Source organism: Bombyx mori, chromosome 6, assembly GCF_030269925.1.
Source record: "Bombyx mori chromosome 6, ASM3026992v2".
Taxonomy (NCBI): domain Eukaryota; kingdom Metazoa; phylum Arthropoda; class Insecta; order Lepidoptera; family Bombycidae; genus Bombyx; species Bombyx mori.
Genome location: NC_085112.1, coordinates 5353909 through 5637766, shown reverse-complemented (window position 1 = coordinate 5637766; position 283858 = coordinate 5353909). Strand labels below are relative to the sequence as shown.

The following is a 283858-nucleotide window of genomic DNA, read 5'->3' as shown; positions in this document are numbered from 1 at the left end:
TTTGTAGTAAAAATATCGAAATCCTCACAAAAGCAAGATCTACCCAGTGGTATTATCTTTGTTAACAGCAAGTTGTTAATTTTTTTGACAGCCGAGACGACATACGCATGTCTTTGTCCTCTGATTAATTCATAAGGAACATCACGGGCCCTGACCTTGTAAATTCTACACTCACGTCTAATTTAGTTTAGTTAAGAGTCTGTGCTTTTCAGTTGTTGCTGCCTTATATTTTTACGTTTCTATAAACGTAAAAGTAAAACCGTAAAAATATAAGGCAGCAACAATGGATTGGATGGCGTAGACAGCTACGCCATCCATCTTTGGGTGTATACTGTTTCTTTGGCCTTATTATCTTTCTGGCTTGCTAACCAGTACCAATAACCATAACAATATTATCACCTAAAGTTATTTAATCTCGAAAAATGAATATGAGAAATATTATTAGAAAATACAAAGATCTCGGTGCATCACTAGCAATATTTGCTTGACGGCGGGCGTAATCCCAAAAGATTTCCACTTGGAGCGCGCATCAACTGGCGTCGCCCCACCGCTACACATTCTAAATAATAAACAGCCTATGTATGTATGTATGTAGACAAAGACTTTTCTGTTTTATTTTCTATGGAAAATCACTTGCTTTATGTCTTTATAGAAACAAAAAAGCCAATGAAATAAGCTAATAAATAACTTTTCTTTCCAGGTTTTTTCCATAGATTCTATTGTTTGTAAGTATCAAATGCCCAGGACATTATTTATCTAGATGGTATTAATAAATATAGAAGTAGATGCCTACGAGAATCTTGCATTCCTTCGATTTTTACTGAATGAAATGACCACAAAATTTATAAATGTACAGTTCGTTGCTAATAGTCTTTCTGGAGCAAATTTTGGTGCTTACAATCTAGAAATGTTTGTGAACGTGGTCATGATATGTTAATATTTAAAAAATAAAGTCATGTTATTCGATTTTATGCTCTGTAATTATACACATTGTATGTTTTTAAGTAAAATAAAAATTATAAAAAACAAACAAGGCAAGGCTAGAATACGTTCGAACAACATTAGGCGCTTAACGATTGCCATGCGTCGAGGATTCTAGAGCATCAATCGTAATCCCTACGGCGCTGAACAGATGCATCAAAGTTGCACTTCTGTTCATCTATCCAAAGAAAAGTTCAGTAAATTCGCTAACGTTTCTTTTACATTAACGCTCTAACGAAATCAGAATTTTTCATTCAAATACAAAACGACCAATGTACTTTAAAGTTCAAACCTCATTCTTAAACGTGGCTAAAAGTTTATTTTGTTAAAAGATCAGTTAGTATCTTTTTCCCGTGTCATTTATCTTTACTTGCAAGGCAGTCAAATATATTCTCTTAAAGCAAAAATAAGATGGTTTAAGCATTCGTATATTAGTCACTGAACAATTATCAGATAAATGTTCGTTGTTTAATTGCTTATCATTTATTATAATTAGCGGTCTGTAAAAACATTAAAATACTTATCGATTATTTAGTTTTGTTTTTTTTGCGTTAGTAAGAGCGGACGAAGAAAATTATTATTGAATTATATTTTTAAGTAAAAACTAAGCTCTGTCTGTTCTTGTACGAAATTCATGGCTAACGGCACTGTCATAGGCTTACAAACACGGTTTCAAGATTTTTTTTCAAGTTAAACAAAAAGTTGTGTTTAGTCGATTATGAAAATAAATTTCAATTTGTTGAAAAATTTTTACACATAAATACATAACGCCTAATTATTATATTAATTGAATAAAGTCATTCAATAGCTCCAACAAAAAACAAAAGTTGACAACTAAGTATGATAGCTTTTAAAAGAAAGTTATAAAAGCTTATATAAAAGTAATTTCATCGGAAGTAATATAAAACAGTTACGCGAGGGCGACCGTAACAGATTTAGAACTTGTTCTAAGAGTTTGAAAATAAAAAAATGTAGCAGGCAGACATGGCGTGGAATAGACAAAATTTGAGGTCAAATAGTAATAAAAATAATCAATCAAATTTATTCTATTACAAATTCAGTTTTTTTCAAGATTCAAGCTACACTAAGCTTGAAAATTGTATGTTTTTTTCCCTACCTCTGCTGATAGCCTTGAGAGACTATTTCAGCTTCGCCCTAACATTGTAGGTGAGCTCACGGGCTCAAATCAGAGTGATGTTAGCATTGGCCCTAGCAAGAGTAGTGCTTCGCAGAATCTACCACCGGATCGGAAGCGCGACCTACTGAGAAGATCCGGCGAGAAACTCAGTAGGCTGTGTCTATGGATTAATTCGCTCGTCGAGCCCTTCATCGCAAGCGACGGGTTCTACGAGGACGGTGACCGGTGCTTGTGGTACCTAAAAGCACCATTAATGGATCGGAAGGATCCGTGATGACGTGAAATTGTATGATTCCACAACCCCCTATGTTTTTAGGCTCTTAACAGTGGTGAAATCTGTTAACATACACAAGCTATTAGATTTATTAGATATTAGGTTTTCCGAAGCCAAAAAGAGCAAACTATCGAAGATAAAATGGAAAGCAATGTTGATAGTAAATCAACAAGCTAATCACAAATGCTCTTCGTTTCGACGAGTGACCCAGTAACAGAACGCGAAGCTACCAGACGCTCCTCATTTCCTAAAGACTAATGATCCGGAGCGCTAACTGATTTTTATTAGTTTTACTTGTTACGCAAAAGATTTAATTAAATATATTTATTTTGGTGGTAGGACCTCTTGTAAGTACTGGTGGTAGGACCTCTTGTGAGTCCGCGCGGGTAGGTACCACCACCCTGCCTATTTTTGCCGAGAAGCAGTAATGCGTTTCGATTTGAAGGGTGGGGCATCCATTGTAACTATACTTGAGACCTTAGTACTTATATCTCAAGGTGGGTGACGCATTTACATCGTAGATGTCTATGAGCTCCAATAACCACTTCACACAGGTGGGCTGTTAGATTGTCTATCTATCTAAGCAATAAAAAATAAATAAATAAATAGTTTCTTCAAATTATAAATCACCCGCATTCACCAGCTGCTTACCGGGAGTGATTTCAACGTACTATATATGGTATACATCTACATATATACACAATTTGAAATTATACCCACAGATAAGAACCTTGTTAAAATGTGTTGACATTTTTAAAATAACGAACAACGTAGTAACTTAAAACAGATAAATAGTTGATTTTAAGACGTACAACATTACGCATATGACTTATTTTTAATAAGAAGTACATTTTTTTAATAAGAAGTACATTTTATTATTGAAACGTTTTAATAAAATCAACGGCTAAACTTAACAAAATCTTCCATTTAAACGTTTCAACGCAGCTACATAGGAAGCTTTCGCAAGACTGGCTGAGACATAAATCTGGCTAGGCGGCTCGGTCGCGTGGAAACTTTTTGAATTATTAGTTTTAATTTCCGTTTAAGATCCGCCGCGACCCGGTATCTGTCAGCGGACGTATCCGCGGATGTATGCTATACTATGTAACATAAATTCGAGGGGAAAATTAATCGTGATATTGATTGGTACTGGTATCTAAACATTTTTAATTTTGCTTGTGTCTTTTAGTATAGATATGTGTATCGATTATCTAAAAGTTGAAATTTAGTCTAAATGCTGTTTGTTGGTACTTTAAGCAAGGTTTCTGACTTATACCATTAGCGTAAGTACAACGTGAGGTGTTTTAGTTGTGCTAACGATCAAATAACTTCTTATATACTATAGGTTTGCGTGAGTGCTATAGTCCGCAGACTAAGGATCGGAGTTGTAGTAGTGTTTCTGAATGTCATACGGAAGTTGTGCTGCTAGGTCCTGATTCACGTTTTGTTGCGTTTTAATTAATTTTTTGCACCAATAAATGATCTACTTGTATTCACTATGAAGACCACTACGATGAGGAAATAATACGTTTTATTTTTATTATTCTGAAAAAAACGTACTTAACTACTAATTATGAGCTACGATCTTAGTAGTGAAACTATAAATTTCAAATATTGAAAAACCTTTTTTTGTAAACTGGATCTGGTAATTTTTTTTCGGGAGAAATTAATAACATCGTGCATTGACTTTGTGACCCATAAAATTTTGAAGTCATCCGTGTAGTTTCAAAAAAGGGATTACACATACTATTGGCTACCGTTAATCCACAATCAGGTGCACTATTCTCCCAAGAAATCTAGCATGTAATGAGTGCACAAAGAGATGATATGGCATGCAACCCGGTCAACATCCGGCGCCACGTCCAGTCCAGGTTTTGAGGACAAGAAGACGTGGGGAAGCATAGTGCATCGACTGATCAACACTTCAAACTAGACACGACATTTTTTTTTATTGCTTAGATGGGTGGAAATGCGCCACCCACCTTGAGATATAAGTTCTAAGGTCTCAAGTACAGTTACAACGGCTGCTCCACCCTTCAAAACGTATTACTGCTTCACGGCAGAAATACGCAGGCTGGTGGTACCTACCCACGCGGACTCACAAGAGGTCCTACCACCAGTAATTACGCAAACTAAAATTTGCGGGTTTGATTTTTATTACACGATGTTATTCCTTCACCGCGGAAGTCAATCGTGAACATTTGTTGAGCATTTGTCGACCTTGAGCAATGAAGAAACCGACTCAAAAGAAGAATCCACAATCATGAACATTAGGCCTCAAAATACAGTTACTACAGTATCATTTATCATCGCATTCTTAGCACATTATTAAGATAACTTTATTGAAAGGTAGCGTAATTACATACACGGGTATGATCGCCACCGGCTGGGGCGGCGTTGGTTTTGTATACACTAAAGATCGAAATCGAGATACGCGGTCAAATGTGCACGTGTTAATTTGAGCTCGAGCAAGACTGTGATTTAAGACGAATACAGTTATTTTTTGGCAATATAAATGTTTTTGTTTTTGCGACTTGAACTTGTCCGTTTCTCATTCGTTGCCAAGATTGTTGGATTACCTCATATGAGAATTTGATATAAAGTTTGTAATTCTTAATATTATTGTAAAATTTAAAAAAGCTATTAATGAAGTCAACCAGAAGAATTAGAATATTAGACAGCATATATTAGTTTTATTAAGTACTCATAAAATTAATTAAATAAATAACTTTTTTGAAGTCTAACCAAAAACTATTTCAAATCTATACTAATATTATAAAGCTGAAGAGTTTGTTTGTTTGAACGCGCTAATCTAAGGAACTACTGGCCGATTCGAAAAATTATTTCAGTGTTAGATAGTCCATTTATCCAGGAAGGCTATATAGCATCACGCTAAGACCAATACAAGCGGAGCAAGAATGTTTCAAAATCGGGGCTATTTTTATCTTTTGAGAACTTCCGCTGCGTGCGCTGCAGAAACGGTTAAAGTTTCGCTAAAATAATGTATGATAGAATTGTTCCCGTTTAAAAGATCTAAAAAAAAGTCCACGACAGTGTATGTCTATATGTTAAGGTTGGCTTGCTTTATCGTTTTTATGGTAACCAAATTTGTTCTAAAATAAAGCATTATTTGTGAATTATACCACGCGGACGAAGTCGCGGGCAAAAGCTATCTTTTAATAACGCTAAAGTTGAATTGCCATACGCCAAAAACATAAACAAAACGACTGATAGATTAATAAATTTGTCTAGTGGAAATGCCACGCTTTTACGATTCTCCATTTTTTGCGTGTGTTTCCACATTTTTCAGGCGATAAATCATATTTTTTCACCGGTACCGCTTTTTGTACCGGCGTCCTTTCGGTTTAGCCAAGCGCGATGTCATTTTTTACATTCGGACATGCGAGTTTGCACTTGCCCGCTTCGCTTTTGTTTTGTTCGAACTCCGATTGAATTCGACGAGTTGAATGACCGTCATCGAGCGTTTTAATATGATAATTATACCTAAAAAAAAATTCTTTGAGTTATATTCAGTCGAATAGAACAAGTTTAAGTACACAGAGGGCTACCTTAAATAATAATGCTTAAACAGCAAAAAATACTTAAAATTTAATAATTATATCAAATTGAATCCTACGTTTTAATTTCAATGAGTGTGATTGATATAAACCCCGATTTGTTTTAAATTCGATTACATTTATGCTTCAAGTAATTTATTGCCGAGGAACCGATGAAAACCTCACTTATCAAATATGAATTACTGATGTTAATATAATAAGTGATTATGAAATAAAATACTCATAAATTATTCTACACATGCCGTTGCGTTACAACTTTAATCTCAGCGCTGTATACATTTTAATTTAGCCACCACAACGAGAACGATTTAATTTAATTGCCAAATCATTAAGTTAAGCACGTAAATATTAGTCAGAACTATTACAGCAAATTAATGAACTAACCATTAACAAATAAAGAAATCAATGAAAATTCTCTTACGAAAAAAAAATGGCGGAGACCACATTTATTCGTTGCCATAAATTAAAACGTGGCTCAAAATTAAGACAACAAGCCTCTTTAATCTACAATAAATGGTGGTCCTCGCTTCGAGACCGGTTTCCGAGATGGAGGCGCAAAAGAAAAAAGAAATAATCCGGTCCGGAGCGGGTCCAAAATATGATAGGCATCCATATTACAACATGGCCGCTAAGCTCGTATGTCCCTCTCTATCATGCGTTCGTAATTCGTATAGCGGTGTCGCATTTTATTAAAGTTGACCACATGTGGAGTGTTCCGCTAAGCCTAACCTTGATATCATACTCTTCATTCTACAGGATGTTGTTTCTCAGATAAATCAACTCGTTTAGATTTATAAATACGGCGAGAAAATACAGTTAAGAGTCGTATTATCCCCGATTTTTATCGTTAGCAATCCACAAGGAAATCACAAAATATTTAATTACTCGTTTGTACTAATCTTATACTGTTTTTTTACACACACTGTTAGCATTGACGGTATTTTTATTAACGTCGTTATTTGATTTAAATTCTCCAGAATAAAATAAAATAGAAAATGTAATACATAAAATCAGTTTCAGTGATTATTGACGAATTTCATCATTGGCTGAGCACCAGTTATTGTTAAATTTTATGACCACATCCTTAAATTTTAACAATTTTTTTACGTCGTTAAAAACGGGTAATATTTTAATATTTTTTTTGGAATTCTAGTGAAAAATTAAAAAAATGCATATTATTGTATTGTATTGTACGTAAAATTTTGCTATCAATTTTGCTATCAAAATTTATTTTAAATATTACTAAATGTAAGCAATGTCTTCTCCTGTTAATTTTGTATTAAAAATCAATGACACTTTTAACTTCTAAATTAATTCTAAAATAAAATAAAATTCCATTATAAATAAATATCACCCCGTGTACAACACTGACGAGCCAGTCTCCCTGCGTGATCCCGTCCGGCACGGACACCGCATTCCACATTATTACTAGCATCACCTTATAAATAAAAGCGCTTATGTGATACCTGGCACGAATTTAGAAAAAAAGTACCTAAGCACACCGCGTTGACATCTCTTTTAAATATACCTCGAAATCGTAAGTTATGTTTAACTTTTTTATGTACATTTCCGATGCTGTTGGCATTTTTAGATATAAAAATGTGTGTGACGTGTTTTACGTTATTTTCACTGATTGGACCCGAGATCTGACTTGTATCTTAGTATTTAGTATTATTGTACTGCAAGCATTTCAAATTGGTTTAATTTTCTAATATTGTAATGATGTGAAAGCTTAAATTTTGTTTCAAATGTCAATAAATTACTAAAAGCGACGATTTTGTTCTTGACGTACAATTAAAAATAATAATGAATAAAACAACAACACCAATTAATTAACCATCATAGCCATTAATAATGAAAAGTTTACGTTAATAATGAAATAGACAGATGGAAGAAAAACGGCAGTAATTGAGCTGATGACAGAAAACGGAAAAGAAATGATATTCTGATGAAATATCTTGACTTGATTTTTGCGAATAAGACCAACGTAACAAAAAAAATATTCCACCTACTATTACATACTTAGTATAATCATCATATATGTCTTATGCATTATTATTAAATTTTAACTAAATACAAACTAGCAATTATTCCACAATCTTCATCATAATAGTCTCACACATTCGTAGTCGTCTCAATTGTGTCAAGGTTTATTAAATTAAGATAATTTTATAATGGTAGTAAATAATTTTCACGTTTTTAATTATTTTATCTTGTCAAATAATAACTATACTACTGTCCACAACAAATATGATACAACTTTAATAAAAACTAATTTAAGACACTTGAATAGATTTTTGATTTTAACTTACTTGTAATTTTTAAGTAAAATTCTGCACAATTTTCTGTATATTTTTACCACTTGCCTTGGAACAAGAAATACTTGGACTATTTTTAGTCTATTTCGTAGGTATGCCTTCTTCAAAGTATTGTGTAAGACTAACCTAAATTTTTATAGAAAATGAAAGCGCATTTTTTTTGCTGCTTGCGAATAATATGCAAATACTCCAGTCCGCAGGTGGTCAATTGTATGAGCTAGTTTTGTACTCGTCATTGTATCGGTCGCTTTTGTTCGATTCCCGTCACTTTCACTAAAGTCCTGGCTAATTTAAAGACACCTTTACTCTCGATTGTTTGATGTATGTGGCCGATTTTTATTGAGGCCGTAAATCAGTTCAATACGCTTTCTCTTCAATAGTTGTACCTGTTGCGATTTTGCACAGTTATTTTGGCTCATCGACTTTCGTAGAAGGGTTTTGTGACTGTTTTCATGTTTTGCGTCCCAAAAAAAACTTGTACGGGTATATTTGAGGCGTGTTCCGCTTTACTTCATAACAAAAGGTGACTTAGTTGCGGCTATGGCATTAAGCACATATTATAACGACACAAAAATACTAAAAAATTTGTACAAAAATGAACATACAAACCTAAATTGCATTTAAGGGGTCTTAAACGATGTATGAATAAATTCATAATATACTCTCTGAGGAACTCACTCTCAGTACTCTGAGGAATTGTTCGAGATGATACCGGCATCTCGTTTTTACCATCGTACCGCCCGCCACCGGAGTAGAATTCATCCATACTACCTGGAGCCACTGCGGTCATCCACAGTACGTTTCCAGAGATCTTTTTTGCCACGTACCATCCGGCTATGGAATGAGCTCCCTTCCACGGTGTTTCCCGAGCGCTATGACATGTCCTTCTTCAAACGAGGCTTGTGGAGAGTATTAAGCGGTAGGCAGCGGCTTGGCTCTGCCCCTGGCATTGCTGAAGTCCATGGGCGACGGCAACCATTCACCATCAGGTGGGCCGTATGCTCGTCTGTCTATAAGGGCAATAAAAATAAAAAAAAGTAACATCACACATTGAAAAAATATAAAAAGCTTAGAAGGTATATTCTGAATAGACGACTAATTAAAACTATTTAAAAAAAAAAACAATCATTCATGATGTTGAGTCAATATTTAAAAAGAAGATTTACAATAAATTGTGTCGTATATTAAAATGAATTGTATATTATGTATTTGTGTCTCCAAATATGCACCATATGCGTTCCCCACTCATTATCGCAGCACGCCGCTATGACAGATGTTCCTTCTTTATTAATATGATACGAATCGTCTATTAATAGTCAATCTTAGTTTGTATTTTATTCTTATTCGATCTCTCGTAAACAATTTCAATCGCGGTCTTCAGTAGTGTCAAGACAAGTCCCATGGGAATAAACGAGACCGCCTTTAATTATTGTTTTTCAAGTTTTAAGCTCTGTATCGTTAATCACAGAAAGAACTGAGCTTTAAAGCCTTGCATAAGGTACATATATTAGTTAATTTTATCATATTACAAAACGGGAATGCTTGAAAGTTTTCCAAACGATCCTGTATTCGTTTGCAGAGATGATTTAAGGATTATACCATGCAGCTCTGGAATGACCTACGACGAAAGTGTTTCATGGGCGCTTTGAAGTTACCATCTTCAAACGAGATGTACATTTTTTCTTTATACCTATGCTGATAGCCTTGATAGGCTACTTCAGCTTCACCCTAACGTGTAGGTGAGCTCACGGGCTCAACGGAAGTGTTGCCAACACTGGCTCTAGCAAGAGCAGTCAGTGCCTTGCAGAATCTACCAACGAATCGGAAGCGCGACCCAGAAGATCCGGCGAGAAGCTCAGTGGGGTGTATGGGCTATCAGTATGGGCTTATTTACTCATGGAACCCTTCGTCGCAAGCGACGGGTTCGGCGAGGACGATGACCGGGAGATGTACAAGCGATATCCGGGTACACATAGCTGAAGCAGCTTCGCTGTATCCGTTACCAGAGGCTTTGAGCGAAAGTATCCCCTGACCATCAGTTACGCCGTACATTCTCAGTCATCAATGACAAAATAGAAAATTATATATAATATACCTATCGGCCTAATTCTTTCAACAAACATTTTAAAGAGGAATAAATAAAAAAAATCAAGCATTCACACGTCTGAGCCGCGTCTGCTGACCCGTGCCAAGAGGGCACGTAGAACAAAGCTCCTAATTCTATTGAAACACCATTATTTAATAACTGGATGTATCATCCATCACCACGGCGGAACACGTCACGGAACTTCCACGTCATTAATCAGTATCTATAAATATACGAACACTTGTGTATCGAATTAACGGTTTTTTTTTGTCAAACTTGTCTAATCTGTGGGGTTTCGATGTGAATAAAATCATTATAATAATTTCATAGATTTTTTTATCTGTAGGTATATATCCGTGTTTTACCTTAATCGTCAATATTTTCAGTCAAACTTTCGCAATTTAACATGGTAACGTCCTGGAATTCCTTTCCTTTGGTAAGTTTTATGTTGAAATGTACTAATATATTGTCAATCATATTTCTCTATTATTTTTAAATATTCCTGGAAGTAAATAATTCCAAATGCTATCTTCAGTAGCATTATGTTTACTCGAATTGTTTCTGATCAGATTAAAATGTAGATTCCTAACCGTTATCAATCGTTAACAATAATTGTAATTTTGCCGTTTTTTTTTTCAATAAGTTTTGTGGCGATGGAAAGCAATACTGCGAGCATTTATCATTAGTGTCGACACATCAAATTAATCGACTTGCATTATTTCCCGCTTGATCATCAATCTATAAGCTTTCTCCTCAATTATATTGTGGGTAATATAAACTAATGCTCGGCTTTTTCAATCGCAGTTACTGTTTGAGCTTGAAGGCGATTTCTATAAAATGCATTATATGTTTATGCAAAGAACATTAAAGCTGTATGCTCTTGCGCCCTTTGTCTTGCGTTACTCTGTGAGTGTTTAAAAAATTTAGTTTTCATTCGGATATTTCATTTCATTCAAGAGCACGCTGCGCATGTTAGTATTCAATTCTCAAAATATAATTTAACGTAATAGTCTGTATTTCTCAATAAATAATTCCGTTACAATATTTTTTGATTTCCGAATATGATGTATTTTTTAATTTGTAAAAATCTAAAAAAAACTTTATATCAAAACATGTTAATCTATACATATAAATAAAATTGGAGTGTCTGTTTGTTTGTTTGTCTTTTTGTTCCGGCTAATCTCTGGAACGGCTGGACTGATTTTGACGACAATTTTACTGATAGGTAGCTCATGATATAAGTAGTAACTTAGGCTACTTTTTAGACTAGCTTCGCCACGCGGCGTCACCCGCGGTACGACAGTAACCGCGGGTAACATCGCGGAGCTCGGCTATCAATAATAAAATTTAATGTTTCCGAAGTGAAGCGAGGGCGGATCGCTAGTCCGAAATGAGATCACTATCAATGAAGGGACGCCATACTTTTGAACAATTTCGTCCAATAATGGGACGACCGCGTGCGGCATGCGGGCGTGAGTGTACTACGGTATGCAATCGCATTCGTTGTTATTGCATGCCGCGGGCCGACGCCTTGTAGCGGATAAAGCGGGTCATATATCGGCGACAAATCTTTAGTTACGTGTTTTTTTTTGTTATTGCTTAGATGGGTGGACGAGCTCACAGCCCACCTGGTGTTAAGTGGTTACTGGAGCCCATATACATCTACAACGCAAATGCGCCACCCACCTTGAGACATAAGTTCTAAGGTCTCAGTTAGTTACAACGCTGCTTCACGGCAGAAATAGGCAGGGCGGTGGTACCTACCCGTGCGGACTCACAAGAGGTCCTACCACCAGTAAAAAAGTGATTGAAAGTTGTATTTGAAAAGTTGTGTATTTCCGCCGTGAAGCAGTAATGCGTTTCGGTTTGAAAGTTTGGGGCAGCCGTTGAAATTATACTGAGACCTTAGAACTTATTTCAAGGTGGGTGGCACGTTTACGTTGTAGATTTCTATGGGCTCCAGTAACCACTTAACACCAGGTGAGCTGTGAGCTCGTTCACCCATCTAAGCAATAAAAAATAAAAATAAAACTTGAGATTTTTTCTTATAGGTTAGATGGATATGGGCTCGCGGCCCATCTCGTATTATGTGGATACTAGAGTCCATATACATCTACAATGAACGACTTAAAGCCACCATCCATCTTGAGAAATAAGTTCTAAGTCAGCTCTATATTACAAAAAATAAGCTATATGCTAGAAGGCACTACAAGTTAGCTCTTTGCAAAATGTCATCCATATCCGTTCAGCCATTTTAGGCTTTAATAGATTTTTAAGAAAATGGAGAAAACCCGTCTTAACAAAATACATAGTTATTTGTTATCTGCTCATTTAATAAGCATAGTTGTTATATCATAATGCAATTGTAAAGCATCTATTTTCCTTTAGGTTATTATTCAACAAATCCAGCTACTACGTTCTCTTCTGTATTACCTTTGATCGACTGGCTAAGCCTGCCAATGTACGATTAAGTGTAAATAAATTGTAAAATGTGTGAATTGATAAGAAATGCATTTTGTGTGATTTGATTGTTTAAAAACGTCGAACTTCGGCTGATGTGTTAGTCGTTTTTTTTTAAAAACGTTCTGCGCTCTAGCTAATTTCTTATAACTAATGGTTCCCCGGTAGTCGAAATTCGACTATAATTAATTAAAATTATAAGTTTGTACACTATTATGTTTCTATAATTACAGATTTCGCCGAGATTACCTACACTTTAGACAAATATAAATAAAGACAAACATTATTTAATCTATTCTCAATTTGACCACAGACTATAAGCAATAAGAAAAGTTTGACAATAAACAAATGGTATACATGTGTGTGTGTCATATACATGGTAGTGTGTTATATTTTTTTATTGGCTTAATGTATTTTCTATGCTTAAATATTAACCTTCTGCACTCCTTCTCTATATTCTCTATAAATGTGGGAAATATTTATACTCCTCCGTCAGCGCAATTTTCGTAAAAAGGGGTTTATTTTTTTGGTCAGGAGGAAATCGCCGGACTCCTACCCTCCACTGAGGATGGAGGGCGGGGTATGTCGGAGTCGAACCGACTAAAACCTCCTGTCGCTCAAGAACCCACGTCTGAGCCTCGCATGAGACAGAACTCATGAAAAGACAAGGGGGGGAGAGTGAAGTACAAAGTTTTTGTTTCACGTAATAATAAATAGATATGATGTTGCGATACGATTTATATGACGTTGCATAAAATTTCGGTTTTAGTCGCAAATCTACATCATGCCTACACGTAACCCGCGTGCCGATACCAATTTGTCACCATCGATCGCGTTTGCCGTCACTCGACAGCCGTCCAGACACGCCTAGCCTCTGCAGTCTATACCTCGTACAAAGCCAATTGTTTTATTTTTGCGTCTTGAACACGAGCGAAAGTTTGATATACAGCCGGCCGGGCCGACATCTGATTCTATTAAAAGGCTCACTATAACAGTTCTTTAATAGCCTATTAAACCAGACTGGGGGAGCTATATTTAGTCGCACCACACGTCTCGTTAATCTCGGTATTAATGTATGAGCGTTTTACATATTAATTCAAATGCAGATAATGCTGCTGATCTCGATGTTTTGATGTTTCACGTTCATGTTTCAATTTGATATGAAGTGCCTTTAAGAAATAAATATTCTCTACGCCCTATAAATCTACAGTATACTTTCTATGATTTGGGGCTGACATCTAAAAGTTATCGTGATTTCACTTAATGATACTAAAAATTTATTGATACATAATAGTTAATGTAAAAAAATCATGGCAACACTTGTGTTACGTGAAGTGTGTAATAACGCCCGGCTTTGTTTCGCGTGACCACAATAATTGTATAATTAAAATGCAATATCTTAATTATAGTCTTCATCGAAGTATTCTCTCTCTCGCTCTTCAGTATTATTTATGTTGAAAGGCAAACACAATATCGATGTGAACTATTGAAAGTTTCAATGCCTTTTTTAGTGGGCGTATAATAAATATGGCGTGAGGCTATCGAGTAGAAATGAATGATTAATAACTTCAATCATATAAGACACTAATACTGACTACTGCTTACTAATGATGGATATTAATTTAATGAGAGCTCGTTTAATGCCTATTTAATATTCGTTCTGTGTTTTTACAATCGGCTCTTTTTTTTTCAGAGTTCATTCACTTTATATTGCAATAAGCCTTGCACAATAAAAAGACTAATAAATGCAGAGAACAATCAATTTTGAAGCTTGACTTAATTAGTATTTTTTGATGCGTATATGCTGTGAATTAAATTGTTATGTTAAGAGTTTTAAATATAATTTAAAGGTGGGCATTCAGTCACTTCGAATTGAAGCACACTTTCAAATATTTTTTATTTGAGTAATACTTATTAAGCACACGTACTGTAAGCCGCGACTATACACACAAAGACTATCGCGAACTAAACAATTACAAAGAAAAGTAATAAGTCTTTCAAAAACACGTAGCGTGGGCGGCAAAACTCCCTTTGTTGCCGCTTGAGCGAGCTGATTTCTTAAATAATGTCGGCCTGTGTAGGTAGGAGGGCTCCGAACCACATAGCAGGCAGGCATAGGCGAGCGACGATGCAATCAGTCTTATTCCGCGCGGACGCTTCACGATTAGTCAACGCCCGGTGCAGAGACAACCGGGCCGTCTCCCCCCGACCTCCTCCAGGGAATGGGTATCGATTGTACGTAATCGATTTCGGTTTGCGCGGTGAAAAGTATCGATTACAGTTCGATGTAAGTTTTAATTAACGGTTTTTAGCAAGTTGTTCACGATACAGATGCGGCCGATCTCTTAAAATTGAATTTAGTTGACTATTTGAAAACTGCCTGTTAATGTCCCTCTCAATAATGTAGTTCATTTAAGGTTCAGTTCGATTGAACTATCAGTCATTTCAGAATCAAAGTAATTATAAAGATTCCTCTAATATTATTAATATTTTTTGACTTTTCGCTAGTTTCAGACATAATTAAAACTATTTTACAATTTAATCTCGGGTCCGTTATTTGAACTCGATTATTTTCGACGTTTCGAGTGATTTATAATTCTCGTATCGTCTTTATAAATCTGAATATTATGCTACATGTTTCTATTTTAGAAAAAATAGTCCACGATCCACGAAAACTAAAATATTCGAATGCCAACAAATAACAACATAGTCGTCCGTAGATTAAACCGTAAAAGTAGTTTTAATTATTATTAAAATGTCTTTTAAATTTATCTATACTTTATTAGCAAACAATAAGATACAAAATTACGATACGAAAAACTAAAGGATAACGTTACAAATTCCTAGGAACAAATAGAGGAAGACTTGCTACTGTGATGTCGTGACCTAAGTACTAATGACGGTCTGAACGTAACCCTAACTAACCATCTTTCGACAAATGGCTGCTATTTTATAAATTTACGAAAAAAAAACACAACTTCCTGTATTTTGTTATTCATTATATTTATACTTTAATTAAATTTTTATTTTAGGTTTAGATCATAAATAAAAGAAAAGCTAATGAGTTTTGGAATTCTGAACTTATTTATTAAAAAAACAACAATCACATAGGTACCTTCAATATAATCACCGACATGATTCGTAATTCAGTGTCGTACTTTCCATATATACATTAAAAAAAAACTTTTTATCTAATAGATATGTACAGTTTTTGTAGTAAAAAAAAACTGCAAAACCTTTTTTTAAATAAGTCCATTACTCATGAAAACCTTTGAAATCGTGCTGAGAGCCGATTAATATTGTTCTTCTGTTTTAAAAGTAAATGACTATGACGAATTCTCCTATATTAAACCGGTTCAAATCCATCGTTAACTCTAAATAAACTACTACTGAGTATGTTGATAATCAAAAACGATAAGTCATTGAAAACGTGAACCTAAAAAGAACAAATTAAAAAAAAAACATTCCAAATTTCTATGGCATTTATCATTAACATCATCACTTAGATTCTATTACCGACAATATATTCAGTATACAAGTTCCCTTATCTTACGTCTTATTTATATACACGGGGTATACTTTAATCAAAATTCATTACCTATATTTTATTCACGTGCCCGTCTGTTATCGCCAGTTTTCTCACTGCGGCATTATAATGAAGAGTTTAAATTTAGAAGTAATGGTTGACCAATAAGATAAAAGCGAGAGGGCTTCGATTCCAAGTTTATGTATACGCGTCTTAGACACTTTCTCTCGATGAGATAGAGTTTATTTTCAGACAGCGCGAACGCAAGTTTGAATTTGTAAGAAGGTAATGACGGACGCATGGACCGCCGCATACAAAGCAGTCGGCTACCAGAATAAAGTTATCTCGCGATACATCCCTATATTAATGGCCAACTCGTTACTTGGGTATTGAGACGTTTCGGGATCAAATTTAACGATTACATGGTATTGAACCTTTGAAAATAAATATTAATGCGATTGAACATGCTTAGGAATATCGATGGTAGTAGGTATTTTTTTTTAATTACCTTGCAATGAAATTCTAAAATGCAAATACTATCAGAAAACATAGAGTTAAAACGTCTGAATAAAGAAAAATAGATGCATAAGATAATAAAATTAAATTAATACTTTTGACGAAAAGAGCACTGCACTGTAGCATTTGTAGTCATATTCAGATGCAAAAAAGTTTATAGTAGTATTATGATGATAATACTATTGAGTTTCTAGGTTTCGAAGTTAAAGTTGAGTAATAGGGTAAAATTACTTTCAATTATTACGGCTCGAAGAGTATTTTTAAAATTATGTTTAGAAACCGAAACAAAATTCATTTAATCAACAAAAAAAGGCGAATTCTAATCAATCGACAATTTGAATGTTCCATTACATTTTTTTCTAATTAACTATTAGCACCTAATTAATTATTAGCAACTAAATAATTTTTTTATGAAAATGGCATTGATTGTCTTGAACTCAACAAATTTTGGGAGCTCTTTTACAAGCCCGCAAGTCATAAGCGAGACGTCATAAACGGCCATGTAAAAAATAAAATTAATATATAATCACTGGGAGCAAATAATGGTTCGTCACAATTTTATTTAAATTTTATTTATTTATTAATAATCCTAACTTATCAAAGTACTATGTGAAAATGGAACATTGTCCATGATTATTCCTAAAATTTAACCAAAGAGAAGTTGCAATTGTGTCCACCCAAATACAATAGTCTAACCTTGTGCACTGATGGTTCTCAGATTGGGACGTCCAGTAACGCCGGCTGGCTATTAATGCTGATGCAGCTGAGAATGTGGAGATTTTTAATGGTAAAGGAATTTATATTCTAACGATAACCAAGCTATTCTTAAGGTGTTGACATTTTATAAAATGAAACGCGGCTTGAGATTAGAATGCAAATCACTGAATGCATTTGGATTCTACATTTTTAGTACGTAATGAAAATTGATTTGGTCAACTGATAGGATCGAAGCCATTTATGGGAAGTCCAACAAGGATGCAACTGAGTAAGCCCTAACCCATGCATCAGCCGGCTGAGTTTCTCGCCGGATCTTCTCAGCGGGTCGCGATTCCGATCCGGTAGTAGATTCATTCGCGAAGCAATTAATTGCTCTCGAGTTGTTAGGTCTCCTTCGGAGGCGCTCGGGCAGTTGTTAGTAAATCCCACCCCTCCTGGCTGAGCCTTTGCTCACCCACCTGTCCTGGTGAAACTGGAAAGGCCTTCGGGCCACCAGTAATCTTTCAATCATTAAAATAAATAAAAAATAAATAAAACCTGAGTAAGTGATTTCTCTAAAACCAAATGTAATTTGAAATGGAGAGACATAACATAGATGTCTAATCTATGTATCTAATGTATGAGTCTTTCCGTATAGGAGATAAGCCTATAAACAGAGCATATTATGTTCATATAAAGAGCGTCTATTGAAAATCAACCTAGGTGATAACTAAACTGGCTGGTACTGTGAGTAAGAAACTACGCAGCAGATACTTTGTAAGTGTGGCGGTGTAGAAATGAAAACAAAGAACATCCGTCTTGGCTATTCGGATTAAGATGTTTATAGACTTACTCCACGATGATGAGTAGATAGAGTAGGAAAACATGGTAAAGTGTTGATATTATTAATGCACTGGTTATTTTAAGTAAGATACATTAACATACATTACAAACATAACTTGGGATTTTTTAACTCAGTACTCAAATCATTTGCATTGGTGGCTATCACAGAATACAAGATGTTAACAGATACCTGAATATCGCTACCGCTAACAACACGGAATAGATAAATAAGGTTAAATAACCTTAGTTATACGACTAGAATAACAGAATAGATAAATAAGGTTAAATAACCTTATTTATCCTTAAATAACCTTATTTATCTATTCCGTGGCTAATAATAATATAAATAATTCGGACCGTGGGTCTAGCGAGCCATTTTACTTACTCAGTGGAAGATCTTCCCTTTGCCGATACTCCTAAACATTTAAGCTTTAGTGGTCTTTATTATCAACGTTTCTGAAAATAAAAATATTTACATAAAATGCTGTTCAAAATTACATAGGTAACACTCTTATCGTCTTTGATTTTCATATCTCTACATTACCCCCCTAATCTGAGGAGTTGCCCATAATAGTGCAATCACTACGATCGCAGGTCGTCACAGCCAATCTCTTATTATGGTCGAGATCTATAATTTATCGATTTTCACAGCCTAGATTCATGCAATTTCATAACAACATAATTTGAAGACAACATTTAGATGTTTTTTGTTATTGTTTGTTGGTTAATGCTTTAGGCTTTCTTTAAGAGTTACAAAACGCTTTTTTTTTAACATTATAGTCTGTGAAGTTTTATCATAGAACATAACTAAAAGGGGAATATATTTTTACAATAAGAACTTTAGGAAAATTTCAATTCAATACAATATGAACAGTTACTATATGCGATCTGACGATTACCATTTTTTCCAACTTTCCTCATTCCTAGTATATCGACTATACAATGTTACGCTATATTCATATGTTAAGTTAGACCATTGTTTTCGTACACGGCTAATGCATTTGGAATATTAGTTAATGAGTAAATGTGAGTTGTTTATACACGTAAAGCTTTGGTTCATAGAAACCTAATCTGGTAACCAAATGTCCATTCATACGCTAAAAGCATTGCGCAGCGGAGAAAAAAGATCGCCGTGGGCGTTAAAATGTGCAAGGCACAAGTTCGTGTATTCAAATGAGGAGTCATAAAACGTCACATAAATCATAAAGGGCCTTTGAGACAAAAGACTCCTGGCGTCAGTGGTCCTTTGATGGTTTTTGAAATCAGGTCAAGATCACATGTGCATCACTTTTGTGCAATCTTCCGGATTCTATTATGCGTGTTGTGAAAAATTTGCATGCATAACTTTTTTTTTATTTCTTTGATGCTTTGTGTCATAATTGGCTTTTTTCGTTGTTGGCTATTGCACCAGTAGTCTGTACAGATTGTAGATATTTTATTTAAACCCAACCAGGCCAGAAATAAATAATTAAATAATAATAATCTGTTGTCAGTTAATCTGAACTGAATATCTGAACTACATATGTATTAATTAGTTTATAGCCCCAAAACGCCAATGCATCTTTATCAACGGTTAGTAGGAGTTGTATCTTTAACAAATAATATAATCTAAGGCTATAAGGCTAAGAGGCTATTGCAGCTACCCTCGTACGACAGGTAGGCGAGCTCACGGGCCCAACCTGAGAGAATTTGCGAACACCAGCCCTACAGTGCCTTCACAGAATCTACTGCCTTATCGATATCCCGACCTACTGAGACGATCCGACGAAAAACTCAGCGGGTTCAGTCTAACCCACTAGGGTTAGAGTAAAAACTATTTTAGCTTAACCACTGGGCCCTTGCGAACCTCCATAAGCTAGTTTCATTCACGTTGACGTATCTTTAAGCGTAAACGAAGAAATTATTTCTTTCCTTCTACGTTGTCAAAAAATCTGCACCTTGCTTCAATTATGCTGATGAAAAAAAACCGTAAATGAATATCTAAATTAAACGCTACTAATAGGATTCGTGAGAACAGTATTACGTCCAACAAAACAAATTACCGTGTCGCATCACCTTATGCATTTACTTGCAAATTTCTTCCAAAACTAATGAAAAAATGCGAGATAAAGGTACAAAAGTGTTCTATTCTAGTCGCCAAATGAATAATTGCCTTTCACGTTTCTCCTTTCAATCTGCGCTGTGCGATCGATCAGCGTCCGGAGAACTCTTTCAGTGCCGTCACCCTTGCCGCCACCTCAGGTAAGATGCAATTAATCTGAAACATCCCGAATCAGTATTACATTAAAAACAAAATATAAAAAAAAAAACTCACAGCCTGCCGTTTTTTCGCCGCCGCGTTTTCTTTTCCATTCAGATTTTTTTGACAGCACGAAAAATGAGACCCATTTATTTGACTCGTACACAATGTAGGACTGTTTGAGTACGAGTATTTGCTATAAATACGCATTTTTCTCTACATCTCCTTCCTCCGTGTGGGGTGAGTATTAGCCTCTGATGTTAAGGGAGTCTCACGTGTCCCTATTGTTCGGTTTTGAGATATTTCGGGGAGTGTTGATGCTTTCACATGGAATCTATCAAAATAATCGTGCACTCATCTTTAATGGATTTCGATGTCAACAAAATTCCGTTTGATTAAGTACAACACAAATCAAAACACAATGGGCGAAATCTCATTTCGTTATCTTGTTTTCAAATTACTCTAACAATTAAATGAACATTATATTGCTTAAATTAAATAGCACTACTTTATATTAATTAAATTAAGGTAGATATGTAACACGCATTAATTTTAATTAATCCAGCATTTAATTAACTTAAAACGTCTTCGATCTCCCCAACCGTGACTGAAGATCAGAAAACTTATGGTTATATAATGATAGCAATTAGCACACGCACGTAAACTATTATTGTTTCTTTGCCTACTTTTTTACTTCTTTTCGTGTGCTGGCTGACTTTTGTTTTAGTGAAACACGAAAATGACGACGAAGCGTGCATTCGTCAAGTATGCTAAGTGGTGTCCAAGCCTGATTTTTGGTTTTTCTGGTTCATTGTGCGCTCAGTGTTCGCTGCCTGTCCGAGACATCGGCTCATTGTGTGATAAATTGGTGAACATAAATACTGTTTTGTCTTTAGCCATTCAGTTGTAATTAGGTAGCACAATTTGCTCTGTTGAATCGTTAATGAGAAGACGCTTATGCGCCGAGACTTGAGAACAATAAGCAGTAAATCAATTATACAGTACACTTTAGTGCGTGGCCCGTTGAAAATTATGAATATGAAAATTAGTTGTGATATAGAAGTGTTTTTGTAATTAATATAATTTATTGATAGATTTTGAATTGCATTTCCATTTAAGTATTGCAAAATTATAACAGAACGAAATTTAACCTTTAAGATATGGATATGATTTTAAATCATAGCCTTAATTTTTTTCGGTCGATCTGGTAAACTTTTCACTAATTCTTCTAACCACTACATAAAGAAAACAGATCAAAATCATTATGCTTAAAAGCTTACTTTAGAAAACCGACAAAAACTTACAAGAATGGACAGAGTTGGAAGATTTAACAGGAAAAATATTTTTTAAATATGTGCATCCCAAAAAACATAAACAATTATTTGAAAATGGTACATTTATATTATTGTATCATTCATAATTAAAGCAAGTGGAATTATGAGATGCCCCTAGTACATATAACTAACATAAGGTTTGCTGCACATAAACGTTGGGAGATGCTTAAATGCAAAAGTTTTTATTTAATTTTAATGATACAAACAACAAAAAGATATATGAACAGTATCCACAAATATCAAGACTATGTATATTGTATAATAATACCAAGATGAGGTACTGAGCATTTAGAATTTAGATTCTAACATAGGTATTTATAGGAAAATTTGTAGCAAATGCCTAATAGAATACAGATTATTAGTATAATTGTCTATTAACGTACTTAATATGAAGTTTAAAACACAAACAACAGATGTTGCGCATAGGTACCGGAATTCTCCAGGATTCTTATCCGGCAAGATATCAATCATGACCCAAATACATTTGTACGGAACCTCTCGGTGATTTGTCCAAATGAAAAATTAATTTCGCCGATGATTAATATAATGGCTCACAATAAAATGTAATTGCTGTTTGGAACTTTTTACATCTTCCTCCTTCTGGATAAATTAATTTGTTTTACGAACAGACCGAGGCTTGTAGGCATTTTGTTTTCGTTTTGGGAACTTTTCAAAATTCAATTTTGGATGCTTGGAATAATTTGTATATCGTTTACTATCGTATTGTAAGAGTATTATCGATATTTTTTAATTAGAAAAAAAAACCACCCTATTAATTTGGACTTGTTATTATAAAATTCCTTGAGAGCGTAATTAACGTGATTATTTTTTTCTATCATGAAACTCAAAGAGTCAACGATTGGCTAAAGTTATAGATAGCGTAAATAATGTGCATTTTTATCCAAAAATACGTAACTTGTGTGACTATTATTTGAAAGCGAGCACTTGTTAAGTATGTCATCATTACAACGACTATTTTCGTAATATACATATTTGTAAATGATCAATCTTTGTAAGGTATAAACAATGCAAATCATAGTACAGGCAGAGTTCAAGACGCCTCATTGAATACCGAAGCAACACAATCAGGTGACAGAATGAGATATGACGTTTCGTAAAACAATGAACGGGATCTCAGAGTTATAATAGAATGAAATATTTGTGGTAACAATTTATATTCCAACACTGGATTCAACTTGACAATTTATTAATCAAACCGATTACCACCCTCGCAAAGCCGAGGACCTATTGTGAAAATATTGTCGTACGAAACAATCCTCTGAATAATTAAGGATTTAAATTTTAACACAACAAAAGCATAAAACAATAAACGCCCTTCGAAGTGGACAATGGCGTTTCTGTCAGTGGCGTTTTCGGTGCCCCTCGTAAAAATTTAATTGGAGGGGTCAACGGATCGGCCAACCTCACAAAACCAACTAACGTCAAGATGTACTTATTACTAGTTAAAGCTTTTAAATAAAACCTACCTTTTAAAATAAACCTACATATAATCTAAACGGTATAATATGTCCGTATATTGTAGGCATGTATGTATTCTTTAATAATGTATTATTAATCGCAACATACCTACTGTATCTTTTATCTTTTCCAGAATTTATATAAATTAAAAGGTTGTCTGGAAGCAAAAAGACTGCCTATTGTAAAAATGTATCTGCTTGTTGACTATTTTTTAAATGCTATTTGTGTTTTGGTGTGCAATAAACTATACTTTCTCATCTCTCTCCTTCTCTCTACTAAATTTATAATTTTATGCAAGTATTATATTTAAAATCAAAGCAAGATTTAAGGTAAGGTAAAATGCTTATAAATAATTTATTTATTCTCATATCGTAATCATCTCGTATTTGAAAACATGTTAATATTCGCCTCATTTAAATTATTCCGGAATGAACTCATCATTTATTTATCACAATTTATGTTTAAGATTTCTAGCCCCTACAAGTTTCGAGAGGCTACTTAAATTATATAATGCACACAACTCTGTATTTCAATATTATTTTATATCGAATGTAATTTATTGTTTTCTAATAATTCTTAAAAAAAGTTTTTATTTATTTAATTCTCATAAAAATCAATTAAGCACCGTCGCTTCAACCGGCGTCTACGACACATGTCGATCCCCACTTCCCTCAGCTTTTTCCATAACGACCTGTGAGCCCCTCCCTTCTTTAGAGAGAAAAGCATAATCCATCACTGTACGTCACCCCTATTTTGGCACATTCTTTCTCGTTTGCACATGTACGTGGGTGCTATTTCCCTTTCGTTCTTGCCCGCTAGGGGTAGTTTCTCTCAGTCGCCGCTTGACGGGTGATCATTTTTCTTGTGGCGCGTTCAATCATCGCGTCACTATTCCTCTCTCTATCATTCAAGGACCTGTGATATTGTTTTCTCGCTCACACGGGCCCTTCCTGTCTTTCTGTGTGTCCCTTATTTTCTGTTAGCGGTGCGTGTTCCACTACGTGCCTACAGACCAAATATGGCGTCTTTGTGTTTGATTTTGATGTTTTAATTTTTGTTAATAAAGAAGTCGTATTTATTAATTAAAACCTTTTTTTTCCACTCTGCTTCATTATCATAGTGGCCGAAATATGGGGTTAGGTAAGCTTTTTTTGACGTTATTTCAAGTTCGATCAACAAAATTACTTTTTATATTTCTCAGCTTAATGTGTTTAAAGTTTGTTTTTGCTTTTGTAGTCATTCGAGCTGGTCATCTCGCGTGGCGTGCCTTGGGAGAACCCTATATCCAACAGTGGACTAAAATAGGCTGCTATAATGATTAGTCAGTCGAGCATGTGCCCAGCCCACCTGCTGGTAACTGGTCACCATCGCTCATGGACGTCATTGGCAAAGTCAAGCCACCTACCGACATGTACTTACCTCATTTTAAACAATTATTGTTCATGAACACACTTATGAGACGCACATTGCGGTCTTCCTTTGAAAATCTTTTGATAGCTAAGTAATTTGCAAATCTAAGAACTAGATTACAATATTAATAAAATAGGCAAAATACAACTTCAGATTAGAAACGTATGCAAATACGCTGAAAGTACTTAGTATGAACAGTATACTCAAAATTTTAAGATGCATCAGTTCTGCAGAAAATTGTGTCTAGTATAAAGTGCAGACAGTAATTATCATTGAGAATATTAGCTTACTGTCACATTCGGTAGGCTCCCAAAATAAATAAAAAATACGTCTGAACTACTAGTTGATGATTTAGTAAGGTACTTGCAGATTAACTTTGTTGATACTTTTTTTTTGTAAATTAAACAATTCAATATTTAGATTATTTTTTGTTTGCTGTAATGTGTAAGTAGTATTGATTAAGTCAGTTCAGAGATTTTGTCAATGAACTTAATTGATAGCATTTATGAAACACGGAAACCAGTAATGTATGGTAGGTACCTGCATTTCGCCACACTCTGGTCCATAGCGAGAAAATAACAGAAGTCGATAAGTAATACACTAGATTAATAAATAAATAATAGTTTTAAAAAAATAATAAAATACGCTTTTATAGAAAATCAACTAAATAATAGAAAATATATTTTAATAAATTTGAATTAAAAATAGTGTAAGAAAAAATGATTTTATTGTAAAAAAGCATGGGTTGCTTTTCAGGATATTATCAAAATAGCATTTCTACTCATATTTGTTCATAAAATCTTTATAACTAGTGATTACATGCATCCCATGCTTTTTTTAGAAAAAATCATTTTTTCTTACAATATTTTTAATTCAAATTTATTAAAATTTATTTTCTATTTTTTAGTTGGATTTTCTATGAAAGCGTATTTTGTTAGTTTTTTAAACTATTATTTACTGTTCATTTTTTAGTTGAATATCAGTTTTTTCAAATTTAATTGTCATCGGTCCTTAATAAGTATACCACATTTCGAGTTAATCCGACGTTTAGAAGGGGGTCAAAATCATGTTCAAAGATTCCGTTACATACTAACATACATACGTTTGAAGCTAATAAAAGCGTATTAAAAAATACTCATACATGATTTTGTGCGTTCTTCATATTTTAGTTATACTATGTACAATGTCTGCAGGACAGCACGGGCGCACGGGGCCGGCCCAGACCGCCCGGGAACGTAGATTGACTTGTCAGAATATTTGAATTTTAATCTAAGCCAAACGTTACATAAACACTTGTTTATTTATTCATGAGCCTACAGTGCATCTCTTTGATATTCAGCCCTCAGAGCGGCTTAATTAAAATTTTGATTAAATTACAAGATCAAATTCGAGATACGTAAAAATGAAGTTTGTTTAAGTCATTTCATTTTTTTTTTGATAACTAGCTTATACTTAATCGAATATAGATTTGTATCGACTAAGTTACTGATTAATTATTTGAGGAGATCGAGTGAAATAGTTAAGCATCGTTAATAATTTTAAGGCTTTAAGCATATTCACATATGTATTTCTGCGGAACCTTATCTTTTTAGTTCATATATATACACAATGAAGTCTACTTCTATTTGTATTGGTTACTGTAAGTGCGCCGAAGAATTTACAGTTCACTTTGAGCGGTTATGGGAGTCCATAGACATCTTAAAATCATAGGCGCCGCCCATCTTGAGATAAGAGGTCGAAGTGTCAACTGTATTGAATTACGGCTGTCCCGTCCTTTGAACCGGAAAGCATGATTGCTTGGTAGCGGGAATAGGTAAATTTAGCGGTTAAATTCAAATATAGCGGTTTGCGCAGCATTCATGAATTATCGTCCTTCCCCCTGATAGTCATATGTGAATATAAGGCATGTATTTCACTAGAAAAAACTAGCACCTATATACATGCGCGAATAAGGTCTATGTCTTATGCTTAAGACGACGATGAATCCTAAATTTCCTCGCTAAATGATTTTAAAATGCTACTCTATGTATTTAATTATTTATGAACTCACTAATATTACGGATTCGTTTGGTTGTGAAATAATTCAGTTCCTAAGGCGTGGGCGGGGTTACCCGATCATCGAAACGATAATAATGTGATAATTCGTTCTTTAATACAGTTCCAAATTTAATTCTTAGTTCAATTCCTTTTATAGTTTTTATTTGTTATTATTGCAGCTCTTTTTTGATAGCAGTAAAGCAACATCATAACAAAAACGTACGAGACTCGTTACTAAAATTTGGTGTTCCTTTTGTGTGTTTTTTTCATTTGTTTATTAATTTCATTTAACAAGTATATAATGTTCATCGTTGTAAAATTCATATAATAAAATCGTACACAGGTCCTAACACTTACTGTAAGCCTGTCAATAAAATTAATTTGTTTTTTTATTAGTTAATTTACGAGACTGCTATATAATTTTTGAGTCTCCGCTCTGTATTTACTTCGCTGTTCACATTCATTCAATAAATAATTTATACTTACAGTGCTTTAAAATTAAATGTTCTACAGAAAATACTAGGATGAAACATTCAAGAAGATTCCTGCCTCTCTGTTTACCACTACAACATTTTTATCCAAAGAGATCTATCTAAATTACCCGAAACTGCAGTACTTGTTCAGTTTTTATGCAGTTTCCAGAGATTGTCATAGGACTACCTTGATGATAAGCTTCCCGTCTCGGTGTTTCGTAGCACTGTGAAAATATATATTTAAACGAAAAAGGTCGGAATAAATTTGGTTTATGAAATGTAAACTTTTCATTTTCCATCAGGCTGGTCTTGACCCGAAGCATCTTATGTAATAAGTTGGGTATCTTTAAAATAATTATGTATGTTAAATATTGAAGTATTTATTCAAGGATGACCTCCACTATAAAGACCCGGTGGTAGATTCTGCGAAGCACGGCTCTTGCTAGGGTTCGCGTTAGCAACATCGTCAGGTTTGAGCCCCGTGAGCTCAGCTACTAGTTAAGGTTACGCTGATATGGTCTCCCTAGACCATCAGCTTAGGTAGGGGAAAAAAAACTATAAAGAATGACACCGTATGATGAAATAATAACTGCACTATTTACAAAAGTGCTCAAATGCGAATTTATACCTCCGAGCATATTTAGAATTATTTATAGATCATTTCAAGCTGTCGATCTGTGATGAAAAGAAAAATTGTTTATCAGAGTAAAGAATAAAAAAAATACAAATAGTGGATCGGATTCCAATTAATCGTCGATATTGTCTAATGAAGTTTTAGAGCTACTTTATTTGAATAAGTAATCTAACATTGAGGCAAACTTCTAATAAGGACTATTTACTAGTAAGATTGCGAATCCTTTACTGCCCTATTAGAATTATTTTCAATGTGATCACAAAGTGGAACCAATTCATTCTACATTCATGTAACTATACTGAGATCTTAGAACTTTTATCTCAAGATGGGTGGCGCATTTACGTTGTAGATGTCCATGGGCTCCAGTAATCACTTAACACCAGGTGGGCGTTGAGCTCGTCCACCCATCTAAGCAATAAATAAAAAAAACAGCTTAGAAAAATCTTACTAATTGTTGACTATTCTGAGAAATAGCGCGTATCATTCAATTTTAGGTTTACAGTTTACAATAATTTATATTGTAGTCTATAAATAAACTCGCCTGTAATATATAAAACTTTTTATATATAAAATCATTAATTATTATTTTAAATATCCTGTTCTAGAATGACACATACTTATTTAAAAAATAAATAGTAACTCTCGTCTCCTTTTAATTTAAAACTTTAGGGGAATGGTTTCTAGAGACTAAAACGTAGCATAAATACAGAACCATATAGCCAAATGCTAGCACTAAGATACAGCGCTGGCTGCTGATTCAATACGGCCATTAAAATCAATTTATACTGAACTCAAATGTGACCTGTTAATCCAATATCTTTTTTTATTTATTTCTGTTGACGTTCCAGGGTAAGATAGAGGTCCATTAGCCAGACAGGGTTGAAAAAGTGCCGACAACAGTTGCGTTAAAGTATATACGTATAAATATTCAATAAGGCATTGAATATGTTAATACGGCCTCCTCATTGGCTTGTAGATTGCCGTCTCGTTTTTATCTTATACGACATTTAACTCTGGTAATTCAATTTACTTTATTTGCATAATGTCGCATCCAAAGAATGTAGAATTTTCGGAGCTGTTACTCCATCTTACTAACATAGATCGATGGGTTTTTTAGGAATTTTTTTATCTTATGTTCGTTTATTTTTTGTTAAAATGTGATGTGTGCAAAACTAAGGACAGTTGAGGTATGAAAAATTTGAGAATTATATAAATTGGCTTATGAATGACTGGTCACAATTGAAAAACCGTTTCAAATAAAAGATAGTGTCACATATAGAATAGCGCGTTCGAGACCTTAATCTGCTTAAAGAATAACAATTCAATAATTTCTGGGGAATTGTTCGAGATGATACCGACATCTCGTTTTTACCATCGCACCGCCCGCCACCGGAGTAGAGTTCATCCATACTACCTGGAGCCACTACGTTCATCCACAGTGCGTTACCAGAGATATTTTTTGCCACGTACCATCCGGCTATGGAATGAGCTCCCCTCCACGGTGTTTCCCGAGCGCTATGACATGTCCTTCTTCAAACGACGCTTGTGGAGAGTATTAAACGGTAGGCAGCGGCTTGGCTCTGCCCCTGGCATTGCTGACGTCCATGAGCGACGGTAACCACTCACCATCAGGTGGGCCGTATGCTTGTCTGCCTATACGCAATAAAAAATAATAATTCAATAACAATAATAATAATAATTCAAAATCGGAAATGAAAATTCGAACTAATATTCACGCAGCATGTCTAGCAAGAAAATACAAGCGAACAAATACGTGTATAGATATTTCATACGTGTACCAACCTACACATCCGTTGTTAACACTGCTCGAATCAAAAAAGTTTCATCACACTATACCGTGTATCCGAATGGAGTTATCCAGAATTAATCGACCTCTGAAGGCATACAAAGCCGTGAAATATGGCTCGCTCTCCGTTCACAATGACTACGTCTTCATCACGAAACCATTGTTTTTTTTTTTTCTTTAGACAGCACACGGATTGTTTTCTGTTACGGCCATAGAGTTGGGAAACGTGTTCTGCTGTCTCTTTGCTCATTTGTCAAGGGATAGCGTATTTAACGATAAAAATATATCTGTAAATATGTTTCGTTCTTTATTTCAATGTGATAAAAGGTGTGATATTATATTCAATATATCAAAAATTCTACAAAACCTGTTATATTTTAATCTCAAGATGACATTTAGTAAAACAAAAAAATACAAGTTTATTGAACGTTCTGCAATAAATTAAACCGCGTTTACGTTAGTCAAAACAAAGTTTTGTCACATAAAAGGATATCACAATAGACTCGAGTACCATTCCGCGTTATCAATCTACCGTGATGCCATCTGCGACAGAGACATTACTCAATTTCCTTCAACGCCAAAAAAACGAGCGCCCAAAAAGAAATTCAAAGGAACGATTCAAACAATCCGTTTAGGAATACGAAATTGAGACGTGAACCGTGTGGCTTCTGATTCAAGCGTGGATTGAAAAATTGACACACGGTAGGTACTTCTAGTAAACGTGGACGTGGAAGCTACTAATTTATGATTAACTATACTATACCAATACAATACAAGCTGTAGAACTAGTGATTCTAAAAACGATAACAAAAATAAAACACGTTCGATAAATTTGTATTCGCGTTGATTTGCTTTACCCTGCGCACTTTCGAAATAAACATTTTACCAAAACAACAGGACCTCATGCCTAGTTTGAGAAAAAAGTTTGTAGCTTCTGGTGATTAATCGCGGCGTATGGACTATTAGTAGCCCTTTTGATATTACTTATAACAATAAACTATTTATCTTTGTGCAAAAAAAATAAAAACACAAATGGTTTTTCAGAGTAATGTAAATAAAACAGCCTCTTAAATTAAATTAAATTAGGTTATTTATTTATTTCGTTAAATATAAAAAAACAACCGATAATGTTGGTCAGCAGGCACGAATTCGGACACAATTATCGTAGTATGTTAGTACTGCTGAATGATAATTTAAATTCATTCTCTCTGCCGCCCGCGCCATCATTTGGACAAATGCTACGTCATTTGTCTGGGGGCATGGATGAAGCGGGGTGTAATGCTCGTTCGTTGATAGAAAATATATCTAATCGTACAGATTTTAAGGTTCATTTTACGTAGTAAGTGCTTTTCCGAAAATTTTATAGATTTTTGCGAAAGCGCTTTTTTCTTCGTGTATTTAATAAAGTTTTATATAGTTGTTTTACTGAAAAAAGAAAATGAAATCATGTTGTAAAAAATCTAAGAAGTAAGAAGCATCTAAGTACTACGGTGCTAAGATTGCTTGATCACCGATAACTTAGAAAATCTTTCGATATTTTGCGCTGATGACTATTTTTGTGTCTAATTAAATTAATTCAGACGTATAATAAATAAAGCGTTATATATTTTTGTGAACTTTACGCGAAATAACTGTACGATGCAAACGTGGCACAAACGTTAAATTAATGGGAGGCCATATTTTGTTCGAGTGAAATAAATTTGATGAAATTAAAGGAAAAATCCGACTGATAAATCGATGTTTTTATAATAAAATGTGTTGGGCCGTCGAATTAATCGCTTACCAATTGTTTAAAAATTTTTTTATTAGAAGATTTAGCTAGTAATTATGATATTAATGGAAAATGGGATGAAACGGGACAATGGATGGGAAACTAAAGTTAGATATGCTATGCTACAAGGGCAATAAAAAAAAAAAAAAAAAAAAAAAAAAGATATTGTGTACCCATATATTACTTTTGTAGCTTTTTATAAAAAACAAAATATCACGGTAATATGATTATTTGCAAGACGACAAATGAATAATATAGTTTTTAAAAATTGAATGTAAATGATGAATTTCATTTTTAACATAGTAAAAATGTTCAGTTTTTTTAAAGAAAGTACATCTAGTAGATAATAACGGCGAGCTCATTTTAATGTAATTTTCCGAGAAAAATAAGTGGTTTTTTTTTTTCTTCTAATCTCAGTAAACACGTTGCCCCAAAATCGTCCCGAAAGCAATCTAGTTGGGTCCGGGATTACTCGTTTCTTTTTTTTATTTTATCTAATTGTGCCCGCGGTATGCCCCAGAGATGGGGTGATGTGTCGCGGAGTATCTGCTACGGTGCCCCGCGCGGAAACCAATTTCAAAAGACCCAGAATCTCAACAGAGTCGGCTGTATTGAGACCTTTTGAAGAAAAACAATCCAATCTGATTTAAGTTATCTACATATATATTAATACGTGAAGCAAAAATTTTCTAATCCGTTTTTACGAAAATTACGCGGACGGAGGAGTATGAAATTTCCCACACTTATAGAGAATATAGAGAAGGAGTGCAGAATGTTAATATTTTTTTTAAAATTAATAAAAAAACATTACGCACACTACTATGTATTTGACGCATACGCGCATGCATACTGTTTGTTTATTGTCAAACTTTTCTTATTGTTTATAGTCTGTGGTCAAATTGAGAATAGATTATATATTGTTTTGTCTTTATTAATATTTGTTTAAAGTGTAGTCTTAGCGAAATCTGTTAAAGAAGTATATATCTTGGACAATAGAACCATAATAGTGTACAAACTTATAATTTCAATTAATTATAGTCGAATTTCGTCTACTGGGGGACCACTAGTTATTGTTAATAATTAAATTGATTGAAAAATAACTCTCTTGTTTGGATCATTAAGAAACAACTTTTTCTTATTTTGATATAACAAACTTGATTATTATCATACTAAACATCGTTTTAATTTGACAAGGGTTCTATTTCAATAAAATTCCAGTTCATAAATAATAAGGTATGTTGCATCCAAACATCTTATAGTAGTAGACCTGAAAACATCCTTGTCTTAGGCAAGCTAAGCCGATTGTCATTTCGGACATTTAATCTGCATCTCGATCTAAACACGAATTCCACAATTTACATACAGATACGTATCTACGGAGTGAACAGAGAAAATGCTATTTCGAAAGGGTACCTACTTCGACCCTGGTGGAGCGTGGCGCCCCCCCTCAACCCGCGAGTGACACTGACGGATCGCGGGACATTAGTCATAGTCGAGACCTCGAGCCCTCCCCTCCCGCACCATACCCCAGTCCCCTATATACCCTGTTTATTTACTTTTTGTAACAGTATTGATGTTTAATTATGGAACACCCTAATGTTACTCGCCTAATTTTGGCGCGTAATTTTTCATTGCGTCACAAATATTTTTTATTCGGTGGCCGTTCGTGTTTCTCTTTTAAAAATTCGAGCCAGTATTGAGTGAAGAGTTAAAAAAATAAAACTTAATAATAGTTCTGTTTAAGAATAAACTACACTAAATATTAGTGACTTTCTACTTCCGGTGAATTAATTCAGCTCTTAGACAACGTTAAACATTTTTTGTAGAAAAACACTTCAATCGAATAGGCATCGGCTTAGACCTTTAATATGAACAGTTGATTCCAGGAGAAAAGCTCCCTTGAAATACCTTATCTGGTCATAATAGCCCATTTCTAAATGTGTCTTACTAGTAAGATCACATGCTCATACGTAATAAGAACTATAGACAATGTTTTTCTTTTTATAAAGTAATCATTTTTTTTCCTCTCTCTGTCGACAATTACAGTATAATAGTATGTAGTATATACAGTATATTTTAGTCTTGACTACAGCACGTTATTTCAGAAGTATTAAAAGCATAAAACATTTTATAACAACATACCACACGGTTCCAGCAAAATAATTTATTAAAATAATTTTCGTTTTGAGAACACAGAGGTTTTGAAAAATAATTAAAAATTCCATTTTTGGATGCTCGATTATCGATAAAATCGATATAAATCAAGAGTCTGTTTAATCGAGAAATCGTTACCTGAACGAGGGCGAGCTCCCGCACCTTTTAACATGGCGACAAGACGAATGACTCGCGCCTATCTGTTAATTAAGATTTTCGCGACCTCTCACGTGCAGACGGATGCTGGAAATTTAACTTTGTTACTAACGTTGACACAAGAATGTTGATGAAGATGTGATCGCTTTGCGAAATCTCAACATGATTAATATGTTCCAATATAGTATCTGCAACTACAATCTATGGTTATTGAATATGGGTCTTATTATTGAACGTAGGTATTATAGGGATGTGTTGTTGTCATTGGATTCATTGGTTCACATTTGTTGTTCTTTATAAACTATATTAGTACCAAATAACATATCGTGTTTTAAGAACGTTGCCTGCAAAGTTATATAAATAAGATAACCTGGCTATTGCTGCCTTCTTGTCTAAGTCTTCAAAAGCGACGAAGAGTTCGCCGTGCAACCTAACCCATAGACACAACTCACTGAGTTTATCGTCGGATGTTCTCAGTCAGCCACGACTCCGACCCGATAGTAGATTCAGCGAAACACTGCTCTTTGCTAGGACTAGTGCCGGTAAGTCCCCTCAGATTGAGCCGCGTGAGCTCACCTACCAAACAGCGCGTAGTTGGAATAGCCTCTTAGGCTACATATGATCGCGTAGGGGGAAAAATGGTACCCGGAAGCCAAAATTATTTCTGATTTGAGTATGTAATGCAATTAAGATTTTAATGTCATACCTCAATATGGGCAACGTGATGGCATCATTAATGTTGTGACGTCTATAACCTTCGATAACAGCTTAGCGTCAGACAATCCATGACCGTTTTTTTGCAAATTAATCGAATTCCGAAAATGGGACTATTTCATCACTCTGCCTAATTCTACCGTAAATATCTTAAAATGAGTCACGGATTTCCAACTTTGGGCAGATAGTTCGTGTCCTATCAGACAGTCAAATATCAAGTGCCCATCTTATTTTTAAGAAGGCTGACTGCAATTCGCATGTTCCCTTGATCGATCACAGGGGGCGAATCTCCAACACACATTTATCAGTAGTCAACTTATTAGGGGTGAATCTGACGTCTCGTGGGATTACCGTGCTAAGTACGCGCCTAAGTCTTGTGTGAGGAATCACAGAACCACTGGGTTTCTTTCATAAATATCTTAGTAAGTTGTCACTATGCATAAAAGTGATTTAAGTAGCACGAAATCTAAGAAAGCTACTAAATATTTTTTACAGGCTACCTTTTAAGAGTTGTGCTGTGTATTTTGATGCATTCCGACGTGAAAGGTGCCGTTATAATACAGTACAATTAATACTTAACTCATGTCTGAAAATTGTATGGAGGCCTTATGTCCATTAGATCGTGACTATATTAACCTAAGCAATAAAAATGAATATTTATTTAATAAATCGATATATTACAATTTTGAAACTCAGATAATTTGTAGGTACTATGATAAAATTACGAGAATCATACAAGCGCAAGTCCGGATTTCGCAAGACAAAATATTCCATCCACGGTTTCATGTCATTAACCGGAAAAAGCCGGTTTATCTGACATCACGTGACAGTAATTTACGAAATGGGATGGAAATTTGAATACATGGCTATTATAACAACATTACCAGATAGACACAAACTTATCGCGACCGCCAATCAGGAACGAGAACACGAAATAAATCGATGTTACATCCAATCATTACTCTACGTCAGGATCGACTCAATTAAAATATCGTTAATGGAACGCCACTAACCAAAAATCGACTTTAAACACTGGAATTTAAGTAAGAATTTTCATTGTTACCTATTAAGTTGCAATGGTCATTATGGTAAATGGCGTATAGTATAAAACCACGAAATCGGCGTGTCGGAATCGGTATAAAAGCAGAATAAACAGTTGGTAAAATGGAGCTCGACAGAGGTTACATATAAATTACCATCAAAAATGTTGGTCCATGAATTTATTTATAAGTTAATTACCCATAAATGTTTACAATATGCATCTTCTGAATGTTCATTAGACTAGATACTAAATACATAATATATTATATGCGCGTAGCCTTGTATATTTTGTAGGAGCTACAGCCACAGTCTGAAAAAAAAAACGATTGAATAGTTTTAGTAATTAAAGAAAGCCAAGGCCAAGAAAGTTTATTTCCTCGAAAAAGTTGGAAATTTAATTATGTTAAAATTAAACTTTACTTTATTTTTTATTGCGTAGATATGTGGACGAGCTCACAGCCCACCTGGTGTTAAGTGGTTACCGGAGCCCATAGATATCTACAACGTGAATGCCGCCACCCACCTTGAGAAATGAGCTCTAAGGTCTCAGTATAGTTACAACGGCTGCCCCACCCTTCAAGCAGAAACTCATTACTGCTTCACGGCAAAAATAGGCAGGGTGGTGGTACCTACCTGTGTCGACTCACTAGAGGTCCTACCACCTGTAAAGACAAGAGGTCCTACCACCAGTAAACATTTTAACTGACATTTTAAGTGCAATTGCACATTTATAGTGCAAAAACAGATTATCCCTACAAATTATCTCTGTGATAGTATGTCTGTTGAATACAAATATCAGTTTAAAATGGTATAATCTTTCAATACTTAATTATTATTTTTAAAACAAAAAAATAAACCTATTAAAACGTAATATTTTGTGAAGATTAGCAACACCATCTTCAAGTCACGAACTTAATAATTATGTAACCTAATATATTGAACGTAAACAATGTATATTTACATTCGCAACATAGCTCTTATCCTCTGTACGGGCGATAAATTACTTGTAATTTTGTACTCGGGTGATACCTGAGCTCAGTGAAAAAACACGAGACATAGACGTCTTGGTGCGTCGCAAATTACGGTCATCATCTTCTCATCAGAGGCGTGGGTACGTTGATGTATTGGAGTTGGGCTGGAGGATACGGGAGGGTACATGTATATCCAGAGCAATGGCGGATCCAGGGGGGGGGTCATGGGGGTCATGACCACCCCCTGAGCTGGTTCCAGGACTTAGGTGGACAACTAATTGAATATAATGATTTTATTTATATATTTTGTCACCATACAGATTTTATGTAACTACATACCTTCAATATTTAATTAATTAAATATAATAACTTTGTATAATGGCAAACGCTTGGGAACGAACGCATCTAAATTTGACTATGTGACCCCCTCCTGGCGCCAAAGCTGGATCCGCCCTTGATCCAGAGACTGATTATATATACGTTTCTTGTTAACGCTAACTGCCATGAGTCTTCTTAGAAGCAAGCTTATATTTTGTATCGTGTATCTTAGTGAATGACTCTCCAATAAATATTATAAATTCAAGGAACTTTAGAGATTTCAAGTTAGATTCGATTTTAGTTTTTTAAAAATAAGGAAACATTAAGACGGCTACTGTATTTAGTAAGATATAAATTGACTGCTTTCTTTCATGTAAATATTTTTAAATTCAAATCAATAGAGAGGATAATACCTCAGCCTCCCTTACTTTTATTATTACTTTCAAGAACTATCCTCTCCTTACGGTATAATATTAATCTGCTACCAACTTCTAACCTGTCAATTCAAGACATACTATTCCAAACAAGTTTAATAATTATTGAATGAGGTAGCGGACTTTTTTTGAATGGCTATCAGAACACACCACGATGTTAACCACCTTGAAACGGAGCTCAAAGCTGGCCGTACCACTCTTCAAATCGCTAAAAATGTAACACGATTAATCCCTTCTAATAATCTAATAATATAGGTACATATAATACTAATCCCACTTTGTCGAAATTGGATAAGATGAAGACACTACTTCAAATAAAATCATTCAATGCCTTTCCATTTACAAATTTGACATACACAACCTCTACATCTTTTTCATAATAAGAACGTACTCTTCTTTATTTTTATTATTTGATATAAATATGAGCACCTTTACGTTGGAGTGTGTTGGCTTAAAGAGTAATGGGCTTTCAGCGTTAGGTTTTAAACCATGCTAAAGTTCAAGAGTTACAAATTATACGGAAACGAATTATTCTCTAATGCTATATAATATTCGACGCTTAAAACTGTTAACAATTTCCCTAACACCCACGTAGTTCACAGGGACTGACCATAATATAATTTATAATCATTATAATCTGATAGGACCTTTTGTGAGTCCGCACGGGTAGGCACCACCACCCTGCCTATTTCTGCCGTGAAGCAGAAATGCGTTTCGGTTTGAAGGGTGGGGCAGCCGTTGTAACTATACTTGAGACCTTAGAACTTATATCTCAAGGTGCGTGGATATTTACGCTATATACGTCTATGGGCTCCAGTAACCACTTAACACCAGGTGGTCTGTGAGCTCGTCCATCCTTCTAAGCAATAAAAAAAAACTTTAGTTTTTTCAACGACATAGTACAAAAACTTTACTTTTTTGAAGACCAAATTACTTCAAATTTTTTTTAAATATCCTCTTTATTAGACTATTTTCTTTATACTTGGATAGTTAGTTCATACATTATAAATGTTAACATAGTCGTTTTCGTGAAATGAAACTAGTTTAAAACAAATCATAAACGTGCGTTTACGTGAATCTGAACAGAAATCACTGATTTCACATGGTCAGATAACAAAATAATAGCACACATCGTTTTCAAATAGGCCACGTTTTCTTTTTAAAGCCCGACAAAGGGCTCTCTTAAGTGCAATTCAAAGTTCAAACACAAATTTCAAAATTTGTTTTGACTAACAATAATTCCGAAGCAGATTAGAAAGGCAGTAGTGAACGGTGACTGTCAGACGGTAACTAATCGGTGCTCATGCGTGCCGAATCGCAATGACTCGAAACAATTGCTTCTATTCACGGTTACTGAAGCAGCCATGGGTGTTGCATTCGTTATGGGAAGCATATTAGATTACGCAGTTTCAGGTGTTTCAAAATCGGTCAGTAAAACAAAGACGACAAAGACGAGCAAAGTAATAATTTGGATCTACAGTCACTGAACTAATCGTCATGTAAGAAAAACTTTGGGATTTCAAAGATTTTTATCCATAAGAAAAGAGTTACGTATTTTCCCCATTGCTTTTCAGCGATCACAGCTACTGAAACTAGATAAATACGGACTAGGCATCTTATATTATATGGTTTTGTAGTGGGTATATATATCGACGTAGCTAAAGTTTTAAATAATTTTTTTAAAAGTAATTAGTTCTTTTATTCTCGGGCACAAACAGCATAGAAAGATTATTATTGTTTGATATAAAGATTATTGTTGTTAATAAATTATCTTTTGTATTCAATAATTTCTATTTTTCTACATTTTTCCACCAATCAACAGTACCTACTGTTAATGCGTTATAGAAATGATCCACTTTTCATAAGGGGATTTTTTAAAGCGCCAGTGATTTAAATTAAAATCATTTAGTGAACAACTTTGGAGCGTATTTGACTAGATTTCTTATGTTACTCGATATACCGTTAAGGAATCTTTACACAATTTCGTTTTCTCAAATGAATATTGCACATCATAATACGCAAGTATAACATAGTTTTCCTTTATCGTGTGTATCTCGTTTTTACATCAATATACACTTTCATATAATACACAAAGTACATTTTATTTAGTATTAAAATTGAAAAAATCCAGATAAATAAACTTAGACAAGAAGGGTTTTAGTAAAAAAATATTTATTTATTCACTACATAATTGTTTCTACTGATTAATGTCTATGACTTCGATCTATAAATCTACTTATCAATCTAGGCTATTTTAATTCAAAATCTATGTATATTGAAGTTCTTTCATTTTTATGTGTAGTACCTACTCACGTTGTAAAAAAAAGGTAAATTACCAAAACTGATTGTCAGTAAAAAAGTGGGCCGGCCCGCAGGGTCATTAGTGGAAGCCAATGGTCGTTACCTAAAAGTCATTAGCGTCAACTTTTACTGCAACATAAGATTATTTATGTACTATCGTTAATGATCCAGCTTGTGATTTCAGTGTAGATTTTTATTAGGATATACCCTAAATTTTCACTATAAACTACTTTTGACTTTGAATTTTGTGGAATATAATATGTTATTTATTAAGTACAGTAAATTGGATCAAATAAGCATTGTACGATCTTGTATTTTCACATGACAAACTATTTGCCATTACCATTTTCGTCACGACATGTAATAATAGCTAGGTACTTCTGTTTATTTACTGGTCTTTGTATTTACTTTCCAAGGTAAAATTACATGCAGACTATCATCCTACAATAACATTCTTATCTCGTCAAATTTATGTTGAGTAGGTATGCTTTCTATACTGTGTGTTACTTAAATCAGGTTGCTAGTTGTTCTTCTTTTGTAAATAATGAACTACAGGGGGTGTTCTATAAATAGTGTAAATGCGATATATTTCTCCTTTTGAAAGAAAAAAACTAACATCATTAGGCATGGCCCTGAGATTAGATATAATAATAATAATAATAATAATAAAACCAGTCAATTCTATTTTCTTTTTTAAAAATAGAGGTCATTTATTTATTTGGGTCTTGTCGGAACGTGTTCTTAAAAATGGATAAAATTGAAGTTGGACAGTTAATAAAATATCTCTGCTTATTTTTTTTACAACGAAGCTGGTATATCAAGACTTGAGAGCAACAGTATGGGTTCATGCTTGCAATGATTAACAAAGTTGTAAACATTGTCCTGGCGGATCGTCGTGTTACTATTTGTTTTATAGCAAAATAAATGAAAATTTTTATAGGAAGTATCCATAATATTATACACAACCATTTGAGTTTGAAAAAAATTTTTGTAATGAATTTTTATAAAAAAAAAACAGTCGATGACTTACTGGGAAGAGAGCGTCACCTCCAACTCCGAAGAAATTTAAGGTGATTCCGTCCGCCGGTAAGATTATGGGCTGTTTTTTCTGGGACAACCAGGGATCAGTAAAGAGTTTAAAAAAAAGGAAATTTTAGCTTTATAAAAAGATATACAAAGTGTATAAACCTCAAAGGTGACTACATCTAAAAATAAAATAACATTTAATAAAAGATATTGATATTGAGATAATTATGTCATACTCATTTTCCCTTTTTACATGAACATCTCTAGTTTATCAATTTATTTAGTAACAAAATAATTTTATTTTTACGGGTGAAAAAAATTATAATTTCCTTACGAAACTCAGACAACACATTATAAAATAACAATTACGCTTAACTTATATGTACGTCTGATAGTATCTAGTTGAGATGTGGTGCTGGAGAAGAATGCTCCGGATACCTTGCACAGCGAAGAGAAGCAATCTGTCTGTCTTAGATCAACTGCAGATCAAGACTAGACTGTCCACACTCTGCCTTCGCCGCGCACTCGAGTATTTTGGTCATATTGCTCGGAAAACACCGGATAGCTTAGAAAGACTATTCGTGACAGGGAAGATCGAGGGAAAGAGACCGCGCGGGCGCAGTCCGACAAGTTGGTTCGACCAAATCCGTACCACACTAGAGATCCCATTCCACGACGCTCTTCATGCGGCCAATGATCGGAGACGCTGGTGGGACATTACAAGGGGTAAAATCATGTCGAATTATAATGGTCACGACCCTCAGCAGTGAGGAAACGACGCGAGGAGGAGAGTATCTAGTTAATTTGAGATTTCAAATAACTTAAATACCATTCTCTTATTTACGTGCCTACAATATGTTTATAGTGGTATTCATAGATGTCTGTCGATTGGCATTTCCCAATATACCTCTCATAGGTATTCGTTTGAGATCTTCTCAGGCCAGAAAATGCCAAGTATTTACCGCAAGTAGCGTAACCCAAGACCGTTTTCGATGGGAAACCCTGTTGAATCTCTATCTACCTCTGTTTGAAATTACTATCTTATGTTTCAAGGTGGTACGTTCGGGTCCATAGGGTTCAGTGTCTGCTTAATACGAGGTGAGCTGTCAATACATTCATTTTAACTATAAGGATAATAAAATACTGGTAAGTAAAAAAAAACAGGACTTAACCACTTTCTCAACACACAATAAATTCGTTTTTAAACTACAGAACTTCAAAATACACGCTTACATCTCAATTTAACTTTTTATATTCAAAGTACAATATTATTATAATAAATTATGTAAAATAACCAATCTTGTGTTATTACCTACGAGTTTTGATGATACCTTAATTATCTTGACTTGATTGCGAAATAGCTTAGAGTCCGAATAAGCTACCACTTTTAAACGGTCCGTAAAGCATTATTATAAAACATGAGAGTAAAACTATTTGTAATTATGTTTGCATTTATCTTAGTTCAGCTTTGTCTCAAATGTTTTTTTGGAACGAAGTTCCTTATGGGACGATGCGGAGGGTACCCTATTCGGGAAAAAACGTCCGTAACGTAAGATTTTTATTATTTATGTATAGTCTTAGTATGATGGCTATACAGTGTCTAATATACACTTAATCTACGTGATGACGGTTATTATTATTATTCATATAAATAGTTGTTTCTTTGTATATTATTATTATATATTTTTATAAATCATTGTGAATAAAATAAAGTTGATAACTTTGTAAAGTAGTTTTTTTTATTTTTATCAATAAAAAAATCAATAATAAAAGATGTATACCCGAATAATTATTTTCTTTATACCTCGAATAGAACTTAAAATTCATATTTTTATAATAAGGAACTTCGTTTTTATCCGGTGTCCCACGACACCGCACATCTTTTTTTTGCTTAGATGGATGAACGCTCTCATGATCCACCCGTTGTTAAGTGGTTACCAAAGCCCATAGACAACAAGAACGTAAATACTCACATCCACCTATAGGATTTCATTTGAATTAGACGATATTATTTCTTCATCGCGCAAGTCATTCGCGAATATACATAATATGTGTCTACGGGATTCAAATGTCGACACATAAGTCGCATCGCTCGATACGAACGTCTGGGCATCTTATTCTTTAGGCCACGACGATCTTAAAGTGTTAAATGTATTAAAATTAATAGAGTACTTTTATTTTAAATTTTTTATCTATGACATATTTTTAAAGTATATTAGTAGTATTTTTAAAGTATATTATAGTAAAGTATAAAGTATATTTTTCAAGTCAAACGAATATATTTTTCTTGCTCTTGATCCGAAGAAAACTCTGCATCATTTGAAGTTATGTCAATACCTGAGCTCATAGATCTCACGTAAATGAATGAATGAAATGAATGAATGAAAAATTATTTCGTTGGTCAACGGATTCCTACGACTTGACACAGCGCTGGTGAATGTTGATAAAATTCCATATTTAAATCTGCAATTGTAATTTAATAAACACACAGCCTTTTAATCCGTAACTGGCTTGATGTAACCCCTTCCCAAGCTCCCGCAAAAGGCTGCTAAGTGGATTTTCGGGTTGTCCCGCATTTGGCTAACGGCGGTGCGCTGTCGACTCGTTAGTGACATCGCTTGCAAATAGGGTCATCACCTTATTAATTTATCTCATATAAAAATTAAACTGAAAGTTAATTAGATGTACTGCATTTTTAATCATCGGTTCAGATGTTCTTGTAAAAGCCGTTGTAACTATACCTTACAATTCATATTTCAAGGTGCCGGCAGTTACGCTGTAGATGTCTATGGGCCCACGTAACCACTTAACACCAGGTGGGCTGTGAGCCCGTCCACCCATCTATGCAATATTTTTTTAAATCTTAAATCTATATTTTATGTGACGTATCAGTTTCTTGAAATTATCATTGGTAGCGATTCAGTGGATATTTTTAGCCAAATAAATTCTGTTTTATTCATTTCAAAAATAGTAAATGTATTATCGATAATATTCCATAATAGTTCGAAACAGTAGATTCGATTTTAAGGACTTAAATAAAAGGCAAATACCATTACGAGTTACTTAAAACTCTCCGCTCGATAGACTTTAAATTTAAAATAGGTACTCCTTAAGCGATGTAGACGCTCACTATGGACGTATTTTACGGAAAGCCAACATCTATTTTTCATCAACCACCTCTTAGGTAACACGCAACGCATACGCATAGTATACGTTGCCATGGTAACGTTTACTGTCAGACTGATCGTTTATGGACGAGATTGTAACACAAGCAACACTTTATCACGGAAAAATGCGTTGGATTTTCCGTTGTGTTTCATTCATTTAGGATATAATATTAAAACCGAATGATATAATGATTTATCTATTGGAATAAAAATAATGCTTGTTATTACATTTATTCTCTATGCGTCCCTAAGCTATTCATTGTGACGGAACTTGGTCCATTTGTTGTTGGCACTTCAGAGAAGATTTTTGTCATAGTACTATCGACGTGCGGTAGATAAACACTCAATTATTTTCAAGAGAATGATAAGTTTCACTCACTAATTATACTAGATGATGACCGAGCTTTGCTCTGTTTTTTTTTGATAACGCCATCTTGCTGTGTCTTTAAAGCGGTTAGTTGCCCTCAATTAAGAAAAATAGTATTATTATTCGCCAATAGATGTCGGGAAGAGTTGATTATTGAAAACACGAATAAAACAAAATTTTCTGAAAATAAATCGTAACTAGATCGATTTATCGCCCCCGAAATCCCCTCTATACTACATTTTATGAAAATCGTTGGAGCCGTTTCCGAGATTCAGATTATATACATATATATTAATATACAAGAATTGCTCGTTTAAAGGTATAAGATTATGTTACATTTCGATAATTAAATGAGACTGAAACCTCATGCCTCAATAAGGACTACATTCGTGTTTGCGATTTACCTACGTGAAGCTTAATTGCAAGCAAAAAAGAAAGTGTTATAAAAAAGTATTATTTCACAACCCTGCAAGGAGTACACTCTGTAACTCATTTGTCTTGACTCCTACACAGCCTAATTATTATACACGATGAGAGAATGTTTCAGCATAACACTATCATATGAAAATTTCATAATACATTTTCGTTTTTCTTTTTATTCAGACTTTAAAAATATTTTTAAAAGATAAACTCATACCTTTTGTTTTACATGACACTACATTTACTCATCAAATTGATTACTTATGAATTACTTATTAAATTAGGATTAGATAGCGTTTTGATTATTATTGTTAATTGAGCTATCAATTTTAATACTTGGCTTTTTTAAAGTATATTTAGTATTTCAAGTATATAACTATAACAATAGTAATGTGATTCAACTTTTAAACATTTATAAACAACTTTTGTACAAAGTTTTTTTAAAACATATAATTTCGAGAATTACAAAGAATTAATTAAAAAAAAAATTTTTTTTTTCGATAGTTAAGTGTGATCCGTATATTTTTATGTGCCTTCCAAAACGAGATACCATTTCGAATACTGCATTTTAATTGAGTTCTTATACTTTGTATATACTTATACTTTGTACTTGTCGTTTATATGAAAATTCATAAATCATTACAGTGCTGGACTGACCGTACGCACGCGCATATTGCTACGCATTGCGTACGAGGACCGTCGGTCTAGCGCGTCCGCATGCGTGCCGTCGGTCAACCGACGCGCTATGGAAACAAATGAACGCGTTCAGTGCTGCACCGATAGGTGGACCGACCGTACGGATGTTGGGAATCATCATCAAAAAAAGCGATTTCGTATTGAACTTGGCCAAATATATCGACACCGAGCGCCTAATCACCGAAGTTCGTCTTCGTGAACCGCTCTGGGACAAAGGGCACGTGTTATATAAAGATCGCGATAACAAATTAAAGGCCTGGCAAGAAGTATGTGCTGACAATTCATCAAAACTTGATAGACATTCTGAAATAATTAAAAAAACTTGAACGTTCCTTAAACCTTTTCGAAAATAATAAGCAGCAATTAAGCTATTTGCAAACGCTTCCCTTTTGCGTACCGACTATACCAATTCGGTCAGATTATTGGTCAGGAGAGCACTGAATGAAGCAAACTGACGATCGGTTAATGCGTACCGTCAGGACGGAACGTACGCACAGACGGTCGGTGGAGCACTGTAACCGGCCTTAGATATTACAATCTTATTGATAATTAGAATTAATACATTTTATATCACGTGTATAATTTTAGATATAGTTTTCTAGTGGCAAAATTGAATTTTTAATACACACAAATGCACTTATAAAGCAAACTGACTATTATTTTGTTTATAAATTAAATAGCATTAAAAGGAAACAAAAAAAATAAACTTATAAGACATGACAGTTATATCGAAATGTCCAGACTATGATAAATAAATAAATAAATGATAAATAAATAAATATTTATTAACAATCACGCCACGTTAACTGGTGATAAGTTCGTAAAGAACTTGTGTTACAGGTACCAGATAATGGAAATAAATGTAAGATTTTTATTATACACATACATACATTTAATATACATCCATAACCCTGGAAAAGACATTTATATTTATCATACAAATATCTTCCCTTGGCGGGATTCGAACCCGCAACCCCCTTGTGTAGTGACCATGTCACTTACCACTACACCAGACGGCCCTTAAAGCTTAAGTTTGTAACAGAATATAGTACCTATTTCTAAATTGCCGAGTCACTTGTGTAGTATGTTACAACAAAATACCTTCTGTGTTATGTATGGTATATGGTCCAAGTAAAAAGAACAAGAAAAATTTTGTAAATCAATTTTCAATTAATCATAATAGTATTAAAATAACCCATTCAACGGCGCTTTTGTTAAACGTATTTGTAATGTCATATTTTACGACATTACTCGTACTATAAATGTGAAAGTATTATTCTAAATATTTCATTTTAATTTTTCGTCTTATTTGAAAAATATTTTTAGCTAACACAAAATTAAATACTCATCCGGAAAATTGGAGAATCAAAAAAAAACTATCAGTATTTTTTTGCGGTCATAGACATAATTAGGTAAAACTAATTTTATGGTTTCATTTGGGGCTTTTATTGTAATTATATTAATTCCAACGTTTCAAATACTTTAAAGTTACAATAGTGGACGACTGTACATAGACAAAAAGATAATGAAAGTAAAAAACGCGACATTAAATAATATAAGTGTTATACTTTCAATAAGAATAATCGATAACAAAATATTGAGATAGCCAAGACAGTCAAGCAAGCTATATTAACCGCTCGATTTTAAAACTTGAGGCCAATCATTTTCACTAAAGTGCACTGGAAGGCGGTTAGCTTCCACACCTCATTGCTGACCGACGCGGCCGTTACAAAAAACCGCACGATTATATCCGATTATAGGCCATTACCGTAATGAGACCGCATAATTAGAACGATCGGCTGCCGTATATTTAAAAAAAAAACAGCATAACAATAGTTGTTGTTATTTTATGAATCTATACGATAAGTAATTTACAGAACGAAAGCATGTTTATTTCATGTGTATTTTGATTATATTCAAGAATTTTCCCCCACAACTAAAATATGTTTGTAACATATATGATGGTGATCCAATGGTGCAGTAGCCAGAGTTCCTTACCTGAAAATTTCGGGAATTAACGAAGTGACACAACATTACTATTTAAAAATGTATTTATTGCTTTTCGAAGTATTCTCCGCGAAATTTGACATATTTTTCCATACGATGGAACCAATCATTGAAGCAACCATTCCATTCGGAAGTTGGGGTCTCCAAAATGGCCGTTTTGTAGGCGTCCACAGCTTCTTCAGGTGATGAAAATCTCTGTCCACGCAATTTATTCTTTATTTTAGGGAAAGTATAGAAATCATTAGGGCTTAGGTCGGGGCTGTACGGCGGATGGTCTAATAATTCTATGTTTTCTTGCTCTAAAAACTCTTTTGTTTTGTGCGCGGTGTGAGAACTCGCATTGTCGTGATGGAGGATGATGCGGCGGTTGCAGTTCTCTTTACGGAGTTCAGAAACGACCTGTGGCAAACAAATGCTAGCATACCATTCTGCATTAACCGTTCTTTGTCCCTCAAGAGGAATAGTCGTAACATGGCCGGTTTTGGAGACAAACGTGGCCACCATTTTTTTTGCAACACTCCGTGAACGAACAATTTTTGTTGGCTTTAACTCATTTTCGAACACCCAAACTCGTGACTGGTTTTTTGTTTCGGGTTCGTACGCGTATATCCAGGATTCGTCACCTGATACAATGTTGTATACAGCATTTGAGGATCATGCGTCAGATCTTTCGAGAGTTCTGACGCACCAAGTAACGCGAGCCGCTTTTTGCTCTTCACAGAGCGAATGCGGTATCCATCGGGAAAACAACTTTTTGACACCTAATTGTTCATGCAAGATTATTTGTATTTGACTCATGCCAATGTCTAAAGTTGCTTGAATTTCGCGGTATGTCACATGTCGATCTTCCTCAATCAGCTTACGCACAGCATTAACGTTTTCTTGGGTGACTGCAGTTTTTGGACGACCTTGACGGGGATCATCACTGAGCTTGACACGTCCACGTTGAAACTCAGCAAACCAGCGATAAATTGTGGTTTTGGATGGGGCTTCATCACCAAATTGCAGAAATCATCCGGTCAACACACAGTTTTTGTGTTAAACCACTTCGAAAGTCATAATAAATCATCGCTCTTGAATTTTCTCGAGTCAATTCCATTTTCTCAAACGACTAAACAAGTTTGACAAAACCTCGTGACAAGATCGAGAATCTTTTTTTAAATAAATAAATGGTATTCGATTTTTAAAACCAAGGAGTTTTCAATTAAAAAGATTTTAATATGACAGGAACAGTGGAAATATTCCATTCCCAATACTTTTAGTGCAGCCTAGTACTACTAGCCTACTAGACGATCACGACCACTCTGTCAAGAGTGACACGACTGAGAAGAAGAAGAAAGTACTACTTACTGGACCAAGAGCATTGGGTTCGATTTCTAATCTGATAACATATTCGTGTTTTTTTTTTATTGCTTAGATGGGTGGACGAGCTCACAGCCCACCTGGTGTTAAGTGGTTACTGGAGCCCATAGACATCCACAACGTAAATGCGCCACCCACCTTGAGATATAAGTTCTAAGGTCTCAGTATAGTTACAACGGCTGCCCCATCCTTCAAACCGAAACGCATTACTGTTTCACGGCAGAAAAAGGCAGGGTGGTGGTACCCACCCGCGCGGACTCACAAAAGGTCCTACCACCAGTAAAGCATCGTTGTTTGCTTCACTTTTATTATAAGTATGTTTTTATATTTTTATCAGTCTCTAGTTCTAGTCATCGTGTTCGATGTTTTTACAAAATACCCTACTATTGAAATTAAAGACTCATTTAAGTCGTACAAAAATTACAACGCTTAATTCTAAGAATCAGGTCAACTCTTTCGAAAACCAGAGCTAGATTCGTAATTCAGTAATTTACAAGCAAGTAATCAACATGCCTCACCCGCAGAGGTGAGAGAGAAATTAAAACCTCGAGAGAGCAGACCCGTACACCACAAATCGCTTAGTGCTTTCCGCCCTTACTAATGGCACGCCAATTAAAAGTTACCTCGCTTGCTCCCCGACCGAGGATTGTTATCCGCTGCGCGTGCTGTAAAACTGAACAGCTGAACATCGCTGCTTAATGCTTCAGAGATCCTTCGAGTTCGGACGATTAGCATTTTGATGGCGATCCGCGCTGCCTGGGATTTGAAACGGTGCATAGTTTCGAATTCAGTTATGATTAGCTCTACGAAAATTTATTTGCCTTCTTCTGTCAGTTAAAGTATTATTATTAATTGATAAACGTTCCATATTTGAACTCTCCAAGCTAGAAAGTACATTGAAACCACGAATTTCTAATATATAATATACATATACATTTTTTTTTATGCTTAGATGTGTGGACGAGCTCACAGCCCACCTGGTGTTAAGTAGTTACTGAAGCCCATAGGCATCTACAACGTAAATGCACCACCCACCTTGAGATATAAGTTCTAAGTAATCTCAGTATAGTTACAACGGCCGCCCCACCCTTCAAACCGAAACGCATTACTGCTTCACGGCAGAAATAGGCAGGGTGGTGGTACCTACCAGCGCGGACTTACAAGAGGTCCTACCACCAGTAAAACTGGCTACAACCAGAAATCGAACCTAGACCCAGTGATGTAGCTGTCAAAATCATTATTAATCAAAGGCTCCCTATGATTTCGTAATATTTAAAAAAACCTTTTTTATTTATTACGTAGGTAATTAAGTATGAATATTTAGAATTTCACTTACGATTACTATATAAACTTGAGACGGTCAAGTCGGTGATTGGCACAGTATGATTTCTAGTGTCAGTGGTCGAAAATCTTTGACCTTCATGATTTTCATACGAATAAATGTGTCATTTTCGCGAATATATATATGAGCTCTACGAACTGACTGGTTAATCTGGTAAGAAGATGTTGAAGAACAATTTCTTTAATAAGTAAGAATAAACTAATTTATTATCAGAATTTACGCTTTACGAAGTCTGCCTATGCACTTAAGATATCGAAACTACGCTTCCAAAATTTTTACAGGTTAATTGTTTGAAAAGTAAACACCAAAATCTTTGCAACGTGATTCGAGCTAAAAAAATATATCTCTCAGCTTTTAGGTAACATAAATATTTAAGCATGACAACGTTTTCGCTTGTGATAAATTTGGGATTCAATAATATAATTAATCGCGATTTTTATTTATTTATTTTGTAGAGGATTAAGAAACTACCACAAAATAGTTTACAACCATTTACAACAAAGGAATTTCATTGCTTTTTGCATCTTTGGAGTACTCAACAACGAATTCTTCCAATTTTCGATTGCTTTAAAAAAGTATAGATAGAACATGAACAGTTGGCGAACTGTTGACTTGCACGTTTGAAGCTGCTTCCAGACTATGCTATACTTTAGTGCCATATAGTATAGCATAATAAGTAAGCCGTATAGTAAGCCAATAATATATGTATAGTACAATACAGTGTGAACATGTCCATAACAATGTATGGTGCGCGATATTGTTGTGCCGGTCATCGTTCTCGTCGAACCCGTCAATTGCGACGAAGGGCTCGTCGAGTAAATTAACCCTCAGACACAGCCCACTGAGTTTCTCGCCGGATCTTCTCAGTGGGTCGCGTTTCCGATCCGGTGGTAGATTCTGCGAAGCACGGCTCTTACTAGGGTTCGTGTTAGCAACGTCATCAGGTTTGAGCCCCGTGAGCTCACCTACTAGTTAAGGCGACGCTGATATAGCCTCTCAAGGCAATCAGCTTAGGTAGGAAAATAAAATAAAAATATTGTTGTGCTATGAGCTATATACTATATGCTATTATATTATAGCGTAGTCTGAAAGCAGCTTAAAACTCGACCCTGGAATAACTAAGCAAGGACGCGTGCTCTAACGATACCTCGTTACCAGCACAGATCTTCAACATTACAACGTATTAAAACTCTTGAAACTTGACTCGGTTCGCCATTTGGCGAGAACAAAAGTTTTCTAACATTATTGTGATTTAAATTCTAACCTCGAAGCGCTTTGAATTTGGTTTTCTCTTGTTTTTTTTTTTCTTCAACGACGAAAAGGAAAGTCATGTGCTTAGATTTAAGGCTTTTTTTCTTTCTTAGATAATATTTTCATAGTCGTGCCCACAAGCTGTCTTGGTATAAATTACCTTAACGTGGGCCCATTATTAATAACATGACTGGCCTATAAATATTAAAATAGAAAGTGGTCTTTAGCAACGACACTAAATGATGATTAACTTTCAATTTATTCGTTTCATTTTTCGAATGATTTGCATGTGTCTTTTGAATGATAGTATTGCGATATTTTGTAATAGTTTTGTTAATTTTTAGTATTTGAAAATTTTCCTGGAAATCGGAAATGTCACATAAAACTCACTGTTGAGTGACCTACAGAAACCACGATCTTATCAAACATTAAATCAAACAAACACACATTATTAAAGTATCAAGAGTTTCAGTTTACCGCCACAATAGGGTGATAAAAAGGCGCTTTTTTCGCAGGATAAATTTCGCAACCCTTAACGTTAAAGGGATGAAACAGTACATCGCTACCCATCGAGATGGCGGTACTGTACCATGAAGCTTGCTGTTTCAAAAAAATATTGTTAGATGGCGCTGATCAGTTCGTAAATAATTTAAAACTAAACTCCTACCTATATGGAATTTATGCATATAATTTATATTAACTTGTAATGTTTATTTGTTAGAAAAGTAAACATAACTTTTTTTAATTTCCTTGTGTTTTTAGAAGATGACCCTGTTGATATGTAAGCAAAATAGGTTATAGTAGGATATTTAAAACTTCAGATAACAAATATTGTTGTAATTAAAATATTTAAAAACACAGTGACGTAGCTATGTTTTTTCTGTTACCTCCAACTACGGTTCTTATAAATTATAACGTTAAGATCAACTAAGAGGTAGATATAGACTGACCAAAAAATAAATAATATATATTTATTTATTATTAAGCCGGTAAACGGTCAAACCAGAAACCATGGATTTCTTGATGTAGATTCCAAGTCCCGGCTTGAGACATCAGGCCAAGTCTCAATTGTATTTTAAAACGGCTGTCCAAAATCTTCACACCGGAACTCATGACTGTTTCATGGAGACAATAAACAGACAAGGCGATGGTAGTTACCCATGTTTTTTTTTTCTACCTATGCTGATAGCCTTGAGAGACTATTTCAGCTTCACCCTAACGTGTGTAGGTGAGCTCACGGGGCTCAAACCGAAAAGTTGCTAACACTGACCCTAGCAAGAGCAGTGCTTCGCAGAATCTACCACCGGATCCGAAACGCGACCCACTGAGAAGATCCGGCGAGAATCTCAGTGGGCTCGTACCCATGTGGGCCCACAATACTACACACAATATCACCTGTAATTATCAAAGTATACTTTTTGCAGCTTCACTTTTTATAATACGATGTTATTATATCATTATAGAGGACGTTCCTCGTGGACGTCGTAGTCGTGAACAATAAAGAATTGGATATGTGTATGCATTAAATACTTATACAATATCATAGTCGAAACATTCCACAGTATACCTAATGATCTAAGGAGAATTTAATTTAACTATTTTTGTGTTTTTGGTAGCTAAACACTGGTAAAAGACTTGAAATACCCGCAGCTTAATGAAGAAAGCCACGCATGTTAGACGACAAATGCTGATGTTATATTTACAATATTTTTTACATATACCTAATTTCTTCCTTTTTTTTGAAATTTTTACAAAAATATCGTGTTTTTAAAACAATGTAGATTTAATAATATTTTAATAAGTATAGTGCCATAATATTAATAATAATAACTTTTCAATGAGTAAAGATTCGTTTTCTACGCTTAGCAAAGTTTTACCTTTCAAAAAACATCCCTGTAAATGCTTACAAAAAAATGATAGTGAATTTTATTATAAAAAATTTTTTTGCAAGCGTGTTCATTATTTTCATATTAAAATACTGCATATCGATATTTGAGTTTTGGCTTGGGTACCGTATGAGTAGGCGCGCACACCGGCTGTGGATGATTAGACACGGTAGCCGGAACATTTTTTTAATATCCCCAAAACAGAAAATCGTGTAACAAATGTTCGTTGAGTGTCGATAAGAATGTTAAAAATAAGAAACTTTTGTACTGAATTTGGTACGAGATCTTTGGACAGAAACAGTTCGTGGTGGTTTATCGTACTCAAACGATTATAGTATTTGGTACAAACACTTGATACATATACATTAATATCGTATTTGTTACATTGAATTAGGATAACTAGAGGTCCCGCAGTAGTCGAAATTCGACTATAATTAATTGGAATTGTATGTTTGTACACTATTATGATTGTATTTTATACTTCTATAATCACAAATTTTGCCAAGACTACACTATAAAAATATTAACAAAGACAAACAATATTGAATCTATTCTCAATTTGACAACTGACGTCAAGAACAAAAGTTTGACAATAAATAGTATGGATGCGTGTGTGCATCAAATACATGGTATGTAGTGTGTGTAATGTTTTCTTTATTGATTTACTGTATCTTTTATGCATTATTTTAAAAAAAAATTAGCATCGTGCACTTCTTCTCTGTATTCTCTATAAGTGTGGAAAATTTCATACTCCTCCGTCCGCGCAATTTTCGTTAAAGGGATACAAAGTTTTTGCTTCACGTATTAATATATAGATAATAACAACTGATCAATCCATCAAAACGAGACGCGTAAATATGTATTACACAGAACTGATATGACGGTCGTTACTTGTAAGTGTTCGTACCACCGGTAATTACGAAAATGTACATATTATATATACATAACATTACCTACTGGTATAATTTTGTTACACGACGCTACTTTGTATTGTACTAATCAAAAAAAATATTGTACCTGCTTGCAAGGATCCGAATCAGAGCATCAGAGCAGTCGTGTCCATTTTTAAGAGAAAAAATATAAAAAAGTTCAGAACAAGAATTTGAGGAATCTTTTTTGACAATACATATTTGTATGTGTTTAAGTGTTAACAAAGTTATTGGTTAAAAATAGGAACAGAATTCGGTTCGAACAGATTGCGATTAAATCCCTCGAAGACTGAACTTACCAAGCCCTCGTTTGATTATCAGTAATAGATACAATTTGATTTCAATATTAAGCAAATAAATTGCAGCATGGTTTTGTGTATATAACAAAATGATATATGTAATTAAAATATTTAGTATTCGTGGTGGTAAATTGTGTACAGTATTTCAATTGTTAAAAATAATATCATTTGCATAATTAACGCGAGATATAAGCGCAAAAGTAATATGAGGTCATCAGCGCATAAGTGGCATAACCCACAATTTTTTATATTCAAGCTTAGATAATGTAAACCTTTTAATAAATAATAAATTTTGTACCAAAACGGCCTATCCAGAGTTTCACCCATAGACCACAGATAGATTTGTAAGCATTATTTTTGCGCGTATTGTTTTTTTTTTGCTTACTCAAATTCAAATTCATGAAAATTTAAACCTAATTGCCTCCATACTAACTATGGTAAGCTTAGACCACTTTGGCGCTGACGGCCTCATATGTAAGTAATAGTAAAATGACAGATGTAATCAAACTTCGGAAAGAGTAACTCTTAGGTTCATCACGAAGCGCTTAGATAAGTGGCATATAATATTTAGGGGTAAAAGGCTATTTAGTTTAAGCGACACATCGGCAACTTTACAGGAGAGCCTTACACCTTTCAGCCTTTCACCGCTCGATATGTATGTACGATTTCTACTAATAAAAAGATTAGATAACATCTACTAACCTCCCTAAAAACAAACACAAAATCCATCAATATTCAAATCAATACAAGAAAACGTTTAATTTTTATTAACAAAAGCCTTAGACAGCAGGAGCGGTTCCACAAACACGGATTTCCAATTAAGCTAGGGTCTGATTGGCAGGTCGTTAGTCACGAGCCGAAGTGAGTGGGTGCCAGCCCACTACTGTTCAATGTCAGTGTAAATAGGTGACGAGTCTCCGTGTTTCTGTAGACTTGTATCGTAACATTAGCAGCTGGATTTCAAGCATTGCTTCTGAGGAGCTCATTTAAGTCAATGTTTTGTGTATCAATACGCTGATGTGTAGAATAAGCATTTAAAAAAAAAACAATTTCAGCCTCAGGGATCTCGTTTCTGTAGGTATTTTTTTATTTATTTTTTATTGCTTAAATGGGTGGACAAGCTCACAGCCCACCTGGTGTTAAGTGGTTACTGGAGCCCATAGACATCTACAACGTAAATACGGCACACACCTTGAGATATAAGTTCTAAGGTCTCAGTATAGTTACAACGGCTGCCCTACCCTTCAAGCCGAAACGCATTACTGCTTCACGGCAGATATAGGAAAGGTGGTGCTACCTACCCGCGCGGACTCACAAGAGGTCCTACCACCAGTAAATGTATATAGTAGACATGTATATAGCAATCCAAGAAACATACGAGTGAAATTCATTCTAAAATTCTCAGCTTAAAGTAATTAATCTGATTTTTTAATCAGAAGTCGTCATTATGAGATCTGGTTTCATTTTTCGTACCTAAGTTTTCCTACTCTCTTCAATTGTTAAGGATCATATGAGTCGTCTATTATCAAAGGCGGCAATCTGTACATTTGGACAAAATTTTTTTATTGATATGTCAATACAGATTTATTTGAATATAATCGTCTCCTTCAAAGAATACGATTCAAAACCTGCATTAAATAAAGGCTAATAGTTAACCTGTTATTTATCTAAGATGTCGTTCCGAAGAGTTTTGTGACTGCCAATGGAATACAAAGTCAATAATTCGTTTTTCTGATTTACCAATCATTGTCCAAAAGTCAGATTGCCGCCTTTGATAATAGTCGACTCATATCTCCTTTGAAACAATTTCTTCATTATGTCTCTCCATCGATGTTTAGGTAGCCAATTCATGACTTAAGTCGAAAGACCTTTCTAAATATTTCAATTAATAAGTTACTTTTTCTACTTCTCCCCTAAATATTATTGGCTACTGTAGCGGTATAGTCGTCAACACATTACTTATTTGTGGCAAAAATATAATTTCGAATCTGAATCTGAAGCGTGATTTTGCTGTTATTCTAATGCATCTGAGAATTAAGCCTTGACTAGTGCTTAAGGTATTCAAATGACGAAAATCTATAGGCTCCAGAAACTTCTTAAAATAAGATGAGCTTTTACCTGTCCATTTATTTAATGTAAAGTATAGCCAGAATTTGTAAAATTAGCAACATATTAAGGAACTTAGATCGACTATATTTACATTACCGTACATACCTCATGTATCTATATAAAATATAGTATAAGAAACTGTTACATCGTTAATTACCATTACACCTACAAGCTCACAAAGGAGCTGTCTTTGCAACATGATAGATTATTAGGTTCGACGTACCAAAGCAATGAAAGGAAAGAAACATTAAGTGTATTCCTGTGTCAGTGATATCATTTTCATAGGCCAACGTCGTGTCAAGGTTTGCAGGCCCCCTTGAATGTTTGCGGACAATGGAATACGTGGAGTCAATCACAAAGTCATTTTTAATTTATTCGAATATTAGTAGTTAATTAGTTTAAGTACCTAATGGGCACAGCGGTAACGAATTTTTAAAATCAAATCAGTCGTTTGTGTATCTCGTGCTATGTTTGGGTTCATGAAATTAATGATTGTTATTAATAATGATTAATGTTAAAATGATATTACCATGGTAATATTTGACAATCTTTGATTTTTTTCTTCAAAAACTACATAGTTTCTTGGGTAAAATTAGAAACAATTCCATTTTCTCAGATGGAAAAATTATATTATTAATTAGTAATTATGAATTTAACATTTCCCGAATACAAGAACCGCTCCATGCAATTTGCGCCAAGAACAACCATTATAAGGATGTACAGAAAAACGAAATGGTTCAATCGGCCATTTTCGATCTGTCTTCATCACTATGTGAGTGGATGAAAATATGGATTTATTTGGCGAATACTTGATCTGAACATTAAAAATATGTACCTACTATAGATCCACGGTCACTTAAGTACAGTAATTCAACAAACAATTTTGTTTCTCTCAATTAAACTGATGTCTTATTAATTTTTCTGTCATAATATTATTATAATTGCGTAAAGAGTGAACGAGCTCATGATCCACTAAGTGTAAGGCTACTGATGGCTTAGACATCACAATATGAATGCCGCTATCCACCCTTGAGTCGAAGTCTCAACTGAATTAGATAACAGAACGCCTACCCTTCAAACAAGAACAAACGATTGCTTTGGCGCAATAAAGAGCGATGTACCTCACCACACTCACCACACTCACTCAGGCTTTTCCACCAGTAGATGCCGGTTGGCGATCACACTAGGCTGGTACGTAAAGAACACTGCTGCTCAATCTCCGGTGAATCCTTTATTCACCTTTTACGATATACTGCGAGAAGAGAAGGGTTGATGCTATTTTAGATAATAATGCAACATAAGAGAACCATTGCTTACAGTAAAAACTTCGTCACCAAAGATCAAAAGAAAAGCACACTTGAGATTCCTTTCTTTTTGACCATGGTACTTCATGAAAATTGCAATTTTGGAATGAATGAAGAAATCAGATACTGAATCAATAAGAATTAATCTCGACTAACATCTTTTAAAGCTCTAGGACATCAATTAGATGAGGTTTCTTTGAAAGCAAGCGAACATACGACCCATTTGATGATGGCGGTTGCCGTCACTCATCTACGCCAATTTTAATTGCTTAAATGAGTGGACGAACCCATGGCCCTCCTTATAAGTGTTTACCGGAGACAATAGAGATCAACGACGTAAATGCTGCCACCCACTCACTCGTTGTGAGAGCGCTTTATACGGCCAAAAATAAAATTTTAAAACGGCAAATCTTGTGAAATCTCGTGTTAAAGCATTTTTGGCGTGAATTTGAGCATGAAGCGTCCTTTGAAGTTCCGTTTACAAAAACAAGAGTCCGTGTTTTCGAACTACCGCCGTCTTATGCAAATCTTATGTTAATCCAAAGTTTTCACGCTCAATTTTATTTCGGGCCACATTTCTCGAATGATATTGTCTCGTAAATCAGTCGTGCAGTGTTTTTCTTGGAGCGTCCGAGTCCGCTGTGTTTTGTTTAGAATCACGCACACCCTGTCTGCGTTGCTTCAGCTATTGTGATTTACGATACCTGAAGTTTTTTTAGCACCGAGAAGCTGAATTTCACAAGATAAATTTAGGTATATCTGAGATTTGAAATTTACATTTTTATTGTTTTAAATAGGCGGGTGCGCTAACTGGCTATGTGGTATTATTAAGTTGAGCTCATTTAAGACGCAATGCAAATAAAATAAAAACAAGAATTACATTAAAAACGAATATCCGTAAGCATTATTTTTCGCGGGTTACTAAATAGTAAAAATAAATTTTATTTTCATTTTCAAAGATCTCGAATATACCAGTTTAGTATTTATTCAAAAATAAACGTTACTTAGAGCTGTAGAGTCGATAAATGCATTCTGTTTTGTCTGTGGAACTGTTTTGTTACAGTACATTACTCAAACGAAATTTACATGTAACAATAATGCTTTGTGCAATTTTCGAATGTCGAATAACTTTAATTTTTCAAATCCCAACAACGTTCTGGAATCTCGAAGTTGGTCTGAGTGTAATTATTGTTATTCTAATGGATCGTACGCGCCGTGCTGAACATTCTCCATTGTAAGGAGACCAGGATCGAACTTCTGATTAATGATTGTGCAGCGAGGGACAATAATCGACTCATAGCATTGTGGAATAAAATCAGCGAGATTTTTTATTCATATTTTAATTTCAGTATTTGCGCATAACTTTAACTAAAAATTATTTAATTATTTAATTTAACTAAAAAAAATAAAAATGAAAACTTAATAAGCACAGTGGATGAATTTAATGTTGAATGTATTTTTTTTTCAAGCAGCCGTTGATGGAAAACCTTCAAAAAGTAGCATTGTATAATAACTACTGCTAACTTTTATTAATTCAAATTTACTCAATACTAAAATTAGTTCAGCTCGTAAAAGATTAATATTTTTTAATATACCGACTCGGTATATTAAAAAATGTACGTCTTCTGTATAAAAAATGTACGTACCGACGTTTCATTCCGATTTGAGCAACCGACGCGCGTGGACGTGCTCATTGTTTTGTCGGAAGTGACTACCGGTGATTATAGATCATTGTTCGTGGCACATCTGTGGCCCAAGTGTTTCTCGGAATTTGTACCTGCGCCTAATTGCAAGGCATTTCCGCCCGGGAACTGTGCAGTGGTTCTATTCACTCTAATTCAATTCTATTTATTCTATTCACTAAAATTTCTAAAATTCCTAGAATCGCTTCGGCCAATTTAGTGTTACCGACGCAGGGGCCTCGCCGCAAGGCGAGCGCGTGTTTAAGTCCCGGGGCCGCCCCCCCCGGGCGAAAATCACGTAAAGATGGAGGAAAAACTTTTCATCGACTTCATTCGGGAAAAATATCCGTCAATCGCGCCCGAATTCGAAGCCTATAGGGCCTCATTTGGTAATTATTCTCCCCCCGCATCTCTCGCCGCCGTCGCCAAACATGCCTCGCAGGCATGCCTCGCGTGCCCCGCCGCCGGTCCGTGTTCAAGCGCACGTACGCACGCCGCCGCCGTAGCGTCTAACGCCCCCGCCCCCGCTACCCCCGCGCCCGCGTCAATCACGTCAGTTTCGTCCATCGCGACCTCAATAGCGTCTAGTTCAGGCTCCGATACCGAATCGGAGATGGACTTCGAGTCCGCGACTAGCCCTCAACCCGGAACCTCGGATGGGTTCCAAACTGTAACGCGCGGTAAAAAGCGTACTCGCGTCGTGGAGTCCCGGAGCTCCATGACGAAGCAAACCAAGTCCGCGACCGCCTCCCGACCGCAGGTAGTCGTAACGCCGGAGTCGGACTCCGCCCGCCGCGTAATCCCACCGCCGCGCCCAAAAACCGCGCCCGCGCCTAAAACAGTTGTCCCGCCCCCGCTGATACTCCAGGAGAAGTCAGCGTGGAATCGCGTATCCCAGGCCCTTCAGGCCAACAAAATTAATTATACCCATGCGCGTAACGTCGCGCATGGGATTCAGATTAAGGTCGCAACGCCGGGCGACCATAGGGCCCTCTCTGCTTACCTCCGAAAGGAGAACATAGGTTATCACACCTATGCTCTTCAGGAGGACCGCGAACTCCGCGCAGTGATACGTGGAGTCCCCAAGGAACTCGAAATAGACTACGTAAAGGAGGATCTGATCGGTCAGTCCCTCCCAATAATTAGTGTGCACCGGATGCACAGCGGACGCGGCAGACAGCCGTACAATATGATTCTCGTCGCGCTAGAATCAACCCCGGAGGCAAAGAAAAGAATCTCATGTCTCAAAACGATATGCGGCCTCTCCGGGGTCACCATCGAAGCCCCCCATAAACGTGGTACTCCCGGGCAGTGCCACAGGTGCCAGCTCTATGGCCACTCAGCGCGTAATTGCCACGCGCGCCCCCGCTGCGTGAAATGCCTCGGCGATCACGCAACCACAGAATGTTCGCGTGTTAGGGAAACCGCGACGGAACCCCCAAGCTGTGTCCTATGCCTTAAGCAAGGGCACCCGGCAAACTACCGCGGATGTCCTAGGGCTCCGCGTAAACGCCCGAACCACCCAGCCCCCCGAACCGTCGACCCAAAGACTTCGGCGCCTTCAGTGCCGAAACCAGCCTTCGTACCGGCTGCGGTTCCCACCGTCTCGGCGTGGAAAAAACCGCTGCCGTATACGAAGGAGGGAACACAAAACGTACCCCAGCTCCCGCCTGCGACACGTCACGCGCCTCAGCCCCTGCTCGCACCTCGCCCCGCGCCCGCGTACCGCCCCCCGCAACCCTCAGTCGTCAACGACTTCGCGCTCGTGCGCGACTTCGTCACCGCGGTAAACTTTGACCGTCTGCGATCGTTCGCAGATGCTATCCGTAGGTCGGTAACCCCCGAACAGCGGCTCGCGGCCGCTTTCGATCACATGGGCGTCTACGAGTCCGTGTCTCGCACGTTATAAAAATTCTTTACCGGTAATCAATGGCGCAAAAAGGTAGAGAAAAACCGTATTCCCTTACGTTAGCATTCTACAATGCTAACGGACTCGCGCGGCAACGCGATCAAATTTTCGAATTCCTCCGCGACAATCTTGTAGATATTTTGTTAGTGCAGGAGACCTGTCTGAAGCCCTCGCGTCGTGACCCGAAAGTCGCGAATTACGTCATGGTTAGGAATGACAGACTCACCGCCTCCAAAGGCGGGACTGCCATTTACTATAGGCGGGCCCTGCACGTTGTCCCTCTCGATACTCCCTCGCTCTTACATATCGAGGCGTCAGTATGCCGTATCTCGCTGACGGGACACCAGCCGATCGTCATCGCATCCGTTTATCTCCCCCCGGACAAGCCCCTCCTGAGCAGTGACATCGAGTCACTGTTCGGCATGGGAGACTCCGTCATCCTGGCAGGCGATTTAAATTGCCACCACACTAGGTGGAACTGCCATCGTACGAACGTTAACGGTAGGCGTCTCGACGCGTTTATAGACGACCTCACTTTTGAAGTAGTCGGTCCCCCAACTCCAACATGTTATCCGTATAACATCGCGCTCCGTCCGAGCACTATAGACCTGGCATTGCTTAGGAACGTAACTCTGCGTTTACGTTCCATCGAAGCACTGTCAGAGCTCGACTCAGACCACCGACCTGTCCTTATGCAGCTCGGTCGCCCTCACAACCCAGTCACTGTTACGAGGACCATGGTGGATTGGAATAAGCTGGGCACGTGCCTAGCCGAAGCCGCTCCGCCAATCCTCCCTTACGGCCCGGATTCGAATCTATCCCCCGAGGACACCGCCGAATCCATAAACATCATTACCGATCACATCTCTTCCGCGATCATTAGATCTTCAAAAGAAGTCGATGTGGAGGACAGCTTCCACCGCATCAGACTATCCTCCGAACTTAGGAATCTCTTAAGAGTTAGGAACGCGGCAATCCGGGCCTACGATCGGCTTCCCACGCATTCAAACCGGATTCGGATGCGTCGTCTACAACGCGAAGTCCACTCCCGCCTAAGCGACGCGCGTAACGATAATTGGCATAGTTATTTAGAACAACTCGCGCCCTCCCACCAAGCATACTGGCGACTAGCTAGGACTCTCAAATCCGAAACTACCGCTACTATGCCTCCCCTCGAACGCCCTTCAGGCCAACCACCGGCATTCGATGACGATGACAAGGCTGAGCTGCTGGCCGATGCACTGCAAGAGCAGTGCACCACCAGCACTCAACACGCGGACCCCGAACACACCGAGTTAGTCGACAGGGAGGTCGAGCGCAGAGCTTCCCTGCCGCCCTCGGACGCGTTACCCCCCATTACCACTGACGAAGTTAGAGACGCGATCCACAATCTCCAACCTAGGAAGGCATCCGGCTCCGACGGCATTCGCAACCGCGCGCTAAAACTCTTGCCAGTCCAACTGATAGCAATGTTGGCTACAATTTTAAATGCCGCTATGACGCACTGCATCTTTCCCGCGGTGTGGAAAGAAGCGGACGTTATCGGTATACATAAGCCGGGCAAACCGACAAACGAAACATCTAGTTACCGTCCGATTAGTCTCCTCCCGACGATAGGAAAAATTTACGAACGGCTCCTTAGGAAACGCCTCTGGGATTTTGTTACCGCGAACAAAATTCTCATAGACGAACAGTTCGGATTCCGCTCTAAACACTCATGCGTACAACAAGTGCACCGCCTCACGGAGCACATCCTGATAGGACTAAATAGGCGTAAACAAATCCCGACCGGCGCCCTCTTCTTCGACATCGCGAAGGCGTTCGACAAAGTCTGGCACAACGGTTTAATTTACAAACTGTACAACATGGGAGTGCCAGACAGACTTGTGCTCATCATACGAGACTTCTTGTCGAACCGTTCGTTTCGATATCGAGTAGAGGGAACTCGTTCTCGTCCCCGTCAACTGACTGCCGGAGTCCCGCAAGGCTCCGCGCTCTCCCCGTTATTATTTAGTTTGTATATCAATGATATACCCCGGTCTCTGGAGACCCATCTAGCGCTCTTCGCCGATGACACGGCTATCTACTACTCGTGTAGGAAATGTCGCTGCTTCATCGGCGACTCCAGATCGCAGTAGCCACCATGGGACAGTGGTTCCGGAAGTGGCGAATTGACATCAACCCCACGAAAAGCGCAGCGGTGCTCTTCAAAAGGGGTCGCCCTCCGAACATCACTTCGAGCATCCCACTCCGTAGTAGGCGCGCAAACACCTCCGCCGTTAGTCCCATCACTCTCTTTGGCCAGCCCATACCGTGGGTCTCGAAGGTCAAATATCTAGGCGTCACCCTCGACAGAGGGATGACATTCCGTCCCCATATAAAAACGGTACGCGACCGCGCCGCGTTTATTCTAGGACGACTCTATCCAATGCTTTGTAGTCGAAGCAAACTGTCCCTCCGCAATAAGGTAACTCTCTACAAAACTTGTATACGCCCCGTCATGACGTATGCAAGCGTAGTGTTCGCTCACGCAGCCCGCACCCACTTGAAATCCCTTCAGGTTATTCAATCAAAATTCTGCAGGATAGCCGTCGGAGCGCCATGGTTCCTTAGGAATGTGGATCTCCACGATGACCTGGAGCTCGACTCATTTAGTAAGTATCTACAGTCGGCATCGCTGCGCCATTTTGAGAAGGCGGCACGACATGAGAACCCTCTCATCGTAGCCGCTGGAAATTACATACCCGACCCAGTAGACCGAATGGTAAACCGTCGACGTCGCCCAAAGCACGTCATTACGGATCCTCCTGATCCATTAACGGTGCTCTTAGGCACCACAAGCACCAGTCACCGTCCTCGTCGAACCCGTCGCTTGCGACGAAGGGCTCGACGAGCGAACTAACCCATAGACACAGCCCACTGAGTTTCTCGCCGGATCTTCTCAGTGGGTCGCGTTTCCGATCCGGTGGTAGATTCTGCGAAGCACTGCTCTTGCTAGGGTCAGTGTTAGCAACTCTCCGGTTGAGCCCCGCGAGCTCACCTACAAACGTTAGGGTGAAGCTGAAATAGCCTCTCAAGGCTATCAGCATAGGTAGGATAAAAAAAAAACCGACGTTTACCGGTACGTTTACCGACTCAAACAAAAGGAATCTGCACTAGCTACTAAATTTTTTTTTTATTGCTTTGATGGGTGGACGAGCTGACAGCCAACTTGATGTTAAGTGGTTACTGGAGCCCATAGACATCCACAACGTAAATGCGCCACCCACCTTGAGATATAAGTTCTAAGGTCTCACGTATAGTTACAACGGCTGCCCCATCCTTCAAACCGAACTCATTACTGCTTCACGGCAGAAATAGTCAGGGTGGTGGTACCCACCCGCGCGGACTCACAAGAGGTCCTACCACCAGTAAATAATAATATTATATCGCGCGGACAATCAACCTTGAACAATTTCAAATCGGATACTTCCCCACAAGTGCTTCAAAGGTTTATATTTATCAGCTTTCAGTAACGAATTCATATATTTTGTAATTATCTTTATGCACTCTTCCTCTTTTCGAACTTTAAATATTGTTAAAATGCAAATATCCTTATTTAAACAAAAAAATTGCGGGGTGTTAATTATATTATACATTTTTATTAAAGTAAATGGACTTTGTTTTCAACGGAAATTATCCGAACACTTTCGATGCAACGAGCGAAAGCGGAAGTTCTAGTGATTGCCGTCTTGACGGTTGATGCTGCTGACAGCTGACAAGTTGGTGATTTTTGATGCATGAAGAATAAATAGCAAATCTCACAATCCTCTTTCATCTCTATATCTCTGTACGTGCAATGTGCTTACAAGTGAATACAAAGTTATTTTTTGTATTTTAATATAAATATTCAAAGATAAGTAAAATGTCGAGAAAAAATACCATGCAAAAGAATGTTAAGAATAGAACGAAATACACCTACTTATTTTTCAATATTATTTCATTTTTATTTTAAAAACTTTGGTGTGATTCTGCTCTACAAAAAAATCGCTAGGCTTTTATAAAGTGATAATTTAGTACATTAAAAACGCCACGCTTATCACTAATACGGTAGCCGAAAGCCACAGCGAGATTATACCTGATAGCGTTATAGTTGACCGACAATGTTTGTTTGCAGAAGTCATTTACCAAACTTCTAAATATACCTATTTTGACGCTATTATATTCTCTAATGTTAGACAGAGCTGTATAATCAATCATAAGAACTACGTAATACAGATTCTGTTCGAACGCTCGACTGTTGATATGTGAGCCGCTTGCAATTCATCGGCATTTAGAAATTCTGAACTAATTCTGTGTTTACTACTACTTTTTTGGAATTGAGAATTTCAAGGGCGTGGCGTTCAAAATGATTGGACTATTCCCTCATACTCTACTGAGGGACACACGAAGAAAAACGATTTGCAGAATAATTTAGTACGATACACAAAATTATTCCAAGGACTCTTTTCTATATCTATACTAATATTATAAAGAGGAAAGATTTGTTTGTTTGTTTGTTTCGAATAGGCTCCGAAACTACTGGACCGATTTGAAAAATTCTTTTTCCATTAGAAGCCGACATTGTCCCTGATGAACATAGGCTACTTTTTAAAAAAAAAAAATATTTAATTTTTTTGGTTTCATGTGTGTTTTAATGTTTCCGAAGCGAAGCGAGGGCGGGTCGCTAGTCATTTATATAAGTATTTTCGAATAATGTCAATACACCCAATTATACTTTTGATTTAAATGATATTTTAAGATTCGAAAAATAATTTTTAAATCCAAATTTACTGTGAATAAGTAATTTAAGCTTCGAATTTGATTTTCTTAAACAGACACTATATCACTTTTTTCCTACCTATGCTGATAGCCTTGAGAGGCTATTTCAGCTTCGCCATGACGTGTATGTGAATTCACGGCGCTCAAACCGGGAGTGTTGCTAACACTGGCGCTAGTAAGAGCAGTGCTTCGCAGAATCTACCGCCGGATCGGAAGTGCGACCCACTGAGAAGATCCAGCAAGAAACTCAGTGGGCTGTGGGTTAATTTACTCGTCGAGCCCTTTGTCGCAAGCGACGGATTCAGCGAGAACGATGACCGGTGCTTGAAGTATCTAAAAGCACCGTTAATGGATCGGGAGGTCCGTAATGATGTGCTTACGGCGACGTCGACTGTTTACCGTTCAGTCCACAGGATCGGGTATGTAATTTCTGACGGCCACCACAAGAGGGTTTTCGTGGCGTGCCGTCTTCTCAAAGTAGCGCAATGATGCTGAGTGTAGATACTTACTGACTGAGTCAAGCTCCAGGTCATCATGGAGATCCACGTTTCTTAGGAACCATGGTGCTCCGACGGCTATCCTGCAAAAACAGGATTGAATGATTTGAAGGGGTTTCAAGTTAGTCCGAGCAGCGTGAGCGAACACTACGCTTGATGAGGTCATGACGGGGCGTATGCAAGTTTTGTAGAGTGTCACTTTATTACGAAGGGACTATTTACTTCGCTTGCAAATCATAGCATAGAGGAGTTCTAATATGAAGGCGACACGGTCGCGTACCGTTTTGATGTGGGGTCGAAATGTGATCCCTCTGTCGAAGATGACGCCTAGATATTTGACCTTTGAGGCCCACGGTATGGGCTGGCCAAAGAGAGTGATGGGGGTCTAATGGCGGAGGTGTTAACGCGCCTGTTAGGGAGTGGCCGATGCAATAGCGACTTCTTCCTACATGAGTAGTAGATAGCCGTGTCATCGGCGAAGAGCGTTAGATGGGTCTCCGGAGACCGGGGTCTATCATTGATATACAAACTAAATAATAACGGAGATACCGCGGAGCCTTGCGGGACTCCGGCCGTCAGATGACGGGGGTGAGAGTGAGTTCCCTTTACTCGATATCCAAACGAACGGTTCAACAAGAGGTCTCGTATAATAAGCACGAGTCTGTCTGGCACTCCCATGTTATACAGTTTATAAATCAAACCGCTATGTCAGACTTTGTCGAACGCCTTTGCGATATCGAAGAAGACGGGTCCTTTCGGGATTGGTTTCCGCCTATTTAGCACTGTTAAGATATGCTCCGTGAGGCGGTGCACTTGTTGTATGCACGAGAGTTTGGCGCAGAACCCAAACTACTCGTCTATTAATATTTTCTTTTCAGTAATGAAGTCCCAGAGGCGTTTCCGAAAGAGTCGTTCGTATATTTTGCCTATCGCTGGAAGAAGACTAATCGGACGGTAACTAGCGGTTTCATTTTTCGGTTTGCCCGGCTTATGTATACCGATAACGTCCGCTTCTTTCTACGCCGTGGGAAAGATACAGTTCGTCATAGCGGCATTTAAAATGGTAGCCAACATTGCTATCAGTTGGACTGGTAAAATTTTAAGCGCGCGATTGCGGATGCCGTCGGAGCGGAGTGCCTTCCTAGTTTGAAGTTTGTTGATTGCGTCCTCTACTTCGTTTATGGTAATGAGGGGTAGCGCGTCCGAGGGCGCCAGGGAAGCTCTGCGCTCGACCTCCCTGTCGACTACCTCGGTGTGTTCGGAGTCCGGGGTTTGAGTACTGGTGGTGCACTGCTCTTGCAATGCATCGGCCAGTAACTCTGCCCTATCATCATCATCGTAAGCCAGCGGTTGGCCTGAAGGGCGTACAAGGGGAGGCATAGTAACAGTATATAACGTAACGACTTGAGGGTCCTTGCTAGTCGCCAGTATGCTTGCTGAGAGGGCGCGAGTTCTTCTAAATTATTATCCCATTTCTCATTTCGGGCGTCGTTCAGGCGGGATTTGACTTCCCGCTGTAGACGAGGCATCCGATTTCGGTTTAATCCGTGAGAGTAAGAAATCCCTAATCTCGGGGGAGAGTCTGATGCGGTGGAAGCAGGCCTCCACGTCTACTTCTTTGGAAGATCTTATGATCGCGGAAGAAATGTGTTCGGTCATGATGTTTATGGATTCGACGGTGTCCTCAGAGGATGGATTCGAATTCGGGCCATAAGGGAAGAGTGGTGGTGCGGCTTTAGCTAAGTTGGTGCCCAATCTTGCTTCTTCCAATCCACCATGGTCCTCGTGACTATGTCTAGGCTGTGAAAGCGACCGAGCTGCATAACAACCGGTCGGTGGTCTGAGTCGAGCTCTGACAATGCCTCGATGGAGCGCAAGCGCAGATTTACGTTCCGAAGCAGTGCCCGATCTATAGTATAGTGCTCGAACGGAGTGCGATGTTATACAGATAATATGTCGTCATGTGTGTAACAGCGTAGAGACGCCTACCATTTACGTTCGTGTGATGGCAATTCCACCTAGTGTGGTGGCAATTTATATCGCCTGCCAGGATGACAGTCTCCCATACCGAGCAGTATCTTGATGTCACTGCTCAGGAGGGACTTATCGGGGGGGAGGTAAACGAATGCGATGACGATCGGCTGGGGTTGGCCGAATACGGTTCGGAGACATGAGATCTTTTCTCCTCCGGGGTGGGCTCAAGCGCGACGAGTATCATATTGTACGGCTGTTTGCCTATCTATGGTCGCCCGGGGTTGCGACCTTAATTTGTATCCCATGCGCGACGCTACGCACGTGGGTGTAGTTGATTTTGTTGGCCTTAAGAGCCTGGGAGACGTGGTGCCACGCTGACTTCTTTTAAAGTATCAACGGGGGCGGGGCAGTGTTTTTAGGCGCGGGCGCTGGTTTTTGGCGCAGCGACGAGGTTACGCAGCGGGCAGAGTCGGATTCCGGCGTTACGACTATCTGCAGTCGGGAGGTGTTCGCGGATTTTGACTGTTTCGTCGTGGAGCTCCGGGACTCCACGGCGCTGGTACGCTTTCCATCCGAGGTTCCGGGTTATGGACTCGGTGTGGACTCAAAGTCCATCTCAGATTTGGTATCGGAGCCTGAACTAGACGCAATTGAAGCCGCGACCTACGAAACTGACATGATAGACGCGGGCGCGGGGGTAGCGTGCCTACGTGCGCTTGAACACGGTTCGGCGGGAGAGTGGGCTGGGTATGCCTGCGAGGCACGTTTTGCGACGGTGGCGATAGATGGGGGGAGAACTTTCACCAAGTGAGGCCCTTATAGGTCACGAATTCGGGCGCGAGGTACGGATATTTTTCCCAAAAGAATCCGATGAAATTTTTTTCGTCGGATACCGAGTGGGAGCGTAGTCTTGAAAAGACTGGCCAAGACCGGGAAAGGTGAAGGAAATGGCTAGGCTGTGATGTGCCACAGATAGCTGGATGGTAGTGAAAAGACAGTTTTGGTTTTCTCGATCACAAACTGTGTGTTCACGAGTCGCAGATCGCGAACGAACGACGGATCGGGAAACACGTATACACTCGACGGCGTTGCGAGCGGGAAATTTATTTTCACATATTTTAGTCTCAAATATCTCACAGATTATTCGTTTTAAAAGCTCTGACACGGTAAATTAGAAGAAACAACATATTTTATAGCAAATTCGACATAGTTTTTAACGATTTTTCACGTTTTTTAAAACTATTGTCTACAGATACATTCTTTGTAGGACGCCGAAACTTTTTTCTAAGTACATTAGAACTGTTTACAGTAATCAAGATATTTATTGATGACATTGTTTATTTTTTTGCACTTTTTGTTGTAAAATACTGCTGAAGATAATTGAACAATAAGATAGCAGAGTTTTTGCAAAAGGTATATCGTAAAAGTGAGACTGTACACGCGTTGGGTAAAAACGATGTTTCTCTTTAATGAAACGTACAGAAATACCTTTTAAATAAAATAAAAAAACCCGTTGCTGAAGTTTAAATTCAGATATGCGAATTTTGATAGTTATGAAGAACATTATAGTGATTTTTCTAAAATAAAATAGGGCCGGTAAATTCATTCAGATCTGGTGAGCGATGATATCTTATCGTGGTTTTTTTAAATGTTAGATGGGTCGCGAACGGCTCGTGCGGTTGGAAGTGGACATACCAAGCCACCCATCTTGAGGCATGACTTAGTTTATAGTACAACTATTGCCCAATCCTTCAAACCGAAGCGTATTACTGATTCACGGCAAAAATAGGCAGTATTTTGCTACCTACCCTAGCGGTTTCTCAAGATGCTCTATCATCAGTAATTATGTAAATTATAATTATTCCGGTTTTGATTTTTATTGCACGACACGATGCTTTATCGTGGAACTCTTTCGTGAAAATATGTTAATTACGTATTTCATTACAAAAATTTGTACGTAGTTGAGGGATTCGAATACCGGTACAGTATTTTTTTACGATTGAAGCAATACTGGGGGCCCGGAGGCCTTTCCAGTTTCACCAAGACCGGTGGGCGAGCAAAGGCTCAGCCAGGAGGGGTGGGATTTGCTAACAGCTGCCCGAGCGCCTCCGAAGGAGACCTGGCAACTCAAGAGTAGCTGCTTCGCGAATGAATCTAAAACTGGATCGGAATCGCGACCCACTGAGAAGATCCGGAGAGAAACTCGGCTGGATGGTGCATGGGTTAGGTTGCACGTCAAACTCTTTGCTGAGTTCGACAAGTACGGTTATTGGGGTCCCTAAGCCTGCTCCTAGTATTAGAGCTGAAGGCGTCTAATGCAAGAGTTATTGGATCTGATGGATAACCGGTACAGTCGCATCACTGACAAATACACCGTGCTTCTTATCCTTAAGCCCCAGACAACTTAAGATTCCACCACAACCCATTTTTGGAACGAAGTTCCTTATGGGACGATGCGGAGGGGTACCCTAACCGGGAAAAAACGTCCGTAACGTAAGATTTTTATTAGTAATGCACACGGTGTACGACTTAACTTTGTAATAACGTACAAATTAGTAATGCACAGTGTACGGACTTAACTTTGTAATAGCGTACAAAAAATAACATATTTTTATTATACATTTTTTATAAATCATTGTGAATAAAATAAAGTTGATAACTTTGTAAAGTAGTTTTTTTTAAGTTTTTCAATAAAAGATCATAATAAAAAATGTTTGCCCGAATAATTATTATCTTTATACATCGAATAGAACTTAGAATTAATATTTTTATATTAAGGAACTTCGTTCCTATCCGGTGTCCCACGACACCACAGATTTTTTTTTTTATGTAACGGTGGATGTAAGTCGCAAAGTCGTAAGGCCTGAAGCGCTCTCGAATACGCCCTAATATTTAAATAACTTTGAATTTAGATCATTATATCTTCACAGCAGTCTCACCAATGACTGACAATATTTAAAATTTTACTTTCAAACAATTCACTTCTGAACGGGACATGTTCCTTCGCCAAGTTCCGTTTGTTCCCGCAAAAACAATAAATCTTCGAATTTACCACTTTAACTGTCAACCGACGCCAAGTTGACAAAATAATGGAACTAAACAATGTACAAATGATTGTCTGATCGGACCATGAAGCGGGACTAAATACTTTGTTTTCGTGTAAGTTACACATATGTAGGTATGTCTACAGATAGTTTTGGGTATTGGGTAATAGTTAGTGTGTTTGAGGTACATTTCTAAGGAAATCTCATCAAATCGATGAATTAGAAAAATGACACTAAATTCGTTGCACAAATATATTGTTTGTTATGTTATGTTATCTATGGTCTGTGGTCTGTATAGTTGATATAGACTGAGATAAGAAGCCATGGAAGCTATTTTGAAAACAAAAAGACCTTTAGGTAGATTAAATTTAAAATGGACCACTTTAATAAAGCCATCAAATAACAGCTTTTGAGATAGTGATAGGTTAAAAGATATAGCTTGGTATACTATCAGGAATAAAGTTAGACAATAATGAAAAAAATCCACTGGTAGGTACTACGTGCCCTAAATGTAAATTTTCTAGCAGTAAACAAATTTCGCTAAAACTGAATCATAAAATTTCGCGAACACCAGAAGCAGGTAAAAAGGTTTTACGAGAAGCGGCGTGTCGGTGCGCTCAAAGGTCTTCACACTGTAAGGAACTAGAAAGTATTTTATTGTTTTAAAGCCCCCAATAAAATAATAGAAGCCTGTTTGTATTTACAAGGAGCCGCCTCCGTAAACTCTCGTCACGTGCACCGAAATATAGTAAAATGTTAAAGAAGAGGTTTCTCAAACTGTAGTTTGTAGTTTGTAGCTCAGTAAGGTCCCGGTGGTCAACTCTGTGAAGCACTGGTCTTGCTAGAGCCAGTGTTAGCAACACCTGCTTGAGCTCCGAGAGGTCACCTACACGCTAGGGTAACGCTAATATAGCCTGTCAAGGCTATCAGCATAGGCAGGAAAAAAAAGTGAGGTATATTTTTTCAACATCGAGTAACAGATGTGTACTTTTTTTTCAATTCGTCCATAAATTAGAGAAAAAGATCTAAAGTAAATATGAACGAAAAGCCCCGAAGCAAAACCAAATACAATATTCTGAATAAGCCATCGATTGATTTCGCAAGATTAATGGTAGCACATTGTCAGCGCCACAGTATGAAGAGAATGCTACCTACGTTTTGCGTAACCAAAATGTGTTTTATGACCTTCAATATAAGGATCAACAAATTCAATTTTTTTAAATCTGTTTGAGCTGACACATTAATGAATGGTTCTCTGTGTTATAGCTGTGGCACTGGCAAAATCCGAACTTAAAGCTGTTACTTTTAAGTGCAGATTGCCATTGATCTAATTTGATATTTTATTACTTTTTGAATATTCGAGGCTTAGACTTCGATAGAATTGCTCTTGGAATTCAGTGTGAAATTGAAATAAAAGTTTTTATTTGGTAGCGCGTTTAATGTAAGGTCGATTTGGCCACGGCTAATCTGTCGCTTAAATATTTATTTGTTTGGTTTTAAACTAATATTTATATTTTAAACCCCGATGTACATTAAAAATTAATGGGACGAAATTAATGTTTTGATTGATGATTTTTTTTTCTCGAGCTTTTCCTTATCTAACATGACATAATTTTATCAGACATGTTTGAACTCGTGCGCATATTGCGATCTTCGGCAATAAGCAGAGACTTGGCATTGCTCTTCGCAATTGGGCTCTTAGGCGCGTGCTTGACTACCTTGCCAGGCTTTGAATGTAAATAATACTCTCCTGTTAAAACCGCTAAAACTTGCAATTACATAACTTTAATTTTGAACATAAGTCAGCGTCTGTACATCTGTGAGTTGTGAACCCCTTGTTACAATTGTATCATATGTCAAAGTTGCCACTAAAATGTATTAATTTATTGATCCGACGGTCCCTCTATCCCTCGTTCATTCATGGAAATGAATTCTAAAAAATCTACGAATTCATATTGCATATTTATGATCCAATCAAAGAAACCAAATGTAAAAAATGCACAAAATTTATATCAATATTATGTAATCTCTACATATAAATAAAATTGGAGTGTCTGTTTGTAATATTGAAATAACCGCTTTTTACTACATACATATGAATATATATATGATACATACACCAAAATATTTTTTTTTACAATTTTTGTCTGTCTGTTTGTTCCGGCTAATCTTTAGAGCGGCTGGACCGATTTTGACGGGACTTTCACTGACAGGTAGCTGATGATATAATGAGTAACTTAGGCTACTTTTTTTAGACTAGCTTGACCCCGCGGCGTCATCCGCGTTACGCGACAATAATCGTCACCCGCGACAATAACCGCGGGTAACATCGCGGGAATCAACTATCACTAATAAAATTTAATGTTTCCGAAGCGAAGCGAGGGCGGGTCACTAGTTCAAAAATAAATCTAAAGAATGTAATTGAATGGTATTAGGTATATAAATCTATTTGCTTAATTATCTACATATTTTGTTTCGAAAAAATAACAGTATTAGATCGCACCTAGAACACACCTCTTCATAGCATACTGTATTTATACATTTGTATATATATTATGTTCTATAAAGAGGAGTGTTCACGCATACATGTCACCGTATAGGCGCGCGTAGACTTTTATCATTGGTTTCTCAATTTTGCAAACGTATCATGACGATGCTATAATATCAGCTTTGGTAGGCATATATTTTATATTATAATAGGAATAATGTTAAAGCAGCTACCAAACTTTCGAATGTTTTTATTCTTATTTTTAAGAACATATTTTCCTAAATATACGATTTGCTAATTTGGTGATTTACGTACGCTTGTGAATGTATTTTTTTTCTGTACATATTCGCTGGTAGGCAAAGAAGCTATTCTCACTACACGTGGAAAAAAAATATGTAAAATATACTTTGTTCTCAGACACTACACTTTTGCAGATGTTAGTATTCATTGGATGTGGTTACAAATAGGAATGTCGTTCAAGGCTTACTATTATTGTCTTTGAAATACATTTTTATTGCGTAGATGGATAAAATCGTTACAGAGGCACAATGTAAAACCTATTTTGAAATAACTGACTTGTAGAAAAACCAAGAAATCATCTAGATTCATTTTCAACTTCAGCACCATCGATGTCCATGCAAAAATCTAGACGAAGGTAAAAGTTGTGTTCCAAGTATAAACTTGTTAAGACTACATCTATACATATAAATAAAATTGGAGTGTCTGTTTGTAATATTGAAATAGCCTCTTTTTGCTACATGCATATGAATATATATACGGTACATACACCAAAATAACATTTTTTACAATTTTTGTCTGTCTGTCTGTCTGTCTGTTTGTTCCGGCTAATCTCTGAAACGGCTGAACCGATTTTGACGAGACTTTCACTGATAGGTAGCTGATGATATAAGGAGTAACTTAGGCTACTTTTTTTAGACTAGCTTCGACCCGCGGCTTCACCCGCGGTACGACAATAACCGCGGGTAGCATCGCGGTACTCAGCTATGATCAATAATAAAATTTAATGTTTCCGAAGCGAAGCGAGGGCGGGTCGCTAGTAACAAACATGTTTTGTGGGTAGTAAAAAAAACGATCTGGTTTTGCTCTTTTTCGCGTTTATGACTAAGGTCTACAAATCGCGTCAGACAGTGCTGTTTAAAGCTGTGTGTATCAAATACAGAAAGTGAAGTTAAACCTGATGTTTTACAAACTGTATGCTGAACGAGGAAAGGACCGGCTGCAGTCAGAGCACGCGCTCACATACTGCGCTATTGTCACGACCCCCAATTGAATCGTTACAAACCTAGATGAGTTATGTTCGTTAGCTGAACGCACTACCTACAGGGTGTTCGAATTCAAAATATTCATTAAGCGTGACCTAGTTATATTCGTAGGTACTGTTAAGTCGTAAGTTCAACAGATCTTATGAAGTCGTTGTAGCTTTAGGTGACTTTACGAAGCATAAGACGATCGATGTATTCGTATTGACCGTACCGGTGTTTGAATCCTGCAAATTTTTTTTTTTTTGGAACGATGTTCCTTGTGGGACCATGCGTAGGGGGGTGACCGGGAAAAAACGCCAGTAACGTAAGATTTTTATTCGTAATGCACACAATGTACGAGTTAACTTTGTAATAACGTACAAATTAGTAATGCACACAGTGTACGACTTAACTCTGTAATAACGTACAAAAATAACATATTTTTTTATCATTCATTGACCACGATCTCAGAGCGTTCGTTTGCGCAATACACTAACTCTTATGCAAACAACCGTGAATGAAGTGTACCACAATAAGTTCGAACGTTACCGAATGACGGTGGGCTGTTGCGAAACCTCCAGTTTTATTTTCTTTATACCTCGAATATCACTTAAAATGAATATTTTTATAATAAGGAACTTCGTTCCTCTCCGGTGTCCCACGACACCACACATCTTTTTTTTCCTACCTAAGCTGATCGCCTTCAGAGGCTATTTCAACGTAACCTTAACTAGTAGGTGAGCTCACGGGGCTCAAACCGGAGTGATGCTAACACTGACCCTAGCAAGAGCAGTGCTTCGCAGAATCTACCACCGGATCGGAAAGGCGACCCACTGAGAAGATCCGGCGCGAATCGGGCTGGGTCTATGGGTTAATTCGCTTGTCGAGCCCTTCGTGTAAGCAACGGGTTCGAAGAGGACGGCGGCCGGTGCTTGTGGTGCCTAAAAGCACCGTTAATGGATCGGGAGGATCCGTAATGACGTGTTTTGGGCGACGTCGACTGTTTATCATTCGGCCTACAAGATCGGGTATGTAGTTTCCAGCGGCCACGACAAGAGGATTTTTCCTAATGAAATACGTTTTTAACGCACGCTCACTAATTACTTCTACGGTGTAGGAATAACGTCGTGTAATAGAAAATTAAATCCGGAAAAATATGATTTGAATAATGGCTGATAGGGCGTCTTGTGGGGCCGCACGGGTAGGTACCACCAGCCTCCTTATTTCTGCCGCGAAGTTGTTATGCACTTCAGTTTGAAGGCTGGGGGTGTTATTGACTACAGAACTGGCACTTCGAATTTGTGTCTCAAGGTGGGTCCCGTCTGGGCGTAATTGGAATAGTCTCTTAGACTACCAGCGAATAGGTAGGGGGGAAAAGGTGGGTGGCTGTAATAAAGTTCTTACACGTGCCACTTAACACCAGGTGGACCGTGAGCTTGTTCAACCTTCTAAGCAATAACAAAGATCTTACTTGATAATAATATGCAGTGTATTTTCCACTCATTATAGAGCTTAAGCATCCACATGATTTAGTCTGTCAATTCAGGACCAAGAATAATTTTATCGCTTCATTTAGTTAAAAACAGATTAGTCACTTATAAAAAATATTTTGTTTGTTCAGTAATGCTATTACAGAAAAAAAGAAAGTGAACTGTTGATTCAACGACTTTAATGGAATAGTTCTGGCTTTGTCTTTTTTCCCATGGTTGAATTCATATTTTTTTTAAGTTAACAGTTAAAGTTGTTATTTAACATGATCGGTTAGGTAGGTAACAAGATCGGTGGTGGTATTTACGTCGTGATATGAATGGAATCGATAAACTGTTAACAACAAGCAGGCCATGACTTCGTTTAACAGTATTTGTAATTTAAGCAATGAATAAAAGTAAAAAGTAAAACAATTTCCATTGTTTGCAATATTAATTTAATTTTGTAAAAAAAAACCTTTGTCGAGAGACCGATGTATTTAAATAAAAATCCGTACTCCAAAAATAATTTCATTAAAATAAGTTTATTTTAATTTTGTGTCGGTTAAAACATTCTAAATCATTCGAATTCGCATCACTAAAATGAACCTCCTTTATAACTGCAATCTATAAATGCAAGTTGCAGCACAGTGACACACATACGCGGCTTTACACTAAACCAATAATAGAATAAAATCAATCTATACCACCCTCTCTTACGCACACCGTAACACACCAATCAATGATTTTGATGTATCGATGCGCACGCACACTACAAAAACAGTATCGGAGATTTTGCCATTGTAAACATCGATAGAATATTTGCCGAATACACAGCAAAATGCACCGTATCTACCCGTCCTTTTCTTATTTATTACTTCAAACAATCCATGTTCGTGCGAAAACGAGACAGTAAATACGGTTTTACAACTTCGCAAAGGGACAATGGCGACGCTATTGTTGAAAGTACCCCAAACTTTTTTTTTAGGTCAAATAAAAGTATTACATTTGTTAGGGTCGTGCCGCTTTATGCACTTCTGCATTCGTTTCACAGTCTACCTAGGAGACACATCTCCCACGCAGTCCAGTTTAAGTTTTAATTAAGCATAATGTGTTAATTAGTATTCAAAGTGCTATCATTTATATCATGTCCTCGGCAGCTACAACTAACCGTGTGAGTGATATGTGGAACAATTATGTAAATACCAGTGATCCTAATTCAAAACAATCAAAAGTGTATAATTATAAACAATATCCAACGATGGCAAATAATTACTATAATTACCAAAATTATTATCCACATAATGGGTGTTACGGTAATGTGTTAAGTGCTAATTGTAGTGAGAAGCTTTGCGGGACTCCTACAGAAGGTATAGTAAAATCAGAACCGAATTGGCACGGATATTCGGCTAATCTACAAACTGGAAGCAACGGTATGGACGCAATAAAAAAATGGCAAGAAATGAATCAGTATACACAACAGCAATATGGTAACTACAATTATAATCAAACAAACATGCTTTGCAATACTAGTGTAGTTGAAAAGGTTACTGATGTGCGGTCAATGAACTCACCAGGACAATGCAGTATTTCAGAAAACTACGGCTCTCCGCAAAGCGTAACCAGTGATTTTAAATCTATAAGCCCCCTAGGAGATGATTCTCCTCATTTGCGAGCTCTGTTGACAAAGCCGAAAACAAAAAGTCAAAATCAACCATATTTTCCGGCATGCGATAATTCCTCTACACGTGAAATTTCGCAGCAAGTTCCATACGTTGAAAATAATAATTGGGAAAAAAATAATGAAACAACATCTGGGAAGGAATGCAATTTGTCGCAATTTCATGGTGGATTCCAAAAAGTTGACGATCAAACGTCAATCAAGAAAGATGCCGTGGGTGGAGCGCCTTCGCCGAACGAAGTCGCACAGTCATCGATGGGTGCCGCGGAGCCTTGTCAGGATACTATGACGAGGGTCCAAGCAGGCGGGGATAATGCGGATTATACTGAGAACAAAATGGCCGCTGCTCCCGAAGTGCAAGCATATTATCCTTGGATGAAAGGAGTCAGTGGTATGTAAACTAAAAAGTTATTTAGAGTTTCAAAGAATGAAATTTAAAAAAGTCATTGAATAATTCGAGTGTTATGTTTTTTTTTTCAGGGGATACTAAAAAGGAAGGTTCAAAAAGAACAAGACAGACTTACACCAGATTTCAAACACTAGAGTTGGAAAAAGAGTTTCACTTCAATAAATACTTATCTAGACGACGAAGGATCGAAGTGTCACATGCATTAGGATTGACAGAACGTCAAATCAAGATTTGGTTCCAGAATCGGAGAATGAAAGCGAAGAAAGACGGAAAACTTACCACTTCGCCGGAACCCTTCGCTTTAGATGATATCGGTGCTACGAAGTTAGGTAACAATGTATCTGAATACATAGATCCGCGGCAACAAATTGGTTTGCCAGAATATCCCAATTATCATGCCGGTTCGGTGCAACCAAATATAGGTCACATACCGGAAAATATGTCACATTGCATGATGCCGCCATATGGCGGAATGCTACCGAAGATGTGACCGCAAAAGCACAACATAATTGCTGCTTAAAAGCAACATTAATTTCAGTTGATTCAATCAGTTAAGTGACCGGTTTAATACTATTATTATTATTTTTTAAATGTTTACATAATATATTCAACAAGCACATATTTATCGGTTTAATACTAAAACAGTGTAAAGATTTTCGTGGTTTATAAATTAACTTTACTTTTATGCATTAATGTTCGTTGGATACTCACTCTAAAAGTGTGTTTTTTGTTTCTAAAATTGTTTAAATCTAAAGCATGGAAAATTACAAAAAATATCCACAATGCTTTGAAAAACCGAATGTCATTGATAACATTTATTAAATAATTAATTTGGAATTCACCAAATAAAACCAGTGGACAAAGAAAAAAAACTATATGGTTTTAGAATAAGTTCAATTTAGATATGAATATGAAAATCATTGTAAATATTAATATTATGTTGAAATAAAACATAGTTCCTATTTAGTTGAAATCATCAACATAAGCACATATAATACATAATCAGTATAGGTAATTAAGATTGATTCTTTAAGACTTATTTGTCAATTGTCTAGTCAAATAAAAGGCGCTATAAATACAAAGGAGTTTTGAATTGCTACTTTCCAGTACTTTCTTTTTACAAGTTTTCCGTAAAGTTAACAGGTGTCGTGAAGTTAATGGTCAAAGTGAATAAAAGCCTACAAAACAGTTGAAGCAGAAGACTGGACGTGTACTAATTTCAAAGGCAACCATCACAAGCTTCTTATATCTGTTTTAATAAAGTAATAAAACCGGGGAAAATATACCACGAGATGTTACCTCAGCAAATAAAAGTATCTTGGATTACAATTTAAAAAAAAAACCTAAAAATTATGTCTCAGTCATAACAAGGCTTCGTTCTGGATATATACCTAACTAGCATTTAGATTTTGTTTTTTGGGCTAAAGCACAACCCTGTATTGTCACCATCATAGTATGGTGGGTATGCCCAAATCCATATATAGTGGTAACATTCATGCGTGCTAGTATTTTAGTATTTAGTTTTTAAAAACTAAAGATTTTAAATCCTTGAATGTGTTTTTAATTTAACTTTTAATAATTAGGAGCTCTGAGATTCTGATATTGCCAAACAACAAAAATTACTGTGGAGTGGTCAGCTTAAATCAATTTATGACATTATTTAAAAACAATAAAAAAAGCTTTATGTGATCCAAAAATGATCCGTTTAAAATTAACACAAGCAAATAATATCGCAATCGTTTAACAATGACTAACCCTTCAATGAAAGGGACGGATTTTTAAATACTGTTAACTTGCCTTCAGGGACTTTTGTCGGCAAACAGATTTGGAAATTTGACATGTTTTGACTAGGAATAGGATGACGCTTTCAAAAAATTTTGATGAGTAATCCTTTTTGGCTACCTGTTTTCTTTAATATATAGATGGAATTGATTTTTTTGTCAGCATGTTGTGATTTTGCTAACAAGATTATAATGAGCTTACAGAACCATTATTTCTTTTTTTGCTTTGAAAGCCAAATAAAGCTTTTTTATTTAATGTATAGACAATGACGGAGCTCACGGCCCAATTGATGTTAATTGATTTTCGGAATCGATAAATAGTACGACGAGGATACCGGATAAGGAGAGTTCCTTGAGACATGAGTCCGGGCTTACAGTTAATACGCTCAACAAGAAGTAATTACGCTTTTTTTTTGAGTCTGATTTTTATCTTACGATGCTATCTCTTTATTGTAGAGGTGGTTAATGAACATGTGCTAAGTACGGATTTTATTAATTGTTAGAGCTACGGCTTAGTCGCTTCGTTCGATACTAGCACACCGGGCGATTTTTAGTTATCGATAGACGATAGATAATACCATCATGTCTATTTTGGCAGCAAAGCAGTCCCAGCATTAGGTTTAAAGGTTTTAAACGAGCCGTTATTCAATCTCTCATGCGCCAAGATGTTCTCTCAAGGTGGTGGCAAACACGTTATAGTGTGTATGAACCAGGGGTACTGAGAGCTTCTATACTCAACTAGAACAAATGAAGAAAACATTGCCGTAAAACGGGGTCAATAGAAATTACGGGGTGAATAGACACAAAACCAGGAAAGTTTTTTATACCATAATATACAATGATTTTCGTCAGTAAATCTACTATTTTTATTTATATTTTTAAGAGACAACATTTTTTTTTACACTGGCAAACTCTGATTCGACGTGAAGTTAGGCAAAGGTAAAATAAAATACGTTTGAATGTCGTCGGTCGAACTACGTTAATTTGTGCTCCAGAAAAGTTACTAATTCTTTATATGTTAAACGTTGTGTTCAGTGATAAAAGTTTGATATTATTATTCTGTGGTTCATCAGGAACAAATTTTGTGTATCGGTAAGTACAATTATAATTTAAATTTATTGATATTTATGAAAATATTTGTATGTGTACAATTTTATAATGTTTGGGGTAAATAGAAACGCCAAAGGGAGAAATAGACACGTAATATGGGGTCAATAGAAACGTAGTATAGGGTTGATAGAAACGAGAATGTTTGGATAGAAACGAGTAGGGGGTCTATAGAAAAACTGTTGTTAGGGTTGACACAAGCGTATGATGTGTGTTGATAAAGTAATTTTTACATAAACTTAAACAAAAAGTCGCGACTAGTTGAGTTTATGGTGTAATTTTCATTATACATATATTATTATATGATATTTATGTGATGTGATAATAATGAATTCATGTTGTGTGCCTGTTAAATTGAGATATTCGACATTTGTTTAAATAAACATATATAAACTCAGGCAACTTTTTACTTATTTACAGGTAAACATATCCAACATGCCGCGCATATATAAAGCAGATCCAAGGGGCAAAAGGTATAATAAATATGATGTAAGTCTTATATCCGAAGCAGTAGAAGCATATAGATCTGGCAATAAATCTCTAAAATTCATAGCTGACAAATTTAAAATAGACAAATCAGTATTATATAGGCACGCTACTCGAACTATGAAAAGGCACGGGGGTCAGACTGTCCTGTCGGAGGAGACTGAGGAAACGATAATAAAATATATAAATATATGTGCCGACTGGGGTTATCCATTGGACTCTTTAGACTTGCGATTCCTTGTTAAGTATTATCTTGATAAAGTAGGAAGGACAGTCTTAAAATTTAAAAATAATTTGCCTGGTCCAGACTTTGTAAGAAGCTTCCTTAGGAGGCATAAAGACCAAATATCGCAACGAAACTGTCAAAATATTAAAAATAATAGGGCAGCAGTCTCGCCAATGTCGTTAAAAAAATATTTTGAAGAATTAAAACTGTCTTTAGAAAATGTTGAGCCTCAGAATATAATAAACTATGACGAAACGAATTTAACCGATGACCCTGGCCGGAAAAAAATTATAACAAAACGTGGTACTAAGTACCCAGAAAGGGTAGTCAACCATTCTAAGTCCTCCATATCGATAATGATGTCAGCTACCGCTGAAGGGGATTTGTTGCCACCCTATGTGGTGTACAAGGCCCAAAATTTATACGATACGTGGTGTGAGAATGGGCCAGCGGGAACTAGATATAATCGGTCTCAAAGTGGATGGTTCGACGGCAATATATTCGAAGATTGGGTAAAATCCATTGTTTTGCCTTATTTTAGAAACAAAGAAGGGAAAAAAGTTCTTATTGGGGACAATTTGTCATCACACTTGTCTTTAGACGTAATAAAATTATGTCATGAGCAAGATATATCATTCATCTTTTTACCAGCCAATAGCACACATTTAACCCAGCCATTGGATGTAGCATTCTTTCGTCCAATGAAGATGGCCTGGCGTAACATTCTGGTTAAATGGAAAAAAACAGATGGCAAGTCCCAAACATCTCTGCCCAAAGGATGTTTCCCAAAGCTATTAAAAAAACTCATGGAAGACCTCTCTGAAAATGCCAAACAAAATATAATATCTGGTTTTAGGAAGACCGGAATCAAACCTATTGATCCAAATCAGGTTTTGAGTAGACTGCCGGAAGAACTAGATGTAAAAGAAAGTGGAGAAAATGAAGTTGAAAAATCAGTATTAGACATTCTCAAAGAGATGCGGTATGGAACAACTAATATAAACGAACCAAAAAGAAAAAGAAAATTAGAAGTTATACCAGGAAGGAGTGTTGGTTCTTCTGAAGATTATGGAAAAACTGAGGAAGAATCAGAAAATGTAAAGGAAAAAGCCAAGAGAATCGGCAAAAGGACGAAAAAGATAAATAATGAAGAAAGGATTTATGACGAAGAAACGGCGTATTATGATGAAATGGATAAAAAAGTTTATAAAGGCAAGGGTAAAGGAAAAAAAACAAAACGAAATAAAGGCAAAGAAAATGAAGAAAAAAAGGAAATTGTGTATCAGAAAAAAACAGATGATGCTAACTCTTTAAATAATATACAATATACTGAAATTGATTGTTTATCTAATGAAGATATAGAGGCTATGTCCATTACTATTGGAGATTACGTTTTGTATGAAGGAAATGAAATAGTGATAGCCGAGAATTTTACAAGTACGAGTACAGAAGGTAAAGAGAATTTGACACCGAGAATAAAGAAAATTAGTACAAATAATAAAGTAAACATTCTTGCTGACGAAATTATTTCTCCAAGTACTTCGGACAGAAAGATATCAGTTCATTTAAATGAATGGAGACAAATTTCTCCACATTCTTTTGTTAAAACTGCTAATCAACCTAGCACAAGCGGTTCGAAAAGTACTATGGTGCCTGCACCACGATCATCGTACTACACTAAAGATGCTGATATTCTCAAAGATTTGATGGACGATGATATTATATAGCTACAAAATAAATTATAAGAATCTCATTCGAAGAAGTGATTTAAAATTAATAAGACTGATAAAATAATAAATAAGGGATAACTATTATCATACTCTATGATTCCTAGTAATTCTAAGGACTGTGATTTAAACTTCTAAGTGCAATTTATAATAAATAGGTACTCAAAATATTTAGTTTCATTTTACAAAAAATCAGGCAACTTACCTAAGGTGGTGAGTACCTACATATGATTATTTACCTACATATACTATCGAAAAAGTAGCAGCCCTAGCATTTTTTTCTATTTACCCCATATGGCGTATCCATTGAACCCACATCCAGTCCAAATAGAAAACACATATATTTTCGTCTTTTATGTAATAAATAAAGTATAAAAATACTTTTTACTGTTTATTTAATGTATAACCAACATTAACTCATACTCCAACAAAAATTGTTTCTTATTTAAAGTCGGAAGCATAGTGAAAATCTGATTCAAAGTCTAAAAATGTTTCTATCGACCCCATTTTACGGTGCCGGTTGCTTACTAACAGGAAATAGGATGTCTAACTTCCGACCGCAACAAATTGTATTCTTCTAAACAATATTTATAAAACGCTAATAATAACAATGATAAGTATAAAAATATATTTTTTATAATAAACGTTATAACACGATACATATTAAGAATGATATTTTTCGTAGTTCGTCTGATACTTAAATCATCCATAATTAAATCATTAATTATCAAAAAATAAACAAAATGTAACATAATTCGAAATGTAACTAACTTCATACTAGTTCACACGTAAAACTCCCTTACATTTAAAAGTCGACCCTTCTGCCTTTTCAATAGAGAATAACAATAGGCATCCTAAACAAAAGACAACCTATAGCACAACCCATGTGGGTGAAAGAGACAAAAAACTGTCATCCCTTTGCAAAGGGTAAGTCACTGATACGCACGCGCGGCGGCCATTCAACCAAGATGGCTGCTTGTGTTCAGATCATATTTTGTTTAATATTAGATAGATAATATTGTTTAATTTTGCTGCATATCGGATGAGATATAGTATAAATTTGATCATATTTCGATAATGTTTTGAATAACTCAATTATATTCATTAGATCATTACATAACTGAAAAAACAACCATCATTCTAATAAAATAGACGAGGTGAGTACTTTTTGATCCCAAAAATAATTTTCTGCGATACAGAAATTACTGATATACACAATCACAGTTTCGTATTGTTATTTTTCATTTTAAATGGTTTTATAAGAGATTTAGTTACCGTGCTAGATTTAGAAGATACAGAGTAGAAGAAGAAGCATTGTTTTCTGAAGTAATTTATGAAGGAAGGAAAATATAGGTATTAACATTGTCCGTCTACTAAAGGAATGCGTTTGTGATAGAACTTTGTAACTTTGAAGTAGCGTTGAATTTACGTATATTTTTATTATTTATTTGCCCTGCTAATTATAATAATAATAATATAAATAATAAATAATTATAATAATAAAATTGGATCTTTCTGTCAACTTAAGTAAATTTTATAATTTTGAGCTAAGTAAATTTAAGTTAAATCGATCATATTATATCGATCGATCGCCACAAAAGCTCTCACATAATAAATACAAATTTCATAGTATAATAAGAGTACTTAGTAATGTTAAAATGATTACTTTTTGCTACAACGCAGTATTAAAAAAAATAGATTTGTTACTTTGTTTTAAATGTTCTTTCCGAACTGCAACGAACATACAATATTTCTACAACAATAATATAAACACCTCATCATCATTAACAAATCATTAATCAAATCAAAACGTTTCTTATGACTCATCTAAGATAAAAGATGACGTGTATTGACTACGCTCTACATACAGGCTGTTATGAAAATTAATGAATCAAATTAACTTTACCTAGTACAATTGATATTAGGTATTCACTTATTTGTAAAATTGCACAAAGAGACAGATAATCCGTATATTTACAGAAATTTTGATCTAAAGAAGATGGGATGACCTTGATTGACCTTGGGATGACGTAGCTTATAGCTTTCTCTGGTAAAAATGTGAAATCGTAAAAATTTGAAAACATTATTAGAATACATTTATAAACTGTTTCGAAGAATAGCTTCCACTGAATCGTGCGATATTTATAGAAAGTTAAACTCATTTTAATAGATATGCAGAACAACTAACATGGAAATAAACTTTAGGAAATTAAAGATACCGTTGACCGTTTTACTTTGAAAGTGACTTGACTACACTGCAAACGGATTGCCAATGCTAAGATTGATTCGTGTTGAATAGAAAAGAAATACCCTAATCAAAATGATATTTGTGATTTTTTGACGAGACTTGAAAATTTTTGATTTGAGAATGTTAGGCTTTTCATAGTTCAGAAGTATTGTTGTAGGTAATAGGTAATGGACGAGAAAAGCTCATGCATTGGGTACACAAAAAAAACCACCTTTATTCTGCGCATACTTATAATAGGGTGATTGATACCCTATAATAAGTAAGGAAAACTAAAAACTTTTTTTTTTCTCAACAGGTCATTTATAAAAAAACCAAATTAGATACCTGTAATAATCACGAACGTCACACTTCTAGTTATCAGTAATTATATCCTCATAATATAAAACTTTGAAAACACCCTAATAAAACCAAACAACGCTTGCTACTACTAAAACAAAGCATAGCCGTTAACAGCTTAAAATTAATGACTAATTTATTTGAACGTATGAATCGTCGACTGTACACGTAACGTTGTCCGTTCATACATTGAATCGTTGAATGGTAAACCTAATTAATCGAGCTTCGAAGGAACCTGTGTGCTCATTGAAATTGTATCAAAAGAAACCTTCTAATGGATATTTGAATTCCATAGTATTTGGATTTATATCGACTAATGCATTTATCTTAGGGCTTGGCCACATCTGTACAAGGTGGTACAGCGATATCACCTCGATGCGACAAGGCCTCACGACATTACGACTTAGTACTATTAATAAGAGGCGCCGTTCTCTTTCATTGTGTTGACATGTCTTATACAATAAGGTATCTAAAGTTTAAAATCCTATTCTATTTTTGTTAATATCCACTCTTTTGTAAAGAAACAGTTTCTTTCTGTTCAAGCATTTCTATCGAGTTTTGAAAGCGCAACGCAGTGCGATTTTATATTTTATGCCATATTCATCGTTGTCATGTAGTCTTGCCTTTACAGACTTAATAAGCATTAAATTGACGAGTTGAATTAATTTGTTTTTTATATTATGTATTTATAATATGTGGACCACAGAAGTTGGCCTTAAATTATTGGAAATTTATTGTGACTAAGTTAATATTGTCAATTCGAATTTTTACGCCCTTGGCATATGAACGTCAAGTGCCGCTTTAATCTCGGGAATACTGATTCCAGAATAAAGCATGCCATGCACGATACATTCATTTAATTAATTCAATTAATTGAAACAAAATAGGTCTAAATCTATTGGCAGATGAATTCATCATCAGCTGATGTTGAAGGGTGTTTGAATCCGACAAACAACAGAATATCGAGGTTTACACCTATTTGACATGAAGTAGTTCAATTGCATTATAATTGATAATGTAATTCGATACTGGATTTTGACTGGTGGTAGGACCTCTTGTGAGTCCACATGGGTAGGTAACGCCTGTTTCTGCTGTGAATCAGTAATGCGTTTCGGTTTGAAGGGTGGGGTAGCCGTTGTAACTATACTGAGACCTTAGAACTTATATCTCAAGGTGGGTGGCGCATTTACGTTGTAGATGTCTATAGGCTGCAGTAACCACTAACCATTAACAACCAGGTGGGCTGTGAGCTCGTCCACTCAACTAAGCAATAAAAAAATATACAATTACGCTGCAGCGGGATAGTCAATATTCGAATGGTTGTAAAACTTTGATCTAATATCTCAACATGAGCGATGGTACTTACTGCGAGAAACTTACGAGAGAAACCGCTTAAGGCGCTGACTAATCTGGATTTTAAATGACTTTTGCACCTTCTCATTGGCAATAAAGCTTAAAATTGCATTTCACAATTGTTGACATGCCTAAGATGACTATAGTTAGGAGTTTTATTTGCTTCGTGTATTTATCGCATTGTTCCCCTCGTGTGGCTCTTTCTACTTCAAGCCGCGAATTCTATGTGCAAATGAATATTTTGAAGCACTTAGCGACACTCACAACGAAGACTGCCTCGTTTTCACTAGTAAATAATTCAAATAATTAATTCAGTAACATATCGTTTAAATTTTCCGTTTATTAATTAATTTTAAGGCAGGTCATTACGTACATTCAAATTTACCTCAAATAGTTATGAAACTAATACAAAAACAGAACCGACACATGTACAATTTCATGCTTTGATCACACGAGTAATCAAAGTAGCGTTATCAAAGTACATAAATTACAACATAATTGTAACGTATACAGCAATTAGTGCGACGGGGAGAAGAAATTATTTATTACGCTTTTAAGATAAACTTGCTTTTGATGCATCGCGTTACGTTGATCATTTTAGGTAAGAACAGAAATAGAATAAGTTATAGGTACTGTGTCTTCGAATTTTTAGTAATCGTAAAGTGGTCTGAAGGCAACGTAGTTAAATTAAAATAAAACGTCTATTAGAGATCTAAACAATAAATAAAAGTTTAATTATGATACACAATGTATAGTACCTACACTGTGGTGTATCACAATTATTTGTTCGACCATTCGAAATACAAAATATGGGTGGTATGTGAATCCAGCCTCCCCAATTTACCTTTTTTTTTTCCTACCTAAGCTGATAGCCTTGGGAGGCTATTTCAGCGTAACCTTAGCTAGTAGATGAGCTCACGGGGCTCAAATCGGAGTGATGCTAACACTGACCCTAGCGAGAACAGTGCTTCGCAAAATCTACCACCGCATCGGAAACGCGACCCACTGAGAAGATCCGGCGAGAAACTCAGTGGGCTGTGTCTATGGGTGAATTCGCTCGTCGAGCCGTTCGTCGCTAGCGATGGGTTCGACGAGGACGGCGACCGGTGCTTGTGGTACCTAAAAGCACCGTTAATGGATCGGGAGGATCCGTAATGACGTGTTTTGGGTGACATCGACTGTTTACCATTCGGTCTACTGGATCGGGTATGAGATTTACTATTACCACTACGTCTATAGAGGTAGGATGTACGGTGACACCTCATAAGTAGGTGCCTGTTTCTGACGCAGTCGCACGTTCTAGTTTGAATCAGCCATTTTTATAGCTTTGAATTGGCCTAATATCTCAGGGTCCATCTGGTAATCAGTGATGGTGAGTGTCGTCTCTCATCTTAGAACTTGAGGCTCACCCTTTAAGCCGCAACTCGCGAGTGTTTTCCAGCAGGATTGATGAAGAGATAAAATGGCAATCACATTAAATGCGATTGCATCATAATGCTATATGAATGTGTACCTGTAACGCAAACTCCCACAGAAAAATGGGGTGGTGCTCTTTTAGACAATTACAATACAATCAGTATTTACACAATATATTATTCATGAATTACAGTTGCATTGAAGCCGGTTGCTCATTTATCGGCATCAGCGGACGCCTTCTTCGATTTCTTAGGTCACGTTTATTATGTACTAATCTCTTTATATTGGACAAAATGTATCACACACCTCGAGCCGTTACCAAAAATCACACGAAAAAAAAATATGCAAGGGGCCACGTCGCGGACACATCACGTTACAGAAACATCAGTGTCCGTACAAAAAGCGGGTGGATCAACAAAAGAATCTGCAGAGCGCATTGTCCCGGTCTGACTGATCATTTATCAACAACGCTCCACTGACGACGTTCGAACGCAGATCGTCTGATCAATGCCGGAGGGAAACCTTCGATTAAAATTTTTGCATTCATTTTTTGGTTTGTTCCTTTAAAGAGCTTTCCGCGGTGACTGTTTTAAAGCCATGAAGGTCATTCTATAAATACCGCAATCGCGATAAAATTATTAAAATAAAAATTAAAAAGTATTTAGTAAATCCTTAAGCTTTGCAATAGTTCAAGCTTAAGGTATTTTTAATTTCATAATGTTTTTTTAATGCTATATCTGGTCAATGACGTCACAGTCTACCTAAAAGCGGTTACCGTAACTCAAAGACAAGTCAATATGAAAGCTGCCATCCATATTAAAACATGAGGACTAAGTCTAAACTGTACAGCATAAAGGCTTCATCATCATCATCATCATCATCAACAGCCCACAGTAGTCCAGTGGAGACCGCGCAGCGGAAGACGTAACGTGGGACGCCCCCTGGCTAGGTGGTGCGATGACCTTCGAACGGTGGCCGGCAAGAAGTGGATGAGGAGAGCCGTAGACCGGGCTCAGTGGTGTGAAAGGTTTCACCGCCTTTAAAGTCTGAATGCATGACAGTTTCGGGGCAGAAATTGGCAAAGTTGTGGTACTTAATCACACAGCCATCCAATCAATATACAATTCACTCACACTGTGGAAAGTCGATAATCAAATATTGCACATTTTTTAAAAGAAGAACCTCATAGGTATCATTTGAAAAAAGTTTCACTCAAAAATCTCAAGCCATGAAGGTTCTATGTCAATTTTAAGTACGTATAGATAGCGTAGATACGTAGGTACGTATAGCAATAGAACGGCAATTTCATACTTTAACCCCTATTATTATGTTTTATGTTGATAGTACAACTAGTCCTTACAATACTGAAAAAAGGAGATAAAATAAATGTTCGAATCAAAATAATTATTATTATAATTTAGCTTCTGAAAACAGTCATAATAATCATCATTCTCCTGGCCTTCTCTCGGCTACCTGGGGTCGGCGCAACATGTTTTCTTCTTCCATACTCCTCTATCATATACCATTTCTTCGCTCACTCCCCTCTTACATATATCGTCTTTCACGCAATCCATCCATTTCTTCTTAGGTATACCTCTTCCTCTATTATAGCCTCTCACATTCATAGTTAACACTCTCTTGCCAACCAAAACAGTCATAACAATATCTTTACAAAATTGGTATTAATTTCCATGAACAAAAAATATTTCAGCAAATATAAAATTTTTCTCTGATATCCCTTATGATATCTGCTAATTTAAACACCAAAATATTGTGGGTTGCTCACTTCGCCACTGTTTAATGGCCGTTATTATAATTTTGTATTTTAACGCCTTTACAAAATTCATAATAACTCAATTTGCGGTCTCAGAGGCACTGCATTTTATCTTGGAAAAATATCGCAGAACGCTTCCGATGAATGGATCATTAAATAAATTTCATGTTGAACATTAACCAATATCCACGCTGTATGAGGGTTCTTAAGGATAATTATGGCTTATAAATACTTCGTCAACAATAAATATTCATACTAATCGTTTCAAAAAAGCTCGTCTGATTTGCAAGTCACTTATAAAAATTATACTTAAAATATGCAGTTACTTCGTTTTGTCTATGGGCTCGGTGATGTAGTTAGCGCACCTGAATGTTGCGTCGAGGATCGTGGGTTTGATTCCTATATCGGGCAAACTTTGTGTGATGAACAGGTTTGTTTGCTCTTTGTCTGTGTGCTTATTATCTATATATGTATGCATGTATTTAATATGTAAGTGTGTGTTTATTTTTTATTGCTTAGTGTTTGTCAGTATCTGATACCCATAACACAGGGAATTCTAAATTAGAACCGGATGACCGCGCGTGATTTGCTCCTAGTTACCTATTTCCTATTATTTCGATAACTCTTTGAGAAACATGATCGATGAATTCGGTTTTTTAATTGAAGATTGACAAAGGCACAATAATGTAGTGTTAATTAATTTACATATACCTAATGAACTAAATATTTAAGACTTTAGCAGAGATATGCGAATTATTGGCTGCAAAGTTTCATCATACCAATAACTCAATTGTATTTGGCTTATATTACATAATATGCCTCCTGAGAATTAAGTAGAAGTGGGACATAAAACAAATTGAGTTTTTTTCCGACAGATATCAACGAAACCAATAAAAGCAGTTCAAAAACTTACAGATCTTACTATTGCATGAGCTGTTTTCATCATAAAATATCTTAAATGTATTTTGTAGAGCAATTTAAAGGGTTAAAAATATATAATGCTGCCTGTGGAGAAAGATAAAATTATATAATACAATGCGAAAACTCACTAAGAACTGTTATTAATTTAATAGAGCATTTAGTGTAGGAATAAATGAACACAATATTCTTTTAGTGTATTGTGTTCTTAATTTTAAATAGAACTGCCTGATTGTCACTCACAGTTCGAATCAAAACGTAACGTAACGTAACTTGACGGCCCAAGAACGGTACGTCCATATTAAAGTGATCTCTCTCGTTATTTGGAGCAATAATTCATTTGGTTCAAATGTAGTGTGTTAGAAGGTTCATCTTAGATTGGTTGGGATCGGCGTCAATGTCACTTATGCGCTTAACCCGGCGAGTGGATGGAGGAAATGATGGATGGCGCGGCAACCGGCCCGTTTCTGTAACGTGGAAGAACAATTGTGATTTATATAGAGTTGCCATTTCTATATACTTTTCATTAATCGCAAGCTTTTGTTTAGGTGTGTCAATTAATTTTAATAAGCATATCAAAGCTTGAGATCAATTAAAAGTAGCGATGCTTGTATGTATACTTAAACTGTCTCAATTTGAGAAAATCTTGACAAGTATAGGTATAGTATGTTTTTTTTTATATTTCAAAAAAAAAACATGATATTTAAAATTTTTATTTCTTAATTTATAACACGTAAAAGAATTACAAATCAATTTGATATTAGGATCTTTTTCATCATTGTGATCTACTCAAAATTAAACAAAACAAAAAAAACTAGCACATTTACTACAGCTCCATAGAAATAAATAAACGTTTTCCACCGCCCCTGTCCGACCCTCCACGCGCACCAAATTCCAAATTGTTTTTGACTGACAGCTAAATGGAAGTTAGCATTGTTTGAGCGACGCACCAGAGCCTTCGGTAACCTGGTTCTTTCAATAATTATTATTGTACGCGCTTTACAATAACAACGTATTGTTTTTCGCACAAACTACTTTTGCCTTAAGGTGATTCTGGTACCTATTCTGTTGTAGTTAATAAGTTTGACTATATTACACAACTACTCCATTCAACTCCAACTACTGCATTCTCCCCGCGATGACCTACGGCACGGAAACCTGGACACTGACGGCAGGGCTAGCCCATAAGTTAAGAGTCGCACAGCGGGCGATGGAGAGAGCTATGCTAGGTATTTCTCTAAGGGACAAAATCCGGAACGAAGAAATTCGACGGAGAACCAAAGTCGACGACATAGCTCTCAAAGCTAGCAGGCTGAAATGGCAATGGGCCGGTCACATCTGTCGAGCCAACGACGCCAGGTGGGGAAGGAAAGTCCTCGAATGGAGGCCACGCATGGGTACAAGGAGCGTGGGGCGTCCTCCAACCAGGTGGACTGACGACTTAGTGCGCACGGCGGGAAGTCGTTGGATGCGGAAGGCGGAGGACCGCATTATGTGGAAGGCATTGGGGAAGGCCTGTGTCCAGCAGTGGGCAGATAAAGGCTGATGATGATGATGACACAACTACTACTTTACCTACCTTGTTATTACCACAGACATGATCACAAACCAATGGCTCGGTTGCCGTGTTAACAAGGGCAACATAAGACATCATGTGTACCAGAAAAATAAAAGTTGCCCCAAAATTAGCAGTATCTACCGGCTCGGCTATGCTCTTGGCATTGTTAATGTCAACGAGCAATAGTAATCACTTACCGTGATATGGAATATTTGCTTGTCTCCTTACGGCAATTATTACAAGACTCGTGTTTTCCGATTAATAGCGGGTCTGACTATTTCCATGCCTTTTAACTAATGATAGGGCGTATTGTGTGCAAGAACAGGTAGATACCGTCTATATTATTAGCAAAAAAATGCTTAAAAACCGGCAAGTTCAAACAATTCATTTAAACAATACAATTGAAGCTTCTACGCGTCTCAGATTGATGATGTATACTAGGTCTGATGTTCTCTTTACATAAGTCGTACGCTGGTACTCATTTTTAGGGATTGGTGTGTTTAGTATGAGTTTTTTAACGTCCTCGATAGCGTTAAAGTTAACTCAAAATTAGTATGCAGTTGGAACAGTGCCCCTAACGGCAAACGTAGGCAAACATTTCAACTCCATACAAATTCCATACATTATTCGCCACTGTATTTTGATAATAGTTAATTACAACGTAGCTTGTAACTTCTACCTTTGTTCTCTTTTAGGGGTCAAACTATTCTTATACATAAAAGTTGTATGGTGTCGTGGGACACCGGATAGGAACAAAGTTCTTTATTATAAAAATATTCATTTTAAGTTCTGTTAGACGTATAAAGAAAATAATTATTCGGGTATACATTTTTATTATGATTTTTTTATTGATAAAAATAAAATAAAAACTACTTTACAAAGTTATCAACTTTATTTTATTCACAATGATTTATAAAAAATATATAATAAAAATATGTTATTTTTTGTACGCTATTACAAAGTTAAGTCGTACACTGTGTGCATAACTAATAAAAATCTTACGTTACGGACGTTTTTTTCCGGTTAGGGTACCCCTCCGCATCGTCCCATAAGGAACTTCGTTCCAATAATTACGTTGAAATCATGTAGTAGATGTTCGCAAAATAGACAAACAGAACCATTTGTAATTATTTAAATTTTAATCTACTACTCTTTTTAGTACAGATCCCTCCTCCTCCAAATGCTTAGTATTTTCATTTGCTGTACATAATTATGTTTATACCGGATTCTACAATTTGGTTATATGTTTAGATATTTATAATAATACTAAAATGTTGATTTTGCTCTTGGCATAATTCCATACTCTGTAGACAATGTACGAAAAGATTTATATTGCTTTAAAGTATATAAAATAATATTCAAATATAAAATACGTTTTGTATTTTATTTAAAACTGGAAGCCACTGTGTTTTATTTAGGTTAAAAACTAATTTAATTAATGAAAGTATCGAGTAGACAAGATTCCCGACAAAAGTCGTCTCTGGCCGGAAGGGGCAAACAAAACAAAAGTTGAACTCGAAGTTTCGCGTAGTTTTACAGCTTTTTTGTTCGCTCAAGAAAACTCATTAAAGTGCTTCATTATTTTAATTCGTTGTTTAACGTTTTTCACTGAATAATACGTAACTTATTAACGTTAACACATCCGTTTTGGATGTAAGCAATTTTGTAGGCACAGACGACATTGTACCACCGTATTGCTTTACGATATCATTCTCGCTCACGACTCGGTCGTGCGCGGACGTGCTTTCCGATCCGTGGCCCGCTTGCGAGCTGCGTCTCTGAACTCACAGTTGTGCTCGACAGTGTAGTGACCGTGAATACATCGTGCTTACAATTCGGTAGTGCGGACGTTCCGATCCGTTGGTTGCTTGCGATCTGCGTCTCGGAGTCCATTTTTGTGCGCTAAAGTGTTGTAACCGCGAACCCACCCTTTACCAACTGCCTTTTTCAAGGCAAAACCAATCGCTACGATCAGGCTTCCTGTGGCACTCACAGGCTAGCGATTTCCTAACCTTTCCCAAAACAACAGTCTTTTTCAAGACTAGACCCCCGCTCGCGATTCTGCCTGCTGTAGCACTATACAGCCCGAGCGGGTTCCTTTCCTTTTCCCCGCCGATTGCCGTTTTCACGGCATAGGCATTCCCCCCCCCTGCTCCTTGCTGTCCTGCAGCACAGGGGGGTTACAAATCCTATCCGGGGCCTCGCCTTTCGGCGAGTTCAACAAAAGTCCCGGGGCCGCCCCCCCCGGGCAAGAAGCAAGAAGAAACATGGAAGAAAGTGCAAGTGTTTGTGACAGTGATCTTGTCGGGTTCCTCCGGGATAGGTACCCGACAATTAGGGCCGAATATTTAGCATTTAGGGCCTCTCGTGGCAATCCCTCCCCCCCCGCGTCCGTCGCCGCGTATTTCAACCGTGCCTCGGAGGCACGCCGCGCGCCCCCCGCCGCCGCGTTAAGTTCGAGCGCACGTTCCGACGATGCGACTCACGAAGCGCCTAGCGCTACCCCCACCCCCGCGCCCGCGTCGATTACGTCATCGCTCGTATCGTCCGTCGCGACCTCCGTAGTCTCAAGTTCAGGCTCCGATACGGAATCGGAGATGGACTTTGAATCCGCGTCCAGCCCTCAGCCCGGAACCTCGGATGGTTTCCAAACAGTGACACGTGGAAAGAAGCGTACTCGCGCCGTGGAGTCCCGGAACTCCACGACAAAACAGACGAAATCCGCGTCCGCCTCTCGACCGAAAGTAGTAGTTACACCGGAGTCGGACTCCGCGCGCCGCGTAACCCCACCGCCGCGTCCCAAGCCCGCGCCCGCTCCCAAAGTAGCTGCCCCGCCCCCGCTGATACTTCAAGAGAAGACAGCGTGGAATCGTGTGTCCCAGGCCCTTCAGGCAAATAAAATTAACTACACCCATGCGCGTAACGTCGCGCATGGGATTCAGATCAAGGTCGCAACGCCGGGCGACCATAGGGCCCTCTCAGCATACCTCCGAAAGGAGAACATAGGTTTCCACACCTATGCTCTTCAGGAGGACCGCGAGCTCCGCGTAGTAATACGCGGAGTCCCTAAGGAGCTAGAAATAGACTACATTAAGGAGGATCTGACCGCTCAGGCCCTCCCGATAGTTAGTGTACACCGGATGCACAGCGGGCGGGGCAAACAGCCCTATAATATGATACTCGTGGCGTTAGAACCCACCCCGGAGGCCAAAAAGAAGATCGCATGTCTCACGACAATTTGCGGCCTATCCGGGATCTCGATCGAAGCCCCCCATAAGCGTGGCACTCCCGGGCAGTGCTACAGGTGCCAACTCTATGGCCACTCGGCGCGTAATTGCCACGCGCGCCCCCGCTGCGTGAAATGCCTCGGCGATCACGCTACGTTAGATTGCGTTAGAGATAGAGAAACCGCGACCGAACCTCCCAGCTGTGTCCTATGCCTTAAGCAAGGGCACCCCGCGAACTACCGTGGATGTCCCAGGGCTCCGCGAAAACGTCCAACCCACCCAGCTCCGCGAACCGTCGGCCCAAAGACTTCGGCACCTTCAGTGCCGAAACCCGCCTTCGTGCCGGCTGCAGTTCCCACGGTCTCGGCGTGGAAAAAGCCGCTGCCGTATACGAAGGCGGGAACGGAAACCGCACCCCCGCCCCCGCTCGTGACACGCCCCGCGCCCCAGCCCCTGCTCGCACCTCGCCCCGCGCCCGCGTTCCGTCCCCCGCAACCCTCTGCCGTCAACGACTTCGCGCTCGTGCGTGACTTCGTCACCGCGGTCAACTTCGACCGTCTGCGATCGTTCGCAGACGCGATACGTAGGTCGGTAACCCCCGAACAGCGGCTCGCGGCCGCTTTCGATCACATGGACGTCTACGAGTCCGTGTCGCGTACGTTATAAAATCTTTACCGGTAACCAATGGCGCAAAAAGGTAGAGAAAAACCGTATTCCCTTACGTTAGCATTCTATAATGCTAACGGACTCGCGCGGCAACGCGATCAAATTTTTGAATTCCTCCGCGATAATCTTGTAGATATTCTATTAGTGCAGGAAACCTGTCTGAAGCCCTCGCGTCGCGACCCGAAAGTCGCGAATTACGTCATGGTTAGGAATGACAGACTCACCGCCTCCAAAGGCGGGACTGCCATTTACTATAGGCGGGCCCTGCACGTTGTCCCTCTCGATACTCCCTCGCTCTCACATATCGAGGCGTCAGTGTGCCGCATCTCGCTGACGGGACACCAGCCGATCGTCATCGCATCCGTTTATCTCCCCCCGGACAAGCCCCTTCTGAGCAGTGACATCGAGTCACTGTTCGGCATGGGAGACTCTGTCATCCTGGCAGGCGATTTAAATTGCCACCACACTAGGTGGAACTGCCATCGTACAAACGTTAACGGTAGGCGTCTCGACGCGTTTATAGACGACCTCACCTTTGAAATAGTCGGTCCCCCAACTCCAACATGTTATCCGTATAACATCGCGCTCCGTCCGAGCACTATAGACCTGGCATTGCTTAGGAACGTAACTCTGCGCTTGCGTTCCATCGAAACAATGTCAGAGCTCGACTCAGACCACCGACCTGTCGTTATGCAGCTCGGTCGCCCTCACAACCCAGTCACTGTTACGAGGACCATGGTGGATTGGAATAAGCTGGGCACGTGCCTAGCCGACGCCGCTCCGCCAATCCTCCCTTACGGCCCGGATTCGAATCCATCCCCCGAGGACACCGTCGAATCCATAAACATTATTACCGATCACATCTCTTCCGCGATCATTAGATCTTCTAAAGAAGTCGATGTGGAGGACAGCTTCCACCGCATCAGACTGTCCCCCGATCTTAGGAATCTCTTAAGAATTAGGAACGCGGCAATCCGGGCCTACGATCGTCTTCCCACGCATGCAAACCGGATTCAGATGCGTCGTCTACAACGCGAAGTCCACTCCCGCTTAAGCGACGCGCGTAACGATAATTGGCATAGTTATTTAGAACAACTCGCGCCCTCCCACCAAGCATACTGGCGACTAGCTAGGACTCTCAAATCCGAAACTACCGCTACTATGCCTCCCCTCTTACGCCCTTCAGGCCAACCACCGGCATTCGATGACGATGACAAGGCTGAGCTGTTGGCCGATGCACTGCAAGAGCAGTGCACCACCAGCACTCAACACGCGGACCCCGAACACACCGAGTTAGTCGACAGGGAGGTCGAGCGCAGAGCTTCCCTGCCGCCCTCGGACGCGTTACCCCCCATTACCACGGACGAAGTTAGAGACGCGATCCACAACCTCCAACCTAGGAAGGCACCAGGCTCCGACGGCATCCACAACCGCGCGCTAAAATTTTTGCCAGTCCAACTGATAGCAATGTTGGCTACAATTTTAAATGCCGCTATGACGCACTGCATCTTTCCCGCGGTGTGGAAAGAAGCGGACGTTATCGGTATACATAAGCCGGGCAAACCGAGAAACGAAACTTCTAGTTACCGTCCGATTAGTCTCCTCTCGACGATAGGAAAAATTTACGAACGTCTCCTTAGGAAACGCCTCTGGGATTTTGTTACCGCGAACAAAATTCTCATAGACGAACAGTTCGGATTCCGCTCAAAACACTCGTGCGTACAACAAGTGCACCGCCTCACGGAGCACATTCTGATAGGACTAAATAGGCGTAAGCAAATCCCGACCGGCGCCCTCTTCTTCGACATCGCGAAGGCGTTCGACAAAGTCTGGCACAACGGTTTGATCTACAAACTGTACAACATGGGAGTGCCAGACAGACTCGTGCTCATCATACGAGACTTCTTGTCGAACCGTTCGTTTCGATATCGAGTAGAGGGAACTCGTTCTCGTCCCCGTCAACTGACTGCCGGAGTCCCGCAAGGCTCCGCGCTCTCCCCGTTATTATTTAGTTTGTATATCAATGATATACCCCGGTCTCCGGAGACCCATCTAGCGCTCTTCGCCGACGACACGGCTATCTACTACTCGTGTAGGAAGATGTCGCTGCTTCATCGGCGACTCCAGATCGCAGTAGCCACCATGGGACAGTGGTTCCGGAAGTGGCGAATAGACATCAACCCCACGAAAAGCGCAGCGGTGCTCTTCAAAAGGGGTCGCCCTCCGAATATCACTTCGAGCATCCCACTCCGTAGTAGGCGCGCAAACACCTCCGCCGTTAGTCCCATCACTCTCTTTGGCCAGCCCATACCGTGGGTCTCGAAGGTCAAATATCTAGGCGTCACCCTCGACAGAGGGATGACATTCCGTCCCCATATAAAAACGGTACGCGACCGCGCCGCGTTTATTCTAGGACGACTCTATCCAATGCTTTGTAGTCGAAGCAAACTGTCCCTCCGCAATAAGGTAACTCTCTACAAAACTTGTATACGCCCCGTCATGACGTATGCAAGCGTAGTGTTCGCTCACTCAGCCCGCACCCACTTGAAATCCCTTCAGGTTATTCAATCACGATTCTGCAGGATAGCCGTCGGAGCGCCATGGTTCCTTAGGAATGTGGATCTCCACGATGACCTGGAGCTCGACTCTCTTAGTAAGTATCTACAGTCGGCATCACTGCGCCATTTTGAGAAGGCGGCACGACATGAGAACCCTCTCATCGTAGCCGCTGGAAATTACATACCCGACCCAGTAGACCGAATGGTAAACCGTCGACGTCGCCCAAAGCACGTCATTACGGATCCTCCTGATCCATTAACGGTGCTTTTAGGCACCACAAGCACCGGTCACCGTCCTCGTCGAACCCGTCGCTTGCGACGAAGGGCTCGACGAGCGAACTAACCCATAGACACAGCCCACTGAGTTTCTCGCCGGATCTTCTCAGTGGGTCGCGTTTCCGATCCGGTGGTAGATTCTGCGAAGCACTGCTCTTGCTAGGGTCAGTGTTAGCAACTCTCCGGTTGAGCCCCGCGAGCTCACCTACTAACGTTAGGGCGAAGCTGAAATAGCCTCTCAAGGCTATCAGCATAGGTAGGGAAAAAAAAAAAAAAAAAATTTACGATATTTCTAGCACAAAGCGGTAGTTTGAAGGCAGCCCATTATTTGATCGCACTGACACAGGCCACTGAGTTTCTCGCCGGATCTTCTCACAGTGGGTCGCGTTTCCGATCCGGTGGTAGATTCTACGAAGCACTGCTCTTGCTAAGGCTAGTGTTAGCAACACTCCCGGTTTGAGCCCCGTGAGCTCACCTAAGCGTTAGGGCGAAGATGAAAAATAGCCTTTCAAGGCTTATCAGCAAAGGTAGAAAAAAAATTGCGTTGCTTATCAGGGTGACTTTGACTCATCCGGCCCATCTATGCTTACAAAAAACTAAAATGCTTACATACAATTGATATTCGACTTTACACCTCGAGATCAATCAATGGGCTATAACATAAAACAGGAACTGGGAGTTCATTTGACAAAGTTTTTTTTTATTAACTAATTTTATATTTTCTTTGCAGGTATGCCTTGCGAAGGAAAATATTGCAGAAAGGAGCGTCAATCAGTTTAAATAAACTTTCATTAATAAAATATATGTGGTTTTATTTATCATTACCAAGATGTCCAGAAATATAATGTGTTACATTTTAAAATAAACGAGTAAATCATAATTAGATGGATTTTAGGATATATTAGTTAAAGTAATGCCAAGAAATCTTTATAACAATAATAATAGGTTAAATATATTCCATTAACATCCAACTAAATCGTCATTTAACACGCTCTTGATTCAACTTTCAGTTACCGAGATTACTACGAATTTAGTCCCACAATCTTCAGAAACTATACGTGAGAACTTAAAACTTATACCTCAAGGTGGGTGGCGCATTTACGTTGTGTATGTCTATGGGCTCCAGTAACTACTTAACACCAGGTGGGCTGCGAGCTCGTCCACCCATCTAAGCAATATAAAAAAAATAAAAAAAAATAAAGGGAAATTTTTATATAATAATATTCAATAGGTCTGTATTTCATTCTATCCACGGCGTTTTAAGCTTCAACTAACAAGTACGCTGGGTAACATTTTAATAACGTCACACGCTGTCAGTCAGCACAAGTGTTTAGCAACAGTATTGGCGTAAGGTCGACGCGTTGAGAGGGCGAGTTCAGGCCTTTGACAAGGGGTGACAGCCTGACTAATGGCGGCGAACGTCACTCTCTTACTTTCGCTGAGACGCTGCCGCTGTATGTAACTATGAACCTAAGACAATTTTATGCTTTTGTACTTAGACAATCGCAGAGAAATAAAGTGTACGAATTGGTGCAATTTACGTTTGCACTTCTAAGAAAGTGTTACTTTGTTCTCATATTCAAAAAACAGAACGAGTTATCTGTTTTAATTACATCAAATTATGGTCTTTCCTATTTTAGAACTAGAAATTGTTGGAATTTAATAAAAATCAGAGTTAGTACTTTTTTTTTTAAGTTCTATAGAAAGCAAACAATGAGTTTATCAATGAAGTTTAATGAAATTGTTCAGATATAAAAAAGGATATAACAATGATGCTTTCAAATGTAAAAAAAATATGTGTTCTAGAAATTGTAGTCGTAACGTGGTAGCCAAGTATAACGCCATCTGTCGATTGTATAAGCGAAGACCCAATACTTTAATTTTAAAATTTTGATGAACATTGTTTAATTGAATGTTACATTGTAACGAAGGTAGTCAAACATATATTATTATGTAATTATTGATTAGTAAAAATACTTTATTACAACCTATATTAACAAATTAGATTTTTGTAATTAAGAGTCATACATGTTGATTACGAATGATGCTTAGATTCATAATGCACAAAAGCTACTATCACACAGAGATTTGTAACATAGCTTTGCACTATGTAACATATCTAGATAACTTTTGCAATACAGTAACATATAGTTAATTGATGTTAGTAAAAAAAAGTTTTAGAAATATTATCAAATAATTCACCATGTTCATAGTTTACAGAATTACGAATCCAAGTTTCACTTCTTTCAGTGGTAGCAAATACACACTTATTGGATGGTGCGGGACGTGAGTGAACGCTAATACCGCCTTTGAAGGCTTAGCCCATTAGCATACTACGTATGAAAGTATTTGACCCATTCTTATGGTTCAAATATGGACAGGTTTTACTAATATACTAATATTAATAATTTTTTAATATTATATTTATCTTTTTTCATTGCTTAGATTGGTGGACGAGCTCACCGCTCACCCGGTGTTACGTAATTACTGAAGTTCATGGACATCTACAACGTAAATGCGCCCCCCACCTTGAGATATAAGTTCTAAGGTCTCAGTAAGGGTAGTATCCGTACGCACTCACAAGAGGTCCTACCACCAGTAATTACGCAAATTTTAATTTTGCAGGTTTTTTATTTTTATTAAGTACACGATGTTATTCCTTGGTACCCGCCTGCGGGAATCGAACACCGGTACATCGCTAGATATGTACGAATAATCCGGACGTCTTAACCTTTAGGCCACGATGACTTCAGAAGTCACGAGGAAGTAATACTTTATATTTTTATTTTTGTTATCTCTTTGATTCCTTATACGAACTTGCCTGTTGGAGATCGCAGGAATCCGTTGGGGGAAGCCGGTATAGTACAGGACGGGTCATTAAAGGATGCCTATATGGAAGAACACAGTGGAAGTCTATGGAATGATGACTACTGTGATTGCTCGTAGGCAAAAAAGTATTGTGTTAAACTTACCACATTACCTAACTAACCACGTTACTAATCACATTGGGGTATTGAAATTAACTTCTACAAAAATCCACCTGAACTAAAAAAAAAACAATTTGTATGTCAATTTTACTTAAGTCTTTTATATACATACATAATATATCTATATATATATAAAAGAAAGTCGTGTTAGTTACACTATTTATAACTCAAAAACGGCTGAACTGAATTGGCTGAAAATGGGTGAGGAGGTAGCTTAGAACCAGGAGAAGGACATAGGATACTTTTTATCATGTTCCAATGGGACGTGACATAAAACGTGGTATAACAAAACGCAACTGATATGGAATAACAAAACGCAACTGACAGCTAAACGTAATATATTCTATGGTTAATTATAGTAGAATTTTGAAGTTGATCGGTTGATGTGTTTGAAACAAACCGTGTGGCGGAACAAAGTTCGCCGGGTCCACTAGTTTAGTATAAGGAATAGAAACTAAAATGTCATCATAACAGAGTGGAATGTCAAATAACGTTGTTACTCCATCACCAGTTCCACAAAAAAGCCACAGTACTGTAAAGAATCAGTATAGCAAACTCGGCCGATTCTTTGTAGCGGTTCGAAAACTATTATTGCGATCTCCGAGTTTTAGACTCACTCGTCTAAGATTGGTAGATGAGCTCACGGCCCACCTGGTGTTAAGTGGTTAGTGAAGCCCATAACCACGCCCACCTTGAGATATGGGTTCTAAGGTCTCAGTATAGTTACAACGGCCGCCTCACCCTTCAAACCGAAACGCATTACTGCTTCCCGGTAGAAATAGGCAGGGCAGTGGTACCTACCCGTGCGAACACACAAGAGGTCCTACCACCAGCAAAAGTTGATGTAGTGTATTTGTATTATGGGTACAAAATTCTCTCTTACAATTAAATCTTCAAGGTGAATATGTTTAAAAGAAGTCTATTAATTTATTAGTACTAGTATATAATTAGGAGTAAGTGGCTGTGTGCCTCTAAAATTGCTAATAGCCATGAGTTACAGTCACTACTTACTATCAGGTGTGTCGTTTTTTCGTCTGCCTAAAATTGTAACAATCAAAAAATTGTTCCTTCAGTTATTGGATTGAGGATTTCAACAGTCAAGATATTTCATTGTATATGATTGTAAAAGTCTATACATTTTAGTATATCAGATATAGCAGCAATAATACTCGTAGTATTATTTAAAGGAAACAGATCTAAGAACGTATAGAAAGAACAATATACGAAAAACTTGCTACCTTATTGTGTATGGCTACAGAATAAAATCAATTTTACCTCTAACATCTAAGCCTCATATTACTGTAAATGGAACTTTTTTACCTTATATCTAAATATTAATACGTGAAGCAAAAATATTGTATCCCTTTTTACGAAAATTGCGCGGACGGAGGAGTATGAAATTTTCCACACTTATAGAGAATATAGATAAGAAGTGCACAATGCTAATATTTTTTTAAAATATGTAATGCATAAAAGATACATGAAATCAATAAAGAAAACATTATTACACACACTACCATGTATTTGACACACACACACTCATATACTCTTTGTTTATTGTGAAACTTTTGTAATTGCTTAAAGTCTGTAGACAAATTGAGAATAGGTTAATAATAACAATACTATAACTTAATAATAATATTGCTTATCTTTAATATTACGAGTATTTGTTTATAGTGTAGTCTTGGCGAAATCTGTAACAATAGGACCATAATAATGTTGAAACTTCTAATTTCAATTAATTATAGTCGAATTTCGACAACTGCGGGGCCACTAGTTAATGGAAAACGGCCTTAAGTCTAATAAATACAGCTTTTTTATCACAGCGCCATCTGTTGGCCTTTTCTTCCAGAGTTTTGTTTCGGAAACTTCCTGCAGCGTCCTAGTGAAGAAAGGAAATGTCTATTAATTTTATTTGTTATTTTTTTGTGACGATAAATATATTTTTTTAACATTTTTGCTCCGTGGATGTTGGTACATTAATAATAAACAATTTCAATATTATTTGACTTTCGAAGTGCTACACACAAGAAAAGATTTTTGAATATGCAGAAAACCAGCTCGAGACTAACTTTGACTTTATCGAAGCCTGTAGACACCCCAACGTATATATCAACGTCCTCCACTTTGAAACAATTCTTCAAATAGTTTCAACTGTATAGGTATGATTAATGGATACATTACAGTGTAAGCCGGGGCATATGGTTGCTTCGCGGCCAAAATCGACAGGAACTTGGTCCCTGCAGGCTTACGATGTATCCTACCACTATTGTGTAGGAATGAATTACGAAGTCAGCCTGAAAAATTGGTAAGAACACCGTTGGGATAGTGAATTAGTAGCAATAGGGCTCGAAGGTCGCGCACCCGTATCTTCTGACTAATAGTAAAGTATCTGGTACCGTTCTGATCTGAAACATTTATATATATAAATATGTATATATACGATAAATAGATAAAACAGTTAATCTCCATTTCCTACTCTATTTTTTGAGGTATTTTTGTTTGCTTACTAACGAACGAGTTACGATATTATCAATAAAATAAATAAATAAATCGCTTCTATTTTTCAAAATCTCTTTATAAAAAAAAAGAGAAAATGTGATGAATGCTATATAAAATGAATATAGGTCTTGAGGTGTCCTTGATTAATGTCGAAAATCGATCTGTGAGCGAAAAATAAGTTTTTTTAATATTTAACGCGGTGAACCTATTATCACAAGGCACACATAGTCCAATAATCATTAATATGACTTGTTTTCTATTAACTCTGTATTTATTGCACTAGATGTATACGAACTCATGATCATTCTGGGGTTTCGTGGTCACCAAAGCCCATACTCATCATGACGTAAGCTGCGTCACCCATCCTGAGACTTGAGGTAATTCTATTGTTGTGTATTTAAAGCAGAAATAGTCTGGACTATGGTAGCTACCGATACAAACTCACAATCACTATGCATTTTTTTTTTGCATACTTTAAGCTCATAAGTACAGTGGCGGGATTAATGCCTAAGGAATTATTAGTCAACCAAGAGTGGTGTAGTATGTTTGTGTAGAGTCTTGAGGTAGTTACACTCTATGTAGTAACATTTTATTGCTATTTTTTTATACTTTTACTACACCAGTTATTTATTTATTCTAAAAGTAATTCATGGACACATGTTCAGTACCTATTTCTTTAATATGCATGCAGGGATTTGAACCCCGGCACAGTCGCATCACGTGATATGAGAGTAGGTACACCGGGTGTCTAAGCCTTTAGTCCACGGCGACTTCTCAATTAAATTTGTATGTATGTAAGATTCTATACGTGAACTGTGTTGATAACTATAAAACGGAATCTTTCTATTAACTTCCTCCACTTTTCATTACTGTAATATTATTTAAGTTCTGATGAAAACATAATGCTACGGGACCATATAGCTAGTTTGATGGTTAACTGCCACGTACCATCCGGCTATGGAATGAGCTCCCCTCCACGGTGGTTCCCGAGCGCTATGACATGTCCTTCTTCAAACAAGGCTTGTGGAGAGTATTAAGCGGTAGGCAGCGGATTGGCTCTGCCCCTGGCATTGCTGAAGTCCATTGGCGACGGTAACCACTCACCATCAGGTGGGCCGTATGCTCGTCTGCCTACAAGGGCAATAAAAAAAATAAAAAAGTTATTAACGTTGTAGGCAGATGAGCAGTAGTAAGTAGTTACCGTTATTCACGAATATAGCAAAATCAAAGAGATGGCGAACGATGTATCGTTGCTTACTGCTGAAGAATTTCCTTCAATCATGTAGGGAAGCCCAGGAAATCCTTCACCGGCTACAAATAAACTAATACATTTTTCTTGAAGACTACCCTACATGTGGCATATTTTTGAGGTTAATGAACTTCATCGTTATTTTGTGTTTCATTGCTTCGTCCAACTTCTGGTGAAACTGACTGATTTGGCGTCATCAAGCAGTTGACCAAATTTAGAATGTATCGTCATAAGTAAGTATATTGATGGTAAAATTGCTTTGACTAAACGAAAAAAATTACCAACCCTTATATAGTGTGAAGTATTCTATTTGATTTTACTAAAAAGCTCCACGCATATAAGTTTGTGAAAATTTCAAACGTCGTTAACTGTGGTCAAATGGTAAGTTGCTAAGTAGGTATTGTTAGCTCATACGGGTAGGGACCACGAACCTGCCTATTTCTGCCTATCTTTCGTTCCGGTTCGGTGGGTGGTATTTACCAATGCGCTCTAATAGGAAGACTGATGTAAATAGTTTATAAGATTATTTAGCACAGGCTCTTACTGGTCGTAGGATGTCTTGTGAGCTCTGTCTATATAATGCGTTACATCTTGAAGATTGAGGCAGGCGTTGTAGTGTAAAACTGAAACTTAGAACTCATATCTCAAGACGGATAGTGATATTAACATTGTTAGTGTCTATGGATCCCAGTAACCCTTTGGGCCAAAACCAGGTGGGCCGTAAGGTCTTTCAACCATCTGAGCAAAAGAAAACAAACGAGCAAAATTATAGACGGGTAAATTGAAATTTAACAATGAATAAAAACATCATCTTGACAAATTTATTTGCGAATAAAAACATTTATTAACATATTAAAGTTCTTATGAGGACACTAGTTAGAACAAGAAGAATCTAATTAGATTTTTTATTCTTTGTAATTTCCATTTAATTAGTTCCCGTTTATACCCACAGAGTTTCTCGCCGGATCTTCTCAGTGGGTCGCGTTTCCGATCCGGTGGTAGAATCTGCGAAGCACTGCTCTTGCTGAGGCCAGTGTTAGCTACACACCCGGTTTGAGCCCCGTGAGCTCACCTACACGTCAAGGAGAAGCTGATATAGCCTCTCAAGGCTATCAGCATAGGTAAAAAATTTGCTCCGGTGACAGCAGCTTTGTATGAAATAATGCACGTTCTAAAATCGAAATACTTTTTTTGTACTAAATAAATAATATTTTCGAAATCCTGCTTAATTTCGATTTTAATTACCTGGAAGATATATGAGTTTTAAATCAACAAAAAATGCGTTTTGAAATGACAAAAAATTATTAATTTTTTGGTGACCCTTACCTACTCTTTTATCAGGGTCCGAAAGATAAGTCTGAGTCTTCTATCTTTAAACATACATACGTTTACTTCAACTAATTTAGTATAAATGAGTCGTCTATTATCAAAGGTGGCAATCTGTGCATTTGGACAAAAAAAAATTATTGATATGTCAATACAGATTTATTTGAATATAATCGTCTCCTTCAAAGAATACGATTCAAAACCTGCATTAAATAAAGGTTAATAGTTAACCTGTTATTTATCTAAGATGTCGTTCCGAAGAGTTTTGTGACTGCCAATGGAATACAAAGTCAATAATTCGTTTTTCTGATTTACCAATCATTGTCCAAAAGTCAGATTGCCGCCTTTGATAATAGTCGACTCAAATACAACCTTTTTTTATTATTTTTTCCTACTTAATCGCTGGTACTATTCCAGTTACTCACGGACTGGTAGCCCAGGACCTCAATTGGAGAGAAATTGCTCATGCGGATCGGAATCGCGACCGAAGAATTTTTCAGTATTTAAAAAAAAAAAAAAATGTCCTTTTTAGCAGACGGGCATACCGCCCATCTGATGGTGAGTGGTTACCGTCGCTCGTGGACCTCAGCAGTGCCAGGACTAAGCCAAGCCGCTGCCTACTGTAAAACCGTTGGTCTTTCCCTCACCTTGAAATTTTGATAGCATTATTACTAATATCATAAGACGATACGAAAATGAGGACGCATGTTCGTTATGAAAACATTCGGATCACGTATTAACGAAAAAAATATATATTTTTCTCTAACAATTTTCAAAAAGTTTACAACTATAAAACTCGCAACTTTACAACCCACTTCAACTTATTCCCGCCAATGGGAAGCCGCTGTTTCATGAGACAAGCCGCGCCCAGCCGCACTGCACTACGCATGCTTTACTGCAGCGAAGTAACTCTAGAATCTTTGTCCCACTCACTCTTATACGTTTACAGAAGATTAGAGAGAGACGGCGAGTTATTTGCGATTATGATGACATGCATTTTTTCTTTTGCAAATTATAAGGATTGGGTTTAGTGATTACGTGTTATTTTGCTGCGTAAGGAACACTTAAAAGTGCATGACTTTTTTTTAGACGCTATATTTTATCTAATTTATCTCATATCAAATTTAATTAGGCACTTTAGGCTTTTTATGTTAAATTTGATATTTTTAACCTATGAGACAAATATAAATTAGATTTTATTTTTTTCTATTTTTAATACTAACATTGGCGGACAATTCTACAGTCTGCTGGAACGATTAGAGTAGTTCATTGATATTAACAATACTATGAACACAGCCCACAAATGTTCTATTGATTACTGTTTTAAATGTTTTAATTTGCAGATTTTTTCCATCGTCATTTGATATAGCTTCACTTTTTTTTAATATAAACATATCGGCTTTCTTGCACCAGTTCTTTGTGATGTTTGATTAAGCAGAAAATTACTATATATAATAGCATTTCACGGTAGATTATGTGAAGTGAGCTAACATAGAAAAAATAAAGTGTGTTTCTAACTCTTTTAAAGTAGTTGTATAGGACGTATCGTAAGCCTGTATGGTACCACACTCTGTATATATCTGTGACGAAGTAATCTAGTTTGAAGGGACATGTATTAATGACACTGAGATTTTCATCCCATGTCTCAAGGTAAATGGTTCTTACCTCACCATTCTACCTGAGCTGAGGAAGACACTGATCACGTACTCTATTCTGTTAAAAAAACCTCCTTAAAACTTAATTTACAGACTGGTTCGATTTTCGCTTAGTCGAATTCTACGTATTGTGAATTAATCATATAATAGTTACATAAAAGTGAATGTTAAATTTGGTTTACCTAAATATTTTTCGCTCGAAATGGGCAGAGCTTTTGGTTCATAGCAGTGGCTGGTCGAATACAAATCCCGAGCGAGAATCTAACCCGAAGCTTCTTGGTGTTGTGTTTACAATAACCACTGAGCCAATGATGCGCTCTATTCATTCTAGAGCGCAACTTAGCTTCCACGATCACAAAATATTCCACTTTTTTATCTACCCTCCACAATCCGTATGCTCTGCCTGTCTAGAGCTTACTGTTCCCAAAATACTTTGAATAAATAAATAAATATTCGCAAAACATATATCTGGCCCAAAGTTACTATTGTTTGTACTGTGGAACGTATAGAGCTGAAATAAAAACATACACAAAACAAAGCCTTTGACATAAATACACATAATTTGAGCGTGAAGTAAGTCACTAAAGTTAAAACTACCGACACAAGCTTTGAAACGGTCGTGGCCTAATGAGTAAGAAACCAGGTGAAGGTAATCTAATTGAATAAGCTTCGCCGCTGCAATGTAAACCATTTTTAAAGTTGCTACTCAGAACAACAAAGCACGGCTCTTGCTAGGGTTCGTGTTAGCAACAACGTCGAGTTTGAGCCCCGTGAGATCACCTACTAGTTCGGTGAATCTAGAATAATCCCTCGAGGCTACTAGAATAGGTAGGAAAAAAAAAGAAAAAAGCTACTGAGAACTTATTTCATATTCTTTGCAGGAAGAAAGAAAGAAAAATCACTTCAGTTTTATTTGACCGTCGAGACAGACTTTGTGGACTTAATTTAATTTACTGTAATTTTATTAACTTGTTCATAATTTAATTCAATATTGTTTAATCTATCCCACCCTTTATGCGTCCTGCTAGGACGCATAAAACCCGTTATGCAGAAATACGCATCCTGCATAGGTATTGGTAGTCATTCTTATTAGTTAAACATATAAAAGAGCTCGCGGCCCAGTTAGTGTTAAGTTGTTACCGTAGTCCATAAACATTAACAACGTTAATGTCGCCACACTTTTTTTTTCATTTTTTCTTACCTATGCTGATAGCCTTGAGAGGCTATATCAGCTTCTCCTTGACGTGTAAGTGAGCTCACACCGGGGCTCAAGCCGTGTGTGTAGGTAACACTGGCCCTAGCAAGAGCAGTGCTTCGCAGAATCTACCACCGGATCGGAAACGCGACCCACTGAGAAGATCAGGCGAGAAACTCAGTGGGCTGTGTGCTGTGTCTATGAGGTCGCCACACGCCTTAAGCTCTAAGTCTCAGATCTATAGTACAACGGTTGCTGTTTCATGACAGAACCTCCAAGCCACAGTTATACTGTCGTAATACAATAGAAAAGACAACGATAATTACCAAGAAATGCTTTAACTAATGAAAAATATTTTTTACTAGTGGTAGGACCTCTTGTGAGTCCGCACGGGTAGGTACCACCGCCCTGCCTGTTTCTGCCGTGAAGCAGTAATTCGTTTCGGTTGGAAGGGAGGGTGGGGCAGTAGTTGTAACTACTTATATACTGAGACCTTAGAACTTATATCTCAAGGTGGGTGGCGCATTTACGTTGTAGTTGTCTATGGACTGCAGTAACCACTTAACATCAGGTGGGCTGTGAGCTCGTCCACCCATCTAAGCAATAAAAAAAAAAAAACAAACAAACTTTTAATAACGGATATTCGAATAATTCTCTTAAAGACCTATTTGACTGGAATTAGAGATTAAAGTTCAATAAGGAAAAATCTTCGTTTAATTATTAGAACGAAAATACAAAATCAATTTTCAGTACGCGTTAATATTTGTAAAGGCTAATTTGGAATTGACTGAAAATAAACTTACAAAACGTTACGGGCGAATACGTCGACGGGTAGATGAATCGATGTGATTTACGTAGAATAAACTATTTCAATGGCACCGTATTGTGGAGCCGAATAAATTTAAATAAATGTAAACATTCCATTAAGTTTATTGATATGAAGTAATTAAAAAGTTGTAAACGTTTATTCAGTCTTTTGGCTCGGGAAAACGAATAAACGATTTTAAATTCGTTCGCCGATACAAATTAATGTTACTGTTGTTTCGTAATGTAGTCCGATAATAACGTACAGAAGCACGCGAAATTATACAAATATAGGCTTTATGTTCCATACTTTTTTTTATTTTTATTGCTTAGATGGGTCGACGAGCTCACAGCCCACCTGGTGTCAAGTGGTTACTGGAGCCCATAGATACTTACAACGCAAATGCGCCACCCACCTTGAGATATAAGTTCTAAGGTCTCAGTATAGTTACAAATACAAATTAAGAATATTATTAGTTATACTTAAAAATATACTTAGCACAATATTGATTTGTTAGGGAATAATAGCACAGGCGTCTGTCACCATTAAATCTGAGAATTAAATCCCTAACTATACGCTGGTAGCTTAAGGGGCTATTTCAGCTACGTCCGGACGGGTAGGCTGAACCTGAAAGAATTTGTTAACAACTAGCCCCAGCAAGAGCAGTGCTTCGCAGAATCGACCACCGGATTAGAATCGCGACTCACTGAGAATATCCGGCGAGAAAGTCATTGGGCTGTGTCTATCGGACTGAAAATTATTCTAAACAACGGATATAGTAAAATTAAAATAATTAACATGATATTAAAACCGTGAAAGTAGTTGTGTAGTTGTCTTGTTGTAATTATGTCTGCGACTTGCGACAACCGTTGTAAATAGTATCTATACTTATAAGTAATATTGTTATTAGATATTTATAGCAAAAATACCAGATGATAAATGAATGAAATATTATTTATAAAGCTACACAGAAATAATCTATTAGCAGTGACATACATACACATGTTGAATCTTATACGACCTTTTCGTTCCAATAACACACTTTGAAAGGAATATCTGTAACCCAACGAATTTCAGATTTTTATATTTAAACACTGTCGATCACTAAAACCGGATAATTAATGCATTAACCACGTTTTTAAATCGTAAAACATTTTCATGTCGGCTTGTACGACAAGAACAAGGCTAGGTTTTAAATTGGTCAGAACAATCCAATGCATTACATGTTGATAGGTTGCCGTGGATGCCACTATCTACCTCAAGTCTCAGTTTTCTGGTGGTAGGGGTTCTTGTGAGTTCGCCCGGATAGATACCACCACCCTGCCTATTTCTGCCGTAAAGCAGTAATGCGTTTCGGTTTGAGGATTCGGGCAGCCGTTGTACCGTACTGAGACCTCATATCTCAAGTTGAGTGGCGGCATTTACGTTGTTGATGTGTATGGGCTCCAGTAATCACTTAACATCAGGTGCACCGTGAGCTCGTCTATCCATCTAAGCAATAAATAAAAAATTGTACTATTATACAAGTCCAAAAACTGTTCTATCATTTATAATAAGCTTACCGCATGCGTGTTTCTCGGCAAAAGAAGTTTGAATGATTATTTGGGCTTACAAAGCTCCCTAGCACCGTAAACTTCGATATTTTTTTATACGATCTTTTATTGTCATGAAATTCATTCATCAGCAAATCATTCGATGAGTATTTAGAATAGAAATTTCACCAGTGGGTCCAAAGCTCCGTCGCAATATGGTCTCATCGCTTGACCCAAATACACTGGGCGTTATTGTATTTTCAAAAATTTAAACCCCGAACACAAGTCAACCTCGCGGCAGAAACTGACGCATTGATTTATTTGCGGGCTCGTAGCGTCACCGACTACCAGCAAGATAATACATACACATTATAAAACAGCATACAAAAATGCAGATATTATTAAACATCAGTAAATCGCCCCTTGCGTGTAGGTGCTGCGATAGACATCTTAAGACATGCAATTTGTTAGGATAGTAATCAACTCGCCAAAAAGGAATGGCTAATCTTTTGATAATGAACGTTAGATACAGATTTTGAGGTTCGATTATCACGATTAAGAGGTTTGAGGTTTTATTGTCTATGTTTAAGACATACAACATATCACTGGTACTAAAATCTGGATCGATTGTTAAAAAAAAGTAAAAAAGTAATGCTGTTTTTGATAGAAACTCTTTACAAGACAGAAACCTGCTTCTCGAACATATTTAAGTACTGGTTGTTGCTTAAATTGTATTAAAGATATGTTTTATTTCCTTGGAACTTTAGGGAGCAAGCACATTTGGATATCTTACTCTGTCGTGCTTTAGCTGCCTATGAGTAGGGTAAGATAGTCTTTATTCCAATGTTATAGAAACTCCGAGCTGCGTTATAAGATGGGAAACGTGAGTCTCATGACGCGTGTCTAAATTCTCGTCTACATTAGAAAAGTGTAATGCGTGATTGCGGGCACTGTTCAGCTAATCAATATCTTTCCATGTAAGCCGCTTTAGCTTGATGTGCACTATATTCTAAAGTTTTCAATCCTATAACACGAAAATGTGTATAAAATTCCTTTGCATATTATAAGGCTAGTCATAAATTAACGTAGAAGATGATAAGGCCCTCAACTGTCATGCTTCGTGTTATGATACATGACGTGCGTCCGTCCGTGTAGACTAGGACTAACTGCGGTGGTGTACTTTCTGACGGCTATACATTTCAATTTGTACAGTTTTATATTATTTTAATATTCCGCATTATCATGACAGCGAAGACAGGTCTTCGATTCAAAACGATAGTTAATTTTCAAACATTGAGCAGTAATGTATGGCAGTATATTAAGCAGTTGTACATGACAATACTAGATTTAAATAAATTTGTTAAAAACGCACTTTGTGAAGGCGTTGCAAGTTTTTGTAGAAAGAGAAGTGACCGATCGATTGGAATGTTGGGAATGATGTTGCACGACATTTTGCGAAACGATCACCGTCCATGATCATCAATCGGTCCATTGAAATCGGATAGGTGTCGGTACGGTGCACCCTAATTACGCTAATAGAGCGAGTGGTAGCGGGAGCGAGAGCGGGCGCGCACACGTGGCCCCGGCCCGAGACTCAGGTGCGCCCCGCCCCGCCGCGCCCCGCCCGCTCTAGCTCACGCCGACAGCCGAGCCGCTCACCTCGTCGTCAGACGCGCGCTGCACTCGACGCTCGAACGCCGGGAAAACACGAGCCGTTTTCCGCCGCGACAACGTACAACCGAAGTTTTCGTTTCGAATTTCGAAAGTTCGTTTTTTTTTTTAAAAAAATTACGTCCCACCGCATTCGAATGTTGCGCGTTGGCGTTTTCGAAAATTTAAGTTTCCTGTGAATTTTTTTGTGTTTTTGCAAAACTTATTTGTGGGATGTTTGTGATTTCGGACGAAATCGAGTGAAATTTGCGAAAGTTCTCACAGCTGCACGTTCAATTTGTACTACAATCTGGAGTGAGTATTAAATTACTGAAATGAATAACTATAGAATGTATAGCTGGAAGGTGAAGCGAATCTAATATGAGTATACAAAATTACGGTTAATTGATAGTTATTATTTCTGTAAAGGCGCGATGTCGTAAAATCAAAGCGTATCGCAGTAAATCTCTGCGGACGCAGTGGATTTCAAACGTCCACTTGACACGGGACATTAAAAGGCATATTATGCAGGGAGCTTTTCGCATTAAGTCATTAAAATAGAATTAGAACTCTATTTATATTTACACGAATGTAAAAGTTCACTTGCACTACGATTGAAGAGTTACAATTTTTCAAAACTTCGGCAGTTGTAATATTATAGATTGTGTTTGCTTGAGATCAGGTAAACATCAGGCACTTTTTTATATTTCAACAATTTTACGACGTATTTTGTCCTTAATACCAAATTTGCTGTTGACAATATTTTGTCGAAAATTACGTCATTATATAAGTACCATACGTAACGGAAAATATATATATACTTGTTCGTCTAAGAATGCGCAAAATGTTAATATATTTGCAAAATTTTATTAAACTACCAAAGCCGCTATAGGTATAGTTACATGAATTACAAGAGATGTTTGTCTACATTTATCCCATAGTTGAGTGCTAAAAATTGATGCGCTTGACAAAGTTTGAGCGATCTACTCGGGCGTAGCGATTCACTAACAAAATATTCACACTTCAACTAACGGAATTGTAACTGATCATTTCAAAGATCTCATCAAAGGACACCGGGAATGAATACTTTAAAAAGTAAAAAAAAAACCAAAAGAAAAAAGAAAAGATGAAGCAATGAAATCGTTCGGCCCATTTAACTTGGACCGGACGGGTGTGACAAAAATTCTGTAACTGAAATAAACTGAACACATGTGTTTAGATGTCACTCCGCGGAGGACGAACAATAAAACATTTATTTCTCGATTTGGTGTTCATTTGAAATAAAACACCATCCTTACTAGAACAAGACATTTCGATGAGCACAAACTTTAGTTTGCGTTCGAAATGTTTTTATATTACCAAAGTTATGAGATATACCTACTTACCTAAAGTCTGACTTAAAGACGTGCCCCGCGGCTTAACCTCACTCCAAACCAAAATTTTTACTTCACGAAGAATAAAAGAAGTTGCATTTTCCTCACATATAGAGTCGTGACGTTACCTGGTCATTCATCAGTTAGCGCCGGAATTCACATTATGGGGTAAATGGAGTCCAATAGCTTCACTACTTGGAAAAATCTCAGCTCAAATCAGCTCATACACAAAATCTACACTATATAAATTATTTAGTATTTTAGGTAGGCTATCTCACTTTATTGGCTTTATTGAAATAATTCAATGATATATTTAAATTTAAAAGCTTAGCTGATCTAAAGTCTTCATAACCATATATCTTCTGCTGTTTCATTATGTTTGTCCCTTCGCTTTGAAGAAGGAAATAAGTATCTATAATAATTTACATGCAATCTATTTTATGTATAATATATAAAGGTTTTAAAAAAATTCATTCCACCTCCTTCAGTTATGTAGAAGCATTTGTTTCATAATTCGTCTCATACATAGAAACTTCAAATAAAATCTTGCACAAATGTATTGCTGATCGTTTTTGTTCACAACATTATAATTATATGACCAATATGAGGAGAAATTTAAAACTCTAAAAGCTATCATCGACTGAATATCGTGCTCTAGAAGCTTGTTCAAAATCAAAAAGGCTTTTTAAAGCCGTAGCCGTTAGCTCAGTCGTAAGGTCAAAGCGCGTGTGGTTTCGCGACAGAACTTGCAGGACAATGCCATAAATAAGTTCACTGATAATGTACTTTATCATCAATACACAAGATTAGGAGTGGAGCTGAAGCAGCTGGGTAGCCCAGTAAGGCTAAGTAGGTCCGAGTAGACGAGAATTTATTCACAGTTTTTAGATAACCATAAAAATTATCTCGTAATGTAATCTATACATATAAATAGAATTAGTGTATGTTTGTAATATTGAAATAACCGCTTTTTACTACATGCATATGAATATATATACGGTACATACACCAAAATAACATTTTTTACAATTATTGTCTGTCTGTCTGTCTGTCTGTTTGTTCCGACTAATCTCTGGAATGGCTGGACCGATTTTGACGGGACTTTCACTGATAGGTAGCTGATTATATAAGGAGTAACTTAGGCTACTTTTTTTAGACTAGCTTCGCCCCGCAGCTTCACCCGCGGTACGATAATAACCGTGGGTAGCATCGCGGGACTCAGCTGTCAATAATAAAATGTAATGTTTCCGAAGCGAAGCGAGGGCGGGACGCTAGTTCAAAATAAAAGCACTAATCCGAAGACAAGTAACTCGATCAGCCAGATCCTGTCTGTAATATAAATGATTTATAGTTTCAGAGGCCCGCTCTTTAATCTATGAATATTCAAAATAAATCAAACCTCAATATGAGTTTTTAGTTTTTATATAAAAAAAAAACCTACTACGATTTAGCTTTAGACTCAAATTAGCTTATCGAATTAGATCATAAACATAATTTAGCATTTTTTTGTCATTCATAATATACGTATGCGCTCTGGTTTTTTATAATTACCTACACATTTTTAAACCGGATGCGAACGTACTTGATGTATGAAATTAGTTTTTGGATCGGATAAGACATTTAGAATTATAATAAGTGTGTATGTAGTACATAAAATACGAAAACACTAGGCTTGCACCGCGGATTCACAGGCGTTTCGTAAATTCACTGTTTTTGTTAATCTATATTGAAATTATTAATTTTTTTATTGTTAATCAATCTCGCAAAAATAGCTGAGCGGATTTGGCTGAGACTTTGGAAAAATATAGTTTATAAATTGAATTAAAACATTTAATACATTATCGTGGTGAATTAGATGTCCCGGGTAACGCTGATTTTGTTTGTTATAATAAATACAACAGTGCACTATGTATTTTATAGACCAAATAGTAACACAAGCTACTTTCTGTTACGGAAAAAGCCAATGTATTTAATTAGATTTTAAAACACAAATTTGATACCGCGCTCATTTTGTGTATGTATTCCTATACTTTATTTTTGGGAGCATATAAGAATAAAAATTGCTGATTATAAATCAAAGTGGTTAATTAATTTGATATCGTTACCAAAATGTCATTTCATAACTTTTAAGATAACCAGAAAAAGATAATGAAATAAATACCACAAAAATAACATTCACAGTCTAGTCTTGACTCAATAAAAACTGCTGATAAAAACTAATTTCAATATTCCGTAAAAATATTCGATTGACGTAAAACTTATCAGGATTTGAGGATACGCATTAAATAAACTAATTTCTCAAAATAAAACATTCAAATCGTTCGACATTTAACGTTCCAAAGTAAAAATTCTCACATATATCATTCGTGAAGCGGTCGCACAAATAAATCGAGTGCACAATGACTGCTAATTTGCTCATGAAGACGTATGCACTGTGCTCGGTTCATAAATCCGACCAAGTCTCATTCGGCCTACCGCTTACACACATAAACCTCGGCGGACACTTTTATAGCCGAACCACGTGGCGGAGTCGGAATTTTTTCCGCACTTGACATGACATGTGTACAACGCTTTAGGAAGTCACCGTCGCTTTATTAATTTATTGTTTTAGAATAGACCCCCTGTGTGACGCAAGTGTTGCATTTTGTGATTTATGCTTCTTTTTTTTTTTCGTAAACGCGGTCAATGCATCTTGAAACAATAAAGTTTAATTCGTAAAATAAAGCTACTTTAAGCATTATCTATATGAATTTTAATGATTAGATGAATAAATAAGGTATAACGTTTACCTACGCGTATAGTTTTCATTATAAGTCGTTATGTTAAAATCAAACCCAAATTCTTGAACAAAATGAATGACTTAACAAAGCGATAAATATACAGCGCAAGTTCAAATTATCATAATGTGAATGCACGGAATATGTTATAAATCACATGTTTGAAACTGATAAAATACAATAAAACAATTTGCCTGGCCATAAATTCGTTTTTGTTTAAATTTAATTTGGATGAGTTTTTCATCAAAACTCCTGAGATTCGTTCGTGTTTTCAAAGAAATTCTTTAAGTAAAACCTACAAAGCGTTTATCACATATAAAAAGACTACACACGTGATCAACTAATGTATCTCGTTCTGTTGCAGGTCCATCAATCAAGTTCCACTCAGCGGGGACAATTGAAACGACCTATGAACATCAGTAGCACTTAATATGTCCAACTAGACCATTCAGTGTCCCTGAACGATGACAAGTGTCGAGTGATCTACAGAGGGAAAGAAACGATATACTGTTACCGATGAACGACTTAAATTACAACGCCGGGATGAGCTCCTACCAGTTCGTCAACTCCCTGGCTTCGTGTTACGGGAACCAGGCTCCGGGTCGTACCGGGACACCGGTAGAACAAACAGGCCATCCCGGCTTGCCTACGCCGGGAGCGGACTATTACAATCCTAATGCGGCGGCATCAGCATATCCGAACGCATGCTACTCGCCACCGCAAGTCGGGCATCATTACCCGCAACATCCGTACGCGACGCCCGCATCGGGAGCCCATATGCAACCGCAGACGATGATAGATTATACTCAGCTACATCCACAAAGACTCGGGAGTACAGCTAGTCACATGCATCAACATTCTAATCCGAGTCCTGGGGCGTTGTCCCCAAATTTGATGTCCACCCCGCCCAGTCAAGCTACGGGAGCCAGTTGTAAATTTGCCGATTCTACATCGACAACAGGAGTGGCGTCGCCTCAAGATCTTTCTACTTCATCTGGGCCGGGAAGAACTTCACCAGGCTTCGGTAATGTTGGTGGTCCGAACCCTAGTGGAACCAACAGCACCAAATTAGGTCTTACCACTCCAATAGCGTCTCCCGTTGAGCACAAGGCTAATGTGAACCAAAATATTTCAAGCCCGGCATCTAGCACGTCGAGCAACGAAAGCAACGATGCAAATAACTCCAACTCAAACAACACCAAGAATTCCAAGTCTTCGGCTAACTCGCAAGCTAATCCTCCACAAATATATCCATGGATGAAGCGCGTGCATCTTGGACAAAGTAAGTGAAATTCAATTAATTTTACTTGTAGCTCCTGGATAACGATTTTCGTTCCGGTTTTTATAATTTCCTGATTATCAAAACAATCAATACAACAAACAGCTTGCTTCTCACTTTTTTATTGTGCCCGTGAAATCATAAACGACTTGGCTTCCTTTACAAAATTAATAGCGGTAACGGCGACCACGCCTCTATCAAAAACTCACGGTTTGATGTAACAGATAAAACAATCTATCAATTGGATACCGAGGTGGAGACAAAACAAATTATATATCTATTTATAAACATTAGCATGCATTAATGTTAGATCGATATGGTTGGCTGATGGATTGCGTTCATAATGAGACATAATGGCTTTGTTAACGGGCCCGTACGGCTGAGCATACGAAGCCTTTTTTCTTCTGGCGTCCTAACGATGGGAAAAGTGCTTCATCACAATGACGCGTGATTCCATTGGCACCCGTTATTCTGTGCTAACTGAATTAGGTTATTAGAATTTTAATCGCATTCAAATAAGATTTAGTCTACAAGGATATTGTGTTTTTAAGTTTTTCTGACACATTGTTAAATCATACGAGGTTTATTATTATTTAGATAACGAAATAAAATGTAGTAAACGCTTCTGACGGGGTTGTAGCATGTCACTGTCGTGATGTGAACGTGAGAGATGTCGGCTTGTCGTAAAGTTCTCAGAAATAACATTGACTTTCCATTGTTTCCACTTATACACAAAAATTCACGACGGCCTTGTCATCGTGAAACACTAAAGCTTAATCACAGCGTATTATTCATTTTGATGAATCATTAGTTTTTCTTTATTCAATCTAAGCCGAAAGAGAATTAGCGTAAGTTTTCTCTATTTCAAGCGAGGCTTGGGTGTTGCTATCACGTAGCAAGCTCTGTATCCTTAACTAAATTGATTTTAAAATAAAAAGTATCGTTAAATTCATATAAATTAAGGGAATTGTGTGTAAGGTGTGTAACACAGCGACCGAGAATAAAAAAGGAAAGAGTGTTTACTAGTAGGCACCAATGATTCGCTAATAAACGTCATATTCCAACACTTTTACAATTTTAATATTACTTTAATTACCGTTACGTTTCTTAAAATGATTGTGCCATAATAGTATCATTCGTGCCTCCAGCGTCGCAAACAACTGGTTCGAAACTGGGCAATATATTTTTACCAATATACTTTCAGTTATCTGAAAGTGTTATTACTCCATTGCTAGCGTAGCTACAACTCACAGTGCACCTGACATTAAGTTGTAATTGGAATACATAGAGAATCAAAAACGTTTGAAGAGAATAAAAATCGAGACCTGAATTTTTTACTGGTGGTAGGACCTATTGTGAGTCCGCGCGGGTAGGTACCACCTATTTCCACGCCTATTTCTGCCATGAAGCAGTATGGGTTTCGGTTTGAAGGGTAGGGCAGCCGTTGTAGTTATACTGAGATCTTAGAACTTATATCTCAAGGCGGGTGGCGCATTTGCGTTGTAGATGTCTATGGGCTCCAGTAACCACTTAACACCAGGTGGGCTGTAAGCTCGACCAACCATCTAAGCAATAAATAAAAAAAAAACCTTCGAGGTCTCGTAACAAGGCAGAAATAAACAGCGCCATTGTAAAAGCTACCTTAAGTTATAGTTTAGAAGTTAGACAGGAAAAATAAGGTAAGTGTACTGTTATAAGTTGGATAGAAGAAAATACATAACACAATTTAATTCCTAGAAATTTAGGGGTGCCAGGGTCGCATAGGCAGCGGCTTGACTCTGCCCCTGGCATTGCTGACGTCCATGAGCGACGGTAACCACCCACCATCATTAACAACAAAACAAAACTGTCCCTTTCACACTCATAAGCTAGACCGCGCGAGAGAGAGATAGGCAGACTTGCAGTGCGACGTCACGCCGCGCGCTTATTCACAAACACTACGCAAGCGCAACGGGTGAATATGTTGAACGCAAGCTAGATGGTAGGCGAAGTGGGGGGTGTTAGGTTTTATTTTCGTTACGGAATTTCTTGATTCGGTCGCCGTGCTCAAAGCCGCAATGAAAGCTATGCAATAGCTTAAAAATAAAAAAAACATACACGTATTTCATGGCATAATTACCTACGCGTATCTGTGTATGCTTACTATTGCTCACGGTTGTGATCCTGTTGCAATAGTGTTAACAACAAAAAAATGCTAAAAATGCATCATTCATTTGATATTCACTCCACCAGCTAATAAAAGTGGATCTTTTTACAATGTAACGTAAAATTAAAATATTGTTACAATGCAAATGTCAACCGACGCTGACATATGTGATTTCTCAAAATGTATTGGTTATTTTCTAACTGAAATTCTTTGTGTCGTTTTTTTAATGGTCCACAGTGAATTCTTTTTTGAAATTCATTTATTCTTCAACATCATCTGATAATCTGTGTGCAAGTTTTTAAAGAACTTAAATTATTTCGAAAGGTATTTGAAGAAAAATTCTTCAATTAACTATGGTGGTTAATGTACTTACTCTGGTCTTATAGGTGGTTATTAAAAATATTACGAATTACGTTTCAATCAATGATCATTCTTTATCACAGCGGGTATCCTGTGAGCCCACTCCACAATTTTTATATAGCCGTATTGTAAGTCCGAACGGATTGGTTCTTCCACCAGTTTGAAGCAATTACATAGGTGTTCCAAATTCAAAGATTCGTTGGCTAGGTGGTCGGCCTAATAACTTAAGGTGACTAAGTTAAGTTGAACATTTACGTTGTAATGACGCGGTAAGTTAAACTTAACACTAGGTGGACCATTTCCGTTTCTCAGCGGGCTGCGATTTCGATCCGGTAGTAGCTTCATTCGCGAAGCAGCTACTCTTGAGTAGTTAGGTCTCCTTTGGAGGCGCTCGGGTAGCTGTTAGCAAATCCCACTCTTCCTCGGTGAGCTCTTGCTCGCCCACCTGCCCTAGTAACACTGAAAAGGCCTCCAGGCCACCAGTAATCTTTCAAACATAAAATAAATCATCTCCGTTTAGAGCAAAATCAATATATCATAAAACTTTAAAGTAAATATATTATATATTAGAACTACCTACTGTTAGGAATAAATATCTTATACCTTTAAACGAGCAATTCTTATATATAGGTATATAATCTGAATCTCGGAAACGGCTCCAACGATTTTCATAAAATTTAGTATACAGGGGATTTCGGGGGCGATAAATCGATCTAGCTACGATTTATTTTCAAAAAATGTTGTTTTATTCGTGTTTTCAATAATCAACTCTTCCCGAAATCTATTGGCGAATAATAATACTATTTTTCTTAATTGAGGGCAACTAACCGCTTTAAAGACACAACAAGATGGCGTTATCAAAAAAAAAAACCGAGCCAAGCTCGGTCATCATCTAGTCACGTTTTATTTGTACATTTTATTATTGTCGGCTTTTCGAATATTATTTAGTAACCGTGATCACGGACGACTAAAGGTTTTCTTCGTCGACAGTTGAAAATAGTGCCAACTACCCTTTTCATGAAATAAAGTATGCGAAATTATCGAGTGCTACTAAAAAGTCAACCAATATTCCCATGTCCCATACTAAACTTGGTGGTCCAATACTCGCTGAAAGCTCTGCAATATGTCTCAAGTGCTTAAGAATCTGATCTTTTCGAGTACTTTTTTTTTTTCTTTCTCGAAAATATACAGCACGTATTTTGATAAGTGTACAACTTTAACGACGTATCGGAGATGTCTTGTTTGTTTTCAAGTGCTTCAAAGATTAGTTTAAAAAAAATATATATTTTTCTGTTTAACTAACTGAAATTATAGCCGAAACTACTGTTACGGCTTAATTTAGTTTTTTTATGGTCATTATATATTAATGGCAACGCTTGAATGCTTTGCTGCAGAATTAGTAAGATAGGGGTACCTGTCAATGTTGCTTGTTATTGTCTGTCATCAGTATTAAACACTAAGGTAACAACAAAGCCACTCGCTTATACAAAACCAAGCAAACGCTGACCTAAGTATGCAAATAAAGCTAGTTCCAAACTTGCGACCCTTACATGTTTGACGGCGATAATTCAAACTAGAACAGCCTGCGTGCCGAATGCCTTATAAGAACTCAATGTTTCTATTAAATAAAAAGCAATCTATTGTTGTGATGTTTCCTTTATCGAGGTTTTTGGTGCTGTGAGAAATGCCACTATTGTAATGTTTTTATTCTAGAATTAGAAGCAATTTGTAGATAATTTAGCAGAAACTAAAGTGAACTTGGCTTTATCATCAACTTGTTTTCTGGCGCAGTTTTGCCTGCGTCCACTATGTTGCAGAAACTCAAATTTAGCAGTAGAATGCAGGCCCATATTCTTTCTGAGGCTTCGAACTAATACCATACCAAATTTTGTCGAAATCGATTCAGTTCTTTTGGCTTGAAAATATACTGACAGAGCTGCTTTTGTATTATTAATAAAATATGCTTAGTAAATTTTATCAATGTAAAAGTAAATACAAGAAGAGTTTTTTTTTTTCAAATTAGTCGTTTGAAAAGAACTATGCGCAAATCTATTCAATAATAGTTGCGGAAATGTGTGCGAATAAACAAACGAAAAACATATCTGAACAAGCCGGTAGGCAGCGGCTTGGCTCTGCCCCTGGCATTGCTGAAGTCCATGGGCGACGGCAACCACTCACCATCAGGTGGGCCGTATGCTCGTCTGTTTACAAGGGCAATAAAAAAAAACTATTTCAATTAGTTGTTTTTAATGTATACAGAGATAACGAATTCGGCTATTTTATAGTAGGTATGTAAGATAACATTCGTAATGGAAGGATTCACAAGTCCTCATTCCTTGTTATAACAATCCGGACCGTTACAGTCCGTTAGCGCATTGAAGTCGTCGTGGCCTAAAGGATAAGACGTCCGGTGCATTTGTGTTGAGCGATGCAACGGTGTTCGAATCCCAGGCGGGTACCAATTTTTCTAATGAAATACGTATTCAACAAATATTCACGATGGACTTCCACGGTGAAGGAATAACATCGTGTAATAAAAATCAAACCCGCAACAGTTCCGATTGCATCACCTTACAGTCCGGACGTGTTTTTACGAGAAACTGTCGCTGCCGTCGCGATCTTGTGTCTTGAGTTTCGCTGCATTGTCGTTGTCGCACCGATCGCGGCATTGTTGCGAATTCTTGACGCACTATCGCTGGCGTCGCGACCTTGGGTCGTAAAAGCAACTCGAACTTGTCGATTGTGCATTCGTAACGACTTCACATTATCACCCACTCATATCATTTATTAAATTTATTTATTTATTCGGCGAGCAAAACAGTCTCTTTCGAGACTAACCCCCCGCTGAGATCACCGCTTGTTGTGGCATTCTCACAACCCAGTGGGGCCCCACCTTCCCAAACTCCACCCCAATCCTAGCCGACTGCCGTTTTTCACGGCAAAGGCACTCCCCCCCCTTGGAGCTGGTAAAGCTCAGGGGGTGAACTCCTACTCAGGGGACTCGCCTTTCGGCGAGTGTGCCTTAAGTCCCGGGGACGCCCCCCCCGGGCAAAAACGTAAGATGGAAGAAGAACTTTTAGGATTTCTCGGGTTACTTGCCGAAAAGTACCCGGTGTTATCCAACCTCACGGCCGAATTCGCGGCCTACAGGGCCGCCCGCGCGAGTCCCGCCCCGCCCGCGTCCCTCGCCGCGTCATTTCGAGCCGCGCAGTCATGCCCCGCCCCCAAACCCAATTTGAGCGCACGTACGCACGTAGCGACTCACGAAGCGCCTAGCGCCAACGAAGCGCCTAACGCACCCGAGACGTCATTCTCGCCAATATCATCCGTCGCGTCGTCCGTAATAAATAACTCAGGTTCAGACTCCGATACCGGATCGGAGATGGACTTCGAGTCCGCGACGAGCCCGCAGCCCGGAACCTCGGATGGGTTCCAAACGGTAAAACGCGGGAAAAAACGTACTCGCGCCGTGGAGTCCCGGAGCTCCACGACAAAACAAACCAAGTCAGCGACTGCCTCCCGTCCGCAGGTAGTCGTGACACCGGAGTCGGACTCCGGCCGCCGCGCAACCCCACCGCCGCGTCCCAAGCCCGCATCCGCGCAAAAAACCGTCGCCCCGCCCCCGCTGATTCTCCAGGAGAAGTCAGCGTGGAACCGCGTCTCCCAGGCCCTTCAGGCAAACAAAATAAATTATACCCATGCGCGTAACGTCGCGCATGGGATTCAGATAAAGGTCGCAACGCCGGGCGACCATAGGGCCCTCTCAGCATACCTCCGAAAGGAGAACATAGGTTTCCACACCTATGCTCTTCAGGAGGACCGCGAGCTCCGCGTAGTAATACGCGGAGTTCCGAAGGAACTCGACATAGAGTACGTAAGGGAGGATCTGACCGCTCAGTCCCTCCCGATAGTAAGTGTGCACCGGATGCACAACGGCCGCGACAAAAAACCATATAACATGGTTTTAGTCGCTCTAGAACCAACCCCGGAGGCCAAGAAAAAGATCGCATGTCTCGCGACAGTATGTGGCCTATCCGGGGTTACCATTGAAGCCCCCCATAGACGTGGCACTCCCGGACAGTGCCACAGATGCCAACTATATGGCCACTCGGCTCGGAATTGCCACGCGCGCCCCCGCTGCGTGAAGTGTCTCGGCGATCACGCCACGGTAGATTGCTCGCGAGTTAGGGAAACCGCGACCGAACCTCCAAGCTGTGTCCTATGCCTTAAGCAAGGGCACCCCGCGAATTACCGTGGATGTCCTAGGGCTCCGCGAAAACGTCCGACCCACCCAGCCCCCCGTACCGTCGGCCCAAAGACTTCGGTGCCTTCAGCACCGAAACCCGCCTTCGTACCGGCTGCGGTTCCCACCGTCTCGGCGTGGAATAAACCGCTGCCGTATACGAGGTCGGGAACACAAACCGCACCCCAGCCCCCGCTCGCGACACGTCCCGCGCCGCAGCCCCTGCTCGCACCTCCCCCCGCGCCCGCGTACCGTCCCCCGCAACCCTCAGCCGTCAACGACTTCACGCTCGTGCGCGACTTCGTCACGGCGGTCAACTTCGACCGTCTGCGATCGTTCGCAGACGCGTTGCGAAGGGCGGTAAACCCCGAACAACGGCTCGCGGCCGCGTTCGATTACATGGACGTTTACGAGTCCGTGGCCCGTACTTTCTAAAATCACCGGTAATCAATGGCGCAAAACGCTAGAGAGAAACCATATTCCCTTACGTTAGCATTCTACAATGCTAACGGACTCGCGCGACAACGCGATCAAATTTACGAATTCCTCCGCGACAATCTTGTAGATATTCTGCTAGTGCAGGAGACCTGCCTGAAGCCCTCGCGTCGTGACCCGAAAGTCGCGAATTACGTCATGGTTAGGAATGACAGACTCACCGCCTCCAAAGGCGGGACTGCCATTTACTATAGGCGGGCCCTGCACGTTGTCCCTCTCGATACCCCCTCGCTCTCACATATCGAGGCGTCAGTGTGCCGTATCTCGCTGACGGGACACCAGCCGATCGTCATCGCATCCGTCTATCTCCCCCCGGACAAGCCCCTTCTGAGCAGTGACATCGAGTCACTGTTCGGCATGGGAGACTCCGTCATCCTGGCAGGCGATTTAAATTGCCACCACACTAGGTGGAACTGCCACAGTTCAAACATAAATGGTAGGCGTCTCGACGCGTTTATAGACGACCTTACCTTTGAAGTAGTCGGTCCCCCAACTCCAACATGTTATCCGTATAACATCGCGCTCCGTCCGAGCACTATAGACCTGGCACTGCTGAGGAACGTAACTCTGCGCTTGCGTTCCATCGAAGCAATGTCAGAGCTCGACTCAGACCACCGACCTGTCGTTATGCAGCTCGGTCGCCCCCACAACCCAGTCACAGCTACGAGGACCATGGTGGACTGGAAGAAGCTGGGCAAATGCTTAGCCGATGCCGCTCCACCAATCCTCCCCTGCGGCCCGGATTCAACTCCCTCCCCCGAGGACACAGTCGAATCCATAAACATCATCACGGATCACATCTCTTCCGCGATCATAAGATCCTCAAAAGAAGTCGATGTGGAGGATAGCTTCCACCGCATCAGACTGTCCCCCGAACTTAGGAACCTCCTAAGAGTTAGAAACGCGGCAATCCGGGCCTACGATCAACTTCCCACGCACTCAAACCGGATTCGGATGCGTCGTCTACAGCGGGATGTAAAATCTCGCCTAAGCGACGCCCGAAATGAGAATTGGGATAGTTACTTAGAAGGACTCGCGCCCTCTCATCAAGCATACTGGCGACTAGCAAGGACTCTCAAGTCCGAAACTACCGCTACTATGCCTCCTCTCGTACGCCCTTCAGGCCAACCACCGGCTTTCGATGACGATGACAAGGCAGAGTTGCTGGCCGATGCACTGCAAGAGCAGTGCACCACCAGCACTCAATACGCGGACCCCGAACACACCGAGGCAGTCGACGGGGAGGTCGAGCGCAGAGCTTCCCTGCCACCCTCGGACGCGTTACCCCCCATTACCTCTGACGAAGTTAGAGAAGTAATAGACAACCTTCAACCTAAGAAGGCACCCGGCTCCGACGGCATCCGCAACCGCGCGTTAAAACTCTTACCAGTCCAACTGATAACAATGTTGGCTACCATCTTAAATGCTGCTATGACGCACTGCATCTTTCCGGCGGTATGGAAAGAAGCAGACGTTATCGGTATACACAAGCCGGGCAAACCGAATAATGAAACCGCTAGTTACCGACCGATTAGTCTCCTCCCAGCGATAGGCAAAATTTACGAACGGCTCCTTCGGAAACGCCTCTGGGACTTCGTTACCGCGAATAAAATTCTAATAGACGAGCAGTTTGGATTCCGCGCCAAACACTCGTGCGTACAACAAGTGCACCGCCTCACGGAGCACATCTTAATAGGGCTAAATAGGCGTAAACAAATCCCGACCGGCGCCCTCTTCTTCGATGTAGCGAAGGCGTTCGACAAAGTCTGGCACAACGGTTTAATCTACAAACTGTACAACATGGGAGTGCCAGACAGACTCGTGCTCATCATACGAGACTTCTTGTCGAACCGTTCGTTTCGATATCGAGTAGAGGGAACTCGTTCTCGTCCCCGTCATCTGACTGCCGGAGTCCCGCAAGGCTCCGCACTCTCCCCGTTACTATTTAGTTTGTATATCAACGATATACCCCGGTCTCCGGAGACCCATCTAGCGCTCTTCGCCGATGACACGGCTATCTACTACTCGTGTAGGAAGATGTCGTTGCTTCATCGGCGACTCCAGACCGCAGTAACCACCATGGGACAGTGGTTCCGGAAGTGGCGAATAGACATTAACCCCACGAAAAGCACAGCGGTGCTATTCAAAAGGGGTCGCCCTCCGAATACCACTTCGAGCACCCCACTCCCCAGTAGGCGCGTAAACACCTCCGCCGTTAGCCCCATCACTCTCTTTGACCAGCCCATACCGTGGGCCCCGAAGGTCAAATACCTAGGCGTCACCCTCGACAGAGGGATGACATTCCGTCCCCACGTAAAAACGGTACGCGATCGCGCCGCGTTTATACTAGGACGACTCTACCCAATGCTTTGTAGACGAAGCAAACTGTCCCTCCGTAACAAGGTAACCCTCTACAAAACTTGCATACGCCCCGTCATGACGTATGCAAGCGTAGTGTTCGCTCACGCGGCCCGCACCAACTTGAAACCCCTTCAGGTAATACAATCCCGATTCTGCAGGATAGCCGTCGGAGCACCATGGTTCCAGAGGAACGTGGACCTCCACGATGACCTGGAGCTCGACCCCGTCAGTAAGTATCTACAGTCGGCATCGCTGCGCCACTTTGAGAAGGCGGCACGACATGAGAACCCTCTTGTCGTGGCCGCCGGAAACTACATACCCGATCCTGTAGACCGTTTGGTAAACCGTCGACGTCGCCCAAAGCACGTCATCACGGATCCTCCTGATCCACTAACGGTGCTTTTAGGCAATACAAGCACCGGTCACCGTCCTCGCCGAACCCGTCGCTTGCGACGAAGGGCTCGACGAGCGAATTAACCCACAGACACAGCCCACTGAGTTTCTCGCCGGATCTTCTCAGTGGGTCGCGCTTCCGATCCGGTGGTAGATTCTGCGAAGCACTGCTCTTGCTAGGGCGGTGTTAGCAATTCTCCGGTTTGAGCCCCGCGAGCTCACCTACACAAGCTAGGGTAAGCTGAAATAGCCTCTCAAGGCTATCAGCATAGGTAGGAAAAAAAAAAAAAAAAAAAAAAAAAAACAAACCCGCAAAATTATAATTTACGTAATTACTGATGGTAGGACCTCTTGTGAGTCCGCACGGGTAGATACCATCACCCTGCCTATTTCGGCCGTGAAGCAGTAATGCATTTCGGTTTGAAGGGTGGGGCAGCCGTCGTAACTATACTTGAGACCTTGGAACTTATATCTCAAGGTGGGTGGTGCATTTACGTTGTAAATGTCTATGGGCTCCAGTAACCACTTAACACCAGGTGGGCTGTGAGCTCGTCCACCCATCTAAGCAAAAAATAAATAAATATGCGTTCTGGATTCAAATGCAATTATTCCAACGCTACAGAAATTTCGACTTGTCTCAAAAGTGGGCTATTCTGCAATCCTTTACTTAAGCTCGCAACGCCTATCTCATCCTTCAAACCTAAAATCATTAATACGGGCTAACTCACAACACCCTTCACAAGTAGAAAAAACCATAAAATATTTCTCTTACAAAATCAACTCGGTAACTTAAAACTCAAGGTAAAATTTTGAACTATATAATAAACACATTATTATAAAGTCTAGATAAGTACGATATTTAAGAATAATGTATAAGACTAGATATAGAAAGCTGCCCACCACAGACCAGCGCTCGGTTACTCAACATTAAGTACCTAAAGGCTAAACCTCGATTACTTAGACAATAATTAATCGTACAACGTATGAAATATACTTAATTCATTAATTTACGCTTACTCTTAATTGAATATCCGTTTGGACGTTGATCTTTAAGATATGACGCATTTGAAGTAGATGTTAATTTAATATGTATTTAAGTATTGGCGGTTTGAAACAGTGCTGACTTGTGATCACAATCAACGACATGCAAATCTGATTGTATATATATTTTTTTTATTGCTTAGATGGGTGGACGAGCTCACAGCCCACCGGATGCTAAGTGGTTACTGGAGCTCATAGACATCCACAACGTAAATGTGCCACCCACGTTGAGTTTTTTTTTTTTTTTATTGCTTAGATGGATGGACGAGCTCACAGCCCACCTGGTGTTAAGTGGTTACTGGAGCCCATAGACATCTACAACGTAAATGCGCCACCCACCTCGAGATATAAGTTGTAAGATCTCAGTATAGTTACAACGGCTACCCCACCCTTCGAACCGAAACGCATTACTGCTTCACGGCGGAAATAGGCGGGGTGGTGGTACCTACCCGTGTGGACTCCCAAGAGGTCCTACCACCAGTATTATAATTTATGTTCTAAGGTCTCACGTATACCTATGTAGTTACATTTTCATTTTGAGTAGATGCCTATAATTTTTACTGCTATTTATCAAGAAATATACTACATAACCGGTTTCACGAAAAATATTATAATTTATCTTATTAATTCACACAAATAAAGATTACTAAGTGATTAATTTAAAAGCGCGAGTTTACTCGATTAATAAAATTTCAGGATAAAACACCTACCGCATTTATCCTTGACTACTTTTAATCAGATGCGAACCCTACCTGCCCGAGCTTACATTAACGACGATTAGTAAATAAATAACAAATTAAATTCCAGTAAAGATTAGTGTACGAATGAGCGTTCGCTCATAAATAAATCAAGTCGTGCACTCGCACCGACCGACCGCGGTAAATTATGACTCAAATAATATTATGCTAAAGGTATTACAGCAGTGTAGTCGCCACTTTAAAGAGCTGTTCTTATTCGTAAATGAATATTTTTTGTCGGACAGTAATTAGTGATGTTTAACTCGGGTTTCCTTATGATAGTTTGTTAAGGCTGCTGCAAACTTTTATTGTTTCAATACAAAATATAATGGTACATCTGGATAAATTCAAATTCAAATTTTAAGCTCAACAAAAAAAATATGGTTCATATTTTAGAGTATTATTTAAAAAGTAAGCGAAGTATTCTTAGGACCAAAAAGACACGAACCCCTCATAGAATATAAAGGTTGAAATGATGCTCGATATTTAAAACTAGTTACGAGCCGCAATATTTAATTGCGGGTAATGTAGGTATGTAGGTAAATGGAAAAGGACCTCGAGGAAGAAGTCCTAGACGTTGTTTTTTTATTTTATTTTTTTTATTGCTTAGATGAGTGGACGAGCTCACAGCCCACCTAGTGTTAAGTGGTTACTGGAACCCATAGACATCTACAACGTAAATGTGCCACCCACCTTGACATATAATTTATGTTCTAAGGTCTCAGTACAGTTACAACGGCTGCCCCACCCTTCAAACCGAAACGCCTTCCTGCTTCACAGCTGAAATAGACAGGGAGGTGGTACCTACCCGTGCGGACTCACAAGAGGTCCTACCACCAGTAAAATTCCAATGCCTTAGGCTTTACACCAGGCCGAAGATCGTGAAGAAATTTACTGCAGTGTTTGCGCTACATTTCGAAGCCACAAAGCCACGATACTTATTAGTGAAGGACCAACTGCTAGTCTTTGATTTGACTTTGATCCTATCGATATCAAACTTCAGCGGATCACTCGCTAAACCAATCCAAAGATCGCAGGCCGTTTCGGAGTCCATAGGAAACTTACACACGTACACACATCAGCTTTTATATAATATGTAGAAGATAATTTACATTGATTATAATTTATTTATTTATCGTATGGCATTCGTTTACACTGCGTGGTTATAATTTAAATTTACAGTTTGTGAAATAATCGATAGCTTCTTCTGTTATATTTTTGAGATCTTCCACTTGGCCTGCGTTAGTGGGCATTCCATGACAATGTGGCGTATAGTTTGCTCTGGGCATCCGCATTCACAGCAAAAAAAAAAACAACTTACGTGTTTTTCCATTATATCTTAGAAATCTATACAAATGAAATGTTCTCAATTTCTAGCACACAAAGGGTAATGCTTTCGTAAATGACAAATACCATAGGAAGCATTATGTTTGTTTAAAAAAGCAGAACCAGAATTAATGTTCACTCGAGATAAAATCACAAACTGGAATCCGGTTACCAGACCCCGCCTGCGACCGTGCCTTTAAATATGCATAAAGGGTTCGCAAAAATAAACTATAACTTTAAGAAATAAGTTTGAAAAAGGATTAGCCTGCACTCAGCCGCCCGTAAAAGGAATGGCGTCGATTGCACGAAGATCGCTAAATACAACCCTGACTTACATAAGCACGTAATCACCTATGTGTTTGGGAATTTCATTGCCATAAAGAGTTTCGGGTATGAGACAAAAAAATGGTAAACTAACAACAAATACGAGCCTTTTAATATTCCATAAATCAGACTTTTCTTAACCAAAGAAACTTACGTTTATCAATATGTATGAATTGATTGACTTTCTTTAAAATGATTAATCCGGCCTATGACATGTTTGTTTTGCTGTCGGTACCAGACCTGGCTACATGACAGTGCTAAGAGTTCGGCTGCTGCCAACTGAAAAATACTATTCATGTAATACTATTTAAACCTCGTTTGAAGAAATACATTATCACAGCCTTATTAAATTACCTTGAGTTCCGAATTAAATATTAGGACATCCATTATTCATTCATATTATATCTGAAGATTACTGGTCTTAGGGTTAAGGTAGATGAGGGAGTACCAATTTGTTTTTCTTCCGTGAATCAGTAACTAAATTCGGTTTGAAGAGTAGAACATCAATTATATAATTAAATTGAGACTTAGACTGTGTCTCAAAATTGGGGGTGTCATCGTGATGTTTATATGGGCTCCAACAACAACTTAGAACCAAATAGGCCTCTTATTGTCGCAGCAATGTATTTCTTCTGTCATAGTAAACAACAATACTGCAGTAATACAATTAAAACTATTATTAAAATTGTACCCTATTTGTATGTGAATATAAGTTACCCTACAAATACCAAAGTAAATTTTTAGTGAAAATTGCAAACCAAAACTACCCCGCATTGGGGATTCAACTGCCTAAGCCGCACTCTCTAGGGATCCACCATCTTCAATTATTGATGGCAACTTTTAGCTTCTATAAAATATAGGGGTGGGATAAAACTATTTCTCATCGTGTTTAGCTTTAAATAACCCGTGTTTATAAGCTCGATATTTACAGGTACCATGAGTATGTAGATATGTTTTATTTTATTTTATTATACACACTATACATAGTCTATCAAAGAGTTTTTTTTATGAAATTCTCTATAACTTAATATTAGTAGTTTAATTTACATTTTGTGAGCGGTGGAAATAATTAAAACATATTTTTCAGTTTAATTCCAAGTTAATTCTGCGCAAGCGGAGCCTTTGAAATAAAATAAAAATATTATATATAGAAAAGATGATTGCTGCTTATTCAACACATGTATTTTTCTTATCGTTAAGATGAAACCACAAGTCAAATAAACTGCCACATTTCAATATCCTGTTAGTTCTTACTGTTTGCAAAGAAACTAGTAATCATATTTGAGTCATTTTTTAAATATCTACTAAAATTTAATATAATCTTTAATGTGGTGGACATTATTACTTATATTTTAAAGGGTATATAATAAACGATATAAGAAACGATAAGAGGTAGGCTCTTCTGGTTAGAAACTGCCTGGTAGATGTCCTTTTAAGAAATCAGCTGTAATAAAATACATTCAACAGTAATATTTTTGAATAAATTCCATTCCAGTACATCCCGTACGAGTTTCCATATTTAAATTATATGACAATGATAATAAAAACAATTATATTATCAAAATAGATTATTATAATTTGAGTGTAGATGCTCAATTTTTATTTACGAGTAATTTATTGGAAACCTTTTTAATGAAATTTCACACGTAATTTCAAAAACCCCTCCTATATTTATTATGGAAGAAGCCTTTTGAATGTCAATTTGATGCAGGTGTGCATGAGCTATGTGTAATCGATTAATTTCGTTATAAGGGATAAGTGTTGATGGATTAATATTCTAGAACATGTGTAAAACGTTACGTTTAAAATATGTAATGAAAGACTTTAAGGTGATATTTTGCTTTTCGCTTGTGAGTAGGTTATTTTAAACGGATGATAATGAATATTTACAAGCACGCCATTTATGAGACGCCTTATTAAAATGCCTTTACATTAAACAAAAAAAAAACCGACTATGGTTTATTATAGAGTATAATACATAATTTCAAAAGCTATATTGGGTTGTACATAACTTTTTAGATAACGTGGGAGGTAAAGGATTATTTTTAAGGCTACAGCACAAGATTCTCAACCCATCTATGTCCTGTCAGAGCCTTTTCATATCTATGTTTCATTTTACAATCTATTCATACCTGCTTCTTTTCATGATGGTATTTTGTCTTGTCTTTAAATGTGCCTTGTCAAAACAATACCTACTCAATAACTTATAAACTCATAATCTGAAACTGATATATCTGTTCCTAACTAATTTGAGTGTATTAGTTAGGTATTTGTTAATTGATACTCTCCAGCTCTTGCTGCTAATTACTCTCTGCGCTTGTTTAGCAGTATATTACTCTGACGATAAGCCTTCACTCAGTATTACTTTAAAATTCCTATCTTCTTTATATCTCTCCTAATGAATGAGAACGACCCAAGTTAATACTTTTAATTACCTATACATATTTGGTTTGTCAAATTTGCGGTAGACGCACGCTTCTAAAGGTCTACATATGATTACCTACTTTTCTATCTGCAAAACGATTATCAATTATAACAAAATAAAAAATCTACGGCTTTCTTTTTAAAAGTCATTAATGCCTGCCTATAATTGAATATCGATAGGTGACAAACAATTTCAGATCACCTTTAACATTTGCCGCGTAATTGGTGTTCCATCGTTCGCCAAAATGGCTACTATTAAACTCATTATTGTAGTCAATCGTTAAATTACATATGTACATCCTCTCGTTGATATTGTTTTAACTTTTTATAGTATATCTGTAACACCTATAAAATAAACGCATTGTGATTTTTTTACTTAAGAAACTTGAAAACAAATTTTACCATTTTATCTTTATATGTGTATTTCTTCTGTGCATGTGTTTGTCACTGAACTCCTCCTAAACGGCTGGACCGATTTTAATGAAATTTTCTGTGTACCTTCGGGTGGATTCGAGAATGGTTTAGATTTACAAATAAGCCCGGCAGCTGGTGCTGCAGTCGGTATCTAGGTTATTTATCTTTCCTAGAAATAATTTATATGGCAAAACAACGTTTGCCGGGCCAGCTAGTACTGCATATGTTTATTGAGTTTCAGTCATGATCCCCTGTAATGACGGCCCTAGTGGATTAACGAAAGACGGGATTATTTCCAATCTGTGCTCTGATTACGATTAGGCCCAATAAAGGCTGAATGGATGATGTCCTAACACTAGTGACGGTTGAATAAAACTGGCAAAGAACAAAGACAAATGGGAATGATTGGTAGCTGTCTAAACCCAAGCAGCAATACGGAAAGAAAGGGCTTTTGAGTTGATGTATTTTTTATGGGTCATTGTGTATTTGTTTTCTACGCGGTCACTTCTTAACTAAGCCAGGCGTTTGTTGAGAAAATTAGGTTGTAAGTGATGTAGGAAAAAACAGCGCACCTTTCATTAAAAAAAAAACTATAATACCCGACATATTGCATTTTTCTATACGAAGAAGTCGCGGATAAAAGCTAGTTAAAAATTTTATTTCACTTTATCAAATAAACACCATATACATAATATAAAAACAAATTACCTAATCATCGCGAGCCAAGTTAGTCGCGTCGGTCGAAGCATCGGCAAAATTATGCAATCCCCGGCGTTTGTATCAATCGTGAAATTAAAAAAAAATTGTAAGATTCCTTTCCATTTTTTAATCAGTAGGAACCTCATAGGATACGATCCATCTGGTGATAATCGGGTACCGAATGTCACAGACAACGTAACATAAGTATCGTCCTGACACCTGATGTGGAAACCTCAATAGTATAGTAATATCTGTTGAAGACATCAGCAGAAAGGGTTGGGAACTTTCGAACCGGATTGCTCGTTTCAAAACGCGTGTCCGTCACCAAAACTTACTTGTTCAGGATCAAAATATTTGGGAATATTATTTAAAAAATCCTCAAAAAATTTAATACAAAAATTACCATAAACAGCTATTTATAACTTCAGATAAATCTAATAGCCTTTAGTATCTTGTAGCGGTGAACACAGAAAAGCATTCAACTCCAAATGCAATAACAGTTTTAATTTTGTTTCAATAACCCGTGTCGACTTGGACACTGATTAAACTGCTCATAAGAACTTCACTGAACTCCATTTCGCTTTGCATAATATCCTGCGTTGGAATTAACATAGGAATCTTGCTTCGTTAGTCAACTGTAGGTTTCATGCTGTTGATTCGAAAATGAAAGATGGTAAGCGGAATTGAAACGACATAAAATGCAATTAAAAGATTTCTAGATTAGTTTCTTGTTTCTCTTGATGTAGATATAAATTAAACGCAATGCTATTAAAGTTTCACATTTAGCGTAGGTACTAAAGACTGCATCAGTGTTGACCTGAAAATATTAAGAATTTCAGCTGATTTATCGATATATAAATCGGCAAAGACGAAACCTTCCATTTTCTCGTCCTTTTTCTACCATTTTTCTTTGTTGATTAGCGACTGATGAGCTTTAGTGTTATCAATAGACAATTTGAAAATAATTTGGTTTTTCTTTTCTTAAATATCAAAACCATATCTTAATGCCAGTGAATATGTTCGAATTTCGATAATTGAGCGAACATTTTGAAATGTTCAAATACTCGTACCACCATATTTCAAACTACTTTTTACTTAATCAAAAAACGATTATATTGTTATCTTTTTGACAAAGCAAGAAAGATACAAACTTTTGACACCAAAGAAAGTTCACGCGCATTCTCAAACGATTGTTCGAGTTACTCAAAAATGAAGTAAACATCTTCATTTCGGATACAACAAAAAACAATCATAATACAGTTATTGCTGTCAAACTTGATATAATGGTAACACTGCAATTGTTTTCGATGCCATAAATATCTTTTTACAAAAGATTCGCGGTTTCCTTAAAAGCTAAACGGGCTGATAAAATTTTTTTTATTGGCCCGAACTCGACTTTCCTGCGGCGATCCAGAGCCTATAAATATTAATACAATCAAATGTTTTGACGTGGGCCTTTTTTAAGCTTTTATCTTGTACCTTCGCTTATTTTTTGTGGTTCCGTTTCGGTTTTTATTTCGTGTTAATTTGAACAGCGAAATTTCGTCTTTTAACAGATCGTAAAGTATATATTGAGGCGAGGAACCATGTTCGGCGCCAGGTGAATTTTTTTTAGTATTAAGAGAAATTTTAGGGGAATGTTTAATCAATCCAATTGAATTATGTCTTCGTTATCCGAAGCGTTATATCAAATTTATAGTTTGTATAACTAATTTCTTGATTCTAATCATCAGATACCTCTAGTACTTTGTTTCAAAGTAGCGATGTTTTTTTCTTTTCAAAAATAATATTAATTTTTTACTCGCTAACATTAAATTGTTTTTTTGTAATTTACTTTAGTAACGCATTTCACACCTATAAAAATAAACAAGATGTTTGTTTGTGAATGTTGAAAAATCAAGGCACGTATTGCTACGAGAATACAGCAAACTCTTCGTTCTAATATATTATGGCAAATGGTTTTTTTTTATTATGATTGAGAGATTACTGGTGGCCCGAAGGCCTTTCCAGTTTCACCAGGACAGGTGGGCGAGCAAAGGCTCAGCCAGGAGGGGTGGGATTTGCTAACAGCTGCCCAAGCGCCTCCGAAGGAGACCTAACAACTCAAGAGCAATTGCTTCGCGAATGAATCTACTACCGGATCGGAATCGCGACCCGCTGAGAAGATCCGGCGAGAAACTCAGCGGGGTGGCAAATGGTATGGCATATGGTTTATATACCAAAGTTTTTAAATAACTGCTACTTAACGTATCTTGCTAAATTTGGTGTTAGCAAGCGATGCGAACATACGATGCATTACCAAAAAAATATTTCCTTATCTCAACTTGGTCAGAACAAAAACGCGAGGACACAGAATGCGAACAAACTTGCACACAATTTTTTTTAAATATTTAAAAACGAATAAAAACATGTTTCTTTTGAAGCTATTAACATTACAATCAATAAGCCATAAAACACACCGATCAAGTATAGCAGTCACTTTCGAATTTAAGATGTGTGAAATCAGCATGAATACCTACTTTAAAATATTAAATAGCCTACAAAATTATGCAAAATAAAAAAAAAGAATATATTTTTAATTTAATGTCATTAAAATGCGTAAAATTAAAATAACGGCGTTTGCCTACACACATAAATTCTTAAATAAAAACATAAATCTCCGCTCTGACTCTATAAACTGTTGAACAAACACCCACAGACCGGTTATTTTTCCCAATGATTTTAGTCTTTATGTTCACGAAGACAGAGTTTATTTTTAATTTATTTACTAGATAGTAAGTTCGGCTTCGACAAGATCTGATCAAAGTATCTAAAATGGTCACAGTTAGTGGGTTAACCACTTTAAATTGTCATCTGTCTGATTTATTTCTGTATCTTAGCGTCCAACACATTTTTGTCTCGGAGTAATCCCCCGTTTCACTGCTATCCTACACTTTTATATCTATTTTGATTTTTTAATTGCCGCTTCCATTTCTTCCTTGTCGAAAATTTCCTACTCACTGTGAGTTATGACTGCGGATCTAAAAAAATTAACACAACGTATTATGACAGTCTGTTTTATTACAGCGTAAAACTTATTTTATTTTTGTTAAAAAAACGATGATTTCGCGCGTTCTAATAATAAAATTAATTATTAAAACGATCAAATTAACATTTTATTAATTACGCTTCGCTACCAACAAATTACATGAAAGACTCGGAATGTCAGAGGCGGATCTAGTTATCTTTTTTAACCACAAACAAGTTTGGACACTCTTTAAAATTGCCGAATCCGGCCCTGATACTGTCCGATGCGCCTGCGCAGGTAATATAGTCATAAATTTTCATAACCGCCATTCGATGTTATCAAACATGATTTTAATTTGATTTCGGACCCACACGTGTTGAGGTCGTTTAGCTTGCGACTTACGATCTTAGGTATATATTTAATGCCTATTTAATATGTTAAATTGATTTAAAATGTAGATTAGTACGTTTGTAGTTCAGGGATGAGATACTTTTAAATGATATATTTTTAATATTAGAATAGAGGCTTTCGAAAAAACTGTTTTGAAGCACGTGACGTACTACGGTGTTTTCATTTTCAAAAATTGTAACAGTTCGTAGGTACTTACATAACATGTATAAATTAAAATTGAAAACTGCAAAAGCGAAGGTTACGTTTGAAACTGTTTATTAATTTGTCAGCTTAAGTCAACGTAAACCATCACACAATCGAACCACGAGATTCTGCATGATAATAAGCTAATCTTCAGAAATATGACCGTATCCTGCAACAACCTAATATTATTTAATTACGTGTCTGGTTGTATCATAAAAGCTTCTAGAATCATTATTGGAAAATATGTCTCAATAAAGGCAGCGCCTCGACGTTAATGTTTTAAAAGCACAACTATTAACGATGAAACTTTTATTACTACGAGATGGGTAATTGATTTAAAAAAAACTAGAACAAAGGCCAAACGCTCGCATCACATGAAGTGAAAGTTAAAAACGAATCTAACACCTAATAAATTATATCCGACCCACTTTTATGCTTCGTCCCAACCGTAATACATAACGGAAAACACTTATTTCGAAATATAAAGATAGGTTTTAACGGAATTCGTCACGCCTTTATAAATTTCGTAGTTGATATGACAGGTAATATGTCATTAAATTCAAACCTGTGTGATACAAGAGTTCGGGGCGTATTAACACCGTCGTGCGATGCTCGTGATCATCGCGAATTCACTTATATCGCTTTAAAACAAAAAAGCTTCTTCTATCTTTCGCCTATATTCTTAATACGTTCCCTTCCGTACATCATTGTAATCAAAACACTATATAATTTTGAGTTAAGTAAAGGGTAGTCTGTACATATTTACTCTAATATAATACGATGATATCTTATTGCCAAGATAATTCATTTTTAATTTTACCGACTTTTTTTTTTAATTTTACCGAATACATTTCAACCTTTTTCATTTAATTTTGTCACAACTCAAGAGCTAAGTGTGGTTAGCACGATAACAAAACCCATTGATTCTATACTGCACCTTATACTAAATATTTAAGATACACCATTTATTAAAAATTCTTCAGCAGCAGATACATAGATATAATATCATAAATTATGAAAGAAAACGAAACATCCAGTAAATGCCAAAAATAACCATTAAAAGTTTCATCAATATATAACTTATATGTCTTATAACATATTATTGTTTTATTTGCATTTTAGAAAATCATTCTTTACCCGACCAGTAATATATACATAGGTACATTTATGTCTAGTCCACGATATTTAATGTGATATTTTTTGGAACGAAGTTCTTTATGGGACGATGCGGAGGGGTACCCTAACCGGGGAAAAACGTCCGTAACGTAAGATTTTTATTAGTAATGCACACAGTGTACGACTTAACTTTGTAATAACGTACAAAAAAAACATATTTTTTTATCATTCATTGACCACGATCTTAGAGCGTTCGTTTGCGCAATACACTAACTCTTATGCAAATAACCGTGAATGAGGTGTACCACAATAAGTTCGCACGTTACCGAATGACCGTAGGTTGTTGCGGAACCTCAAGTTTTATTTTCTTTATACCTCGAATAGAACTTAAAATTCATATTTTTTTATTAAGGAACTTCGTTCCTATCCGGTGTCCCACGACACCACACATCTTTTTTCACAGTATATTACATTACAGTATAACAGACGGCCGCTATAAAAGTCTAAAAACTGACCACCGCTTACGAAAGCACGATTTACAACCCACAGTTCCTATTATCTAGTATCAATGACTTTAATCCATTTATCACCGCTTTTGTTTACGATCCTAGCGTATCATCGACTATTAATTACAATGCGTTCTTCACTTCGAACTTTGACGTTCTCGCTGTGTGACAGACCAGAGATAAGAATTTTAATGTTACTCGTAACGATTCTTCAAAACGTGTCTGCTGCCTCACAAAATCAACCCTATTTCGCATAGTGTAACACTCATTACTCTTTGTACGTGATCAACAATGTTTCTCAAGTGAATTTAAACTGTAAAACTGAATGATAGAGCTCACAATGCATTAATAAGCTGAAGAATTCGATGTAAGCCGAAGTTTAGAATTTTGATGGATGCGGTTATAATTGTTTCTGTATCGATTATGCCATTGATAAATATTTCGACTATTGCTCATTTTATTAATGACGTGGAAGCGGAAGAGAGTTCTGGGCGATGTTCTAACGACTCTGTAATGTCACAATTAATAATATTCTAGCTGTCAAAACATCTGTCAGCGACCGCGCAACCACGTCTGTTATTAATTTGTGACGCGATTAAAATTAATAAAACTGTCTTTGAGACGTTTGAGCGTAAGTTGACGGCTTATGACTCATTTCGAGCGTGAAACTAATTATGACCTTCGTGTACTCCTCCTTGAAAATCTCTGCGAGAATACCTATTGATTAAATATTGGAATTCGTTTCATGAAGTATTATTATTAGTAAAAGTAAGCATGGCTTCGTGTGCATTCATCACACTTTTATTTTCGCAAACAATAAAGTACAATAAGGACAATATTGAGCAGAGATTACGTTCGAAATATTTATGACTAACTCAGACGGTACTTACATAAACAGCCCGATATGATCACGTCAGATGACAGATGTCAGATGTCAGACGACCTTTATTTATTTATATATTATTTAAGAGGAACAAATGACAAAACAAATTACAAATTTAACATCTCTCACAACACTCACACTAACACTCTCTCTCTCTAACAACTCTCGCTTATCCAGGTTTGACGGTATCTAGTACTATATATTATATTATCTTAAAAAACGAAGACTTAAGAAATCTGAATGATTATTGTGAATAAATTAAAATATACATAGTACATAATATAATTATCGATGAAATGCTTTTTGGTTAAAGCGACATTTCGCTTGATACGCGACATTTATCTTTGTAATTAAAAGGTGCGTTTTATTTGGTATTAGCGTCAACAGTTCAATGTTTTTATAGTAATTGAACTTCTATTAATTTTACTGCCTTCAAATAGCTGAAGTTTTTTTTGTTATTGTATATTTTTTCAAAATTTGAAACTTTAAATGGTTCTTCTGTAAATTCCAAAAATGCCGCTTTAAGGAAAAATAGCCTTTCACCCCTTGACATTATCGATGATCGTTTGTTTTACCCACAAATGACGTCATATCTATTGAAAGGGCCAATCGACTCTCTTTCCTCAATGTATATAAATAAAAATCAATGTTCAGATGGATGTGTCTGTACCGATGCGTTCCTGATCATTCATATGATTGTGTTTCGTCTGCAAGTAGCTTCAGAAATACAAGATACATATCGTCACTGTCAAACCAAAATCTGCTATTTGCAAAAACTATTTTTAATTAACAAGTGAAAACATTTTCGTATAAAATTTTATATATTATGAAGATGAATTTTTAAGAACTATATTAAATGAAAGCTATAGATAAATATTAATACAGGTTGCTCGCATCTGACACAACATCATTTCATACTCCTTTAAGTGTACGTACGCATTGTATCGAACGTTTGCCTTTCTTCGTTGATCACGTACTATTTATAGATTCTTGTTTTAAGTTGTATACTTTTTTAAATTGTAAATAGAATAGAAGGTGGCTTATACCCTGCTTATTTTTGTAATGAAGTATTTTTACGTTTTCTTACAAAGTACTAAGCGCGAGCACAACCTGAAAAATCTAGAAAATGTTGGAATCTTCTAGATCGGCTTATGGCCTGTAAGAGGTAAACGTGATACCGCTGTTCCCTAATAGTTTTTTATTACACTAATCTATACAGCAACTACAATAATATAATTTTTAGTTCATAACCGTACGATGTGAAACTATATGACGTTAATATCACTAAAATCGACCATTTACGTAACAAATTACTCCGAATATCATTTGCACCTAATAAAATACAAAGATAATTGTTCATCAAGGATTTTCGGAACACAAATCACTAATGTCAAGGATGAGACAGATCCAAATAATTACCCTGCAGAAGTTCGGACGGAATCAATATAGTCCACGGTTCAATTTTCAATGAAATTAACGGCTCCGTATAAACCAGGGAAGCAACGAACCGAAATGGAATTTAAATAGTCAGAAGACGCCTTTAGTGTAGCAACCGCAAACCAGACTTGATAGAATCGACAATGTAGTAAGTCTCTACAGTAATTAAATAATACTCACCCTTAAAACAAAGTGTTAAAGTTCAAATTAGAAACAAAAGTATAAACAAACATCTAAACCAGTCAGTTGATGAACTTACATTAACAGTTATAATGTAGAGATAATTTAAGTATACATACTATATCCAGTACATAAATTGAACCATACATTTATTACGAGATCAAATGAAAAGCATTACTAACGTTGAATTCTATTAAAAAAATCAATTGAAATATTATAAAATTATATCATTATGTCTTATCATTCTATCAAATTTAATATTTTCTTCGGTTTTCGTAAATTAAAACTACTTTTACGATTTAATCTCGCATTTTTTCTTGTTTCTATATTATTTGCGGCGTTTCGAATACCTTACAGTTTTCCTAGTCAAGGACGAGCACTCCAAAAAAACTTATATTCAAATATTTTTTTACAAAAGCAACGTGCTAGGCCGCGCACAAACGTGAGAGATTAAAAATTAACTACCCAGTTAGTCTGGCTTTAGCGTCGGGGTTATGACCTTTGCCCTCAATAAGTTGTGTAAAGAGTTTGCGTTAATAAATCCGGTTATTAATATCTGATTACTCAAACAGCGTTACTATTTTTAATTCATTTTTCAGCTAGACTCATTCCCACTTCATGCTCATTTTTTCTAATAAAAAAAAGATATGTCTGAAAAAAATATCAGGGTTCTGGGTGTGTTTTTCTTCTTTTCATGCATATAATACAAAATCAAAAACATGAACATTTATTTAGTATTTACAAGACATTTACAATATACTCATTACCGAAATTTCTTCCAGCATACCCAAAGTAAAGCGATGGAAGATTTTAAAGAAGAGTAAAGCGTACAATAACGTATCATTTAATTTATTCTTAATCAATATATATATATTATTTTTATTAGACGAACAGAACATGACTATCATAATATTATTGGATAATAATTTAGGTACTTTTGAATGAAAAGAAATTTCATTGTTTATTACAAAAAAAGTAGGATAAACTTCCCAAAGCGTGGCACATTACCAAACCTTCATTTATTATTCACACTTTAAGAAAACTTCCTAAAAAGCTAATTATGGCAGAACAAAATGAAGTTGAATTATCTGAAATCGATTATAAATTATGAGAGTGAATATAAAAATAATAGTATAACTCTCAAGGTTAATTATTTATAGTTTTTTTTAATAGGAGGAAAATGAAGTTCAGTACTGACAATCAGAAGAAAAAAAAACATAGATTAGTAAATAATTCAATATGGCAAAAAATCCTAACAAATTCGTCACGTATTTTATAAACATTCCAACAGAAGGTCAGGACAAGCAGAAAGCTTCGTCGATATGTGACAGGGGTCGACGTGGCCACTTCATTAATCCTTGAACGCTCTGATCAATGACATTATATTGCTTTAGCCGTATTTGTTTTCAGCTAGGGGTTTCATTGAAAATTCTTGTTAAAAAAATACTATAAAGTTGTATTTTTACTTATTTTATAAAAGAAACAAAGACATAAACATTCAATGTTCGGTCTTTAAAAATATGGAGGTAGTTCTTGAAAAGATAGACTACGCGATATTTATTGACCTAGCAATAAGCACGAGCTCACGGTGCTAGTGGTTAAAACATAAAAAAATATATTCTAAAAAGAAAATTTTATTTTCACAGGTTTATTTATAAAGTCGAATTTATAAAGTTTTAGTCCTATTTATAAAATCTAAGTCGAAAGTTTATAAAGTCGAATTAAAATTAAATATATTTCATTTATCCTATTCGTACTGGTCAGGTTAATTAATAAAATTATTGTACAGTCATCGGACCTAGATTTCAGTGAAAAAATGAAGTTAATCGGTAGTCTTGAAGCTGTTGAAAAATCGTTATGAGATTCCATTACAGATAGACACAGGGCAAGCTAATAAAAGCGTGTTAAAATGGATCGAGCTATTAATCAGATGTATTGGATCCCGGTCACCATTAGCTACTGCTACTAATTGTAGCGTTGGTGATAGGACGTCTTGTAAGCCCACTTGGGTAGGAACCAATACCTCACCTCTGTTAACCGCTAACCAGTAATGTATTCAGTCTGAAACACGAGACAGCCGCTATATTATACAGCTGATTTGATTTGATTGACTTAGACCTCACATCTTAAGGCAGCATTCAAGGTTGTGACGTCTACAGCTCCAGTAACCATTTAATGCCAAGTGGGCCGTGAGGTCGTTTATCCGTCTATGACAGCCGGCTTATAGACGCAACAACCCTGCAATGTTCTAATCGATAAGTCAGGAAGAAAGTTATCTATTACAAATTCATAAGTAGCGTGTCGGTTTTTGGGTAGAAGGTAGGTATTAGATGTTCGAGAAATTTGTCTTTACATACGTGTTAGTAATTTTGCTATTCAAGTCATCGTTTTCATTTGCTCCCATCTCAATTTAAGCTATTCATACAACAAAACCATATTATATGTTTAATAAATACAAAACAATACCAACTAATAGAAGTTGCATAAGCCGAAGTTACCCCAACCGTAGGGTGTCCATCTCGGTACGAACGGACAGTTATTAATGGTTATATGGAAAAAATATTGTTGCGTTTCCATTTCCCTGCCTTTTAAAACGCAATAAACTGTACGCAATTAAAACGCCGATAACAGATTGATGGTTTGATTGATAGATAAAGTAAAATCGATTTTTTTGAAGACGAGTAGGGAACAGCAACTATTACATTTAAACTTACGCGAGTGTTTTCAGGATTTTCACCGAATTGATTTGTTGTTTAATTTCAAGATACACATTATCTTGACTATTTGCTGTACAACTTCTGTTATGCATTACCATTTTTATTTTATTTTTTTTGTCAGGAGGAAATCGCCGGACTTCCGCCCTTCACTGGGGATGGAGGGCGGGGCATGTCGGAGTCGAACCGACTAAACCTCCTGTCTCTCAACAACCAACGTCCAAACCTCGCATGAGACAAAACTCATGAAAAGGCAAAGGGGGAAAGTGAAGCGTTTAGTGCGGAGCACATCTCTCCCATCACCCTCCCCCTCGGGACGCCGGACTGGCGGTCGTCGGCGCCACGACCACCAGCCCTCTCGGTCGGCAGGCTATCCGAAGCCCGCCTAGATGGCGCCGGTTAGAATGGTCTATCCTATGGAATACCCCGCTGGGTCAGAACCAGCGTGGGTTGAGGATAGCCGGCCTTCCATCACCCGGATGCTCATGCATAAAACGCGTGCATAGCAGCTTGCACGTCGTCTTCTTAGGCCCCCTTCGCCGGTCCCCAGGCCGACATGTGAGGGGACCCGAAACACTTAGAGGGCCAGGGCTTGGGCGATATCCGCCTCCCTGGCCCCCGCTCGACGGCGGCGGGCCTGTGCGTCTCTCACGCGCCCCGCCGCCTCCTTCTGCGAGATGGTGCACTCGCAGAAGTCGAGCATCGCCTTCCACGACTCGTCGTCACCGAGCATCGATGCCACAACACTCGGCAACGACAAGTCGTTTCCTATTTTTGCGACGAGGACACGGCGCCACCCCTCCCATGCGGGGCAGGCGACGAGCGTGTGCTCCGCCGTGTCCAAGTCGCAACCACAATGGTGGCACTCTGCCGTCAGCTCGGCTCCGATCCGGTGCAGGAACTCACCGAAGCAACCATGCCCAGTGAGCACCTGCGTGAGCCGGAAAGTGAGGCGTCCTCTGTCACGATTCACCCAGTTCACAAGAACCGGGCGAATCGCCTCGACGGTCCTACGACCAGCCGAAGGATCGGCCAGCCGTCTAGACCATGACTCCAGTACGGACCGCCGAGATTGGGCCCTCCGCGCTCTGACCACACTGGGGCTGGGACGCGCCACGCCCCGTACACGAAGGTCAGCCCGCCACTGATAGTCAGCAGCGAGCGCCTCCGCCTCCAGGACCCAAGGCGGCGTCCCAGCCAGTACACACGCCGCCTCGAAAGAGATGGTGCGATAACCACGGATGACCCTGACCGCGATGGTGCGTTGCGGCCGTTGCAGCAGCTTCGCTACCCCCACGGCCAGGGACTGGCCCCACACGGGCGCCCCGTATAGGGCCATTGATCGCACCACCCCTGTATAGAGACGGCGCGTCACCTGGTCAGGCCCCCCAACATTGGGAAGGAGCCGGCTTAACGCGCCGGCCACCCCCAACAAACGAGGGATGCATTACCCTGGGAACTCGTATGGTATTAGTCTGCGATGTCAAACTAATTTAACACCTATTATTAATCGTAAAAATATTATGCGATTTCGGTACATTATAAAACTATAATTTTAAGTTTATTAAGGCGCTATAATTTCTTGATTTGTTGGAATTTAATACATATATCTTTTGTTTGGCAATTGGTACGTTGTTTTAACCAAAGATCAAGCTTACAAAAGAGCCGCAAATATGTTTGACGTTTGAGAACATTTATTATTGGGCTCGTATAAGTTTTCACTACAATTGTAGATCGCCCAGTTGCTACAATTGCAACAAATAAACAGGGTGAATTAAATGCAACTCAACAATTTTATTTATTACGTAGATATTATTTTAATGAAAAATAATAGTTTAAAAAAACTAATAAAATACGCTTTTATAGGAAATCCAACTAAATAATAGAAAATAAATTTTAATTAAAAATAGAGTAAGAAAAAAAAATTTTATTGTAAAAAGCGTGGGGTGCTTTAAAAGCGTATTTTGTTAGTTTTTTTTAAACTATTATGTATTTATTTTTCATTTTTTAGTTGAATTTCAATTTTTTCAAATTTTTTTTAAATATTGCAGTGTCAGCGGTCCTTAATAATTATACCAAATTTCGAGTTAATCCGACGTTTTGAAGGGGATCAAAATCATGTTCGAAGTTTCCGTTACATACTAACATACCCACGTACATACGTCTGAAGCTAATAAAAGCGTATTAAAAAGCTACAGTACCATATTCATTCATAAAGCAAAATGCCATTTGGTATATTACAACCAAACAGATTAACATTTAATTTCACTACATCAAAACTTAAACAGCAACCAACCATCCAAACACGATCAAAGGAATTCTACATTAACTACATAGTTTAATACCTTATCTTCTATCTTAAACCACCCACTGATATGTTTCCTGATTGGTCAGTTACCAAGAAGGGCTACGTCATAAGGCGGTCAAACAACCGTGATTCAAATCAAACAGCATGCCACTTCGCTCCGAGTAAGGAAAAAAAAGAAGAAATTATTACAACATGAAAGTTACAATGTATGTAAGTTGATTTGAGTATTGGTGGAATTCTTCGAAAAGCGGCGCGAAACAATAACCCTCTTATCGTGGCCGGCTCAAATTACATACCCGACCCAAACGACGGGGCAACGCAAAGCCGTCGCCCCAAGCACATCCTATCCGATCATCCCGATCCACATTCGGTACATTAAGCACTCAGCATTAAGCACTCATTCGGCACTCAAAGCACCGATCACCGTTCAACTCGTCGAATTTTCACTGGTGGTAGGACCTCTTGTGAGTCTGCACGGGTAGGTACCATCACCCCGCCTATTTCTGCCGTGAAGCAGTAAAGCGTTTCGGTTTGAAGAGTGGGGCAGCCGTTGTAACTATATTGAGACCTTAGAACTTATATCTCAAGGTGGGTGGCGCATTTACGTTGTAGATGTCTATGGGCTCCAGTAACCACTTAACACCAGGTGGGCTGTGAGCTCGTCCATCCATCTAAGCAATAAAAAAATAAAAAAAATGCAACGTGCAATCTGGCACATAGACACGACCCATCAAGTTTCTCGCAGGATTCTCTTAGTAGATAGATTCAGGCCCATGGGCTATCAAGGATTAGGTAAGAGAAAAAGATTGGTGCCGAGACATAACAGTGTGCCCGTTAGGGTTAGTTCGATCTAAAGACTGGGCCAGCTGATGTAACCCAACGGTCCAAAGTTAAAAATTGGACTTTAAAAGCTATTTAGCGCAACGCTACATTTCAACAATTTTTTAAAAGTTAAGTACTTGGGTGATATCGATCCACGTGATTTGGCACACTATAGCTTTATTGTAAATAGACTTAAAAAAAATCATCTCACACATTCTATCACCAATGACTGCAGCTTTGCACTGATATACTACAAAATGAATATATAGTGAGTGAATAGTGCACTTAATTTAGGAGCATTGTGATTTCGAATTCACCTTCGACTTTAAATCTAACGCGTACAAACGAACTACTGTCATCTGATCTACTGTTAAAAACATATTGCGAATCGTGCATTTAAAAACACGCTTTATCTAGTTAAACAAAAAATACATGATGAATCTTGAACCTGCGACATCTAGATTAGTATGTGAATTTCTTTAAGACCTTCGAATACGAAACTACCCGACAAATAATTGAATCGATAGATTACATTCTGCGAACCAATTAAAATGGTTGCGCGAGGGTTGTCATACCGTAATTGGTTAATTATTATCAGCATAACTGGGCGTGGTCGTACGTACTAGGCAATGGGTGTAACCACGGAAGGATGTTTGTGAGGAGGCAGCTATTCCAAACGGCCTTATTAAGCTTGTGTCTGTTTGTTTTTGTTAATACGACTTAACTATATATAGCCTTCCCATTAAACTAGTCTGTATTGACTAACTTCGTGTCTTACTAGTATATTTATTTGTTAATATTGAATATGTTTAGTGTCATGAAATAGTTTAAAACCACTTAAACTGCGAACTTGTTTCGCTTTGATAAGTGGGACTGCTGTTAAGTAACGGTTAATTTGTGATTTGCTATATTCGAATTATAGTAACCATTTAATACAAGACGGTTCACGAACTCGTTCACTCCTGTATGCTATATTAAAATATGATAAAGGACATATCACCTTTTCGCATTAAAAGGGTACAATTTCCAAAAAAATCGATATTGAGTTAATATGCGTAAACATTTGGTATCACCAGTATTTTTCTCATATTTTTTTTTTATTCCTTATATAAGTGGACGATCCCACAGCCCACCTGGTGTTAAGTGATTACTGGAGCCGATAGACATCTACAACGTAAATGCGCCACGCACCTTGAGATGTAAGTTCTAAGGTCTCAGTATAGTTACAACGGCTGCGCCACCCTTCAATCCGAAACGCATTACTGCTTCACGGCAGAAATAGGCAGAGCGGTGGTACCTACTTGCGCGGTCTCACAAGAGGTCCTACCACCAGTAAATAGCGTAGTTTAGTTTTTTTTTTACACTACCTATGTTTTGACTACTATTAACCAAATTAATACATAATTTTATCTTACTTTAAAAGACAGTTAATGTAACTGGTAAAAAATAAATGTTGCAAATATGATTAATATTAAAAATATTACATGTTAAACCTTTAAAACACTCTCCTGTAAAATTAGTAAGTTAAGAAGTCGATATGTGCTTTTAAAATCAATTCTTTTATAATCGACTAGCGACCCGCCCTCGCTTCGCTTCGGAAACATTAAAACACACATGAAACAAAAAAAATAAAATAAAAAAAATTAAAAAAAAGTAGCCTATGTTCATCAGGGACAATGTCGGCTTCTAATGGAAAAATAATTTTTCAAATCGGTCCAGTAGTTTCGGAGCCTATTCGAAACAAACAAACAAACAAATCTTTCCTCTTTATAATATTAGTATAGATGACAATTACGAATTTTAAATCGGGATGGTAAAGACCGTTCATTTTAATTTGGACAAAAAATTATCATACATTACGAGTCGACGTTATACAAATATAATTCAGTGAACAAGGTTCATTGAATTATACCGAATTAGACAGAACTTTTTTTTCATTTGCTCTAAAATACCAATTTGCTTGCAATAAAAATCTTGAAAACAAAGGTTGAATTTGACCTACTTATGTACCTAAGTGCTAACGTCAAAATTTCTAAAGTAAAACTAGTGACAGCAATCATTATAATTTCATTACCATATAATCATACAACACATTACCACTGCTCGTGTGGGTCCATCGTTACATGTTTGATTAATGTATCTAACACAAGCCCAGGGGAATCTGTGATGACGCTGAAGCTCATTCAATTCACAATTACTTTTATAAGTTTGTATTTAATGGAATGTTTTAACCTCTCACCTTTTTTTTGTTATAAAAGCCCTACGTTTCTTTGTTTAAAAAATTCAAATTTAATGTTGTAAGCATGAATTTAAAATTCGAAAGTATGCTTCTTTTTTAATACAATGATTTAATTTTGAACTATTTTATTTTCAGCTAGTATTATTGTTAATGACATCTTTATTTGTTTCTTAGAATTATATTAGTTTTCACGTCATTTATCCAAATCAGTTGAACATTTGTAATATTGTATGCAAAGGATTTCTTGTTTTAGTTTCCTATCAACATACGAATTTCAACAAATGTGAATTATTTTAGGTTACATTTCGCGGTTTATTCAACACAGTTAATTTAACACAGCAAACAATTATCTGGTGGTAGGACCTCTTATGAGTCCGCGTGGGTAGGTACCACCACCTTGCCTATTTCTTTTGTGAAGCAGTAATGCGTTTCGGTTTGAAGGGCGGGCAGCCGTTGTAACTATACTTGAGACCTTGGAATATCTTAAGGTGAGTAGCGTATTTACGTCGTAGTTGTCTATGGGCTCCAGTAACCACTTAACACCAGGTGGGCGGTGAGCTCGTCCACCCAGCTAAGCAATAAAAAAAAACCCATCATATAATGTGAGTTAAATCGGCTGCCCTGACCTTTTGATATCAAGTTTTATAATTATCTGTTTACGCAGAGCTTTAAATCTATTCGAGCAGTCAAAATATGTACAAATAGTATCAAGAAGCCGCGAGCAACACACGTCTAAATACTGACGTTTTCCGCGCCGATAGATCGGTTTGTTTTGAAATGTCATGAGCCGCGATACCGAACCACTCGCTTCGTGTCTGACGATACAGGATTACGCACACCACCCAACTCCCTAAACTAAATCGTTAAACAAAATATGTTGCATTTTAGCTGCAACATTTTCTTTTTAAGCAATAGTGCATACTAGAGGTCCCAGTAGGCAGTAGTCGAAATTCGACTGTAATTAATTGGAATTGTAAGTTTGTACACTAGTATGATTGTATTTTCAACGCCAAGACTGCACTATAGAAAAATATGAATAAAGACAAACAATATTTAATCTATTCTCAATTTGACCACAGACGTCAAGAACAAAAGTTTGACAATAAATAAATAGTATGCATGCGTGTGTGTGTCAAATACATGGTAGTGTGTGTAATGTTTTCTTTATTAATTGAATGTGTCTTTTATGCATCATTTAAAAAAAAAAATTAGCATTGTGCACTTCTTCTCTATTTTCTCTATAAGTGTGAAAAATTTCATACTCCTCCGTCCACACAATTTTCGTAAAAAGGGATACAAAGTTTTTGCTTCACGTATTAATATATAGATGTCATCACTATTTTCATAAAATTTTGTACCTTCGTTTAACACGGAAATGCATATTATTATAAACATTTCGCCAAAAAAATAGACAAATCAGAAGCAGTACCGCCGCTTGCGGTTTCACGCGATAATGTTAGTGTCAAAATCATAAATAAATTTGTTCAAGTAAGTCTTCAGGCGTTTTGAACCGTTATGACTTTACCACCGATCCAGAATGCAGTTTTACCGCAAAGAAAAATCATATCATAATGTAATTCGCATGACATGTGTCTTCAACAAATAAATAATACTAGATGATGATTTTTTTTTTGATAACGCCATATTTTTGTGTCTTTTGTGTGAGTTGCCCTCAATTAAGAAAAATAGTATTATTATTCGCCAATAGATGTCGGGAAGAGTTGATTATTGAAAACACGAATAAAACAACATTTTCTGAAAATAAATCGTAGCTAGATCGATTTATCGCCCCCAAAATCCCCTGTATACTAAATTTTATGAAAATCGTTGGAGCCGTTTCCGAGATTCAGATTATAAATATACAAGAATTGCTCGTTTAAAGGCATAAAATATGAGAATTAAATTAAATCAACAATTATTTGTCCATACATAAATTCGGTTTGAAAATTTGAGGATAATCATAATATTTGTGGCAACATCAACAAGAACTCACATCAGATTGTTGATGTCTCGTTTTGAAGAGACGCGCGCCTGCGCATCGCCTTGTCATCCGGCGACAGCATCCGAGCCGACGTTCTACGCAGAACGCAGGATTAAATAAATCCACCCACTAAGATTAAAAGCCAGTATAAAGTGGACATGATCCACACATATTACTCAATTAATTGGAGATATTAATGTGTTATTTTAGAAAATCGTTTAAAATGTTTATTACAATACAATTGAGAGATTCAAATTACTCAAATTACTTCAAATTACTGGTGGTAGGACCTCTTGTGAGTCCGCACGGGTAGGTACCACCGCCCTGCCTATTTCTGCCGTGAAGCAGTAATGCGTTTCGGTTTGAAGGGCGGGGTAGCCGTTGTAACTATACTTGAGACCTTAGAACTTATATCTCAAGGTGTATGGCGCATTTACGTGGTTGATGTCTATTACTTAACTCCAGGTGGGCTGTGAGGTCGTCCAACCAACTGAAGCAATAAAAAAAATTACCTCTGTAGACCAGCATCGCCTCTGTCTTCCGTTTCGGTTCATAAAACAGGAATTACATTCATTAAGCGCGGCTGACTGCGCGCTGCATCTACACAGTAATCTACACAGTCTACAAAGTAAAACATTGTTTAAGATACATATACAGTCCTCTTCCCCGTTGCTCATCAGTCGGCCAACAAATTAGTCGGTGTCACTACAATAATATACAATAAAGAGTGCACGGAGGTAGGCAACCCGCGAGCAGTCGCATAAATCGTTCAACAGCACCGAGTTATGTTTTGTATGGAGATTTCTTTCGGCAATGGCTCGCGGTGTAGTGGTCTTTATCTAGTCGAAGATTAATATTTTTAAATTTATAAATGCAGCTTTTTTTTTCCAATTGATCAATGCTTATATAAATATTGCAAATAGGCCGACAGACAAACTTATCGTCGTTGTCAAACCAAAATCTGCTTTTTTTTTTTATTGTCCTTGTAGGCAGACGAGCATACGGCCCACCTGATGGTGAGTGGTTACCGTCGCTCATGGACTTCAGCAATGCCAGGGGCAGAGCCAAGCCGCCGACTTTTTGAGATTTTTACTTTTTTGACCTTTTCGTGTAGTTCACAGCCCTATCTACCGAACAAAAAAAAACTGTTGTGTCTATAGCTTTAATATTTATCTATAACTTTCACTTGATATAGTTCTTAAAAATTTACTTTCATATAAAATTTTATACGAAAATATTTTTACTCGTTATTTCAAAATAGAGTTTCTGCACAGCAGATTTTGGTTTGACAGCGACGTTATGCCGCACTAAGAAAATTGACGCCAACGGAACTTGGCTATGATGAGACAGTAATGAACATGGTATTAGTACTCTCCTGTATGCGATTACAATACGCCACGATACTATTAATTGGTGAAGAATTAGGAACAGGAAGATAGAAGAATTTGGGAAGAAAGTAATTAAGAAAAGATTGCTACTGAAGATTTATGGGAATATTGTAATAACTAAAGTGACTAGGGTAGCATAATATACTCCAACTATAAATACACCTCTTCATACAATTAAATTCCGTTGCGTAATTTTGTTAAATGATTGTCATAAACGCCTTCACGCTATGGAGGTACAAGCGCTATATAGGATCATAGCCAAATTACTTGCAAGATATTATGATATCACGATCTATTTCTGTCTCACAGTGCCGTCCTCAAGCGCATACATCTTGCTAGCATCGAGGTCTTTATACTATACATCAGCCTACGTCATCTTTGTTTGTAGACAATGCGAGCGGTCTGTACTAAATACGCTTATTATGGTATCTATAGTTTGGTAACGCGCATGCAGTTCTTTGGTTTTCGACTGTTATAGATTCACCGCAAGTGGTCTTTTTGAGACAACATAGCTTTAAGCTTTATCATTACAACAAAAGACGCCTCACGAGTGCAATAAATCAAGCCTCTGCGAATTCCGCCAAATGTTGCAAAACTTCAAGCGTGCAACTCGCAACTTACATTGAATTCCAAAACAATAACGAAGAACATTTTTTTTTCTATTACTTTCTTTACTTTTGTGCACGAAGAAAGTCTTTCTTTACGACGTCAGAGTAATTAATCGAATAATATATCATTTGAGAGACGCCTTTATACTTTCGCTTTCAAGGAAATTGTTTCAAAAGTAGTTGAAAGATTTGCATTGACCGGACCCACCGCGGGCAGGTAGTGCCTCGTAATCGGCCGATTTGTCTTATTGTCGGAGACGTCGTGTGTTTCTGTTCAGTGACCGCGACTCTGTCCGAGATAAAAGTAATAAATTAAGTGAAACGGAAGGTGTTTGTAATGGACGCCGCCAGAGATGCACTGTATTAGGAGGCCAACTAAAACATACAAAAATAATTGAAGGCGTAAAACTGGCGCCGTCGGTGACAACAAAAAATCGGGAATTAATGTTAACGTTTCGCCAAACATTCCTAGTTAAGTTATAAATAAGAGTAATACAAACTTAGACTGGTTCGACCAGATTTATTGTTATATTAATATTCAATTAGCTTTCCGCACATGATGCCGTTTCGTTGGGCGTACGTGTTATTAAACTAAATTTATGGCATCATTTAACTGGCATTATTTTTAAATTATTAGTGGTCCCATGGCGGCTGTGGTAATTATGTACCGATCAGGTTTAAGAACCGATAGAGACAAGAAATTACCGAGACCTTTTTCTGGCTTAGACCAAAAAAACATTGACATTGCGGAATCTTTTTTTTATTACTTCGATGGCTGGATGGATACTTCGAGCTCACGGCCCACCTGGTGCTAAGTGGTTGCTGGAGCCCGTAGACCAGTACGACGTAAGTGCCGCCACCCACATTGAGATATGAGTTCTTAGGTCTTCGTTTTTACAGCGCAACGGCTGCCCAGCCCTTCAAACCGAAACGCTGCTTCACGGCAGAAATAGGCAGGGTGGTGGTATCTACCTGTGCGGACTCACAAGATTTCCTACCATCAGTAGTATCTAATAGCATACAAAAAATCCAATTGAATACCTATAAAAAACACGGTATTAAAGCATTAGGTACCTCTCTCCATAGTTGTCTAGAACCAATAAGGATATCTAGAAGAGCTTCTATTTGTTCTAGTAATGTGAATAAGGCTTAAAAGGCAATGAGATAATAAATCAAACAATCGCACGCAATATTCCAAGGTTTTACTTCCTATAAAACACTAGGATACCGGTTATATTGCAATGCTATCGATCTTATAGATAAGTGATCTGTGCCGTAACAAAGTCAACTTCATCTCATATTAAAGGTCGAATCTGTTTTTGCTGAGTTATAAAATGTATATTTTTTTAGTCCATATTCTTGTAATCTTGTATTTAGCTGCAGTCGTTGATAGATCGTGTCCCTGTTAGATGTAAGTAAGCATTATAAGCTTTCATATAGGTAGTTTAACTTTCAAAAATTTATCACGTTTGTTGTAAAGCAAGTTTATTTTAATTATCTATATACATAAATATACAGTATATCTTATCCTTACGCCTTAAATCCTAGATTTTTTCTCTCAATTTTGATATTCAATATTCCGTTGATCTTACACTGTTGAACACATCTCAATCCACCCTTTTGTTAATATTTAAGTACTACCAATGTTCATGAAGACAGGAAAGTCCGAGCTCTCAGAAAAGTCGATCTACCAATGGTAATATTTTTAAGCATGGTTTCTAATAATCCAACAATTTCAGTACATTGTTTTTATAGAGGGCTATTACGTAATTTATAGCCGACATGAATTATAATGATCCGTAGTACATAATCAATGTGCGTGTGCATATTAATGACAAGAACAAGAGCGAGCAAACTATTGATTTTATTATCATCATTAGGTTATATTGTTCGGGCTTCTTAGATCGAAGTGCGATGGTTGATTAGATTTTCATATTTAAGGCATAAATAGTTCACGAAGATGTTTAGCGTTTGCAGTTAGAAGATTACGTTAAAAAGTTTTTCTTATATAAACGAAAATGTTATTAATTTTCAAGTATGTAATACACATCTTACTACAATCTTCATACAAATCTTACATGCTATTGAAATTTAAAGTTTGGCTTGTGGAATGTTGAAATACCTATTTAACTGTAGGCCGCAGCTTGGCTCTACCCCTGACATTTCTGACATCCATGAGCGACGGTAACCACTTACCATCAGGTACGCAGTATGCTCGTCTTACAAGGGCAAATGAATAAAAAAACACTACGCGTTTCCCGTCATCCGTGAACACGACAACTGTCTGGTTTCTGAAAGGTCGTCAATAATATGTATAATGACAATAAGAAATGTGAACTCTTAATGTTACATCTATCTTCAAATTAGGATACTACTGTCAAAGCTGCGTTTTAAATTGTCATCTACGTCACCCAAGTTTGGAAAAATGAAACATAAAAAATACGACCTGAATTTAATAAATATTCTTAAATTGTTCATTATCAGTTTTTTCTTCGCGTATATTTAAAATAAATAATAGTTTAAAAAAACTAAAAAAACACGCTTTATATAAAATTCTACTAAAAAATAGAAAATAAATTTCAATAAATTTAAGTTGAAAATAGTGTAAAATATATTTTATTTAAAAAAAGGCGTGGGGTGCATGGTGTTATTAGTTATAAATATTTTTTTGAGAGATATGAGTAGAAGAATTATTATTTCAATAATATCTTAAAAAGCTCATATAAAGCGTGTTTTTTAGTTTTTTAAACTATTATTTATTTTTCATTTTTTAGTTAAATTTTCCACAATAGCGTATTTTTAAAACTATCAAGTACTTTAACATGAACTCCTGCTATCGACTATAGATAAAAATTATATAAATTGGCAAAAATCTTATTTTGCAAATTGAATAATGGAATAATCTTATCAAATTAGTGTATTGTCATCGATCCTCAATAAATCTACAAAGTTTGAGTTAAATCTGGCCGTTTAAAGTGGGTCAAAATCGCGTCTAAAGGAGTCAGTTACAAACATACAAACATACATACAAGTGAAGCTAATATAAAGCGCGTAATGATGTAACAGCGAATAATGATTTATGCAAAAAAATACAAATTTATTATGTGACACAGTCTGGGGATGACTGTAACGAAACCGCTCTCAATTAAATAGCGTTTTAGTGTTCGTCACTCAAAACTATTACAACCAATTTTGCTCCTTACAACATTCTAACTTTGCTGTCCGATTTAATAAACGAGCCAAATTATAACTAGAGATGAGGAATTGACATTTCGAATAACACAACACAACTAACTAGTTTAATGGTCTAAGACACAACACGGTCTTGTGAGCAGATGACATAATTTCGGATATACATAGATACGTTATTTGATGACTTAATATTTTTAATTTGATGAGAAAACACGAAATGACTATAATTTGGAAACTGGTTAAGTCTTTCAATTTCAAGAGAAACTAAAAACATTATTCAGAGAGACAAAAAATGGTATCTAAGCGAAAAGTATGTGCTGTGGCCAACATAAAACACAATTAAAACAAACGATGACTCCGCACGTATGGAAAAGGTCCTTTGAGACTAAAAGTATACAGCATTTTAGTAAATTAAAAGTTTAATAGAAATGTAACCGCAAAACTATCGGATAAATTGCCGTAATAGCACTCTGGTGTACGCAAAAGGAAAAGTTTCGGAACATCACTCCACTGAGGCCTATAGCCATTCAATTTGAGTTAACTAACGAAACTCTACAATAAAATATCTAAACTTTCAAAAGCAATAATATTCGTCCAAGCATACATTACTCGTTTCCTTGCGTCGATAATAATCCTCAATGCTGAGGATCGTGGACTTTCTGAATTAATCTCTCTTGGAATATTTAGTGTGTATTATGACGGACAAAGTAATTGTGACGGGCAAAGTAGAAGGAAAGAGACCCCATGGCTGATTACCTAGCCGTTGGTGTGATCAAATAACCGCCCCAACTGGGCTGCCAGTCGCAACCGCCATTCGAGAAGCTGAGGACCGGATGAGATGGAAAGAGCTCACGAGACAGGCCACGGTCAAGTTTCAGGAACACGACCTTCAGCAATGAAGAAAGCGACGAAGAAGAAGAAATATTTAGCGCCAGCTATCTTCGGCTGCGTGCATGGCATCGTGGACTAAGGTGTTGAGATTAGAACATTTCTGTTCCGACCAGTACTTATTGGGCTTCTATCCCTAGGCCTTATTCCGCATACCTTGCCTGTCATCAGCAGTTTTTCTAAATTATCGTCTCTTTTTCTGGCAAAGACTCGAAAGAACTCGAAACTTCTCCCCGTGCGTTTGGTGCTGAGCCGCATCGGAATGTCAAGGTCGGTAGGAACGGATTCGTTGGTTTGTTGTTCTGCCCAATAAATCCTGAATATTTTCCTTCAGTAGCACATCTAAAAGGCATCGATTCGTTTGCGGTCGTCTTTCTTGAAGGTCCAAGTATCTGCACCGTAAATAAAAATGGAGAAGATAAGGAAAGTGACGAGCTAATTCGCGGTCTTTCTCGAAATCTTTCTATCAGCCTATACACAGAATACAATACCTAAATTAATTTTAAAAAATTATCAATATACTGCAATTCGAAATTAGACCCAGAGGTCGTATGAAATATTTCTCAAATCAACTACCACTTAAAGGTGTCTGTCTTGTCTGTCAATTCACAAAGTAGAGGATCGGAGTAGGTATGTCAAAAATCTAATTGAAACAAAAGACCAAAATTTTTAAAAGTGTTGCAATCCTTATCGATTTATTGATTGACGAAGATTTCGACGAAGTCATCGAAGCTTCAAAAACTTACTAAATCACATCAAACCATTAATTTAAGCTATTATACTGTTTTGTTTTCAAAAAAAGAACTTGTCGCATTCCTAAAATTTCCAGTTCGCATTCACGGACACAGTTTGACAGTTTTAAAGTGACAGCAAATTTGAATTTGTCAAAACACCGCAAGACTGTAGAATGTAATTTACATTTCCGCTGACGCGAACCAGCTTGCAAGTGTCAATCAAATCAGTAGTACTGAGACCACATCGTTATGTCCATTGTTCCTGTATACAGGTGTTGTGAGGTTGAAACAATAATAGAGAGAGCGAAAGAGAATAGTTTATTGTACAACTAGTTAGACCAACATATAACCTTTAAAAAAAGTAGGCAAGCATGATTAAATACGTATATAAAAAGTCATAATCACACAAAAAGCGGTCTTATCGCTAAAAGCCAGACAACCGTTTTTAATTAGGGAAATTCTGAAAAATATACAGCAGGTACATATATTGCGTTGTGCTATTATTTACATTATTCGGAGTGATCTATCAAAATACAGCAAACCTTTACAATAATTTACCTTATATAAAGCTGATTTTAGTTTTTTGATCCATTAGATTTTCGTCAGGATATAGGCTGGTGCACAGTAACTATGGAAACTAATACAAGTTATACCTAAATTTTATAAATATATAATATATAATATATATTTTATAATATATTTTAAAAAGATAACCATAAAATATTTTTTAATTGGTATATTCCAAAAAATACAGAAACTTATTGAAATAATGTTATATTAATGGCTAATACCATATAATAACACAGAAAAAAAAACCTATGTAAATTTTAAAATTATTTTCTAGAATATAAGTATTAGAGACCTTTCCGGTCATCAAAATCGATTACATTTTAACTTCAGCAGTTTTTTTTAAATCGTATACATAGATGGGTGGACGAGCTCACTCACCTGGTGTTAAGTGGTCCTAGACAAAGTTAAAAAAGTCGTAACAATTTCAAATAAATCTGTCAATAAAAAAGTTACCATCGCATTGAATTTATATGACAATCTTAAACATTTGAAAATCTAGACGAATGCTAGATCTAGCTCGAAATTTAAAATAGTGTTCGAAAAATATGTAAAACACACAGGCCGCTGATAAATGCGTTCGCGGCGTGAATTCGAATATTATAGGATGACCTGTTTGACGATGCACCGTCTGCCTGTAATGGGCAGATGTTATTCATTCACATCCACATAGACACGGCAACTGATTACATTATTTTTGATATATTATATTAGATTCGGATTATATGGCCTATAATATCGCTGTTTTTACGTCCGGCATCTTGACACAAAGTTATTGTGAAACGAAATGCGTCACAAGTATAATAAATCGCTATTTATAGTTATTTATATTTTATTGAAGCTATTACAACTTAGTGCATCACAGTGTGTCTTCGATCTAATTTGAAATCTTGATAACCTGTTCAATTATGAGTGGATTACTGAAATTAGCTCAAAAGATGGGAGGATGAGAGGATGGGACCAGGACGGTCTATAATTCACTATCTTTTGAGTTTATTTTATTACTCTTCTAGACAGACAAGCGTGCCCCACTTGTGGGTGAGCTGGTAGATTCTGCGAAGCACTGCTCTTGCTACGGCTACTACTACTCTACTACTGCGCTGGCGTTATGACCCCGAAGTGGGTCTTGGCCTCCGACAATAAACTTTGCCATTCATCCCGGCGCTGCGCAACATCTTGCCAGTCCGACACTTGGAGCTCACGTAAATTTCCTTCCACATCGTCAGACCAGCGGTACCTCGGCCTCCCTACGGGGCGGCGTCCCTCCGGTACACCCGCGTATACCACCTGCTCTGGCCCTCACGGCGTATAGGGAGCGTCACCCGGGTGGCGGATGGGTGAGTGGTCGGTAGTACAGTCTAGCTAGCTGCCGGCTAAGTCCGATGGGCTCGCTGACCAAAGTAGGGTGTGGTCCTCCTGTATTTTGGGGGTTATACAAGGTGCTGACATCCCCTTCATGTAAAAACCTTGTTACGAAACTGACAAGAAAACAGAAACGATCCGATCTTGCTAGGGCTAGTGTTAGCAAATTCTCTCAAGTTGAGCCTGTGAGCTCGTCCACCCGTTCGGGCGTATATGCGGGCGGGAATAACCTCTTAAGATTCCACCGAATAGGTACAGAAAAAAAAGATGTTGCTCATAGACGGCAGCAATGCCAAAATGCTGCCTATGGCTAGAAGTTAATTTAAAAATACACTGTCTCCGCAAAATAAAATAATTTGCATAGGTTATTAAATCGGTTAACGTCAAAATCGTTGTATAAATTTTCCCGAGCGCTCAATCTTAATTGCTAATACGACTGTTGAATTTAAATTTTAAAAAGATGTTGTAAAAATCGACTAAGAGCTTCACCGAAGAATAGGCAACAGCTTTCTCTGAATATTTGAACAGCGTACTGTCGTACGACGTCCAGCATTTACTGGCGAGATGGTATGGCAAATTTGAAAGCGTACCGTGCTGCCAACTTCTACCGAAAAAAAAAGATGTGTGGTGTCGTGGGACACCGGATAGGAACGAAGTTCCTTATTATAAAAATATCAATTTTAATTTTTAATCGTGATATAAAGAAAATAATTATTGGGGTATACTTTTTTCATTATTTTTTTTTATTGATAATAATAATAAAAACTACAAAGCTATCAACTTTATTTTATTCGCAATGATTTATAAAAAATATATAATAATAATATACAAAGAAACAGCTATTTATATGAATAATAACAATAACCGTCATCACGTAGACTATACATTAGACACTGTATAGCCATCATATTATGACTATACATAAATAATAAAAATCTTACGTTACGGACGTTTTTTCCTGGTTAGGGTACACCTCCGCATCGTCGCGTGAGGAACTTCGTTCCAAAAAATCGTACGTTGTAGTGAGATTAGTGGAAGAACTGTTATGTAATGGAGTTGTGTCATCGAATCTATATCCTAGTGGTATTTACGCTCGGTCGACTATGGGTTCCGGTTATAGTTTAATAACAGGTCGTGAGACCAAAATTTTAAATTTAAAGAAATAAAAAATTTTAATCGATGTCTGATTTTATAGTAAAATTAGTATTGATGAATGTAGAACAAGACATATTATTGTTGTATGATTGATAAACATAAATAAAAAAAGTTTTAAATTTTTGTTCAATTATTTAGTAGAATTTTTTTTTTACAGTAGCAACTCGAGATTACAGATTGGACGCCACATTTTAGTGCCTTATTTAAAATATCCAACATAAACGAAGATTTAACCTACAAGATAATAAATTTCAATAGCTCAAAATTGACAATATAATATTTTTAAATTGTTTCACCGAATTCAAAATTATACGGTTTAGCTTCTCAGGCAAACGAGACTGTTTCAATAATAGTATATTTTAGAAAAAAGTATTTTATTTTCACACGATGGATTGCAAAGTCACTGAGAACCTCACACCTGACTGAGAATAAAAAACAATTAAGTATAATTTATTACGCAAACGGAAACTAGCATAAACATTTTAACATAAATAAAAGTCAAATTCAGATTAATGATGCGTGGAAAACTTTATTGGTCGTGTTATATAATTAGATTTATGACTCTTAACTGATAATCTACAAAGTCTAGTGGTTTGAAAATCGAATTAAATTGTTTAAAGTTTTGCCACAGTATCCGCTATAATTAATTTGGTGAAAAATATTTGAAGTCGGCAATAGTTATCGTTAAGAAGATACACGGATGCTGAGAAATTTTAATTCGTTTTTCTATATTTTTTTTAAATCCATTGCTTTCTGCTCTCCGAATAGACTATGAAGAACATTTGCAGCCTCAACCTAAAATGCAAATGTAAGTAAGAAGTCGAATTTGAAATTTCGAAGTTCTGTTTTCTCTTCAAAAAGAGAGACTAAATTTTGTTTTAAACATCATATCGTGACGTATTTTGAACCTCCATTTTACTTTGTGCATTAAAGAGTTTTGAATTAAAGATTTTCGTAATTTTAGAGCAACCAATTATTTTATTGAATTATTATTGAAGGAAATAAAACGTATAGACATGTAAACGGTCGATGGCGAAATCAATTTCCTTCGAGGAGGAAGCACCGATGTACCATACATTTAAGATTTATCCTACATATCAATGGATTTTGAACTTGCCTTCAAATTTTACCATCGGTCACACTGCATAGATTTTAAGTCACAACGATTTCATATTCAAGACCTCAGAAGTCTTCTTTACCTTGGATTAAGTGATATTAAGCTTACAGCAAGAATTTTTCATAAAAAAACGTGTATGGCTTATTCGCTGTAGGAGCGAAACCTTCAGAAATAGGCTGTCTCATTCTCTCGCGGGCTAAATCATCAGATGTGTCTCTTTCTAGCGTTGCTTTTGAATTTTTATTTCCGTTTCATCGAGTTTTAAATCACAGAAATTATCACTTCAAATTATAGCTGAGTTAGATCGTTAAAGTACTTTGAATTATTATAATTTAGAAAGCCATAAAAACATTTAACAAAGAATTGGTGATTTAGTGAAGAAAATACAAGATTTTTTGTACTGTCTTAATAAAATTAAATCGTGATTTATGAAATGAATAGTAATAATTTTTCAAATAAAACGATAAAAACAACAATCATAAACTCAAGGCTGCAAATAAATAGTACGTGACATTTTTATTGCTTGCATTCTGTTTTCATATAGATGTCATTAGTCAGGATTTCTTTATATTTTTTTTATCTCGTATCGTTTCAGCGGAAAATCGTATTTTGGCTTCAACTTCGATAGTTAAACCCGAACATTATTATTTTTTAAGTTTAATTTTAGAGAATAGGACAAGACCAAAAAAACATTAAATAGGAATCAGTTTGCATTGATTTCTAAAAAAAAAACGACATCTGCATTTCAGGGGTGGCATCGATGTGACATAAATCTAATACATAAGGCGAGTAGTGTGTGCTTAGTGCGAGTCTTTTAACTTCTCGGTTGCGTAAAAGTTAACTCAAATTTGTATCTAGTTGGAACAGCACCCCTAGCGGCAAACGATGAGATGCTGCACCAACTCAATAAAACTCGCACTAAGCACACTGGGTCGACGTCGCCGCGTCACCATAAGCACCTAAACACGTTATTACGGATCCTCCCAATCCATTGACGATGCTTTTAGGTGCCTCAAGCACCGGTCACCGTCATCACCGAACCCGTCGCGTCGCTTGCGACGAAAGGCTCGACGAGTAAATTAACCCGTAGACACAGTCGACTGAGTTTCTCGCTGGATCTTCTCAGTGGGTCGCGATCCAATGGTAGATTCTGCGAAGCACTGCTCTTGCTAGGGCCAGTGTTAGCAACACTCCCGGTTTGAGCCTCGTGAACTCACCTACACGTCAAGGAGAAGCTGAAATAGCCTTTCAAGGCCAGCAGCATAGGTAGGAATTAAAAAAAAAACCACACTAATGATAACTGACAAAGTATTTTACCGCCGCCTCAAAGAAATATGCGATGGTTGCTTCAAATTATAATACTCAAAAAAGTTACTCGCCTTTGAAGACTATGTGTTCAAAGGCTTATATGGTCGGCCAACTTATATCCCTTTTTAATGTTGATCTCCATCGCTCCTGGACATCAGCGACGGCACATGCACACAGCCAAGCCGCTACTTTCCAATTAAAACAGATTTTATACGTGAGCCTGCTACAATAAATTAAATGATAAATATTATATCCGCTCCTAAACAGTCGCCAGACACTGCCTATTTTAGTTTTCAAATTTCAGTCTCATCCATAAATAATGCGATGTCATTCGTTTAAAATTCGACCATGCAACACGTCTAGGATCGAGCAGACGAATATCAATGTTCTGTGACCTAGAATGACATTACGAAAATATCAAATGACGATTGTTTTTTTTTATTATTATTTTTGTTTCGTACTTGCAACTAGTATACCGCTTTAGTTTAAAGGAATCATAATTTTTCTTTGTATTAATCCTCAATATGTTTTTTAATGTGTTAGATTTAATTAAAGCTTTGATTTTGATTCGCCTCTGCTATTGAATTAAAACAAGTTAAGATCTGATAAAAGAGTACCTGCAGCTGAGAGCATATTTGAAATCGGGAAAAGCTAAAAAGGAAATTGTTTGAAAAAAAAAAACTGCTCATACTGATAGTATTTTCCTGTCGCAAAATAGAACAAGCAATTGGACGGGGCCCACGTCACAATATGATTGTCAAAATTATACTTGGTCCGTATTTCTAATCGAAAATATAAAAACAGGTATGCTTTAGAACAAAAATCTATCAGCGTTATGTTATGAGGGCGTTTCTGATTGAATCTCAAACATAGCTTGGACTATTTAATACATTGGATCTGATATACCTATACCTATAGTTTTTTTTTGACGTGACAACGTCTTATAATTCGATGGAGCCGGCTGGACGCACGAAAAAACATGACTCATGCGGCGTTACCTCGCTCTGAGGCGTTCCATTTAAGACTTAAAGTGCAAGCGAGAGCGCGCAACGAGCGACAAAGAGGCACAATCGGCCTCCGCGTTCGGCAGCGTTCGACATCTGTCTCTCTCCTATTTGAGTGAGCGATGCATCCGCGTGGACAGCTGCTATACAATAATACATTTACATGTTTTCGTCAAGTATGAAGTTCAGTATAAAGTGAATGTGGTATCAATTGTCCATACAAAATATCTATCAAACAAATAAGATTAAAATTTTCTTTTGAAAAATGAAACAATTCCATCAGTATTTTCTTATGACGCTGTCACGTTCAACTATCGTCAGTAAACCGACTTTACAGAAAACCGATTTTTTTATTGCATAGACAGGTAGACGAGCTCACAGTCCACCTGGTGCTAAGTGGTTACCGGAGCCCATAGACATCTATAACGCAAATACTGCCATCCACCTTGAGATATTAGTTCTAAGGTCTCAGTATAGTTACAACGGCTGCCCCACCCTTCAAATCGAAACGCATTACTGCTTCACGGCAGAAATAGGCAGGGCGGTGGTGGTGATTATACGACGTTATTCCTTCACCGTGGAAGTCAATCGTGGACATTTCTTAAATACGTATTTGATTCGATTTGGTTGAAGTAAGTTTAACATAAATTAGTTAAGCTAATAAAAGCGTTTTAAAAATACATGGCGGTGACGATCAGTATAATTAAAAATGGGTGTATTGAATACAAATTAAAAATTCTGTAGGTCTAGAAACCACTTTCACAAATCTTCTTCGTTTCTTTCAATCATTTAGTTGGTAGGACCGTGGATATTTCAATCTACACGTAATATCATTTCAAACAATCAATTTTATTTGATTTACACTTCACTGCTTCCATTATGCACCGCTACAGCGAAATCTTTGAAATCATTCTCTGAAAGATTTATATTTAATCAATACCACTATATTCGTGAATTCATTTTGAAATTTAAATTCGCCTTATTGTGGCCATTCGTTTCGTCTCTACAAGGATTATGTTAAAACAATGCTGTCTGTCTGTTGTTTGTGCATCGGGCTGTCACTAACATTTCAATCTCGGAAGGTTTTTGTTGCCGCTTCACTTGTCTTAAGCCCTACGAAATCGAATATTTATAATTCTTTAAACATCTTTATTGACACGGGACGACATTCAAAATGGTAACGAAGGAAAGCGACATCCCTATTGAATACGTTACCGCACTTTTGTTTCCGCAATACAATTGTTATAATTTTACAAGATATTATTTTAGTGTCAGCTTTTTTTTGGAGTGTACACGTCAAGAATGAGTTTCAAGTTTCAACGGTATAGTTTTTTTATTTTTTTATTGCTTACATAAGTGGATGAGTTTACAGCCCACCTGCTGTTAAGTGGTTACTGGAGCCCATAGACATCTACAACGTAAATGCGCCACCCACCTTGAGATATAAGTTCTAAGGTCTCAGTATAGTCACAACGGCTGCCCTACCCTTCAAACTGAAACTCATTACTGCTTCACGGCAGAAATAGGCAAGGTGGTACCTACCCGCGCGGACTCACAAGAGGTCCTACCACCAGTAAACGTATATTGTATAACGATTGTTCCACCTTTCAAACTCAAAAAAGAGCAGAATAAGGTAGAATCACAGCATCTACCGAGGCTGGCTTCCAATATACCAAATCACGAGAAAAACCAATCGACATCGACAATTATTGCGAGTGTCAATGAAATAATTCAAAGAATGATTGGGTCATCTAATTAGTTGGTTAGGTCCGTTAGATAAATATAATAAATGGCGTAGTTTAAATTGGTAGACACATCCGAGACGAGTTGTGTATCTTTCGAGACAGCACTGGCGGGTGTCCAAGCCAGAGTAACTGGTGGGCCGGACTGTCGACACGCGGTGACAGGTGCGGTATGCAACCCATGACTTCAGCGCTACTGTCAAGCCGTTCAAGGCACTCTTCTGCTTTGATTTTGATTTGTTCGGTGAATGCATCGCGAATACTTTGTAAAACGTTCTACTTCTATCTATATATTAATAATACGTGAAGCAAAAACTTTGTATCCCTTTTTACGAAAATTGCGCGGACGGAGGAGTATGAAATTTTCTACACTTATAGAGAATATAGAGAAGAAGTGCACAATGCTAATATTTTTTTAAATAATGCATAAAAGATACATTAAATCAATAAAGGAAACATTACACACACTGCATACCATGTATTTGAAGCACACACGCATGCATACTATTTATTGTCAAACTTTTGTTCTTGACGTTTGTGGTCAAATTGAGAATAGATTAAATATTGTTTGTCTTTGTTAATATTTTTTATAGTGTAGTCTTGCAGAAATTTGTGATTATAGAAGTATAATAGTCTGAAAATAGAATCATAATAGTGTTAAAACTTACAATTTCAATAATTTAAGTCGAATTTCGACTACTGCAGGACCTCTAGTATTTTTAAATCTGTGAAGATAAAAAACGAAAACTGCATAGTAAATGATTTATTCTAACATATGTAGCTTCAAAATAAAACTTCCGTATCTGAATTATAATGTACCGTTGAAAAATTCATCTTGGCCTCCGTACGCACTCTGAAACAGGAACAAGCATGTGCCAAAACAATCATTAGAAAAGGTGTCCAACTCCTACCAGCGACACAATGTAATAAATTAAGAAAAAACTGACGCGCCAAAGAAATAAATTTAAATTAATTGCATAATAATGTTCGTATTTCTGAATAGAAATCTCGTTTTAAGCTGAACGTGTAGTAGATCACAATTGAAGAAGCGTAGCAAGGAACGAAGTCGATCGAGCCAACTATTCATTGGCGCTCAAACGGACATTCAGTTCTAAATATTAACGCGCTCAGCGCTTTGTTACGAGAATAATACTTAATTGAAGAGCCAGCCCGTGGAATTTCGACTAAGCTACGTTGTTTTTTTTTTATTGCTTATATGGGTGGACGAGCTCACAGCCCACCTGGTGTTAAGTGGTTACTGGAGCCCATAGACATCTACAACGTAAATCGCCACCCACCTTGAGATATGAGATTACAACGGCTGCCCCACCCTTCAAACCGAAACGCATTACTGCTTCACGGCAGAAATAGGCGGAGTGGTGGTACCTAGCCGTGCGGACTCATAAGAGGTCCTACTACCAGTTTCTCGAATTAAATATTCTCGCTTAACGTTTTCAGGTACGGTGAACGCGAACGGCGAGACGAAACGTCAGAGGACGTCATACACTCGGTACCAGACGCTGGAGCTCGAAAAGGAGTTTCACTTCAACCGGTACCTGACGCGGAGGAGGCGGATCGAAATCGCCCACGCGCTCTGCCTCACCGAGAGACAGATCAAGATCTGGTTCCAGAACAGACGCATGAAGTGGAAGAAAGAGCACAAGATGGCCTCAATGAACATAGTGCCATACCACATGAATCCGTACGGCCACCCATACCAATTCGACCTTCACCCGAGTCAGTTCGCCCATCTCTCCGCATAGGATCAGTGGAATTTTTCGAACAGCGGATAACTGATTTATTAAACTAGACAGTTGTCCGTGTGTCACACGGGGTTGCGTGTGACGAACGAACCTAACGGTCCGGCGTCACAGCAACCAGACTGGGTCAGTTATTCGCTGCTTGAAAAATTTCTCTAGTGTAGCCTAATTTGTTGAAATTGTTTTGACATTTGACAGTGACAATATAAATTATACGAAAGTGTTTGTGAATAACAGTGTTTAGTCAGTGAATCGAACCAACGGGGAGTAGTCTTCGTAAAAACAATTGATAGTCGGATAAACGTCGCGCTATTACGAGCAATAGTGTCCATTGAAATGTTTCACAATATAGAAGAAGGTAATAATCTAATGTCATGAAAAATGCGAATGGACTTTATAAGTAGAAAAGAGTACCTAGTCATAAGCTATAATAATTCGAACTATATTATATTATCGTCTTTAAAATTGTAAGATAACAAAGTAAATACGTAATTGTGTAAATTGTGATGAATAGATAAATTAGAATAAGACTTGTGTGTTAGATGAAGCAAATTATGATTTTTTTAAAAAACTATACACAATGTACAGCCAGTGGTTATGAAATCAGTAACAAATTCGGAATTGTACAGGGATAGAGTAAAATTGGGAAATCCAAAATTAATTCGCTACTGCAAAAATGAGATGTGCATTTCAAACGTACATCGCTGAGTATAATAATATCAGTAATAATTAAATAAAAAATACTTTAGTAAAAATAATTAGGTAAAGCTTATGACGAGCTGTTAAATAGACTTTATAAGCTCAGTTACTATTATAGATTGTTGTGAATAGTTTCGACATTCTTTCCTATTGTAAATATTTGTCGTTCAGTAGTTATTAATAATTATAAAAATTTAATATATAATTCGATAATCAACGCGAAGAACTGTTTTATGTTCCTGTCCTTAGTTTGTAAATAAAACTTTATCAAATAAAAAAATATTATAACAAACTTTAATACGATTATCTTAATAGTTGTTTACTTTCGACAAAATACATTTTTCCCTAAGAGTTCTCGTGCGTAATTTGTATCTTAAATGTTGTATTTGTAAAATGTACTTAATATATTAGAAACTTCTTCATTCATTGTATTGATAACATCTCCTGAACGTTTGCGTGCAAAATTTTCGGTGTCATCTTTTTATTTTTCAAATTATTGTGGTCAACTGTGATATTCTGTTAAATTTTTATTCTTAAGGGCGACCGCGTTCTTATGTCATACGAGATTTGTGTAGTGTTTTTAAAATTCGCATTGATTTCATTAATATTTCATTTTGTTATCTTATTTATTGTTTGTAAATATTAGAAAGAACGTTACGATTTCTTTTAATTTTTAAATCATTAAATGTTTTCTAAAATCAGTTTTGTATTTACCTGTGCAATAGGATGTGGCCTCAGTCTTGTTTCACTCTCATTTTGTAAAATAATACTTCTTTATTTAGTTATGTTATTTCTTTTTAACTAATTGATAATGTTTATCGTTCATTCCAGTTTAAATGAGAACTTTAGAAGGATGTTCTTCATGATCATTTAAATTATTGTACTGTATTGATAAATTGTAATGAAATTTTGAAAAATTGGTGAAAAAGATCAAATAAATTATGATGATAAATATTGTTTTTATTCTCACTTGATTGTTTCTAAGTAATAGTGACAATAGTAATAAGAACATGCTTAAGGAAGGCTATAGACTTATAAATCGAATCTATTTAAAACTGAATTATCGAGTAACAGGACTGAGCACAAAGTCAAACCTGAAATGTAGTATTGGAAGCGCCACAGAGACGCCTCCTGGTTTGAGCGCAACGTTGAGCTATGATAAATGATCGACACAGCAATGACATGACAGCCGAACCTGCCGGGGGAGCCGGTATACCACGTGCCCAACAAAGGAGTGTCGAAAAATGTGAAGGATACCTTAGTTTATAGGTCGCGGGTGTCATCCCACGCGAAAATCTATAAATCATACTGATGGTATGTTCCATCTATGCGCAGTTTTAATACCACGCTCGATTTCTGTGCTGTTATGAAGAGAGTATCGCACAACGAATTTGTATTTTTTAATTGTTTATGATACTTGACGTATATTTTATGTGCTTTAAATTTAAAAAATATGAACACGTATAGAGAAGTCCCTAAAATGACTTAATGCTCACTTTAGGTTCAAGAAACTATTCCGAGAAGTTCCATGCCAGCTTCTGTAACATATACACGGGTGTACAATGGATGCGTAAACTAAAATTCAAATTAACTGCTTTCATCAAAAAAAATCTCGAATTTATGTTGAAGATTCCGCGACTTCTCTATGTATGAATCATTCTTTTAAGTCTCGGTGAGACATTTAAATAACAACGGGTATTTCCACAGTATCATATTATTAATGTTGACTTGTCCGTCGGATTGTGGAGATTACGAAACATGAAGGTGCACTGTGGCGAATCATTTCTCAAAATGCATATTCGATACTTGTACGTATGACCATTCTTTGACAGATATGATAAGACTCTGTATGAAAAATTGAAGCAGAAGTTCATTGTTAGATCATTTGAAAAAGGCTAAAGCACCCGATGACGGTATATCATTGAGAAAATTAAAATATATTCTTCTATATTAGTACTTAAATGCACCTTTACATTTACGATAGGAACATTTTATCTTCGAAAACCGCTCGAAGCCATCGTTAACACGTAAATTATTTATTTGTACACAAGTTTCAATGCATAGCGTTAATTTTATTAGATACCTATGCATTTAAAGTAATAGTTCAAATCGTCAATAACCATAAGCCGTGACTGAATGTGGTAGAATTATTTTTTACGGAAAAGGATAACTTAGCTTATAATTATTATTATAACTACAATAAAACACAATACCTATATATACATTTTCGAAAAAAGGTAATAATATGTAAATATTTAAAACTTGCATTAAATTCGCCAGCATAATATGTTTTCTATCCTTCTGCGTGTAACCTCGAATCTATTCTGGCTCCACCTTTATTGGTGAGCTAACTCACAGGGCTCAGAGAATTTGCTAACATTTGCTAAGCAGGAGTAGTACTTCGCTGAATTTTTACCGGTTCACGATCGCGATGCACTAAGATGACGTCAAACTCAGTGTTTTGGCACATGATTACGTAACTACCTAATTCAATTACCTATAGATAATAACGTAAAATGCTCTCTGGAATTATTAATCATAATCTCGTCTTATATCTACAGATAACACAATCAAGATGTTGAATATAATTAATCGAATGTCACGCAAAGTATCCAATTTCATTGAAAACTGTCGAACTGCGAAACATCCCACGCACAGATTTCTCGGATCGAGAAAATATTATGAAAGGATCGTATAAAATCGCGGAGGACGTTCATCAATCATATTACTTCATTACTATTTAGGTAGGTGTACACCGGGTAATGATCTTGGTATGTTTTTTGTATTTTGTTTTTATATAAACATTCCTATATTGTTTTTTGTTAGATTTATGTAGATGATTCGATATGCACTTTATACATAGACATCAACAGTACTAAGGTTTTATCTAAAATGATCTTCTGTCTTATACCAGAGCTAACATAGGCGTCAAAAACGAAAGAAATACATTCAGAATGGGTTTTTTTTCTACCAGTATCCTCAAGAAGTTATCACGGCTTCGTTAGACTGGTAGGGAGCTTACGAAGCTTAACCTTAGAGACTGCTAGCATCTGCTTTAGTAAGAGTTGGTAGTCCTTCGCTAAATCTACCACAGGATCGGAATCGTGAACCGCTGCGAAGATCCGACGAGAAACTCAACTATTCAGAATTAACAATACGTTGTCAGATAGTCTCTGACTATTCAAATCCCAAAACACGCAACTTCATATGCTCAGCGTTAGCCCAGACTCTCCCAGCCATCCTGAATTATCAACAAAATAAACAGCATAAAATCATATGGAAACAGCTGGTACTTCGAAGCTAACTGAAAACCTTAGCACGGATTTTTGCGAAACATTTAATAAAAATGGGATCCCGTTATTGTCGAACCTGGTAGGTATATACATTTACATTATAAATCAGATTTCTCTTTATAATGTAAATTTAGCCGACTTGAATTATAAAACAGGGAAGTTCTAAATATGAATGCTACCTGAGAGAGTATATCAATTGCTGATTGTGACCGAAATGGTAGAGCAAGGTAGAGGGGGAAGAGGTCAACCGATGAAGACATGGATGGAGTGTGTGAATGACGATATGAGAGAGAGAGAGAGAGAGAGAGGAGCGAGTGTCGAGATGATGGCAGATAGAAGAGAACGGAATAGAAAAATTCGCTGTGCCGACCCCACCTAGTGGAATAAAGTGAAGAAAAAAGATTATGACCGATTTCGAAAATTACATGTATCATACATAGCGCCTCAAGGATGTTCCTGGTCTCGAATACTTTGTCTTAATCTGACCACGAATTACCTATAGCGATAAAGACTGAGATGGCGATTAGTGTATTCAAATTGTTGGCTGATCAAACGAGAGAACAATGTTCTTGCGACCCAATTCATTTTAAATTTAATCGCATAACAAAACTGGATAGTTGGCATTCCTACGTCACTTTCGTGACATGGCCTCTTTAAGGCTCTAAAAATATACATATTTCGGGATATTTTGGGATATTTTTGGTCTTCCGCGGGTCTATAGAAAGCCTTATAGTCTTGCTGCAATTGCAACCCATACGACAATAGCGCGCCAGAGCCGAACCTGCATTTTCATATGACTCCGCTAAAGAATATCGCCCAAAATATCGACCTCATGACATTAATAACTTATCCTAGCCGTAACAAATGGGAATTTTGTCATTTATTAGAATTAATATTTTACATGACTGATGGAATCTCGTCATTAATCTGGGACTTTCGCTAATTGTAAAAATCACACACTACTTTTTCTGTCTAAACAGCTCTGTTTCAATATATTTGTCTATTTCTTCTGGTTGAATTCTAGATTTATATGTGTATAGAATTTAAAGATGTACGATGTGTAGAAGAATATGCTAAAGAATCAAAAAAGAGAAATAATAACAGGGTTTGGTAACTTTGAACGTCCGAAAAATTTGTTTTAGCGACATCTATGATTTCGTAATGAACTACTTGCACCTTTTTTCTCAACGAAACAGTGACATCTAGCCAATACACGAGAAACAGCAAATAATTCTCACTCACTATTCAGTATGACAATTGTAACACAGATGTCGTTAAAAGTCACCCAAGCGTCCAATTGGAAACATAACGAAATGGCCTACAGTTACTATAACTCTATTAATTAAAAAATAAATTCATAAGCTGAAAATTAAAACTTTTAGACAAAATTAAATTTAGATTTTACATAAAAAAAAGCAGTGTAAATTTTTACAAATTTAAAAGCAGTGTAAATCATATGTGTGAAGCTTCTATTCGTCAATAGGTGGCGCTGTTTCCATTTTAATTCAATGCCTAAACAGTTTGCCCTGTACTTCGTATCGACGAGGAGAGCTTTTTGAAAGCTTCTGCAACAGCGCTTGACAGTAGACGCGTTTGGCTTTCAGAACTTTTCGACTCCGTGCCGGAGCGCTACAAATCGGTAAGTATTTTTTTTTTAATTTTAATTCTATGGATTTCATTCACAATTGGTTATAAATTTGTACTTTCTTGATGTTGTAGTCAATAATGAGACGAATGCGCATGTCAGGAACATTTGAATGATGAGTAACAACTAATTTTCGGTGTGAATTAGACTGGTATTTGTCATTGCTCTGATTTGAGTTTTAATGTATTTGCTTAAAAGTAAAATTTCAATATCATTATTGTATTACGTTTATCGTAAACTATAAGTAAAAATAGAGATGTCTTTCCGGTATCATTAACGAGATTTTATAATAAACGTATTATGAAATAGTTCCTTACGATATCTGTAACGAATAGTTTTAGTACATTTTAGTAGATATATTCCGATTAGGACCAATGATAATATTTGACAGTTTTTTTTTTTTAATAATTTTTTTTTTGCACTAGTGAACTTCAAAAAGTTTCAATCTAAGAACGTACTTTCACTCAGTGTACAATATTTTAAATAAGCTTAACCCTCCATGATCCGATTTAAACGAAGCGTCGTCGGATCGTTGCTTAAGAAAAAAAAAAAACAAACACAAAAACTGTTAGGACGAAATTTATACCTGACTTCTATGAATGGCGTTATTTTAGTATAAAGGTCGTGCCGAAAAAAGGCAATAAATATGGCCGACACAAAGGCACCTCTGGTGCGCCTGCGCCGACCTGGGACTTGCGCATTTACGAGCCGATGGGGACGCTACCGTCTGTTCTCGCAACGAACTCGAAACTATGTAGTGCGTGTAATAATACCAGCTTTATAATATCATGTTAAAACACTTTCTTGTAACATTTGGATTTTGTAACCGTCGTAAAAATTGTTAACGTATTTATAAATTGACCTAACTCTAATTCTACTTTTGATCAATATATTTCAAGAAAAAAAAAATAATAGAGAGATTCCTGTTTATTTGATACAAGCGGCCCGCTCGGGCTCCGCTCAGGTCTTGTCTTTATCAAAAATTTCAACGATATTTGACGTTTTATTTTTTTAAATAACAGAACACTTATTGCGGCATAAGTATAATAGTTAGACATATGCTGTCGCGACACTTTTTGTAAATAATAATGTGTTCTATAAAATCGTAGTACATTATTTTATTCTATCATCAATAGTTTTCGCAGGGCACGCGATGTAAAGAATATTTCAGGTAATTTTTTTAGACCTTGGGTTACATTATAAGAGTTTTAGTAAGAATCCCTATATTTTTTTTAAAAAGATTATAGCCTATGTCACTCGGGAATAGTGTAGCTTCCAAACAGTGAAAGAATTTTTCAAATCGATTCTGTAGCTTCGGAGCCTATTCAATACAAACAAACAAATCTTTTCTCTTTAGATATAACTAGCGACCCGTCCTCGCTTCGCTTCGGAAACATTAAAACACACATGAAACCAAAAAAAAAATTTAAAAAAGTAGCCTATGTTCATCAGGGACAATGTCGGCTTCTAATGGAAAAAGAATTTTTCAAATCGGTCCAGTAGTTTCGGAGCCTATTCGAAACAAACAAATCTTTCCTCTTTATAATATTAGTATAGATTAGTATAGATATTAGTATAGACATATTACTTTTTACATTTCGTTTTTACTTCTTAATGTGACTATTTCAAATGACATACAAAGAAGCATTACATAAAGCGTGAACACATTGTCTTTTGAATATTGATTTTTCACCACAGAGCCACTAATAAAACATGGCCGTCGAAACGCTTGGTTACAACTATTAGGAGGCTGAAGCGCATGCGTTAACCCAGGACTTGCGCTTTAAGCAGAAAAATGGTTCATTCTAGAACTTACTGATGAATCAATTTTGAATATGTATTTTTTGTTTGCTTAAATGCATTAACGTTAGCTACATTGAGGCATGAGATTGAAGTCAATCGTAGAAGTTCCACCACGAATATAAATTCAGAATGTACATTTTAAAAAAAAATTAAATTATACCTTGTTTTTTTTTTAAATTAAGTTTAGAGACTGCAGGTCCGAGTTTAAATTTAAACATCGAACAACAAAATTCTCGTTCCACTATTCTTAAAAGTTATCACTAAAATATCGAGTTTTTGAAGTAGGTAACTACAATGTTTTAGTTTAAAATTTATTCCACGTTGACTACATCGGAACTGCGTGAAGAAAGTCGATAAGTAATTTAGTAACAATAGCATTAATATTGTTTTTTCCCGTAATATTATTTTACTGAGAATGAAACCCCGTGCTGCGATGAAAACCATATTGGACTATCTCAGAACTAAAGCTGCTAGACTAAACGTACTTTAAACATAGCCACACCTATAATAAAACTCTTTGTGAGAATAATCGCATTAAAAAAAAACATAACTAAGTTGATCGGATAGATGTTAGAGATATAATCTTTACTGTCCACCGTGAGGTGAGTCAGAATCTAATAACAGGTTCGAATCAATATTCGTATGTAACTGATCAGACAGTCGCGTTGAGAATAAATTTCTTTTATAATAATACTTATTTAGTTAACATAAATCTAATGTATTCGGTTTGCTCGACTTGTGTCTACAGTTATGTCTATAATTGAAAGTACTTTTACAATTTTATATTGAATTTTTAATTGTACCTAATTAAATTTCGAATAGCGTACCGTTTTCGTTATGATAACTACTGTCTATTTTTTTAATAAAAAATCTCTTGGATTTTACGTTTCGTTTCACGCAGAACGAACTAATATTAGTTATCTCGAAGTCTGGCAATTCGTTTGACTTGTCCACAGAGCAGGCAACGAAAAAAACCTTAGTCATCTGTGACTACGAAAACTATAATAAATTTCGTATTTCAATTAATTCGTAAAAGCAGTTTTACTGAAATCTAATTCAACTCATCAACGTTAAGAAGTCAGGTTGTACTCTTCAACGGTTGGAACTCATGTGGCATGTCATAGGACGGTCAGAGGAGTTCGCGACCTGTTGAATGATAAACGGCAGTTAGGCATTACATCGTGAATACCGTTGCCTAACGTTAATCGAAATTCGAAATTTAAATTGCATTAATACACTGCCCACCCTGAAAGTCGGAAGGCATGACTGCTTCATGCCATAAACCGGTAGGGTAGTATACAGAAAAATGAAAATCCTATGTTGGGATTATTCATTATTTTACTTAGCAGCGGAACAAAGATCGGGCGTAGTCTTTGTAGATGTTGTAATGTTCATAAGCCACAGTAGCTTTTGATTGTCAGCCATGCAGCATGGTTCATTATTTTGAATACAATTTTGACGTGGGTGGGTTCTTAAGCGATCTCAATATGGTAGGTGAGTGTTTGTTCATAATTCTAATTTAAATGTGATACGATCGTTCGATGATCCTATTGTATTGAAACTTAGTGTAGTTGTGTTTGCCATCACAGAAAAGTCTCTGACTTAATGGCCTTATCGATAGGAAAGTTATATCTCTTTTAAAATATCGAACATAATAATAATTAGTGAAATAGGTGAAAGAATTCGAAATTCAAAACAAAATGAAACCGGTGAATTTTAATATTGTTATCTAACGCGAATGTTTTTCGAAAATGGAACACTCAATATTCCGTTTCGAATAAACCAACAAAGCCGTGTGTCCGCTGCAGTCGAAGGGGAGCGGATTAAATTGAAATTCCTTTTTTAAATTCACCAATAAGGGGAGGGGTGACTCCGGATTGGCTCAACGCACCCGAGCGAAATAATCCGTATGATTGACGCGACTGCATTTCAACATTGAAAGTGGTGTGTGTTCTTTTAGTTTAAAATTTTACGAAATTAATATCAGCAATAGAAACACACTTCCGCTGTTTCTCTGGCGTGTTTTTTTTCTTCGTATTTTTCGTCAATAATATGCATATTAAAAAAAAAAAAAATTCTATACCCTAAGATAAAATGTCTCGAAGCATACCTACCTAGCATTATTTACTATTCTAATTATATTGTATCTACATTTTATACTATTACATTCCAGATATTTTTTTCTGTAAACGGCGTAGGTATTCAAATTTAGACCGTCCGACAAAATCATGTGATTTTTATTAAAAATTCGTATCATCATTCGATTCGTAATCAAGCATATTAAATTGCGTATTGTTTGTCTCTAGTAGCTAACTGTAACGTCTCATTGCCCATTTTAACAATATGAGCTATATATGAAAATCAAGTTGAGTCACCGTTTTATTCGTCTCGAGCGCCATATGGCGGCTTGCAGATAGACTAAATTTAGATGATATCAGAATGACAGCCTCAGTCAAGGCGAGAAGGGTCTTTTACATTTCGTCGTGTAGTCGTTGAGTACAGCACAGGACGGACGCGTCGCCGGTAGAGGTAAGGCACGGTTCACACACGTACATATACTAAATGCGACTTATCTGAATTGAAATATTGTATATAGTTTAAACAGGTCGATTGAATAATTCAAAACCAAATTTATAATTTGTTTGATTCGATCATATTAGTAAACCAGCTTTTACATTCCTATAGCATACTACTTCTATGCCTACAGCCTTAATACATTAGAACGAGAATTCAATTGAAAACATCATTGTATTTTTTTTAAATTTAGTATGTATTATATATTTCTTTATTTAGGGAACATATAAAAGGTTGTAGAAAATTTTAAAATTCGAAAAAAGAACATCAAAAACGGTTCTTTAATAAAAAAACACGTGTGGCACTTGGGGACTGTCACGGTAAAGCTATTGCATAGCATTTTTTATCAACTTATGCAATTATAATTAGACAATAATAATTTAATATTAAAACAATAATAATAAAAAAAGACCACGCTATATTTTTAAACATTAGCTAAAGCAAAACATTAACTGTCCCCTTCACACTCATAAACTAGACCGCGCGAGAGAGAGATGGGCAGACTTTTCATGATGCGCATGCAGTGCGACGTCACGCCGCGCGCTTATTCACAAACACTACACAAGCGCAACGTGTGAATGTGTTGAACGCGAGCTACATGGTCTCCGCCTAATACGGTGTTAGGTTGTTTTCGTTACGGAATTTCTTAATTCGGTCACCGCGCTCAAGGCCCGCGATAAAATCTATGCAACAGCTTAAAATTATTAACATAGAAACTGCCTAAATATTAGATATTTTAATTTATGATATTTTAAATTCAAAATATTTGAAGAATATTATTGAAATAGTCGTAAGAAATAAGCGTGCAAGAGTCTTAGCTCAACGATCGAGTCTTCGTTACGTCACTGTTAACCGTACAAGCTAAATGTTGCAATGTTCACTGTCAATAGGCGACTTACGCGCGTTTCACTTTTATGTGTGCATAATACACTTTAATGATGGCACAGTTCTTTGTAACGCTTTATTTATGTAAACCGAAAAAATTTAAATGCGAAAATCGACTCTTTGCATGTCGAATTAGGATTCATTCTTACTAAATAAAGTCAATATCTACATGCGATCTAGCTCTGGCATGCATCTCGGTGTTGACACCTTCATCATCAAGCACGGGTATCAGAGAGACCTTAGTGGAAGCAAGCGGTTTTGGCCCCTGGAATTACTAATGTTCACCAAGCCCAGTTATTATACCGTGAATCGTCTAATTATCTATTTTAATTTATGCTCTTGCTAAGGCCAGTGTTACTCTGTCAGGTTGAGCCCGTGAGCTCACCGGTCCTCGGGCATTTGGAATAGAGTCCCATAGTCTACCAAAGATTAAGTAAAAACTGCAATTATAAATGAAGCCAATGAAATGCCTAACTTTGCCTGCTTTGAACATTGGCGATCGACGATATCCTGGTCATTTTGATAGATCGGTTGTGGTGGAAAATCTTGTAGCTGGTTATCTGTTGCCGACGGCGACGGAATTCGCTGGTCCCCCAATGAGAACAGCTAGGAGGGCTTGATAAATTACTTGAAACCTGCGAGACCGTAGTAGGTGACATCCAAAGACTCACATGACTTCCGAAGACGACTGGAAAACAAAACGAAACAGTGAATTAGTGGAATCACATAAACATATCTCTCTCTCTCTCTCTCTCTCTCTCTCTTAATTGAACACGAATAACATACTTTGATAAGTGTGTACCCAGTACGGGATGTATATTTTTAGAAACATATTGACTACAACGAAGAGGCCATCAAATGTACTTAATATAAAACGCACAGTAAATTTGTGTATTTAAGATTGGTAATCGCACTCGTCGAACTCGGCAATGAGTTCGACTTGCAACCTAATCCATACATTAGCCCGCTGAGTTTCTCGCCGGATCTTCTCAGCGGGTCGCGATTGCGTTCCGGTAGTGGATACATTCGCAAAGCAGCTGCCCTTGAGGTGTTAGGTGTCCTTCGGAGGCGCTCGGGCTGCAACAAACAAATTACAGTCTGCTTATCCGATAAATATTGTATTTGAAGTCGTCGTGGCCTAAAGAATAAGACGTCCGGTGCATTCGTATCTAGCGATGCACCGGTGTTCGAATCCCGCAGGCGGGTACCAATTTTTTAAATGAAATACGTACTTAACAAATGTTCACGATTGACTTCCACGGTGAAGGAATAACATCGTGTAATAGAAATCAAACCCGCAAAATTATAATTTGCATAATTACTGGTGGCAGGACCTCTTGTGAGTCCGCACGGGTAGGTACCACCGCCCTGCCTATTTCTGCCGTGAAGCAGTAATGCGTTTCGGTTTGAAGGGTAGGGCAGCCGTTGTAACTATACTGAGATCTTAAAACTTATATCTCAACGTAAATGCGTCACCCACCTTGAGATATGAGTTCCAAGGTCTCAACGCATTACTGCTTCACGGCAGAAATAGGCAGGGTGGTGGTACCTACCCGCGTGGGCTCTCAAAAGGTCCTACCACCATTAAAAGTATGTCGCTATAAACTAGTCGTGCCTCGCAGTTTCGTCCGCTTTAAATTTGTTTGTTGTACAAGTTGCATGTTCCAGGGATAAAGAGGCGTCTTACACTCTCCGATCTAACCACCACCATACGATTTGTAGATCCGTGTCGGTATGTAAAATCAAGAACCAGCGAACACAATGTCGTATTTATTTGAAAAGAGATATCCGGCGTTGCCGGATCAATTCTTATAGCGTCATAAAAGTATTCTAAAACTACTTTTATGGTTTTATCTCTCGTTACATTGTCATCATATGATTTCCGACGTTACCAATACTTTACAGTTTTTGTGGTAACGGACGACTAAAGTGTCATTCGTAAAAAAAAAAACAAAATGTGTGCAATTCACACGTGGTAGAAGTGAAACCTTCCAAAATTAAAATACAATTATCCTAAACGTCTTAAGTATATGTAAAATTTTGTCATTAGTAAATAATTGTAAGGTAGCGCCCTCTGTGAATTGATATTTTAATTTCACGTATAATCCTAAATTAAAATTCACTACAAGAGCTTTCATACACACGTTAGTATTAAAAAATCTCACAGATGGCGCTGTATTAAATAGTATGTATATTTCTGTCTCATTCTTTGCTGGCTTCATCCTACACATTTTTGTATTTGTGTCTCTTACCTGTCGTTTTTTCCGTTGCATCCGGTTTTAAATCACAACGATTCTAAAGAAGTTTTCACTTCAAAAACTCTTGTGCTGACTGATTACCGTCTATTTTTGTACAAACAAAATCGGTTGTCTGTAAAGTCGGTTTACTGACGATAGTTGAACGTGACAACGTCATAAGAAAATACTGAAGGAATGGTTTCATTTTTCAAAAGAAAATTTTAATTTTATTTGTTTGATAGACATTTTGTATGGACAATTGACACCACATTCACTTTTAACTGAACTTCATACTTGACGAAAACATGTAAATGTTATTATTGTATAGCAGCTGTCCACGCGGATGCATCGTTCACTCAAGTAGGAGAGAGACAGATGTCACAGTGACAGATTGTGCCTCTTTGTCGCTCGGTGCGCACTCTCGCTTGCACTTCAAGCCTTAAATGGAACGCCTCAGAGCGAGATAGCGCCGCATGAGTCATGATTTTTCGTGCGTGCAGCCGGCTCCATCGAATTATAAGACTTTGTCACGTCAAAAAGATTTCTTGATCTCTACCTTTCATTACACAGAACGAACTAACATTAAACCATTAAAATACCTACTTTTAATTATGTTTGCGGCTGCGAAAATCGAAGTCTTTATTTACTTCTCTATTGTAGATGTTAAGTTGTTAGACTGTGTATGTGTAGGTTTAGAAGAGCACCTGTTCTGTTCCGTGGGTGTCATAAAAGGGATTAGCGTACTACGGTTGTCAACTGGCATTTCCTGGTGGGAGGCCGTTGTAAGCTTGGCTAGATACTACCATTCTGCCTATTTATGCCGCTAAGCAGTCATAATTTTCAGTTTGAAGCAACGAAATGAATGGAAAATTCGGCGTCTAGTCTCAAGACTGGTGCCGGCATTCTCGTTGTAATATGTATAGGCTCGGATAACCACTTGACACCAGATGGACCGTGATTGCGTTCACCTAAAAGTCCAAAAAAGTCTTTACTGGTATAAATAAAGAGGAGTCGTTGAATCTCAAAAAATGTCTAACTCGTGACGTGGTACTCTTTTCGTTAATGTCATCCACTCATTTAATAAATATTGTGGTTTTTTTCCACACACTAAGTCCAATATCTCTCAAAGCAATCTTCAAGCCATGACTGCCCTAATGATTTGAGTTGAAATGAGAAAAATGATTTGAGACTATTAATGAATCATAAAAAAACGACCATATGAATCGTATACAAAGTAAATGAAAATATAGGCTATAACTATCCGTTTCAATAAAGGCTATCATGACAACATATTTTAACGGCAAACAAAGGTCAAACATATTTGATTAAAAATATTGTTAATTCTAGATTCTTTTTCATTAAAAAATAATTTTCTGTAATCCCCTAACCTGAACCTTTAAATAGATTTAAAAAAAAAAGGACAAGGCCCATTCAACTATGTACTACTTACTCATCAACATTATGTGATTTTCTGTAATCTAGGTGATTGCATTGTATCCTTAAATAGATTTTCAATTAAAAATTAAGGACAATGCCCATTCATCTATGTACTACTTACTCATCAACATTATGTCAACATATTTCTCACTGTCTACTGTAAATATACAACATAAATGCATTTTGAAATTAGCATTAAACAAATTCCATTTCGGCGTACATAGTAATAATACCTAATTTTAATAAAGTACGCTGTGTTTACTCAGGGGTGTTCGAGTGCTGAGGGGGAGTAACGTTTGTATCGGAGCCATTTCGCCTCCGGCACCCCTCGCGGCCGCTTCACCGGGTGAGTTCTGAATTAATTAAATATTCTAATTTGTTATACGAGTACTTGTAGCTTGATTAATGAAAACCTCATTTTAATCTTAAACATTGTTTTTTGGATGAAACCGAAGCAAAATCGCGTTTATTACGTTTTAGACTATCTTTAAGGAACTACGTTACAACCAAGAGGGTTGCAATTGAAATAGTACTAACCTTGGCCAATGACCACGTTTTTTGATATTTTTTTGTTTCCTACCTAAGCTGATGGTCTTGAGAGAGCATTTCAGCGTAGCCTTAACAAGTAGGTGAGCTCACGGGGCTCAAACCTGATGACGTTGCTAACACTTACCCTAGCAAGGGCAGTGCTTCGCAGAATCTACCACCGGATCGGAAACGCGACCCACTGGGAAGATCGGGCAAGAAACTCAGTGGGCTGTGTCTGTGAGTTAATTTACAGTCTGAGCCCTTTTGGGCGACGTCGACTGTTTACAATTCGGTCGGCAGGATCGGGAATAAACATTACTATGAACTTAAGCAATATATCAATTTTCGGTATTAAATTTTCACTTTTGATTCGTTACCGACATATAAAAAAAAGTGACTACTTCCGAAATTACTTTATTCATAATACTATCTACTACTTATAAATAAGCTCGTCAAAACCAATTCAACAAAGAAGTACATAAGTAGTCAAATTGAAGAGAAAATCGGACGTTGTTTAAAACTTTTGCCTTTACCTATGTATTTATACATCTACTCACCATCTCAGCTAGGTCTTCGGCGAAGCGCTCATAGGTCCAGATTTAAAATGTAAAGTATTGGATAACGATATCATAATACATTTATGACCTACAACCTCATGCCTGAGGATAGAAGGATCAAAACACCTTGATTGCGTGTTTAATTAGTTAAAAAAATCGTCTATATATATATGGATGGTTTTTTTTTATTGTCCTTGTAGGCAGACGGGCATACGGCCCACCTGATGGTGAGTGGTTACCGTCGCCCATGGACTTGAGCAATGCCAGGGGCAGAGCCAAGCCACTGCCTACCGAAATACCTACCTACAAGTACCTACCAATGTAGGTGCGGTTCGAAATATCTTAGCCTTCGAGTTATATTAACACCTTAATAAATAAGTCATAGAATGTTAAACTTCAACTGAACACATCACGTTAATCATAAAATCAGTATAAATTACCTACTTGAAATGGTATTGAATCGTGAATATACACCCGGTCATGTTTGGTGCTCATAAATCTAGAATTGATCTTGAAATAGCAATCGCATGTGAATAATATACTAGGTTTTATAATACAATATCCAATTTAGGTTGATAGAAATCATTGGTATGGTATACCGGAATATTAGTATCATTCGCCAAAAGACAATTTATATTCAATTTAATAATTTTATTGTATCTATATTTATAATAAGACCAAACATAGAATTATAGACCAAACAAAGAAAAGAGATAGTGAGTTATATCTGTTATCGAAAATATATATTATGGTATAGTATTGTGACTTCGCAATTACGTAACAGCTATCTGCAATAATTATTCCCATTAAAAAATATTGTATTGTAGTAAGTATCAAGTTCGCATAGTTATACTACATACCTAGTTCACATGCTGCCAACAGTGTTGTCTTTTGCATTGACAGTCAATTACCAATACGATCGAAAGAGACAAAACACTGTGAAAGCTAGAACTAATAACGCCACCTTTGTTACAAGCACTAATCCGTATTACCCATTATCTTCTTCTTCGATCTTCTCACTGGGTTGAGATTCCGATGCGATGGTAGATTCTAAGAAGCACTGCTCTTGTTAGGGCCAGTGTTAGCAAACTCTCTCAGGTTGAGTCCATGAACTAACCTACCAGAACATGTGTAATTGGAATTGTCCCTTAGTCCATACCAATATCTATAACAAATGCGAAGCAACTGACTGCCAAATAACTGAACCGAAATTAAAATTTAGTACGGAGTAACATTGAACAAAGAAAAAACATTGATTACATTAATTTTTACTCACCCTTAGAGCAGGATAGAAGATAAATAAAGGATATTTAATTTTATAGTCGCAAAATGAACAAATGGCAGTTCCGGGCAACTAGTTTATCATTTAACGTGTTAAAAATATTTCAGTTCAGTATCATAAAATACCTGAACAAGATTTTTTTTTAAATTATGCGGAGAACGGTACTGGATTACTTAGTTAATAATAATGTTAACTAAGTCATAGAGATCTAGTATAAATCAAGCTGTCAACCAGGAAACGGAAAGCAACACAAAATAAGTAAAATTCTGTTTGTTGTAATAATTTTAATGTATTCACATCGCTTGTTACATACATTGCGTTTCCGTTGCATATTTGCATAATTAAATATTCAAACCCCATAAATAATTCGTAGACTTTAATATCAAATTTGAATACATATCGTTTTTAAAACAAAACACGAAATATTGTGAGGTCGCGACCTGTAGGATAAGATGCCGGATGTTTGAAGGACTCATAGTTTTAGGATGTATGATGACATCCACGTTACTCCTACGGGCTATTAACTACTAAAACCAGATGACCTCGTCCATACGGTTAGAGCAATAAAAGGTGGGTCAAGATCACAACAGCCCAAGAGCTATAAAAATGGCCCTTTCCTCCCAAAGAAACCTCGTGAAACATGTTGTTTCAGTGACGAAGCAAAAGCTATCATTGGTTAACAAAGCTGATCCATGGTCGACACGTCTAATCTAGAATTTGCTTCGTCAATATTGACACGGCACCCGCCTCGAAGTTGTTCCATCAATTACACTGCCCTCGTAAAAATTCGTACACGATCGCAATAGAATCGCTTTTGTACCAAGGGACCGGCCGTAACACTCCATCAGGACTCCAACCCTGAGTGGGAGACATTCAAATCGAGTGGGATTGTATTATTTTTATTGTATTATTTACGTTATCGGGGTTGCGTGGAGTCTGCGCGGGACGCGAATCGATATCGACCTGTGGGGCGCGCATGTGCGAAGCCTCGTGCCGCTGCGATAATATTCTGATTTCTCGTTTTATGCATGTTAATGCGTACTTTCAAAAAGGTTTGACCTTTCTGTCTCCCCTTCTCAACGGCGAGGTTTGACAAATACACGTTATCTCCTGAGCCCTTTTCATTAAGGTGTTTTTAATCGTTTTCTCTACGTCAGTCTTTTTGATATGATTACGCGGGTAGTTCAGAGAAAAATAACAAAAGGATATGAATTATTTGAATGCTAATACAAATATCTACCCAGCGGTATATATGGCTCTCCAAATCATAAACTTATAATACATGAAATTTTGATAAAGAATACCTTCATTTTAAGATTTAGTATCATTTCATTGACGTGTCATTTGTAAGTCTTGTATAACGTATTCTACAATTACAATAACATGTATTCTAGCATTTATTGACAACAAGGGAAATACATTAATTATTATAATAACATGAATTTGCTAAACAATCCTCGATTATTTGAATTATTTGGAAATTTTTTGGGACAGGCCCGGAAGAAAATTGTATTTCTTCTTAAATCAAGGTAAATCGTTTTTCCACGTGTCAGAAGTAAATTGAAATGAAGTCGAACTGGTTTCGCTATGATTGGTTTTATTTCCAAATTCAGTTCACCCAAGGGCAAAAAATATAAAAGGTTTAGCAAAATTCACATTTTCTACGTAAATAAATCATTAAAAGAAATCATTTTGCTTATTGGGCCATAACTTAACATTGTAACCTTATTCCATTTGATATATTATATGTATGTTTTAAATACAAGCTTCTATACAAATCTCTTGACATTTTGCTTCGATTGTTATATATACATATAATGTATTTAATGGAATTTATTATAAAATTTTCACACGCCTTCGGTTCGCATCATCTAAAATTTCGCAGACACATTGCTAATGACGATACATGGATAATATATAGCATAACATTACCACTTAGAACAACGGAGCTTAGTTTTTAAAAGCAATTATTTATTCATTATTTTCTAATGAAACGAGCTATGACATGCACTCTGGGGCCTATAAATAAAGATTACCTTTAAGCACGTAATATGCTTAAAATATTACAGCGTTATAAAGATAATAGATTGTGTTTGGCGATATCAAAATAATTAAATCTACCCTCTCTATTTCTGCCAAGCAATCATGAGTTCTGACCTAAATTACGCGTTATCTTGAAACTCGGATGTAATGTCTCAAAATGAGATGCGATTTTCGCGTTCGTTCATAGGGTCTTAAAACTCTCAACACTAAGAGAGACGTAAAATCGTGTATTCCAAAAATAATAGAAAAATAACCACCGCCTGTAGATCCGCTAATATAACTAAACAAAAACAAACCTTATTATATAGTAAAAATATTCCAATTATTACAATTAGCTTCGTACAAATGCCCTTTAAGAGAACACCGTCCCGTACATACCTATGTTCCGGAAACCAACCGTCATTTATATTGAAAGGTGTATTTCCATTACACACGAACATTTTCTACGCATACAAGTCTAGCGAATGTTCGGACGTGACTGGAATCCTTCGTTCTTGGCGTCTTACGACATGGCATCATGAGATTCGAGTCATCAGAATTGTTCATAACGTGAATAATGTATGCGCCGTCTAACTTAATGAAGTCTTCGAAGATTGGACATAATATTCTTAACTGGACCCATCTTGAATAACGTATGACGTTTGATAAATACCGGGTCTAGGGAAAAGAAAAAATGATACTTTTTAATAAGATAGTACTTCGGGCAAGTTACTCTGCGAACCCAAACAAATTCATGATGTTTAAGGTGAAGAAACTCACCTAATATCAATTAACGACAACAGTTTCAATAAAACATTATGTCTCAATAAATAATAGATCACAAAACCTGTTTTGATTCTCCTATAATTTATATTATCAAATGATATCACAAGCAAATATTTAATATACATTTTACTACGTGCAGCAATAAGGAGATTTTGTTAAACCTAAAACAAAGAAATGTACCTATACGCCTAAACCAGTTTATAAAACGGCTCTCGGTTCACAAATTTCGCAAAGACGGATGACGAAAAATATTTAATATGCCACTAAAGATCTCTCTCTCTCTCTCGATCTATCTCTGTCGAATACCTAATTTCTAGATAACTTATAAAGCATAAAATTTCCATAGGAAAATTTATAATTAAAGTGCCTTCTATTAGGACAAATGTAATTTAATTATTTAACGTTCGGTTCGGTTATTGTAGCCGGAAAATAAAAATAATACCAGGAATTTATAAAAACTACCCTCTTTCTTCGACCGACGAGTCAGCAGTCCTATATTAAATTCTGGAATATTCTATCATAACAAAAAAACTCTAGTGCCTTTATAGAGTGATCAGTAATAATAATGGCGCATTCTTCTGGCGCATTCTTCAACTTCTGATTTGATTTAGCTAGATTTTAGCGAGATTTAGCTGGACTCTTGATTATTCTCGTGGTAAGCCCAGGCTATCTACAAAGTAAATTCAATTTTACTCAAACTAAGTAGTCACCACAAATATTACGTCATCTAGATAAAAGATGTCCTTCGTTGAGCTATTGCATATACATTTATATGTCGATGCGAATAGAATATTTATGAAATGTAGAGGATATACTCATCTTGTTTACTAGTATAAAAAAAAAACATTTGCATTCAATAAAACGCGCCGATAATAAATAAGATTCAACGTACGAATTGATTATATTAGTTATGTGTAGTCGTTACGTTTTTAGTTTACATACATGAAAGTTGTTTTTTTTTGCATAGATAGAATTTGAGTAGTAGGGTCAAGTGATTACCATAACCCATAGACATAAAAGCTTTAACGTCAATGTCTACATTAAGGTGTTATCTCAAATCTGAACTATATTGTTGGCCGTTTCAACGCTTCAAGCCGAAGTTTGCGTGAATGTTTCGCAGCAGAAAAAGGGAGAAGTTTGTGGTACCGACACATACGGTCTTACAATATAGGGCATATTGTACCAACACTAACTACTCATACGTGGATATACGATGTTATTCCTTTATGGTAAAAGTTAGCTGTCAAACAAATGTCAACTGAAGAAAATTGGTATCTGCCTGAGGGATATAATCACTTTGCTTGAACAAGGACCTACATCCACCATTTTATTAATCAGTCTTACGATAACTTCAAAAATAACTTTTTAAATAATTATTATCCATTTACAAACGACAATTGGAACGATATGCTTCTGTGATAATTAAAATTGGAAAAACTGATGTAGGAGGTTTTGTCAAGCAAGTGAAACATGCATTACTCTTAAAATTTATAGTAAAAAGAAAAATGGAGCAAATGAGGTTGTGGATTTTAGGTATTATTGCCGTTCCTTAGTGATTTTTTAATATTCTGAATTCGGTATGGCGTTATTACCAAAATGATACGAAAACATGATTACTGGTGATTATATCAATCGAATGTACTAAGAATCGTTTCTATATGAGGATTCTTAGCAAATCTATTCATTTGATAAAAAAAATTTTTTTTTTTATTGCTAGATGAGTGGACGAGCTCACAGCCCACCTGGTGTTAAGTTGTTACTGGAGCCCATAGACATTTACGACGTAAATGCGCCACCCACCTTGAGATATAAGTTCTAAGGTATCAAGTATAGTCATTATCATACATACATAATTCATCTCTCTTTTTTGAACGTAACGCTACTAAGGTAGCTCTGCGAAATGTTTCTAGAAAGTGCAACTCGACAAGACGATCAAAATAATATAGTAAACAAACATTATAACCTATAACATAAATGTTCTACGTCAATATTTTCAAAGTTCTACTCGAATTTCTGTACAAAGTCCATTTAAAATATCTTAATTAGCTTTAAAAGTCACATCTGTTTTTCAAAACACCTGCTAATTCCTAAGTAGGTCCCAACACGACTTCCCCGAAGAAGCACTCGCGTGACAAACTTATATTCGATCTAATGTATTTTTATTACCTCAACTTATATTCACTGCCGTTAAAACTTGGAAACTTCATAAACAAGTCCGTTAATAAATAATATATTCAGGAAAATCGCGTGCTCCTTCCCTCCTAAGTCATTGTAATTCATTTCTAGTTCGAGTTTTACAACCTCTAAAATAACGTTCGAATTTTCATGTGATCAGTCTTATAAAGAAGAAACATACCGTTGTAAAATGTTCAAGGACTTAGATAGCGTTTAAATTTGAAACGTTAAGAATCAATTAGTAATTTCTATCGATGATAATAAAATTAGAACCAGTTGACGCTATTTACATAAATTATTAATTCGAATGGTATATTTATAATTAAATCAGTGCGAATATAGATGCACTATTTTTAATTAATTACCTACACCTACACGTAGGTATATTGAAGTCATCAAAAGATCATATTCGAGGTCCCATTAAAAATTCCACGTAATTTTATACTGTATGCATTTTATTTATTTATTGTATAAAATATTGCTGTTATTTTCAAAGTAATTAAAACTATGTGAACTAGCTTATATGAATTCACAAAAAAACCCGTGCTCACGAGTTAATCTAAACTGACCTTATCTAAGTTAAATAAAGATTTATCAGCTCTTTTAACAGCAGGTGACAAACAATATACAGCCTAATCTCTTCAGATACGATATTATAATATAAACTCAAACAAAACCTACGGCAGCTTCCGTCGAGGTAATCTTTTATCTTCGAGAGTAAATTTCAGTTTAAACCAGGTTATGATAATAATCGTCTGTCTTATCTCGTCTGTAGCCGAATATATGGTAATTTTTAGTTATTAAAAATGATAGTTTTAGTTTTTACATGTTTTTAAAATGATGATCGCAAAAACAATTGAGATCTTTTTTTTTAATTGTATAAATAGGTGGACGAGCTCACATCCCACCTGGTGTTAAGTAGTTACCGGAGCCCATAGACATCTATAACATAAATGCTGTCACGCACCTTGAGACATGAGTTGTAAGGTCTCACTTTTAACAGTACAACGGCTGCCCCGTCCTTCAAACCGAAACGTATTACTGCAGAAATAGGCTTAGTGGTGGTAGGTACCCATGCGGACTCACAAGACGTCCTACCACCAGTAATAGTCTTCATAGATGAAAACAGATTTAAGTCTCATTGTATTGGTACAATGTACTAACCGAGATCATTAATTGTTGAGCAGCGGAAAATGGTTCGCTACGCGGACTCAGAATGTTATAATCACCGGTACTATCTACTATGTGTATATTTGTGAGACAATTTTTGTCATTAAAAAAATTAAAGCAGCTTTTATGTATTTTTATAGAATAACTTTGCGTATCATTAATCACTGCTGTAGTGACTTTGACTTTTGCTAGTAATGCGATTATAATTTACTTTGGCCGTCAGTAACTTGTGCCAAAATCCGAATAAATTATTGTTACATTTATATTCATAGTTTTATACCACAAACCTTGCGTAGAAAAAGAGTATGGTGAATTTGAATCATTTGAAATTGTGAGTTATCTTAAAGTTACTTGCTTAAGCAGCATGTATACATATACCGTATACATGCAGCCGTTTTACTGTAAAAACAGAGACCTTTGAACTCATGTCAAGAGGTGGGAGGTGCCATTTACGTTGTAGATGTCTATGGGCTCCAGTAACCACTTAACACCAGGTGGACCGTGAGCTTTTCCACCCATCTAAGCAATAAAAAAACAGATGCTGATGATGAAGTTAAGTTCTTGTCCAAAAGTTAGAACATTGAAATTTGTTTCTCAAATCTACACTAAATGAAAGTCGAAATCATTTCTAAAAACTTGTAGTACTACATGCAGTTGGTACAACATAATAATAGCACGGGCTACCAATGTCTAAATGAAAGCGGAAGACGAATATGGTCGACGAACTTTTGTTCGAAAAAAATATGAGGTTTAATAAAGAGACAGGATGCTAGCAATAAATCCTGAGTCACTGACCCCGTGACTCGAATACACCTAATTCTGTTATGCCAAACTAGTTTTTTTTACACACAATTCGCATGAATACGAAATTAGAATAAGAATTTTTAGAAACGTACAGAACTGATTATAAAACTTATTCGGGTAGGTTATGCGCGACAAATCACAGAAGCTAACCCAGCTCGGTTTGATTTAAAAAGCAGCAACAAATATCTGTGCACTATTTTTTTCCGACTCGCCCTTGAGGCAATGTGGCAAAAATGTCGTTCAATTTATTCCCAAATTTTAGTCCCGAATCCCGACTGGTCCCTTTTTGTTGCCATCTGCGCGTCTCACCGACCCGAAAGTCCAGACAGCTCCACCCTAAAAACCGTTTTGACAAGATTCTTATCCTTTCACTCGCCCGTCAAATTGCATACGGTTATCTCCGTCTAAAAGTTCGAGCGGCCAGGACTTATCATCTATCCCTTTCCCACGCGAATACTTGCTTAGATTCTTCTATCCTTTCTGGCTCGTGGTAATTCGTGTATTTCCGCTTCCCACACGAGCGGCAGCCATGTTTGGCGGGATTGTCAAGTCCACGCCAGTTTAGCGCGTTTGAGGCAGGATGAACAAGGTCGGTTTCCACAGTCGGATTTATTTGTGACGATTTCTCAATTGTGATGTTTCTTGTTTTATATTTAAACGGATGGATTCATATAATACTTATAATAATAATAATTAGTTGGTATTAAATTGTCTAAATATCATTTCAGATGCCGTCTGCGACATTGCAAGCCGCTCAAAACGATGTGTCAAAGCGTAAGTAATTTTTCAATCGATTTTCATTACATTTTAGATTCAGTGCTAATCGCTAAACGAGATATATTTTACATGCATATAATCGAGATCCGGTAGTTACAATCATTATGCAATTGACGCGCGATAGCCGTTTCAATTATATACAGTAATTGGACGCTTCCTTCAACAATTTTAGTCTGAAATAACGGTGACTTCAAATAAATGTCCTTTGTAAAATTCATTAAGGTAGATATTCACTTTTCTCTAAAATTATTCATATTGTCTTGTGTATCATCGAGTGAGTTGTATTCAAGAACACACGTTTATGTATAGAAATCATTTTTCTGTTTTATAACCATATAACATACTTGCCCGCTTCGCTGGGCATCTAAATTTAACATTATTTATTGTCATTATTATTAGCGAGTCCAACACTCAAATATTAGCCTACCCATTAAGTACATATATTTTCTACATGGATACCAAGTTTCAAGTCAATCGGATGCATGGTTCAATAGTTATAACGGAACATCCGTAAAAACCACTGTAGATTTATATATTAGTATAGATTATGTAATAGGCAGTACATTAAAGGTTATGTAAATTCAACTAACATCGATTAGTTTCATACTATAATTATTGTTTTGTTTAACTTTATAAAATAACTAGCGGCACGCTCCGGCTCCGCTCGGGTCTTTAACAAAAATTTCAACGATATTTGACGTTGTTTTATTTTTAAAAATTAAAAACACTTATTGCGGCATTACTATAATAGTTAGGCATATGCTGTCGCGAGACTTTTTTCGCGAGGATCCCTAATTCTTTTTAAAAATATTGTATAATCGGGAATAGTGTAGCTTCCGAACAGTGACAGAATTTTTCAAATCGGCCTCTAGTTTCGGAGCCTATTCAATACAAACAAACAAACAAATCTTTCCTCTTTATAATATTAGTATAGGAGTATAGAGTAAACCATTAGTATTCATCGGAATAGGGCGGTAAATGCTATTTAGTGCAACCGATGAACGATTACTCTAAATTAATTTCTTTGCATTTCGTCTTGTATGGAGCCGTGCGTACAACTTCAGCTTTCTCTTCTTTTACGTTTTTGAAGGACGCTCTTGAACCTGCGAAGGCGATCGCTAACAATCGGCTCTGTTTATTTCAACTTAAATGAGGCACAATGCATTACCGTTAATTTTATTGTTCTCGTCTAACCACGGTTCTGGGTCGGCATTTATTAACGTTGAATAGTTATAGCATCTGTGTTACTCGTTGTATTGTATTTTAGTTTCCTTATTAGGTCGGTTTTACTAATGGTAGGACCTCTTGCGAGTCCGCACGGGTAGGTACCACCGCCCTGCCTATTTCTGCCGTGAAACAGTAATGCGTTTTGGTTTGAAGGGTGGGGTAGCCGTTGTAACTATACTGAGACCTTAGAAATTATATGTGAAGGTGGGTTCGTTTTAGAATAATTAAGAATTTACGTTGTAGATGTCTATGGGCTCCTGTAACCACTTAACATCGTGTGGGCTGTGAGTTCGTTCACCCATCTAAGCAATAAAAAATAAAAATAAAAAAGAGAATGCAAAATAATTTACTAATGTTGTCATCACATATCATTCCCGTGTCATGTCAAAAAAGATTTACAGGTGTATCTCGGGTGCAACGACAAAAGTTTGCAACTTAATCTGCTTCGAAAATATGCTATTATAAGTATTTTACTAAGAAATTTAAGCATCACAAACACTTACAAGAATAATTTCGTAGAATTCGCCATGAGATTCAGCTCCTTAAATTAATGAAATAGATCTTAAATAAATAAAACTAAAACTTCTTGTTATGTTTGTTCGTCAACGCGCTCACGCATCGTTTATCTTCTATATAACTATTGTTTGCACTTTAGGAGAAATTTTTATTATAATACCTTCAAGTGACGACAGAAAAGGCACGCGAGTAATTCAAATAAATGCGTCTCGAATTTAAATAAGGAACGAGGATGAGATTCGCTTAAAATCGACTATTTCCATAATCGAATTAAGCAAATTATGTAACTTCCAAACTGTAAGTTTATTGGTGTATCTTAATTTGTCAGTATAATCTGCACTAAAGTCCATCTGTCAATCATATGTCCTCCTACACGAATGTAAGTTAATCGCTCGATGCTTGATCATAACCTCATACCAAAATAATGGTTTTATATTTAAAAAGCAGCTCAGTGGAATCATAACTTAAAATATTTTTTTCACATGACTCTGATCGGACCTTTGTATGAATATAATTTTCAAATAAATCTCTCGTTATTTACCAAAGGTAAATTTCCTGTCGAAGTTAATTCCGCTGTTTTGAAGAACGCTCTAGAAGCCAGTACGTGCTGATTTTTCAGTTTGTCGGTTCTAGCCTACTCACTTGTTTGACGTAAAATTTATTTTTTAAATTTTCCTGAAACACATAGGTATTACTGTTTATTTTGAGTATATAATAAAAAAAACAATTTTACGGATTAATTTCTGGTTTTTGTTTTAGTCACGAAATATTTTTCATTATTGCGATCATTGATCACAACTATTGTAGTTTATTTGTAACTGTAATAGTTATGTTGTTATTTTCTTCCACGATATCAACATAATATTCTATTAATTTCAATGTTTTAACAACAACAAAATGTTTGTACTTATCTAATAATGTTCAATGGCAATAATGCAAATTGCTCTTACGTAACACATCTCCCACACAATATACATATTCTTGTCCATTTCAGAGTTGATAAATCGGAAATTACGATTAATTTAAAATACTGTAAGTAGTCAGTCAATCATAAACAGTTCATAGAATTTAGGGCGACACTTATCATTTCTCAGAATTTTTTATAAATCGAGTTTTCAAGAACGAAAAAAATGGGTATGTGCACTAATTAATGTGAATCACTACGAAAAAAATTCCATTCGATTATGTATAAGACGCCTGACTCAGAGCACCTAACGGCCTAACGTTATAAAGTAGGTAGGAATTTGTATTCCGTACTAGCTGACCCGGCAGACTTCGTAGTACCTATCAATCGATAAATAAAAGACCTAAGCTTTTGTATAAAATAAACTTAAAACAAACAAAAGGAATTCGTCCGACGGGGGACACAACAAAGAAAAAAAAAAAAAGTTATATTTTTTAATTCCGAGGATTTTCATATTAATCTAGCCTTTAAACCTTCTCTGGACCAGCCGTTCTTGAGTTTTAGCGAGACTAACGAACAGCATTTCATTTTTATATATATAGATTTCTTGTCAATCGATTTGATTTCGTTATCGAGGCAAGAATTTTAAAAATAATTAGTTTAGCACCTCTAGAAACTTGCGAACGCAGCGTTCGTTTCATTAGAATAATTACCTAATTTCTGCTGCCCGTTGCTGGCACGTTCATATCGTCCCGTGTAAACAGGCAACAATTACGCCGAACTAGCTAACGTGATGTGTAAATGGGGCAATTACCACCGGCTATGTAGGCTGCTGTACAATTAGTAGTTCACTAATAGTTTTCATCAGCAATAGTTTCAAGCGATACACCGGCCCAACGTGAATCAGATCGCGGCCGCCATCCGTTCAGTCCACACCGTTTTTTTTTTTTTTTGTTGTTGTAGACAGTGAATTTGAAATTTTTCATCGCAACAATGTTTCTTTGTTATCCATGTTGCGTCTGGGTGTTTTAAGGTTAGAATGAATTTTATTATTTATTCTTTATTTAAAATTGTTTTTTTTTTTATTCTGTGCGTGAGTTAAGTTTATTTAGCAGAATTGGAACAGTATAGGCTTTTAGAGTGCAAATTAAATCAAATCAATTTTTTGATATGCATTTGATCGTTGGAATTGGAGTTTTTTTTTTTAAACATATTTGTGTGTTTTAATTTTTTAGTTCTACTAGTTCATTCGTGTCACTGAAAAATTATGTAGGTATCCGATTTTTTTATTTGTCTCAAAATGTGATTTTATTTGTGGGATTTGTTTAATAGAAACTTTATTGTATTCATTAGTTTGCATTTAATTAGTTTCAGAATACCCGTTAGATATTACTTTAGGCTATTATCTATAATATTTTATTTATTTTAATGTGTTTGCCTTTATGAAATAAAACATTTTAATAGTGCTTTTCCGAATGAACAGTCCAAATAAAATATTTGATTGAAAAACGAATTTAAGCATCCAAAAATGTATACCTTAGCTTAGCATAACATCCACCCTTTGAAATATCTCGATCCGACCAACAAAAATGAGACAAAAGAAATCAAATATCCTCGGATTCGCTTAGCAACTAGTGGGTTGAACACTCGTCGCCCGTCAGATTTGTTCAACAGCTGCTCGTTACCTACATCCAGTTAACGTAGGACTACTGCAGTGTTTGAACAGTTGTACATCATTGTTGATTGGCTACCGGGAAGGGGAGGTCACAATAAGCTGGCGTCGATAAACGTGGGGGTCATTCATTCGGTCCCGGGGTGGAGGCGGCGCTCATTGCTCGCGTCCGGAGCGCGCATGCGCGTCCCCTGACCCACTTGCCACCGCCGCGCCGCCGCCAGCCGGATGGCGACCTCGTTACACCAAGGTTGGCAAATCAACGGGACGAATTCGCGGGTAGAACAGACGTGGTGACGCGAAGCTAAGTCACACGCGACCAGTGAACCTAACAAATTAAATTTAGACTAGTTTATTAACGTTTCGCACTGTTAACCGCCCAGAGCATCACAGGACTTTGATCGTAAGCTGTTTTTTTTTGCTGTTGTTGTACAAATCGTTAAATTCGTCAATGTTTAACACGTAAATCATGTTTTATAGTTTTAATTCGTATAGTAACTATGTATAGCGCTGACTTCATATATGTATAATGAATCATGAACAATTTTATGAGGTGCACGCCTAAAAAAACGTTCGCGTCTATTTCATTCGCAGTGATGTAACATTTGCAAAATACCATGATGCTATATTACCCGCGCTTACAGTACACAATTGTTTTCGATTGATTAGCATACGCTGTCTAAAATGCGCTTCTCAATGTGCTAACAACGGTTTCCTTCCGGCGACGCGCAACGGTTTGGAATTTTTAGGCCACTTTCCCTTAACGTATAATAAATACCTTTCAATATCGTCGCGAACAGTTTTACCGTCATCCATCTGTGGACGTAATGTAAGGCCCCGCAAACGCTTATTCCAATGTTATTCAAACGTCAAGCCAAAGTAATTATGATCGATCGATTAGGGGCACTTAGCTCCCGGGAGTTATACGCTTTTTACGGCGCTCACTCTGTGGGTGTTTGTGATGATGCGCCAATCAAATTCTAATGGCGAATACATTTCGCATTTAGTTCATATATTTCTAACATACATTTTTATTTTATTTTTGCAGGTAACAAATGACAGCGCTTCGGAAGACTACGTCAATTTCACACAGAGAAGTTTTGTTTTCGTATTTTTTTTTAAACCGCTGGGCTAATTATGTTTTAATCGTATTTTACTTGTGATAGAATGATATTATTGCCTATTTCTGCCACGAAGTATTCATTGGAATGCTGGTGGAACAGTCAATTAACAGTGTAATTGAGATTTTAATGTCATGTTTCTAATTGAATTGGCTCCGGAATTGACGCAAAATTCATAATTGCAATATTGGAAGTAGCTAGTAACAGAATTAGTTTCTTTGTCATTTGGGAGTGGCTGGACTCTTTTAAAATTTGTGTTTAAAATTATCGATCTTTTAATTGTTAAAGTTGATGGACTAGCTCACGGCCTATCTGGTGTTAAGTGGCCGGGTCCCATAGACATCAACAAGGTGAATTACGCCACCCATTTTGAGACATGAGTTCTAAGTCGGAGAATTCTAGCTTAGTGACATTGAAAATTAACATAAAACAATACGAAATAACCAGCGTTCGCTGTGCACGAGACAAAGGATTCACAAATAACTTAAGTTATCTCGGGAATTTAATCGCTAAGTAGGTAGGTATGCGCCGTGCGCCGTGCGCCGTGCATATCACTAATAGCTGTCTGCCTACAAATTATATTAATATCTAATCAGAATGTTACTTGGTGATTTATTTCAAAGCACGCCTATATAACGACTATTTAATTGGTTTTTTAAGTTAAACTTTATCTAAAAAATAAGAACCTTGTAACATCTACCCCTAATACTGAACACAATACAAATTATTAAAATTATGTAAATGTTACCTAAATTTTTGCGAGTTTTAACTCTGTTTTGTATTAGTAGAAGAAATGGCCGGGGCGGTGGCTTATAAGAAGATCTACCAGTTCAAACTTATTGAAATTGTAATAATATTTTAATATTTTTAATTTCAGAATCATCTTAACGCAGCCTGAAGGTTTTCGGTGTCCACCGGGCATCATTATTAGTGCCCTACATCTACCCTGTAGATCCGAATTTGTTTGAAGTGAGGCGACAAATTCGGTTCTAGAGAGGTTTGTGTGGTGCACGCACTGCAACATTCAAATCTATATGACGAACGTCCAAGGAAATCTGGATTCAAACAGAATATAAGTGCGATTTAAAAAGGAGACGCATTGATTCCAATCTCAACACGTATGATTGATTTAGGGTTGGTTTGTTTCTAGGAGAATCAGGTTATTGTGTATTGTGTGTAGTTGTGTGATGTGAAAGTTCGCATTTTATTAATACGAATGAAGATTGTGTTTCTCTATTAATGTCTCCGCTAATGAAAAATACGAATTGTTTGAAAAATAAAAGAGAACAAAAAAATTGATTTTTTGTTTAAACAAATATTATTATGTATTATGTAATATATTATTATGTAAAATGAATCTTCGTTATTTGCAAATTATATAATACAATGCAACTGTTTCAGTTTGATTCTATTTAAGCTTTATAAGAGTCAAAGTTATATTTAAAATTAAATAAAACAAATAGGTTATGTTTGTAATAATGTTTTTAATGCTTGGAAAATATTCTTTACAATCATTTATGGAGTTTCACAATTACCTATGAGTCCAGTATAAACGAATTATTTTAAGTTACATACTACTAATATTAATGTATTAGTAATCTAAATATAATATTTTATATATATTATTGGACCATTCTATAAATGTGCTGTGTTTAAGTTATTTTGTTTTGTGTTTATGTGTAAGATATAAGTGTATATTGGAATTTAAAATAAATAAATGAAACAGAATGAGTATCTAGTTTTATTTTCGTAGGCTTAAAACGAATTGTCTTTTTATTTAAAAACCTTTAGAGAAACCTTTTTAAAGAAAAATAATAGAATTAAAAATCACATTGAGTTATCTGATTTGACTTATGGAAAAACTCAAAAATGTTTGTTCATTACCTTTAAGTTAACTCAAACTTACCTTTAAGTTAACAGTGGCAAACAGTTTTCTTAATCATTTCAAATTCGCCAAATCAACTGTAATTGAAAAACAGTTTTAAGATAGACCATATATGTCTTTGCAGTTACTTAGGTACATTGAAGAGGCACATTTAATTTTATAGTCCGTTACCTACATACTAACATGACAGGAAAAATTTTCTATTTCTACATGAAACCTAAGTCAAATCCCAAAATTAACAGCCACTTTGATGAGAGTTCACAAATATATTATCACATTAGAGTTCTATGACACAAAAATAACTAGCTTCAGTACCTAAACATGTGACACGATCAATAAAATGAGACCTGATTGAACAAATATAAAAACATTTACTAAGGCTAAGTAAGGGAAGATTGCGAATTCTCTCTATACCTATATGTTATATATATTTCATGTAACAATTACCTCTTCGAATTTGTCTATAAATATCAACTAATTTCCATTCAAATAAATAATTACTAGGCTCAAGAAGCATTTAAGTATCAAAAGAAATACAAGATCACGTCAATTTTTATAAGTTTCATACCCTCGGCGTTGTTTTAATTATATACTATATATTATAATATCTTATTTCGTTACAGAAGTAGATAATTGTAAATGATTAAAATTGTAGAATGTAGAAAACAAACATGAGTAGGTATAAGCCGTAATTCTTCAGAATCAACGCCATAATTTTTTAAGGGATGATTTTAGTTAAACGTGAAAGTAGGTAGGTAAAAATATGTTTTATTTTAATTCGTACGTTAAATTTGAAGTTAGCTAAAATATCATTGCTAGTGATTGCAATAGATAGTTAGTTATCCATAGGATTTTAAGCATTTGTTTCATAATTATTAAAATCTAAAATCTTGTTGTAGCTACACTGTGCGTCATTGTATATTGCGTTGAGTAAGATATGGTACCAGAGGAGTGCTGAAAAAAGGTATATAATAAAATCTTAATATAAATAATATAATAAATCTGGAAAATAAACCATAGCATTCTATTATCACATTAAAGTATCTCGTTTCAGGTCGTTGGTATCGAACATACATTTTCTAAATTAGGTAATGAAATACATCTCGTCATGTATTTTAGAAAATAAAAATAAATTAACTATTACAAAAACAAGACGAGCAATGTTGCGTGACAAATGAAAAAATCGATGACACAGGAGCAAGCTTTAGTTAGACTTGAACATGCAAATAGTACTACTATCCAATAATAGATGGCAGGAGAAAGCAAACATTTTGGAATTAATATCTAATTTTCTACTCGGCACTAGATGTCGCTAGGTGAAATCAAAGTATGAAAATACTAAGCCGCACCTCATAGCCTCGCAACATAAATATGTTGATTTCCGGACATGGAAGACCTCCATTCATCAGATTTGTAACGACATGTATTTTAGCAGTGATTTTTATTGTTCTTGTAGGCAGACGAGCATACGGTCCACCTGATGGTGAATAGTTACCATTGCTCATGGTCGTCAACAATGCCAGGTGAAAAGTCAAGCCACTGCATACCCCAAAGGAAATCATAAAATACCAAATTTACAGACGCTTCTCACTAAAATTTAAATTAAGGTTACCCTTTTATTGCGTTAATAATAATATGTAGTTGCATTACATTGTTATTAAAGAATACGTAGCTTTAGCTCGTAGCTCGACCTAGCACTACCATTTCCATACACCTCCTAGTCCCATGCATCTTTTCTCTACGCATCCCATACCACGCTCTGAAGAAATGTTTGAAATGATCCCGTGATCTCGTTATTATCATTGCGCCGCCCGCCACTGGAGCAGAATGTATACCTACATGCTATCTAGAACCAGTGCGTTCGCCTACAGTGCGTTTCCAGAGATATTTTCAGTAGCATAGTATCCGGTATGAACTGCTCTCCATAGTGTTCCCTGAAAGCTATGATATGTTCTTCTTCGAATCAGGTTTACAGGGAGTGCTCCGCGGTAGACACTGCGACTTGGTTATGTTATTGAATTTCTGACTTCCATGTAGGACAGGAACCTCTCACTAATAGGTCAGCCGTATACTCGTCTGCCGGCAAAAGCAATAAGAAAATTGTCAAAGTGCTTAAAACGTAGGTACACATATTTCAATACTGTTTTTGATAATATTTATTTATTATTTCTATAAAATTTGATCGTATAAAAACAAAATCTATTCCTGACGTTCGAGCACAACTATCTCAAGTTGTTTATTTCCTTGTGAGGACCCTACAAGCTGAAGCCAACAAATTTTCCTGCCTGTTCGCAGATGACAAATAAGCAAAACCCTACCATACTTAAAAAAAGCAAGCTCTACATTAACTACGAGACAGATTAAGCTACGACAAACTTCTAAATATATTAGTTACATGTGATATATAGCTATTAAATCTGTAAAAATTGTCTAAAAACACAAAATCTTACTGATATTTTATGGTTCTTGGGCCAGGAAATTTACAGCGCGGATCCGTCCTCTGTACCAGGGACGCAGGGTTGTAAGAGTTCATAAGATTAATGATCAGAAAGGACGACAGACAAGCGCGCGGCCGCGTTTGACAAGCGCAGGTGCGCTATTTTCATAATTGGCCCGACCCGCGCCCTTTCGGTTCGCCCGAAAATAGTATCGAACGTGGGCAGGATTATCGAACCTCAATACTGTTTTAGATAATCCAAATCAATTTTTTGGTTACGTAAGAAACAATTTCAGCAGAAGCTCTACGTTTTATAACGTTAAGTTAACAATTAACAACAAACCTAGTGACGACTATCTTCTGCAGTTGCTGCTACGTTACAAAATAGAATCGCAATAGAATGACAATCGCCTCGCGGCTAATTAGTAACCCTGACTATTGTATCTAGAGGCTCGAAGGGCAGAGTCAGCATTTCTGGTGGTAGGACCTCTTGTGAGTCCGCACGTATAGGTACCACCACCCCGCCTATTTCTGCCGTGAAGCAGCGATGCGTTTCAGTTTGAAGCATGGGGTAGCCGTTGTAACTGAGACTTTAGAACTTATATCTCAAGATGGGTGGCGCATTTACGTTGTAGATGTTTACGGGCCCCAGTGACTACTTAACACCAGGTGGGCTGCGAGCTCGTCCACCCGTTTTTTTTTTATTGCTGAGATGGGCGGACGAGCTCAAAAATTATTAAAACAGATCTCGAACCACAGAATATGCAACGTTTATAACTTTCCGGCTTCGGAATGAGCTACCCTCTATGGTGTTTCCCGAGCTCTATGACATGTCCTTCTTCAAACGAGGCTTGTATAGAGTATTAAGCGATAGGCAGCGGCTTGGCTCTACCGATGGCATTGCTGACGTCCATGAGTGACTGTAATCATTCACCATCAAGTGGGCCGTATGCTCGTCTGGTTACTAGAGCAATAAAAAACAAAAAAAACTTTCCCTTTTTTTTTTCATTTATTCGTAATAACTAATGTTCATCGTACTACCGAATTCCGATCATAGGTAATAACTGACACCTCAAGATTAAATTTGTTATTTTGAAATTATCATAAAAATGGTAGAAAAATTATAACTTTTTATAATTAATACTAAAACTCGTCGATACATTAAGAAGAAAGAAAATCGATGGATAATCAATGGAGAAAATAGTACTGCTTTTTCTTTGCCTTATTATTTACAGGTAGATAGATGTACGTGATCTGAGTAATTTTGTATTTCAGAGGTTAAATATTGATGAAAAAATCACCTTAAGATGACTAAAACAGCGGAAAAAAACCAAAAGTTTCTCCTGAAAATTTCCAACAAAATAGCTTCGGACAGATCAGCAGATTTACTTGATTAACTAGAAATAAATTATTATAACTGGGTATATATATTTTCCCACACCACATACACCTTGTCTTCATTAAACACAAGATACAGAGGGATAATCCTAGACTAATTACTTATAACGCACAGGGCTGCCACATGTGTGGACATGAAAATCTGACATCTAGGGGCTCACCTCTCCATAATAAATACTATTAATCAAATGTGCCTTGGCCTAAATTAGACCATATGTTAGGATTTGGTACGATGTCTTGGACATTTTAGGTTCACCAGGTGCCACCTTTGTAATTAATATCATCTCTCAATTATATAATACCTATATAATATTTAAAATCTCATATAAATTTCGTTAACGTCTGTCTTTTTAACATTAGCTGTTTTATCTGGAAATAAAGTTGAAGGAAATATTCAGTGTATGAAAAATAAATAAAAATCGTTTTTCTTCTCAACATTAAGATACGATCTGACAGACCTACCACGTTAAGTGTTTACTTACGATAGATATTACGACATCAATTCCGTTATTTCTTTTTTAATTTTGTAAATTCACAGTCAAGCTCACTACACATCTAACGTTAAGCTGTGGGACGGCATAAAAACATTATTTAAGACACGTCAAAAATCTCGGACTAGAAATTAAAGGCTTACCCTTTAATTTCTAGTGAAAAACGATTTTCGACCTTCTAAACTTATTTATAAAGGTAAAATACAACGACGGATAAAATATAAGAAAACTATCAAAATATCGCTAAATAATTAGACTTAGACATCTCAAAAAATTGTGTAACCGACCGAAAGCTTTGAAAGCAGGAAGGGTCACGTCAAGAATTACTATTATAACCCCGACACATAATTAATGAACTGCTTATTCAAATACATTTAAAACTATTATTCATGCCGTTTACGTTTTGAACATTCCGACCGGTTCTATGAAAGGACTCTTTTCTCTTGTTAATTGAAATAGCTGCCTACTTTATGCGATTTTTAAATAATTCTTACATGAGCCACGACGAATCGTAAGGGTAAATATTTTTTGGATAACAATGAGTTATAATGATATGTGAGTTAGCTTTGGGTTATCAAATTTTCAGTGTATTGGATGATTAGCTAAATAAGTCATTTGGTTTTGGAATGATAAATTGCATAAAACATCAAAAAAAATTGGCACGTTCAAGCAAAATATTGTGAATTAAAATTATAGATCAGAGTGGATATGTCATCCGCATTATTGAAATAAGGAAAAAAAAGGCGATAGTAAACGAGAATTCGTTCGAATAGAAGCCCGTCTTTCATTCGATGCGTACCAAAATCGTGTGATCTTTCCACGTAATTGACGTGAACCTGTATTCTTAACCACCGCAGTTCAACGTAGATTGGACTACCGATTTTCCTGAAAGCGGGCCGCGTGTTTTTTCATTCGTTTCTTTTTGTTTCAGCATTCGGCTTCCGGCGATGTTTTCGGTATTATTTCTTTCAAGCCTGGGAGAATGTTGTGTGATTCGCCGGCTGTGCTCACACGCTCAGTCGCATTGAAACGGATAACGTTTTTCGATTAGTGAGCCTTTGTAACTCCGCCTTCCCCTTTCGTTCGCACATCAAACTGATTGTTCTTTTGGAAGGGTGAAAATTTATGCTCGTAGAAAAAAAAATCGGTAGCCTGTAAAATCGGTTTAAGGACGATAGTTTTACGTGATAAAGCCGTAAAGAAACTTTGATGAAAATTTGCATAGTTTTATGAATTGCATTGAATTGTTACCTATCACTGAAATATCATTATTTTGTAAAGTACATAGGAGGAGTTAGTTGAAAATTACGATTCTTTCGATAAATTTACGTTTAGGCCGCTCGTGTCTGTCTGTCGCTTGTTCTGCGCTCTCGCTTGCACGCTGAGGCTCGGACGGAACGTGACAGTTTTTCGTGCGTGCAACCGGTGTTCATCGATTTATAAGACGTCATCCGGTCACCGTCCTCGTCGAACCCGTCGCTTGCGACGAAGGGCTCGACGAGCGAATTAACCCATAGACACAGCCCACTGAGTTTCTCGCCGGATCTTCTCAGTGGGTCGCGCTTCCGATCCGGTGGTAGATTCTGCGAAGCACTGCTCTTGCTAGGGTCAGTGCTAGCAACACTCCGGTTTGAGCCCCGTGAGCTCACCTACACACGTTAGGGCGAAGCTGAAATAGCCTCTCAAGGCTATCAGCTTTGGTATATAGGTAGGCGAAAAAAAAGACGTCATCACCATAAAACAATGACTAGACAGTATTACGCACTCGAGTGGTTTGAGTTTTATTTCATTTTAAATGCTGACAGCTTTAGAAACGTCATATTTCATACTGCGAAAGTTAAATTTGCAAAGTCAACGATTTACATACCTTTCGTATCCTAGAAGTATTGAAAAGCAAAATTCACATTTTTTTTCCAATTATGCAAATCGAAAATATCGACGTGTACTTGAGAAATACAAAATTGCAGTTCATGTAACAAAACTCCATTGCACTCGACTCCTGGCGAAACGATTTACTCAGTAAACATAGAATAAAAATCAGAAATGACATAACAATACCGAATAAATATATGATAAGAGCTTTTGAACATCGGTAGGTAGTCCTCTTCCTAGTTTTATCACAAAGCAGTTATCCCTTCCGATTTGACGGAATGGGACATATGTTTATAGAATACAATTGAGCCTTAAAATCGAAATATTATATTGCTTCGCAGATTAAAGGACGATTATATCTCTCATATTTAGACTTTTTTTTTTATTGCTTAATTGGGTATACGAGTTCACGGCCTACCTGGTGCTGGGTGGTTACCGGAGCCCACAGGTATCTACGTAAATGACGCCACCCACCTTGAAATAGGAATTCTAAGGTCTCAGTATAGTTACAACGTCTGCCTCATCCTTCAAACCTAAACGCACTACTGCTTCACGGCAGAAATAGGCAAGGTGGTAGTACCTATCTGTGCGGACTCACAAGAGGTCCTACCACCAGTCTTTTTTTTTTTTTTTTTTTATTGCTTAGATGGGTGGACGAGCTCACAGCCCACCTGGTGTTAAGTGGTTACTGGAGCCCATAGACATCTACAACGTAAATGCGCCACCCACCTTGAGATATAAGTTCTAAGGTCTCAGTATAATTACAACGGCTACCCCACCCTTCAAACCGAAACGCATTACTGCTTCACGGCAGAAATAGGCAGGGCGGTGGTACCTACCCGTGCGGACTCACAATAGGTCCTACCACCAGTCTTATTGCAGACCCCGTAGAAGGAATTCCTAGTGTCGTTTCGCGTTCTTAGGCATTCGCAGGCTCACTCAGGCAGGCAGACTCACGTTGGTAGCTGAATATAGCTCGACCAAAACCCGTACTACTACCAGTAATTACGCGAATTATAATTTTGCGGGTTTAATTTAACTACACGATGTTATTCGTTCACCGTGGATGTCAATCGTGAACATTAGTTAAGTACATATTTCGTTAGAAAAATTGGTACTTGCTAGCGAGATTCGAACACCGGTGCATCGCTTCAACACGAATGCACCGGACGTCTTATTCTTTAGGTCACAACGACTTCATTCACTCTTCATTCATTCATGAACTAGAATTCAATTCTAATTGTCGCATCTATCTAATAGTCTATATGTGGCCGCAGTCACCGCTCGCCTCTGGCAGTGGCCCATTAATCACTATTTTAGCTGCACGCTTTGCACACCGCAACACGACGGATATAAACAAATTGTATTCTGTACTTATAGGTACAAGAAACTGGTGCTATATTTACAAGATATATATACGAGAGAGACTCACAGCCCACGTTACGTTGTTTGAGCCCATAGAGATCGAATTTAAATGCCGCGGCCCAGCTTGAGACATGAGGTCTCAGTTATAACGGCTTTCCTTTCAAATTGGAATGTGTGACCATATTGCGCCACAGATCGAGAAAATGGATTTATTTTGTCATTAAGGTCCACAATAGAGATTAAACATTAATTATTAACTTAGTTTCAATAGCAAAATTCATCTATTGTCAATTATAATTAATCGACTGCAGCGTGCAAACGTATAAAGTACCTACTCTGATGCTAACTGCTGATATCGTGAAACAGAAGTCTTGAAATTAGCACTTAAAAATGTAATTTAAAAATAATAGTGTAAATTAATACTTTCTTTTTAGTAAGAAAGACAATTGAGGTATGTAATGGCAACTCTACGAAAATAATACATATAAAACCTTTCAGAGCTTAGATATAATAATATCGTGAAGTGTAAAGGACTTGTAATTTTTCTTCAAATCGCATTACGAACATAAATTCGAATTTAAATTTAATAGATTAGATTAGAAAAAGAGATAAACAAGATTAAAAAAAAAAGAATCTAGATGATAGCTGTGTAATTATTTCAGTTCCGTACATGACCAATCTCGTTATCTGAGAACGTTTGGGGAACAGCGATATATTACCAATTAGTGCTCGATAACAATGTGTATATAAATGCTGACTCACTCCCGGGGGGCGACGTACGGTGCAGTAGTATAATCACTCGATTATAACATAGTTTTGTTTATTGCAGTAGCTGTTTCTCTACATCGTTATATAGGCTTGATGCAAAAACGATAAACAGTCTTTTTGTCAGTGGGCTTTTAAAACGAAAACTATTTCTCGAAAGTCTTGATATTTACTCGATATCATTTACGAATATTTATTTTTGACAATAACCAAAACAGTATAGAAGCTGTCAATTTACGAACTAAAACTATAAATCGTGTGGTTTGAGGTTTAGAAATAAAAAAATCGTACGTAGATCGTCCGTACCCAAAAAGCCTGTAAAGTATTCAAGAAGTCGGAAATTGTAAAATTAAAATAATTAACGAGAGGTTTGAACGACATGCCATGTTTTTTTTTTATTCATTGTATTACTGCAGTTGTTTTTTGTTTTTGTTACGTAGAAAAGTCTTGCCTTAAAGTTAGCATTCGTCTTCAGTAACCACTTAACACTTAATGGATCGTGAAGTTTTCTACAAATTAAATGCAAAATAATTTACTAATGTTGTCATCATATTATGTCATTCCTGTGTCATGTCATGAGTATCTGCCCACATCAACAACCCTATACCATGCACTTCCTACTACGCACAGAAGCAAACGATCTATTGCCAATTAAAGAACAATATATATTGTTACAAAAATAACAATAACAACCCTTTTGCCAATTTCCAACTACCATACGATTGTTACAATTTTTGCCAAACTCTGTGATTTATGGTGCCTATAGGTGGTCTCTCGTTTTGCAAGTCACACGCTTTTGTAGGTCAGTTACTAGGCTATTCCTTATGCCAATACATAATGGGGAACCTTGAACAGTGATTGTCAAATTGAGTTTGAATATCGATGCAAATTTGATTATAATTTTTAGCTTACACTATGATGGTAGATTCTTTCAATTAGTGGATGTTCAGTTTTTCTACAACATCTTCTATCCCGGTCTAACTTAGATCAAAAGGTATTTTTAACCGGGTATATTAGTACAATATTCCATGCTGTGAATTTGTGATGCAAATATGGATTTAATTTTATTAGGTACTAGCTGACCCGGCAGACTTCGTAGTGCCTCAATCGATAAATAAAATACCTAAACTTTTGTATAAAATAAACTTAAAACAAACAAAAGGAGTCCGTCTGACGGGGGGGACATCAAAGGAAAAACAGAATTGTTATTTTTATTTAATTCCGAGCATTTTCATATTTATCTACCTTTTAAACCTTCTACAGACTTCCACAAATAATTCAAGACCAAAATTAGCCAAATCGGTTCAGCCGTTCTCGAGTTTTAGCGAGACTAACGAACAGTAATTCATTTATATGTCGGCAAGCGTCAGGGATGGCTGAGCGGTAGGTTCCGTCATCGCTCGTATTCGATTGAACTCAGTTTAGTCAATAAAACTTTTCAATAATAATTATTGAAACTCAACACACACAACTTTCACAATGACAGGGTAAACCGACAGTTTCGTTGCATATACCGACAGACCGACTGACCGACTGACTGACTGACAGTGACTCACTGACTGAGACGGACGGAATTACTGTCTGACACGGAATGCCACGACTCTGTCACGTACCGCCATTTTATACTGTGGCGTTACGGAGTCTACCCTTCATTTTGTGATATTTATCAAAACAACATTTCATCATTTAAAATAATAATCAAAACCACCGTCTTAATATTACTAAAAGTCGTTATCCACGACAACTAAAAGTCGTTATCCACGACATATATATGTCAGCACACGGCGGGGATGGCTGAGCGGTAGGTTCCGTCATCGCTTGTTTTCGATTGAACTCAGTTTAGTCAATAAAACTTTTCAATAATAATTATTGAAACTCAACACACACAACTTTCACAATGACAGGGTAAACCGACAGTTTCGTTGCACATACCGACAGACCGACTGACCGACTGACTGACTGACAGAGACTCACTGACTAAGACGGACGGAATTACTGTCTGACACGGAATGCCACGACTCTGTCCACGTACCGCCATTTTATACTGTGGCGTTACGGAGTCTACCCTTCGTTTTGTGATATTTATCAAAACAACATTTCATCATTTAAAATAATAATCAAAACCACCGTCTTAATATTACTAAAGTCGTTATCCACGACAACTAAAAGTCGTTATCCACGGCATATATATATTTAGATTATGGCAGTTGGACTAGTAGGTATAAATGTGACATAATTGTCATGTGATCTCGTCTGTCTGTCTACAGCAACAAAATGAAAAAAATAATTTTCAGCACAAAAAGTTTGAGCATCACCGTTTCAAGAACAGCGTGGCATTTTCGACAATGGAACGCTAATGATCGTCTTAACAATTCGATCGCCAACGCTCGTCTTTTGTCTCCAAAAAACGCCGAATTTTTCATTTGCAAAGACTATTTTTCAAGCAGCACGAATGAAAGATTTAGGTCAACGGGCCCGACTCGAATGGATGTGTTGCGACAGAATTGTCTTAGGTTCATGGCCACTGCCGCAGTAACGCGTCGCTGATTTTCAATAAAATGCAATGCAATCCAAATAAATTTAAATCAAATTCAATAGCTTTTAATTAAAAGATAGTTATTTTAAATTCTAAAACGTTTGGTTACATGACGTACACATATGAAGGAACGTATTGCAACAGTAAATTATTAGTTTCATGGCCAAATATTGTATTATTTTTGAATACTTAATGAAGCTCATTTAAATCGATAATGCGCTTGGGAAATAGCATTAGTTCAATCAAAAGTTTGAAACCGAAAATTGTAAAATTATATTTTTGTTATGGTTTAGATGTGTTGTTTTTTTATCAGAAATAGTCAGGGCTGTTGTATTTACCCATATGAGGCTACGATTCGCTTTATTACCAGTAAATCGATTTATTTATTATTTAGATTTCATTTTGATTATATCAATCGTTAAGTTCATTTCATAGATTATATTAATATAATAAATAATAGTTACTATTGTACATTCACCTTAGACTCTACATATTCGAATAAGCTAATAAAATAAATACACATTTCTCTTGTTTGAATGTAACCATTAACGTTTTAAAAGTAAAGTACAGATTTCCATATTCGTTATTAAAGTTCAAGTAAATTTGAATATACCTATATATTCATATAAATTATGAGGTTTTCTTATATTGTTCGGTCAGTAGAACACAGGAGATACGGCTCACGTTCTGATAAATTGTCATCTGAGTGCGTAGATAATACAATGTGAATGCCGACACCCACCTAGAGACAAAGGTGCTTGGTGCCAGTTGTGTTTTTCCAATAATTTCAAAAGAATTATGGTCTGACGTGTGTCATTAACATTTTTCAAAGCATCAGCTAGAAGCTAGCTCAGAAGGAAACATGGTTACAAATAATTAAAAATATATATTTTAGTTTTAAATTGTTGTGTACGCGTTTGGTCCAACCAAAATAAAGCACGAAGAAAACTAATATAGCTCTCACTGAAAGCTCGGATGTAAAAATTCCAAATAGACTTTTCGTTTTAACTTAACCAGATTTTTCCTTCAGAAATTAATCGATTTTAATATTTTTTCAACGAATAAGTTGGTCAATTCTTTGATTATGTTTCTAAATGGTTTGGTCTTAAAGCATTAGGGCATGTTTAAGGAAGGTTGAAAACAATTTTGATATTTTTTAAAATTAACTCAGAAGATAAATGGAAGCAAACTAGGTATAGTATCAACCTAATAATCAACTGTTGGGTATTAAGTATTTGCGCTGATATCAACACTCACATAGGAAACAGGGGATTATATCAATACGAACAATTCGCGTTGTCCCTAAAAAATCTTCTAGGCTTATTCGCTGCTCAGTCGTTTTCGTATAGAATGTCTTAAAATAATAAGTTATGCACGTCTAAGGATGAGCTGTGCGACGCCAGGCCATATGACACCGGCACAAACTATTAATCACACACACAAACAGCTCCATCCAATCTTGGAAGAGAAACAGAAATAAGTCAAGTTCCTACCAACTCAGAACTACAAAACGCAGTTTCGAGGCCGATTCATTAACAAATTCTCTCGAATTTTCTAAAAATATTCCTCTTTATATTATTTTTAAAACGAATGTTATTGCCAAGAATGTTATTGAGACAAGAATGTGTGATGCAACGGAACGTTACAAATCGTATCCAATTTTTCTCGCTTCGAATTCTGACGCATCTGTCAGATGTTTTTTAACAAACTTTTTTTTTTAAGTAAAAATCATGAGAACATCACATCAACGTTATCATTAACAACACACGCCTAAACGGAATTGTATTGTTGGTGTGGAAATGGAAAAACCGTCCGAATACCATTCAAAGGAACAATTTCACGGGCCATAAAACATTGCTGGGGAATTCGAAATTTTCGCCGCGAGATGAAAACGATTCGGATCGATGGAGTCCGTATCGAATAATATTAATCGATTTGTTTTCAAAAACGATGTCATTATATTTGACGAGGGACTGAGGGGCTCCGATGACAGGCCTTTATATCTATGCTATGAACTTTTAGTTAAGAGCTTAATATGTACATAATTTTTACAAGAAGTTCCGCGAATACTATTCTCTACTACTATTTAGTATAGACTGAATCGTATATACGGGTGAAAGAGTTCACGGCACAGATGATTTTAAGTTGCTAACGCGATTCTCACCACTCAACTTGAGACATGAGACCTAAGTCACAATTGTGTAGCTTAACAGCTGTCCCGCTTTTCAAGCAGGAAGGCACGAACTCATCCAATCTACGTCACAATACGCTGATACCAGCTTACAGCGATCGACAACTAGGCGTCTCGGCAACTATCAACGAGGCGTTAAAGAAACAATGTCAATGGTAATCAACAACTGCTCGGTGGGAAATTATGAATTGAGAACAATAATTCTATTTGGTCATAATATAAAATTTGGGCACCATGCTACAAATTTATGTTAAGCCCGTGTGATACCGTTCAATTTTCGTTCCGACAGTCCCCATTCGGAGATCCACTGACCGTCCGAGTGTTAATACCTCAATTCCCCAAGGCAAGCGGTCATCGTGCTACCCCATTGCAATCTACTGAATCTTTCCAATCAACACTCCCGTCAGAGGGCTTACGACTGGGGAAACAGAGGACAAGGGAGATCAAAATGGACGCCCATTGCGTCGATCTAATATATTTTACGTTTGGAAGCGAGAACGTTTCATCCTCATGGTGAAATTTCACTAATTTTAGATTTAGAGTGCTTTAGGGTAATATAAAATAAACACAGATATAAAAGTTTAATGGGTGATCTTATCGCTAAGAACGATCTCTTTCATCAACCTCATACTCAACCATACAATGGAGAAGACTCATAATAGGAAAGGTAATCGCGGCGTACTTATCGATTGAAAATATAATAAAGAGTATGTATAATATAATAAAGTAGACTGCCTTAAAACTTAAGATGATAAATTGGGCCTATTGTGGAATCTTTGTTTTGAGCTCGGGTAGTTTCCACTGTCCTACCTATTTCTGCCACGATGCTTTCAGGAGTTTCGGTTTGAAGGGTAGGACAGTCGTTATATAATGCAATTGATACCCTTATCTTATGTATCAAGGTGGGTGACGGCGCTTGCGTTGTCATATAGGTACATGGGCTTTAGTAATCAGTTTACATTGAGTATCTTGTTGTCTAAATAAATAAAGTTTGTACTATGTGTGTATATAAAGGCAGTGTCATCTATCTTTTATATAGCCTATAGACGTCCACTGCTAGACATGGGCCTTACCTGAGCCACAACTGTGCTGCCTGCATCTAGAGGATTCCCACGAACCTCAATAGGTTGTCGGTCCACCTTGCCCGAGGCCATATAAAAGCCGTAGAAAGCACAAATTTTAAACATAGCTTTATTAATTTTAAGCATAGCATTTATTTTACACTTTGCTCATAACCTTTTACTATCAAACTTTTAATCACATCAAGGAAAGTTATTTTCACCTTCCCTTCCCATATAATAGCTGATAATTAATTCTGGAAGTATCAGGCAGACGAATATAGTCCATTAAGCCTGAAACCGTAGCTTAACATTAAGCATTGTTTTTCACGACCCCTCCGAAATCCCCAAAGTCCAGCAAAGTACTGACCGCCAGAATACCCTGATACGGTATTGGGAAACAATATGAACCATACATAGATTTTGATACAGTGGTGAATTTAATACAACTTTTGTATTATTCAACGACCTTCTACCTGGTGAGTGCTGACTCTTAATTGGATTAACGACTGGTGATAAACGACACTTAATGAAATGGATGACCTCTACGTGGTATTTTTATTTTATACATTTATATTAATCAGTGCTACTAAACTAAATAAATTTACAAATAAGTAGGTAAAGGCAAAACAGCTACATACCCTTTTCTCTTTTGTTTTTCAAACGCTTTTTGAGTAACTATTGACAAATATCTATATATTAATACGTGAAGCAAAAACTTTGTATCCCTTTTCACGAAAATTGCGCGGACGGAGGAGCATGAAATTTTCCACATTTATAGAGAATATAGAGAAGAAGTGCAGAATGCTAATTTTTTTTTAAAATAATGCATAAAAGAAACATTAAATCAATAAAGAAAACATTACACACACTACATACCATGTATTTGACGCACACACGCATGCATACTATTTATTGTCAAACTTTTGTTCTTGACGTCTGTTGTCAAATTGAGAATAGATTAAATATTGTTTGTCTTTGTAAATATTTTTTATAATGTAGTCTTGGCGAAATTTGTGATTATAGAAGTATAAAATACAATCATAATAGTGTACAAACTTACAATTCCAATTAATTATAGTCGAATTTCGACTACTGCGGGACCACTAGTTATAATAATATTATCAACTAATCAATTAGAAATACATAGCTTTCCCTCCTGAAAACAAAACAAAAGCCCGTTTTTTTAGTACTTATTGTAAAGTACACAGTTTTAAACTTTATTCTCAGTAGCAGTCAGTTTTTTTTTCTACAAAATATTAATTAGCTAATGAAATATAATATGCAAAGTGAATCTCAGTTTGAAGGGTTCGTTATATGTATTATGGTTGAATTTTGATCATTGGGCGAACTATAGTTATAAATAATGATTTTACCATCTTGCGGATACCGAAAACACAGATGGTAACAAATAGGTACAACCTGAAGTTGAATACCAAATATCTATCGATTATATTAAAAATTACCCCCAATTTACCCTAATTATTTTGACTATATAGTCTATAATGTAAATTCCTACGAATTTAAAATCCTTGATTTTGTAGAACCTCGTTTGGTCCAGTAAAAAACAAATAAAAATTCTCGCTTCGAAGTTCTATTGCATTTTTAAATTATTGTTAATAAATAAAACCTATCAGCTTACAAATATAAAATTGGATTACAGTACTTATAACTAATGAGTTCCGCTGTATAGTTTATGTTCATTTAATACCTGTTGGCCGAAACACGAATATTTATCAACATCCGTTTCTTCGAATTAAATTTGCTACAGAATCGATGAACAACTAAGGCCAAGCCTTTCACACCTAATATAGACTATTGCTGATATCCCAGTCTTACTACAGCGATGCTAAGCGATATAAAGTAAGCTCTTTAATACGTTAGGGGTTGCAATAAGTCAACATACATGAATAGAAACAAATGGTGTCTATGTATTTCCGCTTTAATAAATTTGTTGGCAAGGGCTGATTTATCGATATTGTGTTATATAAATAGTTTTTTTTTAAATATAACTGTCCTAATAATCATGATAAAAACATTAAAATTATACAATGATACAATAACAATCAGGTATCATAGAAATTTTGGTAGCTTTCATTCACATGAATTAAGCGAAATTGAGGTACATTTATTGAGTTGCCAATGCGTACAGACGAGTTTCTGGTCTATAGAGAATATATGAATCAGAATCTGGTTTATACCGTATAATTATTTGCCTATTTTTGCTGTGAAGTAATCAGGCTAACCGGATCGAGCCGGTAGGACAACACCTGAGACTTCAATCTCATGTTTCAAAGTGGAAGGTAAAAGCATTTGAGTTGTGATGTTTTTTTACCACTCTATGCATTTTTTTACTAAAGTAGCAGATATAGGATTGAAGTCTGATTTCATTGGTAGAACTGCCCTTCATTTCAAATTCCAACTCATAATTATTTCCTTACCACCAATAAACTCTTATTTTTTGTAGAAAAAATATCAATTAGTTCTCAATGGATAACAGATAATAATATAAATATATATTAAATACACGTATGTATCCATATATTTTTGGAGATTTCTATGTATTTCAAACCTATATTTATTGCCTTTATTGGAATTTGTTTATAATTGTATACATTTGTGTGTACAGTTTATTTTTCAATGTATCACCATTATTTCCTCTGGATTACCTTGATTGACTGGTAGATCATGCTGGTATTGAGCCCACAAAATTCCTATACAAAAACATGATGTTTATTAAAACAAAGAAAACAAAATCTGCCCATAGCAAGGCTTCTTAGTACAGAGACAAATCGCCTCTTTAAAACGAGAAAACACATTCATACATGAATGTCTTACGTAATAATAACTCTTTAGGCATTTCATGGATACTGTCTGTCAATCAAAACTAATAAGAGAGGCAAGCACCGAACTACTGAGTTTCATTGTAGCACAAGTAATTGATGTAATAACATTTTCTTTGTAATTAACTTGCATTTATTGTATGACGATATTATGTTTAATTTATTTTCATATTACTCAATTTATTTTCATATTTTAGTTGGAACATGATGATTTTGCGAATTCACTTAACTTCAACTTTAACCTATAATTTATTTTACCTTCAATTTATACTAATATTATAAAGAGGAAAGATTTGTTTGTTTGTTTGCATTGATAGGCTCCGAAACTACTGAACCGATTTGAAAAAATCTTTCACTGTTTGGAAACTACACTATTCCCTAGTAACTTATATTATGATAGTGAAATCACTTAAGGCATCTCTTTCTGTGGGTTGCTTTACGTAATGTGCAAATATTGATGACATCATAAGTCCATAACTATTTAAGCAATTAACACAATTTAAGTAAGTAATTTATGATTGAAAAAAAACCCCGCAACTAGAAGTGGGTTAAGGAAAATGATAAATTTTGGTTCCATCCATAAAATATAATTATTTCTGATTATTTTACGATATTAGTCTTATTATTTTATATTAAAAATTATCATTTACTTCTTTGAATATTTTAATAAATGTTTATATTTTTTTGCACATAAATTCATAGCATACTTTCAATAAATTTGTGTATTAAATATTGCACATACCATTTGCAGCTTGTATTTCATATAATGTAAATTTGTGTACTAACAAATATTTGACTATGCTTTTTAATATATGATATTGTATAGCTTCCAAATATATCAAAAAAATTAATTAATCAGCTTCAGCTAAATTTTAAATAAAGTAACCATTTCAACGCGTGGCAAATAAAGTGGTATATTTTCAAAATAATTGTGTGTGTATAACGCATATAACTACTTAATCTATTTCGATTCATTTTTTTAAATGATCGCACCCGATTTGTAATTATAAAAAAACTGTGTCAATATATTTATCGTATACAAAGTTATTAAGGTTTGAGAAACTTTACGAGTTTACATACTAAATTATAAAGTAGTCAATAGATGCCGTTATTGTTTTTCTAGACCGCGCTGTAGTTTTTACGTGCTTTATTCCGCTTACCGTGCTTAAGTCCGCGCTGCCGAAATCGCGAGCATAGCTAGTCGAACAACAAATAATTTGAAATTTAAAGAATCAAATGCCTATCTAACCCCTTTACTTTTTTTTTTTTTTTATTGATTAGATGAGTGGACGTGCTCACAGCCCGCCTGGTATTAAGTGGTTACTGGAGCCCATAGACATTATACAACGTAAATGTGCCACCCACCTTGACATATAAGTTCTAAGGTCTCAATATAGTTACAACGGCTACCCCACCCTGTGAATTTTGATCTATGATACGTTTCATATTTGCTACATGTTTGTCGAAGGTTTTATATATAATCAAATATTCACGTAGACATTATAGGCATAGACAGACAGGGTCGGCGGAAGACTGCGCGCCCGCCAGGCGGCGTGTCACACAGCAGGAGTCCCCGGTCAAATTGAAAAACGAACTCCCACCATTTTCGCTCGCCGAACGTAATAAATCTATGTACAAAAATTCTACACGTTATTTATGAAATCTATCAGGCGGACGGACTGATCTACCTACGGGTTATTGTTGTGCCGGTCAATGAAATTGTACCAAATAATTTTATTTATTATTTATTCCGATGTTCAATCTATTCCATCTAGTACTTGAGATAGAAATCAGGAAGAACAGATGAAGTTAACTAGGGACATGTTTTGTGCCTAATATCAGTGTGGATAGATGATGATTTGCATTACAGAGATACAAAGATATCTGCTGATTTATAACTGAGCAGACTTTTTATCATTTAAAACGCGGTTAAAGCGAATATTTGAAAATATTTGTTTCGTTTTTTGATTTAGTTCATCTGTCAGGGATATTTCTCTTCTTTGTCGTTTTCTCATTACTGAGGGTCGTGATCACCTTGGTTCAGGGATATTTAAAGATGTTTTAAAATATTTCGTTTGGAAGGAAGGATGATAAAAAAAAAAAAATCAAAATCTTTCAAATAAACAAAAAACATTGAATGGTGAACTTTCGAATAACTATTTATAGACTTGAACTTCAGAACACTTTCTGCTGAAATTATGAAACAGTCTGAATAGTGAGTGTCTGTAAAATTTTCATTTATATATACACCGATCGGATTTTGTTTTTATTTTCACAATTTTGTCTGTCTAATACAACAGTAGTTTGAATACGAAAACATCAAAACAGAATACATCAATATATTTAAAAATTAGAATTCGAACATTTCGAATTCGAAATCTCAATTTAAAAATTTGTAACGAAATTAAAAATGTCCGACAGTGTACGCTGTGGCTTTTGTGGGATTAATTGCATTAATCATAGCGAGTGACAGCTATTACATTTTTGGTGCTCGACTTTTGGTTACCTTTCAAACGAGGTTTCATTTCGAATGTGAAACAATGCAACAATATTTCCTTTGAAACAATCAACTCTTTGAATGCTTGTTAAAAACAGAATTATTATAGGTATATATCGATAGAGGCCACGCCTACAAAGTATATAAATGGCACGACACGGATTCACACTAAAGTTTTTGTGAACACACTAATTTAAAAAAAAATGTAACTACCTACTGCTTTCTAATGGAAGAACGACTTTATAAAAGGTTTTATAAAAAATCCACAGGAAAATTCACTTTACATTTTTCAAACTGAACAAGAGTATTAAGAGCTTTTATTCATTAACGCTATGGTTCTAAATGCTTGGAATATTATAACCATTATTTTCTTTAGTAAAGTAAAAATACGTAGGTATTCCGCACTTAATAGGGTTCCGTACTTAGTAGGGGTTTAAAATAGTAGACTTCTGTCACGATAAATAGTGGATGTCTATATAGCGTCTAATAAAAATCGCCGGAATCGCTGTTATAATAATTTCATACTAATATTGCTTAAGTGTGATATATGTATAGTACAGGCTCCGAGCAATTTCGGCATCGGCTTAGTATCACAAAAGATGCAGATATTTGCGTTAGAAAGCTTTCCTATAATTAACTCCTTTCTCACTCGTGACTTCCGATATTACTCCATATTTCCAATTGATACTTTAACTTTGAAATTGAACGCGTCATGAGCTCAGGCAATCGCACAAAAAGCCAGAAACAAATTATGTTAACAAATTGATATTTAATTTCGAAAACAATCGAGTTAAAGATATTCTAAATAGTGTTTTAGTTAAACTCTTTTTTATTTAAGAAAAAAAAGATATAACATATATATATGTAATTTGAATTTCAAAGGATATTTTTGTAGCTTATTAGGTTATTTTTTTTAAATAAAATAAATTTTTGATACGTAATCGTAGCATGTCTTTTATTTTAAAATGCTACTCCAAAATAATTCCGTACATGATGAATGATATCACCACATTGGATTACAACACGAAAATTACATCAGAATTTAATTCAAACGTATTAATGCACATCCAACTGGGTCAAAATAAACAAATATTCTCATTTACAAGTTCCACAAGACAAAAAGAACGCGATAGGATCGTGAGGCACCAAGCTGATTGAATGCATTCAGCAAAACAGAACGATCAGCAGTGCGTAGTACATTGATTTATAATCTGTCCAATGTACGCGAGATCATCTTTTGTGCTCGGTAAGAATTGTGTTGATCGTGATTTCTGTAATGGGATTCCTTCAGAGATTTTAGCTATGTAATAAGTTTTTGTGAAATTGATTTTATTTTTAAATTATTTTACTTCGGATCTTTTTTTATGTTTGAGAAGTTACCGGTGGCCCGGAGGCCTTTCCAGTTTTACCAGGGCAGGTGGGCGATACTTCGGATCTGTGGTTGGGTCGTCTATGTTATTTTTAAATACTGTCTTCAACGGAACGATCTCAAATATGTAATACAGTCAAACCTGGATAAGCGAGAACTGGATAAGTGAGAAAACTCTATAAGTGAGAGTAATAGCCAGGACCCGTCATTTTAAGCTCCCAAAACCTCTATTAGAGAGAAACAGAAACCTCTGTAAGAGAGAGTCGTTTTTCCCTCATGGACCTCCGTAAGTGAGACTGCTACTTATCTACCTCTATAAGCGACAGTCGAGCTTTATTTATTTATATTATTTAGGAGGAACAAATGAAAAAACCAATTACAAATTTAACATCTGCTATTTTATGACTCATTCTTAACTTTTGTGGAACTTCCTTCTATTGTTTTTGAATTGTTTTCTCGTCAATATTGAACCTATTCTATTTCGTGGAACTAAATAACGTTGTTATTTTATCGCATTCTTTTCGAATGGACACGTGTCCCTGTGTACCGTCCTATTTGTCGGACTTACTCAGTTTATCGTTAATCAATTGCGAAGGAAAGTTCTGTTCTGCATCATGCCAAAACGGAAAATTAAAGTACTGTCATTAAGTGAATAGTGAATGCGTTTGAATCCGGAAAATCGCGAAATGAAATTCAGAGGGAGCATTAGCGAGAAACTCGGGTTAGTGAGAAACCTCTATAAGCGAGAATGAGATTGTGCTCCCTTGAACTCTCGCTTATCCAGGTTTGACTGTATAATTATAATTAGTCATTGCAACCACTTGCCATCAAGTCGGATATACGCTCGTGCGTCTTTAAAAGAAATGACACACAAAAACAGTTTATAAAATTCTATTTTGAAAGAATGTTTTTACGCATATACCTATTTATGTACATATGTATATTACTTATTGGATTTACTGTAAAGGCAGAGTCTTGCTTCATTACAAATAAATAAAAACATATCATTTCTGATATTAGTGAATTGATTAAATGTATCGTAATAATGACAGTAGATTAATATCTTGTTTGAAACGTGAATGTGATTCATTTGATTAATTGAATTTCTCTGGTAAAAATTTTACAAATTAATATTTAAATACGTTATTTTAGATGTGTGTAAAACGGACAATATCTCATTTAAAATTAAGAACAAATCATTTCTAAGGAGAAAGTAAGAAATGCGCATTTTAAGAAAATCTTTTTTTGCAATACATTTTAATCACACTCTTCTTGAGTAAATTCTTAAAACACAATTTGTAACATACATCTAAAACCTAGCTAAAGATAAAACGATGCCCGAATTACATCACGGTGGAGAATAGTTAGCTTTTATAGTGGTATCAAGCCATAAGTACATTTACAACTTAGTCGTTTCATTTACAATTTTTGTATCATTCATTGCTGTTTTTATTTATTTATTTTTTATTGCTTAGATGGATGGACGAGCTCACGGCCCACCTGGTGCTAAGTGGTTACTGAAGCCCATAGACATCTACAACGTAAGTGCGCCACCCATCTCGAGATATAAGTTCTAAGGTCTCAGTATAGTTACAACGGCTACCCTACCTTTCGAACCGAAACGCATTACTGCTTCACGGCGGAAATAGGCGGGGTGATGGTACCTACCCGTGCGGACTCCCAAAAGGTCCTACCACCAGAGGTTACGCAAATTATAATTTTACGGGTTTGATTTTTATTACACGATGTTATTCCTTCACCGTGGAAGTCAATCGTGAACATTTGTTGAGTACGTATTTCATTAGAAAAATTAGTACCCGCCCGCGGGAATCGAACACCGGTGCATCGCTACATACGAATGCACCGGACGTCTTATCCTTTAGGCCACGACGACTTCAAAAGATTCGTTCGGGCATCGTTGTTTAGGGAAATACAAGTTATTTTTTAAGAATAACCATTATTTTGATAATTAATTAATAAGCATAATCGAAATTCAAATATTTGATACCGCTACGAGTAATATCTAGAAAAAATTTGAACAGGTCGAGTTCCGATTTCATTTAAATCTTCAAAAACGACTGCTAGTTTTAATCGCGCTTGATTTATTTCCTGTATATTCGAATTTCTAGAACCAGCACTGGATGTAATTATTTTTTCATTAGTAAATCGCTTGACCCAATTACACGCAAGATGGTCCGTGTCGAGTGAATGGAGGCTATGTTTACAAACATCCTAACCTAGGCTAATGATGAGAGACAGGGCGTGCTCAAAGGTAATCAGCAGGCTGTTGACCCCAAGTAATGATTGCCCGATGACGCTGCATGTACATTACCACGTGCCGGATCCATCGAGTTTTTTTTACTGTGTGAAATGTGACAGATGTTTCGTTTAATTAACAAAAAAAACTGTAGGTATTCGTTTCGTTCTTTGAATTTTAAATATTTAAAATGCGTTGTGTTCACGTCTAAGGACTGCGCTACGGGCTGGTTTTAATATTTTCGCATAGACTAAAGTTTTGTTTGTAGGTACATGGTAGGTATATTTGAAAAATCTCCAGAATAGGATTATTAAATTAAAAACAAAATTAAAAAAAGTAATTTCATTAAAACTATTTCACAACAATAATTTTTTATAGCATTGTAATTTTAGCTAAAAGCTTTTAGTATGTGAAGCAGACATCGTACCAATACTTAGTTCCTCCCGCACAATACCAGTAATAACAAATTTTGTTATGGTCACAAATAAAAAAATTGTTAGGTTTATTACTGGATTACTATTACAAGAAACTTTTTTCATTTGGCTTGATATATTTTTCTATACATTTCCCTACACAGATAGGTTTTTGTAATTATGAAAATACCGAAAGACGAATATAATGTGATATTTTTATATTTTTGCCATAAACGGATGGAGGAAAAGGAACACCAAGAGAAGACACAGAACAGTCAAAAGTCTGTGTCAAAGTTCCCTGTGGCACGTTGCATTGGATATATGGAGATTTAACCAAAGTCAGGCTTACGTTAGACAGACGGCTGGTCGTAAAACTCATGACAAATCCAGCATGATAAGAGAACATGCTGCGCCAATCCCACATTTTGTAGTATAAGGACAAGAAGAAGAAGAAGAATAAGTACATAGATTAATTAATCACTGTACTATTCCGTGAAGAAAAATAAAAATGAATGCAAATCTGGAAAGTAATATTTGATTCAGCCCTTTCCAGCCTTGACCAGAAATCCAGTTAATATTCCTAAAGAAGATTTTTTTCCCTTTTAATATAAAATGTAAATTAAAATATAAAGGAAAAACGATGAGTTTAATATCACCAACGAAAAGTGTGCAGTTATTAATAACGGCATTGTCAATGGTAAAACAAAAAATTGTACTAGCGGTTATAAGTATTTTTGGTAAAGGCAGGCAGTGGCTTGGCTCTGCCCCTGGCATTGCTGAAGTCCATGAGCGACGATAACCAATCACCATCAGTTGGGCCGTATGTTCGTCTGCTTACAAGGGCAATTAAAAAAAAACTAATTGCGTTTTTAACTCAAATCACAGAACTGGAACAAAATACGAATTTGAGACAGAAGCTATAAATGATACCCACAACCCACAATTAAAACCTCTTCTACAACTCAATCAACCTTAATAAGCAAATGTAAGTTTTTAATTGTTTTCAATTTTCATTATTAGCAATTTTCATTGTGCCATAGAGGCGTCAGATTTTTTCTCACCAACCGGCATTAAGACGTCGTTTCAATGAAGACAAATGCAGTTAAGCATGACATTCAAAAAGAGAGTCCCATAGTCGCAAATTGAATCAATTTATTGGTGCGATGCCTAACAGTTCGAATGGTGTGGGCAGTGAATGACATTGACATAAATTCATGTGAATTTTTTCGTGAAACAATTCTGTTAGTTACAACACCGCAGCAACGAGCTATTAATATGTGTTAATTGAAAAATAACTAGTGAAAAATTTGTCCATAATGGCAATTGACAAGCAATTGGCAAGGGTAGGTACCACCGCCCCGCCTATTTCTGTCGTGAAGCAGTAATGCTTTTCGGTTTGAAGGGTGGGGCAGCCGTTGTGACTATACTGAGACCTTAGAACTATATCTCAAGGTGTGTGGCGCGTTTACGTCGTAGATGTATATGGGCTCCCATAACCACTTAACACCGGATGGGCTGGGAGCTCGTCCACCCAACTAAGCAATAAAAAAAAAAAATGTTAATTATTGTCTTGTTTTAAATGAACGTAGAGTGCGGTCAAGTTATAAAACAATTCTGTTAGTTACAACACCGCAGCAACGAGCTATTAATATGTGTTAATTGAAAAATAACTAGTGAAAAATTTATCCTTAATGCCGATTGACATTACCTGAATGAGAGACCGGAAGAGGTCGACCGAAGAAGACATGGATGGAGTGTGTGAATGACGATATGAGAGAGAGAGGAGTGAGTGTTGAGATGACGGCTGATAGAAGAGAACGGAAGAGAAAAATTAGCTGTGCCGACCCCACCTGGTGGGATAAGGTGGAGAAAAAGAAGAGAGCCAATTGACATTACCTGAATTATCACATATAACGTGAATTTTAAAACTCATTCACGATTCAATATATTTGAAAGCGATCCATCAATGCTTACACCATAAATCGTCATATCCATAACATTCTTATTCAATCAAATGAACGAACGTTATTGGCTGCAATTGACATGTCCGTCTTCATAACGGAAGCCGGTAACAGCCCACTGTTGATATGAAGATCGTGTTAATCAACTTCTATCCTTTGAATATTTTTAGGATCGTTGTACTTGTGTACTTAAATAAAGTAAAAGATTTCGTTTTTAACTACTGCTGGCACCTGAAACTGTTAAAACTTATTTAAAACTAGTCAATCTTGTAGTAATGTAGATGAAAAGTTGAATCCTTGGTCTAGTCTTTCAACTATTGGCTAGAGAACAACCGATAAGTTATGCGCTTTATCTCACTAATGTGGAGTAAGCTGGAGGAGGCCTATACCCGAATGGGGTTCGACATAAAACAAGTTTATATTTAATTTTGTAATTTTTATTTGATAAAGTGTTTTTTTTTTCTTTGTTTTTGGAAATAAAATGGGCTTATTATTATTATTATCTCACAAATTAAAGGAAATCGGTGGCATTATCGCTGTAATTTCTATGGGCTCGTGAATCAAAAAACCTGTCTCTTACGTTTCAACTACTATTTTTAACAAGAAAAAAAAAACCAAAACAATGGTTCTACGAAATCAACCTTCCGCCTTAATATTTGAATGTTACAGATACTTCATCAAACCATCAACCATCAAACATCAGTTTAATGCGACAATAATCTCTATTACCATAATCATATTTTCATAGAATCCGAACCGACGTGACTAGCACGAACGCAATCGGATATCGGCCCGACTGACATGTAAATCGTGATCGACCGGAGAACCAAACCCGCTACCTCAGACTACCGGTGCCACTGAGCTGACTCAGCAGTTTCGAACGCACCTGCCTTCGAGAAACACTGTGGATTCGATTGCGGGTAACTGGATTATAATGTTTGTGGTAATCGATATAAAGCATTTTTTCGGATGCACCTAAATCTAAGTTTTAATTGGAGTAGATAATTATATTGTTTCGTTGTTAATCATCCTAGATGTAGAAACTATTCGTTATAATATGGTTAGCAGCAAAGACGCGTACAGTAATTTATCGATAACAATTGTTTTATATCTCACTAGCTTTTGCCCACGACTCCGTCCGCGTGGAATAGTTACTTTGGCATAACGCTAAATGAAGTGTCATGTACGTTGAAAGTGAAAATATTTTTGAATTATAGAATGTTAAGGAGCTATTTTTAACCCTTATTTTGAAACATTCTTTATTGGTGCTCCATATGTATTGGCCTTACCGTGATGTTATATCCTATAGCCTTCCTCAATAAATGGGCTATCTAAAACTGAATTTTTCAAATTGAACCTGAGATTAGCGCGTTCAAACAAACAAAGTCTTCAGCTTTATAATATTAGTATAGGTACTGTAATTTCATTCTAATTGTTTTGTTATTGCTTTTGCAAGCAGATGAGCAAAATCTAAGAGTGAGTAGTTTCCGTTGCCCATGGACGTCAACAACGCCAGGGTCACTGCCAAGCCGCTGCCTACCGCTGAGCACTCTTCTCAAGAAGGATATGTAATAGCACTCAGGTAATACCGCGGACGTAAATTCAGCCCTTAGTCGAAGGGCGCGTAACAAGAAAGAACTCTGGAAGCGTTGTGACCGTAGTGAATCTAGGTAGTATGTCCTCTGCTCCGGCGGCCAACATTGCGTTGTTATGGTACAAATAAATAAATAAAGTCAAGTATTTTCAAGTTATTAGCGAAACGATCGACCGCTTTTCTGTGATTGTAATGAGGTCGGTGGAATGAATACAGCTGTCCCAACCTTCAAATTAGAACATCAGAATCTATTGATATCTTAGTCGTATTGTTCGTACGTATATAATGAGCGTAAACGCCACTATTGGCAATAATTGGCATAATGTTAGGTGGTTTGGTTTATTCTACGTTATTGTTTGTTTATTAATAGCAAGATGAAACTGTTATTCTATCTAATATTTGTGAGAGTGTTCAGAATATGTTAATGTTTATATGTATTATTGTTTAAAAACACGAAATGGCTAATTGTGTAAGAACTAAGACGTGGATTTTTTAATAAACAAGTAATGTTAAGGTTTTATAGAATTATATCGTATTTTCATTGTAATAGACCTTATGTGTGAAAACCCTGGCGTAACGCCGACATATACTTAAGACTTCAATAACCATTTAAAATGAGTGAGATTGTGAGCATATGCCCAAAAAGAACATACATTTTGCTAGCCACCTCGATTCATGACCATTCATGACCAGTTGCATTGTAATCACCTCTACTCTTCACCTTAAACCAAAACAAATGACATTGTTGGCAGTAACAGTTCGAAGCGTAGTCAAAACTTAAGAACAAAGAAACCTTATTAATTCTGCCGCTTATTGGCAGTACTCATTCAAATACACGTTCACTCATTTAGATCCCAAACAAAAAAATTAAAACATATAATTGCACAAAAACGAACATAGTACATAATACAAAAAATAACACAAAGCATTTTCAGTTTCCCACAAAACGACCTTCGTCAAACACTATCTCGAATCCTTGTAATCAATGCCTGTTGCAGCTTTATTTTTAAAGAAAAAAAAATACATATATAATAGGTTGATCCTCTTAATGCCTCGAAAATATAGACGATGTTTTTAATCTACAGTGCTGACACATCATCTGATATTTCCGTGGGACGAATTTTATTCTGTTTTGAATATAAATGTTTGATTTGAGTGTTTTATTTTATTTTATTGCTTAGATGAAGGACGAGCACACAGCCCACCTGGTGTTAAGTGGTTACTGGAGCCCATAGACATCCACAACGTAAATGCCCCACCCACCTTGAGATATAGTTCTAAGGTCTCAAATATAGTTACAACGGTTGCCCCACCCTTCAAACTGAAACGCATTACTGCTTCATGGCAGAAATAGGCAGGGCGGTGGTACCTACCCGTGCAGACTCACAAGAGGTCCTACCACCAGTTGAGTTTAATTATATCTAGCATCTTATGTTTTATTTTCAGTTTTTCACACACTTACTGCATCACCGTTTGAGACGTGAATATAAGTACTGAATCATAACCTGGTCCCAATGATTTCGGCCTTAATTATTATATAATTGTAAGTGAGTGGCTGCATCACAGTGCCAGTTAATTTACATTTAATTCTTATTTTTATTCTTAATAGTTATTCTACTCAATTACAAAAAAAAAGATGTGTGGTGTCGTGGGATACCGGATAGGAACGAAGTTCCTTATTATAAAAATATTAATTTTAAGTTGTATTCGAGGTATAAAGAAAATAAAACTGGAGGTTTCGCAACAACATGGTCATTCGGTAACTTGCGAACTTATTGTGGTACACTTCATTCACGGTTGTTTGCATAAGAGATAGTGTATTGCGCAAACGAAACGCTCTGAGATCGTGGTCAATGAATGATAAAAAAATATGTTATTTTTTGTACGTTATTACAAACTTAAGTCGTACACTGTGTGCATTACTAATATAAATCTTACGTTACGGACGTTTTTTCCCGGTTAGGGTACCCCTCCGCATCGTCCAATAAGGAACTTCGTTCCAAAAATAAAGCAATCGTAGTAAAAAAATTCTACCAACATTCTCTCGATAACCCACACAGCACTGTAGCTATATTTTAATCTAACATTTGAAAGATTGACAGGTAGGTCCGCTCCCCGCCGCTATCAGGTAAAAAGCTTGATTAAAAATATTTCAGCGAAAGCTCACAGCGATCGTATCAGGCGTGGCTTAAGATTGTTATATTTTGAAGAAAAACTTTATAAAGGATGCAGCTGTTTCTTGTTTTTTTTTTTGTAAATTTTACCTACACTGTTGTATTTATCTTCAATAAAAATCTGGAAAGCAATTCAGTATACGTATATTATTAATATAGACAGATATTTAAAGTTTAAATTTAGTTGGGTTATTGAATGTGTGTTTTAAACATAAATCGTAAAAGTAAATTGTAAGAAGACAGTGGAATGTACAATCATTACATGGTAATATCATAGCGTTATCATTTTTTGTCATTTAGTAATCATAGCTTAAGAATGGGATTTAAGAGATTATTTTACATTTTAAGTAATGTTTTCATTAAATGAACATATGCATTTTGAACGTCAACAGCAAAACATCTTAACTAAAGGAAAATGCACCCCACAGCGACGCCATATCTCATATTGGACGGTCGAATGCATTCAGGAGCAAATATGACCCTCCGAAAAAAATATTGAACTAAAACCAACCCCTAAAATTATTTTAGTGAAAAGAAAGGGACTTAATACAGTCCCCACTACGGCTCCGCGGCGCACCCCTCACTGTAGGCATGTGTGGGTGCCCTCAGAAACGAACGCCTGACTGTCAAGTATGGTAGGAAGATAGTGATGAACTATATTTTACAATATTTTTTTTCATATTATACACTCAAATGTGAACCAGAAAGGTGAGACTATTGAAGATAGTAATTCTATTCGTTTAAAAATATTTATCAATTTCATTGATTACCAGACTCCATCGGACACATCTCATCATCATCGATTTAGCTTAGTCTTGATAATAATATATGAGTCAATTCCGCTTACACAAAGATATCTCGCTACTCATACTGATGGGAGCGATTGATTCGTGGCAGGAGCAAACAGAACGGTGGTACTAATCTATTGTCGACCAGAACACAATTTACCACCAATCCAAATAATAATTAATTGTGGAAGAAGAAGTTGAGGAAGTATCTAACAGTGGAAAATAACGTAAGCATGTTATTACCATGGATAGACCATAGAGGAATACCTGAAGAGGACGGAGTTCATCTAATAAAACACTAGAAAACTTAATGATCGGTAAAATAAGATCAGTTTTATTTGTTTAATAATGTTAATTTTATTGTATAATATAAGTTAGTTTAATATTAATAATATAAGTTAGTTTTAGTTGTTGACACGTTAAAAAAAACATGTATATAAAAATGGATGACATCCAACTAATTTTGTAATTTTTTACTAAAGAATAAGTAACATATTTGAAAACAACGTTTATATTTATTAGATTAAAAATGCAAATACAAAAATGTCTACCAAAATAATCACGGATAATATCTGAAATATTTATAACTTTCGTAACAATAACTTGGTGCTATACCGTGCCGTGCCGTACCGTGCGGGCGCGGCGTCGTGAAATCAACACACACATCAACACACATAGTCTGTATCCCCACAGAGGGGCACAAAAGCTTGCCCGACTGACTACTGACAGATATGTGATATATGGAGCGTTGATTTATACATACGCCTGTATATACTTAAGAATGTTACTGTTTGTAGTTTTGTCTTTTCATTTTGTATCAAGAAATATTTTGTGAGAGAGTAAGTTCTCAATTTGGAATTCAAGCGTCGGTGGCCTTATAGATAAGGAAGTTCATAGCTTGGAGTTTTCTTTTCTAAGACGTTTTCGTACACCGTTATAAAGAATTATAGTAATTGTGTAAAAATCATAGCACAATTTTTTAAATGTAAATATTGAATCAGTCATAGGTTAGTTAGGTAGTTCATACCATTGTAGTCACTGGGTTTCAGTGGTCACTGAACACAAGATGAGCCATGAACAACATGCAAATTATCTGAAATGTTTTTTTAAAATTTGAAATACCCAATTAGATCGCGTAGTTGCACGTATTGTCACCTTCGTCTCTTCCTTCGTATCATTCCCTTCTTTGATTAGCTTTTATGTACAAATATAAGTTCAGCTGCTTACGATCTCAACATTAACAGAAGTATTGCAATAAGTATTTTATTCCCCCAAACTCGTCACGTACATTTCTTCAGCTCTCAAACCAACTTGAGTATGGATTACATACACCCGAAGACTTGAGCCACCCTATAATATGCACAAGCTATAAGATGTAGCGATCCTATTATTCTTAGACAATCATAAATTTTATTATTATTGTTATAGAAATTATAAAGCTTACGCAAATGAATGGTTTGATATAATTAGATCAAATGGATTAGTTATCCATATTTTTGTTTTTTTTTGCACTATGAATAAATTAATGATGAACGAATTGATGGCTTACTTAGTATTAAGTGATTAGTGGAAATCATACATGAATGCAGCCACCTAACATAAGGACGTACTCTCAATTATATTCTATAAAAGTTGTCCCACACTTCAAACCGGATTCCATAACTGCTTCGTGACAGAATTAGGCACAATAATAGTACCTGTGCTGGCACTATTGATGATTTGTAGTACCAGAAGTCTGAAGATTTCCTAAAATATGGAAATGTCACTCAATTTAAAGTTTAAATCAATCAATTTAAATTCTAAGCTATTTGTCGTAAGTAGGTGCTTTGTTCAAAACAATTGCAATAGTAATTGTCACCACACAGCTTATTGTAACAGTGTTGTTTGAAATGGCCTGTTTCGAATTCATTTACATTAAATAACTAAAAAAAAGATTAAAATATATGTAAAATACACTATCAAAGTTATATTGAATATTTTGAATGAATGCAGTATATTTCTTACAACTTGAACCGCATGCATAAAATATCCGCCATATTTATGTAGGGAGCAACCTCACGCACCCTTCACAGGGTCCCTTCGTTGAAATTTGTCGTCTCGGCGCCACGGTTTCAATTTTGCTGTTCATACTCACTTTGCACCGTAAAGTTGCTGACTTTGACAAGGTTTCTCCATCAGTGAATTTTAAATACACAAATATATATGTAGAAAACGCGGTTGTTGTCGTTACTTAACGAAAAGGGAAGATCTTCGATCAACAGAATGAATGGTTCTGTTCGAATTGTCGTACGACAGTGGAAGCTTGTATATTTGAAAGTATTTTGGAAAATACAATTTCTGGGACAGTCGGGCGTGCTGATAAAAAAATTATTTTATTGCTTTATCATCCTATCCAATTTATGACAAAGGTAATCATTGACCTCAAGATTATGAAAATTCAAGGAAATTTGCATGTAATTATTGATTTTCTTTATTTTGTGCCAAATGAATGCTTTGAAAAGACGATCAACATTTATTTTTAGTTAGAAAATTTTATATATACTAAGGCAGGGTTACGCAATTCGACTAAACGGCTTCGCTTTTCATAATTACACACCCATCTTGATTCGTAAATTCATTAAAAAGAAATCACTTGATCGAAGTACCGCGTCAAAAATAATTATTTTTTAATGCTACTCACTTATTTCGATATAGCTTCATGGACACAAACAAACAAACCAACAATGACTGCTTTTTTATCATATTAGCCCAAAATTTAAAAGTAAAACATCGAAACATAATTATGATCTGTAACTTTTATTGGGATCTAATCAAAAAATACCCAACAACCACAGTGTGCTCACTCGTAAAGCAATAGTGCTTGAGTACTTACACATTATATTGATAGGATTTAGAATATATATGCAGACAATTCGCCAAGTCATTGGGATCAGAAGACCGCTTGCACTTCCTATAGTAAGTCCCACGAGACACGGGGGCTCACCTGGAGTGAATCTTTGAAGGCGCCTTTTACTTACCGACCCTTTGTTTAACCAAATTGAGATAAAAGCTTTTCTTAATAATGCAGCTTCTTCGAATCTTTCTTATACTTAAATATAAGTTTTTACCAAAGCCAATACCGGACCATACAATGATATCTTCTAAAATACCGTAAATTTTTGTCAAAGCCATGATTGAAACTTCGATCCAATGCCACGAGGGTGTATACATTTACGTTGTTCTTGCCTTCGGCTCCAAATAATCACTCAACGCCAGAGAGGTTGTAGGCAAGTCAACACTACAACTAGACTCTGACGCCACCCCTAGGAGGCCTAACCGATGGGTCGCCGAGGCGATATCCGACGACTCGGCCGTCGCGGTACGGCAGTCCGTTAAGTCACAAGCAGTACGTAGGTAGGTGCCCCAGAATACCCCGCTGGACCAAAACGGACCTGCCAGATAGCCAAGCGAAACGCCCTCGGTCGCGAATCACCCAGTCCGCGAGGACCGGGTGTACCGCTTCGACGGTCCGAAGACCGGCCGACGGGTTCGCCAGACGGTGAGACCACGTCACCAACAAGGACCGCCGAGATGGAAGACTCCGGGCTCTGATCCCTCCATGTTTCATACACCATAGATTCATGTCTTAACTGTTACGGGAACGGGATATCACGAATCACGACATTTTTTAGTAATTAGTGTAATAATAACTTCATTTTTAAATTAAGAAATGCAAAGCTGCAAACACATGCTGCTAAAAGTTTTCTTTACAATTTAAACCCTTTCTTTTAGGACTGCCGAACTAAAGGGCTCCCGTGTAATTCGATTAACAAAGAAGACTCAAGGGACTTTTAAATACCAAATATATTGTAAGCGGTATTTATGTCTCGAAAAGACAGTAGCATAATCCTGTTATTTGCATACAGTTTGTTTTTCTAAAAGTTCCTTTGTTTAAGCGTAAGTCAAACTTGCAAAAATTCAACCCTTTGGCGCTTCAAAACCGCCTGAACAATAGTTTTTAAATCTTTTGCACGCACACAATGGTGACGGTAGCTGGTATTTGTCGAATTTTATCTTTTACATTGGATTGCAGTTTTGTTCGTTTATGATTTCATGTGAAACTGTCAGTCAAATTCTTTTATTGCGTTATCATATAACTCATGATGATGATCAACACTATATATATATATAACTCATGATGGTGTGTGGAGAAACTTTACAATTGCCAACATCACCATTTGCATCATTTGGATTGTTGGAATTTCAATACTGGTATTACATGCTGAAAACGCTATTGCTTACTGTGAGATATAATAGGTGGACAAAAAGGTTGAGTCGCATAATGTACAGGTTGGCCTCCCATAAGTTGGATTAACGATCTGTTAATGATCACGAGACCCCATCAAATTCACTGATCGCTGGCGCTCCAGTGTTGGTAGATATAGTAAGCTTCATAAATATTTGTCCAGTAACTACGTATAGAATCTGCACATAATTCTTAATACTTGTAATATTTAGTATATTTTTATTGTATGGTGTTTGTCTAGAATTACTTCACTCTAACTCTTTCCGCGGATGTCATAAATGCGACAACAGAGAACGTGTTACAGGGTTCTTTGAGTATTATACCAGCGTACTGCAATCATCGTTTACTGTAGGCAGATAGACAGATAGACAGGTATGAGTGGTGACTCTTCATGCAGAATCGTAAAGTATTATTTAGGTACCACCATCCTGCTCAATTATGTCCTGAATTAATCTTGCGTTCCGGCTTGAAGCGTGATAGATAATTGAAGGAAAATTTCGACTTCATGTCTTAAGATTGGTAGCAGTTGTCTTTCCACATACCGTGTCTTTTTTTTATTTTTTTATTGCTTAGATGAGTGGACGAGCTCACAGCCCACCTGGTGCTAAGTGGTTACTGGAGCCCATAGACATTTACAACTCAAATGCGCCACCCACCTTGAGATATAAGTTCTAAGGTTACAACGGTTGCCCCACCCTTCAAGCCGAAACGCATTACTGCTTCACGGCAGAAATAGGCGGGGTGGTGGTACATATCCGTGCGGACTCACATGAGGTCCTACCACCAGTATGTCTGCCCCCTATTCGCGGACACCTCGTATGAGGTTCAGCCGCCTGCCAGAAAAACGGTGTTTTTTTCCTACATAAGCTGATTGCCTTGAGAGGCTAATTCAGCGTAACCTTAATTAGTAGGAGAGCTCACGGGGCTCAAACCTGACGACGTTGCTAACGCGAACCCTAGCGAGAGCCGTGCTTCGGAGGTTTTCAGGGGTTTCTTCATTAAAAAAAAAAAACAAAAATCAAAGACTCGGTAATTACCAAAAAAACTAAATACTAAATCGCGCAAGTATCTAATAACACCAACTTCTCGCATTAAAACAACACTCAATAATCGTAATCTCGATGCTTCATAAATGTTACGATAAAACCGTTGTCGGCGTCTGAGCTCGTGTACAGAATAAGTTCTAGATAGGTTGCGTGCTGGCCACACAATGAGCCGCCGACATTGATTGATGGACTCGCATTGAACGAATACATTACGATTTTTGCTTTCATTTCGTTCGATACTAATGTCACAAGGTTATGATATCGACGCGATGGTTACGAATGGATGTTGGGTAAGCGTGGGTGAGATGATTTCTTGGATCGACGATACATTCGAGATATCTTTGGCATTGTTGGAACTGATTTTGTAACTGAATACGCAACGGCAGGAGTACAAACAGAATGTGCTTTGAAAGATTAAGATGTAAAAATAAATGGGGTTTAATCGATATTGTAGACACAATTCATGTTTGAAATAATTAAGTTTGTATTAAAGGATCTAAGAAACTGTCGTCAGGAATGATTGCTTTTCTCAAACTTGTTTGGCATTCACATAAATGAAATTGTTATTGGAACGAAGTTCCTTACGGCAGGCTTGGAGGGGATAGGGATTTTGCTGCGCGACCGAACTGAAAAAAATGTGATAGTAAAACCGTAAGAAAAAATCCGTGGAAAAAAGTTGAAAATGTAATAATTCGAGAGCTCTTAATCTAGCAGAATTTTCCGTCACTCGTAGTATTTTAGCTTGTATTTGTTGCATTTTTAAATGTTTTATTATGATTAAATGTTAAAGATGACAATTAATTCAATTTTTTAGCTTTACTAGTTTCTCTTTAATTGTTACGGTTTGGGGCACGAAAATCTTTGGTAAATAAAAAAATGGACCTAATAAATAAACAATAGATATGAGCTATACGGTAATAAAGTCTAATTGTATGCAGCATACTTATTACAGTTTGACTGAGTTTTTGACTAGAATCTCGTTGGAACTTAGATGTTGATTTTATTTACCCAATATATCTTTTTTGCTAAGCTACGTAGACGTAGCGTATAGACATCAATAATGTTTAAATGTCACCATCCAAGTGGCAGATAAATAATATACTTTTTATAGTATTTTATCATTTCATATCTATACGTGTAATGATACCTACTGCTATATTTACCTAATTAATTATGTACTTGAAATAAAATCACTATGATCGAGATGAAAGAAAACCTTTTACAATCTCTTGTTTTCTTAAGGCAAAGATTTTAAAACACATCTTAACAGTGGATTGGACTTTAAAAATCGACCATTTTGCTTTATATATTCTTTGATATGACGGACTATGATGTGCGTTGACACTTCAACCTGATGTCTCAAGATGGCGGTGTCCAAGTGACGTTGATATTCGCGTTGTGTCCATGGACTCTACTTACCATTAACACCGAAAGGGCAATCTACGTTGAAACAAAAATTTATTTAACCAAGTGAAAATACAACTTGAAAAAAAGGTGAAAAGTAAATCAAATTGAAATCATTGCTATATTTATTGGTTTCGTATTCACAAGTTCCTATTTTAGTTACAAAACATTTTTTTTTCTTCGTTGGAATTCATATTTTCATTTTATACGTAAGCCCAAGTCATTGTCTACATCACATGGGTGTGGCTTCGAAATTCATAAAATTACATACATTTTCATTTTTAACACTACATTTCAGAAGAGTACTAAAATATTATTTTAACATCTAAATTAAAACATTACAAAATTCAAGCGCACGTTAAGTTATTGCAATTAGACAACGTGAAATTTAAAATTATTATCAACGGTAACTTTCGTGGTTTCCATCAACGAGGAAGAATTACTTCAAAGATAAAAAAATAAATAGTTTAATTCAATGACAATGACTCAAATTGAGGTGTTACAAACTCCAATCGCAGTAAATTTTACATAATACCCTAAAATAATAATCACACTTTTGACATTGTAAAGTTTTCCACTTAGCTATTCAAACATTCACGACCGCTTATTTATATTCCGAATGGTCTAAATCTATGAGTACTTACACAACTTATGCTTAACCTTAAATTATAACTCATCACTTTATTACACCATATCGACACAAAAGGAATGGTAAGAACAGTCAATTAATGAAAAATATATAGTTATTTTCTTACACATCTAAAGATTATAAGGCAGTTAGACCGTAGTCTGATTTGATGACCGGCTGATTCGGGATGCCCGTGCCGCATCCGGTGGCGCTGACAGGAGACCCGTGTGCTGAAAGGTTCGCGACCATACCCGGATCCAAGTTGCCGTGCAATCCCATCATGTGCAGATGATGCGGTGTCATATGCCCTGGGTTCATGCTTCCAGGGTGGGACATTGGACTGATGGCCGTGTCGTGAGATAAATTCTGCTGTGCTCCAACACAATGCAAATCGTTCATGATATTATCCGTAACGTTTTCTATACTATCCGGACGACCGTTGTTGTTTGATTTCTTCTTATCGTTATTATTCGTATTCTTATTCGATCTACTCTTTGGTGTGGCTTTAGCCGTTGTTGTGGTGACTCCCGCTGGATTCGTTTTTCTTCTAACGTTTTTGGTGTTCGGCAGCTTATTATCCTTCTTCCATTTCATTCTTCTATTCTGGAACCAGATTTTGATTTGTCTCTCTGATAGGACTAGAGTGTGAGCTATTTCTATTCTTCTTCTTCTGGTTAGGTATCTGTTGTAGTGAAATTCTTTTTCCAGTTCTAATATTTGGTGTCGCGTGTAGGCTGTACGCTGACGTTTAGGCTCCATTCCGGGCTGGAAAGATCCATTTGCTGCCAACAAAAAAACATAATAGTTAGTGACAGCCTTATTAATATTGAGTGTCAAAGATATTATTCGTGTTATTTATAAGATAGTACTTGGATTGTTTAATTCGAACCTAGTTATTGTGGTGGTTTTTGAACTATTGTATCCCAAACAAACATTCTATAAAAATATACATAGCTTTTTTTATTGCTTAGATGGGTGGACAAGCTCACGACCCATCTAGTATTAAGTGGTTACTGGAGCCCATAGACATCTACAATGTAAATGCCGCCACCCATCTCGAGCCATGAGTCGTAAGGTCTCAGATTTTACAGTAGAATTGCTACCACCATTAAAGCCGAAAAGTATTACTGCTCCACGACAGAAATAGGCAGGATGATAGTTTATACCCGTGCGGACTCATAAGACGTCCTACCAGTGATTACGCAAATTATAATTTTGCGGGTTTGATTTTTAGTACGCGAAGCTATCCCGTTACCGTGGAAGTCAATCGTGAACATTTGTTAAGTATGTATTTTATTAGAAAATTTGCCTGCGGGATTCGAGCATCGATGCATCGTTTGACACGAATGCAACAAACGTCTTAAGCTTTAGGCCACAACGACTTCGTTCGACAACGTTCAATTTAAGAGGTTACACACAACACAAATTTGATTATGCTATGTTCTAACATCGAAACGCCTCCTCAGAATTCCGTGGACCACGCACCGTACCAACGTGTCGATCCTGAAAGAGCTCAAGATCGAGGAGATACTATCGTCAACAGTCCAAATACGAATTCTCAGGTTCTTCGGGCACATCACTCGTAAGGAGAACTCCATTGAGCGGTTGGTGGTGCAAGGGAAAGTCGATGACAAAAGATCTCGCGGACGATCTCCTACACGATGGACCGACCTCCATCTGTGACTCACTCCAACATTAATTATGCTCTCACTCTGCAAAACATCGTGCCACATGGCGTCGCATCGCGAGAGCATCGGTTTCGCAAGTTTCAACTGATGCATGACCACGACCATTCTGTCAAGAGTGTACGACTAAGAAGAAGAAGAATGCTATAACTATCGGGTTCTTGTAGAAAAAAAAAGAGTACTGTAAGTTCTGTTTATTTTTATTAGATATGGACAAACTTGTCACCTCAGTATTTCAACTAGGAACTACTGTGGAAAGAATAGAGCCACTAAATACGTTTTTTTATTGCTTAGATAGATGGACGAGCTCACAGCCTACCTGGTGTTAAGTGGTTACTGGAGACATCTACGACGTAATTGCGTAGTAAATATAAGTTCTAAGATCTCAAGTTTAGTTACAACGGCTGCCCCACCCTCCAAACCGAAACGCATTACTGCTTTACGGCAGAAATAGGTGGGGTGGTGGTACCTACCCGCCCATATTCATAAGAGGTCCTACCACCAGTAATTACGCAAATTGAAATTTGCGGGATTGACTTTTATTACATGATGTTATTCTTACACCGTGGAAGTCAATCGAGAGAGAACATTTGTTAAGTACTTATTTCCTTAGAAAAATTGGTACCCGCCTGGGATTCGAACTCTGGTGCATCGCTCAACACGAATGCACCGGACGTCTTATCCTTTAGGCCACGACGACTATAGGAAAAGATACAGACTAAGGATAATAACGAACGTATTGTTTTATTTAATCACGCACAATTATCCCGTAATTTTATCTGCACTTAACCCCATACTACTAGACTACCATGAAATATATAATTACACATAAACGCTACACCTATCAATGACTATCATACAAAAGAAAACTTTATTTTCATTTTTAGAAAGATGGTATTCGCGTGTTCTCATTTCGAGATAGAATGAGTAATTTATGCGCATATAATGTATCGCACTCTGGTGGGTGTTAATTAATATGCATAATTACGTATGTGCATGAGCATGAGCTTCCTTTCTGTAGTGATTAATTGTGTCTAGCAATTTTATTTATCTTTAAGAGTAGCCTTTTTTTTTTTTGGTCAGGAGAAAATCGCCGGACTTCCGCCCTCCCCTAGGGATGGAGGGCGGGGCATGTCGGAGTCGAACTGACTAAAACCTCCTGTCGCTCAACAAACCGCGTCCGAACCTCGCATGAGACAGAACCCATGAAAAGGCAAAGGGGGGAGAGTGAAGCGTTTAGTGCGGAGCACATCTCTCCCATCACCCTCCCCCTCGGGACGCCGGACCGGCGGTCGTCGGCGCCACGACCACCAGCCCTCTCGGTCGGCAGGCTATCCGGAGCCCGCCTAGATGGCGCCGGTTAGAATGGGTTATCCTACGGAATACACCGCTGTGTCAGAACCAGCGTGGGTCGAGGATAGCCGGCCTTCCATCACCCGGATGCTCTTGCGTAAAACGCGTGCAGAGCAGCTTGCACGTCGTCTTCTTAGGCCCCCTTCGCCGGTCCCCAGACCGACATATGAAGGGGACCCGAAACACTTAGAGGGCCAGGGCTTGGGCGAAATCCGCCTCCCTGGCCCCCGCTCGACGGCGGCGGGCTTGCGCGTCTCTCACGCGCCCCGCTGCCTCCTTCTGCGAGATGGTGCACTCGCAGAAGTCGAGCATCGCCTTCCACGACTCGTCGTCGCCGAGCATCGATGCCACAACACTCGGCAACGACAAGTCGTTTCCTATTATTGCGACGAGGATACGGCGCCACCCCTCCCATGCGAGGCAGGCAACGAGCGTGTGCTCTGCCGTGTCCAAGTCGCAACCACAATGGTGGCACTCTGCCGTCGGCTCGGCTCCGATCCGGTGCAGGAACTCACCGAAGCAACTTGAGAGTAGCCTAGTGTAATACTGTCTAATGCTACTCGTATTGTGAGAGACAAAAAAACTAAAAGAGATCGAATCTGTTATTAAATCATCCAAACTGAAAAATAGCCCCTTGTGTGTTGAAGTCGTCGTGGCCTAAAGGATAAGACGTCCTGTGCATTCGTGTTGAAGCGATGCACCGGTGTTCAAATCCCGCAGGCGGGTACAAATTTTTCTAATGAACAAATGTTCACGGTTCACTTCCACGGTGAAGAAATAACATCGTGTAATAAAAACCAAACCCGCAAAATTATAATTTGCGTAATTACTGGTGGTAGGACCACTAGTGAGTCCGCGCGGATAGGTACCACCGCCCTGCTTATTTTTGCCATGAAGCAGTAATGCGTTTCGGTTTGAATTGTAACTATACTGAGACTTTAGAACTTGTATCTCAAGGTGGGTGGCGCGTCTACGTTGTAGATAGATGTCTATGGGCTCCAGTAACCACTTAGCATCAGGTGGGCTGTGAGCTCGTCCACTCATCTAAGCAATAAAAAAAAATAAAAAAAATTGTGCTTCGTCTCAACTGCGCAAGGTTTAATCTTTTATATTACAAGTTTATTAACAAGTTTTTTCGAATTCGAATATCTTTGTTTCTACAATCCACAGACCATTTACTTCAGCATTAACTGTAAAAACGTTAAATAGCGCGGGCTCCATAGAAACCTCTCTAAAACAACCGGATATAAGAAACTGACGCTTTAACCTTAAACTGATTCAGATTAAAAAATACTTGTATTCTAATTGAGTAGTTTTTGGTCCTTTCTATCAAATTTGCTTTTGACTGTGTTTTAGTTGTAATAACAAAACCTTTTTTTTTACTCTTTATAAATTCATTAGAAAACACTTGCAATAAATAAGCTTTTGAAAAAAATACTTCAGTTCAAATTGCATTCCATTTTATCAATACAAAGACTTAATTACATTTGTTCGTATTATAGTATACAAAAACCTAGTGACTTAAATGGCGCTTTTGTCGTCTGAAAGGCCTAGTAATGTTGTAATTTCCTTTTAGGGAAATTGCTATTATGCCGCCCGTCAAAGGAGCTTAGTCCTGACGTGACGACTTTAGGACTCAATTCTTAAAGCTTTCAAGACTGTTAAAAGTTTTTAGTGAGAGTAGATTAAAAATAGAGCTTACATTATATTTAATGGCAACCATGAAATTCTAAAAAATTCTAGGTCTCAGTAAAAAATACGCTTATTCACAGAATAATTTAAATACAAATTTTATTGATGATAAATATCTTTACTGATTTATAATTAAAAAGTGTGCTTGCTTGCAGTTTGGTAGATTCTGCGAAGCACGGCTCTTGCTAGGGTTCGTGTTAGCAATAAGGTCAGGTTTGAGCCCCGTGAGCTCACCTACTAGCCCGGTGACGCCGATATGGTCTCTCTAGACCATCAGCTTAGGTAAGAAACAAAAAAAGCAAATATATGTAGATTTTCTAATTGGTTTACTAAGTTTATTATTCTGTAGTGTCTTATACCCAATTGCACATTACGGCGAGACTAATAAAAACGACCTAGAAACAGCTATGTTGCATCTTTATCATTCACAAAGTACAATCGATTTAAACATGATTGAAAGGATATATCGCGGTTCAAATCGTCTGGCAGATACCAAATATTCTTAGTGAAAACGTGAGCGGCAAGAGGAACTACATAATATATTGTATGTACTTATATTACATACATATATATCTCTATCGCGAAGCGGCTATACATTTCTGTATGAAAAAAGAAGCAATTGTTTTATATTTCTCCACTTCATTTCTACTTATTGACATCTTGTGAAATAAATTGAATGAATATGAAAACTTCTTTTTAACAAGCATCTATCAGCTTCATATTTATATACATATTTAGAGGTAACTAAAGGATTTTTACAACGTATTTTTTAACAAATTCAAGACCTTTTATTGGACTGCACGACCAATGACATTGGAATAATTTAATTATTTTTCTGTAATATCTTGACTAGTATGGGTGATCAGGTTAAATGGATAGTACCTATTGTTTTTAGTTCTGCTTGTTATTCGTGTTAGGCGTGATTTGCGATTCCGATCCGATGGTAGATTCTGGGAAGCACTGGTCTTACCAAGGCTAGTGTTTTTATTGCCTTCGTAGGCAGAGGAGCACACCGTCCACCTGATGGTGAGTGGCTACGCTAGGGGCAGAGCCAAACCGCTACCTACTATTAAGAACTCTCCCCAAGCATCGTTTAAAAAGGACATGTCATAGCGCTCGGAAAACACAGTAGAGGAGAAGCTCATTCCGAAGTCGGATGGTACGTTGCAAAAAATATTTCTGGAAGCACACTGGATAAACGTATTGGTTCTAGATTGTATGGATGAGCTCTACTCCGGTGGCGGGCAGTGTGATGGTGGTGTTAGCGAAGTCTCTCGGGCTGGGCCCATGAGCTCACCTATTCGTCCATGCGTGGCTGGAATAGCCCCACAGGCTACCAACCAAAAAGTAGGGAAAAAATAAAGAAATAAAAACGTGTTTTTGTAGTTTTATACCTTACTTATCGTTTAAAAAGATGCCTTTTTAGTTGGCACTGGCTGACTAACAAGTAGGTTTTTTTTTTATGATTGAAGGATTACTGGTGGCCCGGAGGCCTTTCCAGTTTCACCAGGACAGGTGGGCGAGCAAAGGCTCAGCCAGGAGGGGTGGGATTTGCTAACAGCTACCCGAGCGCCTCCGAAGGAGACCTAACAGCTCAAGAGTAGCTGCTTCGCGAATGAATCTACTACCGGATCGGAATCGCGACCCGCTGAGAAGATCCGGCGAGAAACTCAGCGAGCTGACTCATGGGTTAGGTTGCACGGCGAACTCTTTGTCGAGTTCGACGAGTACGGTTACCGAGGTCCCTAAGGCTGCTCCTAGTGTAAGAGCTGAAGGCGTCTAATGTAAAGGCTATTGGATCTGATGGATCCGTAAGGACGTGTCTAGGGCGTCGACGGTGAAACAAGTAGGTTTCAGCATTTGGTTTGCTTTTATGTACGTTTGCAATACAACCAAGAAAGCTGATATAGTTAATTTAAATGCGAAAATTCATTGGTCCTACCAATCCAGTAGACCCATTGGGCCTACCCATCAATAACGCAACTGACTGATATTTTTTCCTGAGCGAATTATTATTAGATTGAGAAAGGGACCCGAGACTTATATAATAACCCTTTAATTAAATGGTATATCTTGAACGGTAGAAATATTAAAGGTGTTTAGAAAAAAAATAATTGAATTATTAGTCGATGCAGTAAATATAATTTTTATTATTGACGTCAAAACAGAGCCATATGTAGATTTGTTTATACGAGCGAACTCAAGACTGTATACCGTTAAAATTCTTTGCGAGAAAAGGACAACAGCTGAAGAGGTCAGGCAATGGCATTTTCGTGAAAATGTTTACGACCCTGCAAAGGAATGCGCGGTCAGGCCGAGATTCCCTCAGCGGTTAGCTAGGCATCGAACCGATCTGGGTGTAAGGATTGACAATGCGCATTATTTTAAACAATACAGATATTTTCAATACTATTAATTTGTGTAGTAAACAGTATAAATGCGTATTTAAAATAACTTTTACGGCTTATATTTCGCATTTGTTTATTTAAAAAAGTAGTGCAGGTACCTTAAGCTATTTAATAAAATTTATGATGGCCTGATGCATGTGATAATAATGGCGTACATAATCGGCAATCTATCGGTTCAAAGATGAAATAAAATAAATAAAAAAGAATACCTAATGAATACGCATCGAAAATAATTAACGAAAGATTCAAATGTACCTACAAGTTGTTTTTATTATATCTGGCACCAAACACCGTTCTTGTCGAACCCGTCGCTTGCGACGAAGGGCTCGGCGAGTAAACTAACCCATAGACAAAGCACACTGAGAATCTCGCCGGATCTTGTCAGTAGGTCGCGTTTCCGATCCGGTGGTAGATTCTGCGAACCACGGCTCTTGCTAGCGTTCGTGTTAGCAACATCGTCACGTTTAAGCCCAGTGAGTTCACCTACTAGTTAAGGTTACGCTGATATGATCTCTCTAGACCATCAGCTTAGGTAGGAAAAAAAAAACTTTCACCACTGACACGAACCGCCAAGCAACTTAAGACTTGCTATCTGTTATCCTGTTTCCAGAAAGTTTCATTTAAAAAAAAACAAATCTCGTCAATAGCTACTTATCAAAAAAGGAAAACAAATAACCAATGCTAAGCACTGCTCTTGCTAAGGCGAGTGTTAGCAACGTCCTCAGGTTAGAACCCCGTCAGCTCTTCTACTCGTTCGGTTAATCTGGTGTAGCCTCAAAAAGCTACCAGCTAAGGTAGAAAAAAAAAGGCTGCAACTCGCTAAAACCGAAGAAAATACTAATCTAAGTGCACCTTAAACTACATCACAATCAATAGTACAGTATTAATTGATGGATTCCTACTTCTTTTAATATTTACGAGCTCCCAATGTTTCGTTGCTTGCAACGAGTGTGAAAATCGTGTTGGAAACCCCACAAATAACAGTGTACCTATGTAATAGCTAACCATGAACATTTAAAACAATTCGTTTATTACAAATTTTTGTTTACATTTTTATTCACTTAGTGGTATTTCTGGATATTTCTGCCGACCATCGGTGCTTACGAAAGACTTCGACGATGTACAAATAGCATACATTTTTGTATGGGATACTAGCTGTAATATATTCTAAGTTTAGGCAGACAAACATACAACCTACAACAATATATACGTAAAGTCACGTACCAGTTTTAACATGAAAAACTTAGCAATGCAATGGTTATTCTTTTTATAAATACCGTTAATGCAATTCTAATTTAGATAAACGAAGTCTCTAGAAGAAATAAATGAAGTTCTCTGATGGTAACGTGTATTTCAAACCCTCCCAAGTTGGTAACATAATGCTTTAAAATAACTGTTTATCCGATATACAATCCAATTGAGACTTCTTTCTTAAATCGCAAGGTTACGATATATATGGTATAACTATGATGAGAAAACATTTAGGAGACCGTTAGCTCATTTGTCCATCTACGCAATAAATAAATTACAAAATAAACAAACACATACTTTTTTAAATTTATTGTGTAATAATATCTACATCCCTAAAGTGTTTCAGATATACATAGATTAATTAGCTACAGTCAAGGAAGCAGAAGCCGGCATTCCTGCTACCCTTTTAGTGGTACCGTTCTCATATGATATCACACATATTAAACACGCAGTGTTACATACACAAGTGAATGCTACTAATGTTTTTCCATAATAAAATAATAACTAATCATCAATCTATACATTGTGTTTAGTTATGAAAAATATATACAGATTTCAATAATTTTAAAACACTATTTGAACATATTTTAATTATATTCCAAAAATCGTCTTGTCGCATTAAAGCTGTATAGTCTCAAAAATGACTAATTTTACAGGAGAGTGTTTTAAAGGTTAAACATGTGATATTTTTAATATTAATCATCTTTGCAACATTTATCTTTTATTTTTTACCAGTTACATTATCTGTCTTTTACGTAAGATAGAATTGTGTATTAATCTTGTTAATAGTAGTCAAAATATAGGTAAACAAAAAAAAAAAAAACTACGATCTCTTGACTGAATTTATGAGAAAAATACTGGTGATTCTAAATGATTCTAGATGTTTTTGGAAATTGTACACTTTTAATGCGAAAAGACGAAATGTGCACGTTCGTATTTACTCACTGGCCGAAACCTAAAAAAACTTCTATCTAACATTGGTTAGTGTTCCAGCCTGAACCCCGTGAGCTTGCCAGTCTACCACCCTGGAAAAAACTGGAATGGCACCTTCAGGTTACCAGCGCTGTAGCGATTAAGAAGGAAAAAACCGATTGCTGCTCAATATCGGATAATTCTATTGGTACACATGGAATGATGGGTAGTTTTTTTTATTTTTTATTGCTTAGATCGTTGGACGAGCTCACAATCCACTTGATGTTAAGTGGTTACTAGAGCGCATAGACATCTAAAACGCAAATGCTGCCACCCACCTTAAGATACCAGGTAGGAGGTCTAAGGTATAGTTACAACGGCTGCCCCACCCTTCAAACCGAAAAGCATTACTGCTTCACGGCAGAAATAGGCAAGTGGTGGTACCTACCCGTGCGGACCCACAAGAGGTCCTACCATCAGTAATTACGCAAATTACAATTTTACGGGTTTGATTTTTACTACACGATGTTATTCCCTGGAAGTCAATCGTGAATATTTGTCAAGTGTTTCATTACAAAAATTGGAACCGCCTGCGGGATTCTAACACCAGTGCATCGCTAGATACGAATGCACCGGACGTCTTATCCTTTACGCCACGACGACTTTACATCGCTATTGCACTATCCAATCTATTCTTGTAAAGAAGGGTATGATAGTCGCATTGAGACTCGGCTCACTTTGCAAAAGGGGCTGCAGCATTCACATGTGTATTAAGAGTGCTGCCTTTTCTACAACGAGTCTAATGTAAGTAGCTGATAGGTATTTGGAGTCCGGACTCAGAGGTACTCTCTACGTGAGATTGAACTTGTGAACTGTACTAAACTAGTTTTGTGTAACAACAAGCTTTAGCTTTAGCTATCCGTTAATTACTGTTTCCTCTTGTTATGGAATACTTTGATTTTAGAAACTAAATTGGTAGTATCTTTTAAGTGACTCCGATAATAGATACTGCCTGAAATATAAAAACGCTGAATGTGAATAATATCGAAACATAACAAGGATACTTCCTGGAATCACGAATGCAATGCATTTGATGAACTTCTCTTGAACACTGACTGTGTCCCAGAGAATAGTTTAGCTCTGAGATGTACTCTGATAGTTAATTTGGACTTTCACTATGCTACCATCAGGACGGACCTACGCTATTTTTTTTTTTTTTTATTGCTTACATGGGTGGATGAGCTCACAGCCCACCTGGTGTTAAGTGGTTACTGGAGCTCTACGACGTAAATGCGCCACCCACCGTGAGATATAAGTTCTAAGATCTCAAGTATAGTTACAATTACAATTACTATAGTTACAATCTCAACTATTGTTGTAGTCTATTGGCAGCATGTCATGAGTTCTCAGTAAAACTAATGAGTTGAACCGAGATTATCAATATAAACTTGAATAAAGTCGAGTATTTTTGTACGCCAAAACAAAATTTTACATTATTCATTAAAAAATATAATGTACAATAACTGGTCTTTTCACATATTTTCGAGACAAGAATTTCGAGTGTAAATTGAAATAACAAGTGAAGTTTGTCATGGGAGAACGTTTTCTTAACCATGTTAAAATGTTCGGTCATTACCCAAATTTTAAAAACGTTCTTTAACATGTTCAAAAAAGAAATATTCCTACAGTTTTCATTCTTGATCTTGGAGCCTTTCTCTGTATTAGTACTACGAGTACACACGACTACTCATACATGCTTCGGTCTAAATTATCGAGGAAATAAAATTACAGACCTTTAGCAATAATTGTAACTGAATTACAATACAAAGACTTCATTTAAAAATGGCACGCAATAAAATATATTTATCGCTTCTTTGGACCCTGTATTAGATTTCTAATCTAAAAAATATATTGTTTAGTTTGTATTTTACAAATTATACTACATTTTTTTGTGATTACAGCTGAATCTAAATACTTTTCTAATAAATAATCTTAACATACTTTCTGAATACGCTGATGCGTGTTAAGTACCTCTTAGCGTGAATTAATTGTAATTATGAAGTTTGCAGGCTTTTTCTACTTAGATTAAACCTTAGATATGTCTGTCTGTATACAGAATTAATTGTAATCAAGAAGGTTGCAGACTTTTTCTACTTATATTAAACTTTAATAAATATGTCTGTTTGTATTTCCTGAATAGGGTAAATTTGCTTTATATACAATGTTCATACAATCGATCAGAATAAATAATAGAAACATCTATTTATCTAGTTGTCAAAACATTTAACAAAGATCTCAACAGCCTACATTCAATATTAGATGGAAATTTATACTAGTGAACTAGCGGTTAACTTTGATTATTACTTTTTTTTAAATTACATCTTAAAGGAATTGTTTCTTTAAAATTTTCTAGAAGTGACAAATGTATATTTTTAAAGAAAGATAAGGAGAATATTCCCAAACCCATAAAAAATAAGTATATCTTAAAAAATATTGAAAAAAAAACGATAAAGTTCCTTATGAATTCGCAGAACATTATACTGAAACAAACCTACTCTGTTTCTTATTACTGTGATTAAATTATCTTACTAATGGAACCTCAGTTGTCTTCAAGTCATAATTTAATAATATTAAAATACCGATCGCTTCGTAAAATGTTCGTAATTTCCTCTTTATTGATCCATTCACAAAGCACACCTCAGTAGCAATAAACAAATGATAATCACAGATAGCTTTAAAATTTTACTTCTTAATCCATCCACATTCTGATAACAGCAGAATAGCTATTCGTGACACAAGAAATTGAAATGAATTATATTTTCATTTTGGTACATCGATCTCTGGCTGTAGCTGCCTTCGATAGCAGCATAAGTTTGGCCAGCCGTGACTACGAAAGTGTAAAGCTAAATGCATTTTTTTTAAATAACGAGAAATGAAATAAACAGCCTATTCATCAATATAAATGAACTTTAAAATATTATCATAAGTTCCATAATGAAATACTAATGACTGTGAATTGGAAAAACGTGTGTCATTATCTTATAGTCGACTGCAAAACACGAGGACCCGTTAGACCGCTACCGGACTCGCTCCATCTTCGCTTCGTTAACCTCGCTATCACGTCATCAGGACGATGACAATCTGAATTGAATTACGGGCTACCTGCGACGAATGTGTGGTCTCATAACCGATCTCGTAATCTCAAGTCGATCTCGCGACGCATGCGCTATCGAACCCGCCCGGTGGTCCCGCCTCATTACGTCGAACTTACGATGGATCTAAAGTCTCTTTGTCCCACTATTGTATGGCCAGTGAAAAATGTTCATCGAATGACAGGTGTCGATAAGAAAATCCCTAACGTTCTTTATGCTTCGCTCGTAAAACTTTGGCGCGAATGTGATGCTAGCAATTTCCTTGGTGATCAATCAAGAAAACCAGTTTCAGTGGTCTTGACCTGTAGAATCCGTACCGATTTCTTGCCTCGTCATCACAAAGGCCCTCGTTTTGAGATAACCTTCTAACGCCCTGTCAGTGACCCAAGGTAACGGATAATTATTGTAGAAAGCAACGTTGCGATATTCAATTTGAGATTTGAAAAGGTTGGTCGGTAAATTTTCGCTTAAAATCATACTAGGTGTGTTGCACGAACCCACTTGCACGGATCATGAGGATTAATAATACGGAAACATCGTTACGCTAAGTAAAAAAAATATCGTGAGCAACACTGATCAATTTCCAGATGAGACAGGAGAGTCCTTTGGTTACGAATATTAAAAATATATCTATAAATGTACAAATTCAACAAGCACGAGTTTTAAGAACCAAAGGATGTTAACATATTTGACAGTAGTATGCTCGGTTATTAATCAGAAGATACCTGAATGCGACTTCTGTTTCCTGCAGCTACCGCTACTAAATCCCAGTTACTCATTATCCGTTCATAGTAACATTAGTAGTATCAGTAGTTTTAGTTAGTTAGTTTAGCTAGTTAGTAGTTTTATTACTGGTGGTAGGACTTCTTGTGAGTCCGCGCGGGTAGGTACCACCGCCCTGTCTATTTCTGCCGTAAAGCAGTAATGCGTTTCGATTTGAAGGGTAGGGCAGCCGTTGTAACTATACTGAGATCTTAGAACTTATATCTCAAGGTGAGTGGGGCATTTACGTTGTAGATGTCTATGGGCTCCAGTAACCACTTAACACCAGGTTGGCTGTGAGCTCGTCCACCTAACTAAGCAATAAAAAATAAAAAAATCAAGACTGTCCCTTAAAACAGTGGTGGAGTAGTTCTGAACACTCGACTCCCACTTCGAGAAAATATGCGAATGACAGATTTGTGAGCTGTGCCCGAGTTTGTGGTATCTGTAGCTGTACGTTTCTAAACGTAAAGGAATTGTAATTTGAGGCTTGATTACCCTCTGTAATTTGTCCATTATTATTATTAAAATACCTAACTAAATATAATGCCTATTTTTGTCGTGTTAGAATGACATGTTGCTTTTTTTCGGATTGTTAATTCACAATGTAGTTAGTACAAATCTTTTACTTGGCGTCTCAAAACCAGCACCGGCCGTATAGCAACAGATGCGTTAGTGCCCTATCCATAAACACATAAAATAGAAGCCACTTCAAAGTTTCCTCACATAATTACATTCGTATTCGAAAGAAAGAAAAAAAACGCCAAAAGGAAACGCAACAATATAAGACTCTTGAAACTGTATAATCTCCGGATCGAATGCAAGACCACAAACAGATATTTAAAAGCTATAAAAATAAACGACTCTCATTAACATGAATTTCGGGGACCATTGTTGAAGTCCGAGATCCTGTCGTCTTAAAACCCGAGTAATGACAACACATTAGTAAAATGTCAAAACACATCAAAGGACACATGCCTTAAGGAGCGCGCAGGGATTCCTGTGTTATTAATTGAAGGCAATTTGTTAATCTTTTCATGCACCGCAAGTAGGGCTCTTCAAAAGCATTTTGCACTCGTGTAGCTTTTACCACAATGGGTAATCAAATTAAAATATTTCTTACTAAATACGTTAGAATATCAATCTTGTGTATCGTACATATAAACTGAAACTAAAAGTTTGTCTCTTAAAGCTGTGCCTTTGGTGATTTATAAAAAAAATACATTACATTTAGTATACGGTTGAATTAATCGTTATTTATAAGCTCTTAAACTTAAAACAAACAATTGTTCGAAACTAATTAAAAAAGTGGCTTATTATTAATAAGTCACTTTATTAATTAGTTTCGAACAATAAATATAGAAACTAGAAAAAAAGTAGAAAACTAATTAAAAAACTTGTTTTTGAATAATATAATTCTAATTCACAATATACATCTTATTATTATTATGTTTAGAAGTTTTTTTTATTGCTTAGATGGGAGGACGAGCTCACAGCTCACCTGGTGTTAAGTGGTTACTGGAGCCCATATACATCTACAACGTAAATGCGCCACCCACCTTGAGATATAAGTTCTAACGTCTCAAGTATAGTTACAACGGCTGCCCCACCCTTCCAGCCGAAACGCATTAGTGCTTCACGGCAGAAATAGGTAGGGTAGTGGTCCTATCCGCGCGGACTCACAAGAAGTCCTACCACCAGTAAATTATAGCTTGAGGTTGTTTTTTTTTAATTCATAGCCAACACGAGCCTAGAGGCCACTTGGTGAGTGGTCATCATGGCCTGCCCCTCAAGACTCCTTACAAACCTTGTTTTAACAAGATTAGATTAAAGCGATAGTACCACGTAGGGAAGTTCGATTCAAAGCCAGATGGTGAGCGACCAATAGATCTTGGAAACGTATTACGAACACATTTATCGAGTTACAAAATTCCTTAGAATACAGCTGACATGCCAAAATCTCATTTTAAATAATAAATGCAATGCAACTAAGAAACTATATTTAACAGAGGCTATCTTTACACCTGTGTTGAAATATCTAATTGTTTGTGAGCTTTGATAAATATTGTAAATTAGGCGATAATTAGGCTCATGCGTATTACTCTCTTCTTGTTCTCAACGAGTTGGCTTCAATGTAAACAGTAATCACGAGTATTTTCATTTTATTATGTCCAAATTAATTTCTTATTCGTTAGAGCTTTCGTGATCACGAATTTTTTTTTAATGATTGAAAGATTACTGGTGGCCCGGAGGCCTTTTCAGTTTCACCAGGACAGGTGGGCGAGCAAAGGCTCAGCCAGGAGGGGTGGGATTTACTAACAACTGTTCGAACATCTCCGAAGGAGACCTAACAACTCAAGAGCAATTGCTTCGCGAATGAATCTACTACCGGATTGGAATCGCGACCCGCTGAGAAGATTCGGCGAGAAACTCAGCAGGCTGATGCATGGGTTAGGTTAGGTTAGTCATCGCCTCTTTGTGGAGCTCGACGAGTACGGTTACCGGGGTCCCTAAACCTGCTCCTAGTGTTAGACCTGAAGACGTCTAATGCAATGGTTATAATCACAAAGTACTAAGGTGTCATTTGTTGATATTCAAGTATTAACCAAACTACCGTCTAGAAAATTTCTACCAGCACCAATAATTCATTGTATTTTGATTACGGCTATGCATTAATTGAAAACATTTGTTAAAAAAATAAACTTGAATGTTCTGTGGGCAAATGAATACATACTGAAAATACTTCATAGTATAACGTAAAAATATGAAACCGTTAGGTACTGCTTCGTGACAAATGGGAAATACTTTTATTGTTTTCATTTGGACATGATACTAACTAAAATTGATGGTTCCATTCATCAAATTACAACAAATAATATCCCACCTCACTAAGAGATCGTGCCTGGCATTACCTACACATTGGTCAACGTTTAGTGTGGATCCAACGTATTAAAACCAAGACACAAGAACTCAACAATTGAAACATTCTACTGTAATGAAAATCGATAAGAATACTAACAAACTATTTGCTTACAAAAAGATTCTCATTGACTCTTCAAACCTTATACTTATTTGGACATATGCCTAACAAAACTCATGTAACGCTTGCTATTCCTATCTCAAAAAACCAAAGCATTATACGTTGTAACGAAATACACTCATAAAATAATAAAACTTGCTTGCTTTCCGAGGTTATGCAGTTGATTACTAATAGATACTGCCAGAAGTACCTTCAGGATAGCCTATTCTTCAGTGAGAAAGTACGGGTTTTGCTCGAGCTATATTCAGCTACCAACGTGAGTCTGCCTGCCTGAGTGAGCCTCCGAATGCCTAAGAACGCGAAACGAAACTGGGAATTCCTTCTACGGGGTCTACAATAAGACTGGTGGGAGGACCTCTTGGGAGTCCACACGGGTAGGTACCACCACCCTGCCTATTTCCGCCGTGAAGCAGTAATGCGTTTCGGTTCGAAGGGTGGGGTAGCCGTTGTAACTATACTGAGACCTTAGAACTTATATCTCTAGGTCGGACTTAAACGAGTAAAACATCAAAGTCACCACTGCAAGCAATTATTGGTATGCCAATTCTATAGTTAAGGGTGCTTACAGCTGATTTACATTTACAGATATAATTCGCGAAATGTAGGCCTTCAGAGTTAAAATCAGGGCATGGTTCAAAAGGGGCGATTGAAACTTGTGTCCGAAGTAAGTAGAAAGCTGTCCAGGTTAGTCTTCAAATGAGAAGAATTGAATTTACTGTAATAAATCCTATTGAAGGAACAGGTTTAGGACTTCACTGCGAAAATAGGTTAATTTATCATGACGTTGTAATTATATTGAGTGGGAACCAATGGAAATCTTCGAGATCATTTCGATTTTTAGATTCAAAATGCCGGCGGTGTCCAGTATCATAGTGAAAACGGAGGTAAACTCAAAATGGTTTCTTCAAAGTGGTTGAAGATTTTCTAAATAGTGAAACGGGCCTCAAAGGCCTTGTAGGGTAAAAAGCACACGTTAAAGTTCGACTTGGCGTACGGCTTAATCTCTGAATGGCGATAATCCTAGTCTCATAAATTCTTTGGAAACTCTTCGCCTTCAGAAGTGACCTTGATTCTCTCTGTTTTGTGGAACCAAAAATGAATATCACGGTATCATTCTGGCCACGGAAATAATACGTCTACTAATAATACTACGAAAAAATACGTCTCTGGAAAAACTCCTCCTTCAATATTCCAAGAACGGTTCTCTTATGTAACTTTTTAGTTCGAAATTAACTCAACTACGAGTAAATAGCCAATATGCCAATAAACAATGCCAAAGTTTTGATATTGTTGGCGGTTTATTTTGATCTGATATACATACATACATAGATGAAATACAAACAGTTGCTAACGTTTTGAAGAATTTTAATCAATTTCCAACAGAAAATTTGCCCTTTTTGGCGGAGATGATTATTTTGGGTGGGTACCTAGAATGACATTTCTAGATTCATACAGAGGCCTCATGTTTAGCTTTTTACCGCCTTGTATATAAACCTGATTTAATCTTAAAAAAAACACACACTATTGCCAATTACCAAAATATCTGGAAACTTACACGCTCCAGCGACATGTATCTTCTTCATCCACGGATAAATAACCCTGTCAGTATTATCTGAACATATTGAGGAGTCGTCGTCTTCCACCGGCGGACTGTCTAATAATAATCTTTCTTCATCCAGCTCTGAAGAAGGAGAACCTTCTCGGCCTAAAGCATGAAGCTTTCTTCCCGCGGGTGCTGCTTCTTCAATATGTCTTTCTAACCTTAGACCGAGCTCAGCCAAGCCTGGAGCGCCATCAGAATTATGCGATGACGCAAAGCCATGGTCAGCATCAGATGGATGCGACGGCTCCGGAGGTCTAGGAGGTGGTGCCACAGGTGGATGCTGTGGAAGAGGATGGTAGTAACCTCCGTATCCATAGCTTGTTCCAATCTGCACCGGCGCATACTGATGCTGATAGCCATATTGCAAATGCTGATGTTGGTAGTATTCTCCTGGTGGTATGTAGTCCGCTTGGCTGTATTCCTCGGAAGGTGGGAATTTGGGGTCCGGCTGCGGTTGGTAGCCGCCGTTCATCAGGAAGGAGCTCATTGTGGGCGTGGTCAGGTGCGCGCATCACCTCGCAGTCAACACGCCTGTTAATATGGCCGCCATTTCAACACATACTAGTTCTCGGGATTGTTATTATTTGTTTCACTTTATTAAACAGTCACGCTTACTAAAACTAGCCAAGTTAGCGAACAGAAGGATCAGTAGAGCAGTCAAAGTAAACACATTCGGTGTGCCGTTCAAATATGATGCTTGAAACGAAATAAGCCTTTAGCATAAATTATGGCTTTAGTGTTGTATTCAGGCAAGTAGATATAGTAAACAAAAACAATGAATTAATTTTTTTTACAGTAAACTTCGCTAAGTAATCTGTACGAAGTTGATGTGTAAGCTTACCTATGCACAATGCTATAAAATAAATTGAATTTGACAGTGTAGTCGATAACGAATGAATTTTAATTGAAAATATTTAATGAGATTTGCTTCAATATTTACAAAGGTTTTAAAGTACCAAGTTAATTCTTAATTTTTGCAAATCAATATCATTGAACTGCTGCCACTGATCTCTCCGTCGCTATAAAACTACAAATTAATTAATTTATCGACCTCACTAATAACTTAAGTTCACCCAGTTTTTAACGTCACTTCACACCGTGTTCCGTCAAAGTATTTTACTTAATACAACATTATTGCATAGTCACTTGATTTATCACTTTTTGATAATAAACAATGGCTCTATGGCGCGCTATCCTGCAACGACATTTTAGACAATATACACTGCCCGACACGCCAGCGCACTCTGTCACTTTAAGGACTCCTATACATGTTCATCAATTTTTACATACCACCTTCCATTTTTAAGGCGGAGCTGTTCTTCTGCGCTCTTGTTAAAATACGTTCTATGAAATTCAACTTTATGGCCGTAAGAACAGGGACGATGTTGATTTTGGTGTGTATTGAAAAGCTTAAAACTGCGACGACTATGTTCCCCTTCCGTCTTATGTATTGTTGTATCGGTGTGAGTGGAACAGCTGCGCGGCCGAGTTTTGAGGGCTCAACTGTTTTGATACAGCCATCTTCTTTTCTCTTGTAAGCTTTTGTATAAGTAAGAAGAGTACGTGAAGAACAATCTTGTGGCGTATTTTAAGAAGCTTAATAATAATACAGACCGAGCACGGTCTCTGTTTAACGACACTCGCATTTTTTAATATTTAATAAGCAATATCCTATATTTCCATTTTAGTATTCATTATTTTAATGGATCCAGAGTGAGATATAATTAGGAGTAAATTAATAGTTTTTAATACCACCGTATCAGAACATCAAACGGTATCTTCCATAATATTACGAGGTTAATATTAATGATCCAATAATTAACATATCATATAATTAAATTTGTATATAGTTTTAGAATTTTTTTTTCCATGATATATGAGCGGTGGCTTAAATTTGTCTAGTAGTTAGTGATCCTGAGTAACTATACTATTGAATTCAATTTTAATTCCTGTCACTGTCACAACCTTCTTTAAATTTGAAATTTTAATCTGATGTTCTAAAGTAAGCTTCAAAATTTTATTTAGTTCCACAGTATACTACTGTTTCTGGTGCGATTTTTAAATACAATCTGATAACTACAATTTGTGACGCGGTAAAGTTGAGGATTGAAGTTTCTATGGCCTGTTCGAAGAAATCGATTTCCGAACGAAAAAAAAAACTTTTTTTTTTATTTGTTCGATAATCAAATTTATACCCACTCAACACAGCTTAATGAAATGAAGATTTGTTGATAATTATCTATTTTTTATGCGAGTGTCGCACATGTTACTATTTATTTCATGTGACAATATTCTTAATTTTAACAATATATAACTGTATAGTATATAACATATAGCTTAACCGCTTTGAATTGTTAATCGTTGATAGAATCTACTACATTATAATGGTGTCACTATTTTAGGATTACTTAGAATAGGAGGAGGAGGAGACTGTCAGCTGCATATCTAAAAAAAACTACTGCCTTCTAGTTCTGCTCTGTAAGCGGTAAGTGTCATTTTGCTTAAGTAATATGAACCAGGACAAGTCAATACCGTCGTGCCTATTTCGGCGAAGCGATACTCATAGCAATCACGCATCAAGGGCATGAGATCCGTAATTTCAATTCAACTCAGACTTCATTATATCTCAAGTAACGAACCATTATCCCGGCGATTTCTGTGGCGAAGCAGTTATTGTTTTCCTTTTGATTGAATAGCCGATATACAATTGAAAATTCGAGTCCACGCTTAAGATTGGTGTCGTCGGTATTTACGTTATTACCTATCAGTAACTATTTAACGTCGTAGTGGTTAAACTCGTTCATCTTCTTCTTCTGCTTCTTCTTGCTCTTATCCAACATTATATGGGATCGGCGCAGCATATCCCGCAGCATAGGCATTTGGCATGAGTTTTACAACCAGCCACTGGCCTGGCGTTAACTCTCCTTCCGTTATATCTCCATAAATCCTTTGCAATATGTCGTAGGGAGAGACTCATTCTGTTTCTTCCTATGTTATTTTCTTTACTTCTTCAATTTTAGGTTTTATTTGGTTATTATAAACGTTTAAACGAAAATTTAGATAGAAAATTTATCAAGCATCAAAACGATAAAAATATCATATTTCGTTTATTTTTCTGGATTTTCATTAAATTGTCATAAATTCATGTAATTCGTAATAAGTTCATCAATTACAGAGCCAATAAAAGAAACAAGATGTAACTTCTAACAACCTACAAGATATATCTTCAAAAAGTTAAGAAAGCCAAAAACGCCCTGTAATCCATATGGTAACTTCACTCAGTCCATACAAAAACAAATGCCTTACTCACGGCTCATCCTATCATACAGAATAAGCCTCTACTTACCAAAGAAGCCGACAAATAAACAAAAATGTCCGGTGATTTTATTGAATTAGACGATCACAATGGTCCGGTCAAATTCTGCTGAGTCAGGACAGGCAGCGGCTTCCAGCGGCTGCAGCCACAAAAGGTGGCAACACTCACTGAATAGATGTTTGATCAATAAATAGACGGATATTTAGGTGTATGAACCATTTGATTTTCGATAATTTTGAAAGGTTTGACTGTGAATTTTTGTAGAAAAATTTGGACGGTACACAATTAGAGTATACGGGTATTCAAATATCGACGAATAACGTTTTAGTTATCCATGATCACGAAAAGGGTGAACCGGCGAAAATAAAAATAAAAAATTTAAACGAAGGATTAAACCGTAAAATTGGCTTAATTACATTAATTTAGAGTATGTAATGCCACCCCATGTATGGCAATGGCAATGGCAAATGTATGTATAATACAGATGAAATTCGACTTCATGTCTCAAGTTTTGGGTGCCGGTATTCACGTGTTTTTTTTTTATGGCTTAAATGGGTGGACGAGCTCACAGCCCACCTGGTGTTAAGTGGTTACTGGAGCCCATAGACATCTACAACGTAAATTCGCCACCCACCTTGAGATATAAGTTCTAAGATCTCAGTATAGTTAGTCTCAGTATGTCTATGGAGCTATTCCTCGTTTATCTAAATGAAGGAATAAATATAAATCGATAATAAGCTAAACAACTAAATTTAAACTAACTATACTATTTCATAAGAAGAAAAAAGATTTCTTTAGAAAATGTATCACTTTCTAAAGTTTTAGTTATCTTAACTACAATCAACACGTTTTTTTAGTTAAATATCTAGGTATTATAAATTAATGAGATAAGTTCATTCTGTAGTATGGTTAAAAACAAAGGTGCAGCAAAATATTTTTTTTAATTTTTTTTATTGCTTAGATGGCTGGACGATCTCACGGCCTACCTGATGTTAAGTGGTTACTAGAGCCCATAGACATCTACAACGTAAATGCGCCACCCACCTTGAGATATAAGTTCTAAGGTCTCAAGTATAGTTACAACGGCTGCCCCACCCTTCAAACCGAAACGCATTACTGCTTCACGGCAGAAATAGGCAGAGTGGTGGTACCTATCCGCGCGGACTCACAAGAAGTCCTACCACCAGTAATTACACGTTATGGTATTCGTAAAAAAATATTTTTAAGAATAATTCATAGCATTGAGAGTAACGACATTTGGAACTTCATGTTTCTGTTTCTTTTGTTATCTATATATTAATACGTGAAGCAAAAACTTTGTATCCCTTTTTACGAAAGTTGCGCGGACGGAGGAGTATGAAATTTTCCACACTTATAGAGAATATAGAGAAGAAGTGCACAATGTTAATATTTTTTTTAAAAAATCAATAAAGAAAACATTACACACACCACATACCATGTATTTGACGCACACACGCATGCATACTATTTATTGTCAAACTTTTGTTCTTGACGACTGTGGTCAAATTGAGAATAGATTAACATTGTTTGTCTTTATTAATATTTTTCTATAGTGTAGCCTTGGCGAAATTTGTGATTATAGTATGTGTACAAACTTACAATTCCAATTAATTATAGTCGAATTTCGACTACTGTGGGACCTCTAGTTGAATTTATAGATTAAGGTTTTGTGTTCTATAATTGAATTATTATAATAAGTAGGTAAAAAAAATAAATAAGTAAGGTATCTAATGAGGTTGTCACCCGATGAAGTTGTTACGAACTCACTTCGAGTTACACTCCCTCTGTAGTCGTTCTGTTTTGTTTTTTCTCTTGACGCTAACTGCCTGCCAGCTCCTTCCATCGAGCGCAAACTTAATCCAAGTTAAATGAACAATACGACAGGCCCTTAATCAAACTTTGGATTTCCGATTTTCTTGCCAAATAAATATCAACCTTACCTTGCCACGTTTATGGTTAATGTTTTCAAATTTTACCGAAGAAGTTACGATGTTTGGAAATCAAAGTCTCGATCAGCAGAAAAACCTATTTAAGCGACTTGATCGTATTATTTGTTCTTTGTATTTCTGAAGATAGGGTACTTAAACAGAATATTATTGTTTTTTAAAATAATTTGGTATAAAATAATAGCTAGTAACTTTATCTTTCTCCCCTAAATTTACTATTGGAACGAACACTACTCTTTTCATTTTTGCATCGCGCTTTTAAGCCTTTATACATTATGGGCCCACTCATGTAGGCCAATTTAAAAAAAACTTCAATTTTCAATATAATATATGTAGTTATTTTTCAAAATCACAGTACGAGTACTTAAATTCAGTAACAGTTTATTTTTACAAAACTCGATTTCTTGAGCATATTTCAAAAGAGAGAAAAAAAATGAAATCCAATCTAAAATTTCGCAGGGTTCCCAATCACGCTGTGAAGGGGAGACGTGGAGCCAATTTTCTGTAATGGCCGGTTGCGTTTCCTATCTTTGTTGGGCCGAGTGCCGACGTTTTTTTTTTGCAATTTCGCCCCTCCCACACGTGGGGCAGGTTGGAACGCTAAAATTTATGAGGTATATTATATACGTCGATCGTCTACAATATAATATTGAAATTCATTTTATTATTCCTAAGCCTTATTGTGATTAAACCTATATTGATAAGTCTGTCTATTCCTACCACAAATCCGTACCGCGGTTGAATGAGAAAATGGCAGTGTCTCATCTATGTTATATACGGGTATTATTTACTGGTGGTAGGACCTATTGTGAGTCCGCACGGGTAGGTACCATCATCCTGCCTATTTCTGCTAATGTAATGCAGACCTAATGCGTTTCGTTTTGAAGGGTGGGGCAACCGTTGTAGCTATACTGAGATCTTAGAACTTATATCTCAAGGTGGGTGGCGCATTTACGTTTTAGCTGTTTATGGCCTCCAGTAAACACTTAACATCAGATGGGCTGTGAGCTCCTCCACCCATCTAAGCAATAAAAAAGGCCCCACCGTCGATAGCATTTCGCATAAGTTTGAGAACCGTTTAATGCGAGTGGATCTATGAGTTCGTCTACTTATTTTATTATGTCAAATATTTTTATAAAAAGTATAGTTCAGAGTAACTCTAGTAATGTATTTTATATCAGCGAGGCGAGAATTGAACGATTGGTTATTTCCGTTACGAATTAGTGATACATATGCGCGCCCATGTTTCATGTTTACCGTGTTGTTGAAAACGCGCGTAATAGTTGCTTTAAAATTTGTAGCAGTGTATACAAAAAAACAATCGTCCCGTAGTGTGTCAGAGCTCTGAAATCCACATAAGCTGTGATATCGTCTAAGCGGCTAATCAAACGAAATCAAAACGTCAATCCGTATCCAACTACCTAATTATCTTTGCATAATTACTGGTGGAAGGACCTCTTGTGAGTCCGCAAGGGTAGGTACCACCAGCCTATTTCTGTCGTGAAGCAATAATGCGTTTTGGTTTGAAGGGCGGGGTAGCCGTTGTAACTATACCGAGTCCTTAGAACTTATATCTCAAGGTAGGTGGCACATTTACGTCGTAGATGTCTATGGGCTCCAGTAACCACTTAACACAAGGTGGGCTGTGAGCTCGTCCATCTATCTAAGTAATAAAAAAATAAAAAAACCTATTTACTTTTAAAAAAAAATACAATCCGCTATTGCAAAGAGTTGCTGAAATACTATTATATTATACGTTCGATAGTTACAAATGAATTATATAATATTTATTCTAACTAATTTATTAACATTTTTTTTGGCAAATCCCTCATTTAAAAAATCCTTTACTGTCAAGAAGAACGCTTACTACACTCGAACTATATTTCTTTTAAATACGAAATAATTAAGTGAAGCGTTCAAATAACTTCTAAAACTGTAAATATTCAAATATTGTATGTACTAGAAAATGTTCAAGTTCCCCCCCTTAAAGTGTAAAATATGCAGAAGCATTATGTAACTACCTACTTGTTTAATTAGTATTAAATACGTTTATTTAAAATATCTAGAAATTGAAAATAACAGACTCCTCGAAGTCGGAGTCCTGGCGCGCAGTCATCGCATGTCAGACGTCTTGACAACCGATGGCGCCTTCAACCCACGGCCCCTACATGACGTCACCGGGAGTGATAACCTGTAAGCGATCTTCAACATCCAATCAAGGCGGTGAAGGATTTTAGGTTTACTTTTAGCCAACGTAACGTAAACACAAAATTTGACAGGATGACAATCCTATCTATCTGTGAAGTATGATTGAATAATGACAACTTCTTTAAACATGCTCTGCATTTTAAATGCCTCTGCTTATGTTATATCTGACATGACCGGAAAGCCCTATATTCACATCACCACGAAATTACCACCTTTAAGAGTTGAAGCCTTCAGTGAATTGGAACAACGACCGTCTCAACGGAGAAGTGGATGATAAGCGCTCCAGATAGGATTTAATGAAGTACAAAAATTACAATGGATTATGGGGGTATAATAACAGCTGTTGAAAATAGCTGACTGAAGTCACTTTACCGTATTTCTCACGCAAGTCTAGATGCAGTGTCTTCTGTATCTTCGTCTATCATGTTTTCTGTTATACCTACACAGTCAATTCTTTCCTAAGGCTCCGATAAATAAATTTGCGGGACGTAATTTTCTTAGGAGTTGCCGAGGATCATAAGGTTGAAAATTTCATTTAAAAATAACAGCAGTAGGTATACACAATCGAACACACATATTATTATCTCAAAAACCAAAATATTCCTCGTAATATATTTAATACCAGTATATAATTTTAAAGAGTTCTTACCATGTTTTAGTTTTAATTAGTAGCAAATATTTACATAATACTCTATCTTTTTATCAGTTTCTTCAAATAATTGTAAAATCACATGAAGCAACGTCGGAATACTACTTTGATAAGGATATGCGTCATGATAATCACCTTATTGTTACCGCCGCTGATTACTCCCCGCATCCTGATCACGCAGGAGCCAGTTACCGTTGACACCCTAGACACGTCCTTACGGATCCATCAAATCCAATTACCCTTGCATTAGACGCCTTCAACTCTAACACTAGGACTAGCAGACTTACGGACCTCGATAACCATATTCGTCAAACTCGGCAAAGAGTTCGACGTGCAACCTAACTCATGCATCAGCCGGCTGTTTCTCGCCGGATCTTCCCAAAGGGTCGCGATTTCGCACCGGTCGTAGATTCATTCGCGAAGCAGTTACTCTTGAGTTGTTAGGTCTCCTTTGGAGGCGCTCGGGCGGCTGTTAGCAAATCCTACCCCTCCTGGCTGAGCCTTTGCTCGCCCACCTGTCCTAGTGAAAATGGAAAGGCCTCTGGGCCACCAGTAAATCCTCATTCATTAAAAAACCTTAGGCTACCCACCTCCCTTTTTCTATCACGGAGTAATCATCTTTAGCGTTTGTCGGGTGGGACAACCATTAAGGGTCTTCGACCTTCGTGTCAGGTTCAGAATTATGTGAATTACTTAACACCAGAGTGGTAAGCCTATTTGCCCACTCGTCTACAAAACAAATAGCTCAACTCAAAAACTAAATGTGAAATATTTTTCGCATCGACAAAACAAGTTCACATTTTGGCATTTTCTATATAGCACGTCTATGTATATGTGTCGCACAAAAACGTCAAATGTTACAGTGCCGAGGGGAAACGGTTTGGTATTCTTGAAGCACTCGCATTAAAAAAACTGTATATTAAAAATCTTTCGTATAACTTTCTATATTATGTCTTAGTAGTTAAGAGTGAGAATAGCTCGAATGTTTCTCGGTCGTTACGATCGTTTCTAGTTGACTGAGCAGGTCTTTCATTAATCAGCGTATAGTCGCGACAGTGCAGTGCTGGCGTCGCGGCACAATTTTTTTCCTCTTTCACCCTTAGATTGGATATTGGACACGATTTCCTGGGAAGCTTGGCAGAGACTGGGTGGTCGCTTCAAATTAATAAAGCATACTTCAGCATTGAATTCGCCAATTAAGAAAAATATATACGGTTATTTGATAGAGAAAAAAATTCAGCCACATATCTAGCAATACGTTATTTTTCAATGCCACCGTTCGTTGAACCACACAAATTAAGAACAAAGCAACAAAGAACTTGGTTAAAAAACAAACTGCATTTAAAGGATTTCTCACCAACACTTAAACTAAAATTCGTGTCTGCATCACTTCAGCTCTTACGGCGGCCATTAGCATTTCAATGCATAAATTGAACTTATGTACATACGTTCCCCACAAGAAACTCGTATCTGTAAATAAATATTGCTTTTATCTGCTCCCCTCAGTCTCTCGGCACTTTATCCGCGAATTATCCCTCGCGAGGGACCGCGTCGAGTGAAGAATTTCTTTTGTTGATGCCTTTTTACAATCAGGGGAAATTGTGTGTTTTGCACTTACCCCAGTTTCTTTGTAAACGCAAAATAATTTCTCGGATGTATTTTCGAAATTGATTCCTCTTTAAGATATGTTATTGTCTTGAAAATTTTTAGGGACATGATGTTCTTATTAATTTGAATTAAAAAAAAATCGACGTCGTCCATTTAATTATTGTTCCACATCGTAAACCATAAACTTTCGCTATAATTAAAAAAAAAACGTATGCCAATAATAGCATGATCAATCAAAACACGACTTCTCTATTATTCTTAAATCAACTTCAATTTAACGCTTCTACAATGCAGGCCACTTTCGAATACATATATCTGATCGATTGACCGGAAAATCGTACCGAATCACCGTAAATATTATGACACAATCCGAACTTCGTATGACGAGACAATCGATTTTCAAATACAACGAAATTTGCCGTTCGCTAGGGGATCAGTTGGTTGATCGTTCAGACATTTGATGGATTGGCCTCTAGAGTATTTGGAAGTAAACAGTAGCCGTAATACGTCTGTATCGACGAATAGATAGAACAGCGAACAAAATTTTGATATCTTTTTTGTTGTTTGTGCAGATGGTTATTCGTAATGTTAAAATAGCTGTCGAAGATCTTTGAGTCTATTTAATATTTATAGATTCTAAGTAGATGTAAATTTTTGGAATCATTTTTCGACTTGAATTCATTATCATCCTCATAATGAACTAACCGTATCAAAAACTGGATCAAGAACTAGAATTGTTATCTGGCTGTAGAATCTAATACGTTTGATAGTAGCAGGTGCTGAAATACATATGTACGTAACAACACGCGGTTAATCTAAAAAAAAATACATTTTATATTATTTAATTGCTATAAACTAGTTGAAATAATTTAGAATTTTTTTTTAAGAATAACGTCTTACTACTCGATGACCACGAAAATTTTATTGAATTTGTAGGCGGGCTAGCATGTGGCATACCTAGTGGACTCCTGGCTGAGCCTTTGCTCGCCCACCTGTCCTGGTGAAACTGGAATGGCCTCCGGGCCACCAGTAATCTTTCAATCATAAAAAAAATAACCTAGTGGTGACTGGTTACTGTCGCTCATACACATCAGAAATGCCAAAGGCACATCCAATTTGCTGCCTTTATTAGTCGTAATATCGTAAAGTATTGTAATGTCAGAAATTTGAAATTACTAAAAACATAAGCCGATTATAATCTCTTCATTTTTATTAAAGAATTTAAAACTAGTTTTACCACAATTTACAAATTAAAAATCTTGGAACAATATCAAAACCATTATTGCCTTTACCGGTTTTAGGCGTGCCAAGTAAAAAATACTCCTATTGAATCCAATTTAAACTAGTCTGAAGAAACTTTGCTTCAAGGAGTATTCATTCGCATTCGCAAAAAGTACACCACAGCTCCGTCTCGGGAAACGAATGACAAATGATCTTCAGAATGTGGGCTCCGAAAAATACCTCACTTGGTTACAATCATTTCTAGTCTCACAAATGAAATTCTCATAATTGAGATTTTTATCAAAGGAGCCGCTGCTTGGAAGAGGTTTAAATTTTTGTTTTTTTTTAAATTTAATGTCAAAAATAATAAATGGATAACAAATCGCTGTTGAAGAAAAAAAATATACCCCGAGTCGTTTAGATCCATCGAAGTTACGGGGTCGATTTAAAAATATATTTATTTTAGTGGTTCGTCCAACGATTTTCAATTAGAAGAAGCTCTCGATGTTTCAGCGCTATGATCATAGGTATACAGAAGATTATGGGTAGTTCGTAAAATATAGACGAATCTGTCTATCTTTATCAAGCCGTCGTGACCTAAAGGATAAGATGCCTGGTGCTTTCGTATCAAGCGATGCGACTCTGACGGTCTCCCAAAGACAGGCACCAAGTTTTCTATAGAAATACGCATCTAAATGTTCACGATTGACTTCCACGTTGAAAGAATAAGATTGTGTAATAAAAATCAGATTCACGAAATTATAAATTGCGTAATTACTGATAGTAAGACGTCTTGCGAATCTGCACCAGCACCCAGCCTATTTGTGGAACAGCCGTTGTACTGTAAAAAGTGAGACTTAGAACACAATATGTCTCAAAGTGAGCAGCGGCATTTACGTTGTAGATATTTATGGGCTTCAGTAACCACTTAATACCAGGTGGGTCGTGACTGGTCTACCCATTTAAGCAATAAAAAAATCTATTTCTAACTATACCAAATAGAAACCGTCATTCAGGAATTATAAAAAAATGTGTGAATCTAAGAAAATAAGACGATGTAGTCAAATTTAAAAAGCGCGGTAGTACTTAAAATTCTCAGCCACATCTTCAATGAGCACCGATCATAAGCGCTCCAAGCCAAGTAGATACTAAAAATTTAATCTTATATGTAGTAGGAAAACAAAAACATACCACAATGTATAAAGCAATTATCTTCCAAATAATCATTAATTTTTTCCATTGACTTCTTCAATGGACTAAAATAAAAGGTTTTTTTTTTTTACTACGGAATTGCGACAAACAACTCGCCTTTTTTACGTTTTCACGTATTTCGAACACACAAGACCGTAACAAAGGCTACGACGTATCGAAACGGAATTCTATCCTTTACATCAGCCGAGAAAAATAGTAGGAAATCCATTAATAACTGTCACCAGAGTTTCTTGTTAAATGCACACAATACTTGAAGCCTTTTAGAAGACTCACAATGGAGACTTGGCTAAATTAAAAGTTCTCCGATACGGCCGCGAACGCGACATCGCACAGAACTGAAGGACTGGTAATTATAGCTAGGTACGGTTGAGAATACGAGTTTAATATTTAAGTAAATTTAGATTTCATTTAAAAAAAACAGCTGTACATTTAAGCCTTAGAACTAAGTACATACATGAGGGCTGCGAATTTTTTTTGTTATTGTTTCTATATTTTCCAAAAAAAAACGTTACTATTAATTTCTTTTTTTATTTTTGGGAAAAAGTATTAAAAAGATACATATAAAAAAATATTAAAAATAGAGTACCGTTAGTGACGGCTCTTACGATTCAAACCACCAATAGTGATTGAGAGTGAAAAACTTCTTCGCGATACCCGTTGTGTCAAGAATCATCGCTTAATGCGCCATAGCCTAGATTCAGTTGAATAGCGAAAGCTTTATAATCTTCCTCGTCGAACTCATCAAATACAACGAATTTAACTGGTGGTAGGACCTCTTGTGAGTCCGCACGGGTAGGTACCACCGCCCCGCCTATTTCAGCCGTGAAGCAGTAATGCGTTTCGGTTTGAAGGGTGGGACAGCCGCTGTGACTATACTGAGACCTTAGAACTATATCTCAAGATGTGTGGCGCATTTACGGTGTAGATGTCTATGGGCTCCGGTAACCACTTAAAACCAGGTGGGCTGTGAGCTCGTCCACACATCCAGCAATAAAAAAAAAAAAGAGTTCGCCGTGCGATTAAATCCTCTCAGTGGGCTGCGATTACGATCCGGTAGGCAGCGGCTTGGCTCTGCCTCTGGCATTGCTGACATTGCTGACGTCCATGAACGATGGTGATCACTTACCATCAGGGGGGCCGAATGCTCGTCTGCCTACAAAGGCAATAAAAAAAAACTACCGGATCGGAATCGCAGCACTCCGCGAAGCACTGCTCTTGCTAGGGCCAGTGGTAGCAAACTCTTTCAGTTAAGATTGTGAGCTCACCTACCGCTCAGTGAATGATTGCAATAGCTCTTTAGGCCATTAACGATTAGGTACAAAAAAAAATGTTGGTTGAAGTTATAAAAACATGCACGCCACACCACACAACGATAGTATCGTGAACCAAGTCTAAGTTTAGCATTTGCCATGTTCTGTGGCCGAAAGATATATTTTGCGTATAATTTGCAATTTAAAAAAATAATTCACATACGGATTTTTATTCTGACCGTACACTGGTTTTACGTCAACTGACACACAGGTCTGTAAAGACATTTAACCGGGGAAAAAAATCAAAATTAATGATATCGATGGCAGCTAGTAGGGCACACGGATGAATACTCCCTTTCACATACTAAAAGCATGCTCCGATAGACTTTGTAATTTGTCCGTTCTACTATTCTGTTACTTCCGGTATTCATAGACAGAAGGCATTGACAAAATATCAATTGCATTTAGAACAAATCTGTTTGGTTTTTGTGCAATCAATACAATTGATTATCCCGAGTTAAAGGTCACAATTTTATAAAAATTGTAGTTAAAAAAAGACCAAAAAAAATATGTTACTGTCAATAATTATAAAATATATCAAAATGATAATCCTTCTACTCATATATGTCAATAAAACATTTATAACTATTGACACCATGCACCCCACATTTTTTTACAATAAAATATTTTTTTTTTTACTCTAGTTTTAATTGAAATTTATTAAAATTTATTTTCTATTCTTAGGTTGGATTTTCTGTAAAAGCATGTTTATTAGTTTTATTAAACTGTTTTATTTTTTATTTTTTAACTATTATTTATTTTTCATTTTTTAGTTTAGGCAGCATTATCATAAATTATTCATTGTAACTTCACACAAATACAAGTTTATAATTTGCTAAGTGAAAAAAGAAGGCGCTCAAATAAATTTGTCGTTTTGACAGCCGAAAGTAAATAACTGGTCTAACTATTTAAAATATTAAATTGTCATCGGTCCTTGATAAGTATGCTAAATTTCGAATTAATCTGACGTTTTGAAGGGGGTCAAAATCTTGTACAAAGATTCCGTTCCATAATAACATAGATACTAACATACGTATGAAGCTAATAAAAGCGTATAATAAAACATAGTGCTCTGCATAGTTGAAGATATAGCAAAGATATATCTTTTTTTTCTGATTGAAGGATTACTGGTGGCCCGGAGGTGGCCCTTTCCAGTTTCACCAGGACTGGTGGGCGAGCAAAGGCTCAGCCAGGAGGGGTGGAATTTCCTAACAGTTGCCCGAGCGCCTCCGAAGAAGACCTAACAACTCAAGACCAACTGCTTCGCGAATTAATCTACTACCGGATCGGAATCGCGACCCGCTAAGAAGATCCAGCGAGAAACTCAGCGGGCTGATGCATGGGTTAGGTTGCACGTCGACCTCTTTGTCGAGTTCGACGAATACGGTCACCGGGGTCCCCAAGCCTGCTCCTAATGTTAGAGCTGAAGGCGTCTCATGCAAAGGTTATTGGATCTGATGGATCTGTAAGGAAAATAATAATATATCTCTCAATAAAACTCAACTAATAACACTGGTAAGAAAGGTCAATGTTGTCAGTATGTAACACTCGACACATCACACAGCTCAGTATCATCTAGGTAAGTTACCACTCTTTATTTATTAATGCCATTAATATTAATTAAAATGAAGTGCGCTAAATGTTTGTCTAAAATTTCTTAATACGTCCCTAGCTTATCTTCACAATGTTATTCCTTTTTTGTAGAAGGCGTTCGCTTACAAAAATTACGACGACTCTAGCCTCCGGGGGAAGCCAAACACCTCAAGGGCAGCTGCTTCGCGATTGCATCTACTACCGGATCAGAATCGCAACCCGCTAACAAAGACCGGACGAGAAACTCACCAGGCTGATATATGGGTTCGGTTGCACGTTGAACTATTTACTGAGTTCGACGAGTACCGCTACCATGGTCCCTAAGCCTGTTCCTAGTTCTAGAGCTGTAGGAGTTTAATAACAGTGGTAGTGGATCGGATGGATCCATAACGTGTGTTTAGGGTGTTCACAGTAAATAGTTCTTGCGTAAGCCCTCACATGAGAAATGAGACCGAAGTCTCAATCGTATTCCATAGCGGATGCTCTACACTTCAAACTTGTTTTATGGCAGAAATAGGCAGGATAGCGATACCTAGGCGTGTGATCTTAAAGATGACAATAACCCCCACCACTATACGCATACTATAATTTGATGTAGACATGTACCTACCACTGATAATCAGAAGGACTCGTGAAATTTGTTCCTGAAAACTCATTTAAAGCAGCTGGCATCACAGTGTATTTACATTGTTAAGGACACAGGTCTTATTATACCTAAATCAAGTAACTTGATGAACACACAATCAGAAATAAATGTATATTTTCATTTAACGGATAAGATATAGCTTATATTTAATAAGCTTAAGTTTTTTTTCAATTGATAATTAAATAACGCCAAATAAACAGCCTTAGCTTTCAAGTACGGATTGATTTATCATTACAATCGCTTTAAGTTTGCGCGGGGGCGCTGCCTCCATCGTCTTTCGATACCATCAAACATACTCTTGTCACGTCAATATTTTGACACGGGACTTACGTATCGAGTATAGTACTGTTTTTGTGCCACACACAATCAATACTTCTTGATTGGGATTGACAAAGGTTCGGATGTATATAATTACGAATTTTGTATTTTTATAGGTATGTTTTATGAATTTATATTTATGACAAAAACCAATATATATTTTTATTGTCATTGTACACAGACGAACATATCACCTGATAATAAATAGTCATCTTCGCTTTTAGACCACAGCCGATGGCACAGACACAAGTTGCTGCCTACTGTATATTTTACTATTGTCTTACTTTTGTATTTCATAACAACGATGCGACATTTGTTTTTGACTCTCAGATTACTAGATACAAAAATTGCCGGAATAATATTCTAGAATGACTTTGAATCTATTATAAGGTTTATGATAGCTAAGAACTAAAAGATAAAATAGACTTCGAATAACGTTGGGTATGAATATAATTAAAAACATGCTTAGGTCTTGTTCCCCCTAAAGTAGACCTTACATTACAGCATTTTAGAGTTCCTAATCGAATAACAAATTTCTTGTTTCTTCACGCCGAGTTTTCATTTTATAATAAATAATCTTCACGTTGCTTAATGTAGTGGCTTGACTATATTTGCAGCCGGGCGCCCAACTAGGAGTAGCCTCGTATTAACAAGACATTAGTCTGAAGGCTCTGCCCCTGTCATTGCAGAGGTTCATGAGCAACTGGAACAACTCATCTTCAAGCAGGCCTTATGTTTTACTACCCACAATGGCAATAAAAAAAAGATGTGTGGTATCGTGGGACACCGGATAGGAACGAAGTTCCTTATTATAAAAATATTAATTTTAAGTTCTATTCGAGGTATAAAGAAAATAAAACTGGAGGTTTCGCAACAGCCCACGGTCATTCGGTAACGTGCGAACTTATTGTGGTACACTTCATTCACGGTTGTTTGCATAAGAGTTAGTGTATTGCGCAACCCAACGCTCTCAAATCGTGGTCAATGAATGATAAAAAAATATGTAATTTTTTGTACGTTATTACAAAGCTAAGTCGTACACTGTTTGCATTACTAATAAAAATCTTACGTTACGGATGTTTTTTCCCGGTTAGGGTACCCCTCCGCATCGTCACATAAGGAACATCGTTCCAAAAAATTAAAGATATTTACATTATCAGAATGTACGAGGTAAAGTTAAATTACATTTGAGATCATTTAATCCAAAGTTACATGATGAAAATACTCCAATGTTAATTTTGGCCGCGGCGTTTATCGATTTTCAAAATTTAATTACAGAAATTCGAATGTCGGCTACGAATCAAAGGAAGACCCTGTGACCCATTTTAAAAGTTCCATCCGTAAGTACGAACGACCAGAAAGCGTTCAAACGAGGGGAGTGATAAATGAACAACATCAATCAGACGAATTTAAGTGTTGCAAATTTTCGACTCGCATCTCGGCCATATTAAATAGAACCAGTCTGTTTTGAATAAAGAAACGATTTAGGACGCCTCTGGAATAAGTTTACTAGTACCTGTTTAAAATTAAAATTTTTAGTTGCAACAAATGTTCAAAAATATGCGTTCCAATACTTACTGCGCTGGAGTTTAGATACACTTTAAATTTGATATTCTTTAAGGCTGCAATAGGGCAAGGCAAGAGCGTAAGCACGCATTACCGAAACCGTGTACTTTTAATCATATTTATGTATAAAAATAAACAAATCACGTTGCTTAAATAATTCATGCGCTATCATCTACTGCTATTTATATAGACTAAACCTATCTCTCTCTCTATCTCTCTGTGTTTTTTTGGGTAAAAGGTAGCCCATGTCGCATTTCTGAACTGATATTATTACTTTTGAAAATCGTGCCAATCCGTTACTCCTTGAAAACCGGACAAGCAAAGACACTTTTATCTTTACTTTAATGATAGGGAAGTATAGATATGGATGTTACGGGAAGCTATTTAATCCTGAAATATTCCGCTAGTATAGCAGTAATAGAATTAATTTAATCCATTAAAGTAAAATTAGCGTTAATATATCTAAAGGATATATTAACAAACGAATATATTTAACGCAGTCTTAAATTTTCATATCGTACGTAGTCCACGGAAATTTAAATGAAATCTTATCTTAAGGAGTAATCTTCTTAAGCTCCCACTTCAATCACGTAAAATGATATTATGAATTTTCATGTACTATTTTCTTCACTACACACATACTAACAGTAGACACTACATATACAGTATTTAAAATATACAGACCTTATTAAATCAAATCAAAGTGACAGCTCTGAAATCAAATTCACTCTATGACCGAAAACGTTACCCTCGCAACAAGAAGACGGGAGTTGATAAGAAAGTTTTAAGTGAAACGTTCATTCTAAAGTAGATTGGAGATTCACTGCGATATTTTATCGATCACTTCATTGGAGGGAAACATTCTATATATTTTATGGTAGATAATTACGTTTGAAGTTAGCAAGAGCATACTTAAGTCGAAGTTAAAGTTGAAGATCTGGTGGCCTAAGGTGACCTAAGGGATAATGCGCTTACTGTATTAGTATCAGGTAGGTACCCACAGACACAGTTCGTTGAGTTTGTCGCCGGATCTTCTCAGTAGGTCGAGTTTCCGATCCGGTGGCATATTCTGCGAAGCACTGCTCTTGCTAAGGCTAGTGTTAGCAACGTCGTCAGGTTTGAACCCCGTGAGCTCACCTACTTATTAGGGCTACGCTGAAATGACTTCTCAAGACCATCCAGCTTAGGTATAAAAACAAAAGTATCAGGCTCCTCAAACACCGGTTACAGTCTTCGTTGATTTCGACGAATAATTCGACGAGCGAAATAACCCATTGACACAACCCACTGAGTTTCTCGCCGGATCTTCTCAGTGGGTCGCGATTCCGATCCGGTGGTAGATTCTGCAAAGCACTGCTCTTCCTAGGACTAGTATCAGCAAATTCGTTCAAGTTTAGCCCATGAGCTCGCCTACACGTCTGCGTGTAGCTATTTTTAAAATTTTAAATATTATTTTAATTAAGTGGATAGCATTGTTTGTGATAAGATGTCTCAAAACCAAAGAACACAGGAATGGTTGGGTTTTTTCATCAATAACGGGCTATCGGCACTGGCGACTGCCGATCAGCTACTGTAGAGACAATTTTTGAAACTGGTTTTTCGGGAGGTATATAGAGATGATTATTAATATAAAACCAATTTACAAGGATCTTTTAAATGCTGGTTTGTAGAAGTTGTAAATAAATCCTTAACGCACTTATTATGTTTGTTTGCTCCGGTAACCATTTAGCAGCAGGTGGGCAGTTATTACGTTCACCAATCTGAATCAATAAAATAACATATTAGAAAAATTGAAAACAGTTAAAAATTAATTATCACGGAACAAATATTTCAAGGAGTACTTGCACACAGAATAATTTTGTTAGGAATTTTAAATTCACCATATTAATTTCCTATTCTTAACAGTGACCATGCATGGGCGCATACTATCATTTTTTAGACATATCTCTCGGCGAGGTAATGACTTCATAGAGCGCTTTGTCGTTCTGAGTAAAGTAGAAGGCACCAGACCGCGTGGAAGGTTGCCGATGCGATGGACCGAGCAAGTCAAGTCAACAGTTGGCGGCTGTTTGCATGAGTGTACCAGACTCATCACAAACCGGGAAGAGTGGCGAATGCTCGTGAGGCGGATAGCATCTGCCCACAGCAATTATACTGAATGACGACCACGACCGCTCTGACAAGAGTGATACGACAATGGATTGTTAACAGCTCTATATACATAAATTTCGTGACACATTAGTCTAGATAGGAGACAATTTTAGGTGGCTATTAAAAAATAACCCTGTCACTTGCTATTAATCAATGTTCGATAACAACAATTCAAAATAGGCGGTCTATATTACAAACCTACTTGATTTATTCTTATCATAAGACGAAATACGATTGAGAGAATAAACTTGCCAGTTAATCTTGAACTCTCTTGGAAACCAGCAAAACGATATATAAACGGGACGCCGGTATCTGTTTATAATGGTATCATATATTGCCGATTGTCGATAGTAAAGTTTATTGACAACGTCATAAGGACAATAGCCAATATCCTTATCTAGTATCACGAGGTTTTCTTTTTTTCAAAATGTCAGATGCTAATCATTGAAACATTGTTATATTGATTTTAGTGGATTTTTATATGAAGAAAATATATACCTACATAATTTTATTTATTTATATTTAACTATTATATTAAAATATCTTGGGTGGGTCTGGGTCTTTACCTATGAAGTTGCCGCTATACAATACTGGCAATTTGAAACATAATTTATTTATGGCTGGCAAAAAATTATAAATTCATTTTAATTCTATTTTAAAATTATAGAAACTCTATTTACAAATTCAGTTAATTGTTTAACGATTAATGTTTAATTCTCACTACATATTTAACTTTTTCATCAATTTGTACTTACACAACAAAAATACAATTATGTAATAAGAGTTGCGTCACGGTAGCAATACGGCTCATAACATTAATAACGTGTCCGGAGTGAATACATAGAATCGAACGCGCGACTCTTATTGATTTGAATGCTTCCGACACAGAAAATTTGGACTAGTAATTAAACCCCGTAGTTGTGTTTTCTCCTTCCATACTCCTCTGTCATATCTTCGCTCACTCCCCTCTTACAGATATCGTGGTAGTAACTGTCAACGTTAGCATCAAAATAATATTGGTCCATTTGCGTCAAAGGTAAAAAAACCACTTGATAAGTAGCTGCCCCATTAACTGAACTATCGTATTGTCACTTGTGACGAAAAATGGATTCTTGTCGATAATCGTGTGTGGTCATCGTGTTGGTTAGACACTGGTTCAGCACCTAAGCAATGTCCAAACGAAAATTTACCCCTAAAAATACGTGGTCACTGTTTGGCGATTTGGTGTCGACGTGGTTCATCAGAGCTTTTTTTTCTACCTATGCTGATAACCTTAAGAAGCTATTTCAGCTTTACCCTAGCGTGTAAGGTAAAGCTGAAAGGGGCTGAAGCCGGAGGTGTTGCTAACACTGTCCCTAGCAAGAGCAGTGCTTCGCAGAAACTACCACCGGATCGGAAACGCGACCCCCTGAGAAGATTCGACGAGAAACTCAGTCGGCTGTGTCTATGGGTTAATTTGCTTAGGGCGACGACAACTGTTTACCATTTGATCTACAGGATCGGGTATGTATCCGAGCTTATTGCCAAATGACACCAACATTACTGCGGATGTGTACTGTCAAGAACTAGATAGAACAATGGCGAAGCTCGCGAATTTCCAGATTTTGTTGATTGCACGACCCCGCTGCTCATACATGACAACGCTCGACCTCACCTTTACCGACCTCACCTCGACCGACCTTTACTTTTTCCATAATTTGGACATCTTCTTAGCAAGGATATCCCACAGTGTTTCTTGTCGGATTTTCTCAGTGGGTCGCGTTTTCGATTCGGTGATAAATTCTGTAAAGCAAAAGCAGTACAAAACGCCTTTGAAGAGTTCATTGGCTCCCGTACTCCTGACTTTTTCAAGAAGAGCATAGAAAAATCACCACTGCGCTAATAGAGATGCATTGATACTATGAGTGTATATTTTGATTGAAAGAAATAAAATAAAACTAACTCTCCCTATTCTAAAGCGCAATTTCGTAAGTAAATACCTAATGTTAAGTAGTATTTAGGTAATCGGCATATGTTTTTATCGTTATTGCATCGCGTGCATATAATTATTGTAATTTAGTGACATTAATACTATTTAGATATCTAGAATTGTCACAAAATGCTACTCTAATCCTGCATGCTGTGTAGGTACTCGTAATCCATCGAGCTAATAAATGTAAAGGGCTTATTTCGAAAATATTTCAAGCAATATTCTTAAATCATTAAAGGTGTTCGACGAATCAAAGACGCCATCTGTTATACACATGAATCGGAAAAATGTAAGGTTTTGTAACAATGAAAATTAGCGCCATCTGGTATCGAGTAGCTGAACCATAAAATCGAAAACGCAATAGGTGTGTTGCTAACATTAAAATGTTTTGATTATTTATTGCTAGATAAGAAAAATTTTCTGTGATATTAAACAAGTCTATGCTAGCCATTTAAGTATTTATCTGCAAATAGTAATTTTTTTAAAACACATTACCGTCATATGGTTTTAATTTTTAAATATATAGCAAACATTGAGAAGGTTGCCATTTATGTACATTATGTACACAATTACTAAGAACATATCTTGATGGTAGGCGAATAAGCTGTTCTTTTAATTTCGTTGAAATAAGTGAAAATAATAGCTAATTTAAAATTCCAAATTACAGACAAACCTGAGAGATACTACTACTAATTTTTTTGTTTTTCTTTGCTTTATAAGGACTATGCATATTGTACGCAACATGATCTGTGTCACGAGTGATCATTAATGTTTAATTACTATCATTTCATTTAGTCATAAGTACTTGTTGAATTTAACTTATTAGTGATGTTTTATTTATTTATACATTATTTTAATTATTATTGCGTGTTTATCACATCATATATTTTTGGGGTCTCATTATAGTAATTCAAGAAAACAAAAGTTTGAATATGTACTTAGACTATAATAATCTTTATTTTCATTAATATATTTAAGTAGAAATTATGTTGACAACGTATGACAGGGAAATCCCTTGATCCTCTTTTATTGTTAACTTATACGGGCAAGTAAGATCACTAGCAAGTAAGGTCACTGAAGCTCATAGACACAACAACGTGAATGCTGACGCTCATCTAGAGAGGCAATTGGTCATGCATCAGCTCGCTGAGTTTCTGGCCCGACCTTCTCAGTGGGCTGCGATTCTGATCCGGTAGTAGATTCATTCGCGAAACAGCTGCTCTTGTGTTGTTAGGTCTCCTTTGTAAGCGCTCAGGCGGCTGTTAGCAAATCCCACCCCTCCTGGTTGAGTCTTTGCTCGCCCACCTGTCCTGCTGAAACTTTTTTTTATTGCCTTTGTAGGCAGACGAGCACATGGCCCATCTGATGGTTAGTGGTTACCGTCGCCCATGGACTTCAGCAATGGTAGGGGCAGAGCCAAGCCGCTGCCTACTGCTATGAAACTGGAAAAGGCCTCCAGGCTATACTAATCCCTCGTTGATAAAAAAAAACAGTTGTCTGTAAAGTCGGTTTACTGACGATAGTTGAACGTGACAACGTCATAATAAAATACGCCTCAGAGTGAGGTAACGCCGCATGAGTCATGTTTTTTCGTGCGTGCAGCCGGCTCCATCGAATTATAAGACGTTGTCACGTCAAAAAAACAATAGGTAAACATCCTTTTAGACTCACACCGTTCCTTAACGTTACCATCGTTTTGCTTTCTAAATAGTTATCAAGCCGTCCTATTACCAACAAGTCTTTGGTATTCACTTTTAATGACCGCCCGTCATTAGCAGCTATCAACTCAAATTTACGTAACAATAGCGTATAATTTAAAACATGTACGTGCATATCTGAATGATGATTTTATTATTATTACCATTACGTTGAAAGTATATTGGAACGCTTAAACACCAAAACCCAAATGCTGTCTGCCATTTTTGTAAACAATATTACTTACATTTTGCAATTGCAAGATTACTTACAAATCAACAAGCTAATCACAAATACTCTTCGTTTCTACGAGTGACCCGTTAACAGAACGCGAAGTTACCAGACGCTTCTCATTTCCTAAAGACTAATGATCCGGAGCGCTAACTGATTTTTATTAGTTTTGCTTGTTACGCAAAAGATTTAATTAAATATATTTATTTTGGCGGTACTACCTCTTGTGAGTACTGGTGGTAGGACCTCTTGTGAGTCCGTGCGGGTAGGTACCACCACCCTGCCTATTTCTGCCGTGAAGCAGTAATGCGTTTCGGTTTGAAGGTTGGGGCAGCCGTTAT

The 283858-nt window shown here is 36.8% G+C and overlaps 4 protein-coding genes, 3 long non-coding RNA genes and 1 other non-coding gene across 8 annotated transcripts; 6 read left to right on the top strand and 2 right to left on the bottom strand.

Moving 5' to 3' along the window:
• The first annotated feature begins 78123 nt into the window (after positions 1-78123).
• LOC101742512 (homeobox protein Hox-C5) lies at positions 78124-79556 on the top strand. Its single transcript, XM_062669241.1, has 3 exons — positions 78124-78150; positions 78739-79048; positions 79138-79556. Exons 1-3 carry the CDS (start codon positions 78124-78126, stop codon positions 79554-79556), a joined length of 756 nt encoding a protein of 251 aa, XP_062525225.1.
• Positions 79557-81793: 2237 nt separating this feature from the next.
• On the top strand, positions 81794-84561 carry LOC119628945 (uncharacterized). Its single transcript, XM_038013075.2, has 2 exons — positions 81794-81939; positions 82375-84561. The coding sequence occupies exon 2, from the start codon at positions 82390-82392 to the stop codon at positions 84391-84393; it is 2004 nt and encodes a 667-aa protein (XP_037869003.1). The 5' UTR covers positions 81794-81939; positions 82375-82389; the 3' UTR covers positions 84394-84561.
• Positions 84562-85335: 774 nt separating this feature from the next.
• LOC119628647 (uncharacterized) lies at positions 85336-101523 on the top strand. The gene is made up of 2 exons (XR_005244806.1): positions 85336-85550; positions 101454-101523. It is a non-coding gene; the product is annotated as an uncharacterized LOC119628647 (long non-coding RNA).
• Positions 101524-115672: 14149 nt separating this feature from the next.
• Positions 115673-174279, top strand: Scr (sex combs reduced homolog). The gene is given in 5 exon segments (NM_001043874.1): positions 115673-115939; positions 120139-120740; positions 120742-120785; positions 120788-121056; positions 172327-174279. Coding segments are annotated over 4 exon segments (1068 nt in total). The 5' UTR covers positions 115673-115939; positions 120139-120290; the 3' UTR covers positions 172632-174279.
• Positions 174280-184504: 10225 nt separating this feature from the next.
• Positions 184505-205161, bottom strand: LOC134199040 (uncharacterized). The gene is made up of 3 exons (XR_009973368.1): positions 205075-205161; positions 204649-204704; positions 184505-184604 (listed from the first exon to the last, which is right to left on the bottom strand). It is a non-coding gene; the product is annotated as an uncharacterized LOC134199040 (long non-coding RNA).
• LOC134199041 (uncharacterized) lies at positions 197084-204473 on the top strand. The gene is made up of 3 exons (XR_009973369.1): positions 197084-197114; positions 197254-197299; positions 202670-204473. It is a non-coding gene; the product is annotated as an uncharacterized LOC134199041 (long non-coding RNA).
• On the top strand, positions 203672-203755 carry Mir10 (microRNA mir-10). The gene has a single exon (NR_107237.1). It is a non-coding gene; the product is annotated as a microRNA mir-10 (primary transcript).
• Positions 205162-241478: 36317 nt separating the features above from the next.
• Dfd (transcription factor deformed) lies at positions 241479-261084 on the bottom strand (the record flags this gene model as incomplete). The annotated part of the gene is given in 2 exon segments (NM_001043876.1): positions 241479-242781; positions 259810-261084. Coding segments are annotated over 2 exon segments (1179 nt in total). The 5' UTR covers positions 260345-261084.
• Between the last annotated feature and the right edge of the window lie 22774 nt (positions 261085-283858).

Bases quoted from the DNA above. Each gene is read 5' to 3' on its own strand.
- LOC119628945 (XM_038013075.2), top strand. From the start codon at position 82,390: ATGCCGCGCATATATAAAGCAGATCCAAGGGGCAAAAGGTATAATAAA.
- LOC101742512 (XM_062669241.1), top strand. From the start codon at position 78,124: ATGTCCTCGGCAGCTACAACTAACCGT. The intron at 78,151-78,738 runs GTGAGTGATATG...GAAATTTCGCAG, and splicing joins CGGCAGCTACAACTAACCGT to CAAGTTCCATACGTTGAAAA. The intron at 79,049-79,137 runs GTATGTAAACTA...TTTTTTTTTCAG, and splicing joins TTGGATGAAAGGAGTCAGTG to GGGATACTAAAAAGGAAGGT.